This window comes from Solea solea, chromosome 9 (assembly GCF_958295425.1).
Source record: "Solea solea chromosome 9, fSolSol10.1, whole genome shotgun sequence".
Classification (NCBI taxonomy): domain Eukaryota; kingdom Metazoa; phylum Chordata; class Actinopteri; order Pleuronectiformes; family Soleidae; genus Solea; species Solea solea.
The window spans coordinates 13,753,587-14,026,222 of record NC_081142.1 but is presented as its reverse complement, the minus strand read 5'-3'; the positions used below and the strand labels follow the sequence as shown (position 1 = coordinate 14,026,222).

General features: G+C 41.5%; 2 protein-coding genes across 13 annotated transcripts in view; both read left to right on the top strand.

The window, feature by feature from the left end:
* Positions 1-54,693: 54,693 nt before the first annotated feature.
* ptprsa (protein tyrosine phosphatase receptor type Sa) lies at positions 54,694-257,126 on the top strand. 12 transcript variants are annotated; one of them, XM_058638234.1, is made up of 36 exons: positions 54,694-54,947; positions 95,883-96,006; positions 141,890-142,127; positions 155,376-155,521; positions 158,041-158,182; positions 174,506-174,694; positions 188,164-188,274; positions 190,624-190,635; positions 197,708-197,977; positions 198,144-198,725; positions 199,299-199,435; positions 199,577-199,721; positions 206,135-206,455; positions 207,754-207,947; positions 209,243-209,269; positions 210,370-210,487; positions 216,397-216,990; positions 218,038-218,132; positions 218,399-218,649; positions 218,841-218,928; positions 219,469-219,681; positions 219,976-220,139; positions 221,874-221,989; positions 226,363-226,410; positions 229,547-229,644; positions 232,107-232,230; positions 234,491-234,666; positions 237,074-237,193; positions 239,931-240,085; positions 240,887-241,172; positions 244,672-244,850; positions 245,144-245,270; positions 245,394-245,519; positions 248,771-248,925; positions 252,447-252,582; positions 252,793-257,126. In XM_058638234.1, the coding sequence occupies exons 3-36, from the start codon at positions 142,031-142,033 to the stop codon at positions 252,859-252,861; spliced, it is 5,811 nt and encodes a 1,936-aa protein (XP_058494217.1). In that variant the 5' UTR covers positions 54,694-54,947; positions 95,883-96,006; positions 141,890-142,030; the 3' UTR covers positions 252,862-257,126. The 12 variants fall into 12 exon arrangements, with proteins under 12 accessions (XP_058494217.1, XP_058494218.1, XP_058494216.1 ...); XM_058638235.1 differs by lacking the exons at positions 54,694-54,947; positions 95,883-96,006 and adding an exon at positions 107,236-107,663 and having other exon boundaries at positions 155,379-155,521; XM_058638233.1 differs by lacking the exons at positions 54,694-54,947; positions 95,883-96,006 and adding an exon at positions 107,236-107,663.
* Positions 257,127-265,208: 8,082 nt separating this feature from the next.
* The window catches only part of tbxa2r (thromboxane A2 receptor), an 8,669-nt gene continuing 1,241 nt past the window's right edge, over positions 265,209-272,636 (top strand). Inside the window, exons 1-3 of the mRNA XM_058639069.1 lie at positions 265,209-265,428; positions 268,465-269,341; positions 271,475-272,636. The exon at positions 271,475-272,636 is cut by the window's right edge and continues 1,241 nt beyond it. Coding sequence (XP_058495052.1) covers positions 268,550-269,341; positions 271,475-271,774 — 1,092 coding nt within the window. The 5' untranslated portion in view covers positions 265,209-265,428; positions 268,465-268,549 and the 3' untranslated portion in view covers positions 271,775-272,636. The remainder of the gene's footprint in view (positions 265,429-268,464; positions 269,342-271,474) is intronic.

The following is a 272,636-nucleotide window of genomic DNA, read 5'->3' as shown; positions in this document are numbered from 1 at the left end:
AAGTAAGAAAAACACAACTTTCTGAATAAACCTGTACACACTCAGTCAATATTGGTTTAATTGTTGGATTTGTCTCTGTCGTACACAGCAAAACAATGAAGGCAAACTGAAAACTGAAAACAAAAGATGGTGACAGTGAGGGAGACGAAAATGATGAGCATGGCCTGGGTCTTGTTAGATCCCCAATTATTTATTTATTAACTATAATACTGTACTGTCTACTTAGGTGTACTTTATATATACATGTCTCTTGTGAGCATGGGGTCAAACTAGTTATATCATGCCTATGACTACCTCTTTGAATGTCTCTTTAACGGATCAATATTCAATCTCCAAACATTGGCTAAGTGACTTGGTTGCCACCATATACATGCTACAAAGTAAAATGCATGCCCCACTGCATAAATGTCAGGAGAAGGAAAAGTGGTTATTTTCCCACTGATTACTTTATTTTATTTATTTATTTTCAAATGTTTACAGCCCCTCGGTTGTTACAAATGAGCAGGGGCTGCTGTATCTTAAAGTAATTAAGCAATAAACTACCTGAAATAGCAAACTGAACTTCAAGTAGAGAACTGATGAATCCATCTGCCTATATATGTTATATATATATTTTTACACACACAAAAAAAACCACTTGTGTGGACTTTGGCTTGTCTTCACTGGCCACACACTCTCCAGCTGAATGTTAAGCTTTGAGAGGCTCTAATTCCCTAAGCACCAAAGTAAGCCTTGTACAACGTGCATCAGATTTTTCACAGTAAGGTGAAGAAAAATCTGTCTTTTTTAGATACTAGTGAGTATTCTCTTTTTCTAAAAATAAGTGGAAGTATGACGCAGCCCCTGCTCCCAGGTAGAGTTGGGTGGTGCCTGCTGAAATGTCCTGGTGTGCTATTGCGTCTCCGATCTCTGTGGGGATACGGGGATAGACTGTGGGCCTGGTCTGGGGGTCTGGTGCCATGGGGACGCTGTGCTCCTTGGGAGCCTATCACTCCAGGGAGTGGGGTGGGGCTGGCTCCTGTGGTGCTTTGGGGGTGTCTTGATGTGTTCCCCAACTGGGCTGGCTTGGCTCCTTTCATGGGGGCGGATATGGGTGGGATTTGTCCTGGGTGGAACTTCCATTCAGGAACCTGGCATCCTAGATGCCCTCCTCCCCACATTTTCCTGATACACCATACTACACACACACTTAGGGTATTGGGGGAAGTGAGGTTGTACTGGTGGCATGGACACCACACTGACGTTTGGTTTGGGTGGGGATGGTTGTGGCATCTCTGGGATATTGCTGGCTGTGGGGAAATCAGGATCGGTGTTCGGTGGGGCTATGTGCCGAGGGCATTGTGGGTTCAGACATGGCAGACCCGTAGACCTTTGCATCCTACCTATGGTTGAAGGCTGCTAGCTTCGAGCGGCTTGAGGTCTTTCCCATCTCCATCTGTATGATTGACCTCTGGGTGTATAGCTGGGGCAGTTATGGTGGGCTCTAGCTCACCTCCTCTTGGGGCTGTCGGGGGGGGCTCTGTTCTTGCTGGGGTGGTTCAGACCCTGTCTGTGGTCCTATCATTTCCCATCCTCTGGGGCTGATCCTGGCACAATTTTATCCGCATAGAATTCTTGTCCATTTTAAACATAACAGACCTGATAATCATTTCACTTTGAATTCTAAAAAAAACCTAGTGCTGAAAGGAAGCTGCCTTTTGTGGCAAAGACTGTCGGACAAAACAATTTATTAATTTACTTACTGCTATTCAAATGAAAGAGTTTCAGAGGGCTATGAATGGTTGTTCTTCATCTGCTTGTCCGTACATGGCCAGTGTTACGAGAATATAATGAACAAAGTTAAAAAAAGAACAATTCAGTAATGCTCTTAATACTCACTTACACACAGCGATCAAAACTACATAATTGTAACCACTGATGACCACAATTCATTCCATGTCTTCTTTGCCTATCTGTGAGTTATTGCTGATAAATTCAATGGCAGTGTACAAACACTGATAAGTATAGCTCAATTTCGACAGGCCACACCACTGTTTTAATTCCCAGAGGTCACCTTGAACATAATATGTTTTTCTAAGCGTATAGTCCTGGCCCTATGACTTGCTTATATAAACAAAATAATAAAAATGGTAGGTGTAGCAACATGAAATCATTAACATAGACATCGTAAATTCTGCTCTGAAATGACATGCCACTGCATGTCCATACCAAAGCATGTGTACCTAAGTTGGGCAGTGTGTGACCTTTGGCATCACTCCACTGCACCTCCATCTGCCTCCTGCCTTCCTGATGCAGCATTGCACCAGGGGAGGCCTTCTACAGCCCACATCCACCCAGCCTGGACCAGACAAGCAGCCCCTGATAGCCGCAGTGACAAAAGACTCTGTTGGGTTTGTGTTTAATGAGGCGCTACTGTGTATTCATTCAGTAATAACAGCCATATGGTTGCTATCACTGAACATGCCTCTCCACTTTGCCGGGAAGTTCAGCAGCATATCCAAGGGAGGACAATTAGCATGGTGCACTGGGGTGGGCTTCGTTAATTAGCTGGTAATATGACAGTGTTTAGGAACTTAGTCGATGTATGATATATTTATTTATTTTAAAAAGAGAATTACAAATAAATTATTAAAGTAATGGAATTGCATGTCATTGGAGTGACTAATGTTCGCAGCACATCTTTTCATCAAATCAATTTGTCAAAAACATCAAAAACACGTTGTTATTTTTTTTGGTTGTTTTTTTTATTTAGCCAACACATAGTTGAAGAGTTAAATTTGCCAACTGGGTTTTGTTTGAATGCGACACCATCCATGCCAGCAGCACATACACACTGCAACTTTGAAACAAGACAAAGCAGGGACAGGGCTACACGTACACACGCGAGAAAATTACCAATTCACATACACAAATTGCAGATTTTTAAAAGGTTACTAGAGTGAAAAAAGCACAACAAATTCCCCTTATGAACGCTAATCAGCCGTTAATTGCACAGCAGATAGACATTATATTGGAAACAACACAAAACAACTGTTTGCATTTTCAGTTGCCTGGGCATTCAGTTAAAAGTGTGTTCTACATTTGGCTACTGCTCCTTTATGTTTGCTGAAGTCACAGTATCTGAGCAATAGATGCAGACAGTGAGTCAGGGGACTGCTCCACAGAGAGGGTGTAGTGTATTCTTCCATTACACCTCCCTTTCTATTCTGCATGTCTCAGGCCATAAAACATATCCCTATTAGCATCCTAGACACTTAGCTGAGGAGCGGCTTCTCTCTTTATATGCAGGCTCAGGCAAATGATCATTTCCATTACAATCATTTGGGTGAAAATATGCAGCAGACACAAACATGACATTAATTTTAATGTGGTGCCACAGCTCTGTTCAATTACCTTCCATAAAATATTCACAGGGAGCCTCACTCTGATTTAGGTAAAGGGGGTATAGCACAGCTGGAATGTTGTGGGTGCACAAATGTAATATATAAGTCTACGTGGATATCGGTCATGCTGAAACTGTGTTTTGTAGGTAAAGTTGGGGATTTGTCAGGTCAGGTCAGGTCAGGCAACTTTATTGATACATTTATAGATTTGTTTTGCAGTAAGAGGGCATCCATATTACACACAGACATTCAGACAGCTAAACATTACACAAAACACATAGAACAGTACTCAAGAGCACTAGCGCCATCTCTGGAGGGACATTGGGTTTTATGTCCCTCCAAAGTTAAAGTTAGGGGGCATTAACCACAACAATAACAACATAATAACATGTGCAATAAAACCTTAAAGACATGTGCAATAAAACCCTGGGCAATACGGGGTAACTGTAGGTGTGTGTATCTATATGTATGTGCATATATGTATGTATGTGTGTATATGTATGTATGTATGTATATATATATATATGTGTGTGTATATATATATATATGTATGTATGTATGTATGTGTGTATGTATATATATATGTATATGTGTTGTTTGTATGTATGTACTGTATGTATACATACATACATACATATATATATAGCATGGGTCATTTACGTTTGTATTTTTATACTTTTTTAGATTTTTATTTTTATTATATATGTTATGGTGTTTGGTACCTGGTGTGTTTCTTTTTCCAGTCTCCTGTAAAGTGTGACTCTAATCTTAACAGTGCTGTGTGTTGATGTTGGAGCTGTTAATTTCCCCGAGGGAACCTCCCAAAGGGATCAATAAAGTCGTCTGTCTGTCTGTCTGTCTGTCTGTCATTAACCCTCCAATATTTAACACCACAGCTCAAATACTACAACTATGATTATTACTGCTAACAGTAATATTATCCTCATTTGCCCTTCATCCACGACTTGTCCTTCTCTGAGGGTCACATGAGGAGCTGGAACCAAGCCCAGGTGGTATGATGTCACACCCTGGACGAGATGATGAAGGCAATAGTGATGATCATAATTGTCATTAATGTAATTGATTTTTTTTATAAAATCTTTCCTCTCTTTTTAAATAGTTTCTGCACATGTGACACCTACTGCACGTCTGTCCATCCTGGGAGAGAGATCCCAGAGTTTTAAGGACAGAGGGTGTCACTTGCTGTACAGACGGTAAAGCCCTTTCGAGGCAAATTGTGTTTGTGATGTTTTGTGCTATGTAAATAAAATTGACTTGAATTGACTTGACATGTGACAGCGCCATAGCCAAAATGAACCCATCCTCCGCAGAGGCCCAGTCGCCATGGGAAAACCTACGACTGCAAATCTGACAACGGAAAGTCCTAATGTAAAGTGTGCCAGACTTGCTGTGAACAAAAAAAACTGTTGACATTCTCCACCAAGAGAGAGGGGGAAGAAATGCCCCCTCTCCAAGACATGCAAGTTTAATATATTCATTAAATTAGCTGCTTGCTTGTATCCAAAAAAAGTTAACACAAAGATAAATAAATCATTAACTACGGCTCTCTCTGAAATGAGTTTACTGTGAGATTTGGGACTTATTTAATGAAACACTATTGGCACTTGAGAATATTGTGAACGACCCCCCCCCCCCCCCCCCACACACACACACACACACTTTTAGGTGACTAAAAGTGTGGAAATAAATTACTAACATGTATTTATAAGAACAATTGCCACAGGAAGAAGCTGTTTCAGTAGCAGTTTCTTTGTCATGTTTTTTTCATTCAGGAGCACATATTCCTCCCAAGGTTATTGAGCTTAACATCTAGGACTGTGAAGGTGACAAAGAAGGCCTATGATTTTTACATTTTCACAGTTTGTTATAGAAAGCTACGATCCAATAGCAGGTTCCGGGCAAAAGTAATAGTAAGAACATCAGTAGAAACATTTCAGTAGAAATTACCTCACCAAAGCAAAGGTACAGGATGTCTCAGTATGAAAAAAGTCCAAAACTGGCAGACAAAATGCAAGGTCGGGGAACAGACAACAGATTCGCTAACCCAAAAATGAGAAAATATGGCCTGAACGTTGTCAAGACAAATGTGATGAACTGCTATGGGATGAAAATGTAAATAGTGTATGTAAATTGAAGAGGTGAGTGGGAACAGAGTCCAGAGTCAATGTCAAAACAAAACTCGAAATGGATAAGGAACTGGGTGATGCAACACTTAACACGTGTCTTCATATAAGAGCAGTCACAGCTTGTCCCTCTCTCCCCTCCCTCTCTGTGATTGCGAGCAGGTGTGCCAGAATCAGGGTCCAGCTGATCAGTGTAATCAAGACAAGTGAAAACACCTGGTTCATCCACATTAATCTTACAACCTTTTTTATTTTTTTTTTATTTTCTTTCTCAGCCTGTTTTTTTTTTTTTCTTTCTCAGCCTGGATTTAAAATACTGGTTTTGATTTCATTGTTCCCCAGTTCCTGCCAATCGTGGCTTAGCTCACACCCACCACTTATTCACAACACTCTTATCCTCATCTACCTACAGTACTTAGACCCTCACCGCTCCCCGTCCACCCATCCTGTACCTCCCTCATCTCTGGCACTACTCATCCACAAGGTTTTGCAATAATCGAATCTTTAGAGAACAAAGTCGTAATATTATGAGAATAAAGTTGTAATATTACAAGATTTTGTATCATTATTTAATTTGATTTAATTTATAAATGTAACTGCTCTGCATCATCTTTGCTTGATTTTGACTTTATTCTTGTGCTGATACGACTTTTTTCTCGTAAAATTATGAGTTAATTCTCGTAATATTATTATTTTTTTACCTTTGTTGTCGGGCTCTAATACTGCATCGTAGTGATCTGCTTCAAATCTCACTAGAAGTGAAATGCCTCACATACATGACATTGTTGGCCCATGGACTCGCTGACGTCACAGCTGTCTGTCTAATGATGACAGTTGCACACCGATAATAAAACGGTGCAAGGTCAAGAGGTAAAGTAGCCGCCGTACTCCAAATATAGCTCACTTTCACCACACCTGGATGATCCAAGCTTGTCAGCCCATGGGCATAAAAAAATACCCTCACATAGTCAATGAGTGAGTATCTGTTTTGGCAGGGCCTGCCATATGCACTATCACTGTTACAAACCAACAGCTTGTGTGTGCATCTCTTTGCAGTAACAATAGTAAAAAGATAAAAAAAAAAAACATAAAAAGAAGAAGCTGAATTTGAACATGCAATTCACTGTTATATATGTATTTATCTGGACAGTAATGGAGGTCAAAACATATTAACTAATGAGGAGTAGGAACATATATCGCAGATTAAGCTTTAAATGGATATTTTGACAATTTTGACAAAAAAATAGATGATGTTTAATGGTGCAAGAAAAACAATAAGTTTGTTCCACTGAGGAAAACTACCATTCAGAAACCCCCATTTCTGAATGGGGTTTCACTGAAGAGCCTCAGTGATGTATGTGGTGATTGTTCTCAGACAAACTTCCTTTTACTTTGTTTTGCCAATATCATTTTTGCAGCTCAGAGCATCTCGGCGTCATTATCACCCCATTTGTTCATTTGGGGGATTTCAATTTTGTGTTTATTTTCTACATTATCCTCTAATGTTGTGCTTTGTGGTGCAATGTATAAATGCCATTTACGCCCAAGTGTTGTGCTAAAGTATGAGATGACTTTGCAGAAAACACCATGTTAAATCTGTAAGCTGCCCTGCTCCGTCTCCAGATCCTGTATGCATGCTGACCAGTAATTGCTTTCCATTTTGTTTACGCTCTCAAACCCAAAGGTAATTGAATAGTTTCTGTTGCCAGCCTTGAATTCTGAAATTGTTTGTCTCTTTGACAATAGCTGTACTCTTGGTAATAATAATGATTATCAATAGAATACAAGTGTTTCTTCTCTTCTTTGCCCTGATTGACTAAAACAAAATCGCTTTCAAAACAAAAGCGGTAAAGGGATAAGTGAAAAATAAATATTCTGCTATTATATCCAGGGGGAACAATAATCCAGTTATTGAAAGAAGTAAAAAAAAAAATCACAGTGTGACATCTCATATATGGTGCTCTACAGGGAGGCCTCAGTGCTGAGGCTGAGGAGCTCAAAATAAAACTTCCTGTCCCTCTGACAAACTGTCAGCCACACAGGTCGTGAGCATAAATCATCTTATTCTGTATATAATAGCATATGGGTGAATGGCTCTGCTTACTAGATGGACTGTAATGTCAGCTAAATCTGCCACTTCCGTACAGCTCACCCGGGACAAACATCCTTTATCAGTATTACAGAGTGTGTCTCCATTCTACTAAAAACAGCATTCTAGATATAGTGAATTACAAAAAAGAAAAATAATAATGTGCTCATAAACACACCTACTGTCTCGCCATACTATATATGGTTATAAAGTGTTGTTGCCCTCTTTTTTTTTCTTTCTAAGAAACAGTTTTTAGAGATATATATATTATATGTATTTATTTATTTTGCGTAACTAAGTCAGTGCAGCTCCCTGGGCATCCTGGGCTGAGTGATCCCTCTTTGTCTGCTGTCCTTGAGGTTTCCTTGGAATAAAGGTTCCTTCAGTTTCCTATTTTTCCAATACGCTTCTAACACCTGCCACTGTGTGTGGTTTATGTGCCCAGATGTGTTTGTCTGTTATTGCAATCATTCATTAAATCAATTAAAAAGTAGATAGTCTCTCTCTCTCTCTATATATATATATATATGTATATATATATATATATATATATATATATATATATATATATATACATATATATATTATATTTGGAGAAGAAAAGAAGAGAGCAAACCTGCTACTCATCATCGTTGGCACCTATACTGGCTGTTAATTTGCTTAGGCGATGCTTGAAAGCTGTGGATATAAGAAGTGTTTCAGAAATAAATGGGATGAAGGCGCAGTGGAAGTTCAAGCAGGTGGAGGAAGAGTTATCTCCTGTTGCTATAGCGATACATGAGTCAGGACGTGAGACAAAGCTCCAGTCTGTGAAGGAAAGGGTCGGTTGGCGAGTGAACAATAAGTAGTAGCAAAGCACACATTCATATGATAACATATACATCACCGTTCATAAGACTGTGTGTCGGAGTAGAGCAGAGAGACAGAGGAAGAGAGACAACGCTTAGACAGAAGCAAAAAACAGATCGTGGGGAAATTAAAGTAATGTACGGTAGGAGGTGAAAGTTTGAGCACAGAATGATATGTGCGAATGAATATGATCTCATCAACACATGAAGAAAGATAGATGTAGGTAGATCTTGGCAGAATATGAGAAGAGAAGAGAAGAGAAGAGAAGAGAGAATAGGAGATGAGGAGCGTGACAGACAGGTGACACATCAAAAAGAGAAGAAGCTACTGGCGAGCAGCCTTGCAGAGTAAACAGAGTATGACACAATGGAAACGTGCAAAATTGGCCGGATTACAGACAGATACCACTCAGAGAGGAGAATTTATGAAGGAGTGCTGTGTTGCAACTGTGGAGCTGCTAGCACCAGACACAGCTGAATAAATCCACAGTATCAGTTTGTCTTGTAGAACTGTCCCACAGGACTACTGATATGTCACAACATATTAAAGAAAAAAAAAAGAACTAAATACTGATGGAAACAAGAAACCTCACTTGTCTTTCTGAGCTGCAATGAAACAACATACCAAATACCAAAGGTGAGATTTCTTTTATGCCCATCCATCATGGGATACCTTATAGTGACATGTCATAGCTGTATGAGCGATAGCACATTCAAGTCTGGGGTTTTATATTTCAAAGTTCTGGTGCATCGTCAGTGTATTAATATTGTTTTTCTAATTATACAAATACACATGAACATGCAGCGATAGTCTCCACAGCAACCAAGACACCGAGATGTATTAATGAAACGTTACCGGCAGCCAACTTCTTCTAAAGATACCAGCTAATGTTACCATAGCCTTCTCAAGTTTCGCCGCTGCTATCACTGTAGCTCACCCTCACCCCCTGACCTGAGACGTCAACAAGTGCCCGAACACAAACAGTAACAATAACCTCATTTTTATTTTGTGATTTAAAAGAGACAATAAGTAGATTATTTTAGGTAGAAGAATGTCTTCACACCCTCACAATCAAGACAACAGCAGGGGTGTACAGTACACACAAAAGAGCGTTATTGCTGTGGCTGATCATTGTGACCTGGACAGAAAGTACGTTTTCGGCAGACTGTGATCTCTTTCAGATGTCCACACTAGTGCGCCCACACTCAGATGCACCCTAAATCATTTAGTTCTGGAAACACGCCTGATTGTAATTCATTCTGTGGCTGTGCTGTAGAGTTGTGTGCAGACAGTGTAGTAGTTTAAATTGACTTTTCCTCATCTTGGTACAAACTTAGGCGTAATTTGCAGAGCCTGCTTCATCAGTTTCTGTATTGAGTTCATTATTCCGATCTCTGGGCACGAGTGTAGGTTTGCTTTAATCACATTTAGAAAGTGCTCTTTGCTCAAGCCCCAGAGTGCCTTTATTCTTTCCAACAGCAGCTATGTTCTGATGATGATAAAGGTCAGTTTTCTTTTTTTTGCTATTAGCAAAAAACTAACTTTGCATCTGGTGATATCTAAACACCGCTCCGTCTGCATGGTTTCTGTACCAAAGTTAGGGCTTGGAAGGCAAAGCAGGTAAGCGTGCCAAGGGGAGCGCTGGCAAGATCCAAATGCCAGGTCGTATCATGTGTCTTCAGACCTTGAGACAGACGTCCCAGAACTCTGTGCAGTCGAGCGTGTTTGTCACATCAGTGCCACATGCACAGTCAGAACAAATCATAGCACCTTACGTAATATATGAATAGTTTTGCCCATTGTAAGACAGTGGGTAGACTCTTGAACCAGTGATCTTGGATGTGTGTGATGACCCTCTTGTCAGTGGGAGTGCTTGCTGCCTTTTTCTTCTGTGTCAGGCTCAGGGAGGCGAGGTCGTCATTCAGGTGATGAGCCACACCTGGACCATGACACCACACCATGACACCTTCCCTATTTTTGGCCCTCTCTCACTGCTCTTGCTCTCACACACAGACCACCAGCTTTTGGATTAGTTTTGTTTTATGCATCCACAGACACACACACCTGCTTACACCAACTGATTACTGACACTGATGTCTATTATTTCCTCATTTCCGTTTTTGCACTGGACGTCGTCTCCTCTCCCTATTTTTGTTGTAGCCTAAGAGCCGGTGACATGATAGAAATCGCAGAATAAAGAATAAATATATGTGAATAAATTAGTTTTGCATCATTTCTTTTAAGATCTTATATTTCTCTGAAATATCACAGGGTGTGCAGAAGGGAGACTATTGCAGCAGCTTTTATTTGATCATCCAGATATACTGTAATTTATTTAAGTAAGTTATTTCTTTTTTAATTCTCCCTTTAGTCATGGCGTCATGACAAAATCCCCCGTACTAAGAACCTCACAAATCTGCGTTACTACAAGTTCTGTCTACACTGAAATATATACGCAAGAGGCTGTGCATCCTTTATGTCACAGATTTTCATTTATTCATCGCGATCCAACCGTAACCCTTTTTTGAGTGTTTTAGTTGCATAACGCTTACCATGCATTAATCATAGTAGCCATAAGCAAAACTCTGTCCTTGTGCTTAAGCGTAATGGAGTTGTGTCACATCAAAAATATTGCAGGACAATACTGACAACATGGAAGAAAAAGAAGATGTCCCCATTTCAGCGAGACGTGCTACCATTATGAAAAGAAAGAGCAAGAAGAAACTGGGCTACATGTAAACCAGCTTTCATCTTGTCACTGGAGCCAAACCAGAACAGACAGGTGCAGAAACGACACACAATTGCCTTAACTAGAGAGACTTGAGCTGCAAAACAAACAAAAAAAAAAACCAACACATGTTACAACCCTTGCATAATGGACATTAACCACAAAGGAAATATTTATACCAGCCTGACAAGGAAAATCTCCAAACTGAGGGATCCCAGAGGAAACCTTACAGTGGCCCCATCAGCTTGTTGACAGATATCACACCAGACAAGCGGCTGCTCCTCACCTACTTGGACCCATGAATATTCACTTAGGACTCCCCTTAAGCTCTGGTGCCTCAGTATCCATGTTTAACATAATGTCATATTTGCACCCAAATCAAAAGGACATTGGAAACATGTGTAGCCAGACATTAATTTAAACCTATGTAACAATAGCAATCCTATAGGGGAATGTGAGCTTCTCCTGTCACTTTGTTATTTGCAAATAATGACGTGAGCTGCCCATTTGGTATTTGGCACATGAACTGACCAAGGGGGATCCCTCGGTGAGCAGTAACAAAATCTCTACCATGTCTTTGTGATATTGGCCTGCTGAGTATTTTGTGTCATTCACTTAACCACTGTGACGGGAAAGACAGAGCAACAGGCAGCGAGTACTTCAGCACAATTAGTTCTACATTCAAATTCCAGTGACGGTTCCTTTTGTTGCACACACTAAATGTCAAGCCCATTCACAAATGTCTTATTTCGTCCAAATCGCGCAGTTTGGAGCAGGATATAATGGCCGTGGACGTGGAATTGCATTTCATGGTGATAGACATTTGACAGCAGCGTTTGAGATTGTAAGGATTATTTGAAATATAGAACACTAAATAAAATGGCTCGTTTCAGTGCTGGCAATTCCACATCTATTTATTAATATATGCAAATATGTATGTATGTACACAAATATATATATATATATATATGTGTATATATATATATATGTATATATACATACATACATATATATATATCCAAATATATCCATATGTATATATATATATTGTATTTGTATTGTTATAATAATATTGTTTAAACCTCCATGCACATAGTTTTCAAATTGTCTCCTCATCGTACTCCTCCTCCTCACACATACTAATATTTGCATGCCAGATGTTTCACATGGTCACATCTGCACAAACCATATGTACAGACCTCCCATGAGTGATAATGAGTTGTATTATTAGACTTAGAGTAAAATTGGTTTGTGTACTTCATGTAGCATCTGCTCTTCATGCAGCACATTGGGAGAGAGGATAACTTGTGTTTTTAGCAGAGAAGTAGTCTATAATAAAGCACACTCATGGCGGGGGGGGGGCGTCACTTTTGTCGTTTGAATATAATGGATGTTTGTTTGGGCTTAATTATGTCACTTTAAGAGACACTTCTTTTTAGTGGTGTTTGTTTTTCTTTGTTTTAATTTGGCGGAAAAGTTAATTTCCTCACATGTCCATCCGGTGAGAAAGAAAAATCTAATTCTAAGCCCACAGGACATGTGTCTTTATAGATTATTTTTTATACCCCTTTGCAACTCAGATCCTGCCCTCCTATGCAATCAGCTGATTCCCCTCACCTGTTGTTCCACGCCCCTTCTCCTCAGCTGCCGCTCATTAGTCCCCCTGCTTATATTCAGTACATGGACCAGCTCACTATCATATTTACCTCTGCCAGATTGTCTTGCGTTTTGGCCAAGCGCTCCCACATTCCTAGTTTTATCGTCTACCTGATCTGACCTGTTTTGTGTCCTGACCGCTGGATTCTTGCCTGCCGTTTATTGGATTCGTTTGCCTTGTTGGACTTTTTTGATCAAGTAAACTGAACGCTCCTCCGCATTGACTTCTGCCTCTTGCACCTCACAAATGGTGCAACTTGGTGAAAACAGATGCCAACTCATTTATGTTTCAATCAGTGTGTATGCTAAGGAAGCACTGTACATAAAAATCAGATCCAGATCATTACCTGATTTGAAAAGAGCTTGCAGAGACGCCCCAGGGGCCCACAAAGATTGTTTTTCCAACAGAATAAAAAAGGAAGCTTTTCTCTTTTTGTTCCCCCCCCCCCCCCCCCCCCCCACCCTTATTTTAAAGTCAGCGTGGCTTGAATGCGTTGGCCTGATTCATTGGGTTTCAGGACACATTCAGGCTAGAACAAGGCAGGGGGGCCATTGTAGTTGCTTCAGAGGAGGAAAAACCTCAGCTCTTTCTTTCAGTGCTTTTCTTCCTCCACCAAAAGTGTGTGATGAAGAGAGAGGGAGAAGAGATGCAACATAGTTTGATTGAATATATAATATGGTATGAATTTGAGTGTTCCATTGTTCTCTCTTCATCCTACACGGGAATAACATCTGTTTCACTCCAATTATAGCAACAAAAAAAATGTCACAGCAATTAAATTATCATAAAACCAAGCAATTTTTTTTTCCTACACGAATAATTGAGACCTTGTACTTTGCAAGTTTAAAATGATTTGTCTATTTATTCAGCTAAAGCCATCACCATAGCTTCTGCATATGTTTTGTCATGTTGTTTTTGACTAAACCAATGTCAATTACATGAAATGCAGCCTTATCACAAAGATTTGAAATGAAACCTTTCTTCAAACGTGCACGGCGTTCGTGTGTTTCAGTGACTGCACAGGTTGCCAATGTTTTGGGACGTTACTTTTGAAATGAGCTAGTTACGTTACGAAGGTATTACATAAGTAGTAGTTAAGTAGTAGTACTTTTGTGTCAGTGGATCTGACCGGCTGCTGTGTCATTCGCTCACCTGCATGTGAAAGTAGAGGGATGGATCCGGTTTGCTGTAGATCAGGACCATGAAATCTTTGCCGATAAGCAAATATTTCTTTCTGTCACGTACTTCCTCCTCTGATGCATGTCCTAGAAATTGTATTGATAATCGATAGGCGTGATTGGCGCAAAGTTGTTGTCTCGGGGCGGGAGGATGAGAGCAAAATAACAGTCCAGGAATAAACACGTTGAATTTGAATTGCTTTACTCGTGTAAAACACTGCAGGTTTGAGTTTGTTCACGGTCACATGAACATGAAATGATTGGTCATAGAAGGAAGAGTATGACACGGATCATGCGTCAGTCACATTTCAGACATCAGTCTTAAGCCATTGAATGTGAGCTTCCTCATTTGAATGCCTCCAATATTAGAGTGGGAAACGATCACTCAAAATATAACAAAGGCATTAAACAAATAATGATACACTGCAAATGCCCACATGGGTCCAATGAAAGTGCACTGATATAAATAATACCAATATGACATCATCCAAGACTATGAAGCAAGTAGGTTTGGTTGCTATTGGAAACTGCCTTCTCGGGGAGTGACTGTTATTATACCTAACACCTCTAAATGGTAGTGGGAAAAAAGCCTCCATATACAGTATTTGTGGACTTTATGTGTACAAAAACAGAAGTATTATTCTCCACACACAGACACAAGCAAATAACAGTCCATTTAATAAAGACGTATGTACAAAACAAAGGTGCTTAAAACAATTTTCTGATTTGATTATCTCTTGTTATCCTCACTTATGCTGCTTGTTCATATGTTTTTTCAAATGTTGAAAAAAAAAAAGGTTGTGAACTGGCATCTGCAAAGCTGTCACTTTATACTACCATCACATTTTCCAGCACCTTGTAGCCTAAATGAACTTCAGTCTGCCCATGGCTTCACCACCACCACCACCACCACCACCACCCACAAAGAAATGATTGGCTGTGACAACCTCCCACTGTGGACATCCAACAGTCACATGGAAGGATAAAGCTAGGGAGAAGGGATGGATGGGAAACGTCTCAGCAGGTGTACAAATTGGTATTGGTGAGAGCGACGGGTGAAGGACGGAGCGACGCAAGGTGAGGTGAGGACAGGTGAGGCGGAGTGAAACTTTAATGGTGTTTTAAAAGATAATGAGAGTCCGTGTCGCAATGACAACGTTATCATCTCTAAGAGCACAAAGTGGATATGCAGCGTGAAAGACGTGACCACATACCAGCAGTGTTGCCATTGTAAAAGAAAATTCAATGTGCGAATTCAGTTGATTAAGTGCGTGGCACCGCACTTACAGAGACGACTGAGTTGTGTGTGTGTGTGTGTGTGTGTGTGTGTGTGTGTGTGTGTGAAGTGGCTACTAACAACTAGCGGACCTGGAAGCAAGTGATCAACAAAGGCTGAGAACTGGTGGATGAGAATGGAAGATTAACTGAAAGCAGGGGAACAGAGAGATGGATAGAGGAGGCAGTGGAGGCAGATGGATGGACAGATTGAGGGAGTGTATAGTTTTAGCGTGATAAACTGCAATGCCACACTCACAGCTCCCTCTCTCTTCCTCTGTATTCTTGCGCCACTCCTCCCTATATCCATCTCAGCGGAGGAGGTCACACGTGCTCACTGAAAATGGCCTTATGCTACAGTCCTTTCAGTGGACAGACATTTTCATCGTTGATAGATTGCAATATAGCATTTGAGAAGCCAGAGATGATGAAAAATGATTTTATCCCACTGCTATAAACATTGGTATAACCATTTTACTGGTCTGCAGGTTTTGACTATGTGCATGGCAAATGTTTTCTTGAAATGATAACAGATTGTTGGACTAAGCTTCACTATCTGTTTTTTTGTTGTTGTTGTTGTTTTTTTTTGTCTGATAAATCCATTAAAGAGTTTTACATCTAAAGTACCAGAAATATGTTCATGGGAGAAGAGAGATTGGAAGAGATCGACAAGAAACGCTCTTCAAAATAACCATGTTGTGCACATCTATTTTGTAAGCACATTCTCTATATGAACATTGTATGAGTCAGAGTAATGCCTCTTCAAAATATGTGACACTGATCGTAACACTGTGGGAGCCAATTTTAACTCTATATGCCTTCAGGAACATTTATAGGCCATGACACAGGCTTTGTAGTTCTGGGCTACACCAGCAATAATCATGTAAAATGTTCTGTCCGGCCACTTCCCCGAACACGGTGATGTGAAAACCTAAATGAAAGCATTAAAACATTAACGCCTCATTCGTTTTATATTTCACTCTCAAAAAAAAAAAACACACAGATTTTGTGTGTGAAATGAAAGGTAAAAGATTCTTTACACAGATTTTTTGACCAGGAAAATGTGATATACTTTAATTTTCTCCAGTTGCCTCCCACTGGGTAGATATAGCTCGATTACTTCCAACACACCTTACTGATGATTGGTGGTATATCATCGAGTGCCAGGCACAAATACACATATGTTGTGTGTGCCATGATTTACAAATGAAATAAACTATTAAATAAGAGGTGAGGTTTATGTATTGCATCCGTTGTAATTGGAGTGACACATGTGCTTTTTTTTCCCCCAGTAGTGTGCTTATTTGAGTTACTGTCAGTCCATCAGTGATTTTTACTGCTTAGCTTTCAGTCCTAACAAGATTATGACCTTCTCAAACATTTTAAGTATCTTACATGTTGTTCATCAAACAGTCATAGCCATGGGCCGTGAGATTAATCTTCTTTATTGTGCACAGTCCCAGTGAGGTAGTTTCTGTCAGGCCATCAAGGTCAGATCAGTAAAATTTTGATATTTAAATGTCACTTAATTAGCCATGAGTCCTCCCATTGCTGAAATAAAGCATCCTGTACTATGTCTCCCTCAATTCTTTTTTTTAATTTTCTTTACTCAGCCAACACCAGAACAACAGGGATTTACAGTCAAAGAACGTTTGTCCACTTTATATCAAAATTCACACTATAACTGTGTCCTTAAGAAAAAATATTGGCCCCTGAAGATCTCTTGAAAAGATGACATTGCACGTTACATAGCTGTTTGAATCATCGTTAGCCCTATGAATGTAGAATACTTCCCCCTTTTGAGTTATAGGTGAGACTTTATTGTGAGAGATTGTCTTTGCCACATAAAAACACCACATGACACACAAATGCAAAGAAGACAATCATTAAAAGAAGTAGACAAATACTGTAAATATGGTCTTGAAATGTCAACAATGAATAGAAAGTCCAGCAAACTGTTTTCCAGGGGAAGCGGTTCAAATTGAGAGTGCAAACAATGAGATGGGTCATTTGATATGTGACGTTTTCTTTAAGAAGAGCATTCTTTTCTTAGCACCAGCAGATATGCAGCTGCACACTGAAGAATCCTGGCCTTTTATTGTTTACAGAGGAGCATTTGGAGAATTTACAAAGCTATTATTGATGGTGATTTTCAAAGTGTGGGGTCTGTGCTTTGGAGAGAGAGGAGCTTCCAGCTGCTCCACTGACCTTGGATATGACTTGCTGCACACTCCATCCATGGAGGTGGATCCACAAGCCCTGGAATGACTGTTTGCATCGAAATGCCCTCATTTCTCACTGTATTCAGGAAGAATTTAGTTGCAGAATACTCTTAACCCTGTTAGGGTCAGTTATGACATGAAATCAATGGTCGGTGTGCGGGGACTGGTGTCCAGTTGTGCAACAAGACCATGTGTTGATTTCTTTTTTTTTTTACTTCAGTCATTGCTTTTCCAGATAATGAGGAAAAATACTTCCCACACAGTTGTCTCTATTTGTTTTTTCTGTTTATCTTCACACCTCTCCTCCTCTCTTCCTCTCTTTCTCTGTCACCCCCAGAACTGCCCCCTATGTAAGTTCCTTTTTTTAAACATGAACATCTGGCTCCGTCGGTAAACACCATTGTTTAATCCCGGTTAGGGATGATTCACGCCATGTGGGTTTCAGTCGTACAAAAGCGGGCTACTCAGAGTAGACGGGAGCCAATAAGAAATGGTGTGTGTGATCTTGCCTGTCTAAATGCCAGGTGGTAATGCCACTTGACCTTTTCTCTAGGTTCCTGTCTGTCACCTGCCACATTCATCCTTGTTTTCACCTGCTGAGTCATACTGAGGTTTGTTTTTTGTTTTTTCAAAGTTTCACTTCCAACCTAAAATTCCAATTAGCAATATTGGAAGTTATTCTGAAAAAATGGCCAACTTACGCTACATTCTCTGGTCCTTTTTATCGTAAAAATGTTGACATTTTGAGGGTTGGGTGTTAAAGTGTGTAGATCAACAACTGTTTAAAAATAAAAACTGAATCCTATCTGGATCACCACCAAAAGTGGCCATTGTCTACATCCACCCAAATTAATCTGCATCCTTAATCAGACAAACAAACCTAGCCAAGAACATGACCTGTTGTTTTTAATTCACTTCATGCTTTGTCTCTAGTTTGATTTATATAAAGTTTTCTAATCTACAAACATGGGAATACCACTTTTACAGTTTAAATACGTGTTTTATACGTTCAAGAGAAAAGCAGTGTATTTATAATGACTATGAATCAATAAATCACTGCTAATTATGGATCTTGTGGAGATTAAACAAAAAAAGAAATGTTTGTCAGTCAGTGTGACAACAAACTTAACACAGTAACCACGGTGTCTCTATAAAGTGCACTGAAGTCAATATGTGTGCGTTATGTGTACATGTGCGTCTGCTTTAATGTGCCACGGCACAACATTAGGGGTTTCCTCCATGTTACAGGCTGTCATGGAGGATACAGACATATTGCGCTCCAGGTTGGGGGCAGTCAGCTGGGTACAAGGCACCCAGTGGGAGAAGCTGGAACAGATGGAGCCCCAGACCCACTCAAAGTCAGCTGCACTGTTCAAGAGGCCTCCTGAGATTCATGGGGCCTTTGGCAGACACGGGCACTCTGTGTTTTAGTCAGCAATTAGTTTGATGGAGCAAAATCTGAAATCACTTCACACAAACACGGCCATTAAAATAAATGGCTCAAATCAGGTCGGACTATTACACGGACAAAAATACATCCCGATTGATAAGGAGGCTCTCGCGTGTGAGTGACATTATATAGGCCGCTCTTGTGCTGATAAGAATGTTTCGCCTGCATGTCATGTGTCGCCCTCTGTGCATGCAGTGCAGCTCTTATATCCCTTATCGCTCATGGAACAGAATTGCTTGGAAGACCATGAGAAGTGGAAGTATAGGCAAACGCAGCCAATTAGATCTCTTTCCCTTCCCTTCACAGGAAGCCAGCCGACGTGGTCGGAGAGCGTTTGTCAGTGTGTGAGATCATGTGTGTCTATATGTGCATGCAGTTCGGTGGGGTCAAGTTAAATATACCGCTGTGGAGCACTTTGTTGCATTACATGGAGCAAATAACATGGACGTGAAAAAGCCTGTTCAGTTAGGGAACACTCATTGTCAATAATTTATAACGACAGATATTGTGTGTGTGTGTGTGTGCATGTGGTTTTATGGATATACTGTGTATAGTATATCATTCCCTTTCCCCATTATATGCATTGTATATGTAATGGATAAGATCATGCAATGGTTCTATTGGGAATATTGTATGAAACTGATGCAGGACTCACTGTGGTCACTGTCCACTGGTGAACCTGCACTGCTGGCTGAGAAGCAGCCAAGGTGAGATGAACATCAAGGGACCGGGGAATATTGTTCAACTGGAAGCAGCAAAAGAATTTCTGCTGCAGTCTCAGTTTGTAATCTTTGCCTTCAGCATCACACAATTTTATTTCCTTTAATTGACTATTTGAAAGTGAAGCGACGACAGTTTTCCATCATCATACTGTCAGTAACCAGCTGCCAGCTGCATAGGAAGCCCATAATGCAATCAACTACTGTGTTGAGGCCTAAAGATTGTCAGTGTGTAGCTTTTGTTTATGTGTTTTGGTTTTGGTGGGGTGCACACACACTCACACACACACGCACACACAAATCTTTGCCATAAAAGTGCATCATCAGCTGTTCGACTTTGACGGTGAAAAGTTACATTTTGGTTTCAGGTTTGCTGAAAGATCGATATCGTGTTTTAAAAGCCGATGCCAATTATGCACATTTTCTGTCTTAATTTGAGCAAAAAAGTCGGACGTGAAATGAATTAAACATGAAAAATAAACATTTTAATGGTCAGAGTAAAACTTCCCATTAAAGCAGACGCTTTATTTTTTTTTTAAATGATTGTGATTTTTTTAAAATTTAGTTTTCAGTTTCTGAAGGCAGGTTTGATATCAAATTTCACCCTTAAGAACACTTTGCCAGTTTTTCATATATTTGATCTTTGTGTGAAAATAATGACTTTTATTTTCTCCTTGATCAAAATATTTAGAAAGAAATTTGTCTAGGAAAAAAAACAGCTTTCACCCCACAACTTAAGTGCATTTTAAATTATGTTTCTATCCATCTATCTATCTATCTATCTATCTATCTATCTATCTATCTATCTATCTATCTCCTACTTTGTATTTGTGACTTGCCGACCTCTGACCCTTTGTTGCCTTCAGACATGATTATTTCCAGTGTGGGAAATCTAATCTAATTTAATCCACTCTCATCATATATTGAATAGATGAATTAGTCGTATTTTAAAGTAAGTTTTGAAATGTACGCATGACCTGAAATAAGATATATAGCTTACTGCCTTATCGCAGTATATGGGCAATTCCATGTTAAATTGTTAAGCATTAAATTAGGACCTTGCTAAAAGTCTAATTCTGCTATTCATGCTATTCATCATGTTTATGTTCTCAGTCATGTTAAATGCCCTGTATCACCCTTAACTTAAATGAGAGAGCATTTTAAACATCCATCCTGTGAAGGATTTTCACGTCTTCCTATTCTTCACATCCATCTATTTGTTTAATTGTTCCAACTCTTTATTTAAATGAGTAATATCCTGCACGAAACAGATAATAGATACTACACAGTTTAGTTTGAGATAATTACCATTTTCTGATGATTGTCATAGTTTGGCGGTTTATTATCATTTTAATTGTTTTTGACATTTTTTTTTTCGTTAATTACAGCACATGAACACATCTTTAGCTGTCACGGTATAAGTAGCTGGCTCGGAATGAAGCAGGAGGCAGATTGCCGATGACGACAGTTACAGTGAAAGGAATATAATTTGCAGAAGCAGAAATGCAAGAACTAATGACAGCTGGAACACACTGCTGTGATGGAAACACCACAACACGTGATAAGTCAGTCAAGGCTGCATTACATTTTAGTGTTACTATATTCAAATGTGTCACCTGCATAAAAATAAAATAGGATATGAAGAGTAAGTCTATTTAACACAGCCAATGGGGAGACACATCCAGTGTACTCCTAGTGCCGCTCCCAAGTCCGGATTAATGGGGAGGGTTGCGCCAGGAAGAGCATCCGGAGTAAAACACCTTTGCCAAATCATATGTGGATCTCTGTCATACCGGATCAGTCAGGGCCTGAAATAACAACGACCGCCATTGGTGCTGTTGTAGAAATTGTGGTACTCAAAGACAGAGGAAGATGAGGGTGTTGAATGCGTATTAGGAGGCAGTGAGACAGAAGGAAGGGAGTGACCAGGATGGACAGGATTAAATGAGCACAATCAAGTTACATTCGAATCAGCGTCATTAATCACAGCTTGGGATGTCAAGTATAAGGGTGGAAATTCGACCAAATTAGCCGAGCAAGACGCTAGTAATGATCTCTGGTCTGAGATCAACAGCTGATCTCTGAAACCAGTTTAAATTCCTGGCCTGAAACTCTCTCCATCCCCGATGCTAGCCTTATTCAGCAGACCCTTTTCATCTTCCACATTTCTTTTGCCTCCTCTCACATCGCCAGTAACGCTTGGTACATCTGCTCTTCAGGCACACGCCGCTTTCATCTTAATAAGTCATGCTACAGCGGGTCATTTACTGCAAGCTCCTTGGCTGCAGGGTGGCCAAGTAGTGAGAGAAACCTTTGTAGGGTAAAGTTTCAGTCTCTCCACTGTACCTCGTGTTCCACGGCAAACACGACTGTATGTAGCGCATCCTGCAACATTTATATATCAGACTGAGTTAAGGAAGGCAGTTTTGAGCAGAATGTAAATGATCCAACGTGTGTTTCATTTAAATATTTACCCTAATTCGCTCCGTTCATATTCATTCCCAGCAAGGAAATTGATCAAATCAATCAACTGTCGGCACAGCATAATTCAGCGGTTATTACAAAATGATGAGTCTGTGTGAATGTCGGCAGACAGAATGATGAATAACATACATGACGTACCTTTAAATTGTGTTTACTTAACAAAGCTACAGTAAACACAATTTACATTCCCCTTTTTCTCAGCAAGCAGGATTTGCTGAGGTAGTTTATAATTGAGTCTAGCGGTGCATGAACTTTCTACAGCTGCAATCTGTCGAAGCACGGCCATTTCTTCCTCTGCAGGCCCGCAGCTTTTCTTTTGTTGACGTCGCGGGAGTCTCCAAATGTGAGAGATCTTGATGAAAGCAGAATGTAATTATTAGTGTGGCAGTTCTAGTGCGGTGGCGGGATCTCTACATGGTTCAGCAAACAACACGCTCTCTTCTCAAATGAAGAACATTCACCTCCTTTCAGGGGCAATTATTTCAACCCTCAGTCAAACTCCCTCTCCATTTCCCCCCGAATGTCAGCGGAATACAAATGGGCTGATGAGGAATTTATCCAACAATCTCAATATAGATTAGAGGCTATTATAGCTTTACCGTCAGGGACACTTTTCCTATGCGTTCAAATCAAATGTTGCCAATGAGACAAATTCAGCTGATTTTTTACGGCTCCCACTTGCACACGAACCGGAAGTTGATTGGGACACACATGGATGCGCAGAGCTGCCACGGGCGGAGAGAAAAATCGGACTACGGATAACAAGACAGGTTCTCGTTATAACAAGATCGGGCTTTACCTTACAGTCGGATTTATTGATTGATTGTTTGCGGGAATTTGACATCAGGGAGGGATGAGTCTGGAGGTGGAGAGTCTCTGTTTGCTCTCAGGTTCACAACAGTAACTTTGTAATTCTTCAGTTTGACAGTACATTCGTCTTGAGCGGGAACACATCCACAGTCTCCCCCCGCGGATGATGCACAGTTTCCACCTGCACACTGATGTCAGTGTGTTAAAGCACTGATTAATCACTGAACATGTTTTACAGTTAAATCTCATATGCAGCGGATGTGCACTGCTGAATGATTTCTTCAGGCTCATCCACCTGCTGAAGATGCTACAAACTCCCTGGGTATCTCTATCTCCCGCGTCTTCGGCAGACAGCAGTAGCGAGGGGAGCCTCATCCTTCAGCTGTGTGCGACGGCGCGTCATTACTGCTACAAAGTGCATGAGATTAAACTGTACTCTGAGCACACAGAGTCTCATCACTCCCTGATGTGAACATCCCACAACCATCTATCTATCTGATCTCGTATTTAAGAGAAAACTATCTGGGTCTCTTCTGTGCTTCCGTAGATGTGCTAGTCTAGTTTCTTCTGGTTCAATGGAAATAACCGGGAGTTACCATGGAGTTCCCAAAACAACACACGAGGAAGTAGACATCAATAAAGAAGAAATGAAACATCAGGTTTTTCTACATTTCATTTGAGCATGAAATCAAAAGTACGAAACCTAAACTTAAAACTTAAAATGTATTCTGTATACGCTCAAACATTTCCCAATTCAAACAAATTATTGTTCTGTATGATGTTTAACCGACTGACTCGATTATGCTCTGTTAATCCACAACTGGCTCTTTTGCCTCGTGTGAGGTCCAACAACGTCCGACAGGTCTAGATTAAATTGGCTATTTGTGTATATGCCTTAACTGGAAGCCTCTGTCCTCTTTAATCTGGGGAGATCAAGTAGATTAAAAATGATATAGGGGGGAGCAGCTAGATTAAAGATGAGATTAGTATGAGCTGAATAAAGACTTACCATCTGCCTCAATTGCTCTTGACAACTTTGTCTCTCCCTAGAAGGTTACAGCAGACTTACAAAGAAGGTAAGAGCCTTTCCTGTCCACCTATTCATCATTGTTTTATGAACGACAAGAATAACAAGGAATAAAAGATTGCCAATCAATCAATCAATTTTCAACTTGTTATTCCTGATCATAGACTGAGTAGCAGCAGGGAGATTAGAGCATTTCAGGCCAACGCTCCCCTTTCTGGATGATCTCTATCAGGCCTCCTGGAATCTGTAATATCTTTTTTAGCATGTACAAAACTCGTTACTTCCAAAGATGCACATTAGAGGAGGCTGCCATTCAGGGTGTGTAACAGCTATGAGTAACGTGTAAAATAACCAAGGTTGCTGAGCATTTCTAAGCTTCACCCGGCATCGACCCGCATCGACCCATTTGGGAGGAATAATCTTTCTTTCGACACTAAACACTGGAGAAACATCTCTCTCAACCACTTCAGTCTCGGCAGAAGACTTTTTTTTAATTCTATTCAATTTCATTTTATTTGTATAGCAAGCGCCACATCACAACATACATCATCTTAAGGCCGTGTACATAGTCGAGCAGAGACCGTACATTATTATAGAGAGAAGAGAAATCCAACAGTTCACATAATGAGCAGACACTAGGCATCATTGGAGAGAGAAGAAAAAAACCTCCCTTTTTAAAGGCCAAGCTCAGATTAAAACAAAGAACAACATCAGCAACAGGGGAGATATATACGGCCACTAATGTTACCAAATCTGATAACTGCACATTTGATATCTTTCTCCGTCTATTCCTCACTTACAATGCAAATGAAGTAAAAACAGGCTTTTACAAATTTACCCGACTACAAAGATAAATTAATTAAGTGACATTGAGTCAACCCTTCATTACGAGGGAGGATTATTAGCTCCCAAAGAGTTATTATTTAAAAAATAAGGAAGGTGGTCCTCCTTGTTTACTTTGTTTGGTCTACCTACGTTTTTAATAATCTCCTCCTTCGAGTTCCATTATACAATCTACCTCTTCGTTGCATCATAAATGATGCCACTTTATATGAATCTCCTTGTAAATGTATTTTGCATGTAGCTCAAAGCAAAACCCTGAATGCAATCGGGACATTAGTCTCCAGGGCATGTCTGGCCGGAACACTGAGCACAAATGGATTCTTTTTTTTTAGCATCACAGGCAGAATGCAGAATGACAGCAGGATGAATTTAATATAATTACACTATAATTGTAGTGGCTGTTGTGATAAGCCAACACTCTTTATTGTTCTACGGTTTCAAAAGCCTTAAAACCACCGTCCTCTCAAAATAGGGACACCTGAGACACTGGCTCAGTTTACCTGCTGCGGACAAGTCTCTGCTTCATGCTGCAACACATGCCGGCCACATGAAGGAACATCAGACTGACACAGCAGGTGGTTTTGCTTATAAGGGGGCAGTTTATTGAACATTATTAACATTTTACCTAAGCCTCAAAATGTCCGTCTTGAAAATGACCCTGTGAGTAAGTGCTTTTGCCCATTTTTCCAGAATGACTTTCAATATCTGGCAGTCATTTGCAATTTACTGCACGGATTTGTGTGTTTACACAACTAGTGCTGTCTGCTTCGAAGCTTGAGACAGCGAGACTCTCGCGGGGCAGCGAGCGCAGTGCATGCTGGGAGTTGTTGTCGTTCATCTACATGAGCCAAAATTTAAAAAAAAAAATCTCAGCCAAGAAGGCACTTGCTTCAAATATTATTTCACATTTCTACTACATAGATGACCCAGTTTCAATAGACATTCATCTTTCTAATGGCGAAATATGCCTTTGAATTTTGAATTTGTTGTCTGCAATATGCTTGGTGTTAACAGGTTAATGTTTGAAATAACCTATATGACTACAATAGGAAGAAAAGCTGCTTATAACTAAAATATTACATGAGAAATTGCAACACAAACATGAAATATCGGTTTGCACTATTAAATTAATGTTATGACTATGTATTAATAGTAGCCGCTGCTCATTTACACACAGAGAGGAACATTATAATCTAGGACTGCTCATAGGGCTCACAGTCATGTAAAGGGCCCTCGCGTACATGACCAAATTCCTGTTGGATCAAGTCCGTAGACATGGTCAGGGTCTCCTTCCTTCCTTCCGTGGCCACGCCCTTTTGAATCCACAAAACCATTTCAAAAAGGTGAAGTACAAATTGACCCATTTGTTTTGTTTTGTTATGTTGGAACTATAAACGTGCACAGACAAGTTTCGTCATTGACATGGCATCCAATTCGCAAAGGCGGACGCCAACATTCAAAATGGCCGACTTCCTGTTGCGCTGAGGCCATGGTCCCGATTGACTTTTTTGTTCGACTTGGTCCATAACGTGATCCCACCAAGTTTCGTGAAAGTCGGTGCAAATTTTTTTTTCACTCACGCTGTAGAGCCCAGGTCCAAGCACTGTGCCAATATCAATGAGAAGCAACAGTAACTCCAAAAAAATTCAAAGAGGATCATTTCTGAATGTACGACACCTTGCACCCTGAAGCTAATAGGCTACAGCAGCAGAGGAACACACTGGGTGCCATTTCTGCCGCTTTTAATTTCCTGTGCAACTAAAACATACTTGGATGACTGACACTGAACAGCCAATTCAACGTTTGTAATAATTTATTTATTTATTTTATTGTATTTTTACAGTGGTTTAACGATGTTCTAGTTAGGTAGACACCGATACACTGTAGCACTGTTAATAAACCCAAAAATTCGAAGAATCTTCACAAAGCTTTCTCATCTGATCCATAGCTAGAAATAGCTCTCTCCACAGGCTGGGATGCTGGCACAACTTGCTTGTTTTGTTCAATGACATTCCCCAAACAAAAGCTGAAAAAGCCGCCTGTCTTCTTTAAAGGGGGCGAACACAAAAATAAGAGGATATCTTCCAAGAGGCACCAGAGGGATCTGCTTCTCGTTCCTTTCCTTCTCCCTGCCGTGACCGCAAGGGGGTTTTTCTTTGGAAAACAACAGTGCTGTCAGTAGCTAGTGCAGTAAGTGCTAGAGGCCAAACAGAGGAAGAAGCAGCACTTAATGCAAGGGAATGGATTAGAGAGGCTGATTATGCCTTGGATGTAGGAGCAGCAGAATGTGAAAGAAAGGAAAAGCTGGAGCAAACATGAGGGAATTTGTCTGGATGTGAGTGTGCATGAATGTATGTCAGGTCTACAGTATGTGCTGTGTGTGTGTGTGTGTCTGTGTGTGTGTAGGCCTGCTTACATGTGTCACATATGTTTGACTGCGTCTTAATGTTTCAATTTGACTCGGGGTTTGGTACCCGTTATGCATATGAAGATGGATGCATTATTTTTGTGACGTCTTTGTGTGTGTTCATGGTGCAAATGTGTGTTTATGTGTGTGTACGTCAAGAAAAAAAAAAAGGCTTCTCTAGAGGATTCTCCAGACAGGCTTTCTATAAAGTCTTGCCCCAGATCTTGGCATAAAACGCAGCTGCTAACTTGTCACTGATCCAACCCAACAGCATCATGCAAAAGCACTAGGTGCACTTTGCGTTGCCACGTGAAATAGCCTCTTTATTACTTTATATTCTCTATCAAGTACCAAGTATCAATGCTGATTCTGGGTATTACCTCGGAATAAAACGGATGCTGAAGCCTGTTCACTTCTTGTTTGAACAGACTATTTTCACATGATGCCGTGACTGTCGTCGCCTGTAGTGTAGAAGATAAATGTGTTAAAAAAAGTGAGTCCGCCCCCCACCGACCTTTCACTCCTCTCACAATCTATCGCTGTGAAATACTCTGAAAGCTTTAGCCCTTGTGCATGCCAGGTGAACTGGTGAAATCGTGTCATCAATCACAACAGCACAACTCCTGCCATATCTGACGTAGTGACACACAATGAGGCTGGGAGAGGGTGAACCAAGAGGGATGTTCTTGCTTTTAAATCATCAAGTCATCACTTAATATTCTAATAATCCATGCAATACAGTTTAAAAACTCTGGATAATTTCACTTAGTAGTGTAGCCTATGCATACATGCCACATATAGGAATGTATACATATAGCAATGTATGATCGACTCATCTTCTCACTGGCTTTACAGAAAGACATGAGATGCAAATTCCCCTGGCTTTAATTTGACTTCATTCTTGCAGACATTCACCATGATCAACACTGTTGACGGATGTACAGAAAGCTCCTTAAAGCAACCATTTGTATTCAGAGCAAACAATAGCTACCAAGAATAAATAACCAGTAAAATGTCGTGCAATGCCCAAGTGGTGCCTAAGGGGGCACAATGTCATTAAAGTTGTTCTAAATTTGTAAGCCATTTCAAAACTTACTGCCAACAATTTATGATGTCTCGTTACAGGGTTCATCTGAAAATGGAACCTCATATGTAGGAAGAGAGTGATTCCAGGAAGTAATGATTTTACTTGATGGGCAATATACTGACAAATTCAAGGCAGTCGAGGTTGTGCTTCTCTTTCTCTCTCTCTTTCTCTCCCATTGCACTTTACCAACACTCTTCCATACTGTACATACACTGGCCTGTGCATTCAGGTAGCACATGAACAACACGGTGTGAATTTGCTTCAAATGTAAGGTTTGCAAAAAGACAGAAGAGAGGAAAAAGAACACCAAAAGAGAGACATTCATGGTGGCTTTGCAAACAGTTAGAATGGACAGAAGCAGGTGTATTGGTTTGGAAGTAAAACGCATACAATCACTGCCACCAAATGGTACTTCAATGACAATCAGAAATGCTGTCACACTCTGGTATAGTGAAATTATGTGAGGAAGAGGAGGATGATGAGAGAGGAAATGATCTTATTTTGGAATAAATCTGTAATTTAACGTTGGTGATATGCTTTTACCCGAGATCTCACGTGGTACTTGGTATGAAAGGTTTAAGAACCACAGATTTAGCCTATTTGAGTTTTTGTCATATGTTTTGGTATGGGCATGGTGTCGTCACATAAGTTGCATACGTAGGATGACTAGTAAGGGACCACAATGCACCTCAGTGGACCTATGTTCTTTTATTTTTTTTATTTTTTTTTAACAGGATTTAGGGGCAAACATGGATTCATTTGTTCCTTTTCCATGTTTGTTTGCTTTCTGGACAGTAAAAGCACACCAAGCGGCAATAACCTGAACCGGACATATGGCATATGCCTCTTTTGATTCAGTTTAGTTGGACTTAGATTTGTTGTTTTTGGACAAATGGCCACGACATGTTCCATCCATCCATTATCTACCGATTTACCCTCCACTGGAGGGTCGTGGGGGGTATTGTGCCATCACAGGGCCACACATAGAGACAAACATCTATTCACTCTCACATTCACACCTATGTGAAAGAGTCTTGCAGAAAGAGTCTTGTTCCAACCGGGGCTCAAACCTGGGTCACTGACCATTACACCAACCGTGTGGCCACCACTGCATATTAATTGAATAAAAGTAATATTGCTGCTATTGTGTTTTAGTGAAAGTCAAATGTCTAAACACATAGTATTAGGGTTATTTGAATTGTATATTTTCAGTAACCGCAGAGACCAGGCTCCACCAGCAGCATGTGTATATTGCTTTATAGAAAGTGAATACTGTTTGCAGAAAAAAAAAAAAAAAAACCTGTAATGACTTTCATTTATACTGACATCATGCTGCCCCTCTTTCTGCATTTTCATCAAACTGCCAAGTCAGTGGTATTTGAATTGTTTCATTACAAAATGCTGATAGAAAAACTGGTGATTTGTAATTCCTCACTATGTCGTTCAAAAATACACAACATCCAGCAATGCGTGTGTTTTATAGCAGATGAAAAACTGAAACTGATAACACCATGGTGTCTCTGGAATAAAGCTTAAAAACATCTCTGTATAACTTTGCAATATTGGCAAAACAGTTAGAGTGCTGCAGGGATCATCATTTCACCGAGGAGAGGACACACAGGCAATCTTGAGTCAATGTCATCACGCTGCTCCTTGTATCACTTGAAGACCAAACGCTTTGTTTGTTTGGTCTATCCTGATTTGATCAATTATTATTTAAAAATAAATGAATAAATAAAATAAAAAGTGTCACTGCACTGCTGTTTCAGTGAGTCTTTGTGTGTGAAACCTGTGTACAATGAGTCACTGCTTACAAACATGCTCACACTGAGTAGACTATTTACTGCTTTAGCCATATGAGTCATGTGACTAATAATGAGGCATATACAGTATGGTGCCGCATATGTCACATGACTCAGTTTGCTTACACCGCCATTTTGGCAGGAAAAAACTGAAAAACTGAATCGCACCATTGGCCAGTTTCAAGTATTAAGACTTCTCCCTCACTGTACCCCCAGATGCTTTGCATGAGTATGGATACAGGGCATTAGTCCAGATTAGAGTTCTCAACTGGCCTGAAAATTACAACCCGACCCAAGCCAGCCCGCGGGTCTTTAGACCCGAACCCGACCCGGCCCAAAATATATTTTCCCATTGATTAGAAGCGCGGTGTTTTATTTGCAGCCGGAGCGGATGCTGCTGCTGCTGCTGCTGTTGACGCAGCACCCGTCTCCTGGCTTGCGTCATCTGGGTCCTCCAGGTCTGCCCCTCTCCATCAAGCAGGCAGCCAGATTTACTCTTCACCACAGGTGAACAGCGATGATTCACATCACACAACATATAATTTACAAACTGCAAGAAATGTGTTTTATGAGGGGGAAAAAAGGAAGCCCGAGGCCCGACGCGACCCGCCTTATTTGCAGAATGTTTCACTAACCCTAACCCGCAGGTTCAGTCGCTAAATACAGCAGATTTCTTTGTTAAATAATGATATTTTAAACATTTCCCTGGTAATTGTTGGAAATTAGTTTTTAGGATTTTTAAGTGTTTTTAACTGATCTACACTTGTGTAGGACATCTTACTCGTGCCACTTGACAGCTCTCTGACCAATCAGTGGCCGGCAGTCTGACGTCTTGGAACCATGCCAGAGCAGGTACTAAAAAAGTACCAGGTACTATATAGCTAATGGAAATGCAAAGGTGAAGCGTGCCACACTAGTGGAAAAGGGGCATTTAACTTTGTCAAAATTACAATAAAAGTTTTATAAATGAGGCTCAAAATGCAGTTTCCTTTAAGTTTCCCCTTAGCTGCTGACTGGGGAAACTGTGACTCTTGATGCCAACTTCAGCAGCGTGATTCAGTACCTGATATGAAGTGATCGCTCTACAGTACAGGCAGAATCTGCTGCCTGCGGGTTCCCCTTTTATGGAAACAGTTGGTGAAGAGACAAGTTCAATGACATACCGTATTACCGTATATGCTGCTGGTTATGGATGTGAACTGTGCCGCTTCCTGCCAAAATGGTTGCATGACGTCATCCCTCCACTGTCAAAAAAAAACAAAACAGAGGAAAAGCACTTATTCTGATTTATTTTTATTTTCCACAGTGAAACAGCCTCTCTGAGCTCTTGCAGTGTGGTGGTCAGAGCAACACTGCCATTATAAGATGCCCATTGGGAGAAAGCGAAAATAATGAGTCTGTTGTGTCTGAGCTGTAAAAGACATGCAGTCACAATATTTAAAAACAAAAACAATCAAAAATAAATAAGAAAAGTTACATTATGGAGGGGGGCCACACGGTGGTGTAGTGGTTAGCACTCTCGCCTTGCAGCGAGAAGACCCGGGTTCGAGCCCCGGTTGGAACAAGGGCCTTTCTGCATGGAGTTTGCATGTTCTCCCCGTGTGTGCGTGGGTTCTCTCCGGGTTCTCCGGCTTCCTCCCACAGTCCAAAAACATGCAATGTGGGGATAGGTAAATTGGACAATCTAAATTGACCATAGGAGTGAGTGCGAGAGTGAATGGTTGTTCGTCTCTATCTGTGTGTGGCCCTGCGATGGACTGGCGAACTGTCCAGGGTGTACCCCGCCTATCGCCCGATGTAGCTGAGATTGGCACAGCACCCCCCGCGACCCTCTGGCAGAGGATAAAGCGGTAGATGATGACTGACTGACTGACTGACATTATGGAGGGATGTGTCTGACTCAGCTTGGTTTTTGCACACGTTTTATCAGCCATGATCTAGTCTTCAAACAGATGCCGGCAACACCTGTATCCTTCTCACTGACAACCATGAGAGTATTAGCTCATGTAAAAATGTATTTATGATGTTACAGCACTGTGTTTTAAAGATGCTTAACCATGTTGTTACTCAAGGATGACTACAGATTCACAAACAGCCTGCGATTTTATATTAATGAATGAATTGAAGTAATGAACAGTCGTTTTCGTTGCCAACATAATCCCAATACCTGCTGCCTAAATCTTTCTCCCCTTCTTTGTCTTTGCATGAATTGCAAGTCAAATCCACTTCATTTTGTTTTCATTGGTTCTTTAATTGTAAGATGGAGGAGAGACAGCGTTGTGTGGGCCTGCGCGTTTTGCACGTGTACGCACATGAGGTGGTGACAGCGCTCGTGGGGTTCTTAGCGGGCGCCTGAGGCAAGACAGAATGTAAGCACAGCATGAGTACTGAAATAATGACTGAAATATAAAAGAACGAGGCAGGCTGTGCTCTCTCCCTCTATCTGGGAGCCGACAGGTGTTTGCCGTAGCGCCGCTGCAGAAACCCTCAGAAGGCTGCTGGGTAGTGACGTTGGTGTGATTACAAACCGCTCATAGCAACACAAATGCGCCGTCCTACACTCGGAAAGAAATGCACCACAGTGGCTGTGTGGTCCGTCAACTGTCTTTCTGTCCCCTCCTTTTAGTCGTCTCACAAACAAAGCATGATCAAATATGTGAGGAATTACAGTGGCTCCTGTTCACCATCCACTCTTCAGAGAAGGGGGTTCCAAAGGTCAATAGGATTCATGGTGACTACGGCAGTATGAGCCAGTGAATGTGAGGTCGTAAACAAAATAATTACATATTGGAAGTATGTCTGCATTTCAAAAGCAGTGAAGTTATCCCCGTCAGGAGAGGTTAAATGATGGGTAGAATATTGACTGCGATGCTGTGTGATTTATGTTAACTATGACTAAATGCTTTCCCTCCGTTTGCTGTTTTTCTGTCTCCTCATTCTCCATTTACACATCTTTATTTCATTGTTCATTTTAGCCAGTTTTATCTCTGATAATTTATCAGGAGAGATTATTAACCGCTACATTCCGTACATAATAGAACCAGATATGCGTTGTCTGTTTTCCCCTGCCAGACGCCGATATCTTATTGGAGATATCCTGGAAAATCACTTGTAATGCTTCACAATTTGACACTGGAATCAACTTTAATTAAAAATGTACGAGTCGGTGCACCTGAACAGCAGAAAAGTCCTCTGCTGCAACAACAAACCATCAACAGAGGAAGCTTTGTATGGTCCACATATTTTAATATAAACATGTTTTTTCTTTTAAAATGCCGCTTTTGGCAGAATATCAATTAAATCAATTAATCAAATTAAATTAACCCAACTTAACTCAGCATGGAACGTAATGTTCACTTCTTTTTTTTTGGCATTTTTCTCAAATTTAATTTATGAACGTTACAAAATGGGGTTTGACAATAGGCGAAAGGACAGCAGTTGCTTAAGAGTTTTTTTGTGCTTTGCCTTTTAAATGGCACTCTATGAAGGATACTCATTACATGATACACAGATTATCTCGACTTATAGTTCAGATAAAGTTCTGGAGTGCCTTTTAGTGTCACCACAGTGGAGGTAAGAAAATGTGCCCCCGCAGTATTTTATCAAATTCAACTGTCTACCCTCGTCACATGCAACTGTCACTACTCATACATAAATATGACACAAGGGACAAGAGTATTTTCTTCTCATCTGTTGGTCTCCAGCTGCCACCATGATGTGGGATAACCTATAATAATGAACACATTATGTGGAAATACAGATGTAGAAATGAAGCTGCTGCCACTGCACAGACCCTACGCATTCAGAACTTTTAAATATATATTCTCAATCCACTGCAAAGGTCTCAAATGTACAGCATGACAACGACTGTATTATATGTATTGAACTCCAAACGCAGGGGTCAATCTACTAAAATCAAACCAGCCCACAGGTTCCCAATGGCGTCACAATTCCAGTTGGAGGTTTAGATGTGCCTGCACACTCGTCGTGTTTGTTTTTCTTGCCCAAGGACATCTCAGGTGGCAAGTGAATGATGAAAGAAAATAGAGCCGCTAATTAGCATAGCATGCATAAATCAACTGCTTCTGAGGTGCCTAACTAGACCTCCATCTGAGCCCCCTCCACCCTTCTGTGCATGTCCATCAAATGAGCAACATCGACACCAAAGCCTTAGCTCCGTCCTGCTGTCCACTTTTGCATTTCGCCTGCTTGACGTGAAGGTTTTGTGCGATCCATAAATGTCCGTTCAAAGAACTGTTTATACTTGAAATGAAATACTTCCATTTTGTCCGGTCCCGGTAACCAAGATAAGCAGGGTCTCTCGTTGATAAGGCCATTGAAGGGTTCCTGTTTTCTCATGAACAGACAAGAAAGAAGAAGTCATGAATTTATATGAGTTTCCACCGCAATGAAGCAATGGAGAGCTTCGCTGTAGCCAAGTTTACCAGGCCGTGGCTCGGCACAGTCGCTTTATGGGTTCATCCAAAGCTAGTGAAGTGTAAAATAGACTGTGGTGATTGTCGAAACACACACACAATGGCTGCCATTGTGTCGCCACTAGGCTCTGAAATCATATTCTAGGAGCACTTTTATTGTGGATATGCACAGGAAGTAATGGCAACCTGGCACACTGTTTTTTTGAGCAACATTGTGTAATGTACGCTCAAAGGATGGATTCACATTAATATAATAGAGCAATTACTACGCCTTTCTTGGATAACTTTTGTATTTCTTAGATGTTTTAAACTGTCAAGTGACCCGTTGGACAGCTATGGGAACAGACAGATATTCCTTGTATTTATAGATCAATGTGGAAGGCTTCCCTTTCTCCTCGCCAAATGTCTTAAATAGAGTTACACAATTCCTAAGATTTCAACTGCTTGCACCACAGCTGTCGGCCAATGTAAAGTACATTTGAAAATCATCAATTCGGAGACTTTGATACTACACTGTTGGTGGCTAACTCTGCAACAGCCATGGTGTCAAAAGCCCTTTATCCTGTTTGAAATATTGCAGGGGAACGCTCAATTCCTGCCTGCAGTAGACCAACATAAAAGGTGACTGAGTGATCAGGACCTGGCAGTATGTTCTTGTGATGCTGGGCTAATTTTCCTCTTTACACCGTGAGCCTTGAGATGGAGGAGCAAGTTATTGCAGTGGTGATAACTCTCCAGAGTTGTAAAACCTTGCCATGCAAAAGTGTAAAGTCATCATAAGCCTTCAACTGGACTTCCTCGATCGTATTTCATTCCCTCAGCGAAGCAGACTCATAAAAGCTCAGCTGGTTGGCAGCATTCACCTTAGCCTCCCCTGTCTGATCTGTGCTGAAATACCGCGCTATGATAATGCTGCTTAGCTTGGAGCTCAGGATGAAAGGATTCATTGTAGACATCCAATATCTGAGGGCCAGAGCAAATCCACCGACATGTCAGGCGTGTTTCGAAGAGCCTCAAAGAAAAGAGTCTTCCCTTTTTTTTGGATGTTTTGCTGGACTTTTGTGGGGTTTTTTTGTGCCACCCTCCTATTTGTTTGTGTGGGTTAAGCTCCTCTTGTATGTGGACTGACCCTTGACTCTGGAACTGGATGATTACAAGAGGAGTTTCTATTTATGCCATATGCATTCCTGTGGTTGTTCTCTTAATGTATTTAACAGCAGCTGTACTGAGTCAGTGTTACTGGAAAAGAAGCACTTCAGTCCTACTTCTTGTGCCTTGTTATCCAGGAACTTCAGCTCATCCTGCTGCCTGACACATTCAGATAAGAAACGTCAACAAGATGTCGAAATAAAAAACACGGTACTGGCTGTTTGTTGTCTGCTATCATTAACTCTCATTGTCGGTCTGTATTATTTGTCATGTTGACAGCTCTGCATCCTTTCGCCACCTCTCGACATTTTTTCCGGCGTTCTTCAGGTTTGTGTGACTTTTCAAAGCAAGGAAGCTGTTATTTTGCTCACCACTCTCTCATCTTACAGGCGATGTTTAACATCTGACTCCACCAGAATAAAAAGCCACGCAGATCATTCTTGTCCTGTTAATTATGTTTTCTTTTTTTGGGAGTTTCATTTCAACTTTTTTTTTTTACGTCCACCAGAGAATAAGGACCTAAAAAGAGGTAGTTATTTAGTACCATTTACCCAAAGTAGTAGCGTTGTGAATCGCTCACATACTTTTTGTCAACACAGACATAAATGGCTTAAAACTGAACATTTTTAATGTGGAATTATTCTTTTTTTTAATCCATTTAAAAAAAAAGAAAACAAACAAACAAAATAATAAATCATTCAATAACACACAACACCTGTGAGCTCGATCACATTGTTATTCCATCATAGCACGCAATAAAGAAAGTATTCAATATTGATTTTCTCCTCCAAAGGTCACAAATATAGTGAAGGTGATTCATATGGTGGGGGTCCTAGTTAAGGACACAACAATCCTTCAGTGCAGACATAGACAAGTATAACAGAGAGAGACCCTGGATGTTCGCGGAGACTCGTTTTATCATAGTACTCATTTTTTGACGTAAGGTTTTGTGTCTCTGTGCCATTTAAAAGCTTTTCAGGTAAAAGGATAAAGGAAAAGCTTTTTCGAGCATCTTTTTTCACTGATCTTATTTCTGTACTTCTCTAGTACATTCATGTGCTTTCTATGCCTCAGAGAAAGTATTTAAAGAAACTTGGCATGGCCTTAAGAGTGGAGGAGTCGCTCCTCTGCAAGCTGCGGGATAAACTCGATTATTGCATAGCAACATCATCCATTACGTGACATAATATTTTATAGAGGCAACTTGTCACTTGGGATGAATACTGATGAATCGCAGTGATGTAAGACCCAGTTAAGATAAAGACATTTAAAAGTAATCTTAGTGATCTTAGTGTTTTACTTTACATGTTCTCTACTGTGGTGTTATGGATGTGATGCAATGTCGCCACTTCCCCGTCACATTTCGTTAATAATCATGAACCAAATGTTTGCTTCATGCTCATTGTGTCTATTTTTTTTTTTCTGTGAAAAAGAATATTACAATCCAAATATAAGGTTCCTGACACATATTCAAAAAGCATCACAAATCCCAAGACAACTGCTAACAACTGCTGTCCTCGTCTTGCCTCTCTGCTGCATGTCCAAGAACCCCACCTGTGACCAGCAGTGAAGGACTGGGATTGGCTGGGACAGCTGGCAGTCCCACATGTTAATCTGTAATGAATATGCAATCTGACAGACCTTGTTACCGTCCTCACAAATAACTATATCAGTTGAGGAAATAATCTTTGTGGACTGTTAATTGAATATCAGTGTTGTTTTTTTTCGCCAATTCACATAGAGAACAACCCTTCCAGATGAAGTCACCCCGAATAACATGCATATGCATGTGTGCTGATCTAATTACATTTAAATATTAATAGGTTCCATTGGTCCAAATCACTGAATTGGAATAGGATCCATTGGAGGCATCAGTGGAAGTATTACCATGAAGCCTTCTCATTACATGTTTCTTGCTTTTTCAATGGCTAACAAACAGTTTAGGGACACACCTGGAACCATGACACTAAATCTACACATGAAATTCACACATTCACTGTGTATAGTTTTGGTTTGAAGTCCCCTGTGTTCAAGAATATCTTGCTCTCTTGCTCTCTCTCTCTCACACACACACACACACACGGCTTTGTCACCAAATATTAGCCAGCCATTAAATGCACACAACCAAATCATGACGCACAATTATTATGTCACCTTAAAGTGGTAAGTCCTTTATGGTTGGGCACAGGAAACAAGAATTAGTCACGTTGATAGCCCTGTTTCTAAAATGCATTCAGCATTCAATGTCTGTCATGTGAACTTAAAATAAGACGTGCACCGTAGGTCCATGTACCCACGGTGCACGTCTTTGTCTTCGTGTCATTGCTCACAATAAAGCTGTTCCCACATCGCAGGTGCGTGCTTCTCCTCACGTGGCCAATCACTAACCAGCTAAGGTCGCCTAGCAACATCGATTTGCTTTTCTGTGACATACGAAACACATTTGCATTATTTATGTGCATTATTTAATATTACTTATTTATGTTTTGTCTCAAAGTCCCAAAGCATTTACATATGTGGAAGTGACTTCTTTTTTTTTTTTTTTTGCGAGTGTTAAGGGAGACTTATGTAAAGGGAGATATGCTGTAGCTCTGGAGAAGTCGGACGTCTGGATTTTTAAGAATAAAAAAACCCACAAAAAGTATAATGTCATCCATGTTGAAGCTCATTTGGTGAGACACTCGTGTAAACATCTCTGAGGTGATAACACAGCAGATGTTGTCTGCATGTCTGTGTTAGAAATACTGCATCGCACTAACATGGTTACATGGCAACTGCAGCGTGTGTTGAGAACATGTCCATATGGTGAGAAATATCCGTGTGCGTGTGTTCGGTATGAATTCTAATAAATGTCAGTGTGGAATGTCATTTAGTGCTCTGGCAGTGTGTGTGTGGGATGGGATAGTCAAAGACACATTATAAAGATGACTGACACATCTCCACTTGCTTCCAAAATATTCTAAATATAGGGGCTGCCATCCTGGGTTAGCTGTGTCTTTTCGAGTCAGTCTGTGCACCAATGGTTATAAATTCACTTGCCTTACCATCGTACCTCAGTCTCACCTGTCAATCATAATGCTTCACCCTGTTTTTGTAGCATAACTTTATCTGAAAAAAATGTCATTAAGTGTGAATCCTTTGTGTGTTTTTGTTTCAGTTGACACTTACTTTGACTTTTAAGTCCACCCACTGATATGGAGAAGGCAGGGTTTTGGTGTCGCCAGCCTCAAGAGGGGCAAGTTTGGCTTCACGCTCTCTATCTTTATATAATTGGGGATCTGAACCCAAACGCCACCCTATCCTGTTTCCAATTCCCCTTTCCCCTCTTATTATATGGTCGTCTGTCTGTTTCCCCCTGTCTGCATGAGTGGGTGTGTTTGTGGGTGTGTCTGCTTGTCTTTTTTCCCTGGAGGCTGGCCTGAGAAACCCCTTTACCTGGTTTCCTTCCAACTCACCTGCTGCAGATTATTGTGATTGCCTCCACTCACTCACTCACTCCTGTTTGAAAGCCTGGACCAGCTGCCCAGTATTTGTCAGGTTGTCTTCCTTCAGGTAACACTCAGCCTTCATGCTTGCCTTTGATTTTGTTGTTTTTGGACTGACTGATTTCGCTTTTTGAATGTTTTTGATTTTGCTTTCGACTACGTTTTTGTGTCTGCATTTGGGCTTCTCCGTAACACTTCCTGTTTTTGTGTCAAAGTGAAAGCACTTTCAGTTCCCTGAATCCATTCCCTTTTATTGTGCAATATGCATCACCAACAGATGATGCGCAGCTTCACGATGAAGAGTGCTGGTATTTTGTTGATTACAGACCAGTATCTACATATATATATATATATATATATATATATATATATATATATATATATATATATATATATATATATATATATATAACATTTTATGGCACAAAGGCAAACCCTGAGTAGAAAAATAGCAGCAGCTCCTTGTGTGAACAACAGTGAGACACACACACACACACACACACACACACACCAGCAAGAGATGGAGGGAGGAAGAACAGAGTGTGTGTGTGTGTAAGACAAAATTGATTTACACTTTTTATTTAAGTCCCTTTTTATGTCCGTGAAGGTTCTCAGTCACCCAGGTCATAGTCATTTAATTTTTGTATTTATATTCTGAAGTGAAACCAACTTCAAATTGACAAAACAATATATCCTTTCATGATACTTCATTTGATTAGAATGTCTTGTTTACTACACACAGATACTGATGCACACATTAAATATACAATAATGTATACAGTCCTTGAGATCAGGCAGATACAATGTAGTTTTTACAAGATGTACTTCTATGCTTTGTAAACACGTCTGTGTGCAATCTATGCTTGACAAAGCAGTACCTAACCGAAACTGTCCCAGAGCACTTTTTGTCAGAGCAAAAGGGGATTAATGATTGGTGACATAAACACTTGGAAAGCAAAGACAAAGTGAGACAGATGAAGACAGATAGAGGCCGAGGAAGAAGCTCAAATTAAATACCCCCCATACAAACATTGCAGGCTCAATGGCTGAAAGGCCTCTAAGGGCATTTCTTTTTTCACTACAACACATCCCCATTGGGTCGCGAGAGTCGGGTTTGTATAATAGAGAAGGACGGGGAGAAATGGACTTGAATAGAATGAGTAAAATATGTTCCAAAATGTAGAGCATACATTTATCCTGCAGCTTTCAGGCTTTTCTTTTCTTCTCATCTTCTGAGTTCAAAGATTTGTTAGGTTTTAGTCGACGGTGAAGTCCACTAATTTGAGGACTTGGTTTTTTTTTAACAGAGTGAGGTTTCAAAGAAGTGAGTGACGAGGAGAAAGCAAAACAATCTAAATGATTAAAAAAGACAGAATCTTACATCTTTTTCCTCTATAATCCTTCTCAAACATATCATCCAGAACATTGAGAAATAGATGTGCATGTGTAGCACCCAGGTAAGATTTGGCAACAGCAGTCTTTTAGGTGGCAAGTAAGTATGGTGCTACCCCACTATAAACTGGGGGTCTAGTTTCATACATATCAACATTCATGTCCCCTGGACCAAAGCTGTCTTTTAAAAAAATTCATTGTCCCAAATGCCATCAGCATTCTTATTTCAACAAAGTGACTGTTTCATGTTCTCAAGAACAATGCAGGGTTAGTGCTCTGGTTTTATTCATTAACACCAAGAGGATACAAATGAGTCCACATACTGGTAGCTGGCATACAGAACAACATTCACCCAGTAACCTGTATAAGCGAGTGTTCCTCAGTACGGTGTCTACAGTGGCTCAATAAACATAGCAACAACACAGTGAGTGATCTACATGTACTATTATTTTATAATATTTTATGTGTTTTTATTATGGTTTTTTCGTTCTTGCTTTAAGTGTAGTCACTGTTGTTTTGTTGTCTGTAATTGGTGAGCCAAAAACTATTTTATTCTATCCTGTACTATCTCTTGACAATTATGCGCTTTTCCAATTCCAAAATACTCTTACTGCATCTAAGTTAATGATCGGGTGATCCACAAAACCTAGTAGTTATTTCCCTTTAATCCTAATTCTGTTTACACAAAGAGCTCTGTCTCTTTGTTTTCAAAAGGGAAAGGGATTTCCATCTTCAGATGCTATCAGTGTCCACGGCTGCTTCCTCTTGTGTTATCACACTCAGGAGTCAGTTCCCATTCTTTTCTTTTTTTTTTTAAAAAAAGGCCAGGGTAATCATGACTGCTGTTAACGACAAAGTAAGCGACCGCTGGCGAGACAGCTGACCTGTCATGGCTTGCTTGGAGTAACTGGAGTAGAAATGGCTGCCGAAAAAAAAAAAAGTACACTCTTGTAGCTGGGCCACACGGTGGTGTAGCGGTTAGCACTCTCGCCTTGCAGCGAGAAGACCCGGGTTCGAGCCCCGGTTGGAACAAGGGCCTTTCTGCATGGAGTTTGCATGTTCTCCCCGTGTGTGCGTGGGTTCTCTCCGGGTACTCCGGCTTCCTCCCACAGTCCAAAAACATGCAATGTGGGGATAGGTAAATTGGACACTCCAAATTGACCATAGGAGTGAGTGTGAGAGTGAATGGTTGTTTGTCTCTATCTGTGTGTGGCCCTGCGATGGACTGGCAAACTGTCCAGGGTGTACCCCGATGTAGCTGAGATTGGCACAGCACCCCCCGCGACCCTCTGGCAGAGGATAAAGCGGTAGATGATGACTGACTGACTGACTCTTGTAGCTGTTTCACTTTCAACCCATGTTCAACCCTGTCTTGTGAACTTTGCAGCCAAACATGAAAAAAAGTGACACGCGCATTAATTCATTAAATCCTGGCACCTGCATCCCATAAATGTCGAGAAGGAACCTCCGGTTTATCATGGGTCTGTGACCTCTGGTGCCTCAAAGTGAATCACTTCATGTTGTGATGTATTCAACCTGTCAACCGCTGCTGTATCTGCACTCTCACATGTTACCCATTAACTCTCAATTACCTGCTAAATGCCTGCTGAATTGGGACCGGTGTAATTTTGAATTTCTCAGCGTTTCATCTATTATGAAGACCCTCAATAATGGCACTTTCCTCTTGGCAGACCCGAGAATACGGTATGTGATGTGAATTGTTAGTGAAGACTGTGAAGGTGGAGAGATACTCTCCACGTTCATCTTCACGAGCCATAATGATACTGTGTTTTTATGACCTAGAAATTGTGTGTTATACACTAAATGTAACATAATTCCTGAGTACAAGCAATCATGTGCAACCATGTGAGGCTGCACTTGTGTATACTGGTTCTTTGAGACAAATAACAGTTGTTGATGGTACCATTTCCCACGCTCTAATGTCTCAACGTAATAACATTTACTATGTGCAGAGTTCAACGGCGGCTAATGGGATTGACTCTGATTTTTAAAGGTCACAAATCAAAGTCTGAATGAAGTAAAACTTTGACCCGATGATTGCACCAAAGTCAGTGGATCACCAGAGTTATTGGAATTCACATTTCACACTGAGTCGAGCATAAAACTCTGCATTTCAGACCATGATGCATGGCAACCTAAGAAAAAGAGTCTTTCAGACATTTAAAGCTGCAGTGCATAACCTTTGGGGATGTTGTTGTTGATGTTATTCTGCCTCTGTCTTCAATAACCGAGACAGTGTCACATAATTTGTGTGTTACGTCCTTCATCTGAAAAAGGGCTCTAGAAATCAATACTATCAGCAAGTGTTCGAGTGAAAACACGTGATTTCATCCCATGAAGCTGCTGAACAACCATGTTTTTTCATCAGGAGAAAGGTGCGTTCACACCGAACCGTCCACTCCGTGGTCCGCACCTGGTGAATATGGGATACATTGTTTAATTGTTCTGGTTCAAATGCACCATGAATTGTGGTAAATTGGACAGACATGTAGGCTGGTAAAAAGACAAATCCCTCTAAATCTCTACATCATGGAGCATTGGCAGGTGAATGTTCATCTGCCCTGCTGCACTGGTGATGAGCAGCGCCCTGAAGACTGCCAGGTGGCTGGTGGGCGGACGTGGTGGAGCAGAGACAGCCTCTGTGTTCTCATCCACATTTTTCTCAGGGAGAAGCAGAGGGAACCGGAAGGAGAACCAACAGATAGTCACAACAGAGTGTTAAACGGTGTCCATCTGAGCCGTCTTCTCCTCCACAGGTAAAATAACACATTTGGCCAAACTAGCACCATCACCCTGGAGCGCTCCAAAACCACCAACTCGCCGGTGGAGGGAGGGTCCTGAGCTGCAGGTGTTGCCCACATCCACGGCTGCAAGTAGCTGGCTTTGTGTCACTTTGGTGTGATGATGCTCTGCTAAATGTGCTTGTTTCTCTGCGGAGGAGAAAGAGTTGGGACCTGCCAGACACAGAGGATGGAAACAGCATTCTCATTTCCATCTATCACCAGCTCCCTTCCCAGTTCTCCCTCCTCCTCCTCACTCGAATTTATTTTCTTTTCTTTTTTTTTTCTTTTCTTCACTTGGATGTCTATATCCTTGTGGCTTTAGATGAGGACACTGAGGCTGTAGCTGTTAATACTGCGCTTCCAGTAAAAGGTGTGGGAAGAGTTCACACCAGTGATGAACTGCTTGCAAGCAGACTGAGGCCACCTCTTTTGGTTTGGTTATTTGATCTGCATCAGAGGTCTCAGACTGCATTCACACTGACACAAGCACACTGCACTAAAGGGGTACATGTACCACGGTTCCGATTCAACCCCCGGCAAACGAGGACTAGTGTAAACACGCCCTCAAAATCACTGCTGAAACTTTTCATAGGTGCTTCTTTGTGTTTTCACGCCAACCTGTTTACTGCCGTCTCGCTCTTCTGGCGCAGGCTTGCTGCTGCCTCCATCTGTCTTGACATAAAGTGAATCACTTTCCGTGTGCAGCACGAGAATAACGCAGGGCAGAGTGAGATCTAAACAGCCATTCTCACAATTGTTCAATTGTTTGAATGGGATTTGTTGATTTTGTTACACAATAAAGCATCAAAATAAAAATTCAAACCTTATTGTTTTGGGGATTTATCGGTACTATTGATACCCATTTCACACTGGACCAAACTGAAAGGCAGACTGACATCACCGTATACATTTCTTACTGAGCGCACATTTCTTGTCATGTTTATATTTCATGTGGTCTATTGCTAATATTGCATTTGCAAGTGTCATTTAATTTCTGAAGGGTCAAATGTGAAGCATCTATTTACCTCTTTGCAAATAAAGTATTCTAGTATTCTGTATCTGATTCACACATTGAATTACACGTTATTTAACTACAAACAAAGACCAGCAGATATGTTTCAACCTTTAAATATGGTAAATTGTCTGTACGTATACGGTGCTGTGATTGCCACTTACAGTATACACTACAGTTTCAGGAACGGGTTAAATGTCTTTAAGAGACTAGACGAGTGGAGTCAGGCATCAAACCCACAAACGTCAAATTGAAAAGTGACTTGCTCTATGAATGAGCTGCCGTCACCCCCCATGACCATGAGAAGGAAATTATGCCCTGCATGCTACATACAAGCACTAAAGTGAAACCTGGCTTTATTTCCTCCCCTATTCCCTGAAGGTGACGTTCTCTCATTGTGACAAGGTAGTGTTATTGTGAGAGGTGATGCACCTTACCAAGGTTAAGTCAGATCTTATCACAGTGATGGTGTGAAAGGGATGCATTTTTTTGCAGGCAGTTGCAGTGGAGCAAACAGGGTAGACATCGGCTGAGTGATAATGTACTGATGAGCCACAGTCTGACTCTGAGTCACTGCCTCAATTGATTTCCTAAATATTTTACAATATTGTTTTATGAAACCAAAACCTCCTGGTTATCACATATAAATGAATATGTATGACTTAACCCTTAGTGCTCACGTGGCACGGATCTGTGCCGCAGGTGCACCCATGGTAATTTGCAGTGAGAATAATGCACAACTCCTTATATGGACATCCTGGGGGTGTGTGTTTATAGGTCACATATTCAGGCTTTAAAAAATGCTTTGTTGAGTCAAAGTTGGGATTCATTTTATGTTGCATTTTTAACCGTGATATAAAGCAGCAAAAACTGTGCAGAAGTCACAAAACAGACCGTTTTTTCTTTTCTTTGTGTTAAAAAAAAACAAGCCAGGTGAACTTTGAACTATGACGTATTTCACAAACTCAATCTGATTCTGAGAACCTTTGGCTCAGGTGTGTTTATATAGTCAGTGAAAATGAAAGGGTTTTTTTTTATGTTGAAAAAAATATTTTTTGATGTCCATTTTTTTTTTATTATTATTTCTGGTTAAATAATATTAAAAAAAAGAAACATGTCACCCTCTAGAGCTGTGTTAGGAGCAGCAACCACCTTTTTTTTCCAGCCAACTGACAATGTGTGGTGTGGTTGTATATCCACATCCACTGCATATGTATGCTCGAACATCTATTTATGTGCATGTGTTACTGTGAAAGAGAGACATAAAACAAAACAAGACAAAAATATAATAAGTCCAACACAGTATTTTTAAATAACATGACTAACTCACAGACAGAACCAAATTCAGCCAGCCGCTGTGGGCACAGATGGCTCATTCACACATTTTCTGCTTCTTAATATATTATGAATCCAAAAGAGCCCAATTTTCAGCAAATTTATCTCGGCTATACGGAATGAAATAGTCGATCCATTACATATATTCCGTCAAACTGATCACAAAGCAACATTGTGACAATCCTATATTTACATCACCTTCTGTTAATCTTGTTTATTTTTTCTTCTTCAAATTTTTTACTTTTTGTTTTGTTCACAATGTCGCCCACCTGGATGTCCTGTCAGGCTGTTGCTATAGATATCCACCCAGCACAGCAAGCGAGAGCAGGCAAGGAATGAGCAGAAAGTGAGAAGATGAAGCAAAATGAGGAGGAGATGCAGCAGGAAATAGACGTAGTCAGGAGGCAGAGGAAGCACCGGGAGAGGGAAACTGTGAAGAAACCTAATATGGAACAATAATCCAGCTGGCAGTGAGTTTATCAAGAGTGAGGGAACGTATGTGGAGTGAAGAGAGAGACTGATGACAGGGAAAAAGCAGGAGAATGAGCTCTCTACCTGTCAGCACATCAAAGCCTTGTCGTGTCATAGACTTACCCGCTCACACACCCCCTCATCCCTGCAATTCCTCAACCTAATGAGCCAAGTGCCTCTGAATGGCTCCTGTATATGCCAGCACCCTCACACAGCCTCCATAAGTCTGTGTTAACAGCAATTTATTGCCCTGTACAGCAGTGCTTCTATTTTAATTCACTGCTGTCACAACCTGCACCCTCCATACTATCATGCCACGTCCTTACCTTTCTCCACAGGCAAAGGGAAAGTCTTTACTACACCGGGGTAGATGGGCAACACTGACGAGGGCTGATATGCCAATCCTGTTCAGGCCAAACTTAACCAATTTTCTGGAATGAACAGACTTGAGGTTGCATAGATTTGTACAAAAAACTGTTCTTTCAAAGGTGACAAGTACACCTGCCTCTGAGTGGGTCACTAGGGGCAGTAATGCTGTTTGCCAATGGCCATCAAACAACAAATGCAGAAGGAGTTGCCAGCTTAGCGACTTTGTTTTTTAAATTTAGCGAGTATCCAGATCCCTCTCGTTACGGCGACTATAGCAACAAATCTAGCGACTTCTCCTGGTGTTAATAGAGACTTTTGGAGACTCTGAATTGAAAGCATCTATCGTTCTTAAGGTCGGGATGTGAATTATGACGCACCCTTCCCATTCACATCAAGAAGGTAATACGTTATGAGGAGGGGTGGGGGTTGGGGCTGTTGCATCACGGTCTGTCTTCACACACACAGCTGCTGCTGCTGCTGCTGCTGCTGCTGCTGCTCAGAACAAGTATCGGTGAAAACTATTTTCAAGCTTTATTTACAATGAAGCTCCTTTACAAACCCCCTTTTACACATCTTGTATTTGTTTGATAGTTTTTTTGTGTTGTTTATTTAAAAGAACAGGGTTTGGGGAACAGACACACAAACCCTAATCAAGCGATCCGCTGTCGCGTTAAATGTCTTGACTGTACGTCATCAACCACACTCAACAGGATCGACAGAAGAAAGTTAAAGGTGACATTGAATGCTTGTATTGCACATATATGTTAGTTATGTAGGTCTACTTACATATATTAACTTTTTTTCATGGTTAAAAACCTCATAGTCGCTGCAAACAAGCCGCTCAAAATATCTCCTCACTGACGCTCTCGTCAGCCGCGCTGTTTCAGACCAAAATCACACCCCCAGAACGTGGACTGTCCTGTGATTGGCCAGCCAACAAGAGCTTTCCCACTGTCCTGTGATTGGCCAGCCAACGAGAGCTTTCCCACTGTCCTGTGATTGGCCAGGTACCTGGAAGTGACGTAATAGATAGGCCAGCTCTCAGATACACAGCTCCCCCTCTGGCACGGTGGATGCTCTGCATCTCAGCAGCTACGAGAGTAGTTCTTCTTCTTCTGCGGTTAATTGTACGCAACCGGATGTGCCCGGACTAGTGCCCGCACCGGGAGGCGCTACGGTGGTGAGAGGAGTGGTGAGGTTTACTGATGACAACATCAATCCGTATGTGCCCAGGAAAACAATAAAACCCTATTTTCTCAGCAGTGGCTGAACTGTTTGTTCTGAAACTTTAGGGTTTCATAAACGATAGAATGACGCAGATACACACACAAACGCAGCGTTAATTGGAGCTTCCGGTCTATGTCGCCTTTAATGTGTAGTTCTATTTCACTCACTTTTTTTTTTGCTATTCCTCTCTCCTGCAGCGTCCATTGCAATTACACACACACGGCCAATCATGCAAATTGATGACGCCATTTAGCGACTTCTCGAGACTTTTAGGGTTAGCTAATAGCTACTTTCCTTTGTGAAGAGTTGGCAAAACTGCACTCCATGCTAACATGGTGAGTTCAGGTGACACATGGGAGATATAAGATCAGGAAAGCATTTTTTTCTGGTCATGAAGAAGAAAAAAAATCCCCCCCCAAAAACTTCTGGTTCATTATTGAATGCAACAGTGTCTCTCTGCTCTGTTCCACATGGGCGCAGATATTAAAACAATAGTCCAATGTAACCGCTGTGTGCACTTGTGTGTGTGTGTGTGTGTGTTCAAGTGGTCCACTTAAATACACGCACACCTGCTCCTAATTTAGAGTGGCCTGCCTCACACTCAGACGTTCCACTCCGAGCCACAGGAGGGGAAAAGGTCACACAGGGCTGTTTTCGTCCAAGACGCACACAAACAGACAGGAATGTCAAATGTATCTGCACGAGATTCATTTATTCATTTTATTCCCCGACTGAATTATGCTTTACATAGTTTGAGGTGGTTCGGCCTTTGTTAAAGCGAGTGTCTCATTAAGTTTTTCGTGGCACAGCTGGAAAGCCGTTCGGGGGCACCATTATCCAAAGCACCTCACAGTGGGATAAGTGCCACTTCAGCAGAGTGACCTGTGGGGCAATGAGCCACTCGTCAGTCCAAGATAGTTGCACAAACAACTGGACCATGATACATGTATTGTTGTCAACATGTGTATTTTCTTTCCCCTTTCAGATTTCATGTGAAAAGTAAATTCTACTTTTCCTAAAGATGCATTTACTGCACTGTATGAGGTATGATATTGTTCGTTTGCCCGTTTTGTTTTATGTAAGAGACACTGATTGCAGATTAACTTTTTTCTCATTTATTCAATATATCCTTATTTTTTCATGTTGCGAAATAAAACATTTTATGATCAACAAACAGTTGTTTTTAATGATACCGTTAAGAGTCTTGAGTGTTTTATTGCAGACGAAACACATAAAACGCAACCCGGTGCAATGTGAGCCTATTGTCATGGTTACAAATAATGTATATATTAAATTGCTCCATCATGTTGTGTGTTATCTATATACCTAATTGTATCTCCCTAAGTTAAAGCTTGTCCATTATGTGAACCTAAGCAACACTCCCTGAAATTGCCAATTAATGAATGGCCTTGTGAGACTTTTTTTTTTCTTTTTTGCCACTAATTCTCCTCTCATTAAAGCACTCACGCAGCCGCTCTGATGGGCATGTGTTTCCCACACACACAGACGAACGTGGAACGGTAAATCGGAGTTCAGGAGAAGTGAGACCAGGTAAGCGGCGGGAGAGAAGGGAGAAGAAGAAATGAGTCGATTGATGTGAGCTACCGAAGTGAATGAAATCAGAGGAGCACAGGGAAGCTGAGAGAAAATAAAAAGGGGGAGGCTCTCTTGTTTTTTTAAAGGAGAGTAGGTGGAAACATGTAGCTTATCTTTATTTAGACAGAAGAGAAGCGGAACAGCGGATGAAATCGAGCAAACGCCAGAGGAAAAGTGTGGATGCATGACGTCCAAACATGAGTGTCATTTTATCTGGAATCAGTCAGAGACATTAGCGCCGACAATTTCATACTTATCACTTGTTCCACGCAACATGCAGCACCACGTGTCCGTGGCAATCTACTTTATTGTATTCTCCTTAATACACGAAGCGGAGAGCGATCGCTCCTCACTGTGACTTGGCATGAAACCGACTAAATGAAACAGAAATGAGCACATTCGGCACGTCTTACTCTGAGATGAACTGAGACAGATTTATACAAGGAATCAATGGCTTCACCTGGATCATGATGTAACGCTGTAAGCCGCTGCCACAGCTGAGACACAATGGCTCCTATTAATATGTCGTAGTAGTGGGGTTTTCCAACGCTGTGGCTCTCGGTGATTCATCGACCTTGACGGCACGATAAGGTTGCAAGTGGCGTTTCACATAGTGTGTGAGCTGTTTTATTGATCTGTCACTGTCGGACTTAAAATGTATGAAAATGTAATATATACCACGTCAGTGATGGGGACGAGACCGCCTATGCCGAGTCAGAGTCAAGACCGTGTCTTTGAAGGGTCGAAACCGAGTCGAGACCGAGTCCGTTGGTTTTCAAATACAGTTGAGTCCGAGTCGAGACCGAGTCCTTTAGGAGTCAAGACCGAGTCGAGACCAAGACCATAAAAACATGTCAGTTTTCATATTCATGATTTAGTATCACCCCAGTTTAGGCCTACAGACTAAGCTAGATTGGGAATTGTTTAGAGGAGCAGTCTTAACGTCTTAATATGGACTATGCTTTAACCACATGCATCATGTTCTATACTGCTTCAACAGTGCTGCTCTGTCATCAACATGTTAAGCCCACTCTGACTTTTTTAATCATAGTTAGGACATAACATGAACATAAACAAATGCGTTGGTCTCGAAGACTCGGTCTGAAATTACGAGTCCTTCTCCTCCCACTGTGGTCCGAGTCCGAGTCAAGACCGAGTCTTTGAAGGAACAAGTCCGAGACGAGTCCGAGAAAGCAGAAATCGGTCCCGAGACCGGACTCGAGCACTACATCACTGTACCACGTTGTCGCCTTTAAACAACAACGCCAACACTGGAGGAAACGCTCCCACAGAATGTAAAAGATGCTACTTTCTTTCTTTCTCTCTTCATTTTGACAAATGGCATATAAACAGATAAATCAACAACGCACACTCAAAGACTCATATATTGAGTATGAGCTGAAAATGAAACACTGTGACAACACAGAAACGTATTTGTCAGTATTAAATCCTACATTTGAAGCTTAACCTGTTGGCATTTGACAATGAACAACACCCCCTTAGTGACCCGAGCGCACCTTATCAGAGAAATGTCCAATTATCCGGAGTGAAGGCAAAGACAGACAAAGGACAATTAAATGATCAGTTGAGGGGACTGGAAATGCTGTAGCTCAGCTTAAAGGTCAGACATTGTCTTGTATGACTCTGTGGGTAGAGAATGACTTTAACACTTCCCAGCTAAGGAGACAGATCCCCACTGGGACCACAAATGATGAAATTGCTGGCTCTTGCTGGGTGCTTTCTAGCTCTTAATGTATGCATCGTCTCTTTGTCCCAGCAGCCCTTGACACATAAATTGATTGAGGTTTTCTATCTACAGAGAACTCTGCGCCCACATATTTCCCTCATGTTTTAGCCATTTTGACAAATCGGGCTGACTTTTCATCAATACCAAAAATTTGAATCTCAAGTGAACTTCATGTGACAGACCCACCGAGTTTATTTTTATTTTTTTTTATTTTAGATACTTTATTAATCCCTTTAGGGAAATTATTCTCTGCATTTTGACCCATCCTAGAATTAGGAGCAGTGGGCTGCCACACTGAGTAGCGCCCGGGGAGCAATGGGGGTTGGGTACCTTGCTCAGGGGTACCCCAGCCCTTTTCGGCCTGGTGGGGACTTGAACCGGCGACAAGCCAAGTTCCCTTCCCACTTGGCCACAGGCTGCCCTGTGTAACAACGAGAGAGTAGAACAAAAACGACACGGAGAAATGGGCTAAAGTTGCAAAACTAAATCATTGATAATAATTATCTTTAAAGCAATCTTAGAAAAGGCAGCATAGCTTTTATATCTTCATTTGATCACCTCACTGATGATGACAACTCCCCTCACATGTGGCACAGCTGGAGTCATGTCTGTTTTCATATTCTGTTTTTCTTTTGTGTTTTTGTTTGGTCTCGTTGACATGTTGCATCACTGTCTTCTTATTATTATTATTCCATTTGCCTCTTCTCCTCCATTCAAACATCCCCTCACATTGTTTACCCGACCCCCTTTTGTACCTTTTCCCTTCTAAATAGTGAGGTTGGTTGGTTGGTTGGTTGGTTGGTTAGTTGACACACATATTTCAGCATGAAAAATACACTTAATAATGGTAATACATTCTCATGTTAATTAGTCTTTTTTTTGTGGGCATGTGTAGATATGCAACACACCAAATCGTTTACATTAACCTTTCTCTTTCTTTGCTCCAGCGTTCTGTTTACCTTGTCTCTCGGCGCTTTCCTATTTTATTTTGTAGTTATTCCTCGTGTGTACCTTACTTCCTGTCATTGTCCTGTTTCCCACCTCTGTGATTGCCTGATGTGTTTCACCTGTGTCTCAGTGTCTGTGTATTTAGTCTCTGCGCTCCCAGTGCCCTGTAAAGTTGGGTGTTTCTCAGTCATTATACCGTGTGCTGCTCTAGAGTCATTTGTTTTATGTTCATTCAGACGTGAAAATATAAAAAAAAGAAAAAAAAATACATTCTACAAGTTTGGAATGCAGTTTTTCCACTGAGTTTGTGGAAGTCAGTGATGCCCGCAGGTGCGCTTGTCCGTGTGTGTGTGTGGCCCTTTGAAGAACTGCCAAGTAAGTGACCTGTCCTATTTATTTCCCTGCAGCCCACATGCAATAACCTGTGTGTATATGCATATATGAATAAAACCTACATATTCAGTGAGCAGCAACAGACACATCCTCTGGATTTTCAAGGGTTAAGAAACAGCCACTTCCTGCCTGAGACACACAGCCTCCCTTAAAGAACAAGTATTGACAAAATAACAAATTATTGCATCAAGGGCAGCATGAATGGCCAGGCTCCAGCTATAGACTGCATTTTCTGAGGATGTCTGTGCACCAATGCTGTATATTGTGAGGAGGAAAGCAGCCCTACCACTTTAAATATTTGATTAAGTAAAACCTGCAGCTGAAACTGATTGATTAAATACCCTATAGTATTTTTTTTTTTTCCTTCAGCGAGCAGCCAGCAGCGAAGCCAGGGTGTAGGAAATATAGCTTGTTCACCCATTGTGGTGAATTTAAATGAATGTGAAGGTGTTTTCAAATTGTCCAAAATAGACTGGTATTCATAAATACATTAGCATAGCCCCTGGAAACAAACGCAGCGCGTGACATTATGGCACCATCTACATAAAACGTAAGCATGTCACACAGAGCCACATACAAAACTGCAGAAAGAGAAGAAGTACAGGCTTTGTCCTGGCCTTCTTTGCAGAATTCATTGATCAAGACGTCAAAGACCAAATTGCCAGATGTGTTTTGATTTATTCGGTGTTACATCAGTGTGATCTACAGTTAAATTTTTATTCAGGGAGATCGTGGGAGTCCTTGGGAGGACTGTTTCCTTGCAAATTCTGACAGGAAAAGTCAGTTGCAACACAATGTTTACAGAATTAGAATTTTTCTTTTCGCACAATTTCACCTCTGCATTTAACCCATCCTTTTTACACACACACAAATAGGCATGGGGTGATTATCCCGACCAAAATACTTAGGAAAAAACAATTTACCTCATCCCCATATTGCATGTATTTGGACTGTGGGAGGAAACCGGAGAACCCAGAGAAACCCATGCATGAAAGGCTCTTGTTCCAATTGGGACTCGAACGCAGGTCTTATTGCTGCAAAGCCAAGAGTGCAAACCACCACAGCAACTGCGTGCCCGGACGTTCAACTCACTCACATGAAATATTGATGTTTTTTCTCCATTCGCGATGATCACGATAATAGAAATTCAACACGATGAACACAAGAAAAGCACAGGAGCAGTGGGCAGCTCTCATCTGCACCCCATCGAGCAATGGGGATTGGATGACTTGCTCAAGGGCACCTCAGCTCTTGACCCATCAAGGGATTTGCAACCTGGAAACCCTCTATAGTTATAAGCCCAATTTCCTTTCCTCTTGGCCGTGGACAGACAGTATATCCTCCAATATGTTCATTCTTTCATGTCAACTACTATAATAAAATAACCAAAATTCTTGCACATAAGAGCATGGTTATAGGATGCTATAGACACATTCATTTGAATTAACTTCAAACCGTTATTATTACGTTCTCATCTTTGACAATATACTTCATAAGGACGTTTACGTTCTTTCTCCTTAGGAAAAGCTGATGTTTTTGTCATGAGGTTTGCAAGTTTGTTTGTTTAATGATGAAACAATTAGCACAAAACGTTGGATATTGTCTGTCTGTCTAGTCAAATTAAGGAAATAGAATGTTGTTTGTTTGAAACGTTGAAATCTCATAATTAATAGGCTAACACATATAATACAAGGGGAAAGTGTTTTTTTACTTGGGCGCCTTGGTGAGTGTCATTTACCCTCCCCCCTTAACCCGCGTAAAGAGTGGCCGATGATGCTACTGGACGACACTTTCAGTGAAGCGTAAGGGAACGGTTTGACTTCATCACGTCAAGAGGCGCACAGAAAAATATCCGTGAAGCCAAATGGTCAGCCTTTAAAAAAGAAATGCATTACACTATATCAATGCAAAATGTTAAAGTCTGAATGCACAAATCAAGATTTCATTGTCAGATTAGGCTAAATCTACATTTACGCTCTCTTTTGTCTCAGTGCAAATATTAAAAAAACGTGCCATAAAGGAGGGGGAGGCGATCGGAGGTGTGGAGGAGAGAAGATGGAGAGAGCTGTGAGTTGAGAGTTGGCTGGAGAGGGAGGGCCCTACGCATGACATCATTCCCTCAGCTTCCCTGCGCGAAGAGAGCTCTGGTTTTTCCAAGTACGCACGGTGGCTGCTTCATCTGAGGGAGCGACTCCTCCTGCCGTGCCCAGACGCGTCCTGAACAACCTGCGCTCTCGGGGTGGATTTTTTTTTTTTGAAATATTCAAGAACCCGGCAGAGGAGCTTATGAACCGCTCCTCACTGGACCCACCGCAGGGACGCACGTTATTTAACGCCAACATCGGGGATTATTGCTTGTTTTAACCATGAAGATGTGAGGGTTTTTAAGCCGTGAAGAAAGAAAAAAAAGAACTCCGAGGCTGGCAAAGGTAGGCACACTTCCTAATCCGTTTTCCCCTCTCTCTCTCTCGATCAACTTTTGTCAGTGGCAGTTTTTCTAGTCTTTGTTTCGAATTGAAATGTTTATATTGTCTAAAACACAAAAAATTGTCACGGGTGCATTTGGTCTAGGAGCGCACGGAGTCGTGCGTTACTCTGCTATTTTAACGCCCATGCAGAGACACAGGCAAGTGTCAAAAGAGTGGCACGATTTTACATGGCGGTACAAAGACTCTTGTCCGAACTGCTGCGGAGCTTTGCGGTGTGGAGGGAGAGATTCTCGATCATCCATCCCGGACTCAGCGGGAGACAGACCTGCCTCTGCCACCGCAGAGCTCCTGGCTGCTGGTGCTGATGCTGGTGGAGGAGGAAGACTGTAATGCATGTGCTGCCTGTGCACGGTGGATATCCATCATCCCGAGTGCCGATCTCAACAGGCACTGCGTTTTTCCCTTTCTATGCCTTCACTGAGAGTTAATGACACTATTGATTTTCAGAATTAAAAAAAAAAAAAAAAAAAAAACATTCGCAGATGGTTCTGTTGCGCAGAGAGGAGCGAAAAATCTCAAGGAGGCGTTTTACACTTACGCGTATTTCTGAATCATCCTTTTTTTTGCGGGCGGAGATGTGGGTGCGTTTATGTGTGCGGGGAGGGGGGGGGGGGGGGATCCTTGCATCCACTTCTGACCATGCCTTTAGATCATGACATATTCAATCCCGTTGGCAGGCATCGATCGGAAATGCCGTTTTCTATACTTTCTCTCTCTCTCTCTCTCTCTCTCTCTCTCTCTCTCGCGCTCCCTCCCTCTCTGTCCCTCTCTCTCCCTCCCCCTCCCTCCGTGAGGCCCAAGTGCGAACAGGTGAACATGTTGGACTTTAGAGAAGTGTGATGGTGGTCAACACCCCACGGACCGCGCGTCACGTTGTCTGTGTCATGTGTAGGATGATTACAACGTGCGCCACTTGGGTTTTTCCTGTTTTCCATAGATCCACTGAGGTGGAATATGAAGGCGCAGCAATGACGCCGACTTTTTATTTGTATTATTATTATTATTATTATTATTATTTCAGTAAGCGCTGCTGATGCCCTTGTTGAATGCCGGACACTCCGACCTGAAATACAGTCTCACACTCACGCTCCCTCCGTGGGTATCAACAATGTGTTTGAAGTCGCTTTACGTCAAGAAATATAAAAACACCCCGTTTAAAACTTTCAAATTAGAAGAGACACTGTCTTTGCTTTACGTTCATCTGTTTTGTTTATGTAAAAAAAAAAAAAAGACACAAAAATCTGAATAGAAATGATATAATGAAGTTGAATCGCTGCAGAGGAGCCCAGATTGCTCGTGCTCTACATTATTTGGATGGATTACCTCAAAGCCTCAGAGATGTGCATTATTATAGGATTTGACAGCAGTTTTATTTGAAGATTCGTGTTTGAGTAATTGCCACAAAAACAATAATCTAATCTATTATCGAAGTTGTGCATTTTCCATTTTGTTCCGTTCTCCTGCTTCGATCACAGTGAGCGCAAAGCTCATAAAAGACAGAGGGGGGAGAACAATATCGCTCCAGCGCTCGGGTTGTTAAAAGAAAATGGCTTTATTCATTTTTCTCTGTACCCGTGGTAACTTAGTTATAGCTTTGTGTGGTGCCTGGAAATGGCTTACAGGCTTGCAGTGCAATGTAATGTAATCAAATTCATGATGTTGCTGTGTATTACAATTCCTTGTGATGCTCCGTCACATGAGAAATGTGGAGTGACCCCACCTCTCTCTTGTCTCCAACACGCGCGCGCACACACGCACGCACGCACGCACACAGAGCATCAAATCACTTATAACAGCAACCAATTATATGCTTCTTTTTTTTTAAGTTTCCCTTTTTCACTTTGCATGCACTTTTCTTCAATCATAGAGGGAAGTTTGAGCCCCCCACCCCCACCCCTCAAGAAAGAACCACAGAGATGAAACATTACAGACTTATGTAATGCATAATTTGACACATTCATTCATTCCACTGTTTTCTTTTGTGATCTTACATCGTTTTATGCTCGACATCACCCGTGGGGTTTCATATTTAATATTTGAGTGAATTCGCATCACCACTTCAGCACAGATCTGTCTGTGTGTTTCAGTCCCCAGACTTAATAGGCGTTTGTCTTTTTATGAAGCATCTCCCCAGTGTTTGTTCATGGAGCAATGAAATCACCCACACCGGACCTGGCTACAGGCTGCACACTCTTAGGGTTCTCCATCATTTAAAATGAATGATTTCTTATTATTTAATTTCCTAGAATTTTATGAATCATTTGAAGCCTTTTATGTACTGTGAGTTGAGGATTGTGTTTTTTTTAATCTTTTTATATCGCACTGCAATTTAAATTGAGAAGGATAAGAATGATAAAAGTATGAAGCCTATTTAATTGTTTGAGTGCACAGGGGTCATGGGTCATATTTTAGAGGTGGTGGTTAATTTACCATCAATAAGCGCATAATTTTGTACAGTATGCATGAGATTGCTTCATCTTTGAAGCGATCACCTCTCCTCTGTGCCCTATTTTCCTCTCACCTCAACCCGTCGAGGCAGACACATCTTTGAGTCTGGTTCTGTCAGAGATTATTTTTCTGTTATAAGAGAGTTGTTTTTCTCTCCACTTTTGCCTAGTGTTTGCTTGTTAGTGTGAACTGTTGGGCTTCTTTATTTCCTTGTCTTAAATTGCAATGATTAGGTTTGATTTGACCGTTTAGCATTATATATTATATACATATATATATGTATGTGTGTGTATGTGTATGTGTATATATATATATATCTGTGTGTAATGAGGTGGATATTAGGAATGCCGCACAGAACCGTAAAAAACACAAGCCACGGTTCAGTTTGGGGTTTGGTTTGGGGCAGCCATGGCCAAGTGGAAAGGGAACTTAGCTTGTAACCAGAGGGTTGTTGGTTCGAGTTCCCACCAGGTCAAAGGGCTTGGGTACCTCTTAGCAAGGTACCCAACCCACATTGCTCCCTGGGCACTGCTCAGTGGCTGCCCACTGCTCCTAATTCTAGGAAGGTTCCTAATAGAGGGATGGGTTAAATGCTGAGAAAGAATTTCCTTAAGGGATTGATAAGTATAAGGAGGAGAAAAATAAATAATAATTACCACAAAGTCAGACAAAAACAAATCTTTGGCTGTATCATTATCCAGATGAGCTGTAAGTCTCACTCTGCATCTACATCCCACCAAGCCTGTGCATTTGGCGGATGAAATGGTTGTGGATGAATGGCTGAACTGTGTAAAGTCCAAATGCATAGAGAGAGAGAAAATGTGTAATCATTAGCACACTTCATGGAGAGGTTTGCCGTTGTGCTCTGCAGCATAAGAGCGCTTGTTCATCGTAACCTACAGATAAGCGCCAGCTTTTTTTTTTTCCTCTCTGCCTGTGGCAATTTGAAATTCTAAATAGAATACTGTCAATTTCAGGAGTATCCCATCCTCACCTCCACCCATTGAGCAACAATCAAACACAGAGTCATTTGTTTTCAGTACATGTGCACTGTCAGGGTAAATAAAAGCAGTAAGGGATTGAGGTGTGTAACCAAAACAACAGTGGTTGGCACTGCTGAGGTAATTTAGAGTGAGTTAATCATTAAATAAAAGTAAAGGAACGTTGGTATACTGTGACAGAGCTTTTTTTCCGCTCAGCCTTCTGTCCTGCTGTGCCATGTTGTACAGTAAATCCTGTCAGGAAACATATGGTGTTAAAATCCATATGCAAATGAGTGCTGAAAATGGCAAAGAAAGAAAGTGTCATTGCATCTTTTGATGATGAATTTGTCATTTCAAATGGCTTGGATATAGGCTCTTGAGAGGAAGACTTGACTGCCAGAATGAGGGCAAAAAATGCAGTATTCACAACTTTGCCATGGACATTCTGACCTGATTTGAGCTCACCATGGAGCTTGACACTTTAATGGCTTTGATGTGTGCACATTTTCTTCCTACATGCCAAGATGTCAAGGAGGAAGAACATGGCCAATCCTAGCGAAATTTAAGAGAGATGACTTATGTGAAAAATATGGGGGCAAAAGCCTCAGGGCCCCTCTCTTACGGTCTTCTTTTTTTAAAACACCAAACTGCAAATCAATGTCTTTTCATGCCAGTCAGTGTCTCAGTCTTGGAAATGTGAACGGGCAGTGTCTCGCTCGCCTGTGAGGGCGCTGTGATGTTTTCAGGGTAATGACAAAAGCACTTACAGTGGATAGAAAAATGCCACTTGGTCATGGTCCAATTCTCTATGATGAAGAGACCATATCAGTGACCCCGTGTGTGTTTACCTGAGAATATGCCAACGCATAGCGTGTTTAGGTGTACTCGAGAGGGCACACGTCAATGAAAGGGAAAACCTGAGGTGCAAACTATTCCCTGCTAACAGGTTTATTGACACAATTACCTGACGTTCACAAAGTGAAATCCGTGCAGGAGGTCATGAGCTGTTGCATTTAAAGATATCAGAAGGTCAGGGATGTGAATTAATAATTTTCATCTCTGCTGCAACAGTAGACATTAACAAAAAATAAAATCCCACTTTCTTTTGCTTCCCTGTTACTGCTGTACTATGGCAGAAAAAATAAGTAAATGTCGAAGAAAAGTCACATTCCTAGCAAGTTTACTGAATGATGTAGTGACAGAAGTGATAGTGAATTCTCAGCACACACTGTTTCTTGCCTCTTCGCAGTAAAAGGGATGGGCAATGTGGATACAGGTAGTGTGTCAAACAGATTACAAGACTAGACTACACATTGCTGGGGTGAAAGGAAGTTGTTAATGTTCTCCTCTTCGTTTAGCTTCTATGAAAGAAATAACTAACCAAGGATTGTTAAATAATCACAATATGGACATTCAGTGCAGTGAATGCACATAACTGGTTATAGCCAAGTAACTTTGTTAGTTGACTTTCTTGACTGCATAAACCATAGTTTTGTACTTCTAATCCACGTGCCCCTACCCAATGAGTATTGAAGCTCATGTTGCTCTCACGTAGCCACATGTATTAATACAGAAAATGTATAATGCAATGCATCATGACAATGAATCCAATGGTTGACATGTTAAACATAATTGAGTTGAATTGTGCGTCCGAAGATGCACAGCCCCACAAAGACTCCATGGTTACAGAATGGCCGTCTTCTGTAAAGCGTATAATTATAAAACCCTTCACTGGATGAGACCAATATAAATATTCGTGGAGAGTGAAGCTTGCAGCTGCCACCTGCCCTCAAGGGTCACACAACTGAAGGTCACGGTAGCATTTGTACTTCCCCCCTCCCGTTTTCTTGCCCACAACAACTCCAGTGGGTATTACTGGATGTTTCTCACCAATGCTGGCGAGTGGGACCTGAAGACAGTGAAGGTCAGCGAAGATGATGCATCTCAACATCGGCAGGGGATAACAAAACACTGTCTGACCTGTCTGTTTACGAGTAGCCTGCATCACAGTCGTAGACATCTTAAAGAATGAATGATTCATACGGTGTCTTGGATAGTCGTTGATGTTTAATTCAGATCTATACAGTAAGGCATCTGCTATGGTCCTGTGGTGGAGGTGTGGCCGTGTCATCACAGGTGTGGGTTGGTATTTGAAAATGCAGACAAGGAGCGAGAGGAGTGAGAGTGGAGAGAATGTAAACACGATAGAACGGGGCAGAATTAAGACGGAGAGAGTAGAGCATCGGTGGTGGCCTTGTACGTTTCATCTGCAGGCCCTAATAAAACCCTCACAGGCCAGCATTGATCTCTCCCAGAGTAATCCATTTAGACTGTGCGTGCCTTGCCATGTGGGGCCTCTTCAATTATTTACGGCAGAATGCTGTGCAAGCTTCCGTTAGGATGCAACAATGAGCCAAGGGAAACCTGTGAACTGTGGACTGTGGGAGAGCAAAGGAGACACAGAAGGTGGAGAAGGAGAAACGGCAGATGGAAGGAGGATCTTCTGGAGGGAGATGTGTCGATCAGTAGCGGATGATAAGGAGTGGAGGTGCATGAAGGTGGTGGTGGGCCGGTGAATGGGAAAAGGAAAGAGTGATGAGAACAGTGTAGATGTACATTAAAGGACAGTTGAAGAGAGTGGTGATAAGGAAGGATGAAAAACAAATTAAGGAAGAGAGCTGGAACAGAGCCGGTCAGACAGGAATCTATGAAACTATGCAACATGATGGCGAAGGAGCTATGAAGAGAAGGGAATTTGGTACATGAGATTGGAAGAATAAAACAAATATACAGATGTGGCGAGGAACGAGGATGGTGAGAAGAAAATGAATGCATTGATGAAAAAGAAATGGATTGAGAAGGAAAGATTAAGGACATGGCAAATGGGGGGATGGGTGAAAGTTACTATATAAAGAATCTAAGGAAAGGAGGTAGGTGAAAATAGTAAGTGAGGAAGTTTGGGAGAAAAGATGAGGAGACAAGGGAGCATGAGCGAGGAATGAAGCGAGAATTATAGATGAGATGGGGAGGAAGAGATGACTGGAAATGAGGCAGGAATAAATGGGCAGGAAGAGTGTTGAGGATGGGACCTTTTTAAAGGAAGCATGAACAGCTATTGATCATGGCAGATGTATGGTTGTTATTGTGCTAAGTGGAGACATGTCGGTACGGTTGCCTGTACAGTCAATCATTGTTACTGTTGCTTTATTAAAATAAAGTGGTCTTGGGTTTAATGTGGTGCTTTCCAGGACAAAGTCAAAGGCAATCATGGTCACTATGTAATTTAATTATGTCAGTTTCACTTTCTGTGGAGTTTATGAACTGAGCAATAATTAACATAAAGGGTGTCAGTATGAATATATCATCATTTTTTAGCAGCATAATGAAACTGTTCACTCAGAGCTACATATCATTAACTCCCCACTATTTGCCTGGTCTATATTCTTCTATTTGCAGCTCACACACGGCTCTCATAAATCCAGGCAGATTTGTCTTACCTGATTCCCCTGGCATTTACCATCAAGCTCCCCTCCTATTGCTGTAATTCCCAGCACCCTGTTAGGATTTCCACCCATCGCCTGCTGCCGAATCCGAATGTCTGATGCAATGGAAGACAACTGGAATTGAAAATTCCATCTTTATGACTGAGTGATATGGGTGGCAACACTTGAGAGGATTGATTTATGAGGAATCCAACCCTTTACTAAAGTTTCATTATGTAAATTTCCACCTAATGTCGGATTAGCCATCGTTCAAGTACTTCTTTATTTAGTGTAGTTTATATTAGTGCTGAATTGTGGATGTCCCTCTGGCATTTATCTTTTATCTGCCTCTTCAAAGCTATTTGATTATATTTAGAGCAGTGGAGGTTTCGGGTCTTTGAAACAGGTGAAGTTCATTTCAGGCCGCCCAATCATTTATACAGAAATTCTTACATAAATTCTCCAAACGAATAATTAGAACAAGACTTTTGTAAAACTGAAGTGCTATAATACTGTTTTTATTTACAGTGTATATGTACAAATGAAAATGGGCTGTATTGCCGAGCAAATAACGACCAGCTATTTGTCTGCAGACTGAGGCAGAAAACACTGTCAATCAAAAACAGGTTTCGCCTTCAAACAGGTCCTCCAATTATCATGCAAAAGCCCAGCGTCCACGCCCACCCACTGCTTCATTGACTCCCAGAGAAGCTGAGCTTCCCTGGAAACCTATTTGGTGCCGTCCCATAGAAAACAGTTGAAGCTGAGCTTTAAGTGGTTTCAATGCGGAGGCTGCTACGGGAGTATGAAAATTATTGTCACCCGTGTAAACAGCCGATTCTGAAAAAAACAATGACATGTCCTAATTGCGTTCTAGTGCCCGTTCAGTATTGAAATGTGAATTAAACAAATACATATTTTTTCATGTCATTTTAGAGGAAGCTGAACTTCACTTGCTGTCTCAGAGCAATCGCCGCTGATTTAGAGTCAAAACAAAGCGAAGACACTCACAAATAATGTGTAACTCGGAGAGATTGAGCTGCTGGTCTAACAGAAGAAAACGGCTACATACCCTGCGTAAAAGAGTCTAATCAGATTGGCTAAACGATGGAGCGGCAAAACTATTAGCGAACGATAGCATACTAGTAGACGTCTGTTGAATTAGTTGGACCCCATTTCACACCATCTCTGAAGCAACCACTAAGGATTTATTGTTTGTCCACAGGCATTGATTATTGGATTCTAGTAATTGTTTTGCCTTCCCTTGATTAACAAACCTGTGTTTTCTCTCGAGGCTGGCTCAAAAGTAGACTGATGGCAGGGGCACTGCCAAAGTGGTCTTTACTATGATTACATTGGGGAGGAAAATCTTCCCCACTTTGTCATTTTTGTGTGTCAAGGGGGATTATTGTTCCGCTCTAATGAGACAGCAAAGATCATGAACTGAGGAGGGGGAGCGGTTACCGAATGTTTCCATGTGCACGTCTTTGTGTGGGTGGGTGGCCCTGTGGGTGATGCAGTCATGCAGCTGCTCTGGGTTTTGTGATCCCTGTACAACAGAGTCGGGTCTGACTGTCGATAGACATGTGGTCGTGGCTGTTCAGGCATTTCTGGCATGTTAGGAAACTGTGTCTTGTCTTTTTTTCTCCCCTTTTGAGGGAGGGTCTAGAGATAATGGCTGAGAGGGAGGGTATCCCAGCTGTGGGGAAATTACACATAATGAAGGGGGGGATTGATGGAGAGTTTTATTTTTATTTTTTTTTGGGGGGGGAGAGCTGGTTCAGCTCACACTGTAGACCTCCTGGACATGGGGCAGTAAACATGCTTGTGAATGAATCTGTACGTCTTCTTTCATAACATCTGACACTAGTCCGATGTTTAACTTTCATTTGATGCATTTTGCAGATGTAAAACTGGGAACTAATCCAGTCGCAGGAAACCCTCTTTGAATTCCGACTCTAATGTGTAAGTGAAACTTGAGTGTAACAAACGCAATTTCCCCGCAGGGATTAATAAAGTATTCTGATTCTAATAACGCCAAGAGATAAAATCCAGTTTGTTGCCTTTAGTTGTCATATTGTACATTTCAGTGTACAAAACCCCCATTTAATCTGCATAGAGCAGAATAGTAGTTTTTGGCTGCTGTGCCTGTATATATGGACAGTGCTATGGTAGTGTCTCAGTATGAGAACACAGATGGCACAGTTAACATGGAGGCTTTTGCAAAACACCATGTGTACGTTGAGCACACCGCTTGAATACAGCTCAGCTTTTGTTGGAACAGTGAGTCGACCTATTGCAAAAGCATTGGCCCGTCTTACACGCCTTGACCATCTTATGGTCAGAGGTTTTTTGTTTGTTTGAGTATCAAATTAAAGATGATCACAATTGTCCTTTTTTTATGTTATTTAAGGACCAGAGTCTGAAGGATTTGTAGGATTTCTCTGCTAGCTGCTGCTGCCACTGTGACTACTAACAAAAGGCCCCAATTTGTATATTGTGTTGATTTTAATTTAATTTTTTTTATTATTTTTGCTGTTTTGATGGTTTGTTGGCTCAGAGGTGAGAACAGGATTCTGAGGGAAAGGAAAAACAACGTCTACTTAAAGGTAATTTATTTCTTCTGTCGCTTTGTTGGGTGAAGAGGAAGTGACAAATGTGAGCTGGTTGTTTATGAGGCCTGGCTAAGTGCTGGCAGCGCTGCTTTCCTCTGAGGTAGTTGGCTCTCTGTTTAATTCATGTCCTTGGGTGGTGCATTGTTTTGTGGCACAGAGTGTGGCAGGCGAGCTAATGAGAGGTGAACCTATTTGCTTCTTATTCTCCATCTGCCTCCCTCCTGCCCTCTGCCACTCTTTGCCCCCGTTCTTCTCATTTTTTATTCCCCCGTCTCTCTCTTGGACACTTTTTTCTGCCGCCTATGCCATTTCTCATTTCCCATCCATTCTTTTCTGTTTCACTACAGATCCTGGAGGTCTCTGACAAACCCCTCAAAGGAGTGCCCATTTTTTACAAATCTGTAATCTGTCTCGTTCACCGCTTTGTCTTTCCCAGTGATGGAAGACATTTCCCCATGTCATCCTTTTCCCCCGTATATGTTTACAGTCATTGAGTCAAAGAGGTCCTGCATGCAGTTTTCAATGTTCGAAAAGAAAAGCAGCTCAGCGCTGCACCAGTGGCCAGACTCTGAGTTCTAAAACACTCGGAAAGATGGCAGCAGGAAGACAGGGTGAGCTGAAATGTTGACCTCTGTGCTGCACCAGCGCAGCTCAGCAAGTCCTCTGCCATCTCCCTCTCAACCTGTCTTTGTAAAGTGCTGTTTTAATTGACACAGGGAAAAGGCACTGTAGTTATCTGGCTGCCTGCTCCTGTTTCATGTCAATTGAGTTAATTTTTCCCTCCTGCTCCTTGTCCATCATTCCTCTTCTCTTCTCCTACACCTCAGCACCATCCCATTCCGCACTGATATCCTGTGACGTTAATGTCCTGGTTGTTTCGACTCCCGCCCTAAAGATTCCTCCGTGTTTTACGAAGTAAAGGCCTCAACTAAATATAGATTATGTTAAATTACAAATTTACATGCAATGGCTTAGAAATGACTACTTTCTTTCTTCATTTAAATGCATATCCACGACGTTTACTATTAAGTGATTAATAAATACACCCAGGAAAGATGCAAAATTCAACCTGATGCCATAGTGATGTACTTCAGATGTACAGTAGGAAGCTTGAGTGTTTTGTTTGACTGACACTTCTCTGCGTCCTTCGTAGCTCTAAGTAATACATTTGCACGTAGATCTGTTATGATTGCCTCACCTCCCCACATCACTACTGGGTCTTTTTATCCATTTCACTGTGGTCATGAGCAGGTGAATCTCATCCATGACTGCAGGCGTACTTCCTCCTGCGATAGCGGGCAGGAGTGACAGGCAACAGACAGATGGCAAATGTGCTTCAGAAGAAAATGGTTTCCCAATGAAACGTTTAGCAAACACATTTGAGAAAAAGCACACAGTTGGATTTTTTTTTTTCCTTTTTTTTTTAATGTATTTTTCGAGCACACTGAATGCCGGAAACCAAATGCAATTGAGTTTAAACACAAGTAATGTTTGATAGATAAGCCAGCTTCGTGTAATGTGTTTTTCAGCGTTATCAGCACACACCGTGTGCGCTCTACATGGTGTTACACAAGACGTTCCGAAACGGGAACAGCGTGCGCATTGGCCAACAAAACCAGTGAGTCAAACATTTGCAAGTATACTGCGAAAATTAATAGATTCAATTGAAATGGCAAAACTAAAGCATGCCATGGATTATTATTATATAACCCAGCAGGGTTTCCTACCAAAAAAAAGGGAAATGTGACTACTTTGTTGGGTTAAGGCTTCCAAAACGTGGGTTGAAAATATCTAACCTAGATTCTGTGTTATATATTTCACAGCACACCATGTTACGGCGTGGCTCTATACTGTTCTGGGTCAAACACCAGTCCCTCTTACCATTGGTAGTCACGTGTCTAAATTTTTTATACATCTCAGTGCCTTCCTTCCTTCCTTCATTCACTGTGCATTCCCTCTTTTCCTCGCTTGACTCTGAACAGCTTGTCCTGTCTCTCTGAGAAGTGGCTTTAACCTCTGTTGTGCTTTTTTGTCACCGGAGTCCTTTGTTTTCCTAAAGCAATTATGACCATCAGACACGGCCATTAAATATTTAAAGGCTCACGCTGCCGCTCTCGCTGCCTGCACATGAGCGCACGCCGCAGATGTTCAAAGGGGCTTTTCTCTGCGATGGAGATGTTTTGTCGAGGGGCCTTGTGCTTCTTTTTGTCGTTTAGATTCTGACATACCGGTTAATGTGTGTTCTTTGTGTGTCTTCCTGTTGGTGTGTATGTGGTGCCTTTGCTGTATTAACTTCTGCAATTATTCCTCAGTCTGCTATGCATGTTTATTTGTCAGTGTAAGCCCCTCAGATTACTTTGCTGTTCAATATTAGAGCGTTTATATGCATGTCCATCCTCCGTTTCCACTGCAGAAGGAAGAATTTGAATGATCAGTTGCGGGAGAGGACAATAAATACGCTCATGTGCTATTGATTGATCTTATTGTGGTCCCAGGGCTACACAAATCGTCTTCCCCATGACTGGTACATTTAGGAATGAAGTGCTTGTACGCATGTATTATACATGTACGTCTCCTTTTGTGTTTGATGTTACGTTTTTTGAACCAAATGCATAAGTCTAATATATTTCTATTAGTTTGTGCGTATTTGACCAAATACATTTATAATATTTCCATAATATTCATGTAAAATTCAATATGAAAAAAAGTCCTAAGCATTTAATGTTATTTGCCGTTTAATTCGACTTCTAGAAACCACAAGTCCAACCACACCGTTTATGTTCTTATTTAACCTTTACTCCGAGAAGGAGAAATGTTTTTTTTTTCCTGTTGCCAGAAATCGAGTTTCATACTTCATTAAGTTTGGCCCTACCTGTTAATGCAGCTCCACTTTCTTTTCTTCTTTTTCAGGAAATGTCTAGGAACAAATTGGTTGGTTGTGTTTATTCATTGAGTGTTTCCTCTGGATAGTTTTCTCCCACGATCCACAGAAATGAGCTTTTTGTACCCCCCTGATGAACATATGGATCCTCAGTGTAGTTAAGGCATGGATAGATGGTTCAGAATTGATCGGTGGAAACCACGCATTTCCTCACCATGTCAGGCACATTTTTTCTCACCTGAAGCAATCGGTTTGAAATTCCCACTTTGGACACAGAAGTTTAAATACCTTACTGATGTGCCATTTAGACATTTTGATCCACGGATCCATAATGAAGCCATGCACACAAGTAAACTCAGAATCTTAGCGGTTGATGCGGTGCGGACAGATGGTCGATCGGTCCACCTCTCTATGGTTTGCAATGCTCATTCACTGCTGACTCACTACCCTCTCATGGTTAAGATTCCCTTCAGAAAAAATACACATTTAAAAGATAACGTGTGATTTAAAAAGCTGGCATTTGTCGGAGTGGACCATTGTTGCAGCGAAAAGGCATATTTCACACACAGTGAAGAGCATATTAATAGGTGTGCACAAAGTGAAGTATGTTAATTGATGAAAGTCCCAGGATTTAATGGCTATCTAGCGGTTGCTGAGATGAAAGTGACAAGGCAAGATATGTGCTTTTATGGGCCAGCCAGCGAACCCACTCTCCTGCTTCCTCACTCTCTGAGTCTTTGCCTAATGGCTGATAATAAAGAGGGAATCTTTGCAGGGATGACATGTGCATGTTCTTTACTGGACACACACACACACACACACAGAGAGAGAGACACACACACACACATAGCTTGGGCTGACTGCCCTTCAGAATGCCAGGCTTGACATTAATCTCTAAATGACTGTTGCTTCTTCCACAAGAATTTCATTCCATTAGTGGCCACGTCTTGATATGGAGAGATTGCCAGAGAGGGGGGGAAGCTGGGAAGATGCAGGGTGTGTGTGTGTGTGTGTGTGTGTGTGAGAGAGAGAGACAGTGGAGAGAGTGTGACGGAAAGGATCATGTCAATGATAATGGACAATGAGGACAGGGAGAGAGCCAGACACAGGTTGAGGCAACACAGATATATTGGAGAGAGAGAAAGTACAGGGATACTACAAGAGAGGGAGGGAGAGAAGACACAGGTCATTTTCTAAAGCTGTCCATGTTCACTTGTGTGTGGACACAGTTCAGAGGCATTCTCGTGCACCGCGTGTTCCCTTGTTATTCCCGCAGACAGCTCGCGCTCAACACCTGTGTGCCCTACTGTGTCTTTGTAAAAATAATATGATGTTTGGGCCTTTTTTGTGGCGGTAATTTCAACTCCAACTCCTCTCTTCATAAAGTGGCCTTATATTGCATCGCAGGAAGTAATGCTTTGCTCTTGTCATCGTCTCATAGTCAGTGTACTGTCACCAAACAATAAAGCAGAAAGTCTGGGGCTTCATAAGCTGTGTGCACAGATGTTATATGTGGGTGACACTCCCAGATAGTGTCCTTAGGATAACCATAACCACTTTTTTATGGGAAGATGGATGGGGAGTGGATAGACAGTTGGACGCCACTGGGTATTTGTGGAAGACGCCACATTTTTGTGAATGTCAACGATTGATTGTCCAAGAGAGTCAACGAATGATCAACGAGAGAGAGGTAGCGCTAGTTGGGGGACCTTCAAATTCTCGTCACAAGGTCAAGGATGAAGTTTCACGAATAGAAATAGAGATTCACTCTTTATTCCCTCTCCTCCACTGTGAATCTCCCCCCGCCTTTCATTCACACTTTCTTCTCTACTCAATTTTCACTGCTTCACATCTCTTCAGCAATGGAGGGATGTGAGGAGGGAAAAGAGCTATTTCTTCCTCACGTCCAGCCCTTGCGGTTCCTTACCTTCTGACATGTCTTTACCTTCAATCCACACACACACCTCATTTGCATTAAACGTGTCTTTCCTCACCTCTCTGTTTGGTTTATTCACTGTTTGATCACGTCTTCTCCAGCTTTTCATTCACTGACTACTTTCTTAACCTTCCTTCTCCACTTCATCTGCTCCCGTTCCTCAGTTAGCTCCTTTTCTGTGTCTTGTTCAAGCTCTTTTATCCCCCCCCCCTGTTCTTTCATTCCTTTTTTTTTGTCCTTGCTCTGCTTTCCCTCTTGCCCTCCTTCTCTCCTCCTGTACTTTCCAGCTCACCCTCGTCCTACCATTCTTTCCATTCATCTCCCTTCTCTTCTTCACATCCTCCTATACCCACTCGTCTCTCCCTCCCTCTGCCTCTCCAGTGGTGAGCTATAGTGACTCTGACATCATTACCCTTGTTGTGACAGGTTTCATTTGTACCCTGTGGACCTATACATCAGCTTGACTGATGGTCCGGGGCCTGGGGCCAGCAGCGCCCCGCCCAGAATGGGACAGAGTAACAGACAGAATGGTCCTTAAAACCACTCTAGCCTGGATAGCACTGGATATTTTTCCAATATTGGCTCTGATATGTCAAACCTACTGCCATTTCAATACACGCCCCAAACTTTCTTCTTTGAGGTAACAACATGGAGCAGTTTTTTTGAGAAATAAATATCCATTGTGTCTGAACAAATTAAAGTAGAGGGAATTAATGGAAAAAACTCTAATGTAGAACAGAAAGTGCTTTACACAAAAAAATAATAATGAGCAGTTGATGGAAACAAAAAGGAAGTCATTAAATGAGGCACTTAAATCCTTATGTCGAGTTCATTTTTCTTATTTAGCAGAGAATGTCTTTGGCGATAGTTTTTTAAATGTAGTAATTCATTTGTTGTCATCGAATATATTCTTGAACAAATCCTGTTTTTCCTGTGTGGCTCTTGTATAGATTTGTATTGTTTCTGCGACGCTTGTCATCAAACTAGACGAAAATACATCATCCACCATTGTGTACCTTTTCAGTCCTATTCATCACACGCTTACGCACAAGTAGTCAAGTGTGACTATACAGGATGAATGTATGTTTTATAGAATAGTTCAGCCTATTCATATGTGCAATATTCATCCATCCATCCATCTTCTACCGCTTTATCCTCCACATGACGATCGCGGGGGGGGTGCTGTGCCAATCTCAGCTGACATAGGACGATAGGCGGCGTACACCCTGGACAGATTGTCAGTCCATCACAGGGCCATATAGAGACAACCATTCACTCTCACATTCACATGGTCAGTTTAGTGTCCAATTTACCTAATCCCCATATTGCATGTTTTTGGACTTTGTTCCGACCAGGTCGTGAACCCGGGTCGTCTTGCTGCAAAGGCAAGAGTTATATGTACAATTTAACTATTTTGAATTAAGTTCATCTGTAATTAATAATTCACTTAACACCTGTGACTGATGTCAATATGTTGGTTTTATAATTGTGGACATAAAATAGTAAAAATTCTATTCAAACAATGCCGTAATAATTATTAGTAATCATCTGAAATCATGTGATCGCTCCATTCAGTGCCTAAATGGTATTTTTACTTATGACAGGATGTGAGGTTTGCTAATCAATCCATCTCTGCAGCGCTGTAAAATCCCAGCCAATACTTTCAGGCTGCTTACAAGCCAATTGATCTGCGGTCATATTAATGTGTGGCTCGTGAGTACACCATCATTCTTATGAATCCACTTGGGTGTGGAGCATCCATTGGCCAAACTCCCATTTTCTTTCACAGCTGACACAGATTCTCTTTGTATTTAATCAGTTGTTTGGGCTATAAGGACTGTGTGGGGACAGTCGTGTGTCTTTGTCAAATATTATATTAAGGTATTCAGGACTTGAGTGGAGGCTAAGAGTTAAAACTGAGTGGTACAAAATCCTGCATTTTCATATTTTCCTCATGATATAACGGGATTGGACTTTTTGTGATTTTGTGTTTAATTTAGGTTTTTTTTTGTCTGTGAAGAACATAATTACCATGGTGCAGTTTCTCAATACTTAATAATAAATTCTTGATTTGCGTATAGTAATTATGTTTCAAATGAATATTAATCCGATCATATGCTCCGTGGAGCTAAGGCACAGAAAACATGACATGAGCTGAATAACCTGGTGATCGTTGTAGTTGTTTCTGTGCTGTGCTGTGTTGGCTTTGTTGAGGCATTTATAAATAAAGGCTTGTTGTCTCAGTTTTTAGTCAATACCCCTACATTCACCCCAGAGGTTATAGCCAAGAAAGCGGTCAAGCTCAGACAATTCTCATCTACTGCAGTAGCCCTGTGGTGATGATGTGGCCGTGCAGGTATTTCTGCGTCTTTGCAAAACACCCGTGTAGGTTGGTCCGCGTCTAAAACTCCATGCATTTTTTGTGTGTGAGTGCTGTCACATCCGAGGCCTTTGCTTTTGTGTGTATGTGTGTGTACTGAAGAAAGACTGACCACAGAGGAGGCACATTAATCATTGTGTTTTTTTCTCCCTCTGCCTCATGTAATGCGAGTTGAGGCCTGATGGATGGCTTGTCTCTCTGCCTGGATTCCAGCAGAAAGGCTGTAGCCTATCGACAGGCCAGAGAACCCTTGGGGAATCCCTCGCTTACCCTACAGCCCATATATCTTTGGACACTCAGTGTTGCTTCTCATGTATTTATTTCACAGATGGTTGTTACATTTCCTTCCTGAAAGTTTGCTGTGCACTCGCCAAACCCCCGGTGCCATTTATTTGAAACCAAACTGATGAATGATAACCAGGTTTCTCCGGACAGATTGTGCTGCTGTTTAAGCATCACTGCATTTATGAACTTGTTTTGTTTTTTTTTTGGTATACAGTGAAATTATCAAACTGACCGTATTGTGTCGATGTACAGATGTACAGCAAGAGACGAACACTGGCATTTTACATGAAAGACAAATCCAGTACGTCACACTATGAGAAAGCACTGTGGACCCATTCCCTTAAAACAGTTAATTTCATGTAATTAATATCTGTTGAATACATTTAAATAGTATTAAGTATAAGTATTTCAAGGACTATTATGGAATATATTTTGGAGGATATTTCGGAATCTGGTAGTTGTTTCATTAAAATAGTTCCCTGATTTAAATGTACTTTGCCGGTCATTTTAGCTGCCGTCATTGAATGTAGACAACAGAGTGCAGCAGACCAACACCTCAAATCCTCTAGTTGTGCTGCACCTGTGAACAGTGTGGAAAAAGTGTGAAAAGCACTCGCATGAGGTGCCGTGGGGAGATTGCAGCACACAGACCATGATTCTTCATGCACAGGTGAGTGCTGTACCGCTTATTTAAAAATGCTGGCAAAGGGGGAAAAAAAAAAACTTCATAACACCATTTTATCCTCTGCTTAAGAAACTTTTAAGCCTCTTTAAAGTCCTCCTCCCTACTCTTAACAGTTTTTCTCAAGAGCTCTTCAAATAGACGAGACGCTTTGTGAATTGTGAACATACTGAACCGGGATCTAGTTTTCAAATGTGAGGGGGGATGTCTTTGAAAATGTTGTAATTCTAGGAATCTTCTCAGAATTTCATCACCAAACAACTGCAAGGGAACTTAATGATTGTGTGTGGTGTTGCTTATGTAATTATACAGTTCAGAGACAGACGGAAAGTAAACATATAAACTACAGGTTGTTTTGTGAAAAGCAGAGATATTATAGGTTTACTTGTTCTCACAGTACAGTCTGGCCCAGGTGCTTTCATGGAAAACTAACCTAGACATGTCAACATATCAGATTTACTTTTAGAAAAGAAAAGAAAATAGCTTTGCATTCTATCAGTGTGTCAATTACAGTGTTAGGAATTCAAGGTACATGAATTGTAAATCACTCTGCTGTTTGCCCGATGTCACTGTGATACAATAATGTAATAATTATATATTCAAATCTCTCTTTGAGTACTTCCGGCAACAAGAAATGCCATTTTCTGATTGGCTGATGATTCAAGGCAGCTGTATGAGTGAACTACGCAGCACAATCTGCCTTCGTGTGATAGATTCATAGATTAATACATTTCTTCTCAGCGTGAGTAATGTCATGTGTGGTGTGAAATACGATTATGCGATTCCCACGATTCCATGCTGGCATGATTAGATTGAACAGTAGCCATTGTTTGCTCCACTTTTCATTTGGAGCAACATTTGTCTTATTTCAGGTCAGTGTGTGTTTTTAGTGCGTTTCTCCATCATTTCCCTCCTTTCCTCCTGCTCAGTTCTGTATCTTGTGTGTTAGCACAGAGTAGAGTGAAAGTTAACGGCAAGTTAAATGCTTCTCAAAATGTAAAAACCCGCTGAAATCTCAGTGCATGTAACTTACTGTCGTTTGTCCTCCATAAACCAGGTAACACAACGTACAGAACATCAAAGTACTAATAATGCTGTGCAGCTAAAAAGAAAATAAAAAGACACACATACACCATCAGTTTCACTCCTAACCCATCATCACTTTCTTTCACCATGGCCTTCAAAATAAGAGCCACTGGCTTCAGCTTGAACTTTTGCACTTGGCAATAAAAATAGCTTGAAATAGATAAATACTTTTTATTTTTTTATCTAGTTACTCTATTTTTATGTGTTTTTATTTTATATCTATAATTCATCTTCATCCTATTGTTTACTGTATATCAATACATAGCAAAACAAACAAACATATTCAGCGACAGTATCGCATAAAAGGAACATTTTAATTTACTGCATACATCACACATATCCCAGGGCTAGATTTTCTCCCTGATACAAAACAATGTTATCATATTTGTATATAACGCTCTAACATTTTACCACAACATATATTTTACAACGGTTCTAACAAACAATAACATTTACCAATTCTAGAGGAAACCCAGGAGCTAGTCCTTGGTGTTACTTTAAATATATTTGTATATTAGTTCTGTATTATTACATAAACACGTTGAGTGTTTTTTGCTTTGTTCCTGTAGGACGTTGGTTGGATTTAGACAAAACAAAATGCGTCCCACGACACATTGTACTCCAAACTACAGTAAAATTAGATCAGTGATGGCAGTGCTTTCTGGTTATACTAATTTCAGCTAATGTTTGGCAAAACGTATCGTGTTTTGAGCCAAATTTCTTCATATAAAGTGACAATTTACTGTTGTTCCCAGGCTCCGTACTGTGGCTCTCTTCCAGATTGGTGGGGACAGTGTGGAGAAAAATCTAAGAGAACATAGCGAGCAGCTGGGTTGGGTTTTCAGACTTCCCCGTGCTTCTGTTCGACCTTCCCTCAGATTATTTCAGCACCTGTTGGCCCTCGTTGCCTGATGATTAATAATGCAGAGACAGAATTAGCGCCGCTATTTTCTGAAGTGAGCAAAAGAGACGGGGACAAGTGGGTAAGAAAGAGAGGGGGGAAGTGTGAGAGGGAAGACGAAAATGAGTTTTGAATATTTGAAGTCACAATGGAAAAACAAATGTAAACAAAAAGAAACCTCCGGGAAATGCACAAGCAAAAGACGCAGCTAGGAATTTACAGCGAAATGCCACTAGAAACAGAATATACAGATCGACGTGACTGAAGCCGCTGTCTCCTATTATTATTCCTATGGCTGTCTCCTCCCTCCTCTTGTGTCTTAGTATCTCAGCATTGTCATTCACCTAACCTTGGTGGCAGAGTGGAAGGTTTCTTGGCGCCTGCCAGTTGTTCTTGGCACAGCAACACAAGGGAATAAACCTCGGCGCTTTCATGATGAGGCGCTTAGCAGATGTCTGATGAACAGCTCGACGGAACTTTCGATCTCCCAAGGACACCGTACCTTTTGGGTCTGTGACGAGATGTGCATGTTTATATGTGCGTTTAAAAGAATCCGACTTTGAAATATCACTTTGGGACGGTAGCCCTGTGCAGAGAGAGGGACATAAACCAGAATTTCACAGTCAGTATCTCATGTGTTTGCGTTTACTTGTGGGTAGCACATTATATCCCCCCCCCCCCAAAAAAAACGCGTACAAACCACATTGGGAAAGTTTAATATTTACAGTGGTTTTGTGCCTTAGGTGCCTTCATAGCGTAGGTAAACTGATGGTAACAGACACTTTGTCATCGTAGACGAGCACAGCTGATACTGACAGTCTAAGTTGACGTGTCCTGAGAACAAAACATTGAGCGTCTAGATTTCCAGGCACATATGAAGAATTCTTCCCCCGGGGATGTTTTAGCCTTGAACATAATCGAGCCTGTCCACTGCCAAGGTGGATGGACTGCAACAAAGCGAGCTGAAATAAGGTTAGGATGTGGAAAACATACCAAATGCAGTACGTAGTATGAAAGTGGAAGAAGGTACTTCAATTGATAATAGTAGGTTAGCTGTTGCAGTTCCTGGTTGAAATCGATCCTCTTTTATTCGTTTTGGAAAGTGCGCCATTAAAGTTTCAAATCATGTAGCCTCTCCTACAGTGTACACTCATTCATTTCCTTTACTGAAATATCTTTTTTTCTTGATCATGTGATACAATGAGAGTGTGATTCGGGTTGCGTCAGCTGTGGAGAATTCTTGAAACAGGCATTTATGTGCGTAGTCTGTTAAGTGGCTCATTGTGCACTCACTGTGAAGTACTTGGCAAGCTTCTTTCCCAGGTCAAACATCCTCGTCCTCCATTGACCCCTCTGCCTGTTTTTCTGGCATCTGTGCTGTCAGCGTTTTAATTTGATTGGAATTCAGTCGCTTGTACGAGGGGTCAGAGTCGTGAGTTAACAGCTATCGTGATTAAGCCTCATTCTCACCCATAACATTCACGCCTGCATATTGTTACAGGTATAAGGTGGCAAATATGCATAACACTTTGCACGGCCCGTCGTGCAGGGACTTCTACTCTTACTTTGAATGCAAATTGGTCAGCCTCTCAAAACTAACACGCATGTACATGTGTGTACAAAATCAGGCACGAAAACATGTGAGAATCATTGTTCATTTCATTTGCATAGATGCAACTTTATAGCGCTATCGCCCATGTTATCGCATCATATAACCAGTGACATATTAGATAAGATGGTGCGTGGGCATTGCAGTTTTTCAACAAAGTCATTACTCTGACTTACACTCACATATGCATCGACTTTGTTCACTCTCAAGGTCAAACTGTAATGTAAGGGGGAAAAAAGCCTGAGTTAACATCACACTCTACATAAAACACAAATGTGGAGGTGTGTTTAGGCTATGTATTTATTTATATTGACGCTTTTCTTTATGAGAGCCTGTCTTCTTCTCGTGATATTGAGACAAATTGCTGTGTGTCCATGAAAGCTACTCTGCTGATTAACTCTTCGTGGATGGCTTTTTATCTGTTGGCATTTGATGTACGACATCTTTGTAAGGGCTATGGTCGAATGCAATCATGGGCCCTTTCATTGCAGGGGCCCGCTCAGATTGCCTGCTGGTTCTCGAGGGAGGTCATCCTTCAGAAAATATTGACTGTTGGACAGTGAGCGGCTGTGTGTGTATTAGGACGGGCTGCTTTCGAGACAAATTGCAAATGTTTTAGTGTGTTGTGTGCCTGTTTGTTTCCGTGCACTAATGGAGAAATAGGAGGAATGAGACTCACAGAGTGCAAAGGTCACTTGCTTGGTAACGGCAGAAAGGAAATTTTACGTTTCAATGTTTCAAAAATGTGCCCACTCTCTCGTCTGTGTTTTCCCTTGCTGTTCCTGTACTTGCGCACACAAGCGTCTCATCTGCTGCATTCACTGCTTTCAATGCGGCTCTGTACCAACCAAGCAGACAGGCTTTCATTTCTTTTTCATGCTCACATTCACTTTTTGCAAATAAACTCAGTGTCCCCCAGGAGTCATCGGACATGGTGAAGACGTCTTGTTGTTGAGATGCGCATCCTGGTCTCCCTTTGGACCCATGTCCCCTGACTGCCTTTAGAAAACATTTGGTTTGCATTGTAATGTGAGGAGTGCGAGTGGTTCATCTGTTTTGTGGGATAGGATTAGAAAAATGTGACATTGGGTTTTTGTCTTTAAACAAAAAGATCTAATTACTGACACTGACAAAGCAGCCACTTGAGTTAAGGTGAATTAAAATTATTTAAATAATTGTATTATTACTTTTTGGATATTGGATTTAAACCATATGACCACATTTAAAAAGTGTTATAACAGTTGTTGCACAGTTATAACCATACTGCAAGCCTATATTTATTGTTACCTCACAAAAAAGTTGATGGGGGCATCAGATCAAAAAAAGATCATATAGTTAATTTTGAAAGGTAATGGCAAAAGCCTTTGTCATTTAGTTTGTAGAATTGTTTAGAATTAAACAGAATAAAACATGTATCAACATTGTTAAAGGTTTGTATGTGGGGACATACAGTTGTCTCTGCATTGTTATCTAATTGTTTTAATTGTTTTGTTTTTTTATCTACTGCTTTTCTAGTCTTGAGGGCCACTCAAAGCTGCTATTTCCTACCATTTTTTCCGTTCACCCATTGACACGCGTTCACACAGCAAAACTATTTGTGTTTCTGCTGACATAACCGCCAGGAGCAACGTGGGGGTTAAGTATCTTGCCCAAGGATATAGCTGGGAATCAAACCCACAACCTTTGAGTTGAAAGACGCATCACCATACCACTGTGTGTACCTACGTTTATGTTTATACTATGTTTATTAATCCTGCAGAGGGTGAGTAGGAGCCTATGTTATTTTATGTTATACTATACTGTACTTGCTCTATCAATATCAGGCACTCCGGCGCTCTCAAACCTGTCCTTGACCAAAACTTGTGGACAGGAACCAACAATTTGTCAAACTGTGAATTCAGAGTAAGAGTAAAGATCCACATGGCACTCACGACTGAAGCACAGCCATGGCTTAGAGGCAAATGTGGTACAATTGGAGTGGAAAGGCAGTCGCAGCCTTCGAGACGAAGCCCCAAACAGCTGGTGCACGTTCATTTCACCAAGACACGGCCAATAGCGAAAATTCCCACATGTGCTGTGAGCTTTCTGCTCGAAAGCGAGAGTAATTATCACTTCAGTCCTAACATGAAGACACACACATATCGTTGTGTTAACATAAGTAAGAGCCGTACCTCAATTGCACAAACACACATAATGGAAGTTTTACTGCAAAACACAATTTGGCTATATTTTATTATGTGTGCAGCCTGTGGGCACTTCTCAGAAAGAACATTTGTTAGCATCCCCATTCAACTTCTGTTTTCGCCTTCATCTGCCACCTGTCAGTATACATTCTCTTCCTGTTTTGGTTTTATATTAGTTGGAACCATTTATTTTTTTCTTTCCGCTTCTCCCTCTCTGGGGGTCGACGCTGCTGATCACCTGCTCATTGATCCGCATACTTGATTTGGTCTTGGGACCCCCTGTGGCTGGGGTCAATTGCGAATGTCCAATTAACCCAATCAATGTGGAGCAATGGGGATTGTGTACCTTGCTCAGAGGTAGTTAGGTAGAACCATAATTATTTTATTATATAGACAAAGAACTTGCTTATTTACATCTCTCATATATATATATTTATATATATATATACATATATATGTATATATGTGTATATATGTATATGTATGTGTGTGTGTATATATGTTTATGTATGTGTGTGTGTGTATATATATATATATATGTATATATATATATATATATATACATATACATATAATATTTAATCTGTAGAGCCAACATCCAGATGCTCACAGCTGAATAATTACCTGCAACATCATTAGTGCAACTTACAGTATAATCAATATGTGAAACTTGGGTGCCAATATTATTCTTGAGCATACTCATTTTTTAAAACTTTTTTTTGTTTTTTTACTTTCTTTACTTTGTAATGTTTTATTTGAATATAGTACAAACATTTCACCCAAAGAATTTTCTGTCAGATTGGGTCAAAAACGCACTTAACCACAAATATAAGGACCATTTATCTTCTGTCTCGAGAGGACGGTTAGAAGAAGACGAGGCGGACAGTCAAGGTCACACATCAGGATGCTGCAGTGATGCCTGGGCTAAAAACATGTAGTGGGATTAGAGCTGAAACGATTAATCAATTAATCGAGAGAGAAAAGACAGATTAATCGATTAATTGATTAGAGAAAAGAGTGACTGGTACAATAATAGAGGCTGTATGACTGCATTGTTAAACATAATGACTCTCTAAGCAGGTTTTGTCAGAATTGAAGAAGCCTCTTGGATGAGAAGCAAGTCTGTGTTGCCTACTGCTATAACTACTGGAGATAACTATGACCTGGATGACTGAGAACCTTCACAGACATTAGGACTGCTCAGGTCGTCGCTGTCATTTTTAATGCAAAAATACTTTAAAACTAGATCATTTCAAAATAAAAGATTTGTGACAATGTGCAGCACGTTTTATTAAAAAAAAAAACTAAAGGAAAGTCTCTGGCATACATAAGCTCGACCTAGTGGCTTATGGAAAGCTAAACACATTGGCACACACATTGGTATTGGGCATGGTGTGTGAAAGGTGCCCTGCTGTGTGGTTGCTGACGCTGACAAAGACTATTTCTGTATGTGCTCTCAGTCAGAGAGATAAGCAGGAAGTGAAGGGGATGAACTATCATCTCACAGTGCTAAATAGCACCAAGAGGCTCAAGGGGCACAAACCACACCTAACATTAGCCTGCTCTTTTTTCTAAAGCCGTCATGCCTTTGGGCCACTGTAGTCTGAAGCAAATGAAAGGTCGTATGAGACCTTTTAAACGTCTTAATGAATGATCACGGGTTGCAAAAGGAAATGTATTTTATCACTGTGATGCATGATATGTTGACAAGAGGATTTTATCTGATGAAGGTCAATTTAACTTGAATACAGTTGTTTTTGTGTTATTTTGCAATATGCTTTTCATCCCACTATTCCCACGAGTGCTTTCAGAAAGCTTTTCATGTGGATGACTGAACAAATTACATTTGGCTGTTGTGTAAAGTATAATTTTTAGCAGAACCATGAATGGCTGATCATTGTTTTTTTTCAGCAGATTTGGTTGCATTTATCATTAATAAATGACTAAACAATGAACATCTCAGGCCACAAGGTTGGTGCAGTGGTCTTGCCTTTGCACCGGGCCTTTCTGCATGGAGTTTGCATGTTCTCCCTGTGTGTGCGTGGGTGTTCTCCAGCTTCCTACCACAGTCCAAAAACATACAATATTAGTAATAATTAGGTCAATTGGACACCCTAAATTGACCGTAGGAGTGAATGTGTCTCTATGTGGCCCTGTGATGGACTAGCGATCTGTCCAGGGTGCACGTCAGCTGAGATTGGACACAGCAAACCCCCGCGACCCTCATGTGGAGGATAAAGCAGTAGAAGATAGATGGATGGATGAACATCTCCGGTAAAGAGATCTCTGGTAAAGAGACAGAATCGGTTAAAACTTCATGGATTTATGTATTCAGTATTATATTTGGTCCACCTATTCAGTGGGATGTCTTGTCTTCTGAGGGTCAAGTCCAACTGTGACAGGGGAGCTTGTTTTTAGTGTGTTTGTCGGAGGAAGAAAAGAGAGCGAGATGACTGAGGAAGGGCAGAGAGGATCAATGCATGAATGGCATACAATTTTCCTCACTTGAAATAAAACGTAGAAAATCAATATGGGGCAGTCAATGTTGATATTGTGGTGGGCCACAATATCAATGGAGAAGTGGAAAAAAAAAAATATATATACAATTTCGGTTCACTAGGAAAGTGACAGGCTGCTGTGTTTTCAACAATTATCAGGAAACACTGAGTAATAGCAGGAACTAAATAACAGTGTAAGTCCTGGTATTTTGTATGGCACTGCACTGTACCGAAACAAGTGTTGCACCGTAACTCATTTAAAAGCTCAATAATGAATTGCAGCTAATAATATGTTGCTGCTATCACCACTTGTTTAACCAGAAGGTGTTGAATGAGTCCCCCTGCTGAATGTGAGATGTATTTTTTATTTTATTTTTTGCACATGCTGCAAAAATACATACTCCTCTATGCAAATGTGTTTGTCTTCCCTCTCTGGGATTATGGGATGTAAAGAAAACTACCCCTACACTGTACATTGTTGCACAGTGTACCGATACTGTAAAGGTCTCACAATATCCTGCTGTTAAAAATATGAAAGTAGCCTTTAGCTCTTACATTTTCATTCCTTATTTTTTGGAAAAGCTGGTTTCGTTGGCAGTTTCACTGCTGCGTTTTCTGTGCAATGACAATAAAAGGAAGTCTAAGACTAAGTTTAAGCAAATGCATTTAGTGGAGGTATTTTCGGATTTTCTGGATAAAGTTTTGGGCTAAAAAATAAATATGATTCTACAACGGACTGTGAGGTATTTCCCAGTGCCAATGCAAATACTTTTTTTTTTTCTAATCCAACTGTGTGATGGCAATTGCCCATTCCACCATGTGCTAATCTGAGCCGAATTTGTACAAATACCTGTCTGTTGCTGCTGGATTCACACAGAGAGGAGCTGCCAAGTTTTTCGTAAAAAAAAAAAATGGCCACTATGTGAAAAATCTATCCCCACGTGCTTAAAGGTTAGAAAAGGAATGTTGTGGCTTGAAGGTCATACATTTTTGAGCGAGGAAAAGGAAAAAGAGTGAATTGCACTCTGTACAATCTGTTGCTTCAAAAGTCCAGTCTGTCTTTTTTCATTTTTTTACACTGTAGTTCTAATGATCTTCAAGCTTTTTTTGTGTTGACCTGACTTAGCTGAGTGGAAGCAGACAGTTGTTTCTTATTGCATTTTCCCGATCCGTGGTGGTGAGCATGTAGCTGGTCCACATGTCCAATATACGACAGTAGTCAGTTATTCCCAGAATTCCCTTAAGTCCTCAACTGAAGTTCTTGTGGTAGGCTGCAGAGGTACATTTTTACTCAGTCTTTAAACTCTGTGCTGGTGAAACAGCAACTCAGGTAGTCCATGGTTTCTGAAACTGGTACCCAATTTTTTTTTTTCATAAATGATCCGGCATTATCCACATGGATACGACTCCAGCTTGTCGGGCCATTCCCAGGGATGTAATGGAGCGAGTTCAGGTACATTGCTGTGCTCTTGACATCTTTGTCAAACTTTGGCCACCATACATAACTCCTAGCCATCGCTTTGATCCTGGACATTCCCAGGTGGCACTGATGAAGCTGTTTCATGACATTCCCTTGGCCTGTTCGAGCCCCATAACACACACACCCATTCTGGAAACTGAGTTCATATTTCCTCACCTCATAGGGGGCAGAATACTCCCCCTTTTAATTTTGATGACCAGCCATTGAGTATCATCAACCGCACTTTCAAGAGGACTTGATCTTTGTCTGTCCATGCTTTCACTTGATCAGTTGTCACCAGTGTGATGTCGAGCTCTCCAGCATGAGAATCCGCTCTTATGGCCTCTCCATTTCAGGTTTCTCTGTTAAAGGAAGGCGGCCCAGGGTGTCTGAATTGCAGTGGTATTTCCCTTTCTTTATACACTATTGTACTGTCCACCTTTGGATTCTGGGTGAGGCCATTTGTGGTACAGTTGGCATTTGATCTGAATTTCCAAACATCACTGCCAGTCCTTTCTTATCCAGTTGTGAGAAGTTATTCTTGGCAGCATTTAATGTTCATGAGGTGAATCCTATGGGATTCCTTTCAGTGAATCCTTTGAGTTCCGTTTCGCATGTGATGTGACAGCATGGCACCTACTCCATATGGTGATACGTCACATGATGTCAATGTCTTCTCTGGGTGATAATGCACACACACTTCCGCAGACTGCATCATTTATTTTGAGTTTTCAAAGGCAGCTTGTTGTGCTTCTCCACTGGGGCAAGGACAGTAAACTCATTTAGAAGGAGCTTGTTATAATAAATTCACAGTCTTAACACTTAGCCCTCTTGAGCCTGAAACCAGCATGTTGTAGCCACTTCAGCACCATGGTCTACATGGTCTACAGGTGTTCTTGGTTTCCTTTCCGGTCAGGAAAATGGCCACTCACGGGACATCCTGCAGCTGTCACCCAATGGTTTGCTGGAAAATAGCAATGCCAGATGAAACACCAAAAGGCAGCACTCTGTATGTGAGCAAACCTTTGAAGATATTTATACTCCTCTGCTTCCTTATCCAAGGGAATATCTCGATATAGGCATGACTCAGATCTAATCTTGTTTTGTCCACCTGAAAGTGTGGCACACAAGTCCTGCTGTATCATCAGGTTTTAACACAGGGACCACAGTCGGTGCCCACTCAGCATATTTTACTGGTTCAATAATCTCCTGGGGAGGGAGATGGTCGAGTTCAGCCTTAACTCTTTCTCTCATGGCATAGGAATGGCTTCCTTGTCCACATAAAATTTCACTGGGGGCCCTTTGAATCTCCAGAGATTGCCTTTGAAGACCTGATACTTCCCCAGTACCTCCTCCATGGTCTCACATGGTGGATTTGTGGTTCTTGTCTCCCCTATACCTCCTCTAAGGTCTCTTCCCGGACATGGTGGACCTGTGGTTCTGATCTCCACTTTAACCCTAGCCTCCTAATCCAGTACCTGCCTACCAGACTTGGACTCTGAACCTGCTACAACTACCACAGGTAAGTTTGCACTAGCTCTTTGGTGCCTCTTAACCCCCAAAAGGATTTAAACACAGAGTGGTTCATTACTGTTACCCCACAGCCTGAGTCCATCTCAAACTGCACTTCAGTTTCATTAATTGTCAGTGTCTCTACGAATGGCTCCTCTGCTGGTACCTCAAGTTCATCTAATTTGTACAGCGTGAACATGACTTCATTTGTGTCAATGCTATCTTTTTCATCCTCCCCCTGACTGACATATTTTGCTCCCTGAGTCTTCCCATGCTTGCCTGTCCTCTAGCCTTCGAAATAAATGCTAGCTGAGTCTTTGGACCAGGGGTAGCTGCTATTGCTTGCTGGGAGTCTGCTTTGTTGACATGTTGTGCACAGCTTGTGGTGCCCTCATGTGTGAGGGTGCAAACTCTGGTGAATGTAAGTCCTTTGCATCCTTGCTGGCTGTCTCAATGGCCTGGGTCAGCTTCAGTGCCTTGTGAAAAGTCAAATCAGGCTCTGACAACAGTCGGCGGTGTATGCGATGATCTTTAATCCCACAAACCAGTCGGTCATGAATCCTCTGTGCTAACTTTTCTCCATAGTTGCAACTTGTGCAAATTTTAGCACAGTTAGATATTCTGTTATTGTTTCTCCAGGCTTCCTTGACTTGAAACTTGAAATGCTGCATGATCTTTGGGGTTTGGGGTTGAAATAGTCCTTTTACAACTTGACAAGCTCATCCACCATCTTATCTCCTGGCATGGTAGGGCTGACAAGGTTCCTTGTGAGGCTGTATGTCTGATTGCCCACGGAACAATATACTGTAGCTTTCTGTTGACTTACGTCGCCGATCTCATTAGCTTCAAAAAAGTGGTGAAGCACTTCACAGTGAATATCAAAAAGAGCAGTGTTTCCTACCAGAGCTGCCACCATGCTTTTTTTTTTTTGGCTTGGTAGAAAGTCTGGTTTGTTATGCTAAATTAAGAACATAGCAGGGAGTCTTGCATATTCATCTGCATTCCCACAAGGCTTCCACTGTAACTGTGTCCTTGTTGCCTTTGAGGGAGACTTATTCATGAACATAATGTAACAACTGAATTTATAGCGCCACCTAGTGGACCTGCTCACTAACCTATATTGAGGTCACGGTTACAACAACCCTTCAAACAAACATTCAAGCATTTATTAACTGTCCAAACATCCATCATATTTTGCCATTATTATTATTACTACTATTATTTCCTGGTTTGCTTGAATCAAATTTAGGGGCAAGTACAAGTTTTGTCATGTCAAACCTGGGTTTTAGTTAATCATTTGACAACTGATATCTCTTCTTACAAAGGTCTCAGTACATACATTCATCTCTCTCTCTCTCTGCATCAACAATGAAACTGATGTATCCAGCTTCATAATGTAAAGATGGATTATGTCTAATCCCGTTGGATTTGACCCGAAGATCTCTGTATGTTACTTGCCACAATAAAGGAGTGGGGAGGGGGTGATGCTTTTGTGTTCTCCACAGCATGTCCTGGTTGTACTCAGCCAGTGTATCATATCACATAATAGGATCTAATAGAGGTGGGTGACAGGGAGACGTAAAGTGATGTATTGGTTGTTGGAGGAGGAAGAGTGGGGCTCATTTGTCAATCTGTTATCAGTAAGATCCTGGAATTTGTCAGTGTCAATAACAGGACTGGCTGAGCATTGACAGACAAGACTCTAGCATACAGTTAAACTGTAGTTTTTCCACCAAACATCAATGTCTGTGCATGCATATATATAAATATGGGACTAAGGACACATGGAGGGGACACCATCAGCAGGGGTGGAATACCAACAAAGTGTTTCCTGGATGCATAAATAAAAGAACAGCTTTAGTCACAAAACACCCTTCTTTTCTTGGATTGTTTGAAGAGATGATATTGACTTTGGAGATAAGGAGGTGAAGATGAAACAGTGACTGATCAGGCCAACGATTAGCTGCATTCTCCCACCACTACTTTTAAGTGGTTTTTCACTGTCATACTCCTCTGCCGCATGCTCTTTTAAGTGTATTTATATTGAATGTGTGGAGATACAAAGCTTTAAATAGAACAGTAGGTGGAAGAAAGGCACGTGTGAGGGAGGGGGGAAAAAAAAAACACAAACTGATCTTTGATGTCTGTGTTTTACCTAAGCCTCTAAAAGGAGCCCTGATGAGATTCCAAAATTGATAAATCTCCAAGGAATACAAAAGTTCAAAATGGTCCCTCTTTATTCCCGTTCCTCTTCATGACCCCTCCATTTGTGTATATATTTACACCCTGAGGAGTGTATGCTTATATGCTCACTGGCTCTAGTTGCATTTTCAACCCTGGCTGGCGGCTGCTTCCATAACATAATGATTACTGTTTGAGAAAAGTGCCTCTTGGGGGAGCGGAAGCAAAGCTGTGGTTGAAGAATGATGTCCCCACACAATTATGTGAAGACAGTGCAGGATCCCTCTACCTCCCTCCCTCTTGTCTGCATCCTTTGGTCAAATGGCAGAAGGAAGGGGACAAAATGCTCACTGTTGGCTGCAGATTCAAGGTTGTGTCTGGAGTCAGCAAGGTGTGCCAAGTATCACAGCTGTATCCTACAATCGATGACCTCGCTACCAGAGAGCTGGGATCAATGCTGCCCTCCCTGTTCGCGCGGCAGGTTTCTGTTCTTGTTTTTTTACCACCCCACCCCCCCCACCACCACCCTTTTTCAAGAGCTGCACTTCTATATTTTCTTTGCTGAGCTGAGGTGGTGGGATGATTTGCAGCACACTTTTAGGCAGGCAGATTGAACAGATAAATTGTTATTATTACAATTCATCGCAGATTGACCTCAAAGATTTTTTTTTTCTGTCCGCCAAATTTCCAAGAGCTGCTCAACAACATGTGGTCACAGGCTTAAAAAAAATAGAAATAAATAAAGCACCTGGCTTTCCTTCAGATTTGATCCTCTATTACAGGGTCAGGCAAACATGGCACAGCAAGAGCTAATTTCCGGCAGTTTTGAGGGAAATCGGCTCATCAGGTCTTTAAATCCCCGCAAGGAAGGAGGATTGCACTTAAACAGTGGCTGATAGCTACTCTGAGTGGTGTCCTTTACGAGCTACAGTGCAGTACGGCACTGACTTGGACCACGTCCTTGGATAGCTTTGAAGCTATTATGGTTCGTTTAACATGGATGTTAATTGACAAGAGTTAAATGCAGATTGTTGCATAAGCTCCTCTGGCACCAGTTATTATTATTCCACTCTGCACTCAGTCCTACCTTTGCTTTGCATGCTACCTTGTCAGTAGAGCTCCAACACTAAATGTACTCGTTCCGTTTGCTAGAGGAACACAAAGGCAGATAGGGCTCACTGGGAGCTCCGATTCCCCGTCTGCCTCTGAGGTCTTCTGGCAAGCAAAGAGCTCTTGAGAGATAGGTTATGGGAATCATTTCTCCCTGCTATCTTTCCTAATTCTGCTGCCTTGCAAAGTAGCGGCCACCGTCAAAGTCTCTAGTGTTTCAAGTCTGATTAATCTCTGATTAAGTTAATCCAGCAGTGCTTCAGTGGAGGGAAGCCATCCTTCGCTGGAAAGTCTGCTCTTTCAAATGTTCCTATATTGTTTCCCCTGCTATTTTCTCCTTTGAGCATGCTGTGGATCTGTCTATGATTATCTTCATAGTGAAGTTAAAGATATTGCTCTTTTTCAAACAGTTCCCCTCATGTGAGAGCGTTTTAAGTAGACTTCACACATAAGTGTTGTGTTTCCTCTGCGGATCTCCGCTGAATTGCCTCTTGATTTAATTTCAGTTTTGGTTCCTGTGTTTAAAGTCTTCCAAAGACAAATGCCTACTAAAGACTGCGTTCAATCGAGGCGCTACTTATTGTTTCAGGAGACAAGAGCTAATGAAAGTCAGGTAGGAGAGAATGCTTTGGGACACAGCATGGGGAGATACAATAGGAACATTTTCCTGATTTATCGCCACAGTTGCAGCCATGAATAGAAGATGTTAATGAAGGTCAAATGACAAAAAGCATGCTCTGGGTTCATATTGAGGTTTGGACTATTAAATGGCTTCAAAGCCACACACACACACACACACACACACACTCCCATATAAGATCACAAACTGATTTATTTAGCCCACTGCTGCTTAATGATTGGAGGAAATTTACTTCACAGTGTCTCCTGTTCTACAAGATAATGTGTGTGGGTTTTTTTTTCTTTTTTCTAAATAGTTCTCACCTAATTACCCTTTTCGGTCTTTACCCATCCTCGGTGATATACAATTCTCCCAGACACCATATCTTCTGGTGTGTTTAATCGGCTATTTATTTTTTAATTGTCAAGCATTAGAGAAGGCTGGTAATCGTGTTTTTCTTGACAAGCTCCTTTTGTCTTTCTATGGACAAATTAATTTGTTTGGTTTATTAATTGATTTCAGTGATTTCCACACAAACCTACGTTTTAGCGTTCCTTTGTATACTTTATTACTGTTTATTTCAAATGTCAATAGTATTAGTTTGGGGAGTTTAAACTATAATGCAGTCAAATGTTCCTTGATATATATCAATCTGCTCTCAGACGATGGGTAGTTTTTTCACAGTACAATACTGAACAGTGTGCATTTGTGTTTTAGTCAGTAAATAGTATGTTGTTGGAATATTATGTCAATTACTTTGTCATACACATGGACACTAAGAAGAGGGATCCTGCACTCACAGAAGCCTTTATTAGAAAAAAAAAACCCTCACTGTTCATCTTCTTGAATGTATATAGCACTCATGTTTTTGCACATATTCATATTACAATCCACTAGTAAAATACATTACATGAAATACAAAATAGTTGTTGATTTCTACAGTGATTGTAAATGCATCTTAGTAGAGGGACGCGTTTGCGTTATGGTGCCGTTTGGTTTGGTACAGTACGGAGAAGACTGGAGCGCTAAAGCTCGACTGAGAAAAGTACCGTACGTTGGTTGGTGGGGTATGACACGGCCATCGGGCCCAGCACACGTGACGACACAACAGACAATGGACGATATCCAGCAGCTCGTTTTTTTTCTGCTCGGTTTGTAGCTGTTTGTCTCAACAAGACGTCCAGCTTTGCATGAGAATAGACTGCAGGCGTAAGAACACCGGGTGCAAGAGAGTGATGCTTTTTTGTCACCCAATCAGGTGACTGTCGTAGGTCTAGCTCCACCCATAGTACCATCACTCTGGTAGCCAAAGGCAAGGGCACTGAAAAATGCGTACCGGAATGAACTAAACTGTTCCACTCGGTGGAAACACACCACAAGAGTATGTGAGGGGCTGGTTGAAAATAAAAACTGGCATATAATTCAATCACTCCCACTGTAGAAGTGTTTGAAGTTGTCAGATTTTACATTTTAAGCTTTTGGCATGGTGTCACACGGGATTATTCACACAGAGTGATTAAGTCAGAGTTTGCGGTTATGACACTTTGACACGACTTTTGGTAGAAACAGTGTTGTGAGCTGAGATCAAGTCTACATTCTCTCTGAACACCAAGTCCACCCTGCAGGGCCCAGACCAACGAGCACAACTACCAAGCAGTGCTGTGACACAACTGTGGTTGGATATTGCCCCATGCAACCACACTGTTTCAAGTTACACTGGGCACCAACCTAAATGGGCTTGAATTTTTAATTTGCGCTAGAGATCACATCTTGGGAGGATAGCATATCTGTAATTTATTTAAGAACTCCACAGAGGGAGAGTTATTTTGGAGGCAAAGGGCTGGAAGGGAAGTATCCATGTGGCATTTTTGTTCAGCCCAAGGGGCTTGTAGGTAGACTCCACTCTGCAGTGACCTTCTCAGCGACAGGGTGGATGAACATTCTATTTATGTTCCAAACCTGGGGTAAAAACTGTTGAGTGAAGAATCCATTTCTCCTCCATCCCGTGGAACAAAGGAAGCATTTGAATAATTGATTTCAAGTTTTGCTAAAACTCTGAATCCTTTGACATTTTTACCAGAGCAAAGTGATTCACCAGCTCTGTCATCCCAATAGCTTGTCTCATTTTGAATTACTCTGGCGTTTGAAGAGATGCACTTCTCTGAAGAGTACTCAAGTTTCCGTCCTCAAACACACATCACTTTCACGGGTATGAAGTAAAAGCTTTGTCACAGTTAATTAATCATTCCCAATTAACGCACACCTGTCAGTGTTGGCAGGTGTTCTGTTCGCTTGCGCGGCTGCAAAACGTGTACATGCAACAATCTACAGCAATATATTAAAATCACCATCAAAGCTGCCACTTATCCATGTTGGTGGTGGAGGGGAGTGTGTATATGCTGGAAGTGGGGTAAATGGGGTGAGGGGGATGCGGAGGCTGCTGCTGCTGGTGGTGGCATGCTATCATGCTGTTCATACTTAATGAGTGTGGATTAGCGGGGATGATCCGGGCTTTGCAAAACCCCTGGTCCAGTGCTGGTGAAGGTTGTTTGCGTTTGTGTGTGTCTGGGTTTGTGTGTGTGTGTGTGCTTACAATCATGAGATAAAATCAGTTTAGAATTGTTTCTCAAATTTCTACACAATGGTAGATAACTGTCGTAGAGTGTGTGAGTGCATGTCCATGACCCGGCGGGGACACCCGTCTTGTCCTCTCCCCGCCAATCACAATGCGGCGTATCAGCCACCTCCTCCCTCACAGACGAGGACGGCTGATTAATATTTCTCTGCAGTGATTTATTCAGTCATTTGTGTACAAGCTGCTGTCTGCAAGGGAATAACAAAGGATGTTTGCTACTCTCTTAAAAAGGGCCCACAACACTGTGTAAAGAAAGTGTTTAGGCATGGGAAATAGAAATTAGAATGTTATGATTATTTCATGATTGAACTGCATGGTGTTTTTTTGGATGCTTTGTTGATAATCTTGCCCCCCCCCCCCCGGCATGAATTTTTGTGTGTGCGTCTGCTCACTGCACACATTATGCCACAGCTGAGAGAGTTCAGTGAAGCTTGTGATTCGTCACCAGTGTGAAATTTGCATGATTGAAATTTCTGCCTGTGTGGAGAAGCATGCGAATGAGTCAAACTCTTTTCTCCCTTAGCAACAACTTTTGAGTCTGAACTTCTCATGTGAACTGGCGAAGCTGTTCAAAGCCCAGCCTGTGGAGGTGTGTGTGTGTGTGTGTGTGTACTGTGCAGCAGCAAAAAAAAAAAAGAAAAAAAACCTTCTCAGCAGATGCCATCCCAGAATAAGTGAAGTAAATTTCAGATTGTCACTCTGCAGCATTCGTATTTGCTGAGACAGAGAGGGTGTATGTTTGCTCCTGTGGGAATTTGCTGTTTTCACACACAGTCACTGAAGCTTCAGCCTCCCTAAATTGGATGAATGATGCCGTGGTCCTGGCCACGAGGTCAAGTTAACAAGCTGACTTTTCAAACCCCCTCGTCTCAGTTTGATGACACCCATCTCTTACCAGCCAATTCCTAATGTGGAGATTTGCAGCAACCGCATAAAGACGTAACTGTGATATGTTTGCTGTCAGAATGAAATATGGGCTATTGTCACAAAACAGTGATGGCATTCTTCTACTAAACCCCCAGACCTCTTTCACACACACACACACACACACACTGCAGTGGACGAGATGGAAATTGGATAGTCAGACCACAGTTTGAGTAGCAGCCATAAACATGTGGCCTGGGAGATGATTTATCATAATTAATCCGCTGTGTCCAGTTGGGACATCCTCCCATTCTAACCCCCCTAACAATCCACCAGGAACACACACACACAGACACACACACGTACATAATACACAATCATAACCTCCCCACCCCCAGGCTGGAAGCACAGCTGTGACCACCTCGGCGCATTTCCAACCTAATGTCACCAATGTCCCTATCGAAGGACATCGAAGGGGATTTAGTCCGTCTGCCCCCCCCCCCCCCCCGCCTCCTTGTTAAATCCCTGCACCTTCACAATAGTACAAGCACTCTACTTTATCATGCCCATCATATCATGCACCATTTACACCAGCGCGTACAATAACATTATTTATGGATGCGTTAATATTAATATCGACCTGTGTGCTGTCAGCTGAGGTGATTTACTAAGCGCTGGAATACGGGGACGTGTTAGAGGTGGCAGGTGGACTAATTGAATATCAGTCACCTCACACAGCGCGCCGATAGACGCACACTCTCACCACTGAACAAGCATGCGCGCACACACACACACGCACACACACACACACACACACACACACCTCTAAGAAATTCCATATGTGTTCATCAGTCAGGTCATCATAGCTTCTTAACCATTGTCACACGACGGTAACTACTGCATCATGTTATAATATAATACAGTAGAAACAAGCATATTATTCATTAAAAAAATTCTAAAACTTTGCTGGTGTAATAATAATGTATTAATAATATATATATATAAATATGTGTATATATATATATATATATATATATATATATATATATATATATATATATATATAAAATGTTTGGGATAGATTTAAAGTACAAAAATATGTTCTCTAATTGAGACAATAATTGTTATCTAATTATTGTCTCAATATTTCTTTCTCATATAGCTCAACAGGGCCTTGGCTGTTGCCTCTGTGCAGACTTGAAAGGTTTTGAGATGAAAAGGTTTTTGTTGTTTTTTTTAATCAAAAAAATGTTTTTTAGCTATTACCATAGCCAGACCAGCTTGCTCTGAATGATCAGACAGAGATTTTGTTCAAGGACACTATATCTGTAAAAAAAAGTGCACGTAGCTGTTGACAGCTATTTAAAGAATCGCTGCTTTGACATTTGTGTTGACATGTTCTTTTCACCAGCAGAGGAATCAAGCTTCCTTCTTTGCAATGAAGGTGTCAAATTGTCTCATGTAATATGTTGTATTGTATACAGTAGTTGAGTCAGTTAATGAAATACAATGAATTTGATGTCTGGAATCGATAGTTTAGCAGAAGAATCTGTGATATTCTGACATATGACATATGACTGAAAAAGAAGTCAATGTCACGTGTTATTAAATATGAGCAAACAACTGTGCATTTATGAACAACTTGACAATGAGTTGGCACATGTTTTAGAACAATACACACTGCAGCATTGTGTCATTGGCTTCTGCAATAAATCTGAAACCATTCAAAGGTGAAAGAGGTGTCATGGGGAACAACTAGTTTGAAGTGATATCACGTTCCCTCCGTAGTTTGATAAATATGAGATTTTTCAGGAAGGAATAATTAATGTGGGTGTTGCATGTCCATATCAGTTAGTCTTCTCCCCCCTCCTGTCTCTCCGTCTTCTCCTCCTCTGTCCTCTGATCTGACCCCCCCCCCCACGTCCTCTCACCTCATCATCCTCTCCTTTCCGCATCTCCTTCACACTCATTCCCCCATTCTCTTTTCTTTCTTTTTTTTTTACTTCTCATCCTTTCTCGTCTTGTTTTTAATTCATTTGGAGCATATCAGTGGCAATAGATGGAGAGCAATGTAGAGTGAAGAAGTGGGTGGGTGGTTGAGTTAAGGACAGGAAGACAGTGGAGACTACCATGGCAACATTTTCCATTCACAGCAGCAAAAAAAGATCTGGATCTGTGTTGACATTTTATCGTCACCTTTTGAAATGTGCAGTTCTCTTTACTTTCCCAGCAACAGACCTGTTGACATTTAGTACAGAATAAGGCAGCCCTGGTTTAATTTTTGTTCATGTACAGTATCAGTGCACTCCCTTATACTTTCTGTTCTGAACGTATACCAAAATGGTCATGTTGCTGGAGAGAGAAAAAAAGCATGTAACCCATTCTGAGCAATGCATGTTTTTATTTCCCAATATGCCGTGCACCATGATGCTTGGCCATCTGTCTCAGCACGGTGACTAAACTCAATGCCAATATGTTGCAGGGTCATGCGAAAACAAATCAGAGGTGCTTTCCACACGAGAGGACAAAGCATATCTTAACCCACCATCCACAGATACAAAAGTACTGATGGGCTTCAATCATCGCAGTTGAACGCCGTGGTAAGGATCCACTATCCTAGATGTTGATTTTAGTTTTCGTGCCGTTCGGCTAACCCTTCATTCGGACTGATTAATGGCGACTCGCAGACCTAAGGGAGTGTCTCATGCGACGGAGGAAGCGGTAGTGCAACAGCGTGTGTGCACTGAATAAATGCTGTACATTAAACCAATTTCCCCGTGCTCGTCTTGGCAGCCAGGCGTGTGGGAGTATGGCAGAATTGGCCTCAGTTTTTTTTTTTTCTTTCTGACACACAAGTCCATGCATGCTCATAAAACACCACAAATAAAGGCTGTTGGGTTTCTTTCTCTCTCTTGCTGATTGTTCTTTAGCAGAATATTGTATGTGTTCATTTGCACTCACAAATGCACAGCTTCATTGAGGTACTGCATTTGTGCTATGTAAACTAAAATGTTGTCTTATTGTGTTTTGCTATGACATTTTGATTGAATCTTCTGAGGCCAACCCAAACCTTAAATGACAACTCTGATCAACATACGAGAGGACCAGGCTCAGTGTAATATCTGAGGCATCTGGCAGGCCTTTGAATGCCAGAAATGTCATCAATAAATGGCACGAAATTGTGAATAATTTGCAGGTGAATTTTAGAGCACCCTCTCAGTTAAAAGGAAAGTAACACCTAATTTAAAGGCCATGGCTTTATTTTATTCATATAAATCCAAAAGTATTTTCCAGCAAAACTTAAAAAATACACACAATAAACACATTTTATTAAATGACCTTAGGCGACCCCCCTGCGGTATCATCACAGCCCACTAGGGGGTCCCAGCCTACATGTTGGGAATCGCTGCCACAGACATGTGTTGGTAATTACTCATATATCCACAGGGGGTGATAGAGGTTACGTTCAAGGGTTTTAAGAAACGGCCTCATAGAGTGGTGTAGTGTGCAATTTAAGAAGCAAATAAAAAACATATCAAGGCCCCTGTGGATAGTGATATCATCAACATCGCACTCGCACTGGTTATGAATTATTTAATGTCATTACTTGCACTCTCTCCGCGTCGCAGTTTGATGTTGGTATGCGGGACCTGCACAAATAGTGTGTTTTCAGCGTAAACACGAACTAAATACAGGAACATTATTGAAACAAGCCGCGCAGCCGCTGCTTTTCCATACTAGCCCCCTGCGTTCATACTAATCAATCACGGCTCTATCGCTCATCCCAGCAATGATATTCATATCGTTATCTTGAAGGAGACTCTGGACGCGGGGTAATGATGAGCTCCTCTGACCTTTCACTGGAGATAACCTTCCTCAGCTGCTCAGTGGAGGCTCCTTTGAGTGGATCCTTGGCCGCCCACAGCTGCAGACTGAAAATATTGACTGAATATTGAGGGAGGATGCGACGTGGCACACGTGCTTTGCGGATTTGTTGTGACGCGCGCAGGTGCATACCAACACATGAATATACAGTACTGACACGTCAGAAGTATAGAATAAGTGCAAGTGCATATGCATACACATTATTGCTATATAGATACAATATGAATATCTTATCATGTGCTGACCATGCTCGTGCACTCACCCACAAACTTACACACACACACACACATGCACCCACAGATTCAGATTGGGGTTCATTAAAGATATGAAGGAGAAAATGATCAAAAAAAGCCAGGAGGGATTTCATGCAGATTTGCACTCGACTCCTCTCAGGCAATCAGTGGCAAGCCTCCGCGTTTCCCTGAGAACTGTCGTCCTGTGGTCACAAAGGGCAAGGAGAGAGAGAGAGAGACCGACAGAGAGAGAGAGAGAGAGAGAGAGAGACTCCTCTCAGCATTTGTCGAAATTCCCACACCAACCACTTGAGGAGGCAGTTCATTTAATAGTCCCTTTCATTAATATTTCTCTTTCATTTTCCTTCTTTTTCTCCCTCCACTCCTTTTTTGCTATCTACTTTAAAGGTATAAGTGAGCAAGTAACAAGGAGCAGCAGCAGCAGCAGCAGCAGCAGAAGAAGAAGAAGAAGAAGAAGCCACTGGAGCAGCTAAAGATATGAAGCTAAAGAGGTTTTGAAAACAGCCCAGTGGTAAGTGGGCCTCCTGTATTTCTGCAGTGTGCTGCCATTTCAGGAGGGTCATTTGTGTTCTCCACAATGAGTCTTGCGTCCTGCAAAATGACTTATTTAATATCATTTGGCACAAATTTTGTCTTTCTTTGTCCCCAGGTATGATTTTTAGTCCATTCTAGTATCTTAAATGTGTCTCTTTTTTTATTGCTTATCCAACCAGCTCTTTGGTTATAGATCTGTGTTAGTCACAGTGTGAATCTCCTTTTAATGTTTCATACAACTCTGTGCTTTGATTTTTTTTTTTTTTTCCTCCACTTTCTGCTTCAACGTTGTTTTTAAGTTAAAATAAGCTGATCCTGGTCCTAGGTGTCCAATTAACAGATCACGCTCTCACTAACAGGTGCTTACAAAGGGCACAGGACTGTGGTCATTTACTGTACAACAATGATGACAATCAAAAATGGCGTTCCCTAAAGAGAGAAAAAGTTGACCCTGCAGGTCCAGTGATGGCGTATCAAATTGCCACCTTCCCTTGTGTATATATGTTCTTCTCCTGCTTTGCCCGTCCATTCATATCGACAGCTGAGCTGAGCCTGAGAGAGAGAGAGAGAGAGAGAGCTGTCAGCTCTGGTATCTTTTACAGCAGAGTGGCAGTGAGGAACTCCTCCTGTGCCTCTGCACCTCTTTCACTCACAGTATTAAACTATCACTCATCAATATAGAAGTGTAATGCACTTGGGTGCCTTACTTCTACCAAGTTAATTCATATATACATTTATCAGTCACTCCAATGCAAGAGTTGGACATCGGAAATGAACCCCCTGCTTTTTATTCATGTGTGATATATTTATTAATTTAAGAGCGCTTTTGCCAGAGTTGAGTCACTCGAGATGGAAGTCTCACTTTGAGGAATGTTCTGGACTGTACACACAGAAAGTGCCAGAGGTGGACAGAACACTGAGCAATACAAACAGCAATATGCGGGATTAATAAAAAAAAAAGTCCAGCTGTCAATCATCTAAGTGTAATTTTAGAAAACATTGAATGACAAATCTCTGATGCAAAACAAACAAAAATACACACATTGTTTAAATAACGGTTTTGAACAGTGAACCCCATGCTTGTTACATACTTGTATCATTTATGATACTGCGTCACGTGATCTCCTTTTATTTCTTCATAGGCCATTATAATTCATCCAGATGCACCAGATTAAAATGAGTTCTCTTGGATGCGACGGGAAACGACTGCACGGCTCTAGTTCAGCAGAGGGTTTCATTCTGAGCTGAAATATCTGCTAATGGCTGCCCGTCACATACAGTGCAACCCGCATTCTCATTTCCATATGATCAATTGATCATTAGTGCTGCTGGCAGTGCAGCCGACATTCAGAAATTACAACCCCCCCCCCCATTAGCATAGGGCCGCCTGCCTCTCTTCACCTTGCTGCCGGGGGCCACGCGCTTCATATTAAGAGCTGGATTTGGCATATTGAGCCACAATGATAGTCAGGCCTCGGTGACCTGTTTCATTTAAAAGCAGAAATGGTGGAGAGGTGAGATACCTCCACTCTCAATGAGCTCAACAAGCTGGAAACTAAGAGGCAAAACCATCCATACACATTAGACCCACTGATGGGTTATACTGCCTAAGTGTGTGTGGGAATTTTAGGGAGCATTTAAACTTTTAAATCTCTTCTCTGCGAATGTGTTTAATTGATATATTCGCGATTAAAACGAGCATAAAATACCTTTTAAGCTGTCGTCCTCTGAGCCTCATTTGTCTGAAATTACAATACTTATGCCTGCATCTAAAACATCATTTGCATTTAGGAAAAAGAAAATGGAAATGCCTCGCAGTACAATAAAATGCTGGTGCCGCAGCCTCATATCTGGCCGATGTACAACTCAACCAACAAAATAAACAACTTAAAGTGGATTCCTTGCAGTAATGAGAAGAAATAAATGGCGTAGATTTGAAAAAGTGATGTCAAACATTACACATTTAAATCACCTTTATTCTAGTAGTGACGTTGCACCAAACCATTAACATAATGAATAAAAGAGAGTAATGTGTGTCACATTCTAACAAAGTAAACAGGCCAGGGTGTGAAGTGCATTATCACCCTAACCCTCTCTCAAAACAATTCTTCTATTTAAGTCAGTTTAATTAAAGTTGTCCCATTCATTTGTGGTTTAGTTAAACTGGAAAGATGGGTTCTATCCCAGCAATATCCCAGCTTGGACTTTGTTATTGTTTGTCTGCTTGTTGCGCTCAAACTTTATCCTTTCATTTTTGAATATGCTGTTCATCTTTGGATGCGATGCCTCGTCTGCATTGCCGGTTCAGGTGCCGTCCTCTGCAGGACGGACAGGTGAGTATGCGACTGTACTCTACCTGGCCAAATCCCAGAGGCATCGGCACCTCAATGAACAGGCTACGGTGAACGTTGGCTGAGCTTTAAAGGCAATTTCTTCGGAGGAAGAGACCAGCAGCTCTTAAGTGGCTCCTTGGATGTTAACAGCACAATTAAACAAAGCTCTGCTAATCTTTACAGCTGGCGTCAAGAGGCAATGTGTTCTCACAGAGTGGTGTTATCCATAGCATGGCACTGGGAGGCTGACAGGCTGGATAATGTGCCCTGCAAGCTGCCACTGCCCCACAGCGGTGCCTTTCACTGTGAACTTACTGTACAAGCACAAATGCTGCTTCACATCACCAAGAAAGAAGACAGAAACACAACAATGAATTAGCACTATTCAATTATATGCACTCCAGTAGTTAGTAGTGGCATTTAAAACAAAAAGAAAATGTAAATTGACCTCAAGTTAGAGAGTAATGAATTTCATTATGCCAACACATGTCATTTCATGGCATTTGGGAATGAAAGATTTGCTTATTACACTTTTCTCACAGTGATGGTAAGCTACGCATTTTGCGTTTTATATCAAAATGAGAACAAGCATTCCATTTTACAACCTGTTACACTGGGTTTGAATTCATCTCTACAAAGCATCTCATGTCACCCGAGGGCGGGTGTTTAAAAGTTATTCCAGTAGTTTACAAAGCTATCCCACCAAGCTTTCGGGACGCTGATGCATGACCCAACTTGCTGATGTGTCCTATTATAAAAGGCTTGGATATACATGTATATTTTCGGGTGTGATGGAGAGATGCTATCTTAGGTCTAATAATGCAGTCCTTGCTTTATTGCCTTAGGCCGCAGTGCCTAATCCAGAGGAGTGAGAGTGAATAGGACTCTGGCTCCGGCTTGCCAGATCAACTTAGGTTCTGGTTGAGAGCACAATGCTGTGTGGGCGAATCTATTCTGTCCTGGGCAGGGCACAGCATAAACATTGCCCAGGGAATGCAGGCAGGCGGGTAGGCATGCAGGCAGTCAAGCGGACAAGAGCAAAGCTATAGGAATGGTTGCCTTTAATTTCCTTTTTACTGACTTTCCTTCAACTGTCCACAGCCTTGGGAGCCAGAGAGTTTATAGAGACAACAGAATATGTATTTGTGTGTAAAACAGCACCTCTGTCTGTATTTTTCTTCTTGGACGTCACCAATGTATGTACCTATACTACCAATACTCTTCTCTGTCATACACACACTTACTGTAGATGTACACACTCTTCCACAGTGAACCTGTGTGATCCATCCATTTGATGCACATGGAAAGATGACCCACTTGCTCCTTTACTGTCTTTAAGTGATCTGTGTTTGCTTCATGGCACACTGATGCAATGACCCCCTGACCCTGCATGTAAACAGAGCACCGCTGCTGCTTCCCCCACCCACCACCCAGCTGCCACCATCTTCCACCCTCTGCTACCAAATAAGGAAGACAAGATCCACTGAGAGCCAGCAAGTCACACAGCCGAGCCATTAGTGAGCCAGCAAACTAGCGAGAGAGGTTGGGTCTCAGCCGCCTCTCCAGGATCCGCCATGTAGAAAGACACACGCACACACTTTCATGCCACACACATGCAAGAACTCCTTGAAACGCAGGTTTAATTCTGTTCACATCATCACATGCAGAGTGACCCAAAAGCATTCAAATGCACACACACAGAGAAGGGCAGGGAAACACAGTGACAGACATTGAGAGGTGCATGCACACACATGCACACGGCACATTCAAAATCACTCAAAGACATAGCCATGGGACACGACACACACGCACAGCATGTAATGATATTATAGTCCTGCATACCGCCGACATAAACCACACACACTGTCCCTTTAGTAAGTCCTCATATTCATCAAAGGTGTGTTTCTGTCTTTGTTGAGAGTCACATTTACAGTATGCTGTGTAGTAGTACCTGTTACCACACTACAGATAATCATTCATTAGTAGAAGAGCTTATTCGTACACCAACAAGACTCACATTTAGCAAATCTGATAATGTGCATTTTCACACAGTGATGAATTCTTAGGACACCCATATACCCATATACAGGGTTTAATCAATTATAAATACTTTTGTTGTCATGTCTAGTTCACAACATTTAGTGAAACTGATCGTCCGTTCAGTCCCATAACGCCGACTTGAAAACTGAAAAGTACAGCGCTACAGTTTGTCAGTTTAACAGGATTCATGAGACACACAGTTAAACATAGTTCTATATCCCGTTAAGTCACATTCCCTTTCTGTTCGTGTCTTTGTCTCTGTATCTTCTCCCTCTTGCTCTCAAACCCTTGGGTCTATTTAGCTCGTTTACCTGCCTCCAAATGTGAGCTTAGTTCAGCAGAGTTGGAAGGACACAGCATCAGAGAGAAAGCCATGTTGAGAGAGAGCCAGAGTCTCAAATCAAGAAATGCACTTGAGTTAAGGAGAATGAGAAAGAGAGTGTGACCTCCGAGATGAAAAAATTGCTCTATTGCAATTTATACTAAGAAAATACAAAATGGTCAGTCAAAAATGAGCCAATATTATGTTTCCAAAATCCCAAAATTATAATATAATAATAAAATAATAACAAATAACTAATTTGAAGTCGATGGAAAATTAAACAAGATAATAAAACGGTATGAAATATGTTGTGCCGTGTGGATTTGAGGTGTTGCATGACACAAACCCTGTGATATCTGACTAATGAAATACATAGACTCACTGGGCACATATTCAATCACCTGCATACCTACTTATTCATGCAATTATCTAACCGGCCAGTCACGTATTAGGGCAAAATGGGAAATAATTGACTTTGACAGTTGCATGATTGTTGGCGCAAGATGGACCGTTTCGAGTATTTTCTAAAACTGCTTGTTTATTTGCTTTCACACAACACTCTCTCTCGAGTGTCCTCAAAAAAAGATACAGAAAAAAAAAAAAAAAACGTATGAGCGACAATTCTGTGGATGGAAAAACCTTGTTGACGAGAGAGGTCAGAGTGAAATGGCAGACTGGGTGGAGATGACAGAAAGGCTACAGTGTCTCAAATAACCACCCTTTATAACTGTCTCAGAAACGGCACAAAATCACATCAGGTTTCACTCCTGTCACGCAGGCACTGAAACCTGGCGGTGCAATGGACATGATTGTGTTGTTACATGGTTGGGTCAGAATTTGGCATCAACAGTGTGCGCGCCCACACTGTCTTGTCTTGTGTCAACGATCCAGACCAGTGGTGAGGGTGTTTTTGGACACATTCTAGGCCCCTTCATTTCATTCATCACCACTCGATTACCACAGCATGTCTCAGTATTGTTACTGACCATGTGCATTCATCAATGACCTCTGTATAGACATGACCCACCTTCAGTTTATTTCCGTACCTGTTAATGCTCCATGTCAAAGGAAAAGTACTTTCTAATGGCTTCATGTACAGGAAAACGAGGTCACTCGAGAGCAAATGTGAGCCATACTCAGTATTGGTGTTCCTAATAAAGTGCTCAGGGCGTGTACTAGTGTTTGATAGGCAAATGTAACACATTCAGACACGTGGGTGTCTTGAGAAGCTCAAAAATTCCTAAAAATGCAGACACGGCTGACTGATTTATTCTTTATCAGCAGCGTGTAATTTATTGCATCTCCATCCTGGCTCCTTTCACTCGTGCACGCATGATGCTCCCGTCTCCATTCTCAGACTCCTGTCTGTATCTGTGCTCACTTGTGTATCAAGGTAATGAATTCATAATCTCTCTCAAGCTCTGTGTAGATCTCTATCGTAGTGGTGAGATAAGAGGGCGCATCGTTGCACTCTAATAGCCGTCAGTCTTCCTATATGTTCCTGTTTGCTCAACGTGTGTGTGTGTGTGTGTGTGTGTAAAGTAAACACACACAACTTCAGCACAGCGTCCTACATTTTGTCTTCAAAGATGGAAAATGAACCATGTCCATGAAGGGCAGCAAATGTTTCCCAGAGAAAAGATCATTGACCACTGGTCCACTTTCTTTCGGCACTTCTCAACCCGGCTGACAAACACTCCGTCACAGGGAGAGTAAATATCTGAGAGGGTGAGGCAGACTCAGTAACTAAACTTGCGATGGGGGGGGGCGGCGACTCTCTGGGGCCACCGACTGCCGTGTGCGCGTGTTTTTAATTGTGTTTTTGGTGGAGTGATGAAATGTCCTCCATTTGAGCGGGAGCTGGCAGTAAGTGGGCTGTCGCCTCCAGGGACACGGTGAGCGATGGCCCGTTACTATCGGAGGTGATTGTGCCTCAAGCCCTGGGGGTGACAGATGAAAGGAGGAAGAAAGGGGAACAGGAAGACAATAGGGAAAGATGTGACATCCTTTTTTTTTTTTTCGGGTGTGTTTTGCGGTTTTAAAAACACGGCAGGGAGAAAGGACGACCTGTTAATATTTGAGTGAATAATGCCAGCCCAAACTTTGCAGTGCTGACAAGTTTGTAACATTTTACTTCTCATAGGCCTTTGAGACAAGTTCTCTCTTCTCCGATAAATGTACAAGCAGACAGTGAGTTACTGCCTCAATATTTTTTATAGTAAATAATGTGTGCTCACATATTGTATCCTGTTACAGATATAGAATTTAGAAATTTAGATTAGATATTTAAGAAAATTATATGTTTCTGAACAGGGGTCTCAAATGACCTGGGGGCCACTGAGCGTCTAGTTTGGACAGGACGGAGCTGGTCAAGTGGGAAAAAAGCAACAGTTCAGTAGAGGTGGGCGATATGAGCTTAATATTATATAATATGCCATTTTTATTCCTTTTTTTTTTACATGTACTTTATTGCCTCGTGTGTGTTTTATGTCTTTTAGTTATTATTCTGTACAGCACTTTGGTCCACTGTGGTTGTTTCAAAGTGCTTTTCAAATAAAGTTGGATTGGAAAGTGTTATTAGTGTTAAGTTCACAATAAAATAAAATAAACGTATTTAAGATGCAAAACTGACCTATTAATAAGAAAAAAAAAAACATACAGAAATGACTCATAACTCAATATCTTTTGGAGGGCCACATGAAATCGATTGGGGGGCCGTGAGTTTGAGACCACTGATTTAGAATGTATTTACTTAAATAAAGGGAAATTAGTTTTATTTCATGGTTAGGGTTACAATGAAAACTGTAGAATTACACTCAAATTTAATTACAGTCAAAAATTAAATTTTTCAGTCCTTTAAAATGAGCTAAAGCAACTGTGTTACATGACTTGCAGAATTTGAGACACATGTTGAAATAGAATTTAAAAATGTTATTTAAATACGGACAATACAGTTAGCATAGCTCCAGTACAAATAATGCGACTGGCGCGCTGTATGTAGTGTTTATAGCTATTGCTAGTTTGCAACTCTTGTCCCTAGTTGGGCTTTTACCTGAACAGTATAATAACATATACATGATCAAACATGTTAAAACTGAAACACAGAGCTATACGCTAACATTACATAACACGCTAAAATGTAAATGCATATACATAACAACTACAAGCTAAACTACATTACACACTAACAATTGTCAAATACAAATATAAGACATAAAAACACTGCAATTAGCATTGTTTTTTTTTTGTTGTTGTTGGACGACAGTGATAAGGGATTATGATAAGAATCACCTTAACTTTGAGATGTAGCAGCTGTTAGTCTCATCACGTCCCACTGGTTGTGTGGAGCATTTTCACATTTAGTACATGGTGTGACACGATTCAGTAACAAGACCGTAACGATTTCAAGCTTTCCCTTAAGCACTTGCCACATCTTCCGCTCTCTGAATTTACATGGCGTTTATGAACACTCACAAGGAAAACAAAAATTGGAGAGGGAGAGCGGGGGGGTCCAAGTGTAGAGGAGTCTCATTATTCTGTTATGGATTGCACATGTCAGACAGTAAGTGGTCATTTTATCCTTCCAAAGCACTAGCCTTGGCCACTGAGCGCATTTTCCTCTACCCGAGTAAAAATGTACCATGTTGAAGCGCTCACGCCACCAGGGGAATAGAGGAGAGAGCTGTGGCTTGATTAAATAAGGGGCTGCAGTTTGAATAAGAGGCCAAGGGAGAAATCTAACATAAACGCATGTTTTTACTCACCAGTTAAATTGATTGGACCCCCTCACGCACACCTTACGCCCCTTTATGGTGGTGTCACTTGTCACAATAGGTTTAAACAAAAACACAGGGAGAGGGCAGCACTGGGTTGTTTGTGGCTGAGGCTTTCTGCCAACACACAGCGAAGATTGAATCTTTTTAAGAGCTTGTTCCCATCAGTTAATGCTCGGATGCCTTGAAAAGTTCACACCAAAATGTGCTGCCCTTTTTTTTAATTGGGCAGGAGAGGTTTTTGGTTTGATGAGCTGTGTTCAATCTTATTTCCCTTCCATTTCCCAACAAAACCCTGGTCCTTAACAGTGCAAGAGGTTTATTTTGTCTTTGCAGTGAGCGCAGTAGCTTGTAAATCCCAGAATCATTCATCTACTTTTGTTCTTTGCTGAGCCACAAGGGACTTGGATTGAAATATAATCTGAAACAAAAGCAAAGAAAAGTTAACTGGCCTCAGCCAATGTGGCCGCGTACTGGCCCCTGTTAACTGACTGTGGATCGGTTGATTGATGTTACAACAGTCCATGTCGTTCCTCCCTGCTGGACACCAGCTGTCTCTATTCAGATTCAAATCCTACCAGCCAATCAGAAATGCTCTTTCTACTCAGAGGCTATGTGATTGGATGACATTGTGTCTGAATCCTGCCTTGCATACTGCAAAGTGAAAAAGGAGAGAAGACTAAATAGTGCTGTAATATAAGCTCCATCTCTAAAGCAAGACTTAATAGCTGCTTGTTTGGTGCCACAGTCTATCTCAATATGTTATATTTAGAAGGTTATCACACTTAATGTGAAACAATTTATGCAAATGTATTTTTTATTGTTTGTATAAAGACAATAATAGGAGGGACACCATAATCAACTGAAAATAAATATTAATTCAAATAGTAACTTTTCCCAAAAACAACTGGCGTGCTTATATTGTATGTTATCTTATTATTGTACTTTTGTTGCCATTATCATCCCTCAGTATTCTATTCATGTGATTTTCCTATGTGAACATGCAGGACAATATGTTTTTAAATAGACAATAGTCAATAGGCATGCACCAATACCACTTTTTTCTGACTGAGTACAAATACGAGTACTTAAATTTGAGTACTTGCCGATACTGAGTATTGGAAGAGTGGGGACAATTCCTTTATTTTTGCTGTACCCTTAGGATTGACGTCAGAAGACGAATATAAGACAAGAGCTTTTATTTCCAGGTATTTTGATCAAGATACTGTATGTTAAACAGCATACAAGATCTCCTTGTTTGTAAGGGAACGGCACATTTCTGAAGTAGATACACTTGAATTAGAAATTAGAATGAATAATACTTAATATTTAGTGGAAGATCCTGATGCCGTGCAGCATGTTGGGAAGGAGCTACTTTTCGCTCCTCCTTGACAGTCTAGCAGGGCACAGGTTGCAGTCTGTTACCTCTAATGTTGTCGTCATTGCTTATCTTAAAGTATTTCCAAAGTGATGACATTATGACACATCCACTTATTGCCACTGACAGCTGCTCAGCTCACTTGAAGATATGTAAAGTGGTATCGGGTGCAGCCGTATCGGAGTAGTTTTATGTATAAAGGTTTGAGTACATGAGAGCAGTATCAGACCCGATACTGGTATAGGTGCAAGTTCAAATTTTCTCTTGTCTCATCTTCTACCACTTTATCCTCCACATGAGGATCATGGGTGGGCGCTGGTGCCAATCCTAGCTGACCTACGGTGAAAGGTGGGGTAAATCCTGGACAGGTTGCCAGTCCATCACATAGAGACAAACAACCATACTCACTAGTTAATTTAGAGGGTCCAGTTTGCCTAATCCCCAAATCTGCATGTTAAGATTTCACTTTAAAATATTTTTGTAATACATGGATCTACATGGGACAGAAAATCAGCCCTGCTCACGTGTCATCCCCATTAGCTCAGATGGTCAGGAGTTGTGCTTTGAAACCAGAGTCCTGGATTTGCAACCCAGCCATGACCGACATATATATATATATGTCCATTCACCTCCTATTATGTTATTAGGATATCTGACTCCAGATGTGAAAGAAAGGCACTCACTCCTACGTGGCTTAGTTTTGGATATACTGCTGTTTAAAAATATAAAATAAAATACAACATAAAACATAAAAACATAAAATAATTATAAAAGTGCATTTGTAAGTTATGTTAACTATGGAAAAAAAAGGTCTGTGGGGACCATTTGGCCCTCCTTTAAAACTCCTGGTTGAGTTCAATTCAATGTTTTTATGTGTTGTTGTTTTTTTTATGAAGTCAAAGTAATGACATTTCACTTTTTTTTTTTTTTACTTTTTGCAAGTCATCACAGAATCATGATTTGCACATGAAAATCAAGCTCTTGTAAATTGTGTTTGTAAACAAACCCAAAAGAAACCACCGAAGCAACATAACACAAGCTTATAATGTAAGCTGTAAAATGTCCTTTAGTAGTAAATTCCACCTCGCTTCCCTCGTGCCTCATGTCACTGCATCATTGCGCTGTATATTAGTCCGCTCTTTATTCTGCCTCTGCAGCACAGATTTACAAAAGATCAGCGTCAGTAACTCTTTGGTTTCCGACCAGACGTACATGAACGCACCAAGTGGTAGGATTTACAACACAGGAGAAGTCAAGAGTCGAAGTTTATGAGGCGACATTGAACGCAGCACAGGGCTCCGTATTTTTTCTCCCCCTGCTGTGGAGGGGAGGGAGAAGAGGGTATTTGACTCCTGTCTCCCCTCCCCCCAGTCCTTCTGAGGTGGATTTGGGAAGAAAAGAATCCAAACCTGGGACGCGGAGATAACGAGCGACACCAGTAATAAAGCGACGTACATTTGGAGATCCGCGCGCGGCGGTGTCGCGCACGGATCATCACTGGGGTGTTTTATTTTTCTTTCTCCGGCGTGGAGGAAAAAGGAATACCGGCGCACGGGAGATACTAGAGTGTTTTATACTCGCTCCCTCCGTTAACAAGTGACTGCTCCGCCGCTGAGAATGTGGAATATAGCGGTTTGTGCGTGGTGGAGAATGCAAAGCAACAGTGTGTGTGTGTTTTTCTGAGGGAATACGACTGTTCACCCACCACCAGAATACGGATTTTAAAAGCTGCCCCCCAGAAACCAAGTAGGGGGTAAACTCAGAACACACTTTTCTCACGCAGCTGAAGTAAGTACTGGCAACTTTTTTTCTTCTTCTTCTTCTTCTTAACTCTTGGTTTGGCTTTAGAGACAGAGAGAGAGATGCTGTAATGTGAATTAAAAAATGAAAGAGTGTGAAGAAGAAACAAACATTTTCTCCTTCTTTATCGGTTATCGTTGGACCGTTGTATCCACTGGATAGTCGTGCTACTTTGAGAACTGAAGGTGCTGCTGTGCTCTCTTTGAGATTGAACTTTCCGTCTTTGTACCTCCATCAAATCACTTTTTTTCTTCCTTTTTTGTTGTTGTTATTTTATGAAAAAAACAATATCCAGGACGACAAAATAGACCAAACAAACCAACCAACATCCTCATGGGATTTCAACATTCTCAAATTAATTTGAATTTAAACATGGTTCCAATCATTCTAGTGTGTACATCTAATCTAAGTTATTATTTTTATTATTGTCATGTTTAATTATTATGAGCAGATTTAAACAAAGACGACTATTATGAGCAAGCCTTACAGTGATGGGTGAATGTTCATGTTAAGCTACAGGTCAACATAATGAAACATTTACTATGAACAGGAAGAGGAAATCACTGCTGTGCATGTTTGAGAGTAAGACTCTTTCTTTTTGTCCAAAGCAGTTCGGTAGTTTGAATAAAACGTGTTTGTTTCGTGCGCTCATGCAGCTTTTGCAAGTCTATTTCTTTCTGCCTTAAGGTACATTTTATCTGATCAAGTTGGGGAGATTAAATCCAGCTCCGGGCCGTGGTCCAGCTGTTTTCTTCTTCTTTTGTTGTTGTTGTTGTCGTCAAGGCTAGACTACACACAAGTGATTCCAATTTGAATTGTAACGGATCTTACTGTTATCCAAAAATGTAAGCCCTAAACCTTCCCCGGGCAACGTGCGCCCACCCCCCACCCTCTTCACCATCGTAGCCTCAACAGCAACTGCGAGCCAAAAAAAGATTACTTGTGCATTTCATTTGCCGGCGGGTTGCTGAAGAGGCAAGTTCAAACACTGGGTTTTTTTTTGTCTCCAATGTCAATACAAATAACAGAAATATCCTGATATATAGAGAGGGTTCAGAGGTCAGCGTCAGCCACACTAAAGCAGCGTGAAACCAAGCTGGAAGATGTGTATTGCACTGAGGCTTGGGCTTGAAGGACAGGGAATTCAGTCAGGCTACTATTTAGTGGTGCGTTGTGATTCTCTTCTCTCCAGTATACATGACACAGAATTGAAATTCCGATTTTGGCCCGTTTTGTAACTGGAGCTCTTCACTCTTGTATTCCAGTATTCAATCAGCCTGCTGCGTTGCATAAATCAACTCATTTGTCTTATGATGAGACTCACACGCTGATTGTCAGTTGCAAGAAGGAGTCTTGTCCTTCAGAGTAATTGGACAACACGTATACCAAGATGGCTGGGCATCGAATGTGTCGTGGATTCTTAATGTGGCTTTAATTGCACAATTTATCAACTCTGATCACTGTCACATCGCTGAGCGAGAAAGACAAAAGGCAATGAAAATACCAAGGATAAGCTGCGAGGCGGATTCGGTAAAGAGTGACCAGTGTACCGGTGTATTTGTCACAGCAGCAGGAGCTGTGACAACAACAAAAAAAAACACCTTTTTTAATCTAGATCGATATATGTGAGTGGCAAGCTTGTATGCAGTAGTAATGGACAGTGGTGGAGGAGGAGAACCAGGCACATTACATCTTTAAAAACTTATTTTATTGGACAAAACTTTTGATTTCTCCCCAGAGCTCCCTTTCCTACACTTGGAAGAAAAGATAATTGAATTGTGTCCCAGATATGATGCTTTTTTCCCCCCAAGAAACATGGGTCTAGAAGAAGTGTCCTCCTCAGGGTTTTGAAATTCATTTCCTTTGCAATGATTACTTTTTGAGCTGTTTTTCTTTTATTTCGCCTACCTAAATAGTAGTGTGCTCTTTTTGTATTTTGACAGGACAAACAGGGAAAGGCGATAGAAAGCACCAGGCTGAACTGTAAGCAAGTCACTGTCGTACATTGTTACTCAAAGTATTTGGAATGGGTCAGAAGTTTAGTTTAGTAATTATGCAGTTTTTGTGCTTTCGAGTTCTCCCCCAATGAGTATTTTGATATACAATTAACAAAGGCCGTTGATTATAGTTTTTTAATACTTTAATACTAACGCTCTTCATACGTTATACAGCTTTTTAGCACTGGAGACTTTACGAATGCTGCAGCAAAACCTTTTAAGTGTTAACTCAGATCTATGTACAAAAAGAAAGACATATACAGATACTTTTTTGAATGGAAAAAATAAATAAAAGATAAATACATTTAGTCACAGCCATGGTTTAATCAAAGGGTAACAAATATTTCATAATTAAACAAAAACATCAATCAGTAAACACGTGCTACATTTGTCCAAGACTTTTAGGCCTACTATTTTGCTAACACCCACGGATTTACCCCCTCCGTGCCCTATTCATTTTATTCTAATCAAAATTAGGAGCTTTTTGGTGGCATCAAGTGTTTTGTAATGAGTCACATCAGACTTAATGCGACACAGTTAATGGCAGCTGCTCCGTGACTGTCGTTGCAGAGAGAATGAGAGGAATGTGCACTGTGCAGAGGCGCTGTTGCACTCACAGCTAATTGTGTTTATTCATTTTAATTTGCTCTGAGTGCTAAATCTGTCCTCTACCAGCTACGTGAGGTGCAATTAGTCTGAATGAAAACAGTACATAGGGTGTCTTGTTGAGCGCACCCTCCCCTCCTCTTTGATCTGTGAGTTAGTCGGCCTATGTCGTTCACATTTCTCTTATTGCCACATAAGCAGGCAGGGAAAAGGTTATGACACAGATGAACGTACATGTGTATTCAAAAAAAAAAAAAAAACCTGCAGTATTCTCAGATTGTGTAGAGTCTATTATTCTGAAGTTGGTGTATGTGACCTTGTGTGGCCTTGTGTCAGCTAGATTTGGTGATTAATTTGATTCAACAAAACTTTTTCTACATTTGTATGGTGCATAAGATTGCATGCATACCCACGTACTACGTGGTCTATGGAAACAGGACACCTTTAGACCTTTGTCTGTGCACGTCTCTACAAGTTGGAGCTGACGCAGAAATGCTATGTTTTTCTCGTGCAGTACTTTCTACCGTCACAGTTTGAATTATTCCTTCAAAACACACTGGTCTTCATATCATCACATTTTTAGTGGAAAAATGCCATCACACCAGAGAATGTTTGTCAGGACAGAAATAGGCATCAGTCAGAGGAAAATAAAACAGTCTCAACATGGCAGTCATGACAATTTAGAAACATCACCAATGTTACATTTCTAGAGCCTGGTGTGCCATTTTCACTCCATGGACCCACTATTTCACCCTGGCCTTAAGACGAGAAACATACGACTTATGTCTGGCTGAAGAATCATTGAGCACTCAATCAGAAACCCCTGCTGGTCGCTCTGGGTCTAAAATTGGTACCTCTGTCCAAGACGGACCTCATTGGAGGTGAGAAATGGTCATGACACTCCAGGCAGTAACTAGAATCATATTTACACACCATCTCCCCTGAACTGAAATGAGTCAAAAGTGAGGGGCAATTGTAACATGCGACGATGGCACCGTATTTGAGTTAGGGTGTATGATATTGACTATAACATTATCTTGATGTTTGTCACTATTTTGTATTCTTCAAGTCTCATGTTGTAGCCAATCAGTTTGCTCTCAGTCCTCGAACTGGATATTTTGTTTTGCCTGTGGTGCCAAAATGTTTGTTTATTTGCAATTACGGAATTATTCTACATTCTGACAGCTTTTTGACAGCAACATCCTTAGTGTCTGTAGTGGGTTTACACCTGCATTGCGTGTCAAGTTTTGTTTGCCTCTGTAATACCTAGATGCGCCAAGTAGAAAGGGGTCCTCCTCTGAGATTTTGTACTCATATTAATGAGTATAAAAGTGACACATAAACACACTAATCCTTATATGCCACACTGTCTGATAAAGCCTTTGAGAATTGTGCATTGACTCGCTGTCACTTACCCAGCCTCCTGCCCAATCCTTTGGTACTCCAGGTTGTACAAAGTGATTTGCTTCAGCTCCTTCTGATGAAGTGACAGTAAGCTGCTTTTGATGATGTGTCGGAGTAGACCTTCTGTTGATACCTGCCACTCCCTCATTCACTCTAGTCTGCCTCCATTTAAGATTTAACACACATGGAGTGACATAGCACATAGCGTCTTAAAGCCTGAGAGGAAACCGTACCAAACACAGGCTATTGAGACAATCATGCTTCCCCTGTACCTCTGGCCCTGATTCCATCCTCTTTATGGTTATTATTGTGAACTGGTGTTTGATGGTGAGAAGTAATTAACACCCAGACTTGCACAGGCATCTAATGGGCGTGTCTGGTCCTGTCTTTCCGTCTGGACATCTCTTGATGTTTGTTGTTGAATTGTTCCCAAGTTAAGTGTGATTACCAGCTGGCCTCCTCCAGATTGATGCACGGGGGCTCCCTCTGGGGCGTCTGCCTCCTCCTACTCTTTGCAAACCAAGTCTGGCAGGAGGGGCTGCCTTTACAGTTTGACCCCTATGAGGTTGGTTGTAGTGTGTGTGCATCTGTGTGTGTGTGGGGGGGGGGGGGGGGGGGGGGTTGAACAGGTTGCAGTTAGCTCATTTAAACACTGCTCATGCAGGCCATTAGCCATTGGTAGCATGATGCCCTAGAATGGAGTAGTTTCCTAAAGCATTTCTATCTGTGCACATTTTTATATGTAGGATGTAGCATTGCAAGGCAATAAAACACACACTTTGCCCTGCAGCGGCCAATCTATCCATCCGTTTTCTACGGAGGCCCATAGGGTAATTTTTTAGTGCAAACGTTTGCGTTCCATCTCAAAAACTTCACGTTGTCTAGCAATACTTCTGTATTCCCCAGTAACGTTTGCATTTCCTCGCAATACATTTTGTGTTCTCTGCCTAGTCCTCCCGTGCATGGCACTTGCTCCACATGCCCGAGTCAACCTTTTCTCCGACCACAGGGCCCAGGCTATGTATTGTGAGCGAACTGGTCCATCTGACGCACTGGGAGGCCCAGGGAGCTCCAGGGGGCACCCTGGATGGAAGGAACACAAAAGTATTGCAAGTTTGTTCTAAAAAATTTCCCCCCCGACCCTACGGGAGGCTCCATAGTTTTTCCAAAATCTAAAGTGGATTCTCCTGAACTGGTTATCCCCTTAAAAGAAAGGGGTTCCCTTAAACGCTATGATGATGTAAAATATCCTACGATAGCAGTGTCTGACCTTAAAATAATGTCTGCCTATTTGAACAGCCACAGACGTAAGTGTAATTACAAGGTCGGACTAATTCACATCACACATGAGGTTTTCCTCCAGATTGTTGCTTCAAGTGTGAGATTGTCCTTTAGAGAGGTGAGTGATTTTGTGTGTATATGTGTGGGCTAAAGGATGTTAGGTGCTTATTATACACTTGTTCACACACAGAGAGCCCAGGGCAAGATGACTTTGTCCATTCAGATCACCACACACACACACACACACACACACACACACAGCTCCCCATCCTTTTGTTCGTACCCTCTCCACATGCACACCATCACCCCAACTCCAGGGACATCTGGTGTGATTTTTGGGGGGGTTGATGGAGGAAAAGAGTGTTCAGAAGTACATTCAACTGCCCTAAGGGGTGGAAGGTGAGAGGTGGGGGTTGCAAAGAAACATGTGTATGCAGGATAGTGGGGGTTGTCTTGTAGAGTGAAGAAAGGGAAGTGGGGTAGCTGTAGAGGAGTAGGCCAATAATTGATGGATAGAAGTAATTGTGTGTAATGCAAGCAAGGAAACTTGGGCCTCTGGGTAGAAGAGATATAGAGAGGGGAAAAGAAAGGGAGCCACTGAATAGGAGTAGAGGGGGGGGGGGGGGGGGGGGCAGGAAATGGAATATTGAAAACAGGGAGTGAATGAGGAATAGGAGGCTGGGGGAAAAAGAGAAATTATGAGACATTGAGAAGGGTACGGGGATGATAGGTGACTAAAGAGAGCAGGAGATAAGGGAGGAGGCCTGCTGTTGTGTTGCATCACTCAGTGCGAGCTGGGGTTAAGGAGGAGTAACTACCTGCCTGTCAGGCTGATTGTTCATCCCTATGCATCAGGGGATACATGTCCTGGTTTATGAGAGATGGCGCAGATTCACAATGTGGGTCACTTACCCACAGAAAATGGCAGCATTTGTTTATTTATGAAAATAGGTAACATTGCTGGATCTGTCTCTCTCTCTCTCTCTATGGTGGTATTTGCTTTGTATGCAGATGATCCCATCGTTTTCAAGCATACCTAGTTTACTTACTCAGTCTTTAGTCTGACTCAAGTAAAATATGATTTTTTCCTATTAATAACCATACACCTCCACTGAAAAGCCCAACTATATAAGGTACTCTGAGTAATTACAACTCTGGCTGTCTGAGTGCCTTTTCAAACAGCATGCTCTCTCATCTTTTCGTGCAATGGAAACGAAGCCTATGCTCCAGTGTGGAAATTACAGAGTACCAGTGGTGCGTAAAACACAACGTAGACAGAGAAAAGGCACCAGGGGCAAAACGCATTGAATTTCTTCTCAATTTTTCACTGCGCATCACAAGTTTGTCTTCTGGACAGCAATGAAGGGTTTGTCAAGCACTTCATTGTGGAGAGAGTAGAATATCCCCTGGAAGACAGAAAGTGACATTTTTATGTAAATGGAGACAGCTGAGGAGAAACAGAATGGGCAACCTTGCATTACCATTTCTTTTCCTTTTTGGAAAAATGATGTTTGTCTGATAATTGTGTTTTGGGTTTAGGGTGAACAAACATAGCTGATTTCCTGATTGTGTAGCATTTAACTCAGAGCCATGTCCACACACACCAGTAGACCCCTTTTTTCCCTCTAAGGTCTATACAAATAATCATCTATCTTTTCCAATAAGTCTTTAGCACCTGCTATGGTTTGATCCCAAATTAACTCTTGAGTCTCACTGTCCGAGAAGATAATCCTGATTAAAAAGGGATGTCAGGGGAAGAATGACAACATAGTAGCCCCAGCTGGGTAGATTACCACCTACCACCACAAGAGTGTGCATATATGTCTGTGTGTGTGCGGGTGGGTGTTGTGGCTGCTGCCGCTCTTTTGTTTATGGATGAAGTCCAGGAAAGATTAATGATTCTGGAGGTTTTTCCTTCTAGTTTTTGTACTTGGGAAGATTATACTGGACACAACATTTGTTGATATGCTGATTTGATGTTTTTAAGGAATAGCGTATCAACAGTCCCATTTTATAGGGGTTAGTATTACATGGTTGAATCAGTTTTCTATTATTTCTGACTTGTCTGTGATGTCCCAGTTGGTGTAAGACATGTTTGATGTTCTTACGACTGTCTGACAACATAATGGGTGGAACTAGTTGATTTTTCCTCCAGCCAATACTAAGATATGGATCCAGTTAAAGAGTTAAAGTGTTGTGTGTCGCCTTGAAGGGATTGTCTCCTAACAATGTTTTTTCGCATATCCCCGCAATGGCAAGTTGGTTTATCAGTAGCTGCATATCTTGTGGGATTGTCCTGGATGTTAACCTGTGACTTGCTCATTCTTAAAGTGTTGTATGAATCCCTTCAGTATAAACCGTAAAATGTAAAGAGTCACCCGTTGGTTTATGTGGTGATCAACCTGAGTGGGAGGCTTTTTTAAAATGGAAATGAATATGGTGATCAGACTGTCTATTTGCTGTTCATCTAGGAAGATAGAATTTTAAAAGATATGCTCCTATGAGATAGGAAAACATCATGCATGACTAGTTGAAGACTACATTTTACATTTTTCAAGTAATGGCCTCTCACTGGCCATTACTTGAAAAACCTAAAACATTTATTAAATACAGTAATTCGGTTGTAACTCATCATATTATTCAGATTAACAAGGTGAGCAACATGTTACTCATTATTCCAACAAGTTACTTCAAATGAAAAGTATTAAGCTAGAAAACTAAGGTTATCTTTTCCATTTTATCAGATGAGTAACCATAGAAGATGTGATGCATTTAAAATGAAAACACAAATGTGGATATCGCCCTAAAATATGAGCACAAAGCAAAAGACTTGATGCTTGGCAAAGTCCCTCTGTACCCACAGCTGTGATTCAGTCTTTAATCCATGGAGATAGGGGGTGGGGGTCTCAGCAGACAGCCCCCACCCCATGTTGGCCCATATGACATTTATTATACAGTCCCAAGTAGTTTCAACAGGCTGGAGGTAGGGCTACAAACACAGGGACAGACGGGAAGACAAAAGACAATATGGTAGATGGGGTACCTCACCATTATTGCCCTTGGGTTACTGTAGTGGAAAAAAACAGACTCATACATATGAGAATGGGAAGGAGCGTTGGAAGGAGTAAGAGAGAGGAAGATAGATGGCAGGAGGGAAATTGAGACTCAAAACTCAAATAACAAAACAAAACAGAAGGTAGATGGAGAGCAGAAGGTTTTTCGATTTTCATGGAGATAAAGGAGCACTAATGAATTTGAACCATTGCCCTCTATGGACATACCATAAGGGCAAAAATAGGAAGCAGCAGATTGGGGTTTAGTGGGTTTTTAAACTACAGCCAAACTGTCTTTGAGATGCACAGGGGTGCTCCCAATTCTGCCATCACTAAGCTGGCTGTGGCATTGCTTGCCAACTGCCACGAGTGAGGCCTGTGCCAGGCCTATGCTTCCTCTGGCTTCAAGAGGACTGATGCCAGACTGGATGTGGCTAACTGGCCAGGCTAGACCCACTCTCCCAGCCAAACAAGCTTATTTATCTGCTCATCTAACCCATTTAGTTACTTCATTTGCACAGCTCTGGGTGTGCTAACATGCCAGTAAGTGTTGTACAGTATTGTAGTAAAGATTAGTCTGCTGTGTGTAAGATTGTTCCAATAATGTGGTTAAAATAAATGTTTTTTTATTCAAATTGTATGTGCATCATTTCATTCATCATTTTAAAAATGTGTAGTTTTACCACACAGAAAGACCACATATGATCTGTGGCATCTACCACCATGTGGAGGTAATAATCTGCACTGCAGGCGGTTAGCCTAGTCAGTCAGCAATGAAGTGGGCCCTTCCATTGTAAATCAAAGAAGGGTCTTATTTTGCCAATTACTTTGGGAGAACTGCATGGGAATAGCGTGTTATGAAGGGCAGTCGGGCTTTTGTGCAGACAGAAAGTCAGAAAGTCAGATGGTAGCTTTACGCATGACATATATGGCCTTCGCCCCTTTTTTTTGGGTCATATGGGTCTAGATATAAAGAGAACTGACACGGTCTGACATGAGCTGGGTTGTCAAATGTATATTCTATTATAGGCATTTTATTTTATCCTTCTAGCAGTATTGAAGTAGCTTGGTTGAAACATATTGTGGCCTCTTCCCAGTTGCTTGCAATCCAGTCCATCAAACTTGGTTAAGGTGGTTGGGAAAACACTTTTGATTGCAAGGTCATCATTCAATTAGTATGCTTGTTGACTGTCTTACAAAAAAGTAGAAGGAAATATGTTAATCTGTAGATCATTGACTCAAGCAAACAAGTACGAAATGCACAAGTCAGTTTAACATGTATTTTATTTAGCCTTCACAATCATAGTTATTATAATGGTAGAGTAGAGAAGTGGGTGAGAGCTGAGGAAAGAGGTGGAATGTGTTTTTACTGTATGCAGTAAGCACTGCATAATATATTTGGTTACATTTCAAATCTAACACTTATTCATTAAATTGCTTCTTGCATGCTGTCAGCCAACCTTAAGCCTCTCCGACAGAATGAAGCTGAACATAGTATGTTTATAAAAAGAAGCCAAGGGGAACCTTGAGGAACCACCGGCCTTTCTTTGATGTCAGCTATTTTCCTTTACTTAAAGTGCACTCACTTCAAAGCAGGAATTTCACACAAAATGTATTGATCCTCCCTTCCTCTTCTCTGTGTAGAATATACAGCACAAAAAATAGATGTGAGAAGCTTTGTCAAAATGTATGTGTTGTGTACCCTAAGATGACTTGATCTATGAATATAGAGTATGTGTTTTTGCGCCTCTGACAGCTTGCAGGGCCCCCCAGAGTTGTGTGCGTGGTCTTTTGAATATCCACATTAAGAAGCCTGCAGATGATCCTCGGTGGTGGTCCGAGGCTGGGCTTTTGTTAACGAGATGGAATCCAGAGAGCGCAAGGCCTTTGTGGAGTCATAGCTAGATACATATGACCCCTGTGGTTTGTGGTTAAAGAGTGGGATTTGAACGTGGTTAGTGAGTAAGACACATCACTGGTAAAAGTCATCAAGTCTTGCTAAAAAAAGTTACCAAAGCCACCATATCTGTTTCAAATTCACATTCCAACCAAAAAATGCACCGATTACAGGACACAGTGCCATGTGCTAATGGCTGTGATGCCAATGAGATTAAAGGCATGCATGGAGAAAATTGGCTGGCATACCATGGAAAATTGGCTTTTGCGTCCATGTACTGTGTTCAGTCATGTTTATACAGAGGGCTTTTATATACAAGCACCTTTTTGTCAATCAAACGTATTGTTGCTGTAGTTGAAGCCAGCACTGGCTTATAAACACATGGTGTCCTCTTAACTCAACTCCAGCGAGCAGGATTGCAACTTTGTTGTCTGCATGTGTCTGTGTTCGTTTGTGGTTCCTTCTCTTGCCAAACACGAATAATCGAAAATGGAGATTTGTGTCCCGTTCATTTGAAGGGGTAAGAGAATAAATAACACATTTGGCGGTGAAGCTGTCCATCAACTCACTACATGTGATTCAACATCTGTGCATCACCTTCTCTCATTTTCACCTGGCCACACACCCTTAAGTCTTAATTCTGAAGGTGACTTTGCCTCAAGTCTTCCTGGCTTCAATTTATCTGCTGGCCAAACAACACTGTAATTGACTCTCGAATAACAAACAGGGCATGTGCTGCCCTTCAACAACAGTCAAATTTAAAATCCTATTTGCTTTATTTTGGACACTGCAGAGTGGATCTGATGTTCATAAGATCTTTTCAACTCCAACTCCTTGCATCAAATGTGCTCCAAAGCAACTCCCTCCCCCACAAATCCAATTTGCACTTTGCCTTAAATAACAGCCAAGTATAACAACCAAGCACAGAGGCCATGATCTTACTTGATCATATATGGTACAGGTTGTTAGATGAGGTGATTGCATGATCTATACGCGTGGGTGGTGTGGGTACACAACTGTGGGCACGTAGTATGTTTACATGAAATTACAAAACAACTAATGAGTGGTATTAACACACCTAAATAATGGGATTGGTAGTTGAACAATTAAGGTGTGTTTGCCTTCAGTTGGAACAGCTGCCCGAGGCGCTCTGGGCATGTGCCTCAGTTCCCGTGAACCTGGAAATAATAGAGGAAACAGTACACAGAATAATTCTGGATGAGGAGGGAAGGCATTGAAAGGACATAGCTGGATACCCTAAAATAGGCTTTACCCCTTTCATTTTTCCCTGTACCTTCCCCTTCTTATCTCGTCCCTTCCTCTCACTCATGAATGAGAGATGGAATCATGTCAGTGAAATTCTTTACAGCTGTAATCTTCCCTGATACCTTATTCAAGGGGTAAGACTCTCCCCCTCATTGCTAGCCTCATGTATTAAATCCACCCATACCTACCCCTGCACCCCCATAGTGCTTACCATGCCTCAATTGCAGTTGCTGCCTTTGGGTGACCTCTGCAGTGGGCCATACTGCCACAGATGGAAATAGCATCAGCTGATAAAGGCGACAGGTGATCCGCAGTGCTATATGCAGCTGAGGCAAGACTTGATTTCTTTCTGCCTGCTTTTGAGGTTACTTAACGACTATTAAGACCTGTGTGATTCCGTTTAGATTCGTCTCTCCTGTTTTCGTCTTCTTGCTGTGCACCATCTCATCACCTGGCCCCCTGGGAGATTTGGAAGAAATCAGATGAGGCTGCTGGATGTTAACTTTGGTTCTTGCATTCATGCCAGGAAATGTCAACCTTGTTTTCATTTGACATGTTGTGCTGCCACCCAGTCTTGTACCCTCTCATATTGGCCTGTTATGGTTACTGTCGTTCAAATATCCTCACTGCTCATATCATTTCTATTATTGACAAACCATGAAAGGACACTGCCAATGACTGTCACCTGATGCAGTCATCTTGTCTTTCACACATCAGCTCAGATTTCATGAGAGGCCACAGTTTTGACGAGCAAGGACTTTATATTGTCGAACAAATTTGTCCCTCATTGACTCTGGTTGATTAGATTAGCACTATGACACTGTAGTTCATGTCTTGAGGAATGAGATGGAAGCCCTTTGAAGATGCTGAGTGCAAACAGCTGCTGGTGTTGAGGTCGGTGTCACGAATGTTGAGCTATGTTGTCGCGGGATTATTTGAAATAAACTGAGCTGAAGTTTTACTACCACCCCTTTGAACTTACCGCATCTCAGAAGGCTTGTGGTGCTCCACAGCTATGTAGCATGCCATCCAAGAAGCATCATCCTCGCTGCTACTACAACCCATCTTGGTTTTGGTACCCCAGCTGTTGTGTTGAGGCATGACCCACCGTTACATGGTCTTCAGATGTAGGTCTTGAAACACAGATTTCGGCGGTGAACGCTAGTTTGAGTCCAGTCTTTATAATTGCCGTGGCCAGACTGAACCAAGATGAAGGATGTGCTTTTTTTTTATTTAGAAATATGCGTGTCTACAACGTAGGACATTCCAAATGCAGACATTTTAGACCACTGAAAACCACATGAAGTTGCTTCACACCTACGTCCAGTCTGATAACTATTGCTTTAGACTGCAGCGTTGCTCCAATATTGTGAAAGACTTCTGTCTCCATTTATTTTATCCCGTCAAGGAGAATTGCGGGTATGGACTGTTTTTAAAGCGCTGTATGACTTTATCTCTATGTATTGCCTCTTGGGAGCTGCCGGTTAGACACAGATTTGCAGATACTTACTTAAAGAAAATGTATTTTTATAGCGTTCACAAGGCGACGCCAAAGAACAGCTGCATCATAGATCAAGGTAAACAAAACCAGAAGAGCATTTTGGGCATAAACAGTTTGCATTGAACTCTCTGCACTCTTGTGGATGATTTTCTTGCTCAAAGGCATGTGAGCGGCATTGGTAGGGCAGTGTGTCATGTCTATTGGCTCCCTGCCAGGAAGTCAACCAGAAAACGGGCAACCTGCACCATCATTTAAAAATAACATATCGAGTTTGTTTGAGGCAAAACAGCAGGACATTTGCCATATGAAACAAGGCAGGCACTGTTGGGGATAAACAGAGTTTTATTTTTAGAATAACAGCTTTAAGTGTCAGCGAGAGAAAAATAGCTTTAATGTAAATGCTTTTGTTGCCCGTAATGTCATCTTGTGTTGTTATAAAAATGCCAAAAATTGTGAGGCAGGGTGGACAATGCTGGATAAATTTGTTTTGGGGTTTTATACCCCGGAGTTATAATGGTTTCATTTGGCTCTACCCCATAGTTGTAAAATTTCCATGGCCTGCTGCAGCGTAAACAAAACACATTTAGCATAATTGCACCTTTGGTGTAGGCCTCTCTTCAAGGGAAGGTATTGATTTTCTCTCTCCTTCTGTCTCTCTCCAGTTATGCTCTTTGTTTTTCTTCTCCACAGCTTTATTTTCCCTTTTTACATTCCTTGGCTGGAGTACTCGCTCACATACTCACTCTCTTTTCTCTCTCCATTGGCCCTCCTCGGCCACTTGCTCTTTCTTTCATGGATGTCATTCAAGTAGAAAAATAGTAACAAGAATGCACTTCGATTACGCAAGCCAAAAATAATGCTCGCCTTAATGACACCAACCGTTCAGCTGCCAACCAGCTGAACTCTCTGTTCCATGTTGTGGAAGTTTCAGTTGCTAAATTCAGCACCATTGTCAGGACCAGGAAGCAAAGGGGGAGTTTGTGCTAAGTAAAATGCTTGTAGCTTTGATTTACATTTTTTTGATTGCTTCCAAGTGTTCAGTGTCTACTCTGCGGGAGGAATCCTGTCGATGACTCCTCTCTGAAAGCTGACACGAGTGCAGCAGAGTTGTGTGGAGTTGTCCTGCTCATGACGCACACAGTGATTCATGTAGATACATACATAGCTCTTATCTACATAACTGTGTGCATCGTTTGTTAGTGAATCACTGTTTTATCTTTCAAGAAGTTTAATTGAGAGTAAACAGTCAGGAATTCCTTAAATCAGTTTGACATTGCAGTAATCTTTGCCATACAGATAATTTGATTTTAAGTGTGATTTGTTTCCAAATGACCGACATAACAAAGAGTTCTTGCTTTTGCAGAGTATGAAATAAAATTATTCCAACCCATTTTCTGGAACTGAGGGAGACATTCCTGATTTCCATAGTGCAGCTATCAGTCCCTTACCTCTTGGCCATAAGTGGACTTTGAGTGCTGCCACTGGAGGCAGAATATTGGTGGTAGTCTTTTTGTGTAAATTGTGAGCTTCTCATGAATTATTTATTCACAGAGGGAGAGACAGAGGTGAAGGCACAGAGAGGTGATGCCGTTGGTTGTGAAATAGCTGCGTGAAGTTTTCTGATCTCTCACGGTGTCTTTGTGTCAATTTTCATCTCCCCCTCTCTCTGTTCCACTGTGAAATGTATGTTGACTTCAAAGTGTCTCGATATGCAAACATGCCAAAAAAAGTTTGCAATATGTCAAACAACACATAATACAGGCCCTTTTTTTTTTCTCCTTCCTTTTCAGCTTTCTCTCAACTGAGCTGACGAGCTGACATTAATGTAAAGACAAATAGGAGAAAACACAGTGAGAGCCATAATTGTATACGGCACATGACTCTTCCCCAAATGTTTAAATACACGAATAGAACTGGAACAACACCAGCAGAGATTTGGTCTTTTCTTTAATCCACTGTGTGTGTGGTAATGCTGCCTTCTTTGCTTCTAATCTGACTGCTCGTCATAATGTCTGGATTAACCTCTAAACAATTGAAGTGAGAGGCTGTTTCGATCTCCCCAGGCATACTTAGGCAGACACACACATGCATATGGCCAATTATCACCAACCTATTACAACAAATGATATCCCTCCTGGTCGGTGTCTGTTACCCTCTCTTAAATACAGGGTGCAGGTCTGCTGAATGTGTTCAATCCCCATTCGCCCCTGTTTTTATCTGCCTGCTGTCACTGGTTATTTACTGGCAACACAAATGGCATCAAGTATGAATACGTGCATCACCATAAAACATCACAAATAAACGTGACATAGTTTTAATTTAAATTTGTCTCATGCACCGGGCCATTTCATAACGACTGCCAAAAAAAATATCTGCACACTTTTCAGCCACGAGAGAAAATTAACGTGTTTGAATGTCGGGCACACGTGTAATGTCATGTTACCAAGTGTATTAACAGCCATAAGCTATGCTTACAAGAACATGCATGGATAGACACTACATAAACACGGCCTAATGAGTAACTGCACATACCCAAAGTATCCTGCCGCCTACTGTACCTTTCTATAAATACATTAATTTGCACACAGGGCACGTATCTATGTATATGTGTGTGGAAGGGAGAGCGAGGCAGTCAGGAAGCCATCGTGGGCCCCTCAAGTCTGGTGGAATGCAGAATGAGGGGGATGGGCAAACAAAGTTTGGTCTGACAAAGAGGGAGAGTGAGAGAGATTTGGAGAGGCATGGGGTGTGGTTCCCAGAATTTCAGGACACACACATGTGGGTACCTGCACACACGCACACACACACACACACACACACACACACACGTGCTCTTCACTCTACACATTTTTTTAGGTATGAATAGGCTCTCACAGATGTTCACTGTTTATTTGGCCCTCATCAGCTCCCATTCAACCCTTGCTCTGAGCAGCTGTCTCTATTTCTTTCTCTCTCTCTCACACACACAAACACACACAGAACTTGCTATTTTTAGTCACATCCTTGGGTGAGGAGGAAGTTAAGAGTGCAGCAACAGGCAGAATATAATCTTTTCTTGGAAAAAACAAAACCAACCCAAAAACCTTACCTAAAGCTTTCTCTGTTAGTCTAACACCTTTTCCCTCCCCCTTCCCTTCATCCTGCCTCACTGGATATAATATTCATTCTGTAAGCTGATAGTAGAAGGAGTTCCAGAATGACACGCGGGGCCCTTCCTCACCTGCTTTATATAGAGAAGCCTCAAATCAGCATTCCTTTACTGCACGCGCTCTTTATAAATGTCTCGCACTGGCTTTTTACTGCTGTTATGTTACTCATTGTTCATTGATGGAGGAGTTTTACCTTCAGTCGAGCCATGTTTTCAGTTGGCAGCAGAGCACACAATAATACATGTACTGCATATATAAGGCTGATGCCATTGTCAGTGCCCTTTGTTAGGATGGAGTATGTTTTTTTGGGTGCCCTGATTTAAAAGGATAGCAAATATCATTTTAATTAAATTAGGTTAACCTTAAATATAAATGTCTGTATTAAAGGATTAAACATTTGCAATTCAAATCAACTTCAGCTTGCTTCATGGGGTGACATCCCCTGTATAATGAGCTGTAGTGTAAGTAAGACAATTAGTCATATTGGGACATGTATGCAATGAGTGAACAAGAATTCATGCAGATCTACAAACACAAGATCGAATGTTAAGTATTTATGCCTTTGAATGGATACACTATATCACTATATCTCCATTTGTTGCGCTGGATGTCCAGAGCTCATCTGTACTGCAACATAAATGTGTGTTTTTCTTCATTTGAATTTCAAAGACGCTCCGATGCATTTTTGAGTGGTGTGTGTATGTGCACACGTGTGTGTGTGTGTGTGTGTGAGGGGCATAATTGATTTTTGTCTGAACAAAAGCAGACACTCATGAGCTGGGAGCTCAACACACACACACACACACACACACACACACACACACTCACACATCAGCAAGAATGTGCCTGTGCATATGCACAATCACACACACTCACCTAGACGACTCACACACTCTCTTGTACTCAGGAGGAAGGTTAATTGAAGGTTAGAACTTGGGAGTCGAAGATGAGAGGCTTTTAGTGGTGTGTGTGTGTGTGTGTTTGCATGCGGGTGCGCATGTGTGTTCCATCTATGGTTGCCCTGACCTCCCCACTCCCTATTTCTTGTTTTCTCTCTCTCTCTCTCTCTGTCCTTATCCAAAGCCCAGTCAAAATGTGCAGCCATGCAGATACCTACAATCTCATTAATTCAACCCATCGGCCATACTGCAGTGCTAGCCCCCCCCCCCCCCCCCATATGCAAACGCTTCCTCTAAAAGGTTAATATAATCTGCCACTGCTGATATTTAACTATCTGTGGATACACACTGAAAAATATGTGTCAACACCTCCCTTTGCCCATCTGCCCATGAATCTATTAATCTATTTACATTCCCGAAATGATGTATTATGCATTCTACATAATGCTCCGGCTTGGTATTTAAAACATAGACGACAACGTTATTTAAAACTGGCGTTTCACCGACAAAGTGCTCCAAGTGATATAATGATTACAAGCGAAAAAGCGCCCTTGAAAATGAATACAAGGTGATAAATAATATGGCAAAAATAATGCGTTAATATATAAAAGAATAAGTAAACCAAACTTGAGTGTATTTTTCATTTCCCAGAAGCTGAAAACCTACAAACCTAACTAAACACAAACTGATAGAAAAGGCGATTCTTTAGACGAGTGACCTGGGTTCAAAATTGTTTAACCTTCAAACCAGAGAAAAATATTGTCTCTCCTCATCCCTGTCAGACTAACAATGAGCAAAATGTTGAATCCTTAAACCTATAGTAGTGCTGCACTGCATCTGACCTTAAGCTCAGGTTAAGGTAACAGACCGAGCTGTAGAGTAGAAAGTTAATACTTCCATTTAAATCAAGATAACCATTACAGCATAAGGTCTTCTGTACACTCTATATGCACGGCTGACCTGCTGGCAGGTATAGAAAAACATTCAGCTCCGGCTTTAGCATTTAGAGTTAACTATTCAAGTGTCAATGAAGAGACTCTGGATACACTGTTTGCAGGGATTATTGAGAGATCAGTTTGTGTCATTGAAAAAGTGTGAATGTGTGTATGCGTAATACGTTCATGGGTGTTTGTCTCTGTGTGCATCCACATAGTATGTGTGCGCGCATATCACGTTACACTTAGTAGCAATTTGTATCAGTGTGCGCTCGTCTTTGTGTGCAACTATGTGCATGTGTGTGTCCCATTATCTCCCTCTTCGAGCCTTTCACCCAAACACACTCGTTAAAATGTCATCCCCACCAGGGTCATCTATTTTATCTGTGGAATGCAGTAGGATGGGAGGGAGCAATGTGGCAGCCATATTGAGTTTTGCGAGGCATTGTGTGTCCTTGTGTCCTAAAAAAAAAAATGTTTGAGTATTTTTGTTCTACGGAACAATTTCCTCTTTTAGTCCACTGGAGTGTGGATGTGTTTTTGATTTCTTTTTTTCCACTATGATATAAAAAGCAACAACATTTTGGACCAAACAACTAATAAATTAATTGGAAAAAATGTTAGTCGCAGCCCTGAGTCACATTATGTACGGCTGAAAATGAGGATTTCACAAATAAATACAAACTTGTTTTGAGGAGAACCACGATTTAAAGATGAATTATTTCAACCCACAACATTGAGAATATTTTCCACTAATGAGCACACACAGTGTGAAGGACCCTATTGTAAGGAGTCAGTTACAAATAAGTTGTAATATTTGTGTGCGTTCACATCTATGGCAGGAGTGGCAGGTAGAGCGATGTCCTCGTGGATTTCACGTCAAGCTTTTTCTTTCTTCAAACCGTCTCTGTAGATAAAACTTCAAGTGCCGTTGAGCTCGAGGTGTAAACACACAGATGATGAGTTTTCCCCTCCATCGTGAACCAAGTGGCCACTGGACACAGACTTAATGTCGTGTCCCCGACGTGACCTCAGTCGGAGAATCTCAACGGCGATTGCTATTCACGCCATTGTGTGAGACGGAGTTTGTTGAAATTCTTCAACCTCGAGCAAAAATGCGCCGGGCCTTGACTGCAGCTTACGGATTCCTTACAGTGTACTGTTTGAGATGTAAGCTACAAACTCAAATTCATTATCGAGTGCTACTAAAACGCACATGCTGGAACCCTGTCGCGCGAAACCGTGGGAGATGATGAGATCTGCAGCTGCTGCAAACTTAACTTAACGCAGCCGATGATTATTGTTAGCTGGGAACTACACACATCAGCTGCTAAACCCCCCCCGTTTCCATCAAACCCCTCCATTTCCTCAGTAAACAGACAAATGAATAATTTAATCACGATCGATTCGTTTGTTTCGGGCTCAAATGTCAGGGTGTCATTTGATCGCTCCAATTCACCCCCCCCTCTTCACTGCCTTCTCATTACTTGGTGGTGCCAAACAACAGGCTTTCCTCCTTTCTGTGCTGATAAGAGGAAGCATGCCTCCTCATTACCAAACGGTGTTGTGGAGGAAGCCCTGTTTGATTTTAACACTGATCTGTCAGTTTCACGACTGTTTGCTGTCTCCGTTTGTCTTTGTTGTTCTGTTGTGTGCTTTGCTCCGACTCTCCCTCTGTGTGTGTGTGTGTGTGTGTGTGTGTGTGTGTGTGTGTGTGTGTGTGTGTGTGTGTGTGTGTGTGTGTGTGTGAGTGTGTGTTCTGACCTGTACAGTGCTAGCATCAGTGTGTGATGACCAGTCACCGTGTTGTTATTTTCTTCTCTTCCTTGGCTCACAGAGGAGTGAAAGTCTGGCAGAGGGGGGTGGACGGGAGGGAAAGAAGTAAAACAAACTAGAAAGATAAAGCGGGCAGATGAGTGATGTTAAGAGGAGATGAAGGGGAGCGAGGGCTAGAAAGCAGCAGGGGAACTTTGGAAGAAGTGAAGAAAACAAGTGATTGTTTGATTGATTTCAGGGAGGGCATGCAGAGCAGGAGGGAGCAGATCGAAAGAAAGCGTTACAGGAAATGAAATGGAAAAAAAAAGAAAGAAAGAGGAGCGTAAACATGACACAGAGCAGCCTGAGGTGTATGTGCAGCATTGCTGCATCAAACAAAACATGTTTGTGGAGAAAATCAAGCACATTTGTGGCCAGGGCCTGATTAAAGTATGAATAAAATATAATTTAATCTATTCTTTCCCAATTAGATTTGTGTTCTTTACATCAAACTGCAGCAGATACTCAGAAGTATAAAAAGGAAAAACAATTTCCAGCGTATGTTTGTGCAATTTCTAATCTGATCTCGTCAATAATTACATGCTTTAACTTATTATTGTTTGGATTTTACTTTTTATCTAATGGTGGTCGTTTGTTTTCTTGCACTCCTCGGACACAGTATAGTGACGTCATAGGTAGTAGGTAGTACTTCTTTACATTACTTTGAAGCACAGTGGCCATCACGTGTCTGTTTTACCAAGATGAGTTTGATCATGACAACAAAATACCGTCGACGAATCACACGCGCCACAAGATTTCCACCAGGGAGGAGCTGGCACATGAAGAGAAGAGCAAATGTCACACGCTTTCACAAAGTCAATATTTGAGTAGGGCTGAAACCCCCGAATCTCTGTCACTTTGAGGGACGAGCAAAACACTGATTAATTAATTCCTTTGCAAATGTGGCTAATTATTACTCTGAGACTAAATACTACACTTACTGACTAAGACTGCCAGCAGTGCCAACACACTCTTCAAACATGAAACAGAAGAGTGTGAGAGAGAGAGAGAGAGAGAGAGAGAGCGCCGCGGGGGGAAAGTGGTGAAAGCAAATGGCATTGAGTTATGAAAAGAAGATCGAAGGAAGCGTAATAAAAGGAGAGGAAAGTTCAGTCGTGTCTCCCCACCATCTCTCTCTCGCATGCACTGTGTGTGTGTGTGTGTTTGGGGGCACAATAGCCCCTGTGTTATCTGCTGTTGATGGTGAGGGAAGAGGGGGCAGCTGGTTCACATTTCCATGGTGCAGTGAGATGGCAGCCAGCTGCACTACAGCTCAGAAGTAGCCCCCCCCCCCCCCCCCTCGCTCTCTCTCTCTCACTTTCACGCACACACATACACACACATGCTGGTTTTGCATTCTTTGTGTGGACACTCGTACACACACACACACACACACACACACTGTTTCTGGATTGGAAAATGCTGGATAATTCCTGCTGTAGCTCCGGGTTCATTCATGAGTCGACCTGGCTACGAGCTACAATGCTGCAATGCCCAGTTGATTAAGGCAGCCACATGGGACCTTGTTAGTGACAAACACACACTCACCGTACTCTCAGTCTATGCCTGTATTTGATATCTGGGTCATGGAGATTTTACCCAATATAAAGTCTTTCTCTTGTCAGAACTTGGACCATCATGGATTTGATTGTATTAACCTTTCCTGGTCTTAAATGGTTCAGTGTCCCTGAAATGTCCCGTCATTTAGTTGATGAAGTAATTGACTCTATTTTTGTCGCAGACCCGTCTTGTGTCTTAATTGGCTTTAAGATTATTTTTTTTTAATACAATTTGTCAAGTTGACCTCCACTAGTATGCTTCTTTGTAATCTTTGTCCCCCTGTGTCCCTTTTCCTTCCCTCATTCTAACACGGTCACGTTGCCTTTTTAGCCTCAACCATCTACAAAGGGCTCGGGTAATATACACCGCAATATCGTTTTCTTCAATAGCAATAAAACAAAGGGTCGATGTATATATCGATATGTTTATGCACATTGCACCAACACAAGTTGAGATATAAGTCACATAAGGACTGTGAATGTTCAGATTTGTGAAGTCGTTCTCTGTTTAAAAATAACTTTAAACCACAATGAACACGTGTATTCAACGTATACTGTGAATCAAAACTTGGCAAGGCAAAATTCATTAAATTTAATATTACAAAAAATGTATTTTGTTAAAATGTGGTCAATTGCTCAGACATGTTGGTGAGTTAATGTAGTATTTTCTTAATTAAACAAACATATACATACGTTCTTTTTTAACTCTTTATCATTACATTTCTGAAATGAAAGAAGGGATAAAAGGGTTATAGAATAGTGGTTAGTTTTAAGCTGCTGCTGTATGTATGTATATGCATGTGAACGGGAATACAAGGAGTCTCATTGCATAACCCAGAGATGTTGTTGTGTATTCACATTAATGTGTGTGATAGTAAACTCATGCTCATGCACACTTCCATAATACACAACCAAAGTCTCCAGAGAAGACAGAGGAGGGGTGGGTTGACCAGATGGGGTAGCCTACTTCTCGCTGAGCAAGCTTGACGACAGCTGAAGTAGACTAGAGGTGTACCGGAGTGGCAGGCCACAAACACACACACACACACAATTGCATACTATGTCACATGTGTATAGTATGTGCTTACATGCAAAGCCACCGACATGTAAGCTCAGATGTTTGTGTTCCTGTAAACACTCACACATGGGCACTCACTTAGACATATTAACCCTCGATCCAATACAAAATAAGCACACGCAGTCACAGATGGCCGTAAGTCAAGGCCTATACTGGAGTATTCTGGGAATATATACTGTATTTGGTAATACTGTATAGCCACAGCTACAAACAGAATAGTTTGAGCTTGAACATGGTCAAGCAGAGGATACTTGGCCAGTGATGGTCTTTTCTTAGCAAAGACACACCATTAAAAAAAAAAAAAAAAAAAGGCTACAACTGGGAACCTGCTAAAGCTTATCTTGCTATACTATACTATAGAACATAATGGGTGATGCCAGTGACCAAGCAACATGGGAAAATGTCCAAAACACAAAATCTACGTCCACCGCTTGACTTGACAGAGGGAACATATGGAAATGGATTACGCTGCAAAACAAAACTAAAGTTCTTAATCCACGACTAAATCCTAATAGCAAAATTGTAGTTTTATAAAATGCATTTTCAAGTGTGTTGGAGGAACTTTTACCTCCAAATTCAAAGTTACTGGTCCAGATTGTGCCAGTTTTTTTTTCCGGCTGGTACAAAGTAAATCATCGAAACAGACATGTGTTTCAGTTTAATCTGAGACGGGCGGTCTGTTTGAACAGTGAACCTCCCAGTGAAGGGCAGCAGGAATTGAGCTTGCTGCCAAAGTGCTCTTGAGCTAAGTGCTTGATGTCCGTACTGCTGCATGAAGCACTGACTAGCACTTGGTAGACTCCCCTTTCTCATGGCCTCTCCCCCTCTCTCTCTCTCTCTCTCTCTCTCTCTCTCTCTCTCTGTCTCCCCCCCTGAGTGTAAGTTGTTCCCCGGGTCACTGGGACTGACACTGGCTCCACAGCCAATATGATACATTCATCTGTCTCCATTAAATCTATGCCTGTCAGACTTATCCCTCGATCAGACTCATCTGCCGTGGACGTGGTTTCACGTGGTGTGTGTGTAAGTGTGTGTGTGCAATTCAGCGTAAAAAGGAACGGGGGGGGGCTCTTTTACCATGTGTGCGCTATTCTGTTATTATTATTATATGATTTCTTATTTTCCACTCCGTGCCCTTCTCTCCGTGCAGTGTGGCGCACAGCACAGCAGTACACAGCATGCATGTATGATGCAGGAAAATGACAAAGAGGGAGAGAAAAGAAGGGAAAAATAGAGTGAAAGGGAAGGACTCGTGTGTTGTCGCAGGACTTAAAAGCTCCCTCACCCACTGTCCTACCATTTAAAATCAGCGTGGGTTTTGCAGGCAGAAAAACAAACAATCCCAATAACACCCACCCCATTGTTACTGGTGTGCTGCTGTAACTCATAATAAATTAGTTTTAAATGCTCTTTACGGACATGGCATTTTACATGCATGTCGGATTTAACATATGTATGTATACCTTCCGTGTGAGTCAGACACAGTAGCTGACGGTGCCCCGCTGTGAAGGAATGCATGGTGTAAAAAAGAAAAAAAGCCATTTTAAAGAGGTCTACCAGCTGTCTGACCTCCCACCTTTAAACTTAGCACACCACTTCACCTCCCTCGTTTACACCCATCTCTCTCCGCTGCTCTCCTGAAATTCATTCTCAAGTCGACAACACACAAAGTGATGCGGCGCAGTGGGGGCTGAAGTGAAAGGGTGGTGGTGGTGGTGGTGGTGGGGGAGAGTTTGTACATGCACTGAAGTGAGTTTGATGGATCGAGGCTTTAAACATACACGTACACGCATGAAGCCACTTGTATGTGTGGCCGCTGTATGCGCCACCTTCTCATGGGAGTGTGGGTTTCTCGACTGTGTCATAGTCGCCGCCTTCCTCCTGGCTTTTACCCATGTGCGCGCCTGATGTCGACAATAACCTTCTGTCTTCCACACAAACAAACCCTTTATGCCAGTGGGTGGGAGGAAAGTAAGGCAAATGATTAACAGTGGCCCAGTGTTTCAATCATTTATTGTGGGGGAATACATTAATATGGATCATGCCATGTGATTACCTCCTACTGAACACCCCCCTCACGCACACACACACACACACACACACACAGCTCCCTAACCACTGGCTAAATGCTCACGAGTTGGCTTGAATTTTGAACTAGTGGACACTGGACATTTGAAGTTTGTCTGATGGCTATCTAAAAACGAGTCATGGGGATTTTCATGGGGAATTCTTCTCTCCTGAGTTTCCAAAACCACAACACGTTTGAATTTGACTAATTGTTTCATATAAGTTCAAAATAAGTTTGACATCAAGATCGCTTGTGTGATGGCACTGTTGTCACAGAAATAGAAGGCAGGTTTCCCCCTGAACTATATAAATCTTATTTTTTGAGTTGTGTGTTTTGGATGTTTTGACTCCTATGTCGACTGGTACTTTTATGTAAAGTCAGTGTTTTTCTGGTTTCTTCTTCTATTTTTATTGTTTTGTTTTGTCCTCGTTCCAAGCCACGCTGGGTAGCAGGGTTTGGGTTCTTGGTTTGAAAGTCCCGAGACAGTGTGTCAACACTTGCTGCTGTCTGTTCTTTGTGCCTTTTTTTAAACATGGCTGTAAAAAACAGTTGTCTTTCCCAGGCTTTCAGGGTTAGTGGTAGTGCTGGCGGTAGGGCTGTGATGGGTGGACTGACAGGCAGAAAGACTGAGTGTGGGTCAACCATGCCATCTGTCTTTGCTCTTTACAATGGCCTGTGATTGACGGGGGTTCAGACACTCCCCTAACCCCCAGCCCATGCAGGTTATAACCATAGCCTGCTGCCTGTGGAGTTGCACAACACTAATTGCTATTGAAGTATGTTTGTCGACTTTCTTGTACAGTGGACCATATAATCTTTTTTTCTGTATCATCACTTCAGTGAATTAAAAAATAAACATTTGTACAGAGACTGAATAACATATTATATTTCAGTCATGTATTCCTAAGTGGCAGCAGTGGAAGCACTTCTTTTGCATTGAGTAATGTCCAGTCTGGTGTCTGCTTCAGTTATTGCTGTCTTGGTGATGGCAGGAATTCTGGTGGAGGCCTATTTCTCTCAAAAATTGGACGACAACAAAGAAGTCTTAAAACTTTTAGTGCACCTTCCCAAACTGCTCATGTAAAAAGTAAAGTTTTTGAAACTGGCTACTGAAGTGAGGTTCCCAAATACCACTTGTGCTGTGTTTCCATCGTGGCACGGTTCGGTTTGGAATTGGTTAGGCTTGCGTTTAGACTGACAAGAACAGTACCTTTTCTTGGTAGGCACATTGTGAGCTGTGCCCGATGGTCGTATAGCGGGATATATCATACCAGTGCCATGACAATGAACAACAACATTGAACATGACACAACATACAACAACAGGACATCCAGGAGTCTGTGGCTGTTTGTGGCAAGACATCAAACCTTGTACGATGATAGACTGTGGGTGTTTGCCTCGACTTCCAAGGGATATTTTTGCAAGGGAGTTCGCTTTTTCTGTCGTACTGCACCGTTTTACTCTGGTACCCCAAGGTAAGGGTGCCAAAGAATGGAACAGTGCGTGCGTACCGTACTGAACTTTTCCACTTAGTGGAAACATGGCTTTAGTCTGCTAATGGGCTTTGGCCCAGTTTCAGAAGCGCCAGGATTAACTGTGTTTTTAATTAATTCCATAAAAACATGACCACCTTTGGTCAAAGTGTCATATAAGCAGAGCCAACTAAGTTTGCCGTGTGTGTTTGAATAAATGCCCTGCTGTCGGGACAAAAGACGCCTTAGATTTGACCCTTGACCAGGCCCAGGCCCTGTATCGCCCTATTGTCTCTCTAAATGATTGTATCATTTAAATTTTTTAACTTTTTAGGAATGGCCCCACTCAGCTGTGGACGTGGATGACATGCCAGCAAGCAGTAATTTTGTTGTGTAGGTATCACAGATTGTCACATGGTATGTATTCCATTTTGGAAATGGAACTTCTCGAAAACCACACAGCAAATGTTGCACGGTGCGCGCTGCCAATTACACAGAGGAGTTTTGGAGATGTTTTCTAAGCACTCTGGCCTGCCAGTCTCTCCGTCCTCCGCCTCCTCTTCGATCACTTAGAATAATCTCATTCCCCACCATCCGCATCCCATTTCCAAAATGAATCCGAAGCATGATTCCCCAGCTGTCCCAGCCGCCCTTCAAACACCCCCCCCCCCCCCCCCCCCCCCGGCAATTTTTAAAGGGCGTTGAAGCTTCTGGCCAGGCGGTGTGATACTTGTCTGAGTCTATTGGAAGAGCGCCAAACAATCTGACGTCACCCAACAACCAACCCCCCCTTTCTTCAGTACTACACAGCAGTCTGTCTCTCTCTCTCTATTACACCCACATACACACACACTGGCTCTCTAACAGTAAAAAACTGTCTCCCTTTCCCACTCTTTGGCTTAACTGTGACCTGTACTGAGTCCTATAATTAAATGCCTCCGCCATATACAGCACCCTCCCTTACCAGACTCCTCCTCACCAAGGTGATGGCCATCACAGACGGTGCCGCCTGTAACCTTTGGCCTGTGTGATTTTCGGCAGTCCATATGACAGACCAGGAGAGACAGAAAATAAAAACCAATGTTCCCTCTTGTGTGTGCGCGCGCTCGTGTGCGTGTGTGTGTGTTTGTATTTCATCTGACACCTTGTGGCATCACAGTATGGCGAGGTTACGCTGCAGACAGATAGTGCATCAACCCTTACTGGTAAACAAAATGGCTGAGCAATAAAGTCTGTATTCAGGAGGTCAGCTTGCCGCCCGAGCCTCCCAGCTGCCAATCAGTTCGCCCCCGCTGCACGACCCTGACGCTTACCGCTGTGCACTCAACCTCGACGGAGGTGGATTTCACCTAAAAGCCTCACAGCCCTGAGAGCTTTATTGGACGGACAGTGCAGACTCATAATGTTCAGAGTAAACCCATTTCCCACCGACCAAACTCAGGGCAACACCTGGACGAAAACAAAAGCTTCAGAAGATTCAGTCGGCTCCGGGTAATTTGTTCTCCAATCTTTTGTAAACATCCCGTTCCTTTCGGAATTGGTCAGACACAACAGGCTCTGAAAACTCTGAAGCCGCTCAGGCTGCCTCGACACAGATCAAACGCGGTTAATTTTCAGCTTTAACAACATAGAAAGTAAACCCTCTAGCTCATTCACAAGTTCAAATGTGACCCCTAAACTGTTGCCCTTTTGAAGGCAACATTCATTTCACAAGAAATGTTAGCAACTTTGAAACTATGATATTCAGCAGGGCTTTGGAGAAACAAAATCTGCCTTTTAAAGCTCAAAATGCTCATAAGATTCCAATGAGATATTTTGGTGCTCCCCGGGTGATGGCAGATGGCTGACACAAGGTGTCTCTGAGGTGTCGAGCACCAGTTCTATAGGTTGGGAACAAAGACTCAAGGGAAACCTACTCCAAGGAGAGGTTGTTAAGGCAGGGTGTGCTGCAGTCTTGTAATGATGTCATGACAGTGGTGTTCTCTCTACCTTTTTCTTGTGTGTTTTGCCAAGGTAGAATATACTGTAGCTTTGCATTTACATGAGGAAACATGTGGTTTTATCTGTCGGTAAAAAACAGTCACCTCAGGGTTTCACCTCAGAACAATGTCAGTTCTACAGTGTGCCTCCCACTGTTTAAAAAAAGGTGATTCCATAGTTAAATACAGTATATAAATACTTCTACCCACTACTCTACCAAATGCATTGGAATAATTTGCTGTCAGGTCTCCGCGCACCATCTGTTGCACGGTAACACTGATTTAATTCCACTGTTACATTTAATGTAAGTCAAATAAACATCTTATACAAAAATATTAATGTCACTTCCAATGTTTTCCTGAGCACATTTAGCTTGCTTGAACCTTTCTGCCTCCACTGATGTTTCTCCACACATGGTTATTAATGACAGATGCACTCCTTTTTTCAAATTCCTTTGACGGGCAATCTCCCCGGTTGCAGCGGATCGCAGCGTGCGAAGGAAACAGGGAGGTAGATACACACTGGGACATTTACATAATCGTCCTGCAGTTCCATGCAAATTAATGTGATTCCCTACCAAACATCTGCAATGCAAGCATAGTTTAGTATGCATGAGTTGAAGGGGGAGGGAGCAGCAGGAGGAGGAGAAGAAATGAGGGAGAGCAGACGAGGAGGATAGATGGAGGGAAACTGAGATGGGAGATTTGAAGGACGACGACTCTGATCAGGTGGATATATTTAAAAGCTAAACACACCTTCCTTCGCTCTACAACACACACACACACACACACACACACACACACATACACTGTCGGTGTGTGGGTCTCTGTCTTTCTATGTGTAATAATTGATGTAGCTTTTAGCTTCTAGAGGACAGGGCACCCTGGGTTTTTCTTTCTTTTTTATTTTAGCACATTTTCTGATAAAATTAAAGTGCAATGAGGGTGAGGAAGGAAAAAGAGGGGGGGGGGGGGTGAAGAGAAGAGAGGGTGGCGGGAAACCTTAACAGTGACACATGGAATCAATACTGTTAGGATTTTTGGCTTGGCGAAAAACAGATGGTTGCCATAGACTGATTTCATAGCTAAGGTTCGCATGTGAGTCTGGGTACTTCTACTACTCTGAGACACAAGCAGCCTTTAGACTCAATTTAATCCATTCTTATGCAGTTATATAGAAAATGCAAGGGTGAAACAGCAAAGGGAAATAGTACAAAATAGTACAAATGCAAATACATGCCTCATGCATATACTGTGTGTAAATGTGTACATATTTTTATATATATATATATATATATATATATATATATATATATATATATATATATATATATATATATATATATATATATATATATATATATAAAACATAAGAAAATGTGTGTATGTGTGCACAAACACACACCACTAATACTATGGCTGGACCTGGATCCTTTATCTTTGCGTTGTTGGTCTTCTGTTGGGTATGAATCAGTGAAAGGCTGTAAACTGATTGAGGTAAAAGCCTGTAACTCGGGGCTGACACATAAAAACTTCATTTAAGATGAGGCACTGCAGAGGGAGAGACAGCAGCTGAAGGCTGAACATGATCAGCCGCCAGTAGATAGAACAGTTTTGAGAGGGCCGTGCGGAAGGTAGTATTCTCTGGAAAATTACACATTTTCCATTATTGCACAACAGAAAACAATTGGAAAAGGCTGTTTTCGTCTAAATCAAAAATCTATGGAGGTGTGATTTAATGCCAGACTTTATGTTTGCCGAGATGTTCACAAATATTGCTTTGGAAATTGAAATGTGTCTCATCAAGTGAAGTTCACAGTTATTTAACCACATATACCCTTTCCCTGGGGAATGCTGTTTTGTGAGATTCTGTCCATTTATCAGAGCCACCTCGGCTCTGCATAATGTTTCATGTGTTTCTGTTGTAAAAACTGAGAACACGTCACGCTTCCCTGAAACATTTACACAGAAAACTGCAACACAGTGGCAGCAGATAAAGGTCAGTCAGATCACTGAGCATCTGCAGTATATTCTAAGGTTTTAAGGCTCCCTGCTAACATTTTACTGTGTAACTTGTCCTAATCATTTTATTATCAATGTTTGTAGTTTTCCACTGCTCATAAACTCACGTCAGTACAAACAAATTCCATCAAACTTATAAAGAGGCTATTACTCATCCCTGGACAATCAACAACTTTCCTGTGGACAAGGTTCGTCATAATCCTAGAGCCAAAAATCCGATGTTGGTAAGACGCCTACTCTAACCAGAGGAAGAAATCAAAGAATGAGCGAAAAACATACTTCCGCGGAAAGTCCAAACTTTTTTTTTAGTCTGCACAAACAGAGAGAATATTCTTTTTGAACTTGTAAACAGTTCAGTCAATCATTTTTGATCACCACGGTCTCCCATCTACAGTAGAAGTGCTGGAAGAAGCGAGCTTCGCTGTTCACGTCGGAAAACAGGAAATGGATTATTAATGTGGTCCCTTAGGTAGTAAGTTGTTTTTTTTATTATTATTATTGTTTATTATTATACAACTTCAGATATTTACTGTGTGTTTGTATGTGTGTGTGTCTCATACGACAGTGTGTATGAGACGGTGGAATTAGTTTGGTTTTGTAAAGTCCACGGATCTTTAACTTCAATCAAATCTGTGCAGGCTGCACTTGTCTTTGCCCACTCTGGCATTTGTAAAGGTGTGCATCTGCACACAGTTTGTAATCTACTGGTCTTGTTCTCATTTTATGCTTATGACGGAAATTCCCATCTCCCTTCGCTTTGCTGCTCTCTCTCCCTCTCTCTCGCTGTAATCTAGTGCATTAGTATCAATATTGCATGGGGGAAATGAGTTGCATTTCAAGCCTGACCATGTCTGAGTCTGAGTCCCTGATAGCCTGTGGCTGCCACCACTCAGTGGCTGTAAGAACTGAAGAGTGACGACTGGTTAACATCTGGACAGATGCACTGTTTTCACAGTAGCTTCAAAATGTAGCCATTCACCATCAGTGGAAATAAGTAAGACTTTCACAAATGAACTAATGGCACTTTTCCACTATACAGTTCCAGCATGACTTGGCACGGCTCTACTTGGTTTATTTTGCTTTTCCATTACTGATAGTACCTGGTACTTTTTTAGTATCTGCTCTGGCGAGGTTCCAAGCGAGTTGAGCTTCCAGTAATGTAATATTTTTTCTAATAATTCAGTACACCTACAAAAAAAATGCTTTGCTCGTCATTATTTTTTGTGTGTGTATGAAATGACATCACAACCGTTTCGTGCAGCCACGTTATGACGACCCCGCCCACGTTGAGGAGGTGCTATAGTAAAGGAAAACGACGTGCCTCGAGCTGTATAGCGGAAAAGCACCATACCACTGTAAAGACTTAATCAGACTGAAACCGAAACACACCTTGCAGTATAATTGGGTTACGGAGGCTCTCTCTCAAATGCTGTGTCATGCAGCTGATTGTTCATTAGAATCCTTGGTATTGTACGTGGTACAATTTAGTGCAGCAAAACATGACCATTAGCAGATTCCTCCCAGTTTCTGTGTATAATATGGAAGCAGCTGAAGTAATGATGTGCTTTTCATCAATCAATTGGCCTTTCTGCGAGCATAGCCAGAATACCAAAGGAGGCCCCTTCTGCTGCCCATTTCTAGATGGAACGTGATTAATGCTTTTTTGCAAGCATTGGCAGGTTTTCCATCGAGGTGCTAACAGCAGGAGAAACATGCTGTGCCTCACATGTCACATCTTGAATTTGAGCAACACAATGGCATGTCTTTTTTGAGCTGCATTTTCTGTTGAGGTTAAAATATTTCTAGATTTCTTTAGATTTTTCATCAGTGATCAGTGTCGGTGCATTGAATGTTATAACAGTAACACTCAGGTTAGAAATAATGCAGCATTTTACTCTTTCGACAGTGTCTTTGAATAAACCGGAGTCCACACATGGCCGTAGGTTATGTTTTGGCAAAGTCATTCGACAACAATAGCTGTTGTAATTGTGTTGTGAAGTTTGTATAGTAACTAGAAGTGGAGATAGAATGCCATGGCCTAAGGGGAGGGCCATAAATCAAAACTGGGACGTCTTGTGAACACTGAAGGAGACTTTCCCCACAGGCATGGCGAGATTCCCTCTACCTACAACAATGTTTACAGTCAGAACAATAGGGCTGTCATTCATAAGTCCCCAAGACAATTTGATAGCGCCCTATTCAGTCTAATCCTGTTTCTCACTTTTCACCAATGATATCACCTTCCACGCAGGCCAAGAAAAAGAAAGGAGAAAAAAAAAAAACACTCAAGGACAATTACTGGTCATGTGCATATAGTATTGTGTTGAAAGACACCGACTCTTTTCGGACCGGGCGTCACCACAAAAGACCCACTGTTGACACCCCCCCCCCCCCTCCTTTGTGTTCTTGCAAGTGCACGTGTCAACGTGTCATGTGCCACGCTTCCTTTTTTTTTTTGGAACTACCTAACCCAAGAATAACTGTATTTAAAGGCCAGTACCGTCATGCAGTTATGTGTGTGTTTGTGTCACATATGACTTTCCCTGTATGGTTTTGTGGTTTCACTGTAAGTGTTCCTGCCGCTGTACGTGTCTGTCTTTCACATTCAGCCAGTTTGAAGAGTGATGTGGCTGTGGAGGGTGGGGCACTTGAATATGCCTGCTGTCTGAGGTGCTCGGTTACACTGCAATTAGCTGTGGTTCTCTGCCTCTCACAAGGCCGCAGTCACAAACGTACCCTTTATAACCGCGGCGTATATTAACCTTTGAACTCTCCTGTCAATTTAGCAGCCCGCTTGACATAGCCTGCGTAATCACCTTTTTTTATTTTTTATTTTTTTTTTAGTTAGAGCAGATTTTACATTATTTCATTAAATGATGGTGATGTAAGCTGCTGCTGATCAAATTACTGAGATAGTCAGTGTTACCACATCTCCATTGCTAATACAGCTGTTATATAATAAGATTACTGAGAACATGATACATTAAAAAAAATCGAAGTAATTACATAATGTTGGTAGTTGCATGTGTTAGCGATGTGATATCTTATATACCACTGGTATCCTCGGAAATGGTGAATTGTATGTCGTGTTTGTTCATGCTTCTGATCCTGATTGCATCTCAGGGATAGTGGTTTCAACTTCCTGTCAGTGATGTTGACAATGTATCCAACTAACAGTCTTGTCAAAAGCAACTTGCCATGAGTCAGCAGATCCTGCTTTTATGATGCTCTCTGTGACTGTTGACTGGCTGTTTCATGGATTAAACCTTAAACCTTATACTTGTGCTGACAGAATATAATCTTTCACCTTTGGTTACCTGTGAAAAAAATAAAAAGGGTTGCTTTAGGGCATCCACAATAAGTCTGCACTACTGTGCCCTGTTAACCACCCAATGTGCAGGTAATTAGTCTCACTTCTTGAGAGTCACCCTCACCCCTCATGTAGGCTTCTGCTGAAAAGAGGCGTTTAGTGTCTTTGCTCGAGGACACTAAATCAGGGCTGATGCAGGGGTTTGAACCATTGTGTTGTAATGTGGATCGTGGGAGTTGAATTTTTATCTTGCTTTCTTTTAAAGTGCAGCTTTCAAAGCTCATCTAAAACACATCGTCGCTTATAGATGCTGTACATATTGGTAACTCTGTTGCACGCACATACGAGTGTGTGTGTGTGTGTGTGTGTGTGTGTGTGTGTGTGTGTGTTTGTGTGTGATTAATGGCAATTTGAGTAAAACAAAGAGAAGGCCCAGGGAATCATTGAGTGTAATTACAAGGCAATGAGTTGAACAAATAATGACAAGATCAGATGATTATTTAAAAAATAAATCAAAATAAAAAAAGAGGGAAAGAAAACAGTGACTCCCCTGCTAATTAGGGAACGTGAGAAGCAGCAGTTTGGGAGACGGAGAGGTTACAGGGCTTGTGAATGTGAAACTTGCTCATAGTAGTGTCACTGACACCCTATTACCTTGCATCCATTTATGTGTCAGCAGCAATGAGGGGTTGTGAAAAGCTCAGTGGCCTAGTCTGTGTTTATCAAAAGGCAGAACTACTACCGTTTCACTTCAAGTGGCTCTACCCTGTCAGATGAGAAGTCGTTTCTATATTGTGGCACCATTTTCTTTTCCTCTCCCTTGTTGAAGCAATCAAACTAAAGCATTACTGCTTCTGATTGTAAATGGTATATTTAAAGTATTTAATGTCATACTGAGCTTCTTTCATTGTGTCTTTTTCCAGAGTGCCCAAGCCATTCTGTGTGAAGACCACAACCTCCCCTGTGCAGCTGGGGCCCCGGCTCTCCAGCCAGGTCAAGGATCAGTCCCGCTTCGACCGTCCCTGACCCCCCCCCCACCCCCCTTCCCCCCTACCGGAGCCAAGATGGCCACCAACGGTGCCCTTCGCCTCTCCTTGCCACTCCTGCTGCCTGTCGCCACTCTGCTGCTATCACTGCTGCTCACCAGTGCACACGCCTTATGTAAGTAGTTCTCTGCTTTCTTGTGCCATTCCCTCTTAAGTGTCCTCATTCATATCGTATTGCAGATTATGTGGAGGATCAAAGTTTATAGATGTATAGAAGTAAGAGTGGCACCACAATTTTGAGTGGTAGTTTTTATGTTTATAGGCCCTTACACAGAACATCTACATGATAGTTTATCCAAATAAAATTGGACTTTTAAAAGTCAGTCTGAACTTATACTGAGTCCAATTTCTCAGTCGGACTAACACACCCAGAAAATGTGAATGGGAGTGAAATCACTAGAGTTGTTCCGATTCCGATACCAGTATTGGAAATGCCTCCAAGGTTTTGGCTCACCTTGGTGGTAAGGTTTGGCTCAGAGGGTTTAACCTGAGCCAAACCTTACCACCAATGATAATCATATCACAGTCATGCAGGCGTAGTATGATATTTTTTTTTTTTTAGAACACACTGGTATCAGTATCGGTACTCTGTATCGGCCGATACCCACAGCACAAGTATCGGAATCGGTATCGGGAGGGAAAAAATGGTATCGGAACATCTCTAGAAATCACTACTGCATGTATAGCAGGGGTCTCAAACTCAAATGACCTGGGGGCCTCTGAATGTCTAGTTTGGTCAGTAGGGGTCCGGTCATGTGGAAAAAAAGTCCATATTTCACATAATTTCAAAATAAAAGCGCTTGTTTTGATATGGGACGATAAATAGTTGACAATATAAATGTATTTATGATGCAAAATGAATCCAGTAATAAAAAAAAAAAACATACAGAAATAAGTCATAACTTGATATTAAGTGGCGGGCCACATGTGGGACTCGATCTGGCCTTAATGCTCTGCACATGCTCCATAGTTGCCACTCCCGTCTTTTGGTCCACAACAAATCCAGGTGACCAAACTCATACTCTGTCACCTCAAAGAATTGAGTTTTTCAAAGTGGAATGATATGAAGACTTGGTAACAACTACCTGGCAGCTGAATATTAAGAAGCTGAAAGGGTGCATATCGCCACATAGCCTTGTGACGGCAGAGGCACTTCGTTCAGATTCCCCTCTAGTGTGCTTGTACACCGATACGACTATTAGTAACTGTGCATGGAAACATACTGACTAATACTGTTTAGGGAGACTCATAGAGAATTATTGTTCTCTTAAAATAATAACCATTCATTTCCAGTCTTTATCTCCACAAATTGTTCTCCATAAAGTTCCCAAGTTAGCATCAGAGGAACGTTGGGTAGTCTCTTATCCCACCCTGTCGACTCCTGTTTAGGATTTGTTCTGCACCATTTCCCCGTTAAGATGGGCTTAGAGCAGCATTAGGGAGACAAAACAATGAGGAGACTCTGCAGAGAAACTGCATGGTGGGGATGCTCCCTCATGGGTTTCATTGTTTGTGAATCTCGTGTGTGTGTGTGTTGTATGTACAAGTGGTGAATGTATATACGTCTACAAAGTATTGTGGACATGTGTGTGTCAGTGTCAAGTCCATGCTTGTACTGTATGTGTGCATGTCTATTCTCTGATCATATAAACACTCACATATACGCTCCTTGTTAATGGGCTGCAATGTCGTCTCATTCTGATTGGATCCAATCATATCTTCTTTGCTCTGCTCTGTCTCCCGTCTCACTATGAGAAAAAATAATCTGACGGAACAAAATAAATTGTTTTAGTTCAAAAGGTCTTTGCTACTCCACAATGCACGGAAGAGTGTGTTGCAGATTGAAGAAGGGAGAATCGACACAGAAATATGTCGTAAACACAACCGATGTGATGTTTAGTCCATACGGTTCCCCCGTCTTTGAGCCACAAGATAAATAGATTTTAATAGGAGTTGATTCGTGCATCACTTTCTGTCTGTCTCACCTAATTTGTGAGATAATAATTTTCACTTTGATCGCCAATCGTGTTGTTTCCTTCCTCTCACACTGTGACATTCTGTGAATGTGCCCTCAACGGTTCGTGATAACATGGAGAGGACTTGATTTTTTCTTATGTTGCCACAAAGCTGTTTGGTTTGAGTGTGCGGCACGATTTGAGTGTCTTTCAGCTCAACTGGCTGAAAATGGGAGAAATTGTAGTCAGACATTTCATACAGAATACATTTGCTCCCTTTTGGTTTCACGCACTCATTTATAGAGAGGAAGTAAAGCAAAGGGGCCAGCGTCACTTGCATGTTCTCAGCTTTACTTCACTTATCAGCTGGGTTAAACGTACAGTATTTACCAAACTGCCTTTGTCCGCTCCGCCTGTGCGTACAAATGCTGTTTTCTATCCACTCATTCTTCTCAATTATATTATTATTATTATTATCATTATATATTTTTTTTGTGTGCACATTTGCAGACAAACTCTCTTGCACGATGTACAAATACTGCAAATAATGTGCACATATTTTTATACGCCAAGTGTGCACACACATGCTTGCAAATCTACACACACAGCCTGGTTGTGCCTTTGTCCAATTAAATTCACTCTCACCTAGTAGACTGAGGGGATAGGAAGGGTTTGTGTGTGCGCCTGTGTGTTTGTGTGTGGTGGGCAAAGAGACAAACCCCCACCTTGTATCAACACTTTCTCTCTCACCCACAGAGAAGTTTTTTTTTTTTTTTTGCAGAAATGCTTTGCTGAAAGCATGATGTCATCCTTTCCTATCACATCCCTCCCTCCCGCTGTCTCTCTCTCTCTCTCTCACTCTCACTGCCCTTCATCCCTTTCCATTTGCACTCATAAATCACTGTGAGAAGGAGACAGTTTTAATCAAAAGAGAAAGAAAGATGGCTCAATAAATTGCGCCACCTCAGCATGCTTGGCGCTCCCCGTTTGTGTTCTGCACAGGTGTTTGCATGTTTGTATACAATGTGTGTGTGTGTGTGTGTGTGTGTGCGTGCGCGCGTGTGCTTGCAGAGGTTGAATTGTTGAGTACGGTGTTTCACCTGCGCTCTGTCATAGGTGGCTTTTCGCATATTGAGCAAGATTTGAATCTACAATAGAAAAAAAAAACACGGATGCTGCTGTTGTGCTTTCATTTCGGTTTTCCACTGTAATGTTATCAGGCACATATCCTTGGGTAAATGTATGTCATTAAATGTTATATGACAGGATTGCTATAGTTTTAAATAGGAAATCAAGTCAAAACGTATTAGAATTTCTGCAAATTTGAAACTAAGATGGCTTTTATCTCAATTTACAGTAGAAAGATGCATCAAACCGACAGTCTTAGTGTAATCTAAACAGTTATATACAGGTGTGCTTAATACTGTACTGAAACCATCAACAATTGTGTATCTGACATTGTTAGTTAAATATTAATAACAATTAAAAAGAAATTCCTCTAAACCACCCTTTTCAGGTGAAAACCAGTATATAGTGGTATAGTTAGCTGCAGACAACGGGGTTTAGTTACACTTTAATTTATTCTTCCTCTTCTTTCATACTAGGGTCCAAGCACATAAAGTAAAGAGGACCCTATTTATAATTATTATTATTTTGTATTATTTCCGAGCTGTGGAATGAAAGAGTTGCCATGGTGACCACACAGCATCAGATACGGAGACCCTGCGTGGGCCAGATCTGGCACCATTAACAAGTCTTGTTCTGTTGTTGACCTTTGGGAGTTGACAGAAGTGTAACAAGAAGAATTTCTCACATGTTGAAAACAATCACTGTCCTAGTTCTATGAAATAATTCATCTTTCCTGCCTCTTCTTTTGATATGTTTTATTATTTTCCTATTTTAAGCTAAAAATATGCATTTGAGTTGTTTGTTTTTTTTCCTGACCTTTCACCTCTTTTTCTTCCACTTTCTTTCTCAAGAGAAGCGTTCTTGGCAAAGCTCTCCTTATAGCAATTGGTCAGGACTCACAGTGTTGGGGACAGAGTGTTCAATTATTTAGATTATTTTGAAGCTGCCAGTTGGAAAAACAAGCTTCTTGGTTGAGCTATTATTTTTTTTTTGTTTTTTTTCACTACAACTCCCCCTTCTCTCATCCTCCTCTTCCTCCTCCTCTTCTCTCAATTTCTCCCTGTCTGTCATTCACCCTCACTGGTTCCTCATCTGTTCAAATTATGTTCAAGCCAACACCGTCGAGTTAGTTCTGTCAAATTTAATTTAATGCACAACCTGCTCCAATTTCTCCAATGAGAAGAAAACAAGTTCACTTTGAACTGTGTTGAAGTCATTAAGTGGTTAAAAGGGTCTTTTTGAATGTTTTGATCAGGTGACACAGTTACGGTGTTTTTAAAAAGGTGTTTCACTCTCCGACACTGTACATCAGCAGCAATCGGCAGACCCCACTTCCTGTTTATCCAGACCACTTTATTACATGCGGTTTGGAGCATATTCACGCGTCACACGTCGACCATAAACGCCTCTCGGGCTGCTCCTCCTGCATGCGGCGTCTGCAGAGATTAGCGCTGCGGCGTCTCGCGCAATTATAAACGTGGATTAATACAAATAATTGAGGAGCATGAAAGTTGATTTTCTTCTAATGTGCTTTTTTTCCCCCACACCAGCAGAAGCTCTATAAGTTATAAATGCAGCAATGCTTTGAAAGGAAGAGGTTTTGGTTTTGCCTCCGACAATGAAAAACTGTGTGTGTGTGTGTTTTGATCAGACCTAACACACCTTTAGCAATCGGAAATGTCCTCTTCATTGAAGTGTCAGGTGCCTCAAGTGAGTCACTAAATGCCACATAATTGTGCCAATTATAAAATCACATGCTTAATGTCCCCTTTCTCTCTGAGCAATCAAGTCTGTTTGTTTCCAGTGGGCTGAAAAATACTTAAAATCAATTATTTTTTTGTCTTTAGCTTTCAACAATGGTTTCATTGGGACCAATTTGGCCACGTTACAAGTGTGCCACACATTTAGAAATACAGCTTCCCTCTTAGAGCTCTGTGGACAGGCGTAGTTTTTCACCTCCGTGTACTCGCACTCCAGAACTGATTTTATACTGGAGTCCCCACATCCTGCCACAAGTCCCTAATGGACTGCAAATGCTGGGCCTTACAAGGCTGTTTTGAGGGTCAGTCTACATAGATGCCACACCGCACGATGCAACAGGGAAGGCTTTGCACAACAACGTACATTTGTGTTGTCGTAATCTTAGAGGTAGAACGATCTGTTGCATTCAAGGGTCTTTGTAAAAGTTCGATTGCATTGACTTCCTATAATAACCTTTTCTTTTCTTTCTTTTTTTAAAAAAAATGTTTAAAGGAGAACACGGTTTTAAGGATTAAATTTGAGGATACAAAAGGGACAATCTTCCACTGTGGGAAGTGGCTGTAGAATCCAGGCAGCACTGAGTCTCTTTGTGAATCATTACATCCACAATTGCCAGACACGCTAGCTGCCCCAAGTGTGAATCCTATTAGCCTTTCTTCCTCATATTTTAATTGGAAAAGCAACTCTTTCATTAACCCTTAAACTTACAGAGCCAAAGTGACATAGGGCCTGCAACCTCGCCCCGAAATGGCTGCAGCTGAGCCTGCGTGTTCATTTTAAGCACACACTTCCATAACTGCAGAAGATTACACCCCAGCAACACAATCACAGCATTACATGATTTTCTCTTTCTCTATCTCTATTTTAAGTTAAGTCCACTGCTCAAGAGGACATTGGAAAGCAAGGGAAAGAGAAATGAGTCTCCCTGTATTCCTTCTTTGATATATGCTTGTAGACGATAACCAAAAGGTGCCAATAGATTTACCTGAGAACAGTCAACAGGATGTAGTGCACTCCATTCCATTTTTTTTCTGTAGGACACAGGCTCACTCAGTGTCTGAGAAAATGTCAGTCCTGTTATAAATATCAAAATCCTCACCTCTTCCAAGTTGACATGTGCCGATTCCACCAAATCATCGATCAGAAATGTTATTTTTCTTTGCATTAAAATTCCAATTCAAGTCTTTTTTTGATACTATATATATATATATATATATATACATATACATATACATATACATATACAAGTCTTTTTGATACTATATATATATATATACATATACAAGTCTTTTTTTGATACTATATATGTATATATATATATATATATATATAATATACATATATACATATACATACATATATGTGTGTATATATATATGTATATATGTATACACTGTATATGTATATATGTGTTTTCTTTTCCTTCATTTCTGGATAGGTTGATGTTTTCTTCCAGCAGTCTGCCAGTCTTTGTTGTCAGTGATTATGTGTCAAAAACTCCAGACAAGACAAAGCAAGACAGGTTCAAAGTAAAAGCTTGGTTTCCATAGCGATGGCACTTGCTCAAGCAGCCTGCGAGAATTGGTCCTGATTGATGGGACTTGGTTAAGTTGTGGAGGAGAGGGGAGGGGAAGGTGTATGCTGTGTGTGTGTGTGTGAGTGAGGAGTACTTTGTATGTTTGTTTTCTGTGTGTGTGTGTGCGTTACAGAGAAAGGAGTCTACCTGTATTTACCTGTCCCGTTGTCTGTTAGTGTCTGTATCCCTCTGGTCAGTGCCAATGTGCTGATACACACTGGTGGGTTTTAAGTCTGGTCCAGGACTGATGGACGGCCAGCTCTAGCAGCTTGACAGCCTGCTGAGTCGTATGGATAGCTGTTAGACGGATACTACAAACTAGTAAATCTCCACACTCCAGAAGTCTTCATGGCTGGAGTTCAATGTCGGCAACGTGGATCTGCACTGCTACTGTATTCTACTTGACGTGACTCTACTTGTCTCATAACCCAACACAAGTTCAGAAATGTTTGAAAGTAAATCCATAGTGAATTAAATGGTGGAGACTTAAGACGCCAGCTTGCTCCAGTCTAAGTTGTTTTCTTTCTAAAAGTCAGTCTTGTGTGCGTCATGTGTCTGCTAATGTGAAAATTAAGTTTAATCTCAGTCAGTATATTAGCTTTACTAAATCCAGTTGGTCAAATTAGAGGCACAGTGTTGCATATTGGTTCCCTCCACGTTGTACACACATCGACAAATATCATATTTTTCACTGAGCCGTCGGGGGTTAGGTGTACTATGAGATTAAAGTGGTAGATCTATGACCAAGAAAACCCCCCGTGTTTATATATATATATATATATATATATGTACATATACATAAATCATATTATCTAAGATTATGAAGTCATAATCCAAAGATCAAAAACATTGTTTACTCCTGAATAAGCCCAATTCACAACATCTCTGTATTTAAGTTTAAGAAATTAATAACAGAATAATATGTACTTTTAATTCTGTTACAACAAGAAGAGTCAAACAAAATAGTGTTACCCTCATTTGCATTATTGTTTTGATGCCACTCACTTCACACAGTGTCAAAGAAGAGGTGGGAAAGAGAGAGTGTATTGTGTTCCCTCTAAAAAATACTAAGAACCGTTCTTTTGAAACGTTGGTGGGGAAAGAGAATTTCTCTGGACCGTGAAAGATACCTGTTTGTACCAAGATGGATAACAAGTGCCCTTTTGCTGCATTCACTGTAAATCACTAAATGGTTGTGTGTCATTCTGTCCCCCCACTTTGCTAACTCACTGGATAATGGATCCTATTTATGACTGGAGAAGCTTTTCTCCATCAATTACTGTATTAGCCATGGAGCCACTCCTTTTCCCCACTAACAGTCCCTCTACCAAACAGCAACAGTAAAGTACTGTAAATGGAGCAGTCTCATATTCACATACCCACCTCCCACTCTCCAACACTTTATAATCACAGCGTTGGTATATATAGATATATACGTGTGTGTGTGTGTTATCAGGTCCAGCAGTGGCCAGTAGCAGATGGCAAATGACTGTATGCACAGTGCGTTTATCCCTTTCTTCTTCTTCTTCTTCTTCTTCTTCTTCCTCTTTTTATCTTATGCTAGCCGGTCGTGTTTAAGATAGTGAAGATTACGAAGATTGTGCAGATAGTTGGGCCCCTATGGCTCAGACCATGTCCTTGTGCCAGGCAGATAAAGACTGGTCTGGTGTTGCTTATCTGGGTAGCACTATACCTCCGTCTGTCTGAAGGAAGCTTTGGGAATACAGAGAGACTTGGGCAATGGGGACAAATGGCCACTGCGGGTGCAATGTCCTTCCAGTGTCACCTCTGCTGAGTGTTTAGAGAGGTTCGCGTAAGGTAGCCCACCGTACCTTTAAAGGGGAAAAAAAAGTGTATACATTTCTAGAAAATGTGGTATTTGTGGGAACCAAACCACAATATTCTGTTCTACACACACACACACGCCCAGAGCTTCTCCTGCTGAGTACTCACATGGGCTCACTGTCAGCGGGAGAAGCTTCTGGGAATGTCTGGAGTGACTTAATTTAACATTTGTGTTCTCACGTACAGTGCATGCCCTTAAATCAATCTCCAGAAAACATCAAGACTTAAGTCCATGTCTGAAAACCGCTTACGGTGCTTGTTTCACTGAATATTAATCATGCTATTCCATAGAGATGCACAATATAATCGGCACGATATTGGCTTTAAAATGGAATATCGGCAAACACAGCAAGATCTGCTGATGTGACTAACAACAACAACAGTGGGCTAAATAGGCCGCTGCCTCCTTCATATCAAAGCTGGTGCCCTCTACATATGACCTCCAAGTTCAATATTGTTCTATGACAGAAACCTTTTGTTTTGTTTCATCACATAATGCTGTGTTGAGGGAGCGAAGGGGCTGTTCTTGTGTTGGAGATGTACAAACGTAGCCATTTCAGTGTAGAGTGAGCTTACCTGTTGATAATACGGTGCGATCATATCATCACTCATCGCGGGGGTTTCTTAAAGCACTTTAAGCCTCAAATCGTGCACAGCGTTTTATACTCCTACATTTTCTGGCTTTGTGGCAAGGTTCAAATTCCAGAATAAGAAAGGTTCAAAGTCAACGGCAACTGGCAGCAGAGGCCCAGAGGCACACAGTTGAGGGAAATAGAAAGAAAAAAAAATAAAAGGTTAATTACACTCTTTAGAGTTCACATAATCACTCACTGCATACCTGAACTAATTGCACTGAAATAGACAGCCAGTGGCAGAGGGCTGTTTAATGGCGTACGCATGAAAACAAAACAAAACAAAACAAAACAAAAATTTATAACACATATTATAAAGACACTGAGACATTTATTTTGTATATAATAGTAAACCCACTTTACTGTGTGCTTATTCTACTCATTACAAATCAACACAGCAAATTTGTTTAAATCAATGTTGGCATCGGTCTCAATAAAGACAACTTTACATCACTAGCCTTTAATAGAGATTCAAACTAAAACTGAACTGTACTACTCTCTGAATAGTCCAAGAAAGAGTCAAAATGTTTGGGGTTTCTTATGCGTGAGGATGATAGAGTTAAGTCTCTTTCTTTTAGATGTGCTTATTACAGAATGATGTGCACTCATTTCTACAACGCATCTTGTAGACACACATCAGCGATGTAAGCGGTGTAAGCAGCTATACTTGCGTCATACCAGCAGTTACACAGTTCCTTTTCATTGCCTCTGATTTCGTGAAGCTGTAATTGTTGCTTCACAACTGACATAGTGGCCACAAATGATATCACACCCTGTTTCTCCAAAAAGTTGGATCTATTTTAAAATACATTTGTAAATATGTAAAGGTGCTATTATTATTATTGTCCTGGATGTTGCCTTAGTTTTGTAACACATGGTTAGGGACGGGATGATACATATCTATTATTAGATATTATTCCCATACAATCATTTTAGATCATTTATGAACTATGAAGCTGTTGTGCTGAGTCATTTCAAAGACATAATTCTCCAACTGTGTAACAGATATTGTTCTCCCAAAAAAGAAGACATAAACTGCCCAAACATGACTCGGCTAAAATGCTTTTGCTGATTTTCATTTACATTTCTACAGTCTGTGCATAGTGAAGTATGTAATATGTAGGATTTTTGCATTGTATCACCGACCGATATCCGGTCCAGTGATTTTGACCAGTATGGGACCGATACCAATGCCTATGTGCAGGACGCACAAGAATATATAGTGAATACTATATTTTCACCAAAAAATACAATATTTTGTGAATATACATCCTCTACTTTATGGCGACGTAAGCAAAAGAAACAACTTTTGCGGTAAAGTTAAAGTAAAAGACTGTAAATGAAATTGTGGTTTTGTCATTTACTAAAAAGTGGAGTTTGCATTTGATACAGTCGGATATGTGGTGCAAGCATCACCATCGCTGTTGAAGCAAATAAAGGACGAGAGAGAGGGGAAGAAATTGGGTGAAAATATTTAATGGTCTACGGGAAACACTAATCAAAGAGTGGTGGTCTTCAGCACAACCACTGCCATTGGCCTGCTTTGTGAAAATCCTTCTACTGTCTTGACAGAGGGCACATTGTAAAAAGGAGGTCAAATGCAGAGGAGCAGAGTTGTATAAAGCTGTCTTGTGTAGTTTGAGAATGGGAATTGAAAGCGTAAAATGCCATAAGGGATTATTGTATGTAGCAGATAAAGCGGACCCGTTCCTTGGTGGAAAAACTGCTGTGCCTATATCATTCCACAACCTTTACTCCTTGCAGTACACAGTGGATATAGATTAATTTTCTCATGCTTACATGCACGCCCTCGCCCTCGCTCTCTCTCGCTCTCTCTCGCTCTCCGTCTTTGTCTCGCTCACACACTAATTTATAAACATATATGTGTGACTTATTTGGTTAAGAAACCTTTTATAGTGCCTCTGGGAATGGGATTCCCGCACGGGCTCTGGTTACGGATCAGACACATGATTTAAAGAAGGTAAGGAAATATTTTGAAGGAAGGAAGCAACAATCAATATGCTTTCATTTGAACATCACAAAGTGCAGAAATCCATATTTGCAATATTAAATTATGGCCAACAACACAACCGTTTAAAAAGTAGATTTTGATCCCTGCATGACTGGGGCATTTGTTGTCTGTCAGTGTCAAATGCTGATGTGAAGCTGTATCATGATGGTTTTATCTACTGTCCATCATCAATGAAACTGGTTAATTACAGCTCAACTTGTAGCTTAAACTTAAGCTTGATTATATAAGTTATTACATGTACTGGATACACTTTACAGAAGTTTCTGGTGGAGAGTAGTTCTCAAATCTACTTATTGGTCAGCAATCACTTAAAAAATGTCTTGTCCGTCACTACCACATGTTGTGAGTTATTGTAATCTGTATAATAACAATACACATAATGAGACTCCTGAGGGTCCTGTCAACAACATCATGGCCTATCTGCATGTCATAGTAACAGCCAGTGATTCATTATTTAAAAACAAAAACAAAAACAAAAAACATTAAATTGGACAACTGTGGTCTCTGTGGCTGCAGCTACAGCTCACATGGATCCAGTTAAATCATAAGTCTCAAATACACTCAGCCTGGCTGGTTTGCGAGTTGTGAGCATGAACACAAGTCTCCATAAAGTGGTTAGGCTAAGTTTCAGAGGTTGGATACCCAGAGGGAGCTTCAGACTAGCTGCTGGTCTTCTGTGCAGAGAGGAGCCAGGAGTTGAAGTGGATAGAGCGTCTGGATGAACAAGCTGCTTTCTGAGTGTGGTTGTTTGGAGCTCCTCTGGGCGCTGACTGCTGCCACTACAGCCCAACATGGCATAAGCAAAAGAGAATGGATGAATGGAAACTTTTATCACTTATGGCATAGAACAACCACAAGCTACTACCACCGTAAAATGTACAATATGACATTTGAAGTCAGCGGTTTTTTTTGAAACACAGTCTATACAAAATATCAGAGGAATAAGACAATCCTACATACGTTATATATTCATCCATTTGCCAAATCCTGAAGGTCCTAATCAGGTATAGCCATGTGGTTATTTACCCCTTGTGCTCCAAATTACACCCGAATAAAGGATCATGAAACAGACATAGATCAAAGCAAGAGTGACTGTTTATCTACATGTGAGCAACTGAGGTTGCTAGGACGAAACAACACCAGCAGTTTGACAGCACTGTTTAATCTCTGTTGATCGGTGGTGACATGATAAACATGTTGCAGTCACAGACTTCAAAGTTCTAAAAATCAAAGTTAAATCTGACCGAAGTTGGGGCGCGATGATGAGCAGGATGTGACGGCGATGAGGATTTAGGATTATTTGTAACCGCTTGTCATTTAGTTTACGTTGAAATGTTTTCATCAGACATATTGTGGCTGGTGAACTTTGCCCGTTGCTTGTCTTTGGTAGTAAACTCACCCGTCTTCCCTCATCAAATACTCTCTCTCTCTCTCTATTGCTCTTTACTCAGTATTGAATGCAGGAATTCTACTTCAAACATGTATTTGGCTCTGTATTATCATTTTTGACATGTGCTGGCCGTTTGATCATCCACACCTATCTGTGTTCTCCAGGAGACCCGTTTTCTTTCTTTCTCCCTCTTTATCCAACACTTGTTGTCTTGAAGCTGTAGTAACTAAGGCGTTACTTGCAAAGAAAAACCTCAGCACTAAAATTATGTTCGATAAACAGTTAAACCATAGGGTCTCTGTTCTGTGTACTGTATAATTCAAGTATGAATTGCACCACTAGGGTTAGTGTAATACTCACTTATTACTTTTGAATGCATACAATGCCTAACTAAAATAAACATCGCTTTCACCGACTTGTCTTCTCAGTCTCCATTTCTCCATTTCCATATGGCGTCATTTAATTTATTTAATAAACAATCACCTTCAATTATCATCTTGGCAAAACGTCCACACATAAATTCTCAGTCACAATTTACACCGCATTAAAAAATTGCGGTATCAGGACAAGCGTGGGGATTTAATACAGCCAAATATTGCACTGTGGGGGGATTATTCATTATGCTGACATTGCTCACATAAAGAGGTTGCAATGACAGGAAGAAAAAAAAAAGGCAACAGGTTCGATCAATGCGACGGCCATCGAATCCTGAGAGGTTGCATCTTTTCAAAGTTGTCTAAGTAGTATTTGTCTCTTTTAAAAAAACTTCAAGATTTAATTGAATACAGATACAGAAGGGTGCAATAAGAAGAGGCTATGTAGTATATTTGTGGTCATTGTGTTCATAGGGTTTTCTTTGTGTGTGTGTGTGTGCATACACTCTTCAGATTTGGAAGTCTGCGCTCCTAAAAAAGTGAATTACACCCATTTGATGTGGTCCGGAAAGAAACAAAATGAGTTCCTGTGGTGAAACATTCATCTCGCAGCTCGTGCTAATGTCTCTTCATCCCTCTCTGTCTCCCCTCTCCTTTCCTCACTCCTCAGCAGCACCGCGGTTCACTAAAGTTCCCGTCGACCAGATTGGCGTCTCAGGGGGTGTGGTTTCCTTCGTCTGCCAGGCGACAGGTGACCCCAAGCCAAGAGTTAGTTGGAACAAGAAAGGCAAGAAGGTCAACTCCCAGCGTATAGAGGTGAGTCCATCGTTGCTGCACACTGCGGTGTGTGTGTGTGTGTATGGAGGCCATTCCACCCGCCTGGATTTATATTATATTGATTTTATGGCTGAAGAATTGTCAAAAAAATGTTCAATGATTTTGAATTTTCCAAGATAACTTTCACTTTTGATATCTGGCAGTTATTCAACCGTTTAGGAATATGGTACTGAGAAGCTGACGTCACAAACGTGTGACGAGCAGGTGAATTTTGTCTGTGATTGAATGGTCGACGTCCTGAGGGCTACCAAAATGACAAGTATATGGACACAAAGCTCTATTTCTCTGCTTTCCGGTATCCATCCATCCGCCTTCTACCGCTTTATCCTCAACATGAGTGTCGCGGGGGGTGCTGTGCCAATCTCAGCGGGGCCGTACCCTGGACAGATTGCCGGTCCATAGTTTATTACACGTGCCAAATTGGTAACAGAAAGGGTTAAAGGGCACCTAGGGCATACATTGAGAAAACAGACCTATATCTCTGATTGTAATTATAGTTTTAACATCACTCCAACAGACAAGATTAATCCTTCAAACAATTCTATAATCCTGGGCCACTGTAGACATCTAAGTCACAGAAAGCACAAAGCTGAAATGGTGTTCGTCCTTAACACGCCACTCTTCTAATGCAGTCGGCTTTCCATTCGCTTTTTTCCAAAGGATGTTTTCCCTTCGTTTCTGCACCTACAGCTTTCCCGAAACCAGCTAACATTCTGTTCCTGTGCTAGTCTGTAAGTAACCTACAGGTCCTCCATTGGCCACAGTCGCCCCAATAATGCAATTCAGAGCTCCGTCGTTGCTTCGGCTCTGCAGCTGTCACAGTCTTGTGTGCCGGTGTATTTTTTCCTTTTTTTTCCTGCATGAAACCCTGTCAGGGCGAATGTGTCTTTTTTTTTTTCTGTTATTCATGATGTTTGTTGTTCAGTTCTCAGCAGGCGTTCCAGATGGCGTCTCTAAAAGTCTTGATTGATGCTCAGTGTCTCTTAATTAAAAAGTTGCTTTCTTTAAGGGTGATTACAATGCACCGATAGATATACACACACACACACATACTGTCGCATGAACACAACCACAGGGGAGGAGTCTAAAAAAAAAAAAAATTACAACAACATCAACAGGGAAAAAAAAGCATAGTCTCAACGGAGGACAAAATAAAAAGACAAGTAGTGTTTGTTCATTCTCTTCTCTTGCATGCTAAGTGGGAAACAATGCCAAGGGCACGAAGCAGCCTGCCAGAACGGACACTTCTTCTTTTCCTCCGTTTAGCAAGAAAAAACGGTGAAAGGGTTTTTGAAGTTGTTATGATTTTCTTTTCTGTTCTACCCTCCAGACAGCTGCTTTGATATTGATCGCGATGCCGTGCTCTGCAGTGTTTTTAGCCTAATTAACAGCTCAGCTCTGAGATGTGCAGCAGTGGAGCAGCGGGGCTGCTAAAGTCTTGTACTTGTATTTCAAAATCCAGCCTTACTCAGACATCTCAGCAGTGAACCCCTCACTGTGATGTGTGAGCTCCTCTGAGGAAGGATAGATATGGGAAGAGGTTTACAGCGAGACTGAAAGACGGGCTGGCTGTCGTCTCTAACGCTGCACCCACCCCGAAATTAGAGATAATGGAATACATTTTGGAAATGGTTGTCTGTGAGCGGTAACTGACTCAGACATCCCACTATTTCAGTTCCCATCATTTAGTCAAAGCTTGAGATTCAGCCTCGCACTGTTCCATATGGTTTTTGATTAAATAAAAATGTAAGTTAATGGCAGGTCCAAGATGTTTTTAAACTGGAAAATTCAGAACAAAGGGGTTGTAGAGAGAATTACAGATAGAAATAGGAAGCAGATTTCTGTATTTATGAGGACTAAAGGTGATGATCCAACAGAAACTCTCCCTTCTAAGGATGTACCGTGCTTCACAAAATGATTAGACTTAATTAAGACTAATTAAATTTATTTACTTATTAAATTAACAGCATTGGTATCAAAATCATTTTAATGGCTAATACACCAGTACATAGAAGCTCTTTAACCAAAATGATATTCTAATTTTAATACTAAAATGTGATTATTATCCATTCATTTTCAAATGTACTGTTTTACAAAAAAAACCTGGAAAAAAAATAAAACGCATAATTATTTCTTGATTGAGATGTCAAATTATAGTTATTTACTTGCATTCCTGAACAGAAAAAAAATTGTTTTAGTGGTTGAATGTTATGCTTGATTAATTTCTGACTTCTCAGAGAAGAAGCCCAGTGAGCTGGCTCAAATGTGGGTATATAGGTGAATTCAGACAATATTTTCTCCTTTTTTTTTTGACAGGTGTCTAATAGACATGCTGTAAGTCAATTAAAATGTATGTTGATGTTTTTTTAACACTGAAACAAACAGTGTTATAACTCCGGTGCTCCCCGTGAATACTCACCTAAGCCAGTTCCCTTCCATGCCAGCATGTGTGTTGAAATCTTATTGCTGTTTTTAAACCACAATCCTTACCCCCACAGACCATCGAGTTTGACGAGGGCGCCGGCGCCGTACTCAGGATCCAGCCTCTGCGAGCGCCGCGCGATGAGAACATCTACGAATGTGTGGCTGAGAACAGCGAGGGCGAGATCACAGTCAATGCCAAACTGTCCATCATCCGAGGTGAGTCCTGCATTATAAAACAACGTGCAAAGCTCTGGCCACAAGATGAATCATTAAAGTGGAAAGCTGCTCGGCCTTTTTTTTTAATGGTGGCAACTTGCCTTGAAGTATCTAAACTGCACTTGGCAGTTGGTGAGGGCTCAACCTTGAAAATCTTTTAGCTTTAAGAATGTCTGCGGCTGTGCCGTATTGTGTGTCTGGGAGTTTGTGAGCTGTGTTGTTGTTGTCGGGTTAGTTACGGACATTTATTTGCAGTCATGTTATGAATGTTAGAGCGTCGGACACGTTCGATCGGGCTGGTCGCAGCGGCTCCGATCAACCCCTCCGTCTGAGCTCGCAAATGTGGGTGGTGACATGATGATCGAGGTCATTTTCCTTTTTGACCTTTCATCAAACTTCATTACCGACATTAATGTCATCACGGGAGTCGTCAGCGTAGAAGCCAAACTAATGTGAATATGTGGAGGATTACTCCAGGTGTACTTTGCAGCCGAAAATGAATCAGAATAATTCACAACAGATGGACAGTATGAAGGCTGTTCATCAAGTGTTCATCACGTCGATGGTACCAATCAACTGTCCATTCATGTGAGAGCCGAACCCTCTATTTACCCATGATGAAAACCCACAGGGCGCCTGGATGAAAAAGATTGATTAGTTACACGGCGAATGACAGATGTGACACACGGACACACACACACACACGCACAAAAACTGAGATGGATTGAGATGTTTAGATGTAATCAATGGAGAATTAATGTGGTGGAACGTTACTCAGAGGTTCCTGTTGCGAGTTTATTTTTTATTTTTTTTATTTTTTTTAGCTAAGATATTACACTATTTGTAAAGCTGCAGCATAGAGGTCATTGAGAATGGCATCAGAGGCGAACAAGCATGTGGTCACATGTTCCCACATCCTTTTCTTTCCTTCTACCTGTCTGCCTCACACACACACACACACACACACACACACACACAGCTTCTCTCTTCTCCTCTGTTCTCGCCTGTCACCATCTGCCATGTTTCCAGTTTGGATGGAGCTGAGCTATTGCAGGCTGCCTGGCAGCACATGAGCTTGGTCTTCCTGGCTGTCGGATGCATGCTGGAGCTGGGATTGGAAGCTTGGCCCAGCGTCCTGGTTTATTTATTGTTAGCAACAAACCCCCCCATCATGGGAACATGTTGGTGCCCTTCAAAACTTGATATACACATTTGAAATAACATTATAGTAATATTTTTTATTGTCTAAAAGAGGTGTGCACTAAACAAGCAGGTAGCAGATTGATTCGCTGTGAACGGTTACCCATTCCAAACTTAATGATTTGTTTTATGCTCTGAATGATGACTTTTGTTTGTGCTACTTTATGTTAGATTTCCTATTCATAGCCGGAATTCAATTTATTTCGGGCTTTATGGAGTGCTTTGAAAATCAAGTCCAGGGAAACAGTGTTAGACAGATTGGAGGAAGAAAAAACCATAATGAACAAGCACACTAATTTCTAAACTACATGCTCTGGCGTGTGTCTGTCAGCATGTAAGCATGGCCGTTTAAGCACAAAGCAAACGTCCTGCTCAACAGGAACAAATTGAAAATAAGATTTTATTAGAATAAGTGTGATATGGATGTGTCCAGAGCCCAGAGGAAGACAACGGCCCTCCTGCCCAGGCAAGACCCACCACCAAAGGAGAGATGAGAGTGTGATGGTGGGGCCTGAAGCAGAAACCTGAGCACCAGAGGAAACAACTGTAGTTTTCCATCCTTTTAACGAGGTTGCGCCTCACCTCATTAACCCATCAGCATTAGGAAGAGTCCAGGAAAGCGTAGAAGCAGAAAATTGGAGAATAAAAGAGACGTTTAAACCAAGAAACCAAGAAAAAAAGAATGTGGGTGGATTTAGTCAGAGAGTGCAAGATGGTAAGATGTAAGTGGACCAAACCAGGAGGAACAAATAGGAAAATAAAGAAAAGCTGGCCAAAGATAAAGGGAGACAACAGGGGGAGTTGTGGACGATTGGCATTGTAGAACAGGTGAGGAGGACAATGGGCCAACATGAGCTTTTGGAACAGGGGCAAGGGATTAGGGGGGATATGGGACAAGGCACAAGGGACACATCTGCAGTAAAAAGAGGGTTTATGGTCTGGGATGTGGAGAGGCAGAAAATGGGTCACCACAGTGGGTGATTTGGCCAGAGAGCCGTGGCACGCATTTGCAAGAAAATACAGCCGCATGCTCCCCCTTACCCACATATCAATGTCCCCAAATCCTTAAAAACACACTAAGAGCAGCATTCATGTTGGCAAACATGAATGACTCGCACATCCCTGTAACGTCTTCAGATGAACAATGTCAAAGGCCGACCAGTTGAGTGAGAACAAGAAGCTTTCCATTAATGTTTTGGCACACACTCGAGGAGGGTGAGCAGTGTACTGCCTTTTTTCCCCTCTACCGCTGCATACTCATCGAGAAAAAAACAGCACGTGGGCTCAGCTCAGAGTTGGAAAAGGATTTATCAACTGCATTTCTTCTCCGGTAAAATGAGGCGTACAAAGAGCATAAATATGTATCACGGCAGTGTGCATGCACATGACTACATCCAACACATATTTTACATCCATTAAACATCTGTAAAAAAAAAAAAAAAACGTATGTATGTCAGGATAAAGGATACCGTGAGTTCATAAATCCACATACATGTATCCATACAAAGCGGATGTAACATGTAGTCTAAGCACATGCTCCGTCTATATAGCCATTGTTGTCCTGCACCGTGGCAACGGCAGAAACCCGCCTACTCTTTTGTCAACTTCACCGTGTGCTCTGTGGTTGTGTACGTCGGTGGCAATGGCAGCATCCCTTTAACATAGACTTGTGACACCTCCTTGGCTGTTGCCTCCGCTGAATACCTAAGATGGGGGCCATCTGGCTCCCATCCTAAGATTTGCACACAGTCCTCTGGGAGTCCTTGCTGAGGGACTGACAAGTATGTGAAGCATACTACTGAGATCTGACACAACTAACGGCTTGCTCTGGGTTTTTGTCATGGGAACATTTTTTTCCCACATTTAGTTTTTTTTGAATTTGACTGCTTTTCTGCTCTCAGGCAAGTGTTTAGAGTGTCAGAAGCAAGGCAACATTGCCACTGGGATACTGTCAGCTCATGCTGCTGTGAGGAGATCATGGGGTGTTACCTTCCTTTTGTTTGCATGTCTTTTACATGGCTGCTGTCTTTTGTCGTCGTGATTGCCGTTGCTAATGGATTTGCCCCCGAGGCTTCCGAAAGAACCGAAGCAGTGATTGATGAGATTTGGTCCTTTTGTTTTAATGCTGCTAATATTATGTTGTCTATCCCTGTGTTTGGGGAAACCCGTCAAGCGATCACAGCAAGGCGGAGCTGCTCCAGAGCTGGAAATAATCATGTTGGCTGAGTTACACCTTACTGGTGGCAAATCATGAAGCTGCAAGCTGATTTATTTGGTTATTAGACACAGATTTGGACTTAGTTACATACTTTCACTTCATGAACTGACAGACAGAGCAGACTCACCTCTGACACACACACACACACACACACACATGCACTTCAGCTCTCAAGTCTGACCTTAAATATGGATAATCGCCACATAATACCAGACAGAGCCCTGACCTTTGTTTGCACCTGTATGCACACATGGATGCACTCACCCAGACTTATTATTCTTTCTCGTATTCTTTTACCACCAATCAGGTGAAATCCATCAAACCTGACGTTCTGTCTCTCATCACTTTGTTCCTCCGTCCAAAAACCTTGAAAAATCATCTTGCAAGCCTTTCTTATTGCCACAGTCCGTACTCTTGCCTCCTCTTTATCTCTTGCTGCTTCTTGTTGAGGTTAATAACGTCCGAGATGAAGGTAAATATTGGTGTGTGTGTGTGTGTGTGTAACTTAAAACTTTGCTCTCAGTTTACATTTGTTGGCAAAGAGAACGCAGCACCGGGGCCTTATTGATTCACTTCTATCAAATCACATTAGGTGGAAGACCATGACGGTTTTCTTTGTTTAGTTTGTGTTTCTTTTACCCATGATGCAATTTGGCCCAGGCATGGACAGTTTAGTTTGCTCTACACATCTACCACAGAGCACCGCTGTGCTGGATAGGTCTGGTTTTTGGAGCATCGTTACCTCAAGGGGAGTGTGGTGTGGTGTGTTTTCTGTTATATCCCTGCATCTTGACGGGTAAGATTGGATTTTATTTCTGTATCTGATACATGGACACTCAAGCCCAGTGAGTGGGCACAATCTTAAATGATGGGATGGATGAGAGGTAGATGGGGCGGCGGGGGGTAGAGCAGCGGGAAGTAGAACTTATAGAAAAGTTAGAGTTAGTTTCTCTCTTTTGTGTCATTCTGTTTCTGTATCTCTCTCTCTCAGCACGTAGTACAAATGATACTGTTCACGCCATCACAAGTACCACATTATTTGTGTTGCTTTACAGCAGAAAATAACACCTGTGTTCACAAATGCTTGGATGGTAACTTGGCTATAATGAGATCCAGAGGTGAGACTGAATAAGGTCATATTAGGTGACAGGTAAAACTGATTCCAGCTTGTAGTGTGAATATGTTTCTAATTGATTAAAATAGAGAATAGAAAGAATAGAGATACTCTCTTGATATAGATGTGATGCAACCTGACTTTAAAATACAGTAGCCTTGTGTTTTTTGAAAGTCGGAGCTGAGAGACGGGAGCAGACAGTTTCCGAAAACAGAGATGACGGCAGGATGTTGGGTAAAAAAGTATTTTCTCGTTGCTGTTTATTTCATCACTATCTCCTGTATGTATCAAAAAAAAAAAAAAGCACCAGCGCAGTACATGTTTGGAATTGTCAAAAGATTCCATTGGGATTGCTTTCCCCTGACGTCTTTGGGTTTGTGAACTCTTGAAACTCCAGTTGACATTCTCTCGCAGATACTAGAAAACCTAAAATGAACCTAAAAATGTTCATTTCACTCATATTTTTAGACTTTCATAGTGCCAATGTCAAGCTTGTTTGTTGTGTTTATTTTAGAGAAAAGGGTGAGTCTTGGGTATGGGGCAGGAAAAGGAGGGGAGACATGGTTTTCCTCATGTGTTTGTATCCAAGGGGGGGGGAAAGCTGTGTGTTTGGTGATTCCAAGTCTGTGTTTGCAAGAGATAGAGGGAGATAAAGTAAGACGGAGCCAGACAGCAGCTGCTGTACTAAGACACTGAAGAAGAGGCAATATCATCAACCGATCTGGATGTTTCTGCCCTTTCTGCCTGGCTCTGCACTAACCTTTGCCCTTTCGTCCGCACATATCCAACAACACCCGTAGTGAGGGCAGGAAATGTATGCAGAAAAGTGTGGAAGGAAGGCTTTCCTCACTTGCCCTAGTGTAGTAAAACTAGTTCATATCCTATTTCCTAACCAGAGCAGATTTGTTTTAAAATGCCATTTGCACCGAAGTGACCACAACATGCATGTCTGAGATAAAGAGTAACGAGAATAAAGGCATGGCGTTTTTAAGGGAGCCTTAACCACTGGCAGACCTTAATGGAGTTTAAGTCCACACTGAGCTACTGCCATACACTCTCTATTGTTTTTGCCAGCTGCATTACCTCTACCTTGTCCCCGATAAACAAGGCATTTCTCATGCTCAAGATGCACTCACAGCTTCCACCAGTAAATAATACATTTGTATTGCTGTGTTAAGATCTAGTCCCATCAGCGGAGGTTATTCTCTGGACCCATCGTTGCACGAGGCACTTATTATATTAGCAAGTCTAGCAATGTTTGCACTCGCAAACGATAAACCACACGCTCCTCTGTGTGTCAACAATCGCAATAACGGACTTGTTTTTGTGTTTATTTGGCTCTTGATTTGAAGGGTGAATTACACGTGCAGCTTGTTTTTATTGCTGTGTTCTCTTGTGGCTGTCGTGAGATGCTACACCTTTGCTGTGATGTCATTCTTTTACTGTTATTGGTGATATTTGTGCTCAGTAGAGGTCAGGCTTGACACAATCAACAGGCAAATATTGACCTGAGCGATTCTCCTCAAGCACCTGATTTCTTATGGGAGGGTTTGGACGCTTTGTGTGTCACCATTTCACCATTGGAGAAAAAGATCCCCTAGGAAGAAATGTACTTATTTTATAGAGAGTTTATGGCCTCTGAATACTGTGATCCTCAGCACCTTTAATGCAGTATAAATGTGTGATTAAGGGTAGCAGTGGTAGCAAGAAAAATAAAGAGGAAAGAGAGACGGAGAAAAGAGGGGGTGCTGATGGAGCGGGATAAGTGAAAAGAGCTCGCCTCTAGCCAAGGGTGGCTGGCTTCTGAACTTTTGCCATCAATTTCATATAATTCCTGCTCAAGTATAGTGACCCTGCCCACTCTAAGACATGTGGCCCCAGCTAATGCACAGCACTAGGGTAAAGTATAAAGGAAGGTGAAAAAAGGAGAGTTGATGAGGCAGGGAAGTAAGTAAGTGAATGGGGTGGGGTTTATTACTAGCTAGACACGTTCATATAAATTGCTCCTGTCTCACAATGGGAGACAATCTATATGGGAAACAATATTTTCACCATATGTTTTTATGATATTGATATTTATCACAAGGCCAATGTGGTTTATGAAAATGATCTCAATATTATGTCAAAGGAAATTGACAATACACTGTCAATACACTCATATAAGGTTTAGGATCTGTGTTACATGTTTAAAATACAGTTATTACCTTTCATTTCAGATAATACCCGGTTAATCGCTTTAATGTTAAATGAACGTGTGATAGAAACGATGAAATTGGCTAGTATGATCAGATTTAGCTACAACACAAATCATTTACTTTTTTCAAAATGTAATTTTATCAATTCCATGTACTTTAAACAATATCTATAATCTTTAATTTATACTATTCAGTGTATTTCTCATACTATGTATTCAGTATCATAAATATGATGTCATCAATGTTACGGCAGGAAAAGTCATCATAGATACAGTACCTTATCACCGTTTGATGATATCCAAAATCTCTGACGATGTCGTGTCTCATGTTTGCCCACCCCCTTGAATAAATTGAAAGATGATTAAGAAAGAGACATGTGACAGTGATGAGCAATTATTGGATTTAATGAGTAATCATCATCATCGTCGCCTTCTGCTAATCCGGGTCTGGGTCGTGGGGGCAGCAGCCTCTCTCCCCAGCCCCAAAGCGAAATAATTCCTCCAGCATGTCCTGTGTTGGCCCCCGAGGTCTCCTCCCGGAAGGACATCCAGGAGGCATCCTAACCAGATGCCCCAAGCACCTCAGCTGGCTCCCGTTGACATGGAGGAGCAGCGGTTCTACTCTGAGCCGCTCCCGAATGTCCGAGCTCCTCACCCTGTCTCTATGGCTGAGCCCGGCCACCCTGGGGAGGAAACACATTTCGGCCTCCTGTATATTACCCAAAGCTCATGGCCATAGGTGAGAGTTGGAACTAAGCCGGAAGGCAAAGCTGTCATTTACCAGTCGATGAACGTTCCAACCCTCACCTGTGGTCGTGAGTTTTGGGTAATGACCGAAAGCCGGAAAAGTCTGAGTAAATCCCTCTGTTTTCAGGAATTGTTTTGATCGAGGTGAATTTGTGAAAGAAGCTGTTGTATCAGCTCATGTCCTTGGTGCTGTCATCATTATTTGATTTGATTTTTTAGAACATTTTGGTCCCATATACCTTTCTTAAATAGCTGGACTGAAAATGTAAATCAGTTCTCTTTAGTTTGAGAATTATTGCTGGTAATGATGCAGTATTCATATCAATGTGCTGTTGGATGACATGGGTTTACTTGCTTATAATGTTAGTAATTCACTTGAGAGGACAAAAAAAACAAAATAATAATAATTTTAATTAGATTTTAGATGCATACACATTTTACATGTAAAATGAACATGGGGCATTTTATTTTCAATCTCAATATGAATACAATAATAATATGGAGAAATAGAATGAACTCACAAAGAACTGGAGGACAGCACTTTTTTTTTAACTGCACACCTAAGCATAGAATGAGAGCTGGGAGAAAGAAGTGCTTGAGCTCATGCATAAAGAAAAGCAAGGGGATATGGCCCTGACCATCAGCTTCATGCATATACATAAGCCACCAGCCCAGGTGACTGTAGACGTGCATACGCAGGTTGTGCTGTGTGCCCTGCAAAGATTGGCAAAGCTCCTGCTATGTCCTGCATCTGCCACCTGTAGAACAAAAAGTTAAATATTAAGTTTTAATAGCATGATTTGATCATTAGACTGATACATGTGTGCACAAATCTCTGGGTTTTATTAAATTTGAATATATGCTATCAGCATTGTTCTTATCAGAGTGATAAATGACAGTGTTGAGAACAACAGCATTCTGAGAAAGGCCAATTGGAAGATGCTTTCCAAGGTTTTTTGGGGGATTACAAAGCTTGTGTTCTGGAGTGTGGCCCAGATCCAACTGGATTCAACAGCAACAGCTGTTCATATTTAAAGAATGTTGCGCTTGTTGGCTCTTAAAGGGCAATGGCATGTCCAGCATGTGTGGCGTCAGCCCCCTGTCCACCCCATCTACCCAAACAGTTGCAGACCCTCGTTTATCCTGCCATTAAAATAGTTCAATTTCAATGTTGGCCCCATGTCTACGTGTGTATACAGATAAGGGTTTGTTTGTTTATTTTCCTTTGAAATACTGTGCGTTTCATTTTATGGCCATTTGTCTTGGTTCCTTCCTTTTTGACAGATGGTTACGTTTGACAGTTTGGTCTGTCAAATGCGGCTACAGCAGTAAATGATGGTGCAATTGTAGCTGAAGTCTTCTGCCCACTTTTCCCTCCTAACAATCCTGCTTGTTACTCTGCTTATCAGCATTCTGCGCGCATCCCCTCGATCTTGTCATCTTTTTAAGTGACTTATTTATCCAACACTCCAACTTATCTCTCCCAGGCGAAGGGCACATTTTGTGTGACCCTTATTGCCGTGTCTGCTAGTCACCTCCACGTATTTAAGTGACATTGAGCAATTACCAGGCAGTCATGTGGCTGGCCCTCTGCTCGTTTATATCCCTCACATATTCATGATTGTTGTTCTGCTAACCAAAGGTGCCTGTGAACCTGTCATTAGTGGCCTAATTGCACTATGCTAATGGCCCTCCAAGTCTAGCTCCACCCGTCCACCTCCCTCTAAATCCCCTTTGCAATTACTGTCAGTCTTTGTTTGTGGGTTTTGGTGTTTATTTGGGTTGGATTAGTTGCTTTGGCAGCAGTGGCACAGTGCAACAGTTCAACGCCCTCTGCATATTGTTGTTTTGGCTGCTCAGTGCTTAGCCCTGGTGCTTAGAGGTCTTAGCGCCACACGTCAGGAAATCTTAATTTCTCACACATGAGCCCAGATTCACACTTAATCATCAAGAACCCAAAACTTAATTATTGTTGAATTAACTAATCTCCACATGAAAGAAGAGGGAAAAAAAACTCACTTTTGTCACACATGACAATACTATTTTAATAGGACACTTTTTTGTCTGCTAAGCTCTAAAATATTGACAGGGTATTTCTAATGATCACACTCTGTTAAATGATAAATCCCAAAACTTACTTTGCCATTGAAAAAAGTTTATGACTTGACAGCCAAGTGCTGCACCTCAATGAGCTGTCAAAACACCCCGCAGTGCACTTTCTCTTCAGTGTCGCCATTAATTAGATATGGCATGAAAAAAATATGTTGCCTACCCTTGTCTTCATGAAGGATACTGACCAATTTACTTCATTTTTTTACTTTTATTTTTATATTTGAAAGTTGTACAGTACACCCACAACATCTTTTACATAACCAGACATTGGCAGTCACTCTGTTTTCATTTTAACACATTTAATTTCCTGGTGAATGGGAAGTGATAACTAAATGTGACATGTAAAACTGCTGTCTTCGTGGGGGTAGCATGAGACATGTAGTCCATTCCATTATTTGCATCTTTAAAAAGTGCTTTATCTTTTCATCTGCATGCTTTAAATTATGACTTACATGACTTTAATTTCCAGACTTGCTCTTGTGGAAAACCAGTGGTGATTGCTCTAAGACAGCAAGGAAAGCTCAGCGTACTGTGTTGTATTTTAATACTAAATGTGTGCTAGAAATGAGCTTCCCCTGTTTCAAAGATCACCAAACATTTTTTATTTTTTTTAATTTATGTCAGTGCGTTAAAGTCAGTGAGTGTGCGCATGCCAGAACGGGGTCATACATGCCTTCAGCTCACTTTGGGTAAAGGTTGTATTTTCTTGGGAATAAAGCTCAGCTGTTACTTTACCTTCAATACAACTCTGAAAGAATTAAGCTATAGAAGTAGTCGAAGTCTGACTGACATCAGGGTTGAAGGTGCCCACTTCATATCCACACACAGGCCAGTCACTTTCCACACACAAGCACACACACTTTCACAAACCACACACATACACACACACACACACACACACACACACACAAACAAAGCCACCCATCACTAAACCGGACCTGACTGGTTGGCGTTTCTCTGTGGAGAGGCACTTTCTTTAATGGCCCTAGCCTCATCTACTGTCTCCCTTGGAGTTCGCCTGTCTTACCTCAGACGCCTCAGGAGCCTGACAAGAGAGAGAGAGAGAGAGAGAAACCTCCCCCAGCTGAAATAGATAAACAGATTTTTTTTTTCCCTTTTATATTTTTACTTTTCAATCTCCCTCTTCTCTTTACAAGCAGGAGGTTGTTGGAGCTGTCCTTGGCAATTACCCCTCTCTCTTGTCTGTGCTGTGTCTATCACGGTGGCTCGCCGCATCAGGGAAACAATCTATATTGTCCTTCTTTTTCTATCAAACACTGGACCCTGGGTGGCGGCGTTGGAAATCATAGGTAGAGCCAAGGCAGCATGCCAGCTGACATAGTTAAACCCTGTAGAGACAGAAAAATCCATGTGCTTCTAAAAAAGTAAAGAATGATGAAAGTAATATCAAAGCAATACATGTTCTGTACTCTCCAAAAGCTTTTGCTCTTATATTAATTCAACATTAAGGCAAGAAAAAGAAATAACTCTCAACCCAATAACATGCGAGGCATCTTAATTGTAAAGCAGAGAAACATTCATTACATTTTATTAGAATATTTAAACATTTACTGGAAGCTATTTTACTATGCCTTGAATACTGGATTTGTCATGTAAATATCATACATAAAAATGACATTCATTCAGTCCTATGTCTCATGACTTGTAGGAAGACGATCTCACAGAGCCTTGAAGTCCTTTAGCTCCAAACTTCTGCCTTACTTTCAGCATGCTATACTTTTTCAATCTCTTTGACTCCTGTCTTCCTTTGTCACTTTTCGCTCTTCAGCTCTTCCCCTCTCTCCCCTTTTCTCATCCGGCCTTTCAGACAGTTTCCCTTGGGTTGTATTTTTGGAGAATCAGATCTGAATATTGCCCTTCGTGGCTAGATGCACGAGGTGAGGGGAATACCAATGGGGCATTAAACATCTTTCTGGGAACGGAGCAGGGGGGAAAGAGGGTGAGTGCTGGCCCTATAATAACCATTATTCAGCTGAGATGGCTATCTGGAGAGGGCTATCGGGCCTGGAGACACTGTGATTAGATTTTCCCTGTGTTGCTATTCTTCTCTGTCCCTGGATCACTGTTCCCCTGTCTTCCTTTGTATACATCTCAAGCAATTCAACAGGGGGATCCTATTGGCCATACATTTCAGGAAATGGCATGGAAAAGGTGCAAGGCAGGAAAAGTGCAGAAATATCGTAAACCAGTGGCTAGGAGTCAGCACTTTATCATCCACATCGGCGACAACTTGGTGCCTTCACTGACTGTTTGGAGTGAGTCCTCCACTAACCAGTGCTGCACACGTGTGCAGTGGACCTGTAAATATGACATTCATATAAACATATACAATACTATATGTACTCTGTTATTCGTACTATACGCATGGAGTACAGTAGGGATAGATAGTGCTGTGTACGGTCATTACGTACACATCTGTTTATTCAAACCACATTTATGAGCCAAAAAAGAGAGCGTTCCATTGGTATTCCTCATTGTCTCCCACTGTGTTTAATATGCTTTTACATGCGTAGCTTCTAATCCTAACCTCTGTTTCTCCTACCCCAGTTTACTCCTCCTTTCTTGCTCTCTCTCTCTCTCTCTCTCTCTCTCTCTCTCTCTCTCTCTCTCTCTCTCTCTCTCTCCTTCTCACTCTGCCTGTCTCCCAGCAGTTCCTCTGTGGTATTATTACACAAACCTGCTTAAAGCCTGTGTCTCTATGCTGTGGCGCTGGGTAATCAGTTAACCTGATTATCCTGCTGATGAAATTAAATCATTTCAGTAAGTGAAAATAATAATATGAGTAATAGGTGCGGAGGATGGAGCCCCCCACAGCAATTTGCTTCAGTCTCAGTAAAACCGACAGTCAGGTTTTTACCTCTTTTGCTTCCCTTTTTTTCCCTCTCTCCACTCTGTGAGATAATTAATGGCTTCAAATAAGCGGCTTTAAAGCCAGCGTATCAGATTTTGACACCAGATGAAAATGCATGAGGTGTGCAGCATAAAATAAGTCCATGCAGTAGAATAACATCCTCACCAACGCTCAGGACGACAGGGTTAGTGGTTCAGTTGCATCTGTAGCTTATTATACAATTTTACATACAATTTACAATAAGTTGTGCATACATTGTCTTTACTGTTTATTCTGAAAAACATACATTAGGAAATATGGTATAGACAACACCAAGAGATAGTGAGTTATATGTTATTATGCTGCTATGTAGTGGAAAAGGAGCTTGAACTACCAATGTGACTCCTTTTTTTATTATACTTTACTATACTTTCTTGCTATGGACAAAGTGAAAGAGCTCACACAGCTGTTTATTAAATTCACGAAAGTCGTTTGCAATTAACTGCTGTAGGTTTGTAGAGTCATTTCTATACCAGGCAAAAAAAAAAAAAGTGATAGTTTGGTAAGAGTGCGTTTGTGGAAATGGGATTAGTCAGGAGAATTTAATGAGTCTAAAGGACAGACCTTTTAAGAGGGCCACATTTAGCATGATAGAAAGCAGAATGCAACAGCAGGCATGAGTCGGCAGATTAACAACCAGGCAATGACTAAGCTGACCAGAGGCTGATTAAAGGCTTTGCACCTGTCACTTGTGTAATGATATTAAATGGTGTAGCAAAATTAAACACTATTATGGATAATGAGGGTACTCAAGCCAAAAATAGCCTAAGAGAATAACAGAAAATCATCATCTTAGTAAGGTAAACTAAAGACTTTAGGAGGCTAAGCTTTGGATTCATGCTGATCATGCCGGCTGTTTCATCTGGTGAACTGTTTGTCAGACCGGGCTTGAAAAATGCCTCCTTGAGGACACGAACAGTCAGGGTAAAATAAACAATAATTGGTTCCTGCAGGAAACAAACAGTAGGCAACTCCAAGGCCTGAATCCTTGGCGCAATACTGACTATAACTTCAGCATGTGTACCATAGCTCTGAAGCATGATGATTATTGGCCGAAGTGACAGAGGTTGCTCTCGGCAAAATAAACAGCCGCATTGTCATTGACCAGTAGGAGCACATTTTTTGGTTGTATTTGGCCTTTGAGGATTTTCTCACCACACAGAACCCTCGGTACATAACACATAAATGCAATCGCCACGCCACTACGGGGGAATGGCCCTTGGGGATTCTAGGGTACTATCAGCCCGTGTCATTGGTTGCCTTCTTCTCTTCAGTCAGCCTGGCTAACCCTGAAGTAACACTCTCACGATGAGTGATCTATTTATTTTTGCATGGCCGCCTTTATCGACGGAGTCTGTGAGCTTCAGGGTGAACGATGATATCAGACTGTATTACTAGGGAAGTAAGTGACCAGCATACATGCCATTTATTCAGGAAAGGCTGTCAGTGCTGCATCAGGTCAGTGCAGCTGTAATGATAGCATAATCTCTGTGTGAATCTACCTCCGTCTTGATTACTGCTGTTGTGGTTGGTTGCGTTTTTTTTTCCTCCCTACTTGTCCTGGCCTCCTTTGCTCCTTCAGACAGATTCCCTCTGTCTTTTGCCTAATTTTATTAGCCTCAAGTTCACTTACTGAGTGTCTGTGTGTGTGTGTGTGTGTGTGTGTGTTTTCTGCTTGTATAAGCCTGAAGTGCAGTGCATTCAGTGCTTGAATATTCTACATTGATGTTTGCCACAAGTCAAACCTAACCTTTGCAGGTTCCCTTTCCTTAACAGAGTTGCCTAGAGAGGTACAAGAGTGCAACACCTATTGTGGCACCTTTTATACATGGATCATTTGTGACGTAGAGAAGAGGGAGTTTGGAAGAACATAGTACTCTTACTTGTCCTTGAGTGGTCTTGCCATTGCTGTTCTTGCCCGTGGATTGGTATGAAGAGATTATACAGAGGTGATCATTAATAATCCATGTAGCGATACAACACAGAGCCTAAAACTCTGCCTGTAAATGCCTGTACTTTGTTGAACCTAGCATTGAAATATTCATTGCACTCCACCGATGTCAGCCTTACTTAGATGTAACCTGTCTGGACTTGGTTCGAGACCATCTAGTTCTCTTTCTGTTCTCCCGTATGTTGAGTTTTAAAGATTACATTTTCAAAATGTGGCTTCCTGCGACTCCATGTCCCTTCATCTCTAAGCAGTCCGAGTGCACAAAGCAATGCAGTATTCATGGCAACACATTTATGATAGAAATTAAATAAAAAATATTTAGGTACACTATTCGTTCCCAATCTTTTTTATTTAAAAAAAAAATTGCATGACCATATTATGTGAGACAGCCTTGGCCAATGATTCTGAATGAGTAGTTTCAGCATTATTTCATTGTGAAGGTCAAAAGTGGAGAAATGTATTACCAAATAAGTAAAGGCAGGCAGAACCTGCTTTTAGAGTGCGTCCAAAACTGCACTGATATCCTGTAATTTAGTGCTTCCCGATTGTCTGCGACACCACCATGATGTCTACAGAGTGGAGATGAGGTCATTGGCTCGGCAGCTGAACGGTGACCTCAGCTGTGCCACTGGCCAGCATCTTAGTCAGTGAATCTTATGCGAGCTGTAACGTGGCCTTGAGCTTCTGATGTATATTACACCTTAGGGTTCTTCCCCTCGGCTCTCATCATCTTAGAATGAGTCACTGCTCCGGCTCCAGTCAGGGTAGAGGTCAGACAATGTGACCAATGGAACTAATTGCCCTAAGAGGAGCCCGTGTGAGGAGAGCAACGGCCGTAGCACGCTCTGTCATCTTTGAACAGTGAAATGACTGCGCGATCATGATTATTAGCTCCAAGGATAACTACAGTGTTTGTTAAATGGACACATGTACTCACAAGTGTTCTTGAATTAGCATCGCAATAATGCAAATCTTATATCTGAGTTATCCTGGGTCTCAACCAAACGATTCTGCGTGGCTCTGTTTCACCTCAGATTATCTCTCGTGGCATTTATTCCACTAAACTATTAGGCATTACTTTTCATTATAGTGTTTCCCCTGTTGGCTTTTGCTTTTATAGCCATATAGCCATTTATTTACCCCTTGTTATACAATAATAAAAGCACATAGACAGTGTCTTTTGTAAAGGCTTTTTAACAGGACACGTGGTTCTTAATGGACAAGTAGATAGTGGGGATGGCAGTCTAATCAGCAAGCATCTGGTTACAGGATGGTTTCTCCAACAATTAAAAAGCCATCTCGTTATCTGAGAAGGAAGAAATCGAGGAAAGCGTTGTATACGGTTTATTCGCTCTTTGCTCTTAAACGTCTCCAGTGCCTTCACACACATCGGCCCAAGGGTGAGCCAGACTCTTAATGAAATAGAGTATACGTTTACTTAACACAATATATCTTGGGTTATGCATTTATCTGTTCGCCATGCATCCCCATTTGTCTCAGCGGTCAAAAGAAAATAAGCAAAATGTCAGATACAGCCATATAATTTGGCTCTCTTTGGTCTCTTTGTGTTTTTTACACTTTGGGATGAGATGTATGATTCCATGGTTCATGGGAATGCTGGCTCTGTTGAGTATATTTACCCACATACTAATTCATGAGGAGTTGTTTTTAGTTACACTGTAACATAAATGTTAGATTATTTTATTAAAGGTTTCTTATTAGTACAGTGTCATTGTATTTACTATATAGCAGACCAGCAGACACTTACGGCAGGATAATTCATTGTGACTTCATTGGAATTTCACAAGTTGTAATTCCAATGTTGGCGTTTCTAGTCAGATGACTCATGTGCACTTTTTTATTGTTCATTTTGCAGAGGACCTCCTCCCACCAGGCTTCCCTAACATTGACATGGGCCCTCAACTGAAAGTGGTGGAGCGCACTCGGACGGCCACAATGCTCTGTGCCGCCAGCGGCAACCCTGACCCTGAAATCACCTGGTACAAAGACTTCCTGCCCATTGACCCTAGTGCAAGTAATGGAAGAATCAAACAGCTACGCTCAGGTAAGAAAAAAGTCAAAATATTATGTTTGTCTCCTCTTCTTGCTAACGCGAGCATTTTGTTTGTTCCCTCAGGAAATATCTATTACATTTGACATGTGCTTTGTTTGTGCTTTGCAGATTAAGTGGCTACAGTGCCCAATCTTTCCTCATGAACTTTTTAGCAGACACATATCCACACTTATTAACATAACACTTCACATTACCGTTTCCCAAATAAACCTAGTGTTACCTTTTTTGGTCTCGGTTCCAGTGATCTCAATTGGGTTGCATTTGTCCAACAAATCTGAAAATGCATTCAAACCACAAAGGAATGTGCAATCATTGAATTGGATTACAGAATAAGATTAAAGAGATTATATTAGATTAAAATAAGGCAACAGGATAGTTTCAAGTAAAACAAACGTATATATTCACTTTCTAGACTGTGACATGAGTGACAAAAATCATTAAAGCTGTCAATCACTTTGTGCTCTCACTTTTAACAAGAGATAATTATCTGGTCTATGGGTTGCAAAACTGGCAATTGTATTTAAGAGTGCAGCATTACTGATTGAGGTCAGATAATTCACAACATCCCAGAAGTGTGTCATAGTCTACAATGAGAGCAAAGTCCACATAATACTGTCACGACTGTCAGGGTTGGATATGTTGTCCTGTTCCAACTGATTAAACTCCACCGAGAGGCCCAGTAAAGCAAAGTCTAATTATATTGCTAATTAAGTGCAGACCCTAGAGCGTCCTCGGGCAATAAGGGGTAGATATTTTAGGTCGATGATTTGTCACCATTTGAAAAATCCAATGGCTCCTACTTGATTTGTTACTGCAAACGTAAATCAGGGTGGACACCACTAAATAAAGAGTCTGTTGCCATTGAGTTCCTGCCCTAGTTGTGACTCTTGTGGGCTGTATTCCAAATAATCGAAGCTGTTATGTCATTATCCATGCATGTTCGCAGTTCTCTTTTGATTTGATCTAACTTATCGATATTGATGTCAGGTCTATGGTGGACCTTTGGCCCAACTTAGACTCTTAGAAATGGGCGTCCAATGTTGATGTTTGCACATTTCTTTATATTATTCTCCTAATTGACAACATTAACACAACTTAGTCTGATTCAGAGTATCTGATGTGTTATCTATATTCCAGAAGATTGACTGTACTTTACTGCATCATTACATCTTGCCATGTTGATACATATTAAAGATACATTTCCACAGGACATGGATAACTAAGGTCATCGTAAAAAGTAGTATTTGGGTACCATGCAGCCTCAACAGGTTTAGCTCACCTTATAGTAGCTAATGACATATTAAACGACCCGAAGGCTCCCAATATACGTGTTAGATGTTAAGATTTACCAGCTAACTTTGTAAACCCGGCATGGAATCGCTCTCATTAACGGACAAAGATGTAGACAAAGAGAACGACCTATCTGTTATAACTCTTGTGTGTTATTGTCTGTTTCATGATTTCCTCAATTGTCTCTGTGTGTGTCCTGTCTAACTAAAACAGACTGCTGTTTTCTATGTTTGTGTGTGTGTGTGTGTGTTCTGTCTGTATTTGTGTCTGAAACTCTAATGTGTCTCAGTGCACATTTTAGAGTCTTCAACACATGTCATTGGGCTGTGACAAATAACACAATTAAAAACTAAAAAAGAAAATCAATAAATTAAAATAAACCAATATAATACAGTACTAAAACTAAGACTAAATCTTTGACATTGCTGTGTTGATGTGATTTTTTTTTACAAAGACTAATGCCTATAATTAGTAGTTTTTGTGTTTTATCAAGAAATTATTTACATTTGCGACTTCATCACTCATGTGATATCTAATGATAATGAGAATTCCTAAAATACTTAAATGGCATACCTTTCATTCTTGGGTGGCAGTCACTTTCAGCCTTAACCTAAAATACTTTGTTGTTCTTTCCCTTTTTTCTGTTTACTTTTCTTTTGCTTTCTCATTTCCAGAAACATTTGGTAAGTGTCTTGCAAAACCCAGCAAGCCCACCCACTCTCCTTGAAACAGATGGCATATTTAAACTACTATCCAAAATGCATGCATCCCCTGCTCTCCCTTACTCTTGTCCTATTTTGCCACTTGTTTTTGTATTTATGGTTTGTTTCTATTTATCCTTTTACTTTTATTTTACCCACACTCGTCCCGGTGCCAATTTTGTTTTCTTTCACCTGCACAGAAAGGCAAATGAAGGATAAATAGCACCATGACTTGAGAAGGTGGATAGGCACCACTGTCCACTTTGATTCAGCTCAGATTTTTTTTATATACAATATACTGTACGTGGAAGTCAAACTATGTATTTTGAGGCAACAAATTATAGCAAGTTTTAGCAAGAAAATAACTCTTACTTTTTTCTTGACCGTATTCATATTTTATTGCAGAATCCCCCCCCTGTCACATCTTATCCTCTCTCTCTGCTGTGCTGTAAAACAGGAGGCTTAGAGAACATAATTGAACTCTCCCTGTGAAGTCAAAGTCATTCCAACTTCTTGTTAAAATATATGGGTGGTTGAAACGCAGCTTTCAATGTGACAGCTTTGTTGTCTCAGCAAATCCTTGGAAGGTGCACAAAGCATTGATGGGGTCTGAAAGGATCTTGAGTTCCTTCCAGGTGAAGGCCACTTCAGGACCATTGTATGGCCGCACGCTCCAATCCCACACTTGGGCTGGGTCAACATGTTCTGCTCTCACTGAACCGACCCCCGTCCTCACTGCCTTACAGATCTGTAGCTATGGTCTGTTGCTTGTCGCTACAGGGTGAGGGCTCAAGTGATACTTACATTTGGCCACATTTTGTAATTCCCTGTGAGCCCCACTACTTAAAGCCAGTTCACTATTTATACCAGGACAGGAATGTAAATGACTATTTCCCTTGTTCCAGGACCAAGGCTCTCGTAAAGTAATGTAAGCTTTGGGGTCTTACTTTTTTTTAGTCCTTCTGATGGAAAGCACATTCAGCAGCTCAGCAAGATTTATGCTGGTGAGAAAAACCGCTTGCACTCCAGAGCCCCTCAGGCTGCCATCTTCACATGTCTTCACAATTCGAGATACCATCTTGGGTCTCACAATTTTAGTATTTGTCCTGTGTTCTACAAAGATAAACGCGGTGCCCTAAACAGGACAAACGTAGAGGTTCTTGGGGGCAGAATTTTCAATTCTTCCATTGGAGGGGATTGCTGTTGACAACTCCTGGGTGCTACCTTTGCTCTCTTGCTCCAGGCACTCTATTAAGCCTAAGGGGGGTAACTGTGAGGCAAAGGGAAAGGAGGCTTTCCCGTCTATAAATTGTAAAATAGAGTATATTTTGCCAGCAGTGAACTAGATCTTGTTTAGACCTGGTACTGACATCCATCTCAGGTGATGTAAAGGTGTGAACATACTTAAGACACATTGAGGAGGTTCACGTAAACCACATCCAGAAGTCCTATGGATCACTTATGACCGCAGTCTTTTAGTAGTTTGTAGACAAATGTGTCCCAGGCTAAGGATGACCTACACAGTCGATGTCTCCTGGCCTTTTTCACAGTGAACCAAAAATATCTTTACACGTCTCTGCATTTCCCATATATATCGATTAATTCTTGGCTACCACAACAGTATTGACATTGACTACCACATATTGATCTTCTATCTCTCCCTCACACTCGCACACACACACACACCCTTGTTCACACAGCTATCCTTTTAAGGACCCTCATTTACGTTGATTCATTAGAACAGCCTTTTCATAGTGTTACCCTGAGCCATCTACCTTATTAAGACTAACTTTTGGTTCCCATGAGGATCACTAGTCCTGACAAGGTCAGTGTTAACATCCTGTATGTGTATATTTGCATATACAGCGTGGGGAAGAAAGATTGCTTATTGCACACACGCGTGAAAGCACATTCATATACCAGGTGTGAACTAACAAATGTCCTCTTGTGATGGGATCACTCAAGACAGATGTCAATACCAGGTCTGAACAAGGTCCACGGTCTAGAGGGGTTTTTGAAGCCGTTGTTTGCTTGATAGCGGACTTGCTGCCTGGCTGCTTCCCATGTGCCAGATCACGCTGTGCTCACGGGGCAGTGATATTTGGGTCTGGATTCCCTGAGGAGCTCATCTAGAGGTGTGGAGGGAGCCTGACATTTCTCCCCTGGCAGCAGACCCCAGGCCCCTCACTGGCCTTGTTAGCCAGAACAGATTAACAGAGGGCAGATAGACAGTGAAACAATGGGGGGGGGGGGGGTTCACATATCTATAAATATCATTGTCCGTATTGTCCGTGATTTACTCTGTGCACATTCCACTATAAATGCTCTTCAAGTTGTGCTCACATCTATTGGCATCAAAGCTGTTTTGCAGCGAGCGGCTAGGTCCGCTGCAGATGTGGCAACAACGAGCAAAGTTTTCTTTCAGACCTGTTGTGACCCCCCCACCAGGATCCCATATGGGTGTCTACGGTGATGAAAAGGTCAGCCAGATACCCTCTGGAGGGTGGTCAGACTCTGTGTCAACCAATCACGCAACCCTGTGTGCGCCTCACATGGAGATGGGCAAGATCTCAAGAGGCCAAATTGCCTCGAGCCAGAATACATTCTTAAATAATATTTTAAACGTATTCAGATGGTTGTTTTAACAAAACAGCTGGGATGTTCTGCAGAGCAGATAATGCTGCAATGATAACGTGAGGAAGCCTGTGGCATGTTGAGGTTTATTTAGGTCATTGTCGATCTAATCTCGTCAACCCCCTTTAAAGCTTAAAATGAGAGTTATATGTCCAAATGTTGAGTGAATCTGCCTTTGTTGCTGAACACTGGCTGCTCAGACCCTTGGATAAGGTTTATTTATTTTATTTTTTTCCTCTTCTTACTGCTTTATTTTTTAAGACTTAGACCATTTTCTCCTATTTTTTGTTAAACCAATGACCTTGAACTTAACCATCTGTCTTTCAACCTCACCCTACTCATTACTCTTCTCTCTTTTTCAGTCACTCTTTTGTCACTCAGTATTTTACAAGGTTCACGTGATGATGGCCTCTCCTTTTATAAACCTGCTTTATTAACCTTAACCTTAACCTTAACCTTACCCTCACATTAACCTTGACCTAAACCTCACCTAACCTTGAAAGTAGTAAGCGCAATCCCCGACTAAAATCTCATCTCAGCAAAAGCAAAATAAACCTGCTTCCTGCAGCCTCTAATCAAACTCTAACTCCGTAACACTGTAACCTTCCCACAACCCTTTTGTCTTTTGTGTTGTGATTACCTATGATTATGTGGTCGCCAAAATCATTGCAGAAATAATTACAATGTCACTGTTGTTTTGCCTGGTTTTCCAATGACTGTAGTAGATGTACGTGCATAGAGCAGTGTTTATGGACACTCTACGTTCATAGTCTTTCTCAAAATCTAACACAAACATAAAAGTCAAGAACATGTTAAGTTGTATAACGAACACAAACAAGCTGATATCATTTTTTTTTTTTAATCACTCTATTTTTACATTTACAGCTTTTGCAATAGATTATTTACACAGGATTTTACTGTATAACTTTGGTTACTATCAACATACCCTTTAAATATATAGCCAAATACTATATCTGTATATTGTGAAATGCATATAAAGCACAGAGAAGTGCACAGCAACCCTGAGGAAGGAAATCTGTCCACATGCATGCATTGCAAACCAGGCACAACTTCAAACTCAGTGATTACCTCCTCCTCCCTGCTGGTATCACAAAGGATGCATCTTCACACGGAGACGTAACTACTATCCCATGTGAGATTTTTATTTTATTTCTAGGAGAGATATTGTTCTGTGGGCTGAGCAAAAAAGTTGTTGTTGCTATATATTGTATGATTGTATGGATGGGCTGGGTCTATAAAGTTAGGTTCAATGGGATTTGCATGACATTGACCCTCAGCTCTGTGCCTGCAGGCTGTCTTTGCTAAGTAGTCCACCTCTCCTGGATTGATGCCACCCTGCTGGCACTCTCGAGGGATGGCCAAGGGCATGTTGCTGCCATGAGTCATCCGTAGATTTTAAGAGGGAAACTAAGAAAAAGGCAGGGGGGGCGGCGGGGGGATTAAATAAAAGACTAAAATACACACAAACACAATGCAGGATGTTGACAGAAAGTAGCATAAAGCAAAAAAGGAGTTTGGAGAAAAACTGCTGCAAAACAATGGGATAGAAAAAGGACAGTTACCACGCCTGCCCACGCCCTAACATCTGCCTATAAGGTCTGCATTTTATATTGGACCAAGATCTTGCGGATACATTTGAAAAGCCTACGAGCCACCCTACTGAATAAGCTCAATATTTTATTGTCCCTAATGGGACATTTGGCATGCAGTCAAGCATGTAATACAATACAGACTCACAATAAACAAAGAATTGAGAAGCATGCAGTGCAACTCCCGGTAAAAATAAAACAGTTGGGAAGACGGAGAGGACCGAAATGAACAGGGAAGAATGGGTGAAGCTTGAGGTGAAGAGTCTGTCTGTCTCAGTTAAGCAGGTTTACGACGTAGGATGAAAAACAATTTCGATTTGTTTGATTTTGCTTGCGGTTGCCTGAGGGTGCAGTCTGGAAGTCTTGTTCAGTGGAGACTCCGCTTGTCCCTCAGCAAGTAGTTTCCATACTAATATCTGGCAGAGAAGAGTGAGACCCTAAGTGTTTTACTGACCTCTTATTCAAGGTCGGTTGGCCGGGAAAGGGCTACTGCCACTGCAGCAATCCATGTCAATAAAAGGTCGAAACTCTTACTCTCAGCGTTATCACCCAGGTTGCAGCCATGATAAAACTCATGCCAAGACCTCAGGCCTGTTCTGCTCCGTCAGTGAAACATTTTGTTTCTAAATCTATGGCAAGTCAGATCGAAAGTGGCCAATGAGACGAGTATGCCATCACCATATAAACCTCCCAGGTCCTTTGTGATACCAACAGCGAGAGGTATTGTTGTTTTCAATGGGGAAAAAATAAATAAATCGATGACTTATTTCCAGTGACCCACCTTCCGACCCAAATAACTCTTTTCTAACTATTACTAACATTAACCTTGAATTAAACTGATGTTGTGTCTTCGTTTTTGTGTCTCCTCCAGAGGGTACCCCAATTCGAGGTAAGAGCCATCACAGTAAAAAAGGGAAGAAAAAATAAATACTTAAACTGATACATAACCAGACATAACCACTCCTAACTCCACCCCAACTGACTAAATATGGGGAATACCAAGAAGCCTTTTCCTCCATAAAAATGACAAACCTCTCATGACCACTAACATTTCTCTGTCGTTCATGTTTTGTGTCCTGTCCACTGTGTCCACTGTGTCTGTGGGTGTTGACATAGCGTATGTTTTCCCACGCGTCGTCATTAATGTGCAGTTCTTCCACCTCTGTGGGCATTCCGTGTTTGTTCCCTTCTACAATCTTCGCCACATCATCAGTGTCAGGAAACCCCCGATGAGCAAATCAAATTTGGTTGCCAACTGTTTATTGTATTTACTTTTCCACGGTATAACCACGTTTAATTATGACATCAAGAAGGGGGCATGAGTGACAACGGAAAAGCAGTGTGACTGTGATGAATTACACACGAGACTTTGTTCAAAAAATAATCAATCGTTCCACTTTAAATACCCACCAGGTTTTGTTGCTGAGGCATTTTTCTCCCAGTTGATTCAATGTGGTCGATTGTGTTTGTTGCAAAAATGTTTTTTGTTCAACAGGTCGTGCAGGTAAGTGAAAATCTCAACTTGCCACGTGTATTTACGGAAATTGAATAAACGTCTTTTAGGTTTGGAAGATGAGCCCTTACAACAATAGAGCACTAAGGTGAAAGTCCTCCATCCTCAAACTGACATCTCTAGGCAGTGGCCTTTCAATTTTTACGCTACCCCTCACTCCTTTAGCACCCTCAGTTCTCACTAACATAACATAACTCAGCCCTCTCTGCATAAAAGGTCTCATTTATCACATCGCTTCGAACAAAAGCAGGCGTGACTTATGAACTTTTCATTTGCATAATGAAATAAATAGCCTGGAAAAAAAAAAGAAGTGATTTCTCTCTACCACGTTGCCACATGAGAACACCGAAACTCCATCAGGAGTGCATGGCGCTTAGGTAGAAAGAAAACCAATTTCATAGCTGGAGAGAGATGCGGCGTTGTATAATTGAGATCAAGGTGTCTGCGAAGGACATGAATACTTTGTTTGCACAGTTGCATGCTCTCACACTGATGCAGACTTTCATCTGCTTCGAGCGCACTCTTCCTGTTCAGAAAACAAAGCTCTTTGAAGTTTCAGGCGAGGCACGATTGTCCTTCCGCCGAGTCATATTACATCACTCCACGTGAGCACGGATTCACGCCATGTCAAAATCTGCATTCAGTTTGCCTCCATACGATGCCGCCTAGAGGGAAGCGATAGGTATAGAGGTAGCTCGACTCCCTACCTGGTTTATTACTGATTCCATGAGAGCGTTACAAGCCACCAGATGGGCGCTGACAACAATAGCGTCACACGCGGGGCCACATGCTGGTGCGATCACAGTGTACTGACCTTCGGGTGGTGACAGAGCGTTCACGAGTGACAGCCAGGACACGGAGGGAGGAAACTGCAGGTCCAGACTTGAGTGTCTAGTGGTCACTCTGGTTGTCTTTCGTATGGTGTGAGAGCGAAAGTTGCAGGTAGTATATTCGGCTGTAAAACTAGGCAAACACAGTCGCCAGTGAGGTGGGATTTGACAGGGCTTTGGGTCTTTCTACATCATGCATAAGAATGCAATTGCAGTGTGAAGTTTCCTCGCTGTTTTCAACTTTTCCCAGGCCTGATGTCAACCTTTCTCAATAGACCCATGCAATTATAAATACTGCACGTATAAATAATTTAGTAACGTAGTAGCAGGAATGTTTTTGCACATTTGCTCTCAGTGCTTTAACACTCGTATCCTGAGCGCGACGTCCGACACGGGAATCAAACCGAACCATGCCGAAACTGTAGATCAGTTAAATAGACTTAAAACATTCTGAAAACATGCGTTAATCGCCAACATTTAGCAAAAGAAATGTCGAAAATCTTATTTAATAGAGGAGTCTGGTTTATTTGGCGACAGCACTGCCGAAAGCCGGCGAACATGAGCCGGATCAGAACCTCACAACCGCTTTATTTTAGTTGCAGGAAGTACAGAACCTTTCTTTTTAATTAACTGATTCTAATGATTCAGTTCACTAGTTTGTGTGTTTGTGTCACGTATGAAACGACAGCCGGGCTATAACGACCCTGCCCACATTAAGGAGGTATTCTGGTGAATGGAAAACAATGCAGACCGAGTAAAGTCGAGCCACGCCGAGCCGAGTAGCGCTAGAACTGTAAAGTGGAAAAGCGTCGATAAAGACTATGGGAAGCAGACACAGGCGGTTAATCGGTTATTAAATTGTCAAATGATTTGCAGCGATAATCATTAACATTCCTACGTCTACAGTAAGGGGCTAATTGTGGCTCTTAACTGCACTGTAGCAGAGCTTTAATGAGGGGATGTTGGGATGAGTTCGTGGAGGAGGAATGGCAGGAGAGGAGAGGAGAGGAGATGATAAACGAGTGACAGGCGTGAACTGAAAACGAGAGGTAAAACGAGGAAAAAGAACAGTGTGCCACCAAGTTGCCCGAGTGGGACGCAGCAGAAGGAGTAAGAGGCAGGAGAAGAAAGAGTGCGACTGGGCCAGCCATTTTGTTGATCGCCTAAACAAATCAATCAAGGCCCGCTGGAGCACACTAATTGAATTACACAAATGGGACTGGGGGGGCACAGACATGACAAAGCTGCTACAAAGCACCGGCCGGGGTGGGCAGACCACGGCTTGAGGCACTTTGTGGAATTAATCATCCATGGCTTGCTTTTCTTTTATTCCCTCATCTGTCCTGTGTTTTTTTTCTCTCTTTCTTTCTTTCCCTCTCTTCATCTCTCTTTTGTCCACTGCACTTTCTATTGATGTGACTTTGATTTTGCCCGCCTGTTTTTTTGTTGTTTTTTTTCAGATCTCTTTCTCTCATCCCCCCCCCCCCATCCTTATACCTCCTCCACTTTATTATTTCCCCTTATTCATATCAGTCTTTATTAAAGCTAAATATAGATGCTCTTCAAAAAAAAATTTGATTTGGATTTCTGATATGATGATTCATGCTCGCTGGCATTGAAACGTGAGGAAAAAGCCCCGCCTTAGTGGGAAATCTAAACCCTTGCAAACCTTTATTAAGAAAATATTGAGATTTCAATAGACTGAAAACTATACAGCACCAGTGCAATAGTAAGTATCCTAGAACCGGACCAATTTGTTTCATTGTGTTTAGGCATTCTTATTTGGTATTACAACCTTCAGCGTCGTTGGCGCTCCACAGAACACCCTGCAGCATGCAGCGCCTTTAACCAGGGCAGCTGTCAAGGCTGCCACGATATCTCAGACCCACTACAGCCTTCTTTGTTGAATAGACGAAGGCAGTGGCGCAGTCATGCAGCCAGGAGCTGCAGCAGTGCTTTGGCCGTTTTGAATGTTAGTGGCTAGAAAGGATCACTTTGCCTTAGATGGAGACTAATTGATCCTCCTTGAACGTTAGTCCTTTCATATCAATAACTTGATTTGCTAAAATAAGAGCCATGTTTTTTTTTTTCTTTTGTCTTCTGTTTGGATCTTTTTGTGCTTTACATCTGACCCAGAGAAATATGAATTAGGAGGGGTGGCACTTTCTGTGAGCAGTTGTCCTGTCTGGACGTAGATGCACTTCTTTCGACGTTTCAGACAGTGTCCAACATGAGCAAGATATATCAAGTCAAGTACCCATGAAATAATTGCACGGCCCTCTGGAGTACAGTTGAGGTCAAATACCTGAATTAATGTTTCAGTAATATGCATGTGGAAGATTAAATATTTCTCTAATTAAGTAAAAGAACATTAGCGACAAAAGAGAGCGCATATGTAACTGCTCATATCCTCTCCTTCCCAAACTCGGCCTCCTTCTCAAACATTTGTTGAAGGTAGATCTCATTTGATCGAGTACTTTATGTACAATTGCATAAAATCATTAATCATTGTGTGACCCCATAGTGAACCCTCTTCCCTCATTTTTAGAATGAACAATAACAGACAGGCCTGAGACAAGGAACACGAAACGTATATGAAAAAGAATTCATTTCCATTCTCCCGTCTCTCATTGTTCTTCCATTGTGCCTTGCTTCCTTTATGTCTCCTTTCTATGATTCCTTCTAGGAGTTTCTCCTCCCGTCTTCATCTCACATATTCCCACTCTCTCCCTGTGCTCCACTAGTGGAGGGAGTATTCATGTGCTCATCACAATTCTCCTCTTTGAAATAATAGCAAGAATATGAAATGAAGCCAGTAGGGAAACTGGAAACAATAGATAACACCACCTAGCAAGGAGCCTCTACGAAAGCTGGCGGGAATTGATGAGAGTATCTCTCTCTCTCTCTCTCTCCCTCTCTCTCCATCCCTTCAAAGACTCGTCTATTTTTTGTTCTTCTTGCTCTCTCTTATGCCAGGAGGAACAGTTCACAGCGGTTCGTTTTAATTGGCTCCCAATTAATGTTTGGCTCATTATCTGTCAGCCATCTGCATGTTGGTGTCTTTGTTTTGTTGACCTTCAGATGGCATTTTGTGAAGTATCATTTTTTAGATCAGGACACTTCTATTTGTTGGAAGAATTTCAGCTCTACTCCAGACAGACACGGGATGAAAACCTGTTAAATACTATTATATTTATTGGGATAAAACTGGCTGTGAGCGGTTAACAAAAGGCGAGTTTTGGCCCAGCACAAACCCTAAAACCTGACATTACTATTTATGAAGCATTGGTGGGAGAGAGAGAAAAAAAACCCTGCACCAACTTTAGCTTTAGTGTTCCAAATATCTCGTAACCCAGCACAGGGACCAAGTTTGTGGAGGAGCCTTAGGCGGAGCTTTCAGGGAAGCGTCCACGTGGAGGTAAACTTCGCACAGTCCTGACTTTGTGGTCTCCCCGAGTGTTGAGGCGCAGGCTTCTGAGCAAACTCCGCCCACCTGCCACCAGGCTTGCGTTTGCTCTCCCAAGCACATATCAAACAGATCCAAATCAGATCCCTCCGTAAACACAGAGCTAAGACTCCACCACCTGCACACTGCAGGTGGACATTTTCATTTGATTGAGATACAGTATGTGCCAGGAACAGCTCCCTCAGGGGCTGACGACGATCCGAGCTGCAGAGGCAAATGAAGAATTGAAAAGAAAATAGAGAATGGATTTCCTATCTTCAAGCGCATATCTTTGTACCGACTCCAAGGTGTAAATGACTCGGATAGCGTTGGTTTATGTTTAAGGTGGAACCGTGACTAATCTTTACAATTAAGCAGGATCGACGTGCTCATTCGCGGCACAGCTGAAAAGTGTTATTAAACCAATGTTCCGGAATAGTAGCCGTGTACAACATTGTTTTTCACGCCGCTTGCTGGTGTGATGGAGTAGGTTATGGTGTATTACAAAGCGTCCCGGGCAGCGGCCGGCGTATTGATGCTTCCTGGCTAAATGCTAACGAGCGGCGGTGCTGTGTTTGTCAGGCGGGCCGAGGCTGCAATCTGTCTGCTGAGCCAGCCAGAAGGCCTAATGATATCATCAGGAAGTGCCGTCGACAGCACTCTAACGAGGAATGATCCAACGCCCGTCGCTTCACCTCCCGTCTCTATTCCCCCACGCCCCTTCTCCCATTTTTATTCCGAAAGCGTTCCGGTGAACTTCATTTACACACGCGGGAGATAAAATCTGAAGATAGGGATAAAAAAAATGAAAAATAAAGAATGCCCTCAAGCATTTATATGAAACACACTGTAATACCCTAACAAATTTGCATTAGGTCACAACTCAAAAGAGAAGTATAACTTCTAAACAAAGTGTATTAACAGCAAATAATAAACACTATATATCACTATATCTGTAGAACTACACACTATTTGAACATGTTTTCCACTGATTGTCTTCCCTCTTCACACACACAGGCTCTACCTCATGCAAAAGGAGAGTCTGTAAATCAGTTTGCAGGAGCATCTCCCCGCCGTTCCCTCATTTAGCTTTCGTCACATTTACATCATTTCTTTGCCCTTGTTGTTGTTTTTTTTTTGTTTTTTGGGAAAGGGCTCTCTCCTCTTACACGAGCTGCATACACCAACGCAGCTACAAATGAATGAATTCCTCCTCGCTGTATGTGTGTGTAAGGCCGAGGCCGGAGAGGAACCTTGTGTTAGCGTTGCAGAGAGAAACAGCTCTTGAGAAGTTCAAGATGCTCTCCATTAAGAAAAGTTTCATGTCACTGAAAGGTCAACTAATAATTTCTTCCCTGCTTTTTTTTTCTTTTTTTCTCTCTGTCTCTCTCTCCCGTCCCTTTGTTTTTGTCTTTGTTGGACGGTATCCTTTCCCAGGTGCCTTGCAGATCGAGAACAGCGAGGAGACAGACCAGGGGAAGTACGAGTGCGTGGCGTCTAATGTGGAAGGCGTGCGCTACTCGTCCCCTGCTAACCTTTATGTGCGAGGTAGGGAGCAACCCGACCCCAGAGCCAGGCCAGAGAAAATATAAGAAACACCCACACCCACCCATTCTAACTCAAATGCACATTGCAGCTCAGCTTTTAAGTGGCATTACTGTTGAGCTTGACAAATGATTATTGCTTCCCATTCTAGCTCCGATGTATACTCGCAAAATGTCTTTGGCTAAATAGAATTATAAATCTTTTAGCATTGATAGTATTGCCTGCCCATAAGTGTAATTTCATATGCACTGAAACTCCCAAATGTAAAACTATAATTGACCAACTAATGTTCTCTGTTATGATGTTTTGCTCCATTTTGTCTTTTCAATGCCCTCCCTTACTCACTCGGAAGGAAATGTGTAGCACAACAAGCCGTATGTCTTTACTCTAACGGTTGTGAGACGCCGCTTTCTTGTTCCTGTGTGCCCGATAAAATGTCTATCCCTTCGTCAAACTTCGCCAAAAAAGAAGTCAATGTTTTTTTTTTTTTTTTTTTTTTTAAACAAGTTTCTTTCAGGTAGAGGAGCACAACGGTAAGTGTTGATTTTGATTGTATGGCAAGGTATTACTGCCGACCAATCAAAATCTCAACCCTGTAGCCTTCTCCAGTTCTGGGGATGAAAAAGATTTCCTTGTGGGGAATTAATAGGGACCGACGAACGGAGTCAGCTGTTCTGTAATTCATGAAAAAAATGCTCTTATCGCATAGATTATACGTAGTACAAGTTCCTCTACTTTTCTTCATGGTGTTCTGGAGCATAAATCCATAGTATTCCCCCATTTCTGCTTTGGGTTATTATCTTTAACAGTCCGTTGGCTGGTGAAGATACAGTATGAAAAACAGTCAGTTTGAAGGCAATGTTGAGTTTCATAGGAAACTGGCAATTAAGATTAAAGCAGACCCTCTCCAACTAATGTTAAATGACAGTGAATCCCAGTTGAGGGAGTTTTATTAAATTGAAGCAGATGCATTTTCAACATGTATTATTTATATTGTGCATATTAAATAAAGATGGTATCTGCTCAGTTTGTTCCCTCTGCTGTGTACCAAATAACTTTGTTCCCAATAAATAATTCACTACCCTGACATTATAAAATGGGTCAGGGAGCTGCTTTTTCATTATTATTGCTATTATCATACCCTGTGAGGTAGCGGCATAGGGAGGAGAAATTCAACAGTGAGTAGAGGATGGTAAAAAAAAAGCTTCATTATTCATCTTTATCAGCGTCTCTTCTCGCCTGCGTTCATTGTGGAGGCTCATGCCGTCTCCACTCTCATGCAGTAACTCGTTAACGTCAGGTTGCTGTTGACCTTGGCCGTGTATATGCAAGGCAGAAATTAATGGGTTCATGCAATTTATAATCAAGAGCTCTACAGGAATCATTTTGCAATTGTAGTGGGAACACTTTGTTGACACAGCACAGGGATGTAAGCATAGCGTCTATGGTTTAAAATCACACATTTCCAACAATTCATGCAGTCTCCATGAACACTGGCTCCATTGGCATGCTTTTAAAGAGCCCACAAGGGTCATGATTACTCAGGTACTTTTACACTAGCACACTTGTTATGCCTTAATGGTGTCCACCTTTGTCTGTTTTCAGTTAACGTTTGGCAATCGAATCTGATACTTGATGTTGACTATGTTTTTGGTTGTTGTTTTTTTTTTCCACAAAGCAATATGCACTTGAGATTAGCAGCTGTGGTATGGATCCATTTTAAGAATATTCCCAACCAAAGCCTGCACCAGGGCAATTGGAGACAACCACTCAAACAGAATCCGTATGCCTAGTGTTACTGATTGGCTTTGACCAACTTTAACTTTAATCGTCTTAAACCGCAGCTGCTAATTTCAGACCAAACTGTGTCTTTTTTTTTCTTTTCTTTTCTTTTCTATCTCTCATTAGTTTTTTTCTTTATTTTCTCTTTGTTTGGTTTCCTTCTCTAACAAAAGCAAATACAGCCACCACAGGAGCCCATCCTTGTGGCTATAAGGAGCTTGTGAAATTTTGAATTATGAGTATGGTACGCTTGATTTGACTCCAGTGGCACCACATTATATTCTTCTTCATAGACAACAATGTGGCCACTGGTGTGAATCTGATTGTTCTGGTTCAAAGTTTATTTAAGTGGTGGGGGTGGGGGGGTGGGGCAGGCAAGTGTACTTTCAAGACAAGTGTCACTGATAGCAGGGACATGGGGAAAATGAGGAAAACAAAGATTAAAGAAAAGGGAAATGTAGCTGCAGCTAAACACCTTGAGGTGGCTTTTTTTACTCTCTCTGTGTTTCCCCTATTTTTCTCTTCTCCTCATGTCATTGTGTTCTGCATCAACCCCTTTACATCCCTCAGAGCTTCGAGAAGGTTGGTGTGTTTTTTTCTTTTTAACTTTTTTTAACCCACATTTGAAAAAAAAAAAAAAAAAAAATCAACATGTTGATAAATTTTTAGCTGTTATGTGCCTTTTAGAGAGCTCGATTCATTACTAATTTGAACAAATACTAATCAGTTAAACCAAACTGCTAAATGATTGTCAGAGAAATCTTTCTTTATTTTCAAGGAAGAAATGATGAAAGCAAACCCGAGTAACTCGGGTCTTGTTAATTTACTTTTATGTTTGCATTGTGGGGCCTTTTCTCGTTTTGCATCCTTTGGTATTGCTTCTGCACCTTAAAGCTTTCTTGCACATGTCATGAAACTAGCACGTGGAAATAACAGCACCTGTTGCATGATGGGAGAATGTAACTGCGCTTGCATGCCTGTATAGAATCCCTTTAGCCATGATGGTCTTTTTCTTTATGCATTCCCTGTGGTTTTTTTCAATTGATTATTTCTCTTTACTTTGTTGTTGTTTTTTTAACAAGCATTTTCCTTTTGGCTTTCCTTTATTTATTTATTTTCATTTTTTTTGTGTTGTGATTAAGGTGTTGTGTGTGTGTGTGTGTTTTCCTTCCTTTGTTTCAATTCTGTTCCTCAACATACTTTTCTGTTAAACATGTGTGTCTTTTGTGGGTCATTTGTTTGTGTGAGTTGTTTCTTTCTTTTGTTCAAAAAGGATGCTGCTCTGCCTCTTGAGTCTCGAACTGCAAATGCAAATGCCGAATTAAATAAGTGTGTAGACAGCCAGTGTTCCTGTCATCTTGTTTACAGCAATCCATTACTGAAAAAAAACAAAAAATTAGACCTGATTGGACCAGATTGGGATGTATGGTGATTCGAGCAGCCATTGTGGATCAATACTACAGCATCACATTTACTGTGGATGCTTTTGTTTTCACATGGCAGCACCTAGATGTCCACTGTTTTCATATGCACTCATGTACGTACGTACGCACACACAGAGAACTGTGAATTTACAGCACACAACAAGAAAAAAGGGGCAACATTAATTAGATTTAACAGAACAGCATGAGCCCATTATCTCTTGAGAATTAACCTGCAATCTACATTGAATTTCATGTCCCCTGCTGTGGTGAAGTTTCTTGCTTATTTTACAGCACCACCTGTATTATACATACGTTATATACTTGTTTCTTGAAGAAAGAGGTATTAAATGTTAAATGTTAAAAATTCAATCTTTGTTATTTGTCTTCTGATAGTTTTATTGGAAATTTCCAAGAGAAACCAAAGCAGCACTTTTGGAATCTGCCTACGTAAAACAAGTGTCTGCCCAAACTATTGTTATTATTCACTGACCAAATATGCATAAGTCAACTTTAAAGTTTGCACTGGTCATGTTTCCATGGCTACTTGCAGAACACTGCAGAACTTTGCTTTTCAAGAATATAGCTGTAGATCAATTTCACTTAATTTGCCCTTTAGGAAAGTAATCAAACAAATAATCTAAAGAGTGCTTTCTATTAGTAATTGTAAAAAAAAAAGTGTCCACAACGTTTGCCACAGTAGAGCATCATATGTCCAAATTTGGTGGTTATAGCTAATTCGGAGTCTTATGAATAACACAGACGCAGGAAGACTGGACTGTAATGTTTGCATGTGCATGTTTGGCCTTCTACGGTGGAATCTGCCTGATTTTGAATGTGCATGCATGCCCTGCTATGCATTTGTGTGTAACGTTGGGAAAGAAAGCTAGATTACACCTTGTGTTTTTTTTAACTGGCCAAAACAAAACCCTGCCATCTCTATTAGATGTTTGTCTCAAGGAGTCCTGAACTTAATAGCCACCTCTCAAGCGACGTTGAATCCGAACTGCGCTTGTTCACACACACAAATAAAAGCCTTAATTACCTCCCATTCTGATGCAAATCCCTGATTACACTCCTAAATCTCGCCTGAGAATATCCAACGAAGAGCATGAGCACAATGACGAAACATACCTGCGGTATGATTTGACTGCTTGTAAGACAACAGGAAAAAAAAAGGGCCACACTGAAATCCTGTCATTTCACTGCTTGTTAATATTAGATACCACTGTCACTTCCCTTCAAGTAACAATTTCCATTCTGATGAGCCGCCCATAGTGACTGTTTAACAGTTGCACAGCCAAGGTATGTTAATGCAGGCCGACCCCTACAGCTTATATGTAAATGCCATTGGCCTCACCCAGCAAGTGTGTCTAAAGGATCTTCTTACTGCGCCTGTGTCCTCAGGCGGCAAGAGGGTGTAATCTCAGCTTCAAGGTGACACTAAAGGCTGCACATTATTTTGGCTTCCCCCTTCATTTTGGGGCAGCAAACACTGCCTCACCAAAATGGCCGATAATGTCCACCTTCTGACCTCTGTTTTTTGGCACAAATCCCTCTACAACACCACCCACTACTAGAGTTAGTGCAGTACTCTGGCGTTCTCTCTCGACTGCTTTTCACCCTCGTCCATTGTGAGGCGTCTTGTCTTTCTCTCCACATTGGGGCTTGAAACAAGAGTATATGTTGTTAGTAGTTCCAATGAAAGGTACATGTTTTATTTTCTCTCAATTCCAAATGGGCCGGCTGGGCTCCTGGTCTCTGTGAATGAGGAGCCTGTCCATGCAATTGGGATTCTTTATTTTTTTCTTTCCCTGGCACTACATTTTAAAGGCAGGGTAGGAGAGGGTACCACACATATAATGTACTGCATGTACACAAATACATTTTGTGACATCTTACTGGACCATTGACATGACATAGTTTCCGTTCACTCATATCATACAGGCCTGTGTCTAGTTAATGGTACTGCGGTGACTTATTTTGCACGTGACACTGACATTTAGTTCACATTTTGCCCCCCCCCCCCCCGAATCGATTCTTATTTAATCTCTCATGATATAGTGTAAAGTGCTGTAGTATCACGTGACCTTGAACTCCTGACCTTGTGAAAAATAACTACAGGTAGACTCCTCCCGTGGCTTTTTGGCTTAGTGATATGCGGCCTGTATTTGGCATGTGGCCGACCTTTTTATTGCCCATGTTGCTCTTACTGTGTAGTTACTCAAAAGGTGAAGAGAGAGATCTTCCTGTGGGGAAACCTCATTCACTCAGCCACTACAGCTCCCGGTCCATTGGCCGACCTGAGCCCCAGGGAGAGAAGAGCAGCATCAGACACACTTTGATTGAACGTTTCCCCTAAAAATAATAAATAAAAAAAAAATATATAAACGTATCCAGTTTTAACCATTCTTTTCGATTTGAGGCAAAATTCAGACAGAGACAAACCATAGCTAAAAAACATCTAATAGTATTGATGCATACCTCTTTGTTGAACACAGCTGCACTCTGGTACTGTCTATGCTGTTTGGACTTAGTTCTTTTTGTGGATTTGTCCGGTTTTCATTTTTCTTCTTATTTTTTTTTTGTGCGTGTGTGTCTGGAACATTGCTATATTTGGGAATGAATGGCATGCCTGGATGGGTTTGGGTGACTTTTTTTTGGATTGTATTGGTTCTCTGGTGTGTGCCCAAGTGGATGGGGGTGCACCTATATATGTCACTCATGCCATAGCCACACCCATGCATGTCTGTGTGAGGAATGGGCTGCCCTTTCACCTTTGTTGTTCAGTAAGTTTAATATTTTTTGATAAATTAGACTGCAGATTTTTTTTCTCTCTCCCTAAATGATGGGCTTTTCCCTTTTTTTTTTTTCTCCAGTTCAACATGTTTTTGTAATTATCTCCTATTTGGACATCCGGATTATGCAATAATAACTCTCAGGGCAGAATAATGTGATATCTCAACCATAATGAGATCTGTCTCCGTTGTTTCAGACACTTTTTCTTAGTAAGGCCAGGCTAGAACAAATTATTCTAATTATTTTTTTCTTCCTGAGCCATATCTGGGTGTAACTGGGTGTTTTTTTTGTCACTATCTTTGGAAATGTGACATTTTCTTTTAAAAAAAAAGGGATTACTTTCTTCAGATGACAGGAGTGAACTTTTTCTTTACAAGGTTAGGTCACCTCTTGCCCAAGGTAGTAACATAACTGACATTAACAGCAAATTAGAGGACTGAGAGAACGCAGAGTAGTTCAGAGGAGAACAAATCACAAGCCCAAGTTTACTTTCAAATTTCCATCTGGGTTTTATTTCAACTATAATTATAACTGGGGATTTTGTGATCTCATTGTAAATAAAGCACATCGCAGGGTTTTCTCTGACTGCATACAAAACGGCTGTTAAAACGGCTGTTTTTATGTACTGGAAAGCTTTGCCCTTAAGTACATGTGACCCGTGTCAGTCAAGTACAAGTCAGTTCTCGTGTAAATCCCTCAAAGTGTGTGTAGGTGACATTTGTCTTTCAGACTGTCCCATGCAGCGATCGTATGAATCCCATTTGGATCGACACGGTGTATTTTGGAATGCTACCTATCCTTCATGTCCCTCAGTCTCTTCTTCTGAATCTCCCTCTCAGTTCCTACTCATCCAGCCCCCCCCACCACCACCACCACCACCACCACCACACACACACACACACACACACACACACACGCCACATCCACCCAACCCAAGACTTCCCAAGATGCATTTGCACTGAGGTGTTCTGAGGAGTTTAAGTTGGGGAGGAGGGGGCGTGAAGTTGATTCTTGATTTGAAGCCCCAGTGTGTGAGACCTCCAAATCCACTTTGAGTCATGTTTCATTTATTTGTTTTGTTTGAATTTAAAACCACAGTCTACTTATTCTATCCCCCACTTATGCCCTCCTCCTCCTCCTGCTCCTCCTTCCCTTGCTCCCCAAACCCCCCCCGCGTACTGTACAGTATGTCTGTACCCATCCGTCACTGTCTGTCTGCTTGTCTCCCTCTGTCTGTCTTCTTGTTTGCGGTCTTGCGGCTCGAGTCTGTTTTGTTCTGCCTTGTGTCTTGTCTCTCATCCCTGTCTTTCCGGTCTTGTCTTTCTGTCTGTCTCTGAGTCATCTCTTCCATTTAGTCTATGATGGTTTACTTCTACATCCGTATGTCTTTCCTTCTCTCTCTTTGACCTTCTGTGCATCCCAACAAACATTTTGATACTGATATATCTTGATATATCTCGATATATCTCGATATCTGATATATTTATGTATATATATATATATATATATATATACATATACGTATATATGTATATATGACGTGATCTGCTTCGGTATTGAACATTTGAACATGTAGATGTCCACAGCTTAAGTATTTCAAGAGTACTTTAAACCGTCTTAATATCTTCTAATAAACGTACCTAAACGGTGGCTGTTCTGTTGCGGGATACAAGATCGTATCTAAATATCACGGTATAAAAAGAGTCATTTGGGCCGAGGATTTCTAAATAAGCACTAGAGTCACTTATCTTAGTTGTACATAGGCAAGGAAACATCTGTGTCATATAGGAATGTTTTTGTGCTCATATTAGAGTTGAACGTGGCCACCTCTTGCATGTCATTATCTGTCAAGTGCTTGCTGGGATGCCTCTCATGAACATACAGTGTTTTTGCAAACTCATACTCTTGCATACTGTACACATGCGCGCCTGTGTCGATACCAACGCACATAAAAGCTCTATATAGATATACATCTGTACTGTGTATATACACATACAAACACAAACACACACACACACACACAACTACATCGTGCCTTTTCACGCCCTCGCGTGTCGGACTCATTATCAACCTCCTTCCACTTAAATTTCAACTCCTATCCATATGAGGTCCTCCCTATCTACCACTCTAAGCCGTCATTTTGCCCTTATTCATCTATTTCTCTCTTTCCCCTCTCTCTTTTTTCTTAGTTTCTTGAATTTCTACCTTCCTTTTACCCAGTTCTGTTCCTTGACTCCAACACACTGTGATAATAGACTCTCCAGTTACAACCGTAGTTCTTTCTCTGTGTATTTGTAGGCACATTCCTTGTTCCTCCGTACTTATTTTGTGTTAACTGGGACTGCGATGTGACAATGTGCCACCATCACATTTTGTCACATTAGCTGAAGAAAAACAAAAGTTTACACGGCATTGAAGAGGGTTACCCCCCCTTTATCCTCCTCCAACCTTCCCTTCTCTTTTTCTTCCTCTGTCACTCTGTGCTTCTCTGGTCCCTTTCTTTCTATCCTTTCCTCAGATGCCTTATCCTCTATCTTGTATTTCTTCTCTCCTCTCCAATCGTCTTTTGTCTGGGCATGCTAGCGACCCTTCAGTTATATTCCTCTATGCATTTTTATCTCAATTCTTATATCTGATTTTGTTATCATTTACTTCTTAATTTACCTCGGTCTATTTATGCATGCTGTCTGTGAAACTGATAGCTGCATCTATCAATGGAACCGTGTCAGATCTTAATAAGGCTTTGTCCAGTGGATCTACCCTAAACCACAAAAATCTGATTAAAGTTTCTCATCTTTAAGATATATAGGAAGTAAAGACAGGTGTCAAATGCAGCCTTGCACTAGAAGGTGTTTAGAGACTTTGTCGAGATGGTCAATTGCGCCGTAACCCTACACTTCCTGTGCTATGGGAGAAGCCTGCAATGGCCTACTTCCTGTTTGGCACTCGTGCTGGAGAGGACAGGAAGTTCCAGGTTGCTGTCTTGACCTCATGTGATAGCATTATCACACAACCTTTACGGCACTCTTTTGTAGTTGGTGATAAGATTATGCCACAATTGCATTTACGTCAGCAGTTCAGCTCCAAAGATGAGAAACTCGTAATAGATTTTTGTGTTTCTAATTGTGCTGTGATGGGTCAAATATTGGTCAATGGAACCTTGTTGCTATGAATCGTTGCTTTATTGTTAATCTATATTGTTGTTGAAGCAGTTCTGTTAGTTTAGTTCCTTCTCATTATTTGTATATTTTTATTTAAAAGTCTACTTATTTTATTTTGTGTTTGCGTTCACATGTTGAACCTTTTTTGTGTGGAGTACTTTCTTGAGAAGGGTCCATTTTCATCGGCCTCTCTTGTTACCTCTCCCTTTCTCTTTTTTTTGACTCCCTTGCCCTCTTTTGTCATCCTCTCCCCTTCTTCATGCCTTCTCCCAGTCCGGCGGGTGCCTCCTCGTTTCTCCATTCCACCAACGAGTCAGGAAATTATGCCTGGTGGCAGTGTGAACATAACGTGTGTTGCAGTGGGGTCGCCCATGCCTTACGTCAAGTGGATGCTGAACTCGGAGGACTTGACACCAGAGGATGAGATGCCAGTGGGCAGGAATGTTCTCGAACTGAGTAGTGTTCGTGAGTCAGCCAACTACACCTGCGTTGCCATGAGCAGCCTTGGCATCATTGAATCCGTGGCGCAGATCACTGTCAAATGTAAGAGATACCGGTGTTTAAAAAGAGTTCTTATGAAGAAGATCGTCTCATGTTTGAATTATACAGAACGTTGCATTTAAAATATTGAATATGTACGGTGATGATATTGCTCTCTGTCACTGTCATCATAAATGATTTCCTCCTTCTTGTCCCATCACCTTAACAGCTCTCCCCAAGCCACCAGGCACTCCCGTGGTTACTGAAACCACTGCCACCAGCGTGACCATTACCTGGGACTCGGGCAACCCTGACCCAGTGACTTACTATATCATCCAGTACAGGGCAAAGTCTCCAGACAGCAAGTATGAGACAGTGGATGACATCACCACTACACGCTACAGCATTGGCGGCCTTTACCCCAACACAGAGTATGAAATTCGGGTCTCAGCCGTCAACACGATTGGCCAGGGTCCTCCCAGTGAGCCAGTAGAAACTCGGACTGGAGAACAAGCCCCAGCTAGTCCGCCACGGAACATTCAAGCTCAGATTATTTCCCCAAACACCATGATGGTGCGCTGGGAAGAGCCAGAGGAGCCCAACGGGCAGATCAAGGGATACCGGGTTTATTACACCATGGATGACTCCCAGCCCATGAGCCTCTGGCAGATCCATAATGTCCAGGACAGCATCATCACTACGATCCAGAGTCTTGTTCCCCAGGAGACATACACAATCAAAGTCCTAGCATTCACCTCTGTAGGAGACGGACCCTTCTCGGAGCCCATCCATGTGAAAGTACTGCTCGGAGGTGAGGATAGAAAAACTGTTTGTGTCAACTTGATAACTGCTGTCTTTGAAATGTCCCTTTTTCATGTTTGGCAGTTGTGTATGACGTGGACACAATGGACAACCCAATGTTTAAATTATTGATACCAACTTGTTAAATGAGTCTTCATACAAAAGAAATGTGTATCGAGGAAAAGGGATTTTACATCCATTGAAGGACATGTTCAGCTGTAGTCTTTGTATATATACAGTGTGTTTTCTGAAACTTGAAACTGAATGTGGATACTGCCAACGATTCTTCCTGACATCAGAGACCCCACAACAATCGAGCACAGTTGTATCCTGCTTTTCCGTGAGACATAAATCGTTCTTGATTGATTAACTTCATCTACTCTTTTCAGTTTAGTTCCATATCATTTTAATCATTTTATGGCAAATTATGCTGGTCACATTAGTATGCAGATAACAAATGCACTTTTATCCAATATTTTTTAAATTATTATTTTTGTTATTAATATTATTATTATTTTTATTATTGGTAATTGATGAGTATGTTAACGTCTCTTTAACAAGATCTTCTGTGTTTTTTTTTCAGTTCCAGGCCAACCATCCAAATTCCGCTCAGGCGCTGTGTCTGACACCAGCATTGAACTGACCTGGGAACCTGCCTATGAAAAGGAAGGAATAATAAGTTATGAACTTCGCTACTCAGAAGGCAGTTTTGGCACCCAAGTAAGAAGTTTCTTTCTTAAAAAAAAAAAAAAAAAAATCTTACGAGTTGTATATCATGTCCAAATAAACCAACACATTTACTTTATGTGCAAGTGTTTTATATCAGACTTGCCCGTAACCTTTTTCTGTGTCCAACAACAGATGAAGAAAACGTTTGGACCCACGTCCTCATATGTTGTGGAAGGGCTCCGCCCAAACACTGAGTACCACTTCTCCCTGGCAGCTATTTCAAACAAAGGCATCGGAGCCTTCACAAATGACATATCCCAGAAGACCTTGCAAGCCAGTATGTAACCCTTCTATTGAGTCATCTCTCATGTTTTACTAGTGGGTAGGCTAACAAAGAGATTCTCCCCAGGAAAGCAGTGAAATGACGTTGTGCCTTTTGAGTGAATTCTTAAGAGGCTGTATTTATGTCCAATGTGAGTTCTCTACTGCATCATCATCTTTGAACTGTGCCTCTGTTTTTGGGCATAATCCGGGGTTCAAAGCTGATTCGGAAACATGAACTACATAACTAACTCTCTTTACTCGATGCAGTGTTTAATTCTTACTGAAACACGTGGTTTAATAGTTGATCATTTGTCCATATATTTGTTAACTATGTTACAGCGATGTGACGATGATATCTTGTACCTCAGGTAAAGTGGTATTTACAGTGTGAACTGTTTTTTTGGGGGGGGTGGGGTGGGATCTCACAATCTTTTCATTCTATCTCATCTTCTAATTTAGCTCTTGTACCAAATACTTGAGTGTACCCAGCATCGTCAAACAAATCAAGTCTGTAGACTTAAGGATTTTTGGCAGATTCTTTATTTCCGTTTCACTTCTGTCCATATTTGCTTTTCCTTTGTCAACAGCAAGTGCACTTTCCTCCACATGACTGAGACACAAAAAATGTCGGTTCTCCTCTTAAGACCACCAAGGCTCTCATATGAACGGTATTCAAAATGGGAATGGGGAATACTGAGATTAATTCATGCAGGAGAGAAAAACACCATCATCTGGATTTTCTTCCTGTACATCTGGTCTGCACTGATTATTTTTCTTTCAAGGATAGCAGGAGCACAACTAAATTATTTAAAACAGCCTGCTAAAAATAAACAGGAGTGATATCATAGCACACAGTAGTACATCCTGTAGAGAGAGACAATACACTCACATATATATATACTCTTATACGGGGGAGTGTTGTGATGGCATGATATGAAATTCATGTGTTATGGGTTAACACGGCAGACAGAGACGAACACAGATGTTGTGCGTTGACATTTAATACAGTAATGGTAAAGAACCTGGACAATTAAGCTGGATTTGTGGGATTACGGGTGGACCACTGTGGATCTCGATAATGCAGAATTAATAAAATCACAGAGGAAAAAAACTAAATACATATATGCATTCACGATTAAACTGTTTCATTATTTGTAATTAACTGCTCGTCTTTTACTAGACATTCCAGGGTATGCATTCGTTGTACATTTTACTGGGACATAGGAGAGCCATGGTGGTGGGAGTGGGCTTCTCTAAACACATTTTCTGTTTCTACCAGTGCAACTTGTTGGCTGTACCCCCCACATCTGGGCTGTGGGGGCATTGGAACAACCACTTCACTGTTCTTTTTTTGTTACCACTCAGCAGCAGAGCTACACTGACAGTGCAGAGTCACTGAGGGGAGCGCCAGTTTGCATGCAACACTCACTCCGGCCCACTGGGGTGCTGTTGAGAACCTGTCACTGCACTGTTGATCTTTGATCAGTCCAGGCATGAATGTACTTTACGTTCATCCAGCCCCATCTCTGTCTTGGCGTCTCTCAAGTGTGTGTGCACATCTTCACCTGTCGATGTGTGTTTGTGACGACTTCTGTTTTGTTTGCATTTGTTCTTAACTGGAAAACCACAAGCTGAATGGATTGGATACACTCCTTACTTTCTCTCTCATCACCCTGTTCCAGCTCTGTTCCTCTCTTTACCCCTCGTTCCCTTGTGCAATGGAACAGCAGCTCTCCTCCTTGGAATGGCTTGTCATCTCTTTGCTCACTTTTTGTCCTCCTCCTGTTATTTTGAGTTTTTATAAAAGTTAGAATTCAGATATTTTCTTTCTTTTTTTTTTTGTTATCATTATTTATATTACTTTCAGGGTTATCTGAAATAATATTGGTTTGACATCACTCCAGACTTGCTATTTTCATTTTGAGTTGGGTTTTTTATTGAACCCAAGCGCAACACACCCACAAGCAACTCGAACACAGCAGGCAGAGCATCACATGCTGATAGCATTGACATACTCTTTCCTATTGAGCAAGCATGGGGGAGAATAACTGAGTTTGACTGATAGCATTTCTCATGTCTCTACTTGAGATGAGGGACTCTTCCTTTGAACTGCCTCATCCATATAATTAAAATGGACAAAATGAATAAACTCGGGTTTATAATGTATCCATTTGCCCACCGTAGAAAATTGATACTACTTCATTGGAAATAATCATCAATTTATGTTCAAAGCGGCAACAAACTTTGTAAATATTCACTGTAAGTGCAGTCTTCCATGACAAGAATATCAAATATTCTCGGGCTGTCAATTTAATACTTACTTTGTTCATTTTATTTGTATGGGGGTTTCAGCCAGTGTTTTTTTTTTATTAAGAGTCCCCGCTCAAGTAGATGTGAGCTATAACATTTGGGTTCTCACTACTCAGGTCAAAGAAGTCATAAACTAGTCAGTCCAGCACAAACGATTTCCTGACAACACCAAAACAATAAATTACTTGATCTTTTGGATGCTCTAAGGTAAGTGAATGTGTGGTTCAGGGATCCAGTCTGCTGGCACCATTTTCTGTCCAGACCTGTCGGGCACATCCTTAATTATTTGGAAACACCAAGAGAGAACTGGATACACTGAATAAACAGTCTTTATCCACGATACGGTTTCATATTAAGCTGACATGTTTGTTGTTTGGCTGCTCATGCGGTTCAGCCATAGAAACATATTTGAGCACCCGAGTCACTAAAGAGCTCTGTGACCCACATAGCCTGCGTAAAATAATCAGTGCAATTTTACTCAACCGTATCTGACTAGGACCAGAAAAAAAAACAACAAAAAAAAAGGCACACATTACAAATTTTCTGATGTGCAGGAGCTCAATTTGTGGTTCTGTTGTATCAGCTGTATCATACATGACAGTAGACTGAAACCCTTTGCCATTGAGTGAAAAAGGAAGACAGACAATGTGATTTACCTGTTTGCTTTGTTGTCCATTACATGTGGTACAAAATGTTTGCCGATTGTCGAAGTTTGTGCTCAGTCCAAGCAGCAGTACCAGGGGCTATTGTCATGAGGACCATTCTGTCAAGAGCTTGTGGAAAGCCATTTAAGAAAAAAAAATAAATAAATCGTTCTAAAAATGTTATATTTGAAAAAAAAAAAAAAAAAAAAATCAGAATTATTTTATTGGGCTTTCTTAGTCGGTTTTACATCAAGCTGAAATAGATATTACTAGCAAGAGTGGCCCTCATTTAGAAGCAAAGCCTCTTGGGGTATGCTGCCACAGTCAGATCAGGTTGAGAGACCGTTACTGTGAGATCTTTCAGACGAGGCCGGAGTGTGTCCACAATGCGAGAGGGCTGCTCTGCATTTCTCTTAACTGTTACCCAGTTTCAGGCCATGGTAACAGGACCAGAGACGGACGGTGGGAGTGGGTGTTTAGGGGACCACAAGCCCCCAGAGTGGAAGATAAGAATCCCATTTCATAGCATCAGAATGAATTTCATGCTTTGAGATGAGCTGTGAGCCAAGGCCCCTGGATTGTCAGGCTTTGTTACACGTTTAGATTATACCTAGAAGCTGCCCGTGATCAGTCAAGTGCTATCTCTCAAATTAAAGTGGCAGATTCTGAATCCTCTGTATTTAGCCAAACAAGCCGTTTAGCCCCCCCACTTTCTGTAATTGCGGGAGGTTTTTAGATATATTGGTGTGTTTGTGTGAGCCACAGCATGCCATCGGGATTAATTCCATAATGATCTACAAATGCGAACATCCCGTCATTGGAGGCCACTGATGGAAAATACATTTCGAATCATGACACGTGCTTACGTTCGGGTCAGATGCAGAAGCATTGGCGCCGTGTCATTTCAAGAGTTGACAACAGGCATTGAGGAATGACCTGTATAGCTTAACTGTGTGTATAACGTGTGTAATGTGTATTCACAAAAGAGTGACATCGCAGTCTTTGTTCTCAGCGCTCCCAGTCATATCACAACTGACTTTAAAGCCGGAGAGAAGGATACCAATGAAGACATGACTAATTATTTGTCAAAAAGCATTTCGAGAACTCTTTCAGAGAGGCTTCTAAAGACCCTCAAGTGAAGCGTTAGCTGAATTTCCTCTTTTGTGGTTGCATAGTTCTAGTGTCCATAATCCTAGCACTGGCCTTCATGGGATGTGCTCATTATAAAAGCTGTGCCTCATCCAGTCTTGAACTGTTATCAGGCACGAGGATGCCTGTGCACTGTGATAGTCCGGCCCCTGTCAGATCCACTGTCCTTTTCCGGCACGGCAAAGATTGAGAACCGAGTGTTGAGCGTTCACTGTTGACATCGAGAGTTTGCAGATACAATAGGAGCGGAGGAAAGAAGCTGAAAGGCTGAAAGGAAATTCAGTAAGACCATAAGTAAATAAGCCCATTGGACACAGAGAAGGGTTTGGAAACTGTGGCAGAGGTTTTGTCCTATTTGTTGTGTCCTGGAACATTCTGTCTTTACTGAAAGGAGGCTTCTCTGATAGTCAAAACTCCTGTTGTTGGGGTTGTTTTTCTTTAAAGGTGCTCTAGCCAAAGTGAGACTTCTCTCAGAACAGTAGATTACAGTTTTATGAATTCAGAAATACAGGTTTCCCATCTTGCCTTCACTTTATTCATGTGTGTATTATGGAAATGATAGTTTTATGAAGACACACAGGCACAGGGCTATGAGAGTTATGAAATGGGATTCATATTGTTACCAAGGGGAGATCTTTGTGTATGTGGCCAAGTGCAAAAGAATATCATAAATTGGGAGCAATTTTTCGCCCGTCTAGCTTCACCCTCTCACAACCTTGTGGACCCTCCGGCCAAAAGACACATGAGTATTATACAGCCCTGGCTACAGCACAGAGCCAACTCTTTCCCCTCCCAATAACCATTTACATGGGTCCAAAACTCATAGTGATCTAAATTGGTAATATTAACAGTCATTGACTTAATAATTACAAATGGGATGTCATCATTTCTGGCATGATTTCTGGGAGGAAAAGTGTTGCAGTTCACTCTGTACACTCTGTAGTCAGGTGCCGGTGGTAAGAAAGTCTTACAAATGTGATATATATGGGAGCAAGGTACGTATGATGCAGAAAATACTTGTGATTTTGTTTTTTGTTTGTTATTCAGTTGTGTTTTTTTTTATTATTTATTATTTTCTGTCGTATGTTCATATTTTCAGTTTTTGCTAAGTGTTGTGTTTGTTTTTTTTTCATTTTTACTCATGTGTTGTGTTTTTTTGAACCAAGACTGATGTAGTGGTTCTTTCTTTTATTTCAAGTCACATGGGTTACAGAGAAATTCATTTCCCTAGTACACCCTCCCTCATAACTTTCTTTGAAAGTGTCTTTTGGAATGAGATCATGCTGCCCTTTCCATGGGTTTCATTTGAGTTCTTTTCCTAAGTTGCTTTGGATAGCACGCTTTTTGTTTAATTTTGTCAACCTTTTTTTGCCGTACATCTCAGACAAAAACGTAATAATGAACGGGCTTTGTAGCAATATATAGAAATATTATAGAAATATAATTAATGTCCATATAATATCAAACTCTGGATGAAAAGGGAAAGCGTTTTATCGCTCCTTGCAGGAGCTTAGCACATACTTTAGACGTGAGAAGCATTGAGTTTAGTTTTGAAGGTTCACAGATGTGTAGCTTTTAATGTGTTTTGGAAGCACACGTGAGAAACAAAGAACAACACAAAAAAGCTAAGGATGGCAATAATTGCAGAGACATTGATGGGGAAAATTAGGGGTTTAGTGCTTAGGACCGCCATGTTTTCCCCATTGCCAGATTGGTTAACGACTTAAACCTCAGCTCACAGTGTTATATTTCAACGGATAGGTTTATCTCTGTCAACATGGCACAACACTGCAGTATTGATTGTAGGTAACAAATAATGTTGGATTTAGGGTATTACCTAAAGGCTTTCACTAGAACGACATGAGCAAGTTATCTTCACGTGTCTGCATGGTGCCACACCGCATCAGCAGCCTCTCAGTGACAACACTTACACTGTTTCTAGTGGAAAGGACTTTTGTCTTTCAAAAATTGTCCAAACAAAGTCAGAAACATGTTTAATTGAATTCCTCTGTAGCAGCAATAACTGAACACTTTACCCAGACCATAAACCAGGCCATCTTGTTTCATTATTACACAAGATTGAGTCAGTGTCCATTTACACAGTTTTGTTGACATTTGCTTGACAATTTGATTTTTATTTGTTTTGCAATTTTTTTGTTGGAATTACTCTTGTTTTTATTTGAGTTTAGAATTTTCTTTTATCATTTTCTTTATCTCTCCCATCTTTTTATTTTTTTGTTTTTGTTTTTGTTTTTTCAACCCTTCCTTCCCTGACCTCCTCATCCTCGACCCCCTCCCCTTCCTATCCTTTCCACCTCACCAGAGCCCTCAGCCCCCCCTCAAGACATAAAGTGCAGCAGCACCAGCTCCACCACCCTGCTGGTAAGTTGGCGCCCCCCGCCTTTGAAGAGTCAGAACGGTGTCCTGGCGGGGTATAGGGTGCGCTACCAGGTTGTGGGCCCATCAGAAAGTGGCAGTGATGACATGGAAGCCGTGGAGGAGCCGACGGTTCCTGCCACTGAAGAGCAGGTGCTGCTGCAGCGGTTGGAGAAGTGGACCCAGTACAAGATCACCGTGTCCGCTTTCACAGTGATTGGGACAGGCCCTGAGAGCGAGCCCCTGATCTGTCGTACTGATGAAGACGGTACATGAATTTTTATAGAACTTAAACTTAAGTGCATTATTGTTTTTGTATAGATGTAGTTTCATAGATGTCGATGTACTTCAGTGACCACTCAAAAGCTGTGTAAACCACATTGAAGTCAACCATTAAATTATAATGCACTTCAGATATCAATTGCGTAATATATATATATAAAAAACAAAAAAAATTAACAAGCCAAATTGTTATAGTAAAATGCTTTTAACAGGATCCCATCGCTCCGCTGAGATTCACAAGAATTTATGAATGCTTTACACTGCAAGGCCACTCCTGGAAGTAGGCTGGAAGGAAGCTAAAAATGCAAGTCCATGTGTCCTCTTAGTGTCTTAACTACTCTGGGTTGATCCCAAACTACTGAGATTAGTAATGTGTGTCACTCACAGGCAGTCTGGGAAAAGAGAACGCACTCATTTCTCACGAATATACTCGTCAATAGATCTTAGGTTCCATTTAAGCTTGTCATTCCTCTGTGTGTGCCACAACTGTTAACAAGATTGACACAAAGAAATGTCCATGAGACAGAAAGGCCAAGATGTGAAAGAACATTCTAAAAAAAAAAAAAATATTGAACAGCTGAATTAGTTGAACAGTAAAATACATAAACGAGACGAGTAAAGATGTGAGAATGGCACAGAACATCTGATTCACCGGCGGGTTACAGTGCCATTTTATGCTTTTGTTGCCACTGATGTACAATGAGCTTAAATTCTCACTATTCCTCATTTAAAAGACACCGTAAAGCTGTAGTAAATTTCCCACTGTCGTCGCGATAAAATTGTGTAGATAAAGAAATAAGAGCAATGGCTAAAAGGCAGGAACGATTTTGGCTGTAAACAAGATTGGTGATGATCCTGGGGAAATGGGGTCCTGATTTAGGGAGGACAGGGTTGAAGTGTTTGTGTAGGAGCAAGTGGGGGCCAGTTAAGTGGAAGGGTTTTATTACCGGCACATCTTTCTTTGACAAAGCCAGTCCATGGCACATCAAACAGGCCTGAAGGCAAAGACCTGCCCTCACGACTGAGGGATGAGATGCCAGTGATGACAGACTGACATGGCTGACACATATTGAGAAAAAAAAAAAAAAAAAGGTAGAGCAGATGGGGGGGAGATAGTATTGGTGTGTGTGTGTTGTGTGGATATAGTACTATAATAATTCTAGCCTTTTTTTTTCCCAGTATATCTCATTGATTCTGTGTCAGTATGTCTCTTTTTTGTGTTTGTCAGACAATGTTTTGTGTGTTTCAGTGCTGGATTTTAAGTCTCTGTCTTGTCACCCATAGTTCCGGGGGCTCCTCCAAGGCGGGTGGAGGTGGAGGTCCTCAACTCCACGGCGCTAAAGGTGATGTGGCGCTCCTTGACGCCTGGCAAGCAGCACGGTCAGATCCGTGGCTACCAGGTTCACTATGTGCGGGTGGAAAATGGCGAGTCGAGGGGCCTGCCCCTCATCAAGGACGTCATGCTGGCTGATGCCCAGGTATGAGGATCTCACAGTTTACTCATGCTTCACAAAATGTAAACCCCGACCACAGAGCGCTCTCCTAAAATGTGTCAATGGAGATTTAGCCTACGTTAAATCACATATAGTCCACGTCAGCCCTTGAATCTAATACAGGTAATGATTTAAAATTTTTAAAAAAAGAAAGAAAGAAAGAAATAAACCACCTACCCTGCTGTGGCTGTGCAAATATTGCAGTATTGCTGTCATTTCCTCTCCCCTCAGCACACAACAAAAACTGTAATCAAACCTTCAATCATCGAGACCCCCCCCTTTTCTTCCTCCTTCGCTTTTATTAAAACTATGTAGACCACTGCTTTATGGCAACATCCACCATGGAATTTCTGATTGTCTGCTTGTATAAGATGCAGATATTCAAAGAAAACCCTGATTATAGTTTGCTGTGCCTGGGGCTTGTAAAGTAAAATTGGCATGAAAACATTTCACCAAAAATCATCCCCCGCTGACAGCTGGAATTGTAATGGAGCCCTCTGTAATGGCCTTCTTTCTTTCTTCTCTTTTTTTTACACAACTTGCAAAACTGACAACACAGTGGTAGACGAATCCTGCCAAAGTGGGACTGTTGTGCACAGCAGCAATCATTAAATTATAGCCTTGAAGCAATAGGGTAAACAACACAGGGAAAGAAAGAAAAAAATGCAGCGCTACATTTTGGGAGAATGAATAAAAATCTATTTCTTACAAGTCAATAAAGGAAAGCGTTCAAGACAAACGCCGCCAGCATCACGTTTACATGTCTGGCATTCAGCTGACGCACAAAGTCAAGTATAGAATGAGCCTAAACAACTGGCATTGTAAGAAGTTACTTTAGATACTTAATTATAAGATCCAAATCTGCTATGCATCTACGAGTGCCAGGCAAAATGTAATTCAAGTTGTCTATTGTGTTCGTATTTTTGAAAAAACAATTCATCTTGAACCCCTGAATGTCAAGTGTCTGAGTTAATACTGGTACAGCTTATCATTATCTTGCATAGTGACATGGTTAGTAACATCCAGGCCCCACAGCCAGTCCTTTCCATCTCTCAGCCTTGTTTCAACTGCTCCTTAATACTTCAGCAGCTACTCCTTTCTCCTTACCTCACCAAACCACTGACCTATTTCTGATAGCAACGCTCTGCGCCCGAACCTCTGATGCCTCTCTTTCTCTCATAATACGATTTCTTTCCCTTTCTTTTCTCTCTCTGTTTTTAAAAAAAAAAAAAAAAACATTGCTTTCTCTCCTGCACTCTCCTCTTTGGCGGGGGGGTTAGTGGGAAACGGACGATACCGCTGAATATGTGAGTACGAAGTTTTCACCCGAGTGCTTTGTGTATCTGAAGGCCTGTACAGCGGGCATTGCATCAACCTGCTCGGATTTACAGAGTACGCAGACCCTCCAGTCTTTTATTCAGTAGAGCAGAGTGGCTTAGAGGTTTCACCTCAGCTGTCTGGCTGGCCGGCTAACCTCGATACTACCTTACCACTAAGAAAAAAAAAACCTTGACAAAATTCCCGTCCAGCTTCTACATAATTGGGGTTGATGCAATATCCACTGGGCAATGTGCTTGGAATGCAAATTCTCCTTTTGTCGTGCTGTGTGCTGATAGAGTATGTTTTGTCTTGTGGTGGTTGTTGTTTTCTTTTGTGTGTGTGTATGATTTTTAAATCTTTTTATTTAATTTTTTTTCCGTGTGGTACCTTAGAATTACTGTTATGCCATGGGTTTGTTTTGACTTTTTCTGTATCGTGTGTATAAAGATACTGAGGCATCTCATTCTGATGCTCTTTGCTAACTGCACTTTCGTTTTTTTTTTGTTGTTGGGGTTGTTGTTGTTGTTGTTGTTGTTTTTTTGCAACAAAGAGTGCACTCATTCTGAACCCAGATGTGAAACCTCAGTCTGACTGCATTACGTGAATGCCATCTCAAGTGCAAAACAGTACTTATGCCTCATTTACCTTTATTGACCTCTCCCATCACTCTGCCAACCAGCCTGTTAAAAACCACATTCTGCGTTCATTCAAACCTGCTCCTTTGAAAGATTCATTAGAATTGATTGGAAGCCTCTCTTTGAAGAGGACTCAAGGTAACTTAATGGCTGAGGTTAGAAACCGCCAAGCGAATGGTTTAGAATGTATTCAGCATACATTTATCAAAAAGTTAAGTTGTTGATTGGAATATTGCTAAAGAAATTAGAAGGGGGAGAGACTTTCCATTTACATCTATAATGTCCCTCCTCCACCTCTAGGGATTCGCCCATTGGAATTAATATTGGCAACCAGGAGACGTTTCACTCTGATTAACATTCTGGCAGTTTGAGCTGCATTAAATGGGGTCAACTTGTCAAAAATTGAAGTCACATTTTGCCTTTTCTGTCGATTCCCTGTTTTTTTTCCACAGGAAATGGTCATTGGAGGACTCAAGCCGGACACCATGTACTCCATCACGGTGGCAGCATACACCACCAAAGGTGATGGAGCCCGGAGCAAACCCAAGCTGGTGGTGACAAAGGGGGCAGGTCAGTACAAGAACACATGATCTATTTTGTCCATGCTGCAATGAAGGCAGCGTATACTAGGACCCTTGCTTGTGGGTTCCTCATCGCTCCCGTCCCCGCTCACAGATGTGTGTGTGTTACAGGTGTCAGGTAGTGTGACACTGCCAAAGGGGCTTGAGTGAATGCTGTCACTCTCCATCCTCCTGTCAGGCACAGCTGACTGATATGCCAGTCCAGTGCTTTCAGTCTGCCCCTCGGATGGAAAGCCTCCCCCTTTTTTTTTGTTATTGAAGTGAAAAGAAATGGTTGGTGCCATAGAGGAAAGATAAATAGAAAAGGGTTAGAGGTGGGGTGAAGGTAAACCTCAGCAGCATTATTTTTCTCCAGAGGTAAAGCGGTTGCCTTCGCTCCATGAGATGTCAGGGTAGCCTACAGGACTCTTAGTTATTTTGGGATTTCTTTAAAATAATGATGAATTTCCTGAGATCTGTGTTTGGCAGTGAAAACAGTGTTGCCACAAAAAAAAATCATATAGCTCACACAACAGTCTTATATGGGACTGCTATTAATGTACTGGCCAAAAAAGCCTTTGTTACTCATAGTTTTTATTCACTCATTCATTCGCATTTTCTGTCTTTTATCCTCAGCCTATCACATGATCAGCACAGATAAATTCACAAACACAACTTTTACTATTTCAAGCCATTTTGATTCTCATCTTAACCCAACCCCAATCTGCATGTCTCTGGATGGTGGGAGGAAGCTGGATGACCCGGAGAAAACCCACATAGCAAAGTCCACACAGAAGCCAGCCTGTGTTAAACCAAGATTGAAACCGGGAACCCTTTCGCTGAGAGGCACCAGTGCTAACCACAGTGTCCACAGTCCCCAAAAAGAATATTATTATATTATTAGGAGTAGTAATAGTAGTCGCCATTTTCCGGCTAACATTTTTTAGTTGGTTTTGACTATTCATACATCATTATTATTACATTCCGACATGGATCTCATCCTTTCAACACAGTTTTAACCATGCAATTTAAAAATGAAAGACATATTCAGCCACATTAATTCCTCTATTTACTTTTTAGAAGCACAAAAAAAAAACATTCACACAAAAACACATTCAGAAGCAGCAACTGTCTTCCGCCTTGTGAACCCCCTTTTGAAAACATAATGGCGCGAACAGTGACATAAATAAAGAGCATCATAACAAAAGATGTTTTCAGTTCACGTCAATGGCCATGTCTAGTCTTATCACAGACGTTTCGAAGACAAGTCTTTCTGGTGGTTAGGGGTATCAGAAAGCAGCCAGAAGAATCCATCTCAGGATAGATTTTCTTTTTTCTTTTTTCTTTAAGGATACAAAAACAAGTAGAACTGCACACCTATTTGTAAGTCAGTGACAAACAACTTTTATTCTTGAGCTGGAACTGTTTGTTTACTGAATGGAAGCCAGGTTTGAAAAGTGCCTTTCTTCATACTTTCCAAACTCTTTCTTTGAGGAACAAGAATGGCCAATGAGAGGGGAAGTATGTGAGGGGGCCCTAAAGGAGGCTTTATTGACAAAAGATTCAAATCTTTCTGTCTGCAAGTGTTGTTATACTTTCTAATTGGGCCCTTGAAAAGTTTCTCAAATGGCTAAAAGGTGAAGCAATCCCTAAACTTTTTATCCTCTTGTTATTGTTCAAGTTTAGGTGAAAAATGTATGAGCTCTGTATTATGACAAACTTTTCCAAACGTCGACAAGCAAAACTAACCTCAACAAACGATGGCATGCTATAGCATCTACCACATATAACCTGTGACTCAGGAAAAGGAGATCTTAGAACAATGGAAGGTCATGAAGAAAGATGTCAGTTACACTGTCCTGTTGGGTAATGATGCAAGGCTTGCAGGTGTTTGGTGGTGTTGATAGGTGAAGTTACAGTATATGTGGAGGTTTTGTTTGTGCACCCATGTTAAGGTGGTTGAATTATTCATTCCTGGTATTGCAAGTCAGTGTTGATGCTTTAAATGAACTCACTCACAGTCTTCTCAAAGGAGCATTGTAGATATTAGTGGACTACGCCTGCCTTGCCCTTGCAGCATCTTGTCAGCTTACAAACGCACATCGCCATCCACATAGCATTATTTTATTGGGATTGCAGCATCCTGTAAAAGGATGATGGATAATGCATGCTTGCGTGTTCCAAATGGTTAGGTGCTTATTTCTATGCTGAATGCAGACAACTGCCTTGAAACATTGGCCCCGAACCCCATGATAAGTAACTTCCTTATCAGGATTTTGATCCTCCAATAAAACATTGATGTAATGGTCCTCTCTCTACCTACTCTCCCCCCTCTCTCTCCTTCTAATGCGCGCTCCTTTAATTGCTTTTGCCTCCCAAATTAAATATGTAAAATTTCGTGGATTTGACTCCATGACATTTTCTACCCTACCAATTACAGGTGTAAATTCATCACAGTGAAGGATAAAAAAAAGAAAAAGAAAATACCTATTGCACCCATTTCCTTAAATATTTAATTATTCATTATCTAGCTGCACGAGTGAATCAGTAGATCTTTTTGGTCGTCAAGCCACGGCAAAGTAGAGAAACCTATATCCATGCTGAAAACTAATCTAAAAGTGCATATGTATATATATATATATATATATATATATGTGTATATACACTGTAAATCCACCTTGTTTCACGCGGATAATACAAAGGTAATGTGTTTATTTGTATGCATGCTGGTGTGTGTACACATGCCTGGCATGCACAAGAGAGGAAATGAGAAGGTAACTTGATTGCCCCTTCTCAATCAGGCTGAGTGTCAACAGGAGGCTTTTAATACTGTAGCCTGATGGGAAGCGTGCTAGGAGACCCACAAAGAGGGATTGAGCTGGGATCGACCCTGAAATGGACATGGGGGGGGGGGGGGGCGGGGGGTAAAAGGGAGAGTGTATGGTGGAAAGAAATTAATATTGAGAGGAGGAGAGGAACAATCAGGGTGTACAAGAACTTTGGCCCTTTCTGTGGCAGATTGCTCCTTGTCCCCTGTCACCTTCATCATCCCTTATTCACATGCCCTCATTTTCTCCCCCCCCCACAAAAAAAAACAACAAAAAAAAACACATACACACATGCTGTGCACGCCATGAAGTCCTGAGTCCCACCTCCTTCCATCATCAATCCGCTGGAGCAATTGTCATGTTACCCCCTCCCCAGAGTGCAGTAGGCCACTTTTTTTCTCTATGTACAAATTGTGCAATTTCATGAATACAAAGGCTGTAACATTTGGTGGCCCACACACACACACACACACACACACACAAGCGCTGTTTCAGACTTATCACTGGAGCATTATCTCTGACTGTGTTTCCTTGATTAGTGGTGAATATAGAAGCAGAGTGGTTTTTCTTTTTTTTTTTTAAATGACACCAAGCTGAGCTATAGTATGTATGTGAGGAGCATTCGTCTCATACTAACCCCCACCCCCACCTGCCTTTTTATTACCGACAAAGGCTCAGCTGACTGGCCACCATCTAGCCAGCCACCCCCGTCTTCCTCCAGCAACAGTCGTCAGAAAGAACCATTAAGCAGACAGGAATGAATAATATGTGCAGAGGAGTGAGGCTGTGTAGAGTGGATTGCCTTGTGTGTGCGTGCGTGTGTGTGCGTGTGTGTGTGTGTGTGTTCCTGTTTTGTGTGTAATAGGACAAAAAAAAAAATGTATCCCGTATGTTGGAACATGTACCAAAAAAAAATACACACATGCGCAATTATACTATTCCACCAAGAGGGAGTACTGTTGCTGTAGACTAATGTTAGCTTTCTCCAAATTACTTTAAGTCCATACTGGGCAACAAGCCAAACAGCTCTGTGTGCAGCTGGAATTGGGATGTAGGAGCCGGACTGGCTGCAAAGCTCCATAGCATTACTGTAATCACAAACATGTCCGTCCACATCGTCCATTATGTGCACACACACTCACACATACACACTACAGACACGAAGAAGGGAAATGTATCCGTGTTTTGTGGAAATCTAACTAAAGTTGCACAGTAAAGAAGAGGTAATGATTTGCAATGAGCTTTTTCCAGCATTTTTGATTCATGCTGAGAAAAGTGTCCAATTTGATGCCGACCCAGCTTGTCAGCTTTTTTTTTCCCAGTACATTTACATGCATGGTCGTATCGAGCTAAGGCCGTAGTCGGACTAAGAGAGGCAACTGGACAATCTGCAGAGTCTGAGTATACATGTGGAGGAGAAAATTGATTTATTGGCCGGGTACGGTCTGACTCCACCTCCATAGGTGGTGTAGGTCACCATAGGTCTCTATAAGCTAGTGCGTATTGAATCACTTTCCTGTTGACCTTTACGTCTCAGAAAAACAAACAGCGGACGGTGAGATGGATCGTGGTGTGGTTCTGTATGTTATGTTAATGTGATACAAATTTGATGGAGCATGGCTCTCGTGGTTGCTGTGTTGTCAGAGGAACCACAGTCAATACAGTATTGTCATCTGTTTGGTGCATGCGCAGGACGCCAAGTCGGACTCCAGTTCGAATAAGCGTATACATGCAGGAGTAATCAGACTATGTATCGCATTATCCAGGTATGTTAGTCCGACTGAGACTAGCTCAATTTTAGTCAGACTAACGTGTTTACATGACATTAAGAAAACTGAATTATTGTCTTAGTCCGACTAAAATGGGACTTCAGTTGGTACTAGTGGTCTCACAACCTTACAACAAGGCATCAAACAGTTGACTGAAGAAACTTCATTGTTGTATTGGCTGCATTTTTCATCCAGCCAGTTAAAAATAACAAAAATAACATGGGCATTTGTGATTGAGTATACTTGTATATTTATGTTACAAATGTGAGTATGTCCACTCATTTGTTTTGTACCGCTTAGCTGTCCTGCTGGTGCCCTGTGTTTCTGAGAATAAAGTCGGTCAAGATAGAATCTATCTCCTGAGAGAAGCGACTCAACTTAAGAAGTGAGCATATCCAGTAACTGCTGCTGCTGCTCCTGCTGCCTCTGTCACACCGATGAGGCCTTTAAATGAGGGTTAAGTTGAGATGTGTGTCATCAGTAAGACAAGTAAAAGTGGGCCAATCTAAAAAATGGTGTCTGGACCACGAGTGGAGATCATTTATTTTACGACAGGAAATTACTCTTAACGGCTAAAAGAGGAACTGTTGTATGTTTGAAGTTTTAGTGATGCCTTTCAGTACATAAATGATTTTATCTGGATCTTACATTTGTCATGAAATGGTTATGGGTTATAGTGATCACTGAATAATTTAGAGGCTCTGAAGGTCCTCCACATAAAGCTCCATTCAACACAACCTGGCTCTTCTTATAACAATGTTAACTAATTCATTATTAATGGCTGAAATTTAAACTCTCAGTGTCAGTGTGTTTCCTATGAACTGCCAATATTATCCATGTGATTATTTTGATATTGTGAATTTTTTACTGTGCAGTAAAATAGGACAGTTATGATAAAGCTGTCTGTTTTATACTTTAATGTTTCAGGCTCTATGCAACAGCGGCAATAGTCAGTCCATGCTTCAAACCCTTGTGTTTTTTGTCTGAAGACCATTAAAATTGTATACATTAAGTCACTGCAGTATTTCTTAAACTTGGCAAACTCAGCTAAAACGTCTTTGGCTCTGAGCAGCATTTTGCACTGTAATATTAGAAGGAACAAAGACTGCATTTCATGATTTTTAAATCAAATTGTTTTTCGTTAACATGCTGTTGGTTCAATTAAATTACATTATGGATTGTTTGAAACGTAATAATTGTCAGTTGTGACCAAGATCTTTGTGTTAAACTTTAAAGCCTTAAAGTCCAATTAAAGATACATGTTCTCATTTAAGTGGAAAAGCACAGAAGCTTAAGATTTGTTTTATGTTCTCTCCGTACAGTGCCGGGTCCTCCCTACTTGTCAGTGGCTCAGGACTTGGAGACGTCAGCTGTTGTTCGCTGGGACCCTCCAGACCTGATCAATGGCATGGACCTGCAGGGTTACCGGCTCCAGTTTGGCCGCAGAGATGTTTCTCCTTTGGCCACACTGGAGTTTGCTCCCCAAGAGCGGCAGTATTCTGTGGGCAACATTCACCAGGGTGCCACATACCTCTTCAAAATCTCAGCCAAAAGCAAGGGGGGCTTTGGGGAAGAGGCTGTTGTGGAACTCAACGTGCCTGAGAATATGCCAGGGGGATACCCTCAAATTAACGAGGGCTCCAATGTGACATGCTGCTCTGTGCAGCTGTCCTGGTCTCCACCAGTGCTGGCGGAGAGGAACGGTGTAATCACAGAATACACTTTGGCCTATAAAGAAACTAGTGCCAAAGGAGCACCACAGGAGCTGCACTTGCCCCCCAACCTGTCCAGCTACGTGCTCAACAGCCTCAAACCGAACTCAGCATATGATGTGAAAATTCGTGCACACACCAGTGTAGGTCCAGGGCCCTACAGCCCTCCTATCCAGTATCGGACCGTGGCCTTTGATCCAGCAGGTAGGACTTGCCGGTTTCTTTCCCAGCCCAGTTGACAGGGGGTTGGAATTTGACTAAACACCATGTGCAACAACACAGAATTGAAAACTGCCACACCCCCTCCCTCAACCAGCCTCACTTGTCCTCGAGAAAGAGAGAAAAAAGAATAGAAAGTGTTTGCCGTGGGATACTCACTTCCCAATTAAGGTAATACGTAAGTCAGTAACTTATAGTCAGTCATTTTGAGAAAGAGGGGATCAGCATATGAGTTCAAGGTAAGTGCTGTTTGATCAGACACTCCTGTCAGTCACCTTTGCAGCCATGTGCCAAGCATACTCACGCAGCTAATGTCATCTCACATCCCCAGTTTTCAAACAAGGTAGGACCTCAATCATACCCAGTCACACCAAGATTATGTTTGGACTATTATTTTATTTTTTTTAGAGTAAAGCTGATTTTGGTTCTTTATTTTTATTTTATTGTTCTTTTAAGATATACCTCCCTTCCCAACTCCCTTCATCTCCCAGTTCCTCCTTCCCCTCTTCCTCTGTCTCTTAAGGGGACAGCTTGTGGCATGGCATCCTCCAGATGCACTGCTGAGGATTGTTGGCATGCTGTGTTTTGGGTCTGTCTGTATGCCTGCTTGGCGGCTTGTTGGGAGTGCCAACCCACACTCAGTAGAGGTGTGTGAACAGTTGTGACTACATGGTTCAGTTGTTAATCTCGAAGTGGTCATGGGTTTAAAGACAGAAGTGGGGAGGGTTGGCACTACCGACGATAGCCGGCCAGCTGGCGCACCCTTGTGCTCTATGGGTTTGTCATCCATGAGTCTTACGTGATGTGTGTCTTAACCAATGGTGTTGCCCTTCTCACAGCAAATCACAGCTCACCGTTTTCACTCACTCTCCAACCCAGAGGAATGTTCCAGGGAAACAGCAGTGTTTTTGTTTTGTTTTTTTGGGCTAAAGGTTTTTGGTTTTCCTTTCTTGGTCTCTATCCATGTTTCATTCACTGAACATACCCTTTTGTTGTTGTCGTTTTTGTTTCTTCGATGTGTCCACTCGACAGATGTCCCAAAGAATTTCACTGTCAAGTGGGCCACCAAGTCCACAGTGGCTCTTGCATGGAAGTTTTCCGAAAGCAGATCTCCATACAAATGCACGGTAAGTTAGCGACACCACATCTTTCAGCCGTGCATTGAAAATAACTGCATGACTGCAGTTTTTTTTATATATATTTGCTATATGCATATTTCAGTGTAATCTGAGTGTGATTCTCCAATCACACTCATTGCAACATTCTAACTCCTTTCCTTTATTTTCCGTGTATATTCAGCCAACAACCTCTTGACGTATTGGATTAATTACACATCCATCTATTGCTTTTACCTGTTTTCAATTCAACTACTTTATCATTTATGAAACTCTAGATTGAATACAGCCGCCAGAAGATGGACGTGGATGCCAGGCAAATGAGGGTCGTCATCACTGGACTAAGGCACAACACCACTTATGAGTTTAAGGTGACCTGCCAAGAAAGCATGGATGGTGGGCCAAGACATCGCGTGGTAGCCAGAACCGCGCCACTTATCCTGGTCAAGAAACCCAAGTTGGACATTTTTGCCGAGCCTGACAACATGCTCACCATATCCTTCCCACCGGTCGACAGCCATCATATCAAGTGAGTCTGGCACATGGGTCGGGGTTGGAATATTTAAGCCTTGAGAGATCTCAAGATCTCAATGGGATTGTGGTTATTGCTACAGCTCTTGCAAGTGTTCACTTATCACAAACATTTCCTCTTGGTCGCGTTTGAATTAAAAACTGTCACACAACATCAACAAAAAGTCACTTTTACTGCTGTGTTTTTAGGAATTTCTATGTGGTGGTCGTACCACTGAAGAAGACGTCTGGGACTGTTAAGAACCTGAATAACCCTGATGAAACAGACATGGAAGAGGTAAGATCGTTTCACTAGTTCATGAGTGGCACAGGCTTAATGAAGCACACAGGAAATGGGCTGTGTGGGAAATGTCATTACCCAATTTGTTCTGGACATGTGCAGAGCATGACTTCTTCTTTTAGACAATTGATGGCAGGTTTGTGGGACTTTGAATAAACTAATGTTATATTAACTTCTTAGTAGTTGCTTTTTTTATAAAATAAATACACATTTTGATGTCACATTTCGTGTTATAAGAAAAAAGAGTTTTGTTGGGAGCAAGAACTGGTGTGTGGACACTTTTTTTTTACTATAGTTTGTCAACCCTGTCCAGCACTGAGTTTATTCAATTTGGTTGCATGTTTGTGCCTTTGCACACTTTTGTGGATCAAACCGTCTCAAAAGAAACAGCCTATGAAAGTAATAATTTTTTATTTTTCATTCATCAATAAAATACTTTGTCTTAATTGGGACAAAATATTGTGTGTGTGATCATCTCTGAAGCTTTTTAACTCACCCTGCATAAACAACAACACTTTTTTTTCCCCTTAAATTCAGCTGTTACGGGAGGTGACCCCAAAGCGACGCTCGCGCCGTCAGTTGGCACAGCTTGACCAGAGGAAGCCCTTCATCACAGCCTGCTTTAGGCAGCTGCCGTCCAGCTTCACAGTGGGATCTGATCACGGCCACAGCAGCTGTGAGAACAAGCCTCTTGAACCAGGCCAGGAGTATGTCTTCTTCCTGCTGGCTGAGCTCAATGCCACCATCGGGGTGAGTTACCAGTTCAGCACGGTTTCTTTTTGCTCTTTTTGATGGAGTGGGTTTCCTAATTTAGCTCTGTTCACGTATTTGCGCTCGACTTCACATTTGTTCATCTGAAGCTAATACACTGAATATAATACGATTCTTTTTGGATCACTTCACTCAATATATAATATAATAATAATATTTTTATTATTATTATTAGTTTTCGCTGGTTAGTGACTGCACCCAGGTGTAGATACTGTCTGTGTATTCACTTTTTTAGAGCTAAATTCTGTCTTGTGATTGTTTTTGTGTGTTCAGAAAATGTTTGCCACCAGCCCTTATACCGACACAGTTATGACTCCTGAGCTGGTGGTGGACCCCCTGCCAATAGAGACTGGTGATGGACTAATATGGGTGGTGGGCCCAGTTCTGGCTGTGGTCTTCATCATCTGCATCGTCATCGCCATCCTGCTCTATAAAAAGTGAGTTGGCTTCAGCATGGTCGTTTTTGTGGACCCACGTTTGTGCATTCAACCTCAAATGATGAAAGAATAAGTAAAATAACAAATCAAACAAGACATTTATATAATCCACCGTGCAGCCTATTTAGATTTGAGTTTTTTTTTTTATTGCATTTTAAACTGATTCAATCCAATCTTTCCGCCCTGTGCAAGGCGGTGAACTCTTAAGCTAACACAAGCTAAATAACAGTGAGCTGTGCTTTTAGTGAAGTAGGGTGAAATGCTAGTATTTTTCTCTGTTGTCATGTTTTTTTTTTTTTGTCATTTGAGGTTGAACTTATTGCATGCTGGAGAAAGCATCGTAATATTCAAACACCCAGCAACATTGCTGCATGTAACCATGAAAGACTTTTTGGCTGTGGGAAGTGAGAGGGTTGGAAAAAGGAGAGAGGATGAGATTCGTTGAGATGGAACTCGGTAACCATTGCTAGCAGTCAATGTAGAGATGTCGCATACTGTATATGAAAAGAAGACTAAAGGCTTTTTTACTACTGCTTTTCTTATGCCTTAGTGTTCATTATAACCATTATTCATTTGAAATAAATGCTATTAGTAATTTTGCAATTAGGGGTCACCATAAATAAATAAATAATATCATAAATTCTATTCTAATCACATATTATAATCAATATTTCCCCCTGTTCTGCAATTACTTGTAGTTTAGCCAGGGAGGTCTCACCGAGATACAAGATCTCTTCTTCCAGGGAGTCCTGCTCAAGATAGCAGCACAAATAGTACAAATAAATAAAAATTAAACACAGTGACTGTACGTCCCAACTGAACTCGGGTGTAAAAGGTTCCCCCACGTTCCTGGGAAGATCCCTGTATTATCTAAGAAGCAGGGCAGGGCTGGTGGAGGCAACATAAAGTGTAGCCTGGTACTGTCAGATGATCCCTACCTTGCCTGACCTCTCGTCTTGGTGGTTAGGGAGAGTAACATCTCTCCTTGGATCTCTCTTTTTTTCTCTCTTCTCTTTCTGTCCACTTTATTCTCCCAGCTCCCTCTCCATCTTACCCTGGTGAATAGTGTTTCCCCAGTCTGCCCTTGGCCCTGACTTTCCCTGTCCCCCCCCCCCACCCATATCGTGGCCTTTGTGAACACACATAAGCTCACACACATAACAACACACACACACAGACACACACAGACTAACCGGCACAGGCTCACAGACGCGCTAACACGCACATTTCATCGAATATGCAACGATACATTTGCACACATCCTCTCCAAATGCTGATCGGCTTCATCTCGCCCAGCAGCGACCCCTGTGAATTTATTCTGCTCTCTATTGATTGATCTCTCTTCTTGCCTCCCCCTCTCCTCCTCTCCTCCTCTCCTTGTGTGTTGTGTTTTCACCATCTTTATATATTTATTTGACTCCTATTGCTTTCTCTGGAAACAGCAAACCTGACAGGTAAGGCTCAGTCGTACTTTATTGCATTTTGTAGGGGGAAAGCAAAATAGCCAGCCACAGCAAAACCGATGCCTCTAATTAGTATGGGGGTGAATGGGGAGATCTGTGTACTTGATGCATATTCTCGGTTTGGAGTTGCCAGTCAGTTGGAGCTGAGTTGAGGAAATGTCATTAGGGGAAGTGGGCACTGAGAGTTCACAGAAACATTAATCTGTAGTTTTGTTTTGTCTTGTTGTACATCTTCCTATCTTCTCTACTCTGCGTCTGTGTTGCTCTGCAGCCGCAAAAGGAAAGAGTCCGAGCCACGCACAAAGTGTATGCTGAACAACGCAGACATCACGCCCCACCACCCTACAGACCCCGTGGAGATGAGGCGCATCAATTTCCAAACTCCAGGTACGGAAACGACACACAACACATACACAGGGAGCACAAGATCGTCTTATTATTTATACATTTTATGATACATTTCACCTTCAACAAATTATTATATTAATAAAAAGTATGCTGTTACATATACTGCTTTTATTTCAGAAAACAAATCCTTTTTTAAAGTTCTCCAGGATTTTTACCTGCTTCCACTTTTGTCTTACTTTTGTTCTGGTGTTCATCCAAACTAAAGCCTGGTGTTAACAACAGAGCACATTTGATCCTACACTCATTCTCTAAGGCTTCTCCATCTAAACCATGTCTGGCATCTTCCTCCTTTTTCAAATCTATTATCACTCGGCTGCCTTTCTGTTATCCAGTCTCCTGTGATTTAAGTTATTATGACATCTACAGTTGGTGATCTTGGGTGTGCTTTAATTTGAATAATGAATCCAAGTTATTGTCTTTGTTTTAATTAAGTGCCTGGTTTAAAACCTTTTTTTTTTTAAAAGAATGTTTTCGCTTAACCTTGGAACGTTTTTTATTTGTACTATATATGGTTATTTGACAGCCTAGTTTAAATGGCATTGTTCTCTTCCGCCGATTCATACTTAACAAATGACGACTGCGCTGAGGTCTGCTATGATAAACTTATGACGCAGATGTCATCTTGTGCCCATGTCCGTGATGCTACATACTGATCCTGTGCAGATGCATGCTCAGGATTTTGCTTCATTTAACCCTTTCCAGTCCGTGGTGCAGTCTCGTTTTGTTCATAGAAAATAGCAACGTTACGGACGGTAATCACAGGCGTTTGCTGTGTAATAGAGTTGGAAACTGTGTTCCCTGTCTCGGTCCTTTTCTCATTGAGTGGCCACACATTATATTTTCTCTCGTGGTGTTTTTCATTTTCGTTGTCAGCCAAAATTCAACAAACGCGGGAGCTCCGCTTGTTATTTTCCCCCCAATGTTTCTGCACATATCTCTACTTCTCGGTTTAAAAATAATTTTGAAATAATTGTGCACTACTGTCACCTGCAGAAATGGAATGTGAGAGTAAACGTGTGTGGAACTGTGGCCATGTGAGTGCAAGAAGTAATGTGTCACATTCAAGTTCATTCTCCCAAGGAGGAATAAACACCTCCACCCTCGCTTCAGTATGCTCTTCTCTTTTTTTTTTTCTTCCCTTTTGTTTCCCACCTTTCTGTTTTCATACCTGGTTGTCTCTCAGGCATCCATCTGTCATCCAAGACCTGTTTTGGCTCTGTCAAAAGGGCTCACATTTCAAAATGGAGCATTTATCTTCAGCTTCTTTGGGAGCACGGGTATGCTTGCCTTGAGTCTGTATCTCGCAAAGAACTGTCTTCTCTACATCAGAGAGAGAGAGACAGAGAGAGAGAGAGGATGAAAGTGGATACAGAAATGCGGAAGTTCAATTTACTGTCCTCTTCTTTATCTTCCATGGCATTCAGAGCCCCATCAGTGGCTCTGTAATGACAAGGTTATAATGGCCATTCTCGCAATTCATCTCTCTGACGTCCAGAGCTTTCCACTATGCTTCCAACTGTCCCCCCCCTTTAATAATAAAAGCTCATGTTACAATCTCTTGCCCTCTTTTACATTTACCAATACAAATTGGCATCTTTTATTTATTTATTTATATGTATATATATATATATGTATATGACAAGGATTCCTGTTGACAGCAATGCTGTTGTTCACTGAGCTAAGCGATTCTCTTATCTCCACGCCGGGGGAATTTAATTTGAATGGACATTTTAGCCCAATTAAGTGGACCGGTGAGCATTTGAGAAAATCCCCATTAGCTAATAGCAGCCATTGTTCATATGAGCATACTCCCAGGCATATGCAATCTAACAGAGCATATTGGCAACGTATGCTCAGTGACCCCTATTGCCGGGCAACAGAAAATGCGTTTTTGACTGGCTAATATGGCTAATAATTTCAGATTGCCGTGTTCCAGGGAGGTCCGGGGTGATTTTTTGGGTCGCTAATAAATTTGAATATGAAAAAGAAAAAAAAAATGAATATAATGGACACGTGTGTGCATGTGTCAGCGAGTCAGAGTGGTTCGTTTTGTCATTTTCTTCATTGGTGCCTGGGGTTAAACTGGCAAATGGGGCCAAAGTAATGAAGCTGCATGACTCAGTGGATATCTACTGTCTATCACCCCTCGTCGCCGCCAAAAGGGCTCTTTTTCTCTCAGTTTTTTTATTCACTCTGTTCCCTTTATCTTTATCACACTTACTAATTTTCTTAGTAAGTGTGTTTTCTTACTAATTCTCTTATATCACAGTTAAAAAGTTGGGGAACTATCACTGGTCATCATGAAAGAGATAAACAGCGCTACAGTTGACTCTCTCTTCACAGTATCATCATTAGTTTGATATTTCCTGCTGTGCCAAGCAATATGAATTTATATCATTAGCAAAAAACACGGGTGAGCGGAGTTTCACCGGGTTCTCCGTTTCAAACATGTTATTTATAAATGATGTCTCCGTCTTTGCCTCACCAGCGCAGTGTTACATATGGCACTTACACCTCCGTAATTCTGTGAGAATTGTCCCTCACACGTTGTGTCCGCACACTTGCACAAACCCACGGACACCAGCCACTCGCGTCGGCGGCCTCCTTGTTTTTCCAGGTGACAACAGCGACTGTAACAACTGTGCCTTCCTCCTCGGGAACAGGGTCTATCAAAACACGCAGCACACCCGCGCCCGTAGACGCGCAATCCGACATGCTCGCACGTCCCACCTGCTGAGATGAATGACATTTGGAAACAGTGGATCAGAGCACCCCCCGCTAGGTTTAATTAGTCATTGTCATGAATCAATTAGGGAGAGGGGCGGGGGAAGGGGGCGGGGGTGCGCGATGTCTTCATCTCTCATCACTTATTTGGTGCCTCTGGCCTGATGTCCTCTCATAGAGACATCTGTAAAACAACAGCAAAAGCCGTGAAATGTCCTCATGATGACATACAGTAGATCCTCAATCAGCAGGCTTGTCTTGCTTTTTCTTTATATTATAAAGGAAGCACAATTTATGTCCCTTCGCTTGAGGGGGCCTTCGCAAGCGTCCCATCAAAGTGCTTTTCTTTGCACCATGTCCAGTTAAAAGCTGCCACAGACGGCTCATTTCTGCATGAACTGTTAAGGAGACCTGAATCTACCTGGACATGACATCGCCTGGCCGCAGCCTCAGAGGACTTTCTCTTCTGTCGCTGATAAGACGCTGAGCCATCGCCGCGGCACTCAGACCTCTGACTCCCATCAACTCCGTCTCCGCAGCTGTCAGCCAGGAATGTGGATGCGTTTTTTTTCCACACCTCTCACTCCCAATGCCTCAGCCGCATGTCACAAAGAATTCATTCATTCGTTCCTTGTCGGTTTTCACTGGGAAACATAAGCTGGTTTTTCATTTCTCTTTCTCTTCAAACGGAGCCTTCAAAGTGGGTGTTCATGCAAGCTTAAAGAAAGCAAATCCATTTTTTTTTTTTTTTTTACCCTGATCTCTATAGCCACAGTTTTACCAAGCCGTTTGGTACAGCAACTTGTTTCAGTTTGGTCTCTTCTTTTCTTTTTCTTTTTTTTGATTGTCAACAGTTGTGAAGGGTGCAAACATAATTGATCCATACCATTCCACTTTTTTGGCACCATCGTGTTGGGGTTAACACCGACAGGGTGGAGCGAGACACAATTCCCTCTCCTCTACAACAACAGAAATGGAACGGGGGAAAAATGCAAAGTTTTAAAACTATAGCATGCATGACAACAGAGAGTGGCTTAAATGCTGGTTATTTTTCTTTTCTTCTTGTTTTAAAAAACAACAATTAACGTCAGTGCACAGCTGTGTTTACTGGCTTGTGCCCCTCTTCTTGAGTTTCTTGAATTTATTCTGCATTTTGTGAGTTGGCTACACTGTGTATTACGCTCTGGTTTTATCCTCGTGGAACTGTAACTTTCGGCTGTTGATGGTTTTGGTAGAAAGAAGTGACACACATCAGTCTGATCCATGGGAGACTGTGATTGTATGATGAATATATACATTTATTTGTTTGCTTGTTTTGGGCAGGACACTCAAACAGAACAGTTTTTAATTGCTACTATTATGTTTGGATTTGAATGTTTAAAATAGTGCAGATTATCAGACGACTTCTTTTCTGTTGTAAAGGCTACACAGACATGTATAGGATTGTTTGTCCTTGGTGGAGGTATGTGTTGTTCCTGTTTTGTTTTGTGTTTTTTTTGGTCCTTTATGATTTGCAAGTTTTTTTTATTTACTTATTTATTCATCTATTTTTCCTTCACACAGGACCTTCTCTGTCGCATCAAAGCCTCTTGAATCCATTTCCTTTTTTTGTTTGCTGTTCTTTACAGATTCTGGTCTAAGCAGTCCTCAGAGTGAAGCAGATTTTGACTATGAAAGTTAGTCTCTATGCTTTTAGCATTTGCGTACCAGCTCTCTTTATTTTTTTGTTCTTCTTCCCAGCACCGCTTGCCTCCATTTACAATTACATAATTTGCATTTGTTTGTTTTTTCACATGATGCAGCAAAATTTCGCTCTAATTAATTTGATGTTGGTTTCCTTTTTTCTTTTAATTGGATGTCAGTCACGATATTCACTTGGGCTGTTGGCTATGCATTAATCCACCACGCATAAATAACCTGTTTGATCACTTCTGCTGATGTAGGGATGGTTGAGAGGTGTTTCCTTTTTTTTACAGCGGAACAATGTCGGTTAGCCCCATTTCTCTCCGTTCCCATCCTCACCTCCTTGTTGTTGTTCTCCCCTCCCCTGTCTTCTCCTCCGTTCCCACCACTGCTCCATTTCCATTCTGATCTGAAGTGGTTCTTCTCCATGCTCAGCAGTAACAAGCAGAATTAATTAAATCTGTGGCAAACAACGGCTCAACATTAAATCACCCCCCCCCCCCCCCCCCCCCCAACGCTGCTCCCTTCAAAACGATCAGAAGAGAGAAAAAGCAAACTTTCTGGATTTCACCTACCCCATTTCCCCCCTTTACTTTCTTTGCCTGCCCGGAGACGAACATCTTCCCTTTTATATGGAAATACACGGCGCAATAAATCAGCGTTTGAAGAGAGACTGGTTTGACTTATCTGAAAGAATCGTTATGTTTCTCACACGCATCAGCCAGGAATTGGGCAATTGGAAATGTGTAATTAGAGGCGAGTTTGTTTTTCTGTGTTCATTGATCACAATGTTGATTGCGGTGGAAAAAAAGAAAGGAAGAATTTTTATGTGAGGGGCATTAGGTCGAAATGTGAGCTTAGCAACGGGGGGGGGGGGGGGGGGGGGGGGGGCGAACAACAATTTGTCCTTCAGTGCTTTTACTAGATTCATCAAATCAGTGTTTTCTACAAGTCGGCCTTAAATCTGACATTTGTATAAATAACACAACAGCTATAGCTTACATGGCACATGCTTACAGAGGCTAAAGTGAGATAGCATTCAATGGTTTACTATTTTAAGTATTCAAATTCTTTTCATCCAAGTTTTCCTAAATCATTCTGCAAAATATTGGTTTGAATGACCTTCAGCCCATCATGCATCATGATTTATTTGGATGTATATGTAAACACCTGATATGTCTCTCTAACCGTAGCAGGGTTTTTTTAAATATGCACTCTGGAGCGTGGTCAGTTAACATAAACTGCAGGGAACTGATAGAGTTTGAGTACATTTGTATTTCACACACACACACTCCTAAACATACACACATGCTTGCACTCACAAGCGTTCTTTGATGTCCCGCTCTTACTCTCTTAAGTTAGAGTCCTTCATTTGCATACACATTTACTTATTTCGCTTGCAGCTTCAGATACCTTTTCCCTTCCAATTTGAAGGCGAGTAAACTGGCAACCAAATTGACTTTTCAATATTTCGTCCGTTTTTCATGATGAATTTCCCCCCGTACTGGAAGTGATTAATAACCTGCAACTTGCCACTGCAATACGCATGCTTTATTAATTCAACGTGAAATAAACCTTTTTGTTGAAATACTAACTGTTCCCTTGCAAGATTTTGGTCTATCGTGATATTGAATTTACAAAAAAAAATCAACTTAGGCTTAAAAAAAAAAACATGAAAGTATTAATTCAGTAAACAGTGTGCACAGGAGGGCTGATAATTTTGTAGCTAAAACGAAATAAAAAATAGAGTCACACGATTTTCTCCCAACTGAAAAGCTACTTCTTTCTGGGAATGCTTTTCACATAAAATGGCAAAAGGATTTGGGAGGAGAACATGCAACTGAGAATGCTTTTTTGTGATTATTTTTTTGGTAAGAAGTGTTTGTTTCAAGAGTCGACGTGTACTGGTTTTGACAGAATAAAGAGAAAGCGTAGAAATGGCAGATTGCGTGCTTTGCACCGGCTGGCTGGAATGGAGCAGCTTACTGTGTCACTCGGCATCACTCACACTCCTAAACCTCCTTATCCCCCTCCCACCTCCCTTCACATGATCCCCCAGGTCAGGGCTCTGTTTAAGTCGGAGTGTTTATTGTTTTTCTTTTTTTCTTTTTTGAGGCAACAGTCAAAGTTGGTAACTTTGCTTAGTTATAACACAGCCCAACACGAGCATTTAAGATGAAAGGTATGGTGGAAGCACACCTGGGTTGGAGCAGATTAAAGGAATACTTCACTGATTTGCACTTCGCTTTAGCTTCGTATTACTGGCGGTATTCTTGAAGAATTGTGCTTCTCAACCTCAGTTTTCCCTGAGTCGAGAAATATTTTCGTTCTTTTTTCTTTGTTACGTGCCCAACAATGACACTTGGTCCTGTTAGCCTAACCGTTAGCAAAGATGGCGGACACTGTTTACATTCACGTAACAAAAAAAATAATCAAGATATTTCTCGACTCAGAGGAAACTGCGGTTGGGAAGCTAATTTTTCATGTAAATCGGTGAAGTATTCCTTTAAGTCAAATTTGAGAAGATCTGCTTCATGTTGCATTATCCCTAGATACTTATTTCCATTGGAAAAGTTTATAACAGCTGTGTTATGAAAACATTGCTTTTGATGACATAACCATTCCATTGATTCAGATAGTATAAAAAAAGGGCCATGTTTCTTGTCTATTATGTCACCGATAAAAACCTTACATTTGTCATCTTTTGTCATATTTAACTCACTCAAAAATAATTCTCTCCTCTGAATGTTTGAGCCATTAATTGCTCTTTCCTCTCTCGTGGTCCGAGTGGTCCACCGTCTGTATCTGTCAGCATCCTGACAACTGTGGGACGTAATACAGTTTGGTCTGTAGGTGTAAACTTGACAAAACTTAGCCCTGTGTGAGCTCTGACCTGGTCCAGTGAAGTGCCCAAAACTTCACCAGTCAATACATTTTGCTCTTTGTGATTTTCACCATTTTCTGCACAAAGCTTCCTCACCACTAAAACCCTCCTCCCATTGTTGTGTAAGCAAGATTTCCCTCACACACAAAATGTTTTGTGCCATTTAAGTTTCAATTTTGAGCTCTGTTTTTCTTTTTTCTCTTTTTCCTCTCTTATGAACATTTCTCTCCGTCTTTTGCAAACAGGCATGATGAATCACCCGCCCATTCCTATCTCAGAGCTGGCTGAACACACAGAGCTTCTAAAAGCAAATGACAACCTCAAGCTCTCGCAGGAATATGAGGTGAGTTGGCCAAAGGTTCAAAGCTCAAAGTTTCTTCAGCATATCGATTTATGTCTGATTGTGTTTTCATTGTAAGGGGACGTGAGAGTCCCTTCTTTCCTCCAGGAAAATTGCTGTTTGTCTGTCTTGCTCTTTGACAATGCCGTTAGCTGCTGGTGCTTTTGCAATTATGACAAATCAACAATGGGAGGCTATACAATTAACAGTGAATCACAGTGAGTGTGTTAAAACTCCCAAATGCAACTTCCTCAGATTAGGGAACATACAGTAGATGGTAGATCATTTTTTCTACCCAGAACATAAGCACAGCTAAATTGAAATTACAGATCGGAAGGCTTTTTTTTTTAAAAAAATATTTACTTCCCAAAATACAATAAATGGCTCAGCAGGGGATAAATAAGTATTACAATGCAGAACTTTGTTCAACAATTGAGATATAGTCTGTTGTTTTGAAGCACAACTCCACTAATGTCTTTTTGGGGAATAGCTCACTGGCAGTCAGGCTTCAACGTATTACATCAGCGCGTGTGTGTGTGTGTGTGCGTGCGCTCGTGTGTGTGCGTGTGTAGAAGGAGTAACTGAGCTGTCTGAGCTCTGAGACTGCAGTGGTTATAAATGACACCGGAGTTGATTAGAAATCAGGAGCGCTGAATCAGCTCTCGTTTGCATACAAGCAATATCCCTTCCTCGCCATCCCTAAATCACTGTGCCTGTCGCCTCACTGCGCGTCAGGCTAAGGTAGGGAAGCGAGTACACCAGCAAAGATTGCCGTCATCATGCCTGCTGGTGGATGTTGGTGGATAATGACTTCTCATAGCGATCCAGTATTTCTTGGGTATCTATTATTCATAAATCCACATCCGGGCTGTGTACCAAATGGACAAGCTTGTTCAATTTAGTGCGGGGGGGAAAGAGAGGCAAGAGCCATGACACCAGAGTTGATGCTTTGCTACAACTACAACTTCTAATTACTTGGCTTTGAGAGAGCATTAAACTGCCCGCTCATCTTTTCTCCCACTTTTTTTTCTGTCCGTGTCCCCCTCGCCACCTTCACAAAACCACGCCACGGGGAAAAATAAATGACCAAATTAAATGGGAGAAGTGTAATTTTAATTTTTGTTATTTTCTTGATGAATGGCTGCTCATCCGGAGACCCCACCTTGCCAAGCACAGCTCTACGGGGCTTTGACTGATTAGTTTTTAGCCAGGCGGGATGTGAGACAGAGGAGGAAAAATGGAAGGAAAAAAGGGGGCAAGGAGGAGAGAGATGATGGTGGGGAGCCTTGGTTAATGATGAGGATTCAGTGAGAGGAGAGAGCACAGAGCATCACAGCTGGAGAGAGAAAATGAAGAGGAGATAATCTGACATACAAACGGCTATAGAAGAGCAGTTGGAGTTGTACCTGACGATGGTGAAGCCGGGGAGCCTTTCTGTTGTCAGGCAGTTAGCAGCCATGTCCAGAAAACCCAGTCCTCATGACAGGAGCTGTCATTCATCTTCAAACATGTCATTGTGGATCACAGCGGGAGGAGAAGTTGGTGCAGAAAGAGTTTAAATTATTATTATTCAGGCAGGTTTTTGATTTTTGAAATAAGGGTTATTTCTGGGAAATGACCCCAATCTTTATATGCACACACATTCTTAGCCTTAAGGTAATCTAGAAAGAATGGTAAGATAGTCGGTGGATGATGGAGAGGAACTGTAAACATCAGAGGGAAGATGGGAGATGGAGAGTGCTATTGAGAGGAAAAAGAAATGTGGATGAAAAAAAACGTGCAAGACTTTGAAGATGGAAAGATGCAGATAAGAAAAATGGGGACAAAGGGAGGAATAGTAAAGAGGGGGTGGAAATAAAGAAAGAACACCGATGTGAAGCCCTGATGGCTGCAACAATTACACGCAATGTTGTTAGATCATATTTCCAGTCGGGACTTCTGTCTCTGTTTAAAGCCCCACACCCTACACGTATTCTTCAAGCCTCTGTCCCCCCACACCAGCAGTGTGCCTGACATTTCTGAGCAAACAACAAATCGTAATGGAATATTTAATTATCTCGATAAGGGAACAGAATACTTATCTGGAAGTCTTGTATTATAAAGAGGCCGCTGAATTTGTCTTGTGTCAGGCCTCGCTCCACTCCCCACCCTCAAGGGAAAGAGCTGCCGCCTCCTTCATCATTATTGTTATTTGTCATTATGGACCCACTACAATAATGATCTTGATCAAGGACTATGTGCAGCTGAGAATCAGCAACCAGATTTTCATGATGTTTTTTCATGGTGTTTTTCCTTCCGGGGAAAATCACCCACTCAATCTCCCTTGCCACCCCCACTCCCCCCCCCACCCCTTTCTTTTTCCTATGATAACATTCAGTTTGTATTGTTATTGCCCAGCTCCTCTCACAGCTCTTCTGATTTTCGTCTTTATGTGTGCATGTTCCGTCTGTCTCTGCCCCCATCAGTCCATCGATCCTGGCCAGCAGTTCACCTGGGAGCACTCCAACCTGGAGGTGAACAAGCCCAAAAATCGTTACGCCAACGTCATCGCCTACGACCACTCCCGTGTCATCTTGGCTCCCATCGATGGTAAGGCTCCCCCAAACCTCACAGTCTGCCCCTCCGCGACCCCTGAGTGCAACTCCGCTTTTCATGGGTCATTTGGGAAATCCCTGTAATTACCAAGTTAATTTGAGTAATTACGATTTTGTACTGAACAGCGATGCACTACACCAGATGGGACGAGACAGTGAAGACCAATCTAAAACAGAAATTCAATATCTCAGCTGTATGGATTAGACTGGACTAGATCATGGAAAATGCAGGGAAGAGCTTCCCTTCTCAGGCTTGATTTCATAATAATATTGTGAGGCAACACGTCATATTAAGCCATATAGAATAAAGTCCAAATTATTTATCGATTTTAATTTGTGTATGATTACTGTGCGTAGTATGTGCTCCTATTGTTCCTCCCTGTGGTATTTTATTTATGATTGTACAGCACTTTGTGATTTTTATCTGTGAAAAGTGCTTAGCTCATTTTGATTCCCAGGTAATTGTGAATTCATTGAACAAACGTTTTTTTGGAGGTTAAATGGACTTGTTTCAGCTATATCCCACACTCAGAGTGGCCATCGTCAGAGGTAGTCACCCTTCAGTGCTGACATTGTTCCGGTGTTCCATCACCAGAAGATCTCCCCCCTCGTCACAGACTCCACACAGTAATTTTCAGGCTTTTGTGTGAGCTAACGGCTCCTCCTGGCTTTCTCCATCTCGTAATAGTCAGGCCAATTTGAGGGTACAACAATATGCATAACAAAATTATCCCAGGGAAAAACGCCTCGTCCATAAATACATAAATTAATCAAGTCTGAAATTTCTATTTTACACTGCAGTGATTTTGCCATTAGTTGCAGCAGTAGAACAATTCATGCACGCTCTCTGTTCACTTGGCTATGACTAAAGCCAAGTACTGTCAGATTGTGCGATGTGGTATCCGTTTTAATGACATTTGGGTTTTAACCACCCTTTTTTTTTCTGTTCTTTTATTCATTTTAGTTTCTTCATTGTAGCTCACTGTGTGTAGTTCTCTCTTTAATTATTTTACCCCCCTTTTCCATCCTATTCTTCCTGTATACCCTGTTAGTGCCCCTCACTGCATCTACTCTTAAATGAATCCAGTCAAGTGTTGTGTTGTTTCACTTGAGTGAAGACAACGCCAGTCAGAGAGAGACGTGACTCTCCAACAAAGATGACGCCACTCCGGGGTCTCTTTTTAACTCACACCGTGGTACAACCTAGAAAGAAGGGTGATGTTTTGTTTTATCACACCATGTGTTCGACATTCTCAAATTATCTTTTTTAATGCTTAACACAGACTTTAAAAAGAATAATGCACTCTGCCGCACACTGATTCTCACAGATCTGAGCATAATAACAGCGTTCTTACGATACGTGGTTGAGACTAAGACACATCAACACGTCTTATCTTTGAAGTGTTATTTTATTGTTCTCGACAAATGAGAGGATGCTACAGAACACGTTGACGGCTCCTCGCGCTCATGTGGAAGCAGGATTCTGCTCTCGAGCTATACACTAGAGCGATATACCATCCTTGGCATTAACATTTTGCCAGCACACATCCGTCTATGCGGCAATGCAGCGGGTTTCCTTATGGCTAGATTTAGCTGAACCGGTGTGTAACAGAGCATGGTGGCAGGCTCAGAGCGATGGTAGCCACAGCTACCTCACGGCTACAGGGCCTGAGTGGCTGATATACTCCCCACCATCCTCCATCTTCCTTCATCACACTCCAGCATTGGTGGTGGTAAATCAGACCGAGGGTTAAACCATCAGCTGCAGAAATTCGGCCACAAAAAAGAAAATGATAAAGGTGCCGCAGAGGAAGTTCAGTTTGAATTGATTCAGATGAAATGTATAATTACAGTTTGTGTTGTCTTTCCCCTCCTTAAAACAAGATCTTACAAACTTTTTTTAAATTAAAGTTGAGTTGAATAGTTATATCTCTTCTTAAATTTGATCTGATCTCAGCCAGTTATCACAAACAAGTGTGAAGAGTCATTACATGAGCAAGTCGCTGGTTTGCTTTTTCTTTTTGTCGATCTGGAAATCTGAATCCCGTATTTGTTTGGAAAATGGGGTCAGTGTGAGTTTTTATGCAAACTCTGCATTATTGAGGCAGATGGCACAAAACCAAAGGGTTTGAATAATGAGTCAAGTCAAACAATGAAAAAGTAATGAATCAAGGTGGAATCAAAAGAGGACGAAAGCCACGAAAACATAATTTGTTCCACATTGTCCTCTTTTTTTTCTTGTTGTCTGTATCTAGGTATCACAGGTAGTGACTACATCAACGCCAACTACATTGACGGCTACAGGAAGCAGAATGCCTACATTGCCACCCAAGGTCCATTACCAGAGACATTTGGGGACTTCTGGAGGATGGTATGGGAACAGAGAGCAGCCACTGTGGTCATGATGACCAGGCTTGAGGAGAAATCACGGGTAAGATGGTACCTTTTCATAGCTTTTGCCCCCTGTGACCTCACAAACTGCTTTTTAAATGTTGGCTCCAAAACATCCTCAAAAATAAAATCACTGTTTCATGAGACTTAGTCTAATAACCAGCTGCTAAAATTGGCACATCATTTTTATTGATCTCCCTAGTTGCATACCTAAATGTCATTGGCAGCACAGTCGGCTTGGCTTTCTCTTTTTATTTGCAGTGGAAACTTTGAGCCGGTGCATGTTTTCACTGTGAGCTCAAAAAAAAACCCTGTGCTCTAAGACTACACAGTGCAGGAAGCTAAAATTAAGTATAAGCCGACAGAGTTATGTTGAGTTTTTCCTGCACCTGAAACTGGTTCTTCTGGAAGGTAGAGGAAAAGAGATTACTGAATTTCCAGAGGAAATAATGAGATGTCAGGCTGTAATTATACTACCTCTCTTTTTGTGTGTGTGTCTTTTCATACATTTACATCTTTTGAAAGTTAGAGCGCACACTTGCTGGAAGGGTATTCTTTTGCAGCGGCTCCCCTTAAGGAGGAAATGATCGGTTTCCATAGTCCTATCGTAATAAAAAAGGCTAACATTTGTAATTTATATTATGATTTTCACACACAGCTAACTTTAAGAAAGAACAGACATGTCTCACAGGAAGGAGGCAATAGCTGCAATGGCAGTTACTGTGATAATAGTGGATCAGACACACATTTGCTCTATGAAAGAAATGTTAAACAGCTGGATACCCGTCTTGTTTGCCTGTAATAACAGCGACCTGTCACACATGTTTCTCAGTAAGCTTAACATTGAGAGAAAAAAAGTGAAATGGTGCAAAATGGCGTGCGTGCTTTGGTTACACCTACTGGGGAAAGTATGGTTTGTTATCAAGGAGTGGACTTAAATGTCAAGAAACCAGCTCCAACGTTTCATCCTGTCAACTGAAACCTGTGTCAACATCAGGCACATTCACCCCAGGTGTCTCCACTCATTTTGACTCTCTCCCGTTCCACTTGTTTACCCATCCTCCGTCCTGACATGTGATGTCAAACGTGATCAGGATTATCGGATGGAAGAACTTGAGTGTCAGCTTGAGCAGGAAATGGAAGAGAAAGCTGCAGAGCAGTTCATCTCCTTCTTTGGCTGTCACATTTTATCAGCCGCGTGCTGGCAAGTCCCACCCCATATTGAACAAATCTTTATTATGTGCGCGGGAAGGGGTGGGCTGGCGGTGCAAGCTGGTGCAACTAAAATGTTTCTGAAAATCCATTCTTCAGAGGAATGGGAGATTGTTTGTGAGAGATCTTAGAATGGTAATACTGCTGTATATTAAAGGAATACTTCACCGATTTACATTTAGCTTTGTATTACTAGAATAGTAGTAGTAGTTTTTCCCCTGAGTCAAGAAATATCTTCATTCTTTTTTTGTTACATGCCCACCAGTGACACTTGGTCCGAGGCTTGAAACTGCAACACTAATTCCGCACTTTTTAGACCCACTCGTAGCGGGACAGGACCTCATTCCCAGAATGTAAACAGTGTCCGCCATCTTTGCTAACAGTTATGCTAACAGGACCAAGTGTCACTGCTGGGCATGTAACAAAGAAAAGAATGAAGATATTTCTCAACTCAGGGGAAACTGAGGCTGGGAAACACAATTTTTGTTACCTGGCCACCAGTGACACTTGGTCCGAGACTTGAAACTGCAACGCTAATTCCGCCCTTTTTAGACCCACTTGAAGGAGAACGGGACGTCATTCCCAGAATGTAAACAGTGTCCGCCATCTTTGCTAACAGTTATGCTAACAGGACCAAGTGTCACTGTTGGGCATGTAACAAAGAAAAGAATGAAAATATTTCTCAACTCAGGGGAAACTGAGGTAAAAATGCTACCCCTATTCTTCTAATACAAAGTTAAATGCAAATTGGTGAAGTATTCCTTTAAGCTTTTGTTGTGACTGCCACTGAATTAAGAATTGATTGTCTTGTGTTTCTTAAATTCCGAGTACAGCGCTGCATGCTGATGTTTTACATGACTGGTTAACGTTTTTTGCTTTAGGAAAGGCTGCAGACAGGATTTGTTTTAGGCTGATGGAGTTAGGCTATAGTGGTTGAATTCTTGACAGTCTGTTCACCGTGTTGTTTCTCGGATGTGAAATAAAGAGATGCCACCCTGGTTTTTCTGTCAACACCACCTGGTGTTTAAATCCACAGGAGGGTTTGCTTTATGAGCAGCGCATGAGCGCATGTATTTTGCGTGAAAGGAAGCACAATTTGCACTTCACCTCGTTTATATGCATGATTGTCTTCACAAGATGAGATACCAGTTAGTAGAACATAATGTGTTGCAGCTAATACCTAAATCTGTCCTTCTGTCTGTCTTTCCCTGTGTCTCTCACTTGCTCCATCTCAGATTAAGTGTGACCAGTACTGGCCCAGTCGTGGCACGGAAACCTACGGGATGACCCAAGTAACACTGCTGGACACAATAGAGCTGGCCACTTTCTGCGTGCGCACATTCTCCTTGCACAAGGTAGGATGATTTCTCCCTCCCACACGGTCAAGCAAATAATATACTGTTATATTAGTTTATACTGTAGATCCCTTGACGTTAAATGATATGAGATGTTCATGTTGTACGCACAGCCACATATTCAGAAATGTCCTTATTTGCCTTCGGTATGACTTACTCAGACCCACAATCCGGTCTTGTTTTTTGCTTCATCAACAACACAACACAGCAGTCAATATGTGGATTGGCAAGAGAAAAGTCAAGGAAATGCTGCTCAGTTTTTTTCATGTCAGGAAACCAACATTTCATTCCACAGGCCTTTTTTTATTAGAATATAGTTTTACTCAAAAATACAAAGCCATTTAGACCTTTTATCATTTGTTTGGCTTATTGCATTTGACACAATAGACTGTTGACATCTGCGTTTGTATTAGGTTTACAAAGCCGGAGTAGAAGGACACACTCCATTAAATGTTGTTGTTAACTTGGTTGTGTGGCACACGTCAGAAAATCAGAAGCTCAGTGATATAAGTTGCCAGTGGGAAGTATGAGAGAAGAGCTCTAAAACTATACTGAGGTAGCTTCTGGTATTTAGTATCACAAATATGTTGTTGTTCATGTCAGAACTTCAAATAAAACACTGGGATAATGTGTAAATGATGGGGTCTGTGTAAGGGCTTTTAACAAGCCAGACACAAAGTTTACAAACACAACAAAAGCGATTAAATGAATTGTGCAGTTTTACCGTTGGATATAAAAAATACATGTAGATTTTGTCCTTATTGTCCTTCCAGTCCATCCCTCAACTCTTCAGTAGATCATCTGTTTATGTGCATCTGCCAAATTAGAGCTCTTAGTTAAAGTGAGCAGAAGAGAAACTCAATATACATAATTGGCAGACTGCTTTTTACGACACACATACACAAACATACAGAGATGAAATATTCATAAAAAGGAAGCTTTTGCTCATGTATGCAAGCTCACGTGCACATAAAAAAAAAATCCAATACATGTATTTACATACCTTGGCACAGATGCATAAATATGATGTCACACAGATATACAACATGATTAAAGTGCATGTAAATGCAGACGCACACACACACAAATAAAACAAAACAAAGATAAGCACTGCAGCACATCACTGAATCACACTCCTCACAGCAAACACAAGTCATGATATGAGCTGTGAGAGGACGGAGCCGATAACCAGGCACGGGATCAATAAGACGTTTCCAAAAAGTTTCCTGTTGACCTGGTAGCACCACTTTAAAGTCACCCGTGACATTTTAGTTGATGTGCCAGCAAAGCATGGAACAACAAAGAAAACCAGTGATGGTGAAGATACTACAATACCAGAGCTATGAGGTGCTTGAAAGCGAGCCCGGTTTGACATTCAGGGCCATTTACATTCTGCAGCTCTCAGCCCCTCATCAGACGCACTGATATGATTCTTTTTACTATCCCTATCCCTCTCCCTCCTCCTTATGACTGCAGTCTGTGCTCTGATGTCTCACTGAGCTGTTTTCACTTTATATCTCGAAGAAAAATTATTCCGTTGGATTTGTATGAAGTTTGCACTCTGTGTGCTAATGAGTCCTTCGCCAAAAAAAAAAAAGAAGAATTAAATTTCAAGAAAGCAACCAAACACGCAATAGTCCCTACAACCTCCCACAAGCAAAAACAGGCAATGTCCAAAAAGAAAAAAAGAATAAACAAAGGGGAAAAAGAAGTGGGTCAGTTTACTTTTAATTACCGCACTCATTTATTCATTTATTCAGCAAGGAAAACATTCCCTTCTGCTAGGGAAGCAGAAGCACTGCATTGAAATGCAAACACAACCTCTGTTAGAGCTTTTTCTGAGAGCAGAGGAAAGACTTATGCAAGGAAACATTTTTCCTTTCTTCTTCCCCTTCCTTCTCAAAATCTTCCTCTGAATCTCAGCTTGTACGGCTGATGCTTTGAGTGCTGCATATAACTTCAGAGCTCACAGGGCGCAGGGGGTTTGCTGCATGCGTCTTTAGGACATGGAACAGCAGCGATGTGTGAACACGAAGACATAAGCACCTGCACTGACCGGCATAGAAATTCTCTTTCTATCTCATCAGCTGCATGTGTTTCTCAAAGGGAAACTGCACCCTATCTTTAGTGATACTGCACCAAATCTGCATTTATTTTTAATGCAGAACAGTGCGACTCCCCGGTAAGGAGGCTGAAATCGTGAGCCACACCATGTTACAACCAGGCCTAGGGGAAAACCTGATTGCAACATTGATAATGAGACTCCCTAGAAAACCACCAGCGACACGTCAAACAAACCATTTAAACGGTTTATTAAAATCAAGCATAAAATGTCTGCTGTCAAGTCTGGCTGTGAGTGGTTTGGGGAAGTCCACTGCAGCTGGGATGTTCAGGCCTCTTATTTGGATTCCTTCCGTGCAGGACCAATCAGCTCCCAGGAGCCACCCTAGACTCACTCACACATGTCATTCACTCAAACATGCACACCTGCAACCCATCTCACTCTCACATGCAGACACATACACACAAGGAAAAAGCAGTCACGACCCTGGGGTTGTAACACACTAGCCCAGTCGATGCTTAAACCATACATTAACAAGTGCTGGAAAGTGATTGTGTCTGTAAATGGAAATAGCAGGATGCCTGCTGTATTCAGGCTTTTATTTTTGACATTTTTGGAAATGGCACAAATGAGTCCCAACTATGTCCAATTCATCGTTATCTCGTTTTCCCCCAGAATGGCTCCAGCGAGAAGCGGGAGGTTCGTCAGTTCCAGTTCACGGCGTGGCCTGACCACGGTGTACCAGAGTACCCAACACCTTTCCTGGCCTTCCTCCGTAGAGTAAAGACCTGCAACCCACCTGATGCTGGACCCATCATAGCCCACTGCAGGTGATTAGAAATAAGATTTTGGAAAAAGACAGTTTCTTGCTCTGAGATCATTTTCCCCATGATAATCTATTTTTATTTCATCTTGTGTGTACACACATACTCATGAGCAAACAGAATGGCAGAGGTCCTTTTCGGTGTATCTACTATTATACATTACATAACACACACATTATACAAACACATCTCTCTGTCTTTCTCTCACCCAACCTCCATCTTTTTTTTGTCTCCCCCAGTCAAATCTTAATTCTCTTTAAAGGCACTCTTTTCTTTTTCTTCCCTTCTTCTGTTCTCTCCACCTGTCTCTTTAACCCCCGTCATAAAATATCTCTCAGTAATCCCTTCCCATTTTTCCTGCCGTTCCCTCTTTGCTCTTCAACGCCTCCTCTCTTTACAAGTGATATTTTCTCAAATGGCTTATTCAATTTGAAACCTTCCATTTTTCTGGGATAAGGAGACGTGTGAGTGCAAAGCACTACCGAATAAAAACTCTCCCTCTCTCTTTCGCCGTCCTGTTTCTTTATGCATCTTTTTGTGTTTGTTCTCCATTCTCACTCTAGCTGTATATCTCTCTCTGTTGTGCTCATGCTACTCAATTATTTAAACCGTAATGCCACAGCAAATTTACAAGCATTACTGGACATACATAATCAACTTGCGCTTAAATATTTTAGCGGAGAGAGACTGTAAATTAAATGTAAAGCCCTGCAACATAAATTTGACAAGGACCAATTATTCGTCGCCGCAGCATCATGGAACAACCTAGAAACAAGAACAATCATTTTCTTTCTTATCCTCCTATAGTGCGGGTGTCGGGCGGACGGGCTGCTTCATCGTCATCGACGCCATGCTTGAGCGCATCAAGCACGAGAAGACGGTCGACATTTACGGCCATGTGACGCTGATGCGGTCGCAGCGGAACTACATGGTGCAGACAGAGGACCAGTACAGCTTCATTCACGATGCGTTGCTGGAGGCAGTGGCCTGCGGCAACACTGAGGTTGCGGCCCGGAGCCTCTATTCCTACATCCAGAAGCTGGCCCAGGTGGAGAGTGGCGAACACGTCACCGGCATGGAGCTGGAGTTCAAGGTAAATGAAATGGAGCAATGTCCTGAATAAACAGGTGCATTGTTATGATTCACACGACAGGGCTTTGGGCAGAGTTTAAGCCCTGCCTCCTTTTTGCTAATAAACCATGACAGTGTGTGACAGAGTGTTTGAAATTAACTTAGTGTTTGTGTGTTCTTCTGCGGTCTGACGTGTAAATTATAGAGCCGACTTGCCTGTAGTCCTTTGTAGATGACCCCGTTTTGTGTTTTGACTAATAAAGGCATTCATTAAAACTGCATATGACAGCTCCAAAGCTTTACCTGACGGACTGAACTCATCTGGAGCAGAGGCAGTTGAAAAAGCAACATGCTAATTAGATCGGACCAGATTAGATTAACCATAAATAAATAATTAAGGCATAAATGCTAGGTTCTAAGGGCTCTTTCACCTCGCGTTAAGCATCTGTAAACCTTGTTTTAAATTAATACAAATTAGCACATTTAATTAATTTGCCTTTAACGCGTTTTCTACCGTCCATTATCTAGCAGTAGAGTATTTAACTGTGAGACGCAGTAATTGCTTTTTTTTTTTATTTGTACTCATGCATTTCATAGCTCTTGACCAGCAACTGTTTCTGGCAACAAAGTGTGTAATAATGAGGGGACAGAGGAAGATGCAAAATAGGTGATTATGGAAGGTCGTTGGGGGAAAGTGGGATTGGAATGTTGAGTGAGGATGCAGTTTACAGAGAATCCTTAGACCTAAGCGATGGACTGAATTTGTATGAGGCGAGATGCAGCTCAGGAGTCTCTTTCAGTTTGTTGTTCATAAACACATAATGGAAACACTGAATGAACACACAGAGTTCAGCATTTGAGATAAAGAAGGTGTACTACCGTTCAAACCAAGGTAAGTAGAATATAGATTAAACCTGCCTTCATTACATGGCAGCTGTTTATATGCTGGACCTAAGATGGACCAAAATGCAAAGGCTTACTTCAATAATTGAATTTATTAAGCCACTAAAGTGAAATGCCCACTGCTTTGGTGGAGTTGTTTTTTTGAGAATTTGCAAAATGCTCCATGCACAAGACAAAGGATGTTTGGCTGCGAGCAGCACAGCCCTGAGTGTAGGTTTGCGAAATTGATCGTTTTAAGAGAGATTCACGACAGAGCAGACAATCTGATGACGTGTTTACATAGATCTCCATTAAAGATCTCAAGAATCATCAAGTTCTAAACTTACCTCAGCCGCTGTGCGTCACTATCTGCTGACCTTGGATTGCAGACACGCTCACACTCGTATCATCGGTCATCTTCCCTTCGTCATTCATCAACTCCCAACGAGAAACAATAACTGTGCTGGTGTGTTTGACTTTTTTTTTTTTTTTTCTCCCCCTCCTGACTGGGGCACAATGGTGATGAAATCATCACGGCCATCTGTAACAGGGATAGTGCTGAGCTGGCGCCAGGAGTCAATCAGGAATTAATAATGTCCACACTGCAGTCAGGATAGAGAAGAGATGTGTCTGTGAAGAGGGGGGAGCTCAGTAATTAATACTTGATGATGACAAATGAAGGTGGATGGCAGGGCAAGTAGAGGGAGGAATGTTTGGCTAATGAACAAAGGGACGACTGTATGCTAACTTGGCACTAAGTAAGTGACTGGGCAGAATGCAGCATTATAGGAATGGCTGGTGGGACACCGTTGTCTTCAGGTTGGAAACAGTCAGACCAAATGAACAAAAGACAGTTATTTGTGACAGGGTTTGAACTAAAACAGCAAAAGGTTTTAATTTTGAAATTCAGCAACAGAGTTATACGATGGATGATTCTTCAGTTTTAGGAAGTTTTCAAGCCATTGTATTAAATAATAGCCTTGAAAAAACATGATTAATTAAGTCAAATATTATGTGACGCTGACAACACAATGCCCGTCTGGGAAAACTATGAATAATGATGTGATTTCAAACATTTGTTTGATGATGTATTGATGCAGTTAGTTTTAAAGTCGAGGCATATCGGGATTAAGATAAACACATTTTTTTGTTCCCGTCTCTTTCGACTAACTTGGCAACGCCCGCTGTTAAGCCATTGTTCCTGACTAAAGCACCATAAATGATAATCTTCACTGTGGTGCAACACAACTCAACTCACAACACAAGTATGTGATGCATCTTCCAGCTGAAGAGATACGCAGTTTAATATAAATGGGAAGGAAGTGGCAGCAGTCGTGTGCAGAGTTACTGTAGGTGTCTCTGTGCCCTGGATGACGGGTGGCTTGGTTTTGCTTTGTTCTGTTGAACCCTCTGTGGTGTTTGGTGGTGGAGCTCAGGGCCTCTTTCACAGTGCCAGGCCAGCTCAAGCCTTTCCAGGCACTGTTGTGAAACCCCGATCAAAGGGAGGACGAGCGAGGAGGACGATGACACGGTCTTGGTAGGCGCCAAGTAGCCAGAGAGAGAGAGAGAGATTAAACTAATGGGGAATAGGAGATTGTGGAGGTACAAGGTGAAAGGCTTTTGACAACTGTTGAGAGACGAGAGCTCTCATTCCCACACAATTTAGTTGTGGTGTAACTGGCCGCTCGTCTTGCTTTCTCTTGCCTTTCACGATGTTTCCAGTGTCAGTGCATCATGGTTATCTCAGTCAGAAAGAGAACCTTGATAATCAGACCTGGGTGTTTTCCATTTGCCGGCAAATACTAACAAGCAAGCCTGCATACACACCCACGCATACAAACATGTCTTTGTTGAGACATAAAAGCCAACAGATTGTAAGACTTTCTGACCCACAAACTCCCACTGACGATGATGAGATGATCCAGCACTACAGCTTTTCGTTTTGATTATTATGCACCGCGTGTGTGTGTGTGTATGTGTGTGTACGTTTGTCTTTCTCAACATCTCTGAGTGAGTCTATGTTCCATGCGCACTGCTATTATCAAAGGCTCTGGTGACCCACTTTTAAGCAAGTTTTCTGTTTTGCTCAGTCATAATCCAGAAGCTTGTTATCCGGAGTGTGCGGCACATTTTCCATCATTGCCTCTGACCCCGCAGGACCCCACAAGTAGCAAAAGGAGATAAAGTTATTGTGTTAATACCCGATAAATATTCTTGATAAGTATTGTCCTTTTGAAGTCTTGGCATCATCGCCAAAGCTGTGTGAAAGATCAGATTAGATTGGGTGCACTTTATTACTTTCTGTCACTGATATTCTCCTCTCTTAATCTATCTATCTATCTTGCACCTGCCCTGCCTCCCTCCTCCTTTCCTTCACCACCTCTCCTCTTTTGGTCATCCTCTTCTGCTTTTTCATTGCTTCTTCTTCACTACCATGGTCTTTGCCAGTCCCTTTCTTGTTCCCTCTCACCTTCTTTGTACCTAGTGTTTGTCTTCTTGTCATCTTTCTCCTCTTTATTACACTTTCATTTCAAACTTTTCTTTGTAAAGATAAAAATATTTCCCTTTTCTGTGCCATTCTTCCCCTCTTTCCTACCTTTGTTATGTCCATTAATCTCTCTGTCTTTCCCCCCCCTCAGCGTTTGGCCAACTCCAAAGCCCACACATCGCGCTTCATCAGTGCCAACCTTCCCTGCAACAAGTTCAAGAATCGGCTGGTCAACATCATGCCCTACGAGACCACGCGTGTCTGCCTGCAGCCAATCAGAGGCCTGGAAGGTTCTGACTACATCAATTCGAGTTTCATTGATGGATACAGGTAAGAGGAATATACCAACACAAGGTGCTTTTTGCTGTTTACTTGTAAAATTGTAAAACTGCTATACAATTATTTTCAAATTTAGAACTGTGGTTGTAGAACTGTAGCTCCTGAATGAGGAGCTACAGTCATTCTCTCTCTTTAAAAAGGGAAACAGCTTTGTAGGAGGAGGGAACGGGAGAGCGACTTTCAACACGTCTCAACACAAGGCTTATTTTTTTTATAATTAGTCAGTGGTGCTAAAATGGTTTTGTTTAATCATACAAGTTAAATAGGGTTTTTCATGTATACAGGCAACAGAAAGCCTACATCGCCACACAGGGACCTCTGGCAGAGACCACAGAAGACTTCTGGAGAATGCTCTGGGAGAACAACTCGACCATTGTAGTCATGTTGACCAAACTGAGAGAGATGGGACGGGTAAGACTTGAACACACATACGTAGAGATGCCAAGGAAGTCAAAATAAAATGACTGGAATTGATGAGTAAATGATTAATATAGCAGTAATTCCACATTATATCCCGTCCTTTTGCTCAAACAGGAAAAATGTCACCAGTATTGGCCTGCTGAGCGGTCTGCCAGGTATCAGTACTTTGTCGTGGATCCCATGGCAGAGTACAACATGCCCCAGTACATCCTTCGAGAGTTCAAGGTTACAGATGCCAGGGTAAGGTTTATTTTGAGGTTTTGAGTGTTCTATTGCCACCTTTTGGCTGTTTGGTAGCTGTAAACTTCAGTCCCTCAGATTCAAAATATAAAGTGTGATTTCACAGATTCCCAGAATCCCAGGATTTCTGTTTTTTCGCCCCAATTAGGGTTGAACAGTTTTAAGCAGCAGCAGCAGCAGAAACAGCACAGAAAAAACAGGCGAACTTATTCAACCATTCCCCAGACGGTGTGGCAGCCCGTGAGCAAGTTACACTGTTGATATAGAAGTAAAAACAACTTCCACAGAAATACGCGTATACACAACACAACACAATAGTCACAAATCATTTTGAGCAAAAAGTCTTTCTGAAAGGACTCGAACACAGACACCTCCATATACTCATTTGCCAGTATAAACTTGTGAAGCATGCGAAGAGACAAATTTGTCCCTTTTCACAGAGTATTTTAATGCTGTAACTCACAAGGACACAGAATAATCTTGCGTGTTTGGCCAGTGCACGGTGCGGAGACTGACTCATCACAGCACACGATTGTGGCAAGCAGACTGATCGTCAGATCATGTCAGTGCCAAGGAAGCAAAGCAGAGAGACAATAATACCACAGTATACACAACGTGAAAATGCTGCGTGCTTAATGAGTAAAAGTCTAGTTATACACGTCTAGCACGACTCTTATCGACTTCATGAATCTCAACATGTTTAGCCTTATTTTATTTCAGTGACTGTGTCAGACGGAGTCATGCACGAAGTAGCGAACTAATCCTTTTAATGAACTGATTCTAATGATTCAGTACACCGAAAACAACTGTCACAAGTGTGTTTGTGTCACGCATAAAACCATTTCACGACAGTTTCGTGCAGCCGTGCTATGACGACGCCGTCCACGTCGAGTAGGTACTATAGTAAAGGAAAACGAGGCTCTTGATATCAAACCAAGTTTGTTTTTTTTAAGAATACTACACCATGTAGCAGTAAATGGATTTGTGTGTAGATATACAGGTTTTATGCAAGTGAGGGAATGTGTAAACTAGGTTTTACCCCACGTGTCATACAGTCGATGCTGATGTGTTGCGCTCTCTTACACGCATGCATTCATGCATGTGTTGCGTGTCGCATGACTCTGCACAGTAACAGCACAGACTCCACGCCTCAACACTCGCATCTATTGAGCCAGTCACGTATTTAATCACACAATTTGACACGCTGCGTGGGCCCTCAGGTTGTGTGTTAAATTTTTCTCTCATCTCTCTGTTTTTTTTTTTTCTTCTTTTCCCTCTTTCTCTAGTGCGCCTGGTTTATTGTTTTGTTGCCTTTGCCCCTCGTTCATTTTTAATCTCCCTGCTGAGGCGCAATGTTTTTCAGATGAAAAACAAAGGCAAAGAAAGAAAATATGCAAAGCGTTACGGAGCGGGGGAAAGAGACATGATATGTTGTACAAAAAGAGCTTAATTTACTGTATTTGTCAAATAAAATAAAAGTGCAAGAATACATCTTGGCAGCAGCGATGCAGATTCATATCAGCTCAAGTATTCAATAGACGGATTATACTCAGTACATGTATACATATATTTATATATACATTATATATTTAAAATATAATAGCACCATACTGTACATTCAGCCTTTAGTCACTATCTGCATTTAGCCTGTTAGCAGCAAGGGGGGGATGGTTAGCTCATGGCAATAAATGAACGTTAATGTAGCGCTGCCACCATGACAACCCAGCCTTCATCCATGATGGATACAGACCTGGAGGTGTTTGTTTACATGAATACAAATACTACTACCTACCTCAGTATGACGAGTGTTACTTTTGATAAGGACTAATGGAGAGAAGATGCCTTAAGAATGTTTTCAGTTTGAATACGTTATGCAGTATAATTGATGTATTTGTTTTAGTGAGGATGTTAAGTGTATTTATCACTAATTACCAAACGTGTGAGGACCGGCCACAATGGAACAATATTAGCTGCGTTTAGTCACAGTGGGCCGCCTGTGATAATCGGTTGCGTGAGTAATTCTTAAGTGTAGAGGAGCTCTTCCATTTGCTCGACATTTGAAATAATCTAATTCCAGACACAAACATGTCTAGCATTAGGAACAGTTGCTTGCATTTAGCCCTTTTAAACAATGCACAGTTTCCAATCCTTCTAAGGCTGTAGCCAGTCACTTAGTGCTACTCATTATCAGCTACTCCCTACGCACAAGTAACTTTTCAACTGAGTGCTCGTTTAATTGTGCCTGTGTTGTTTGATGAAATGGGACGTGGATGTGTAAGAATGACACTTTGGTGTCTTAACTGAAGTCTGAGAGGAGAATCATCTGGAGGAATGAACACCTGGCTGTCTTAATTACTGGTGGTATTGAGCGGACAGCCTCAGTCTCAAAACGCAGAAATGCTCCTCGTGGCTCACTTTCATGAGGAAATGTGTTCTCAAACGAGACATAACCATCGACAGTGCAGTTTTTTAGACCAGGAAAATCCACTCATGCACCCCCGTCCTGCTGTGATTCCACCCAGTTGTAAAAAAAATGTGGAAGCAAGTTCGGTAATCTTAAAGCTCCCACCTCTTCTACAAGATTATAAGAATCAATGTGAAATGAAATTGTTACTGACATTTTGTGTAGCAGGCATATCAAAGTGTGAGAGTTTTTTCTTTGAGTTTGTGTCGTCTTATCCTGCCTCCTGCTTCATGTGTCCTCCGCTCTTACTTCTTGCCTCCCTGGCTCTGCTCATCCATCAGGTCGCATTATTGATCGCATGGCAGGATTATCCTATTCAACATGGTGTCTTGGTGAAGACGCTTTTCACGGCAGATACACTATTGATTAGGTTTAAGTAGGACCTACCCGTGCCACGCACACACACACACAAACAAGCGCACACACACAAAATAAATGACAGGATAGAAAATAGAGACACTCGGGCTGAAGGTAGAGGATTGGGGTGGGAGAGTGAAGGACACTCTGTCCTTCAGTGGGGGACATGTGTGTTATATATTAGTCTGCGTATCTATCGTGTTGGCATCGGGCCGACAAAGCACCAGCAGGTTGATTAACAATTAATAATGTTTTAGTCCCTGAAAGGTCTTATTTATGTTGCTTTGTTAACTGAAGAATTCAAGTGTGGATTGCTTTGGTGGAAGGGAAACCAAGACCAAGCATCCAGACACGTCTCTCCTTGCTTCTCTTTTATGAGAGCTAGCGTCTCCATCCTTCGTTCTCAACATCTTTGCCTCTGTGTTTGCAGGACGGCCAGTCCAGGACAGTAAGGCAGTTCCAGTTTACTGATTGGCCAGAGCAAGGCGTGCCCAAATCTGGAGAGGGATTCATTGATTTTATTGGCCAGGTCCATAAAACCAAGGAGCAGTTTGGACAAGATGGACCAATCTCTGTTCACTGCAGGTAAGGCATCCTAATGTCATTTTTGCACCATGTTTTCTTTGCTGCAGTTAAATAGCCAAGGTCCAAAATACACCTAAACGCAGCACGTACATGTATTTTAATTTAATTTTAATAAACGGCGCCTTGAACGAGAGGGACGTGATATGCTGTATTAAAAGGGTCTGCCTGGTGTTTCACCCCCAAACTGCACTCCAAAGACACACTTTCCTTCTGAAAGAGATATAAGGCTTTAAGTGTCAAGATGAGATTATATCTCCTCTAAGGTGGTTATTGTTTTGAGGCACAGCACCTCCTGTGGTGCATCTCTAACAGCATTATCAGAAATGATCCCTCCTCTCCTTTATGCCACCGAGGCACAGCACCTCTGTATCTCCACAGACCCATCTCTTTCATAATTGATAAAGCTGAGATGCAGCTTGGCATTTGCAGAGAGGAGGCACATGAACTGATACAGCCATTCTTTTTTATTTTTATGATCGCTCTGTGATGCATTTTTATCACTCCGGGTGTAGCTTCCAAGGTAACCTTCATTAACTCGACATGCCGGAGTCAAGTAGAAACTGATATTTGGCAGTGGTGGCCACTAAAGACCTTGGGTAATTATTCATGGCCAGACCTTGAGTGAGATCCGTCTGCATGTAGCCACACAGTGGACATCATTCATGGCTCCGTTGTTTCGGCTGCACATCCAGCAAAAACAAAAAAGACGCTTACATGTATGCGATCCCGCGTTTTTCATTATCATGGTTTGATAAGAGAGAAAACCCTCTAAAGATGTGATTGCACCTTTGAGCGTGACTGTGTTAACAAGCAAAGGTGCTCACACAGTGAATAATTTACTCCGTGTCTCGCAAACATGTTTTTCCTAACGACAAAAGCCACTTTTCCCCGCGCGTTTCTGTCCCATAGGCGCCAGTACATCATAAAACATGACATCACCTCCCCTGTATTAAAGAGCAATGATGTCACCAGCCATCAAATGGCCCTCTGGGAGTTTAAAGACGTGTCAGGGAAGCTCCAATAAGATTGAGTTATTCCTCATTTCTATGAGGCCATTATTGGAGGTCAAGACATCTGACTTGACGTGAAGAATAGCCTGGCATCACCAGACCAACTGGCATTAGCAAGTTGTCCTTTAACCTCACCGTTCATTTTTGGGTTGTTATCAATGGTCTCATGCCAAAATACCCCTGGATGTGATTGGATATGTGCATGTTTTAGATGTTTCCCTGCTCCAACACACCTGAAATAGGATGTGAGACACATCGATAGACACTGTAAATGCTAAATGCAAATGTTTGTTCATTAGAGTAATACTCTACCACTGCCATGCAACATTTTAGATGAATGGTTGTACCTGGTGCAACTTGTCTCAGATGGGGGAAGCAACCAAAACCCTGTCCATCAGTGAGAGTGAAAAAGCAGGAGATTTCTCAGTAGAAGTAGACAATAGGGATGATTTTTACAATCTTTTTTTAATTAATTGGCATCGGCCAATTATTATTTAACCACTTGGCTGATGAAATCACTTATGTAAGTGTACACATTTTGTTCTCAGACACATAAAAAATGCTGCTCAGGCACAAAGAGTATTTTTTTTAATCCAAAATGACTGTGTGGGCAGCCCATAGCCAAGCAGAAAGGGAACTTGGTCTTGTGTTGTTGCTGGTTTGAGTCCCTGCCAGGTCATGGGCTGGGGTACCCCTGAGTGAGGTACCCAATCCCCATTGCTCCTTGTTAATTGGACTCTAAGTTGACCCCAGCCACAGGGGCCCCACATCCTTGTGCCAGTCTCATGCACAGATAAATGAGAAGGTTGCATCAGGAACCAGGTGTGAAATCTCTCTAAATCAAATTTGCAATTCATCCACTGTGGCGACCTCTGGGGAGGGAGGAGCCTAAAAGCCAAAGAATTAGCGTTATCTAATATCTATTTGAATTAAACAAATAAATGTTAAGATAAACCTACTTTATTTTGTCAGATGGTTGGAAAAAAGAAAATCATATCTGCCAAAAAGAATCAGCATAAATTTTTATCCATATTGATTAGTCTGTTTTAGCAGTACTGAGGTTGATCTTTAGTGTTGATTACTAAAACCCGGGTAAGAAAGTCATCTGCAGTCATTTTTAAATTGGTTTATTGTGTTAAGTGGGTTTCAATTTGTCTGTAACTGCAGAAACCGAGTCACCTCCCGGTCCTCCCTCTCCTCCTCCTTCTCGTTCCTCCTTTCTCCTCCAGACTTTGTCATCTCCGAGTTGAGAGCTTATGTCTTCCTTTTCTCTTACTCTCTCGTCTTCTGTCACAAGCCTTTTCCCATCTGTCATCCATCTGTCTATTTCATAAACCTTTCTCTCTCTCACGCTCTCTTCTTCTGCCTCTTTTCCTCTACAGCTTTTTATCCATCACCCTCTCATCCCTCCTTTCTTCTATGCCCACCCTCTTTTCTTCCTCCTCCTCCTCCTCCTCCTCCACTCTCCACCTCAGCCACTATCTAATAGACCCACATGTTTTATGTCATTAATTGCCTGATTACGTCCTGTGAATGGGGACACCAAATCCTCTCAGTCGGCAGCAGCCCGTCAAGCCTTCAGACTTGGAGAGTCTATCTTCCTGGAGAGAGAGAGAGAGAGAGAAAGAAAATACAGATAGAGAGAGCTGGGAGCTCTGAGGGAGTTTAAGTGACAAGCTGTGACCGACTCTCAGGAAGAGGCTTTGGGTGGGCTGAGAGATACGGCTGCATGGGGGGGGGGGGGTTGATAGTGGGTGGTCTTGTGGGTGTAGAGAATGTGTATCTGGGTTGATTGTATGTTCTGCATGATTAGACTCACCAACATTGTATTTGATGTCATTGAATTTATTTCCCAACGATACAGGAAGTCTTTTGTCCTCCGCACACACACACACACACTCACTCACACACACTCACACTCACACTCGCACTTGTAGGCACACTAGCGCATGAACTCAACAGTCTCCGCGAGCAGCCATCACTTTCACTCTTCATTCAACACAGCATCAGATGCTGCAAGAAGCCTAAATAAATCTGTTGTCATATCAATTATTGTTCCATTGCTGAAGTGGAAATCATTTCCCAGCAAAGCAGCTTAGGAAGGCAGCTCTCAAGTATTTCAGGATCCAAGTTAAGACTCAGACTATTTCTGGTGAGTAGCAGCAGGATGAGTTTTTTTTTTTTTTGACACATGGGAGGAGGAGCTTATTGAAACAAAGTGTTTGCCTGGGTGTTTGTGTGCACGATATGTGGAGTGTCTGTGCGTCCTTGAGGGCTCATTTGGTGTGCGGTGAGAATGTGGATTCACTTTAGTTTTCACATGCAGACTGTGTCCACACCATTGTGACCATTTGCTATTCACATTTTAAACCGACTCAGTCTTCTTTCTGCCCGCGTGGAAAGTTGTTACCATTCTTGGTTGGTGACTTGGTTAGAATCAAATAAGATCAGAGAAAAGTGTAACATACTGGTGGTGGGAGACATACTTAATTTGTGATTATGCGTTTCTAGTGCCGGCGTCGGCAGGACTGGAGTCTTCATCACCCTCAGTATCGTGCTGGAGAGAATGCGCTATGAAGGCGTGGTTGATATCTTCCAGACTGTGAAGATGCTCCGGACACAGAGGCCAGCCATGGTCCAGACAGAGGTCAGGAGTCACAGAGACACAAAATCACTTGTAGATAAGGTTACATTTGTGTAGTGAATGTTCTACATACCAGTTAGATCTGTGCATCTATGAATGCCATTTGATCTAAGGTACCGTCATTTGTTTTTAATCATCTGAAATAATTATCTTTGCAAACTCTTCAAACGGCGAGTGGTTCTAATGTTTTTGTGTCTGTTCTCTCCCCTGCAGGATGAGTACCAATTTTGCTATCACGCGGCTCTGGAGTATTTAGGAAGCTTTGATCACTATGCAACGTAAAAAGCCATCTCTTATCCCCAGAATCTCGTCGCCCCACCACCCCCCCACCCCACCCTCACCCCCTGCCAACAGTCTCCTGAGCCATAGTGACTTTGCAATTTGAAACAGCGACGACGACAGCAGACAATGAGAACACCACTGCTCATTCACACACCGGCAGGATCCTATCGTACACCACGCCCCCCCCAAAAATATAGGATCGATTTCAATTCCAATCCGATAAAAAGAAAAAAAGAAAAAAAAGAAAAGACCCTTCATGAGGAAACGAGGAAAATTTCCCCATCATCAAGAAAGAGAACGTCCTCGTCAGGAGAGGAACCAGAAGCTGTGGCTCAAGCTGTGGGGCGGGAACCGATCAAAGTGTCAGACTGCTTACCTTACCTCAAGTGTTTCAATGTGGAGGACACTGTAAACATTCGTGGACATTTCTCTTCTTCAAAAATATCTAAGTGATACAATGGTAACAAGCAACGGATGACGAAGGAGAAGGCAATGGGGCAAAAAAAATCAATGAGAGGCAAATGGATGCAGCCAAGATGGGGTGACTTTCTCGTTTTTGTTTTTTTTTTATATACGACTGGATGTAAAAGGAGTTCAAAGTATTTCTATCAACATATTTTGTGACTCGTATCCAGAGAAATGACCAAATGAAGGATTGCTCTGTGAAAACAAATGGCTCTCCCCAAACTCTGGTCACCCAAAACAAGACAGGACAAGAAAAGGAAAAAAAAAACAGCTTGAGAATGCTCCCATCCGGCATCGACTAAATCTGAAAGTTTTATACTGTTCCACTAATGATATGCGTAGCACGTGTGGAAAGAGACTCAACGATTGAAAGTGTACATCACACAGCCATCTGTTCCCAAGCAACCAGACGTTTGGAGAAGGCGCTCTTAGAAGTTGCTGGGAAGGAAGCGGCGAACACATATCTTAAGATTAGTTATTGCCATGAATTGTGAATGGAAATTGTGAGCAAAACCAGTGTCTCAAGCCACAAAATGATGTTGTACCATAGTGAACCATAATGTACAAGTAAAAGGTGCCCATGCCAGAGTCTTGTATCTCACTCACCACAGAATTCGCGAGGAAAATCTGGCCTTTTGCAAGAAGTTGTGAACGAGTCATCGTGGAAGAAATGGCAACCGTGTCCCATGATTTATTTAATTTTTCTTTTTTACAATCCCTCCTCTCTCTGGCACCATTGCATCATGGGGCTTAAACAACCACCGTAATGAATGAGATAAAAACCTGGTGGACGAAAAAGCCTTGGAAGAAACGGAAAAACAACCAAACCAGGATTGCTGAATACTCGGAGCCTTCCTTGTGTACAGTGACCAATGCTCATCATTGTTCAGAACCTTCGTTTTGTCCTATGACGAATGATTTAGTTTTCTTTACTGTCAAAACCAAACATGCTGCTTCTCTTGTGTATGCTGTACATGTGACTCTCGAGGGTGAGGAAAATGACGGAAGGATAAGAAAGACGCCAGCTCTGCAACACCCGCTCGCCACCAGATGGACATGACTGCAAGTGCATCCAACATGCCATCATTGTCCACCGGTCTTTTCCAACCCCTCCTCTTTTTTTCTTCTTTTTCTTTTCTCCAGCCTCTTCTATAATCATCTAGTTCATTGTAAAAGACACTGAAGAGTGGCGTCAAAAGCCTGTTGCAGTTACAAAGCTTTACATTTCACGTGATTAAGAAATTGGCCTTCGGTTCGAAACGTATTTGTTTGGTAACAGTGGGAGAAACAAAGTAGATGCTTTAGTTTTTATAGGCGATGTCTCTGTGGGTGACACAGTCATACCCAGGCAGCCATGTTGGATCTCAATGCCATGATGTGATAATGAAACTCTTTGGTACAGAATACTTTTACTCGCACATCCCTAAGGAAAAAAAAACAACAACAAAAGAAACTTGAAACAAATAAACTCCCCCCCAAACAACTGCAGGTTGACACACTACAGGATATGTCTGAATTTAAAAAGTAGAAGAAGAAGAGAAAAACGTGTGCTTTGGTTTAAATGACGTGTACGGATTCCGTGAGTGGGCGTGCACAAAAACCAGAGCGATGGACAGAACTGTGTGTAACCTTTTCTTATTTCCAAAAAAGCCTTATTGTTACTGTAACATTATTAAACATTAATGTTGTATTATGACAACTTAATTTACATTACATAACTGACTTTTTATTTTCCTTTTGATTTAGTTTTTTAACAGAGGTGTTATATCGCTTTTTTTTTCTTTTTTTTAAATAGCAGGAAAAGAGAAATGCTTATTTGTTCATATTACGTTAAAAGACATTCTATTTTTTCACTGTAGAAATGTTAAGTATAACGTGTCTGCGTGTGTCCGCGTGCACATGTATGTATGTATGCATGTCCGCACGCATACATACATACATGTGCACGCGCACATGCACATATATTTAAAAGCAGAATATAAAATATATCCAAACACTTAGTATAATTCAAGTTTTCTCCTCATCATCTTTCTTTTTATACCAGCCAGTGCTCATGTTTAAAAAAAGAATGGTGTTGTTGTTTTTTTTTGTTATTTTCTTTAGTTTGTGAGTTTATTTTTTGTAATCCTCGTTAAAAACCTTGTATATTTCTTCTACCCTCAGGTAGAGCTCATGTGCCGATGAGGAGATGACGTTTTTAAACCTTGTTGAGATTCTTTATTATCATTAGCTTGTAGGCGTTAGTATTGTTTTTGACTTTTCATAAGCCGCCGTCGATCAACCCGGTCGTCGACATGTGTTATCAGTCATGAAGTTCATAACTGACCATTTTGGCATACTGCACCTTGAGCGATCACATGCAGACTATGTCCCTCGCAGCTTTTAAAGAAACTCTTAAGTTCTTCCATATTTTGTTTACTTCATTAGTTTCCGACATCATGTGGTCATTCATTTTGTTCAATGTACACTATGATCTAGAACATACCTGTAAATAAACAAATATATAGATTATATGTATTTGTATCATTTGACCCTCAAGATCTTGTTCTTGAAGTGGGTAAAGATCTACAAAGATTGAGGTTCTGCTCCTATCTGACCTCCTGATGTTTGTAAAGCCCTGTTTTGTCCTCCTCCTCCTTTCTCCTTTCTCCAGCCCTGTTCCCCTGGATTTTTACAAACCATTGGCTTTTATTACTGCCTTTAATTTCACTTATTTGCAGGCATCAAATCAGTACCAACTAATCATTTTTGTGGCCAGTCAAACATCAATTCAAGGTTCTGTTAATGTTCTCAAGCTCGGTGGGGACAGTAACTTTGTCCTGCCCTGGCATTGGCATGAGTCTAATATAGACTTGAGTTTTCTGCACAATGGGACTAATGCAATCAGACTGGTCTAAAAGGTCGGTTGTGTTTCAAAAATGACACCTCCAAATTCCTTTAAAAATAGCTACAAGGGCGTAGAATTCCCCCACTACTGTGAGAAACAACAGCACCCGAGGGTGTTCCCTGAAGAACCCTTCAAGATGCCCAGCTGCTCAACTGCCTAATATGCCAAGGTGTTAACCATGAATATATCAATGGCTGATGGACAAATGCAGTTATGCTAAAGGCCAGAAGTAGCTCATTTGCAGTTGTATAGGCTCATACTCTTGTGTTTTCGTTCAACCGTGTTTCATTTTTGGGATGCAGAAAGAAATGGGGACTCAATGAAATACAGTAGTGTGACGCAACCAAGGAAAGACCGATTCAACCAAAAAAAAAAACGACAAAAAAAAACAACAACCTTGCTGCAGAATCACATTTTCAGCACACCACTTCTGAACAGTGGGGAACTGTTTCAGAAAGAACTGAAATCCTGAACCAAGGACTTCTGGAAGTCACTTCTGAAAGACCGTTGACCCACGGGGACCCACGCCAAAACTGAAACCAAGGAAGTCTTTGGAAGCTTGTGCAATGTGTTACTCTTTTGACTTCGTGTAAAGATGTTAGACTTTTGAAAACAGCAGCCAATTTTACTGGAATATGATGCCGAATATTTGCGGGGGGGGGTGGGACTAACGGAAAAAAACAACACATCACTAACAAAAAAAATGACGGGGCGGGTGGGGGAAGAACAACATATACAGTACATACATACAAAAATGAAAAAGAATCCAAACTCAGCAAAATAGTTTTTCCTTTGTATGAGGGCCAAGCGATATCACTTTCAAACTGTTCATTCTAAACTGAAACAATAATTGGTTTAAAGCCACTGTGTATGTAGATATGTTGACTTTGTATTAAAGAAATGTTGTCTGAAAGTCACTTTGCCTGTGGTTCTTGATGCTTGGTGAGAGTTCTCAAGGTGTAATCATTCCGAGGCGCCGCGTATGTGTCTCGAGAGCTTGAAGCACACTGATGGCGCACTCCTTTTGTTGATGGATGCCTTGATTACCCTCACCGTGTATTTATCCAGCAACCTCCCTAACAAACACATCCTGGTGTGTCCTTAAGCCCTCGTCGAGCTTGATAAATGCCACCCACGTGTCCGTGCTGGCGGAGAGGCAAACCTTCACCTGGTGGCATTTGCTCTCTTGTCTATCGTTCTCAACTAGACAAAACTTAAATGCTTGCTGTATTTACCTTGCAGGTATACGAAGAAGACAGGCGATAAGGGATTTTCTTTTTTTTTAGTCCCTGAAGAACCTATATGAGGAGATCTAGTAGGGCAGTCGCTGCTAATGTCACATTATACAACAATTAAGACAAAGCAGATTAAGACTGTAAAATAAATTGGTTTTGTTGTGTGGTTACAGGCCGTAAAATAAAGCAGTATTTTGTTGAAATCTTGGGAAATCTTATTTCACCTGCTGAACAACCAGGTTTTTTTAGCAGTGAAATCCTAAAATCTCGTCCTCTCGTCTTCTTTGTTTCACAGCACAGTTTCCGAACCGGCCGCAGGAAGAAATCAATGCACTGTAGAAACGCACACTAGATGAAACGAGCATGTCTTGTTTGAACGCCCCCGCCAAGTTGCAAGATGACCATCATTTATTAAGGTTAATACAGCAAAGGGTGACGATCTGTTTCAAGGGTTCAGTCCATTCTTTTAGTAGTCGTGTCGGGGGGGGGCAGGAAGGCAAGGAAGTGAATTAGAGCGGTGATTATACAGTGATTCAGACATCAGCTCATTAGGACCCAGCTAAGCAAGCAATCATCGAATCAATGTGACAGTGGACCCAAAAGCCACAGAAATGTGTAATAAATGGCAAAGCGATAAATTGGATTATTCACAGCCCCATAGCCAAGCTCTTTCAGTTGCAAATGACAAATCAGTCCAATCATGCCACAAAGAAGCCCAGAAGAACCAGAGAGAGAGAATGGGCCTCGATGGGCTGTGGAGGTTATCCGTCTGAGATGTGCCTTGTTAAGGTTGTGGTTTTTCCAGAGGTCGTTCCTGTTGGATATTCATGGCTCTAAAATATTCATGACAGACCATTAGGTGTTTATGACCGTCTTTTTTAATAAGAGATTTACTGACATTTGAACTCCTGCCAGAATAGTAAAGGTGTCAGCCGGGGGGGGGGTTGGCGTGACACCACATGCCTACTGATTCACAGGAGGAGAGCGACGCTCTCCGACTTGGGATCATGATGATGTAAATAAGAGGCATGAGGAGTAAATAAATAAAATGTCAGTGACAACAGGATCTGTTCTTACCTTCGGTTATTTTCCAAGTAAAAGTGATGGATCTACTCCGTCTGCCCGTCAAATCATTATCACTGAATGTCACTACCATGACTCAAGCGCGGGACACAAAAGCCTGGCGGGAACGCTGATGGGCAAAGGCAAAATTTAAAAAAAAATAGATGGAAGGATAAATGGACAGATAGATGATACACATTCAAACTATTTGAAAACACAAGATCCCAGCGAGTGAAAATCATTTTTACAATATCATTGCTCTTTAAATCCTCAGTTTTGACTAATACCTGCTTCCTCCCCCCTGAGGAAGAAGAAGAAGTGACACCGCGGACGCTTCTCAAATGCCTCTGCTGCCATCTGCAGGACGCCCGCTGTTACTTCTCATTCATCATAACCACGGTGACAAGCACTATTCATTCAATTAAACAAGGGCTGAGCACAAATGATGTATGGAAATGCATTGTCTCCTCCAGAGGCGCTTGCTTACTCTCTGTTAATTAGGCTATTATGAGATATGCCATTTGTAATGCTTTTTAGCTGTGACATACACATTTGGCTGTAACACAGCAACACATGGAGTCTGTGCGTTTGATTGTTATTTTGATCAAGTAAATACTTAAGGCCGTGGCCACAATGAATTAAGCTTTTGGTTTGCTTGTATTGTGGAGCCTGTGTGAGCATCTGGCAGCAGTAAACGGAGGCATTTTAAAAGTGTGCCGTGACATGACTCCTGTGTTTACACCCGTGCTGTTATTTCCTTTAATCTGTCTTATGTTCCCCTGCATCATTTCTGTATCTCTGTACGCAAGGCTCAGCCGCTGATTGATTGCTGTTATTAAAACATGTCTCCGTTGCACAGTGAAGAAGGGCCTCACTTTCATTTTCCCAATTTCTTCCTCTCCTCTCTCTCTCTCTCTCTCTCTCTGCACTCTATTCCTCTCCGTTTTCATCTGACATTTAGCCATGCTAGTGGCCTTGTTGTCGTCATGGCAGAACGATCAGTCCAACTCTGCTCCAGAGTGAAAGATTTCTGCAATATTCGATGGAGAACAATGACATTTGTCTCAGACACTCACGGTTTGGTTTTCATTTGTTCAGTGCCTTCCTCTTCCTCTCTTGAAATACGTAGTAGTTCACAGTCACTATGCACGTCGCTGTATTGTTTAAGTTAGAATACAAACCACCAATAAAAAAAACAAACACCAGTCCACTTATAAGTAAGAGATCAGTTCATCCCCGGCCCTTAAAAGTTTGAATTTACCTCTGCTTTCTCCCTTTTCTCTTTATATTGATTAAATGATTTAACCCTTATTGCACAAGCGGCATGGATCTGTGGGAATAATACAAAACTCCTTATATGGACATCCTGGGTGTGTGTTTATAGGTCACATATGTTGAGGGGGGGGGGTTCATCTTCTTATGTGTTGCTGAGTCAGAGTTAGGATTAATTTTTAGTAGCCATAATTGTGCAGAAGTCCCAAAATAGATGTGTTTGTCTTTTCTTTTTGTTCATGAAAACGAGCCAAGTGAACTTTGAACCGTGACGTATTTCCAAATGTCACAAATTGGATCCAATTTTAAACATTTTTAGTACTTTTTGCTCAGGTGTGTTTATATAGTTGGTGAAAATGAAAGGATTTTTTTCATCAGATTGTCTAAAGGAAATATAGCACACTATATTGTTATATACTATACACTTTAAGAATTCTTATAACCTCTGTATGTACTGTACGTTTTGACATAGTAAGGAAAAAAAGCAGCCGAAATGCTCTGTGTTCTAAGAAATAATGAAAAAATAAATACTTTAAACTGCAAGCTCTTTTGAATGGACTTATCAGTTTAAATAAGAAACTCATAATCAAATATTTAACATCTGATGCATAATTCAATTAAAACATTTTAAGGGGAAAGTGAAGCTGAAAAACAACATGTGTTGCAAGTCATGTTAGATGAGGTGGTCAAGGTTTTTCTCACATTTCATGGGCTGATTCTTTTTGTTTTCAGCATGAGAGCGATGATCCGATTTTGTATATGTATATTATATATTGTATATTATGTAGAAAGTAGTTTTTCTTTGTCATGTTTGCTCCGCAGAGATTTCTCGGCTATGTGACTAATCCAGACACAGGGGCTGAGATGAAAGCCACATCGCTGTTGTTAATTTACGTATGTCCATATATGGGTAAAGAATGTCTCCAGTAAGAGTTACTGTTAGATAATGTCTTGACTGGGATTTATTCACCATTGGGGGACCACAAACCTTCGGAGCATTGACAACTTTTGTCTCTTTTATGTCCAAAATCTGCTCTACCAAACTGCTGTTCCCAAAGAAATCATTTGGACGGTGGTCTCAAATATCATCACAAAATAGGCTGAGTATCACAGCAATAATGGTTATGTAATGGGAAACTGAGCAAAAAGACTGATGGCGGAGCATTAAAACCCCCAAAGTGCTTTCTGCTGTGTGATGCTGGCGAGTGAATTTTACACTAATGATTGAAGATACACAGAACCATCTGCAGTGGAACCATTAAGGCCTCCCTGTAAACATGTCCATTTGGACATAATTAAATCACATTTGAACACAGTGAGGAGTGGAGAAATTGAATTTAGGCTGCAAAATGATGACAATGCGTTATGATTAAAGTACTCACACAAGTGGCATAACGGGGGGTTTTTGCAGGTTCCACCTCTCAACCCAGGGAATGTCATGTTGTTTTAGTAACTCTTTACATTACATTGCAGTAAGAATATGTTAATGCAATGTACAATACAAAAAAATATGATTATACCATCTCATTTCTCGACTGCTTCTGCTTTCAGCTTTTCCCTTTTGAGGTCGCCACAACGGATAATCTGCTTCCATCTTGCCCTGACCCTCGTGCCCTCTCTTTTTTTTGGTCTTCCTATTTTCCTCCTGCCTGTTTTCCTCCTGTAACAATAAAATGTGTATATATATATATATGTGTATAGATATATATATGTGTATATATATATATATATATATATATATGTATATATATATATGTGGGACATAAGGGAGGATTAAATTCAAGTTAGTAATATGGTAATTACTTTGTCAATAACTTGGTATTACTACTCTGTTATCTCCTTTTTTGTTATCAAAAATAAAAAATAAAAAGCATAGAGAAATAAAGGTTATTGCCATTCAAATTCCATACTAAATCATGTTGACTGAGCAGTTAATGTGAAATGTTTTGTGGCGTTCAACTCATTTCTAATTGTCAGTGTGTTTGGGTTCACTTTACAAATTAAAACGGCCTCACACGATTGTGAGAGCTCATCAAGTTTCATCAAGGAATGAAGAAAACATCATGTCCTCCTCGCACAATGGCCAAAGTGACTCATTTAGTCGCTTGACTGTGGCCTTTTTCCTTTTCTGTAGATCCGTGGGACCATGAGATGTTCTGAGGAAAGAATGAGGAAAGAGTGAATAGCCCTTCAGTGAATCCACAACGTTTTGTTTGTTTTGAAATGACAGTAAATGCCCTGTTTATGTACAACATAAATTCCAGTTAAGTGTGTAGAACATGGCGATCCATCCAATAACGGGAAAAATAACAAATCAAGGAGATGTCCAGTTATAGTCAGATTCCTGTACTCCCTCTTGGTCAAATCTGGGCCGTGATGGGAGACTTTGACCAGTGACGGGGCCATTTTGAGGAAGAACGTCATTTCTGTTAAGTGTTCTACTGAGCAGTTGGACAAACAGTGCGTGTATCAGGTAATAGTGCCATCATTTCCCCAATGTTCCATTTTTACCAACTAAAACGGATGGGAGGGAAGTGAGAGTAGACCTTACACAAGGAGACCTAAAGAAAGACATTTACCAGGGCAAATATCATCATCTACATTTGTCATCTTGCTTTGGGGGGTTTTAATACCAGGGAGAAATCAGCCACACGTACACGTTGGTTGAGTTCAGGCAAAGTTCAGTCAGTTGTTTTTTTGGGGGGTTTTATTTTTTCACAGATTCTTTTTTTTCACAGCTCTCTGTTTCTTTTGTGCGACACATTTACAGCTCATTAGAGGAAAGGAGCTGCCGCATGCTTGGGGCTGGTGTGGTGTAGGCGGATGAATATCAACTTTTGAAGCAGATAATAAGTGTACGTACTGTATGTGTGTATGTGTGTGAGAGAGAGGTAGAGGTAGTAGTGGTAGGGTGATGGACGCAGCAAAGAGGAAGAGGACGTGTGTATTTCAGGGAGTTAAAGGTTAAAGGTTAAATAAGTAATATGTTCATTTCTGTCTTTATTTCCGTCTTCTGACAGGACAGCCTTGCAGGCGGTTTCTTTAAATGTTTACATGTTTCCCCCCCAAAAGGCATGACTAGTTAATTATCATCAGCCTTGAAGCAGCGTGTTTCACTCAGGAGCGAGCCACGTCATCGAGGGCGATATAATGCTTTAACGCTCCCCAGATGTCCCCCGCTCGTTTGTCTCGTCACATTTACCGACGAGCGTGATTTTTCGGTGAGTTGTATGAGCTGTTCGTGGCTGAAATTCACACTGCCCTCGGGGGCCAGCACTGTCTATGGGATGGGAACTCAATAAATGTAATTTGGAGTCTACAGTGGAAAGTTTTTTTCATCTATGGAGGGATTTGATTAGGGCAATAGTTCTGAAAAGATCCTGTCAATCAATGATTGATATTTCTGTCTGGAAACAGTTGGGTCATGTTGAGGTCAGTGCCTGAATGAACCTTCTGCAAGAGCGTCCTCACAATGAAGGGGAGTGGTTTGTTGTATACTATATGTGTGTGAGAGTCCAGGTATTACTAATGTTGTGGGGACCTAAACCTGTTTACACAGTCACATTAAGGGGGCTTGGCTTCCTTGTGGGGGTCAAAAAGCAAGTCCCCTTAACGTAAATGACTACATTTTGAGATGAAGATATATTTTAAGGTTAGGTTGAGGTTAGGGTTAGGATTAGGCCACTAGAGTAAGTCTCCAGGAAATGAATGCAATGTCCCCTCAAGTCATGTATGTCGTGTGTGTGTGTGTGTGCGTGTGTGTGTGTGTGTACATCAACTAGAGCACGCAGTACAAGATTGAAATGGTACCACTGCATGGTATCCATGACTTGATAGACCTGATTCCTTCATACACCGCTGAGTTTGACTCGACTTCATCTGTTTCTTCTTAAAGGTCTTCATTCATATGCCCAGTGTATCAAGTCCAAGGGATTATTTGTCTGCAGTAAATTGTATTTCCTTGGACACTCAGCATTCCGTTGCTTATCGCAAAGCCCTTTCATCTAACACATGGGGAATGAGATGAGAGGGAATATCAGAGGGAAAACATCACCACATGACCTTAAAGCTAGGCCACGACTTTGTAAAGTCTAACCCACCCACTGTGTCTAGCTTTAGGGTTTAAGTTTGGGTTTTCGGTTTTGTAAGTGGTACTGGGTCCTAGATATGTCAGAGTTGTTGTTATATCGAATGTTTACACACACAAAAACAATTTAATAACAGAGAAAAACCTGAAGGATGTAATTACTTCATTGGATTACCATGTGCCACATAAACTGGAAACTCATACTTGCGTTAGATGAACTTGAAGTGATGACAGTGGAGCTGCATTCAAGTGATTAATGGATTTGGACACAGGAGAGTATTTAATCCCGCAAAAAATATCTAATGCGATATGAGAAAGAGGAATTTTACCCTTCACCCTGACTGGACTGCTGAACACAACAAGCAGAGCAACTTAAGCCTGAAAGTGGAAGAATTAAAGATCGGTCAACAAGTAACAACTGGCCACAACAATCAAACCCAGGTCATCACAGAACGCCTCAGGGATGCCAGCGGTTGAGGTTTCGGGTTCCCCCTGCACTCCTTTAGACCACTTTATTTGTCAAGTCACACATTCTTGAGCATTAACATGGTATTTGTCGAAGAGGTTCACAATACATTTATTTACATTTAAATGTTTTTTTTAACTCGTGGTTAGCTACAGATAAGAGTCTGCTACAGAATTATCATCCAGCCAGTTGTTACATTTCCACAACAGTGTAACTGGAAAAGTATATGAATGCTATTTCCGACGGGCGAGATTAATCTGGAATAGAAGTATGCATGTATCCATGACTTCAAATGACACAAAACACTCAATCCTTTCTAATGCCTCTTAGTTTTTAAAGGACAATGCTGCACAGTGGTTCTGCTGGTAAAAGTGCACGGATGACTCATTTCTATCTGTAAAAGAGACTGATGATAAAGTCTACATCTGTACTGCACGTGGTTGTTTTTTTTAACTTTAAAGACAGATATTATAAACATCTGCTGGCGCCATGTCCAAACTTTTCCACTTGTTGTGACTCAGCTCGAACTTCATCCTCAGCCTCCTTTAATGAGGGCCCATCACTCCATCTGTTTTTGATGAAAGTCTAAGTCTAATCATACATTTGATGTAATAATAGCAAAAGCTTTTGTTTGTCCTTCACGAGAAAACAAAAGATTGAGAAATCGAAAGCAATTGTTAGAGGAATGTCCCTTCCCTTTTCCCTAAATGTGCTCCACTTCCCATCTCCAGTTAGACATGAAAAGAATTCTCATTAGTAATTTTCCTTCTAAAACTCTTTGGAGTGTGGTGTCCACCCACAGGCCGTCCCCTTTAACTTCTGGGGAGTGGTGAAGTGAAGTGAAGTAAAGGCATGCATCACTGGAAGGGGAGATGTTAGTCTGCGAGCAGCAGCACACAGGAGCACATTCGGGGGAAGGGTTCCTGCTAACAGCTTCTTGTGGGACATTTTGTCAGCTTTCATTTTCATTCAGATGGGATTTGATCAAATGTTCCCCTTCTTCTGACTCTGACTGGTGCGTGTATTCATCTGCAGAGAGATGGTGTGGATGGACTAGTGCGAACCTAACGACAGTGAAAGGGCTTCTGTGTTGGTAAGATACATTCACCTGTAATGAGGACACGTCAAAGTTTGGACAGGACAGGGTAGGATTGAGTTGTCAGTATAAGCCACTCTTATATGTTACGTATGCAAGTTGCACTATTTAAGAGTTTGCTTGTTTATGCATGTTGTATTTAGGAATTGTCAACTTCCCCCAGTAGGCATTGTTTCTAATCGTCATTGTTTGTCAAATGTTAGATTGTGTGATGCGTTAAATGTAAGGGAATCTCTCTGTTGCCCACGACTGAGACACAGGTACTGTTTATTAGGTTTCGTAGTGGAGTTGTGGAGAAAAGTTCCATGCCAAAAACAATGGAATTGATCTGACTGTTGGAAATACACAACTTTTTTTTAGATTTTAGAGAACATCTGGCTTATTTATTTATTTTTCTTTAAATGATCCAAGACAAGGCTCAGAGGATGCTTCTTTTATCCAGAGACTCACTAAGGTGCAACAGCACAGGGTGTCGGGGTGTTGACCATTACAGCAAACACAATAAAATCTCAAAGTGAACAACAGCCTTGTCCCACAGGTATTACCTTTTGTTTCCCGTGTCCCCTGGAGATATTTGCGACATCTGTGCTGATGCAGTGTTTTTTTCTGTTTGCATCTGTTGACATAAGCTGCAGTGTGGTGAGTTCTCTGGGCCACGATACGTGCGTTGCTTTTCACTCTAAACAAGCCAAAAGCAATTACTTTACCAGCGAGTTAAATGTGGGACTCTATGTCTGGGGGCAAAGCTACGAAAAAGGGCAACAGGTGCAGAAACAGAGCAGCAGCAGTTACATCTGTGGACCTGATATGTGTGTTTTAGCATTGGGCATTGGTATAATTATATATTCTTTTTAGAAATGGATGAAAAGCACTTTGGGATTAGTCCAACAGACAAATATGAAAGGGAAGAAAGTTGACTTTCTTGTTTTTATTATGCACAATAATAGCTGTTTGTATAACACACACTTTATGGAGGTTTACAACCAGACATGGAGGAAGCATCCAATATATATATACATATGTATATATATATATATTACAATAAAACAAACTGCTTTCAATGGGACACGACCTTGCAGACAATCTATTTGTCTTTCTAAGAAACCCCTGGGACACAAGGGACTCCCCTCATCATTGTCTTTTCCATTAGTCAAAGCCATTTGTCCACTTCAATAATGCAGTTTTGAATATTGATTCCAGATGCTAATTGGCACTTTGGCTAATGGCACTTTCAGGACTGAATCTTTCAAGGACGGAAGGATGTTCTTATAACATTTTTTACCCTTAAAGTGATCCTGCTTTTAGTACTTTTTAAAATAGGGACCTTAAAAGAATATTGTGATGCATAATTTACCCACTATTACTCTTTATTAATGGATACAGTGTTCCGGGCAGTGTGTTTTGGCGTTTAATTATCTTGGCAATGAGCCATATTTTGCCCGTTACTCATTTGTTTTCGTCCTACTGTTTCATGTGAACTTGAAAAACCTAAGTGCAAGGAAATACCTTTGGAAACACGCAGCACTTTCATCATGTGTAACCAGTATTCCTTCATAATCCACCTGTTCTCTGACCTTGCACAGAGTCGCAGAATGCTTACAGGAAGTAAAGACTGTGGGTTTGCGATGATCACGATACTATCTGTCATGACCCATACTGGGAATGCATTATGTAACAGGATGTACAAAGTCATTCTTCAAACGGCGAGCACAACATTGCCATTACACCCGTGTTTAAGAACGTGTTTTGCGATGAATCCTAAATTCCTCCATTGCGTGTTTATTTTGCGTAGCTTTTCATTTTAATAAAAACTTAACTATCATATCTGCACACATTGCACTAATATTTTGTCAAAATTGAACATGATGCTTATTTAGTAGTCACGCTAACATGAACCCACACTCATAACTCAGATGGTTCATAAATTACAGACCACCAGGGACATCCAAGCGATTACAATGCCATGTAGTTGTTTCCTGTTAGTGTTGCTGACAGCACTGTTCAAATAACTGCATTTCCTGCCAGGATATGTCTGCTCTTCTCCTTTCTGTCTATTTTGGTTTCCGTGTCACTTTCTCCATCATTGTCACAGTCTGCAGGCATTGCCTACACGCTCTATCTGAGCCGTTTCACTGACTTTCCAGCATCCTGGAAGTGCACTTATTCAACTCCAAGACACAGTACTTTGGATCAAATCATAGATTTTCAAAAGATAGTTTTGGTTTATTGCAACTTTTTTTATTTATTGCATTTTGCAGCTTTTAGTTACCATAAAAGGTATATTTACATTGCTCACACAAGTGGAATTCCTCAGAGTGGAGAACGTTGCTACATCCAAAAACAACTAGGATAGTCGGATGACCTGAATCACCAGAGCTAAACTGAGAAGATGAAGGAAAAACGTCAAAATATTTACACAAACATTTCCTCCAAAACATTTCCTGGTTGTGCATGCTCTGCTATTTTTACGTCAGATGTATTGGGGGTTAGGGTCAACATTTCCCACTGTCTTTTCATCTTCAGATAAATAATTGGTTGTGAAAATCTGACTGGCAGCTTCTTCACAACTTTTAATCATCTGACCAACTCCTTTGTTGTGTACTTCAGTGTACGGTCATGTTTCCAGTATCATCAAATACTAGAAATAGAATAGAAAAATGACATGGATTTTATTTAATTAAGTCTGAATATAATTATATTATATTATAATTATAATTATAGATCATTTCAAGCTTCAGCCCTAATTTGGAAGTGGCAATTATTTAAAAAAAAAGGATGGGAAAATGGGTCGCGATAAGGACCATTTAACATTCCTTCCCATGTTTGAAATGCAACACATGTTCTTTCTGGACAGTTTCACTGAACAATTTCTGTGTAACTCAGCTCACATAACACTGAGTCTGGTAAAACACATTTCATACTTCAGGCACGCTGCTTTGTATCAAAGGCAGGTCAACTAAAATGATTCATCGTTAAGTCAACATTCCATTGTCAACAATGTACTAAAATGACAATTTTCTTTTTTTTTTTGAGGTTGAAGAGCGAGATGAAATTCCCCTGACTGTCACCGTCTTTACATCAGTGAGGGAAGTAAATAGCCCAGCAGCCACCGGCCACCATGAATGCCTCAGTCTCAGCTAACTACACCCCTTCCTGCTACGTCATCAACAGCCCCCCATTCAATTACACTCACCCCATTGCCTCGGCCTACTATCCCTCCATCTTCATGTTCCTGGGTCTCATGTCCAATCTCATCGCCTTCATAGTTCTCATCAAGTCCTTCCAGAGAGCACAAAGCCAGTCACGCTCCTTCTTCCTCATCTTCCTCAGTGGCCTGGTGGTCACAGACTTTATGGGTATCCTGGTCTCGGGTTGCATTGTGGGCGCCTTCCATATCACTCACTTTAATTGGCGCACTCTAGACCCCAACTGCCACTTCTGCAACTTTATGGGTATGACTATGGTTTTCTACGGACTGTGCCCACTGATGCTTGGTGCTACCATGGCAGTGGAGCGTTTCATTGGCATCAACCTACCATTTGAACGCACGTTCAGCATCACCAAGAGGCGGACTATCTCCATGGTGCTGATGGTGTGGTTTATCGCGGGCTGCATTGCACTGCTGCCCCTGGCAGGCTTAGGGAGCTACCACATGCAGAAGCCGGGCTCCTGGTGTTTTTTCAATATTGGCTCAGAGGGAAATGACCTGGTCTTCTCTCTTATCTTCTCACTGGTCGGGCTGATATGCATCGGCGTGTCGTTTGTGCTGAACACGGTGAGCCTGGTGACCCTGATCAAGGTGTGCTGTGGACAGGACAGAAGCCAGCGGCGCCGCGACTATGAAGTGGAGATGATGGTTCAGCTCATCCTGATCTTGGTGATCGCTTCTATCTGCTGGTGCCCACTGCTGGTGAGTTTGGTGTACATTTTGGGCCACTGTAGCTATAGTATGTGGTGCAGTGTGACAGTTTGTGTTGTGTGCTGATCATACAGATTGGAGAATGTGCCTTGTATGGCCACAGGCAGCAGGAGGATTATCTGCTATATCAGTCTGCATTCATACATTTGTCGTGACCATGAATGTTTTTTTTGTTTTTCCATAACTGTCCCTTAGAAAGCTTTTTATTCAAATCCCCTGACAGAGTTATTTTTGTAAAAAAAATGACTGAAGATTAGCATTTCGGCCGGTTTTTTATAAGAAGTGCAATATAGAGTGTCTTATATCCTTTTTTTAGGCGATCTGATTAAAAAACACCAACTATATAAACACACCTGAGTAAAAGGAAAGTTCACCTGGCTTGTTCTTATGAACAAGAAGAAAAGAAAAAAGAAACCTGTCTATTTTGTGACTTCTGCGCAATTATTGCAACTTTATATCACTACTAAAAATGTGATATAAAAATCCTAACTTTGACACAACAACACAATAAGCAGACGAAAGAAAACACATTTTTTAAAGCCTGAATATGTGACCTATAAACACACATCCCCAGGATGTCCATATAAGGAGTTGTGTATTATTCCCATGGCAAGTTACCATGGGTGCAGCTGCGGCACAGATCCGTGCCACGCGAGCACTCAAGGAAGTCTCAATAAAATAAGATCACCATGAGATAGTAATAGGAAGATTTTTCTGACTTGTCGTTATGTGCTGCCCCTGAACTCTTTGAGCTGTAATTAGACATCACATGGTCTTAAGCTACTTTTGTTTTCCCTCCACTTCCCCTCTATGTGCTTCATTTCCCCTCAGCAATGCAGCGTCTTAATGGTAGGCTGATCTTAGACTGGGGTCACTCCTGAGTTTCTAAATACAGGGCTGACATCAGACGTCAAAATGAGCCTGGAGACAAATGGCAGGGCCGATTGCAAACGTCCAGTTATGGAGTTTATTTCTCATTGTATTTCACTTGACTTCGATTGTCTGAAGCACATGCTTTTTTTTTTTTGTTATCCCATCTAACCTCGAATGTGAACAGATTTATATTCTGGACAGAGTTCTGACTCCTGCTCCTGTCAGCGATTATTTAATTTTGTTCGGCATACGAATGGCCACCTGCAATCAGATATTCGACCCCTGGATTTACATCGTGTTTCAAGTGTCCCGACTGAGGCGAGTAAAAAGTAAAACAAAAGAAAAAGAAGCCGAAAAGGTCGATAACACCTACTCACTTCCATCATAAGGGCTGTGGTTGGCGAACTAACGTCGCATTTCCTGAACATTTGACAAACATTTGCCACAGATTACCCAATGCATTTCACCTTTAAATGCATTATGTGCTATTTGGGGGCTCTCCAGTCTGGGTGTACCTGGGTCTACCTGCTGCAATTTACATTTCATTTCATCCAGCCATGTAAACATTTCACCGACAGAGTTTCAGCCCTGTCTCTTGTGCATGTACAGTCATTGTGCTGTAAACTGCATCAGACATTTCCTCAGAGCAGAGCTGCACGAATCCTAACAATTAGAGTATTGAATATTATAAGCTTCAGTAATTGTAATGTTCTTGCCAATGTAATCCTTAACAGCGACAGAAAGTTATGCTGGAAACTGGGAAGCCAATTTGACCAGAAATCTTAGCACTTTCTTTCTTTGAATTGGGAAATAGAAATCGTTTCAGAAATAGTCTCTGGTGCATCTCTGCCTCTGTGGAAAGTTTGTCAAACTAAAACTGTAACCTGAAACATCACCACTTTCATCATCCAGTTTTACCATGAGGTTTTGTTGACTGCTTTTCTTGCACTGCTTGGATGTAAACCACTGGAAAGCAACATCTGGACTTGAAATTGGGTCAGCAATAACAATCTGTCGTTTGTAAAGCAGCTTGTTAGCATGTTCCAGTCCGCCGAAATTGTGGCATTTCAAATATTAACTTGTGTTGTTCCTTGTCCGTCCCTTTTCCAATCCCTTCTATTCTGTGGCGCTCTTGAAATTTTCTTTTTTCTTTGCCGTGCAATCTTATTTTCCCCATTCCACCTCATCCATCCTCCTTCCTTCTTCTCCTTCTCCCTCCTTCACACCCCCTCTCATTTCTTCCACCACCAGATCTTTATTGCACAGACTGTGCTGTCCGGAGTCCAAGTCCAGATCAAATACCTCCTACTATGGGTGCGCTTTGCCACCGGGAACCAGATCCTGGACCCTTGGGTGTACATCCTGTTCCGCAGGGCAGTTCTTAAGAGAATCTACCCCCGCTTTGACTGGTCCCGTGGCTCCATTATGACCATGTACCCGTCTTTGCGGGACACTATGCGCAGAGTGACGCGGTCTTCACGCGCAGGCACCCTGAGATCAAATCAAGCAGAGGAGATGGGGAAATTACACGTGACACCCCAACTTACTTGAAACCACCACCTCCTTCTTCATGATGGAATGCCATTGGGATTGTTATTGCAGCATAATCAGAGAAAATCACTGACAGTTTCCAAATTCTGATCAGTGTTCACATTCATGTCTAATCTGGGGGGATTATCATCATTGTGACACTTTATTTCACAGCGAGGGATGAAGTCTGTCATCTAGTGATATACTTACCACGGAAGTCCGCGAATGAGATATTTCAGAGACTGCTCAAAATATGTGTGATGACATTTGAGTTTAAACGCAACATAATACTTTTTGCACTTACATTATATGAACCCTTCGGTCAAATGCCTTTTAGTGTCACAATAGACTGAACAATTATTGACTGTGACTGTGCTTTCAGGCCCATGCTTAGTGTTAAAAATACATAATGTTGTTTAAAAGCAAATTGTGATAGTACAAAGTTGTGAAGTTTTATTATTATAATAATAATAATAATAATAATAATACCAAGTTGTTGTTTTTTTTTACTATTCACTCTAACTAAATATGTATTGGAAATATAAAAGCATGGGTTTACCTTATAGATGAAAAATGTATCACATCGGTGTTTCCTGTCTCTATCTTTACTGTCACTATGCAGTAAAAAAAGTAATGTAATGTAATTATTTTCTGTTTCAAGCGTGTACAGATTCTAAAGTCCAACGTAGAACAATGTCAGATGTTGAGGTTTGATATTTAATAAAACTGATATGTTCGAAGTGTGTCTATCGTTCGACTGTTGCAGCTGAGTACTGTATATACCACAGGACTGTGGCATATCGTTGTACTTGTGGAAGTGTAAATATACTGTAGCCCATATAATAAAGGTAACGTGGCCCTTTTAAAATGACCGTACATGGTT

What these genes read in the sequence shown, in the direction of transcription:
- ptprsa (XM_058638234.1), top strand. Translation starts at nt 142,031, where the DNA reads ATGGCCACCAACGGTGCCCTTCGCCTCTCCTTGCCACTCCTGCTGCCT. An exon ending in TGTGAAAGTACTGCTCGGAG is followed by an intron (nt 198,726 to 199,298) that starts GTGAGGATAGAA and finishes TTTTTTTTTCAG; the next exon opens with TTCCAGGCCAACCATCCAAA. An exon ending in GCATGGAGCTGGAGTTCAAG is followed by an intron (nt 241,173 to 244,671) that starts GTAAATGAAATG and finishes CCCCCCCCTCAG; the next exon opens with CGTTTGGCCAACTCCAAAGC.